Below are 288,358 nucleotides of genomic sequence, written 5' to 3'. Positions count from 1 at the left end.
GGCAGCAAGCTCAGCCCCCATCCCAATTCACACAGGCAACTCATTGAATTGAACAGTAATATGATGGACTCTGGAGCTCCCCAGAAAGCTCCATTGTTGTTAAAATGGTGTCCTCTGTAAATTCGGAATGGCAGACAGTGGAGACAAAAGGCCACTCACCAGGATATTCCAATTAAGAGGACTCTGTTATATTCCTACACAAATTAGGAGCAGAGCCCTGTTTTGACCTGTCTTTTTCTGGTGGGAGTGGCATTGTTATGAGTGGAAAGCACAGAGAAAAATTGCTTGCAAGTTTGGAAAGGTTTTGTCTTAAAGCACTGCTGTCACTAAATAATCATGTATTCATTTGCTGCTCTCCCACCAATAAAAGGCAACTAAATCTACAGTCGCATGGATCAGATTCTAATTCTGCCACATCATCAGGCTAATGGGGAGAAACCAAAGTTTATTGGATTACCTATGGCTGGCTAGACTTCCAGCTAAGAATGATGGAATGCTAAAACAGTAGAACACCTAAGCAGCAAAATATGAGGACAGCATAAAAATATTTTAGAAACTAAATGTGAGTGTGCCCATAACCAGTCCCAAGAATGTAATATGTCGTCTCTACCAGGAGAGAGAAATAAGCAGTTAGGAAAGGAAACCATATTATTACAGTGACAAAGGAGCTGTGTTAGAGTGATTGGCTGCAGACTAAAACTGAAACATCAAAAGGAACCTAAATCATTTATTTTCCCAGAACTGGGAAAGAGCTGTTTCCTTTGAATGAATAATGCATTTACCAAGTGTTTTCCTGTGCACCTAATTAAGATAATATAGAAAAGTATTCAGCATTTTCTCTCTGAAGCCTACACTTTCCAAGGATAACACATGGGCCTCCCATGAGCTATCAGTCTGGATACTTGTGCATTAGTGAAGAAAGCTGATGTTCATAGTCTGCCAATATTCCTGGGTCTCTAAAAATTTACAAATCATTTCCCCCTCACATATGTTCCCACATGACTGGCCTTTATGAGATCTATTATAGTTGGCTATGCCCAAAGAGTTGTTGCTGAGAAGGATCGTTAAATCTTGAACTTGCAGAGACTGGTGAGAGAACACCTCAAACAGAACTCTCTTTAGGGCTTTTGGCTAAGAGTTTGGCTAGTACTGTATGTTGTTAATTTTGATGGTACATTGGTTTATATTACCCAAATGGGGTTATTCAAAGGAAGGCACTTAAATAGCTGAACATCATCTGTCCAATTTGGCTGTCCTTGATGTCTAACTACATACGTCCTTGATGCCTATTTGGTGTGGCTGGATAAAAGTTTGCATCTGCATGATAGAAAATTGTGTGGTTAGGTTAGGTTAGCTATTAGGTTAACTGTGTATCATCCACCAGGTATAACATGTGGGATTCCAAGGCATTTCCAGTGCTGCCCAGTGTACCTAGTACATTCTTATTGCACTGTAACATTTATTGGCCTTTGGAAAAAATGTGGCTGTGATCTGCTATAGCAACACAACCACCTTCAGCAGGCTGCAGCTGGGAAGGGGATAACACTTTTATATCAGATTTGAGAGTTGGGGCTTATAAGGATCAACTAGTACGGCTGAAGGACACTCCTCATGTGATGTTTCACAAGAAGCTATGAAACCATTGGCTTTAACGTATTACAGCACAATGCAAAGAAGGGCAAGGGAAAAACCATCACAATAAAAGTCCATTGTGCAAATCATTTGTCAGTGCTGTTACCATCGCCATACCAATGTTAACCTCATGTCAGCATTGATCAGCTGCATTTATGCCCGTAAGAACAGCATATAAACCATTCATTCTAGGCCCATTTTCAAACTCGGGAGTACCAGTCATGCCAAAGCAATCCAGGCTCTGCATTGATCATGATGGTTTCCTTATAAATCTGAGAAATGATCAGATAACATAGATTCATAGATATTAAGGTCAGAAGGGACCATTATGATCATCTAGTCTGACCTCCTGCACAATGCAGGCCACAGAATCTCACCCACCCACTCCTGCGATAAACCTCTCACCTATGTCTGAGCAACTGAAGTCCTCAAATCGTGGTTTAAAGACTTCAAGGAGAAGAGAATCCTCACAGAGTAAGTTATTACTCTGTAAGTTAAACTACTCACAGAGTAATGAAGTGAGGCCTGCAGAATTTACCCCTCTGGATGAGATTACTTGCCCTTATTATTCTACTACATGGGGAGGAAGAATAGTCAGTCCAGTGGTTAAGGGTACTAAGTGTGGAATAGGAAGATTTAAGTTAAATTCCCAACTCTGCCAGAGACTTGGACAAGTCACTTAGTTTCTTTGTGCCTCAGTTCCCCATTTGTAAACTGAGAAAATAGTACTTCTGTGTTGTGAGGGGTAAATACCATGGCGATTGTGGAGTGATCAGATACTATGGTTAATGGAGGCTATCTAAGTACCTGAAATGGATAGGTGGATCAATATATAAATATATCAAGTGCAAACTGAATATTTGTCACATCCCTATTGCACCGTACACTATCCATCCATTTAATTTGTGCTGCAACCAAGTGCTGCTGGCCCCCCCATTGCAACACAAGAAAAACTAATTTATTTGGCCCAATAGTCCATGTGAGGAGGCCTCTGCATGTGGATCTGTCCCTGCTCATGTAGAAAGAGATCTGCCCTCTCTGCACAGATAACCCATCCAACTGAGAACTGCTGGATTCGGAGGACAGAGCTAAAGGTTGTAGAGGGCAACAGTGCAGGGAATTTATAATCTTTGTGATACCCTCCTCTGCAGAACTCAGAGAATTCCAGGTGAAAGCTCAATTGGAAGGTGAAACAACCAGGAGCTATACTGAATTCTTCTGACTTTCTTCTGTGGCTTCTACTGAGCAGCCCCAGGAGACCCAGGATGGAGGAGGTGCCTGCCATCAGAACAATGGGTATTCCTGCAAGATAGCTCATGCCTCTGTGTAGATGGGGATTGTCCTCTTCCCTGGGTGGGGCCTATAGTTCCTTTAAAATGTGCTCCCAGACCCTTCTACCAGATGTGACATTCCGGAACAGCAACCTTCTCCTCTGGATTTTTAGATGGGGGTTGGGGAAGGGTCACTTGCCCTTATCATTTAGTGGATGTATTGGGCTTACATTGCCACAGAGTGATGAGGCACTACTTGGACCTTAGTACATATGGTATCATCACCAACTTCCTTTTTTCTCTTCCCTAGTGCAGGTAATCAGGGAGGGGTTATAAGAAGGGCTGGTGGAGAGACAGAAAGGGGAGAGTGTCAGGGCTCCCTATTCCTGCTCTGCAGGCTGGAGAATCCCTCGACTAGGGAAGTTGTTTGCTACCCTTTGTTCCCTTGTTCTGATTTGTGATTATAAAGATCCTTTCCTGCTGCAAACACCTTACTGCCTGCTGCTGTGATTTGATTCTGCTCAGTCATCCCACCAGTTTACATAGCTCTTCTGATCAAAGATAAAAGCAAGTCTTGCCAGACTGGAAAGTTATTTGTTGAGTTTTTATTGTGAGGAAAGGCTTAATTCCTTCAGCTATTAGATATCCTCTTGTGCTAAGCTTTATTATTACCCACCTGCAAGGTTCCTGATATTGAATTGTTCTAACAACTGCATGTGTATTACTGAGAATGCCAATAAGAAGAAAATAGAATTTAAACCCCTCTTCCAACACTAGCCAGTGAGCTTCACTCTGGAGAGTTACAGTGCTTGTGACACCAACACCTTGCAGTGCCGTGTCAGAGAGTATGCCTTACTTTCCATATGGCCTTGCTGCTCATTTAATGATCATTGTGTTTAACGTTTACATGCTGAAGACAGTGTTTTGCTGTTAAAGCATTCAAAAGCAAAATGAGAAGATGGTTTGCAGTTGCTTACATTTCGCTCCCTTACAGCTGGTGTGGAGCCAGCCAAAAGTCAAGCCGCTAAAACTGAAGTCTGCACTTTTAACAATGACAAACCCTGGTCGTCAGTGGGCGGGATCGAACTAGGGACCTCTGGAGCTTACTGCATGAGCCTCAACTGCATGAGCTAAAAGCTAGGGGCCTGGTAGCTAACGTTATAGAACATACCCATTTAACTCTCTCTAAGTGGTCTTGGTGCCACTCGATGAGACAGAGCACCGCACCCAGGAGGTGTGTGGGTTACACACACACCGGCTCTTGCAGGTGAGTTCTGTGGACGCCTCCCATGGATCATGCTAATAGGGTCTGTACCTTTTTCAGGTAATCTAGCAAGCAATTCCCAGAAGAGTCCGAAAGTGCTGGGGAAATGAATAGTTCTGCACCAGGAAAGAGCTAAAAGGAGCCTAGAAAAACTGTACAAGTGGAAAACCTGGAATAACAGAGTCCTGTTCCTAATGTATTGATTGTACTCAGGAATGTACTCAGGAATGCCCTGGCTGGGATGATTTAGTTGGGGTTGGTCCTGCTTTGCGCAGGGGATTGAACTAGATGATCTCCTGAGGTCTCTTCCAACCCTGATCTTCTAGGATTCTATGTATTCTTAAGCCCCATATAGAGGCTCAGCTGCTGGTGGAGCAGCCTCACAAAGTTATCTAAATAATACCCATATGTACCATGGAAATGGCCTCCATGTCAGATCTGCATAGTCTAGTGAAGAAGGCCACAAAGGGGTTGGGCGAGGGAAGGGTACAAGTCCATCTTGATGTGGATCCAGTGACCATAGTATGCCACTCAGTTGGTGGGGCGGGGCTTAAGATGCTAGTCTAGCCCAGATGATGAAAAAGCAGTGAGTGGGTGGGTGGGGCTGTGCAGCAGCTATCCCCTGGTCTTGAATGGAGGGTGTGGATTAAAGCTCCATACTTCACCCAGTACTCAGGTTTTAATGAGTGAAGTCACTGACTTAAGTGCTTTGCTGAATTGAAGCTGAATCTTTACAATAGCAAACCCATTCTCAGAAATCAGGATTGGCATGTGAATGATTCATAAACAGAAAGAAAGCACCAAATGCACTGGATAATTTATTTGCCATGAGCAATTCAATGGCAAGAACTAAGGACCCAAATCTACTACCCGTCCTCCTGATGAGCTGCACTTTACTCCATGAGTTTTCCCATAGATCCTCTAAGTAAGTACTTCAGGATTCAGATCACTTGGTACTAATACATTTACCTCTAATTTTGCTAACCACTCCACCAGTTAGAACCCCAGACATCCTTTATCAGTCATGTTGCCTTTTCTAATACTTTATCATTCTGGCAATAAGGTGCTCCAACTTTGTCAGGGTGCTCTGCACAGTCTTTCTAGTCCTGTCTAGCTTGCCATAGCAGTCTGGTATGGTTTTTGGTTGAGTTCTCTTATTTCTACATCCCTGTCTTCTATCTGATATTTTAATCTTTACCAAACCAGGAATTTGTGCGGCCACTACACCCTACAAATTATTTTCCTGGTCTTCGTTTTAGTTATATTTTTTAAGCACCCAAGAAGCCTTTGGAAATGCAGTGCCACAGAAATAAACATTGATTGTTGTTATTATTTTATTATTATTGTGTATAATAATAATTTTGAATGTTATTGTGATCAATGTGTTGCATGTGGTGGCCATTTAGGATATAATCCATTTAATTTAAGATATATAACCTCTCCCTGGCTTCCATTGTTCCAGGTCCCTTTGGACCCAGCCTTTCTCTAGAGGGGAGGAGGTAGGGGACATCAGGACAGAAGACTAGGTCAGATGAAAAAATGAGGGGGAGGGGCAGGGTTATACAGGACCTTGAAGATGAGGACAGGGGGTGACATCCTTGCCCCATTGAACTCAATGGGAGTTTTGCCATTGACCTCAATAGGGCCAGGATTTCACTCAAGAAGTTTAAACTTGATGCAGTGGAGAAGTTGGAGCCAGAGGGGAGATTTAAAGATGGAGTCAGATTGACAGACTAAGATCAAGGACTATGATTTTAGCAGCTGAGTTTTGTAAGGACTCACGGGCATGTTGGGCTGGGGAGGAGGAGTTTATTGCACTCAATGTGTCCTAATAATCATTTTTTATACTAGGCAATGCAGAAGAGGCAAAACTGATTAAAATAACCTTTAGAGTTGCAATATGAGGAAATTCCCCCGTGTATTGGGTTCTGCCTTCCTATTGGTAATAGATTTATGGGAAGAAGGTGGGATTTTATTGTTTGCATCTCAGATTTAATCATGGTGGGGTGAGAGCAAATAAAGCATGTCCCACAAAAAGTTGTGCTAGAAACATTGCCAATGAGAATTCCAGCTACTCTCAGATGTTAGAAAAATAGATATCGCCTTTCATGTTTAAATCACTGGAAGCTGCAGTTTTCGTCTGGATTTCCTCTCAGATCCCTTGGTTTTATTGATAGGCACCCAATGGAAAAATTCTGAGATTACCAAGACTGTGGTCTGGAGCTTTGCTGAAGAGTTTAGCCACAATTCATCCCACTTCTTGGTAACAACAACAGATGTCTGATTCCTGCAATGTGCTTTTATTGTAAGTCATGGCTGCATTTAGCTCTGCCTTATTTGTTCCAGTTGCCATGAGACATTACAACGTGGATGATAAAATAGTTTGCTATTTTTAAAATCTGCAATAAAGATGAGATTCTCCCCCCAAAACCCAAAGTGTTTTAAACAATCTAGGTAAAGTATTGTTCTGGATTACAAAGGTAAGAGCTGATGCTGATGAGGTAGCAAGTCTAATACTTGTCATTTCACTCACAGAACCCCCCTCCTGCCCCCTGGGGCCAGAGTGTTTTATGGTTTGGACCTACTTTATCTATACAGTCACATTAAGGACCCTATGTTAGCTCTGTGTGCTTTGTTAGGAAACTTTAAGATAATGCCTGGTAAGATAGTGTGATCCTAATTATGCCAAATCTTTTAGAGCAAGGCTTCTATACAATCAGGGGTGCGATTGTTTTGGACGGACCTGAATGGCTTATGGCAGTGTCTTTAGAGATCAAGAAGCTGCGTGGCTCTGGCTGAAGGAGAAAGGACCCAAAGGGCTTATTGTATGACAAGAGACTTAACAAAAATGGAGACTACAGAGATGACAGGTACTTATTGTTATTAATTGTAGTGCCCGAGGATCAATCAAGAGCAGAGAGCCATTGTGGTAGGCACTGTACAAACACTGAGTAGCAGACAGCCCCTTCCCCCATGAAGTTATAATCTAAAGACAAGATGGTGTGTGGGGAGGGAAGGGGAACAGCACACAAGCAGCATGAACAGTGCGATGCCTCTGCAACTTTTCCTACCAGCTGGAGTGTCTGCCTGGCTCCTGTTAGTGGTTTTTCCCCAAGACTGCATGGGGGGAGGGGGTGCAGAGGAGAGGCACCACCCTAGGATGGGTTGGTCTACCCAGCACAGTTCTGGGTCAGGGAGAGAGGGAGTCTTGAGGCAGGGGACGGGTGGCCCCAGCTGGGCTCCATCTTAGTGCAGCAATCCCTGCTTTTGCTGTTTCTGCTCTGAGCTGTTTCTTTGGATGCTTGTGCCTCTCTGGGCTGTCTCTCACAGCTAGCAGACTGTAAGATGCTGTGAACCCTGCTGGGAATGGGCCTCAGGGTTTGGATACTTAGATTGTAAGCTCTCTGGGGCAGGAACCATCTCTTTGTTCTCATAGACTTTACAGTCAGAAGGGACCATGGTAATCATCTAGTCTGATCTCCTGCACAATGTAGGCAGGCCACAGAGCCTCACCCACCTATGCCTGAAATAGACCCATAACCTCTGGCTGAGTTACTGAAGTCCTCAAATCATGGTTTAAAGACTTCAAGTTGCAGAGAATCCACCATTTACCCATGCTGCAGAGGAAGCTGAAAACCCCCAGGGTCTCTGCCAATCTGACCCGGGGGAAAATTCCTTCCTGACCCCAAATATGGCCATCAGTTACACCCTGAGCATGGGGGCAAGACCTGCCAGGCAGATAAGTGGGAAAGAATTTGCTGTAGTAACTCAGAGCCCTCCCCATCTAGTGTCCCCTCTCTAGCAGTTGGGGTTGTTTGCTACTAGCAATCACTGAGGGGCCACATGCCATCGTAGGCAGTCCCATCATACCATTCCCTCCATACATTTATCAGGCTCAGTCTTGAAGCTACTTAAGTTTTTTGGCCCCACTGCTCCCTCACTTCTCTATTTCTACAGCACATAGCACAAGGGGGTCTTGGTCTGTGGGTGGAGCTCCTAAGTGCTACCACAATATAAATAATAATGTATGCCAATTACATGCTTAAAAAGATGCACCATAATCCCTGTCACATGGTTGTTAAGGAAACTCAAGAGTACCTGTCACATTCCAGGGTGTAATTTGTACCAGTGAGGGGCTGTGTCACAACTTGCCTTGCAATCTTGGGTGCCTCACAATGCTTTGCTACTGTAGCTTCCAGCCTGGATCGGTCTCAAACAGCTGAACAGCAGGCAGGTCATATCCTAAGTGTCTGTGTATGGCTACAGCCCTGATGGAGCAGCTCTGACCCCAGCAATGCATCAGACACACTCTGGCTTGTACAGCCTTGGTTACTATTTCAGGGTGCTCCAACACACTCCCCATCCTGAATTTTCCCCGAAACATGTGTTCTGCACTTACCAGCCCTTTCCTGGACAGTTCAGATATTAAAAGTCCTTTGCCCCTGTAAAGGGTCAACATGCAAGTTTGCTGCTTTACTTGGAGTTACCCGAACCGTTCAGTTTAAGCATTACACTGGATTAGTTTTTATTTAAAAAATAAAACAAGTTTATTTAACTACAAAGAGAGAGGTTTTAAGTGAGTACAAGTATAAGGTATTAAGGTCAGAAATGGTTACAAGAGAAATAAAAATAAAATGCTTTCTAGTAACTAAACCTAACAAACTAGACTTGGTTCAAGATAAAATCCTTATCACATGTTCCCAGCACCAGGGCTGATCAAATTCTCCAGTCAGAACCGCTCCCAAAGTCTGGTTCCTTTGTCTTCTTAGGGAAAAGAGAGAGAAAGTTAGGGAGAGAAAGAAAGAGAGGACACTGGGGTCTTTTTGCCCCTCAGTTTTATAGTCCAGTCACCCTTTGAAATGCATTTCCCTGCGGGTTACCCCTAAATAAAGTTTCTTCCAGCTGTGAGGATGGAGACATGGAGTCTAGTGGTGAAAGAGATGTCATGTTGTTGTTTGCTAAAATGCAGATTGATCTGTTTCTGCTCCCCTACCTGGCCAAAAAATGGCTGCTTGACTGGTGATTGCCAATCAATTTTGATGACACCTCACTAGATGTGTCACCTTGTCCTTTGTCTTTGAGGAACAAAGTTGTCCCCTCTCCAGACCAGTCTGATAAACACATTTCAGTTTAGGTTCATAACTTTACATATAATGTTGTTACAAACATTTCACTATGATATTATTGACCACCAAGTTATTAGTTTTCAAGTGATACCTCACAGGCTATACCAAGTGATACCTCACAATATATAATTCTGTACATCAAGTGATACTTCACAGTACATAATTCTGTGCAAGGATTATTACAATAGTCTGTAGGTTATGAACACAGGGGTGCATTTAGTCACGGTACCGTAGCCACTGTTAGGTATTATGGGGCTTCCCTGTCCCTGTGGTCCGTTTCAGAATGGCTGCATAGGGAGAAGCAGGTTTTTTGCAGGGGGTGGGGAGATAGTACATCCCTCTGACCCACTCACCCAGGAGAATAGGAATGGGAGGTGAGGGTTCTTTGAGTAGCCTGCTATGGGGAGTGGTCATGTGTCCCCAAGAACTGGGAAAACTTGTTGAGCCAAAAAAAATTTCAGTGAAAAATGCAGATACAGCATGACCAAACCACTGCATGAATTTGTGTCAATTTCACCCAATTGTTTCAGTTGAAAAAAAAAACTGGAAAAAAATTGAGAAAAAAAATCAAAGCATTTTGCTTCAGCTTTTACAAAAAGCTATGTTTTAGTTTTCCAATTCAAAACATCTTTTCATTTAGAAATTTTCTTCATTTAAAAAAAAATTAGAAATATAAAAAACCACTCAAAATTTAAATGAAACACTTAATTTGACCTGAAACTATTTTTTCCCAATTTTTTTTAAAACCTGGGGTTTACGGGGGTCATGGGCCTGTTGAGAGAAGGGAGGTATGCTGTCTATTGGAGGATGTAGTTCTTGGCTGTGTAGGGTGAAAATTGTATTATGACAATGGTAAACAATAATAGAAAGAATCACGTTCTTCTTACACTGAACAAGGAACAGTAGGATAAAGAAAACAGTGTTATCCCTAAAACTAATCTTTTTCTCCTTTCCTTCTTCAATTCAGCACTTAGGCCTTCAACCTTCCCCAGCCTTGCTTCTCACTATGCCTACCTTACTGCTACGGTTTAAAGAGACAGTGCACGTATCCCCACAACTCCCACTCCTTTCCATATCAGCAGTCTTTAACAAGAATTAATATTTAACAATGAGTCATAGATTCAGATGAATCACCAGCTTCACCATTCAACCAGATCTAGTCATCTGGCCTCAGGGAAGGTTTTTGTCCAGTTTATTCCGTTGATTATCAAATCACAGATGTGTAGTTTTCTGATCAATGGTGATGGGAGGCTTCTCAATAAGATTATCGCCCTGAACTAAGGCTGTGGTACAAGTACCATTGCTGCTACAGTTATACAGCAATTCAGCTGGGTTTAGAAGATGCCTCTTGTTTCTTTTGTGCTGAGCACCTAGATCAGCTTCAACCGTAAAGGATCTCTGGGTGCAGTTATGACAAGTGAGACTGGCTGGTGGTGGGCATTATTTTTCCTGATTAAATATATGAGGGACTGGGTCTTGAGGTTTCAGGCTGTATTCAGACAGCATAAAAAAGTCCATCCCTACAACCTTGTAGATTTGGTGTATTTCAACCTTGTATCCTGTAAGCAGGGCTGCTTATGATAAGATGAAGATCTATCTCTGAGGTGGGCAGGGTTGTTCTGATCTTTCAACTGAGCTGGTCTTAGACTTTTCTCTGAGAAGAAAGTGTTTTTCAGCTGTTCACCTGCGTTAATATGGGTTTTTTTTCTGTTGTAGAACTGTTTTAAGAATGTGTTATGCTCTCCCTGCCAGTGCATTTCCTTGTGGCAGCTGGTGGCTGGCAATAGTATGTACAATCTCTGGGATCTAAGAGACACCTTGTCTACGTTTTTACAGCTTATTCTGTAATTGTAAACTTTAATATCTCCAGCAATATCTTTAGCATTCCACTAGTATTGCTGGAGGATGTTAAACAGAAGCTACTAAAGTCAGATATTTTTAAATCAGTTGGTCCAGATAATTGCATCCAAGAGTTTTAAAAGAGCTGACTGAGGAGCTTACTGGACCATTGATGTTGATTTTCAATAAGTCTTGGAGCACTGGGGAAGTTCCAGAAGACTAGAAGAAAGCTAATGTTCTGCCAAATATTTAAAAGGGTAAACTGGATGACCCAGGTAATTATTGGCCTGTCAGCCTGACATCAATGCCTGGCAAGGTAATAAAGCAACTGATATGGCACTCAATTAATAAAGAATTAAAAGGAGGGCAATGTAATTAATGCCAATCAACATGGATTTATGGAAAATAGATCCTGTCAAACTAACTTTATATCTTTTTTTGATGAGATTACAAGTTAAGTTGATTAAGATAATAATGCTGATGTAATATACTAAGACTTCTCTACGGCATTTGACTTGGTATTGCACAACATTTTGATTTAAACACTAGACAGATAAAATTAACATAACCGATATTAAATGGATTAAAAACTGGATAACTGTTAGGTTTTAGAATGTACTTGTAAATCAAGTGCGTGTTTAGAGTGGGGGGTCCCACACAGATTGGTTCTTGGCCCTATGCTATATAACATTTTTATCAATGACCTAGAAGAAAACATAACATCATCACACACAAAGTTTTCAGATGACACATAAATTAGGGAAGTGGTAAATAATAAAGAGGACAGGTCACTGATTTAGAGCAATCTGGATCACTTGATAAACTGGGCACAAGCAAATATGTGCTTTAATCTAGCTAACTGTAAATGTATACATTTAGGAACAAAGAATGTAGGCCATACATACATACAGGTGGGCTTTGTCCTGGGATGCAATGATTCAGAAAAAGATTTGGGGGTTGTGGTGGATAATCAGCTGAAAAATGAGCTCCCCGTGTGATGCTGGGTCCAGAAGAGCTAATGCGATCCTTGAGTATATAAAGAGGGAAATATCAAGTGGGAATAGGGAGGTTATATTACATCTGTATTTGGCTTTGGTGAGACTAATGTTGGAATACTGTGTCCAGTTCTGGTGTCCACAATTCAAGAAGGTTGTTGATAAATTGGAGAGGATTCAGAGAAGAGCTGTGAGAATGATTAATAGTGATACACTCAGAGAGCTCAATATATTTAGCTTAACAAAGAGAAGGTCAAGGGGTCTAAAGTATCTACATGGGGAACAAATATTTAATAATGGGCTCTTCAATCTAGCAGAGAAAGATATAACAATCCAATGGTTGGAAGTTGAAGCAAATAAATTCAGACTGGAAATAAGGCATTGATTTTTAACAGTGAGGGTAATTAACCATTGGAACAATTTACCAAGGGTCTTGGTGAATTTTCCATCACTGACCATTTTTAAATCAAGGTTGAATGTTTTTTCTAAAAGATCTGCTTTAGGAATTATTCTGGAGAAGCTCTCTGGCCTGTGTTATACAGGAGGTTAGACTAGATTATCACAATGATCCCTTCTGGCCTTGGAATCTATGAAACTATAAATTTCCTTTGGAAGATTTCTGGAGTGCTTGTGATATTGAGTGGGAGGGGGAAAAAGAACTCTTTTCTGTCTGGTGTTATAAAATTGTCAGCTTGTTACTTTGAGGGTGAAGCAGAATTCACCAGTATCCATTATCGACTTCTAGTGAAACTAATACGGTTGCACCAAAGGTTATATTACCCATGGGGGTGGGGGAAGGGGAGTTTACATAACTCCATACTGACAGGTTTCAGAGTAGCAGCCGTGTTAATCTGTATCCGCAAAAAGAACAGGAGGACTTGTGGCACCTTAGAGACTAACGCATTTATTAGAGCATAAGCTTTCATGGGCTACAGCCCACTTCATTGGATGCATAGAATGGAACATATAGTAAGAAGATATATATATATATATATATATATATATATATATATATATATATATATATATATATATATATATACACATGCAGAGAAGTTGGAAGTTTCCATACGAACTCCATACTGCTTCACTGAGCTTCTTAAAATCTACACCTCATCTTTCCTGGGTTTTTCCTTGTTACACCTGTCTCATTTCTGCCTGGGGAACTCAGAGCTCCTAAGGATGCATTTTCACAGTGCTTTCTTTTTCTCAATGTGATTCCTTTTCTTCCCTTTCTTGCACCATGCTTCACCTACTTTCTTGCTGGGTGTCTGGCATTGTTAGTGGTTCAGGCAACTGTGCCACTTGGACTGCCTGTTCCAGGATGAGCAAAAATATTAACTATACTGTTTCTGAAATCACAGTGCTTTTTCATACAGTACTAGTATGTCTTCTGCACCTTTTCTGACCCTGGGAAACCTTTGCGTATTACGTTCCTTTTTGGAATGATATGCTCCTCATACGTCATCTTAAAACTGATGTTACAATTATTCTCATCTTTTTCCTCATTGTGGACAAACTATTTCTGAATGTTTTCAGCTTGATTTCCCTTTGCATGGATTAATATTAATACGTGTAGGCTGGCCTGTTCTTCATTGTTTTCTGTATTCAGTTGCTTTGTGTTCTGGAATCTGGTGATGCTCTCCTTGCACCGAGGCCATTTTATGAGCTTGTCAAACTTCAGCGTTGAATTTTGGCATTTTTATTTATGCTGGTACTGGTTGAAAAATCTTGCATGAAGATTGGCTGCCATCTGCCTCACTGTTGTATGCAGTGTAATTGTAGCCGTGTCGATCCCAGGATATTAGGGAGACAAGGTGGGTGAGGTAATATCTCTCTAATCTGCCTCCTTGACCGTTGAGGAAGATGCCCTCATTCATCCATAGTGGTGGCAGCCACGTTGCAGAATAATAATTTTCCTTAATTGTGGAAGCTGAGCACCTTATTGTAGAATCTTTATTCTGCTATTGCAATGCTACCTCTACAAGCAGTGACAATCGTTTTCCAGTAGTCATTTGTGTCAGCATTTGAGGGGATGGCATCAGTAAGCAGCCCCAACATTCTTTCCCAGGCAAAAACTATACGGGAGTTCGCCCTGGTTGCTTCTGATAATTTTAAAGATGGTAAAAAGAAAGGAATGTGTGCTTTGAGTTCCAGAGTGGGCACTGATTTACATGCTTGAAATTATTGGTTTAAACAGGTATTTGACGGATAATATTTGGAAAGGGCATCCCTCTATTCATAGGTGATGGAGCTAGGAGTGCTGGGGGTGCTGCCGCATCCCCTGGCTTGAAGTGGTTTCCATCATATACAGGATTTACAGTTTGGTTCAATGGCTCTCAGCACCCCCACTATACAAATTGTTCCATCACACCTGCACATGTATTTAACCTACTCTCAGTCAATCCTTCCAAAGGAATTGGTGATCAAAACATACTGCAGGTGAGATTGGCTCACATTCTCTCTCGATATAATAAGTTGTCAATTATTTTTTGAGATCCACAATTGAAAAGTTGAGGCGTAGGGGAGGGAGACAGCTCCTAACATAACTGTCTGAATGGGCTGCTTCTGTGAAAGGCATCAGCTGTAAGTTTAGCAATTGTTTACAGATTCTTGGCAGGCATCAGGATACATATCTGCTTGGAGTAAGTGCCTTGCGGGGATGACATATAGTGGGTTCTCTTACTAACTAAAGGGCAGATGGTAACCTCAGCTGCGTGATACATGCCAACACCTATCTCAGAAAGTAAAAAATCTCCTACTCTGTTTCTATGTATTTAGTCTGGATTTGCTTGTGCCAGAGAATGAGTAGCAGACATTTTATATTCTACAAGAAACTGTAAATAATTTTTAGTACTTGTGGCAGGATGGTAGCACTGGAAAATTGACATTTCTGCTAGGCCAAAAAGTACAAAATGGGCAACGGTAGTAAAAGCTTCCTCACACTGCTGCCCCAATCTGCCTCCACCCTGACTTCCTGGGACCCCTCCTCCCCCATAGAAAGGTAGACCAGTCTCTAAATGGATTCAGTACTTGGTTTCTCTGCTGGGGTTTCCAACAAAGGTGTGAATCACTGTCAGCTGTCATAGTGTTTTTTTATGATTTGATCTGTGTGCTAGCAACTAGAATAAGATGAGAAAAATTTGATTCATATAGACCACTGAATAATCCCTGGAGTAATAGACATGCTAGTGTCCAGCCAAAGTGAACTGGCTCAACATGGAGAATGCAGTGATTTTTGGCAAGTAGACATGACTGGAACAGGTATTGTACAGAATTGTAATACACTTAACCCGTCTTGAAATTAAGCTTTCCCCTCTTCATTCTCCAGGAATTTGCAGATATTCTTTATGCTGGATACTTGCCTTTGGTTTTTTGTTTTGATTTTTGTGTCTGAATTGACACTGGCCCTGCCTTTATCCAGAAACTGCTGCTGCTTTTGTTGGTATATGTGGAAAATGTGTCTTTCGTGAACAGGGAGCCCAAGGGATCTACCCGCTACTTAACAGTGTCAATGAAATGCTTAAAAGACGTGTTCCAAAAATGTTACAAAACTGAAATATCTGTTTTCCTTTATTACAAATTGAATTTATGGAAGACGTATACTGGACAATGAGAATAGTATAAATAAACTAATTACAGCCAAAACTCTTTAATGGGGTGGTTATTTTATGATTTTTATAAACAACAACAACAAAACTTTATTAGCTGGAAAAACAAAATGAGAATCGTCTGCAGGCTTCCACAGTAATTCATTTAATTTCCTGTTTTCTGTGTTGTTTGACTTCTGTAGCATGATTATTAAAAGCGGGGGGAGAAACATCAACTGCTTTTCTTTGAAGATGGTACAGGAAACTCAGGAAATGTAAATTTCAAAGATTTACAAGTTTATAGGAGGAATGTATTTTACAAACTCTGTGTACATTCCAAATAATGAACTGACTTTCAGGATGCTGTGGAGACCAGCAGCATCCATCTGTTTTAGAAAAGAAAGCATAATGTTCTTTCCATATGGTAAAGGCCAGAACAAAGGATATGTAATATGGTTGTGTAACAGTGTCAGAAAATAAGCTTCTGCCATCCCTAATATACCAAAAATATAGTATCCCCGTCCCTCACTTTATGCCACTGTAGGTATCAGATCACTGCAGCCTAGTTCTTCCCAGTGATAATACTGCATCCCTTTTAAAAAAAAGTCTGAGGTCTAGAACTATTTCCATTCTTGGAAAAACAAGCTGGCAGGAAGCAGTGGGATCATTCTGTAAAGTATCCAGCCTTGCTCCCTCTAGAATAGGTAAGGAGTTTAACTTGGAACCCTCATCTCTGCTGTCTGTCTGGAGACTCTGTGCCTCCATACTGTTTCTTGGGCCTCAGTGGCTTCTCCCTTGTTAATGTGGCACTGATGTAGTTGCACTACCAAGCCTTCTCCTCTTGATGGCAGCTGCCTCCAGATTCCCCCCAAAGGAAGGGTCAACAGCACAAAGTGACTCTGTATAAATGCCAATACAGATCGATGCTGTGTTTATAAAAGCAGATTCCCCACTAATGTTGGGAAGTGTGGAGTGAGATGATGGCGTACCTAATACACCTGGCATCATACACTCTCCTCTCCCAGTTCTAGTCTTCCTTAACACATACAAATTTCTGACCCTATGGAGGCACTCCACAGAATCCAAAGACATGAGTATGGTGTTATGGAGGTAACACATGATTCTGCTCCTTATGGACAGCAGGCGAGCCACATCCAAAGGTCTCCCTGTGGATGTACCTCCCTGGGGGACTTCTAGATAGGAAATAAGGCACGCTTATGGTACGAATGTCACAGAAATTCCTTAGCTCTGCTGAACAATGTTAAAAATGTGCACCTTATTTGTAGCCTAAATTCGTCTAGCTTCAACTTCCAGCCATTGCATCTTGTCTTGTCATATCTTTGTCTATTAGATTGAAGAGACCACTATGATCAAATTTCTATTTTCCATGTAGGTTCTTATAAACTGTAATCAAGTCACCCATTAACCTTCTTTTTGTTAAGCTAAAGCGATTAAGCTCCTTTAGTCTTTCAATATAAGGCATATTTTCCAATCCTTTAATCATTCTCAGGCCTCGTCTCTGAACCCTCTCCAATTTATCACCGTCCTTCATGAATTGTAGACACCAGACCTGGACACAGTATTCTAATAGTGGTCACAACATTGCCAAATACAGAGGTAATATAACCTCCCTACTTCTACTTGATATTCCCCTCTTTACACACCCAAGGCATTGGTTCTTTTGGCCACAGCATCACTCTGGAAGAACCTGAGGGGGGACCTGATAACAATTATATAATATGTTAAGCGCTGTAATAAGGAGGACAGTGGTCAATTGTTCTCCAGGATCACCGAAGGTAGGACAAGCAGTAATGGGCTTAATCTGCAGCAGGGGAGATTTAGAGTAGATTTTAGGAAAAGCTTTCTACCTATAATCCTAGTTAAGCTCTGGAATAGGCTTCCAAAGGAGGTTGTGAAATCCCTATCACTGGAAGTTTAAAAGACTATGTTAGACAAATTCCTATCAGGGATGGTCTATTAGGCTTATGGTCCTGCCTTGACACAGGAAGCTGGACTAGATAACTTCTTAAGGTCCCTTCCAGCCCTACATTTCTCTGATTCTATGTTCTCTCCAATATGTTCTGGGGACTCAGTGTTTATTAAGTGCTCATCAGCAGTGAACCAAATATCATAGCTGGTTTATTTCTTTCAGAAAGCTGATAGCCCTTTTTGTGTCTCAAATGGTCTGACTAGTATATTGCACACTATCAAAGCTGAAATAACATATTTTGCTTGTTTTTAATCAACAAATGTTGGAGATACTATTCATAATGTATGCAAAATTCTGAAATAATGTTATATTATAGCATTGGGTTTTTAGTAAAAGGGTTAAAACTATGTTGGTATTTATTATAAAACCTGGTTTTCAGAATTTTTTTTATAACCTAGCCATTTTAATTTAGCTTGTGGGAGACGGGATATCAAATTTTGGCAGTAAATTGTCAGCTTTAAAGTTAATTTCTATCTTAAATAATAGCTTATATTGACTAACCAGACATTTACATTATATAGACTTTCAGACCATTTATTTATTTATCTTTTGTAATACAGGCCTCGTTTTTAAAAGTTCTTAGGGGAATGTTTGCAATATATCACACAGGGATTTTACCTTTAAGATTATCAAGGGCTATATAGCTAAATTCTTTACAAGGCTTTGAAAATGCCCTCCTTATTCTTTATTGTGAGCTATTAAAGAAGCAACTAAAGCAGCTGAGAAATTTGACTTTAGAAAGCTTCCCAGCAGGCACTATTCATAACATTTTTATTGTTGTCACTAACAACCTCGGTTATGTAGTGTGATAAAATGGTAACGGTTTGAATGGAAGTACCACAGACTATTCTTAATAGCAAAATCCACAGGTACATTTCCAATGAGATTAAAGGGAACTATTAATTTCTCAGTGGGAAGATGGGAACTGTTCTTAAAGCACTTTTGTGTTTAAATATTGAACCATATACGATACTCTTGTTGCTATTCTCTGTTATTTGTACTGTTGTAGCACCTAAAGGCTGTGCCTGGGGATCAAGACCCCATCTGGGTAGGGCCTGAGAAAAGCAAAGGGTGATATTAAAGACCATATTTGGTTGAGGTTTGTGATTTCTTTGAGTCCATTTGTCTTGTATTTTGTACAGAAATGATGAAATATCTGCTTAAGAGTGTGATATACAAATACCAACATATATAGACATATAGACAAACGGATAAGAAAGGCAAAAAGATGAATTATATAGAAATGTGTCTCCTCCATTCCCAATAGACATACGTTTGATCAGTAGTAACACGGTGTTAAGTGCCCTGGATTTTAAACGATATATCAGGATACAGCTACAGTGTGTTGAGAGATGTGGGTGGAGAATGAGGACAAGCTCGTCTAAAACAAGCAAATGGAACAAATTTCTCAATGAAAACCTCAGATAGCCTGAAGTCTTTGGCAACATTACATGGACAACCTTTGCTGCTTTAGAACAAGTTGTACTTCTACTGTTTTTCCAGGGTATCATATAAACATACACTGAACAGGTTACAAGCAGACAGATTTGCTGAGGCCAATACATAGAAAATCCTGCTCCCCGTACCATTCAGATTCCTGTTAATTGCTATTACTGGAAAAGCCTTCCTCTCCCATACTAGCTAGGTCACGGGAGTGTGGTTAGAGTGAGGTGGGGGAAATTGTAAATGAAATAGAGTGTTCTTTTGAGGGATGGGGTTGCATGTCACCAACTCCAGGAGGGATATGCACTGTCATGTAGGGACTCTGGCTGCCTTCCGATTTTTGGTGGAGAATATACAATGTGCATTAAGGGTATGTCTGCATTGCAATCAGAGTTGTGATTGCAGCACATGTAGACGGAGCCAAGGGACCCTGTCCCACTGAAGTCAGTGGGAATTTTGCCTTTGATGTCAGTGGGTGCTAGATCAGACGCTAACACTGTAAATTCTTGTATGTCCTTCCTAACACACCGCTAGAGCAATGCTGCACTGCATAGTCTTGGTCTCAGTTAGGTGGACAGGGATCTGGGATCAGAGGAGTCAGTAGCTGGGGCAAGGCAAAACAACCAGGTTGGGGACAAGACAGTGACAGGGGATCTAAGGGTATGTCTACACTGGCAGAGTTACCGCCCCGCTCAGAAAGCACTGAAGGGAAACCGCTGTTGTGTGTTCATACCGTCAGCTGCCTGCACAATAGCGTGTTCACACTGGCAGCAGTATTTGGAGCGGTGCACTCTGGGCTGCTTCCCACAGAGCATCTCTTTCTCGTCTGCTGCTGAGAGTTATGGGAAGGTGGAGGGGGTCACGAGGTGTCCTGGGTCTGTCCCAGTGCCCCGTGATGCATTGCTTGGCATCCCAGCAATCCTTATGCTTCTGTCCACATTTGGAGCCATCTTTCAATGGTTTGTGTACTGCATGCTCTGCCTCTTCGGTCTGCAGGAGTGGATCCCGCACTGTTGACCAATACGCTGCTCACTCTGACCAACACATCACGAGTGGCAGTGGAGTTATTCCTTAAACTATAGAGGCAAGAGGAATGTGAAATTGATCTTGCCACTCATACTAGCTACGACACTAGATTGCTTGTGTTATTCATGGAACTGCTGACCACAGCGGAACACCGCTTTTGGGCTCAGAAACAAGCACTGAGCGGTGGGATCACATCGTGATGCACATCTGGGATGATGAGCCATGGCTGCAGCACTTTCAGATGAGGAAAGCCACATTCATGGGCCTGTGTGATGAGCTCGCCCCAGCCCTGTGGCACAAGGACACAAGAATGAGAGCTGTCCGGCCACTGGAGAAGCGCGTGGCGATTGCACTGTGGAAGCTGGCTACTCTAGACTGCTACCGATCGGTCGCTAACGGGTTTGGAGTGGGAAAGTAGATCATTGGACTCGTGTTGACGGAAGTGTGCAGGACCATTAATCGCATCCTACTCCGAAAGATTGTGACTCTGGGCAATGTGCGTGACATTGTGGATGGCTTTGCACAAATGGGCTTTTTTAACTGCAGAGGGGCAATAGATGGCACGCATATTCCAATTCTGGCACCAGACCACCTAGCCACCGAGTTCATTAATCTGAAGGGGTATTTCTCAATGGTTCTCCAAGCACTTTTGGATCACCGTGGGCGTTTCACAGACATTAACGCCAGGTAGTCTGGAAAGTTGCATGATGCACGCATCTTTTGGAACACTGGCCTGTTCAGAAAGCTGCAAGCAGGCACTTTCTTCCTGGATCAGAAGATCACCATAGGGGAAGTTGAAATGCCCACTGTGATCCTGGGAGACCCTGCCTACCCCTTAATGCCGTGGCTTATGAAGCCATACACGGGGCACCTTGACATCAGCAAGGAGCGGTTCAACAACAGGCTGAGCAAGTGCAGAATGACTGTTGAGTGTGCTTTTGGCTGTTTGGCCTGCCAGCGCTGCCTATATGGGAGGCTGGACCTGGCCGATGACAATATTCCTATGCTTATAGCCGCATGCTGTAAGTTCCATAATATTTGTGAAGGGAAGGGTGAAAGCTTCACTCAGGGCCTGGCCTCTGAGGCTCAGCATCTGGAGGCTGAATTTGAACAGCCAGAGACCAGGGCTATTAGAGGGTCCATAAGGATCAGGGATGCCTTGAGGCAGCAGTTGGAAGCTGACAACCACTAATATTTGTTGCTATGCTCGGGAGTGCAATGCTTGTAATGCTAGGAGGTGATTGTGACTGGTGCAGACGATGCAGTATGAAGGTTTAAAAAAATTGCCTGTTGCTTTGCAGGGTTCTGTTTGCTTTCAATTAATGGAATGCAGATTGCTTTCAAACCAAAACAATTCTTTTATTAAAAAACAGCAACCGGAGGAGAGAGACAAACAAAAAAATACCTCAGCACTGAGGGGGATGAGGGAAGGGAGGATCCCGGGAGGAGGTGGGGTCCTAGGACGGTTAAAGATTTATGTATGTCCCGGTATCATATCCAATCTTCTCCTTTGGAGTACAGTGCAGCGGGTACTGTACTTCAGCAGGGCTCAACTATAGAGGGATGGGTGCTGAGTGCAGTGGGTACTGGGAGTGCGCAGGGCTGGACTGGGACGGGGGAGGAGTAGAATGCAGCAGGTACATACTGGAGCCAGAAGGTTGATAAGAGTGTGTTGGTGGTGTCTGGGGGATGCATGGGAAATAGTTTTGTGACAGCGGCTGCAGGGGAGGGCTGGTGCAGAGCTGCTCGGTTTGCAGTGCTAGTAGAGCCTGGAGCATGTCCGCTTGGCGCTCCATAACGTTTAAGAGCTGCTCCATGGCTTCACTCTGGTGCGCCGCGTTCTCCTTTTGGTCCCCCTTCTCGCTGTCCCGTCACTCCTTCAATTCCTGTTTTTCGGTTGCAGAATGCACCATGACGTCACACAGAAAGTCCTCTTTAGTTCTTCATGACCACTTTCTAATTCTGCGCAGCTGTTCAGCCAAAGATAACAAAGAGGGGGGCTGGGGTCCCGAGGTCATACCTGTGAATCTGAAATACAACATTTTACAGAAGCAGTATTGTTTGTAATACAGAGACCACTGATTCAGTGATTCACATACCTGTCACTTACTGGCTGACCCCAGGCAAGCACACATGAGCCACAAGACCCCCAAAATGGTGAGTAACTGCAAGGGCAGGGGAAATCAGTGTTCCAGGACTGTACTGTACACTAGGCACATGGCTCTTGGGGAGAGCCAGCACTGTAGCAGGGCCCTTATAATCATTCCTGTCCCCATATTTTCCACAGGCTGTGTTCATTACGGAAGATATCTCACTGCTGAGGGTGAGCTGAGGATCTACTCCAAGACTGAGGCTTCTGCTCTGGCCCTTATGCGGCTCGCCTGTGTGCAGTAATGGTTCCCCCCATCCCATGACAGCAGAGTGGCAAGGGAAAGTTACTCTTAATGGGGCAAGAAACAAAGCAGCTCTTCCAAAGAACCTGCAGCAGCAGACTGCCCAGTCATGCATCGTGAAATCTGTCCGTAGGTATCATAATTCCTACGGCTGGAGCGCAGTTGGGACTGCACAGCCTCCTCTCCCCAAATGCTGATGAGGTCCAGCAGCTCGGCATTGCTCCAAGCAGGGGATCACCTGGTGCATGGAGCAGGCATGGCCACCTGGAAAGATGTGCTGAGACCACTGCGTGTGTCACTGAGCAAACAGGAAGGGGACTTTCAAAATTCCCAAGGAATTTAAGGGTGGGGCTAACAGTTGGTCACTTGAGGGAGGGGCAGTAGAGTTCAAACCGATGACCAGAGAGGCATTGTGGGACACCTCCCGGAGGCCAATCGCAGCACTGTAATCAACCAGGGTGTCTACACTGGCACTGCAGAGCTGTAGCCGCAGCGCAGAAAACTCTACACCTCTTGTCAGGGTGGGTTTTTTACGGCGCTGCAACCGTGCAGTTTTTGCTCACAAAGTGGCTTGGCAGCGTGTGCCCCTCAGGAGTTACGCTGCAGAAAGCTGCTTTACTGTGCAGAAACTTGCCAGTGTAGACAAGGCCTAAGAATATTCATATTAGCAAAACTAAGGGCTAACTTCTGCACTGACTTAATGAGATGGCACTTAACTCAGTAAGGAATCTGGCCCTGTATGTCGCATTTTTTAACCAGAAAAAATGCTAAGTGGGTATGGACTTAAGGCCCAGGGATCTGGACATGTGTGGGGAAAAACAGTAATAAAAAAAAAAGTTTTTTTACCATGGTAAAAACAACAAAAATCCAAATTTGGACAAATTGTGCCTCCCTCCATTCTCCCCCACGAATACAAATCAGATTTAAAAGCAGACAAATATTTGCCAGTTAGGGGCTGTACAGACACCTGGTGGCTATCAGAGGCCTCCATGTCATTTAATCCACCACACAGCTGGATTAATACTAAGTAAAACACACACATTTCTTCCCTGGCTACTGGTCCATTGAATCAGTGGGGAGTTTGGGAGGGGTGAGGAAGGTTCTCATTAAAATGCCCATCACTTTGTGACCTGGATCTGCCTAACAAAAGGAAAGAGAATTCTGAGCCCCACGTTTTTGCTGGGTGAAATGCCTGGAAGGGTGCACAATCCTGGGCCGAGGCCTTCTACAGCTCTTGCCAGATTTAATGTTAGAAGGTACCTACATTTTAGCAAAGGACTAAGTCAAAAAACTCTGCAGATCCCATTGGCCAGGAACCACAGCCAATGGGAACTGTAGGGGCAGTGCCTGTGGGTAGGGGCAGTGTGCAGGGCCATCTGGCTGTCCCTGATCCAAGGAGCTGGAGGGACAGGCCGGTCACTTTCGGGCGCCGCACAAAGTAAGGATTGCCCAGCCAGAGCTCGCACCCCTCAGCCCCTCCCACATCCCAATCCCCAACCCCAGCCCTGAGCTACCTCCTGCACACAAATTCCCTCCCAGAGCCTGCACCCCCAACCCCCCCACACACCCCAACTCCCTGCCCCAGCCCTGAACCCCCTCCTGCACTCCAAACCCCTTGGCCCCCGCTCTGAGCCCCCCTCCTGCATTGCAAGCCTCTCATCCCCAGCCCCACACCAGAGCCCGCACCCACAGCCGAAGCCCCCCCACCACCACTCTGAACCCTTTGGCCCCAGCCCGGAGCCACCTCCTGCACCCCAAGCCCCTCAGCCCCAAGCCAGACCCCCTCCCAAACCCCTACCCCCTGCTGCAGCCCAGAGCCCACTCCTACACCCTGAACCCCTAATTTCTGGCCCCACCCTGGAACCCACACTCCGCAGCCAGAGACCTCACCCCCTCCCGCACTCCAGCCCCTGTCCCAGCCCGGTGAAAGTGAGTAAGGGTAGGGGAGAGCGAGTGACAAAGGGAGGGTGGTGGAGTGAGTTGGGGTGGGGGCCTCAGAGAAGGGGTGTGGCAGGGGCGTGGTCTCAGGGAAGGTGCAGGGCTGGGCAAGGCACGGGTGTTCGATTTTGTGCGATTAGAAAGCTGGCAACCCTCCCTAAAGGATCTGCTGCTTCAGGGCCCATCTTTTGTGTGGAAGCTCATGCTTTGTCAACAGAGGCTACTCCAGTCTTTAGACTTCACAGAGCAGCTCCATTGCCAATCCCTGGCCTGGGCAAAGAATACTTCCTTATCCTTATCCCAGTGGGGATCCCCAGTACCTAGCTGGGTTATTTAGCCTTGGGGAAAGTTTGTATCTAGCTAGGTGCAGACAGCTACCCCAGTTTGCATTTGTACGTTTGTTCTTAGGTTGTTCCTGTACCTTTGAGTCCAGGAACTACAATTCCCACTGGGGGAGGGGAGTAGAGAGAGGAGAAAGAGAAGGAAAGGAAGAATGTGGTATGAGGTCTATGAAAGAGTGAGGGGAATGAACTTTATCTTTGTTGTTATCAAGATTCCAGAGTTTCTCAAAGGGGTTTGGGTATTTGGAGAGATAAGAGGGTTTAATGCAGAGGCATTTACATAATATAATCTCATGCCAATGTTTTGGTTGCTTTTTCCTGTGTGTTCACTTTTAAACATTTATAAAGACACTGACTTCTACATATTCCAGCCCAAGGCTGTGACACATCATCAGACTGTTTCTGATTAGGAAGAAGAGAGGGGTGTTTTTAATCAGAAAATTCTGACTATCTGTACAAAATGAACCCTGTTCAGAAGGCACTTCTGTTTTTTTTTTTTCCAAGATGCCGGCAGAAGTGCTGTAATGACAGCAGCATTTTGCCCTAGAAATGTTCAGCACCCTAGAACCAGAAGGCTGCTCAGTGGCCAGAACTGCAGGGAAATGTTCTAAGTCAGTGGTTCTCAAAGCCGGTCTGCCGCTTGTTCAGGGAAAGTCCCTGGCGGGCCAGACCGGTTTGTTTACCTGCCACGTTCACAGGTTCGGCTGATCGCGGCTCCCACTGGCCGCGGTTTGTCGCTCCAGGCCAATGGGGGCTGTGGGAAGGGCGGCCAGCACGTCCCTTGGCCCGCGCCACTTCCCGCAACCCCCATTGGCCTGGAGCGGCGAACCGCAGCCAGTGGGAGCCGCGATCAGCCGAACCTGCGGACACGGCAGGTAAACAAACCGGTCCGGCCCGCCAGGGGCTTTCCCTGAACAAGCGGCGGATTGGCTTTGAGAACCACTGTTCTAAGTGACATAACGTGACATCATTCAGTCACATGAAACCAGTTGAGCTATAAATCTGAGCTTCGGCAAGCATGGGAACTATGAGGAATAATCCTTCGTGAAGCATACAAGCCCACTGACTGTATTTTCCACTGAATGCATCCGATGAAGTGAGCTGTAGCTCACGAAAGCTTATGCTCAAATAAATTTGTTAGTCTTTAAGGTGCCACAAGTACTCCTTTTCATTCTCCTTTTAGGCTTTCAATAAAAGGGATCGCTTGAAGAAATTGCACTGTTGAACAGCCAGGCCCCAGGAAGTTCAAAATGCTCACTGTCTGGGGGCCACCTGAGACGCTGACCTTGTAAAGTGACCTACAGAGATTTTCTAATTTCTTTTTTTTAACTGGATTAATGCAGCAGTAGCTGAATCACAGTTGCAATTTAAATAATAGATAGGTCTTACCATAGCGCTGAGAAATCTCTGATTTCCTGTGCATTCCAGTGGGGAGGTAGAATTTCTGTGGCCCCAGCCCTACATCAGATTCTCAAAAGAAACCTAGGATTGAGACTCAGGATAGGGAACAAGAAAGAGGAAAAGTTCTCCCTAACAAGAAAACGTTATAAAGTTCTCTTAAGTGCCCACTTTGTGTTACCAGGAATCATGGAGGAGAGAATGGACTGAGGTAAATTTTGAGGCTCGTGAGAATTTATCCTTGTGCTACATAGGAAATGACCTTTTTCCTCCATTGTGTTTAGAGTAATAGTTATTAGATGTAGAAAGGCAAATTGAGAAGACAATAGATCAGAGGCAAAAGTAAAACCTGCTATTTGTATTTCCTTAGAGGAATACTGTGGAGCTGAATAAAAACATGTAAGAAATTTATTCACTGCCTTCTAGAGCGTTTGCTATGCTAGTTTTGAAATAAGGTATATTAGTTACCATTTCAACTACTGATGGGAGAGGGAGTCTAGCGTGGGGATGAATGGATACTGCTAACTGGAGACTGCATTTGGAGATGGAAACAGCAGCATCTCAGCACATATCAGAAATTATTTCAATTCTATGTATAATAGTGTCCTATATTAACAGATTGGATATTAAAGGGCTGGTCCTGCAGCCTGTACATAGAGCTGGACCCCTGCCAATAGTAAGTCACACTGATTACATGGATATGTTGTGTATATAAAAACTACAGGACTGGACTTGAATTGAGTGGCCAACTAACTGCACTCTTTGATTCAAACTTCACACTTCATAGGAAACAGCAGACTCATTATTATCCCAGAGAAATTGGCTAAGATAGGTATATTTTTAAGTACTGAACCAAGTCCCTTTAAGTAATCCATTAAATAATATTTGAACAACTTTGAACACTTTTCAGATAATGACATTGTAAAAGTCCAAAGCTGCTCCAGTGGAAGGAATTGCAAAGAGGCCTTCCTTTAGAGTGTTGTTTAACTAGTAGAGTAGGGCTACCTGAGGATTTACAGTCAGTTGTCCGCTTGTCTTGTTCTGCTGTCTAGGCCACATACAGGCTTCCTAAGGCTGTGCGACTCCCTTACTTAATAATTCCATATTAGTTCTGTTTGAACTGCTTTTTGTAGACAGCCGTTAGAGTTTCAAACCACTTGTGTTTCAGATAAACTATGAAAAAGTGTATCTGAGATTATAAAGTTCTACTCATGTCAATATCATCATTACTTTGTGTTGTGATCCCCTTAGCTCTGACAAATTAAGCAGGGTGAGGTCAGGAGACTATGTGGATGGGAGGCTGCTAAGAAATACACACATGCTGCAAGCAATGGTGTTGTTGACTGAGTAGGTGGAACTGAGGGGGCTCAGAACAAGCATGACAGCATGGTGCTAGGAGGAGAACATGATGCTGCTGGAGACGCCATCTTTCAAACAAGACATAAAACTCAGGTCCTGAATGCCTGCAGTAATTCTCTCTCTCTAAATATTTATATAGCTGACATCATTGTAGTATTTAAGCATCTATCACTAATGTCTTTTTGTGAGAGAGTTAAGTTTGATTGGATGGCTAGATTCCAACGTAGGTAGTTACAGCCAACCTATTTAAATGCTTCGTGCAGTTTCAATTGGCTGTGGGATTGTTCTTCATTTTCTGTCATAAACTATGTAGATTGTTACTCCGCACTATTGAACAGTTCCTGCATTTCACCCCAATGAGGGATGAAGTGATACTTTGTAGAGTACATTTGACTCCAATGTCCTAAATAAATGAAAGGTATTATCTTTGCTACAGGTAAAGAGGGGGGTGGGAATTGAAATGCTGACCTGATCCATCTTGAAGGGAGCACTCCAATTAAAACAGGTGAAAAGCTAGAAAATGTCTGATTTGTGCTCATTGTCATACACTGGAAAACGTGCTCCTGCTGTAAAGCCATGGCAATACTCATGTTATTGCTACTGATTTCTTTCATTTTTCAAAAATGAAATGAGTTTTCTGATATGTCCTATGCTAACCTGCCAGACAGTCATGATAATCTAGATACCAAAAGATGTGAGATGGCCTTATTTCACTGAAAATAATCTATTCCTGGAACATGTAAATGGCATCAATCTATTGAAGGCTAGTGTTCTCAACCACAGCTACTGTGGTTCTCTGCTTTTCCACTACTCCAATAATTGGCCAAACCACATCCCAGGGACTTAGGTTTCCTGCAAATCCTAAAGAGTTTGGATTCCATCTGAACTCCCTTATTTTCCAAACGCAACTTTTTCCTTCTCCTACATTCCAGCTGTTGGTACTCATTTGCCACCCTCTGGTCAAAACACAGATTGTCTCTTTCCTCCCACTTTTCACAACACTCAATGACATCAGCTTGGCTATGTGTACTTTGTGATCTAGATTCTTGAGACCTGGCATTTCTTGCCTAGTTTATTCTATACCTAAAATAAGTGGTTATGTGGAATAACACACCAGAGGTACATTTCTGAGATGACTTAAAGTAGTTTCAAAATGAGCTGTGCATGTTCTGATAGTGTGTTGCTTTCACTTAGGGCATCTTTAGAAATCCAGGGGGGAGCTTCAGTCCTGTTGTGTATAATTTCAGAATCCAGTGCTGTCATTTAGAAGATAATGCCCATCTTGCTGTATTATCTGTGCACCATATTTCACTGATTTTCACCAAATATTGAAAACTGTGGAAGTATTCACACAAGGCTTTCCTGGCAATTCAGATCTTTGCCTCCTTTGTCCAATTGCTCCTGCACACCCCTGTCTGACGACTGACACTGGGACTGTTTCTTTTGAGGGGTTTTTTAGCCTTGAATTTGAGCAGAGGTTGAATAGGACATTGCTGATGCCAGAAATCTTGCAGGAAAATGAGTGAAGCACATAAACAAAGTGAGACAAATTGCACCATCCCACAGGAATGGTTCATGCCCCACCATGACCCTCTTCAGCCTTCTCCCCACATCACTCCATCTGGGAACAGGGTTTGACACCCCTGTGGAATAGGCTGCAGGCCCTGCCCTCAAACTTGTGGGCATCCAGGAGGGACAGCTGGGAAGAGGCCTTCTTGTGTCTCTACACTGTCTAGCCACTGGTGTTCACACCCGTCTTGCCCCTAGCAATGTGGTTTCCTGCAAGTAGCACTACCCGGGATGGCCCACCTTGCTGCAGCTGCCACCTGGAACTCCCTTCCCACCCTTGTCCCCATAAAGCTCTGCAGAAAAGTTTATCCAGCCTGAGGTTGTAGTATCTTTTCCAGGAACCGCTATGAGAGGTAAAGCCCCGCAGGTCTAGAAGCCAGGCCTACAGAGCAGCCAGGCAGCTGACAGCTCCATGCTGCCACCCAGCAGCAGCTGTAACCAGCTTGTGCTCCATTGCCCATCACCTGCTGTGGCTACAGACCATGGAAAGTCCCATTTCAAGGGTCTGATAGGCAGAAGCCTCATGGCTCCTGATTGGCTCCCCACCATATATAAACCCAATGGACATTCCAGGAAGTGTCTAGGCAACAGGGTGGATCTCCTTTCATTGCCATGATAATTTCTGCTCCTGAACTTCTGGCTTTGACCTCAGCTGTATTTGGTCTTCGCCTCCTGACCTGAAACCTGACTCAGACTCTGATGCTTCGTAGCAACCCTGACCTGGAACCTGACTACAAACTCCGCCCCCGCTCCTTATCTCAGATTTGACCCGGCTCTGAGCCTTGGTCCGGACTGCCCTTGTTAGGATCCTGACAGTAGAAGCAGATTACATGCAGCTCCTGTGGTCCCTTTCACTCAGCAGCCCTCCTGCTCAAACCACCCCCCACTGCAGACCCTGGACTTGGAGAACCTTCAACAGTGTTCAGAGGAGTGAGGGAGATCTGGGCCTGGAGAGAGAGTGGATCTAGGGGAGGACAGTCCTATCCATTATTAGGCTAGCCATTCACTCCATCTCAGAAGGAAAAGGTACGAGAAAGAGTTCTCTGAGCACTGTCTATTCTAGTTCTTCCATTCCTGTTTGGATGGACACTGGAAGTTGTTGAATATGTCTCTGTGGAAAGCTGCCTCTGTCCATGGCTGGAAAGCACACTTGGTGCCATACTTTTAATCACCCCAATCCCCTCTGCACTGTCACAAACGGCTGTGAAATAAGTTAGAGTATGTTGGGGACTGCTATGTAACTTTGCAGACCAGCTGGGGCTGGTACAGCATCTGTGATAAAACACCCTATATGGGAGACTAAAAAGCTTTCAAAGGGCCTGAATGGTCAGTCCAGACACATCTGGATGTTTACCCAAAACTTATGCAAACCCAAACCCTTCTAGGGTTCAATCCCCTTCTTCCTGGCAACTCTCCTGACTGTTCCCCGGCTCTTTTCTCATTCCCTGTCACCCTTCTTCCCCCATGCTTCCAGCTCCTCACAAGTCAATCTCCTTCCCTCAGTGGCAGGCTTTGGCTCCCTATAACAGCCCCTCTGTCCACAGCCGGATTAGGTGGTTATTTTTATGTATGTTAGGCAAGTGCCTTCCCAGCAACAATCCTTGATCATGACTGTCAACCCTCCCAAACAGCATCCTCCTTTCCTGAAAAGTGTGGCTGGATAAAGATGCTGAATCTGCAACTATGGTGGCATTTATGCTGATTCTCATTTGTGTATGAGCATTGCATTTCATCTTCAGCCATCTTCTCAAAGAGCTGCTGTGATGGTCCCATGAACTGAACCCAGAATGTCCCAGTAGCTAGGGTGACCACCTTTTCAAAAGGCAAAAGCGAGACCCCCTGCTCCTCTTTACCCTGAAGCCTCATCCTCTGGCCAGGCCAGAAGTTGGATCCAGGCCATGGTAAAAGGAGCCCGGGCTGCCCAAGGCAGGTGGAGGGTCTGGGATTCCCCACAGCAGCCCAGGCTCCCTGGGTGGCTCTTACCATGACCTGACTCTGGCTTCTGGCCTGGGGATTGCGGGGAGGAGGAACAGGGGTGGGGCCTCATGGCAAAGGGTGTGGGCTAAGGCCCACTTCAGCCTCCCCTACTGGGAAGAGGCTGGCACTGCGCCTCAGCCTCGGGCAGCTGTGGAGTAGCACCGCAGGGAATCCAGGACAAATGCTGACCCGGAGTCATTCAGCCCAGGACTGGGACTTGAACTCTGCATTTCAGGCCTGGCCTGTCCAATTTTCAGAGTGGTCACCCTACCAGTAAAGCATTGATCCCTTCTCTATAGCGCACCAGCAGAAGGGTAAAATTTTTGTCTGTCTTTCTGTCTATCAAGAATGCAGTAATCAGTGCAAATCGAATGCTGGTCTAAAACTGTCATTAGTGAATGAAAGAAGCAGCTTTAAGGAGCCACTTCTGTTTTCTGCTTTAATGTGTTTTGCATGTTTGTTACTGACATGTGTTTTAATGTGTTTTAACTGATTCAAGTTTAAAGATGTTGTAACCATTGAAGAAAACAGAAGTATGATCACCATCGTGGCTTCTGGTTGCATAGATTGCAAAACATTCTATTTTCTCTGGATTCAATTTGTACCCTGGAAAAACACTAGAAACAGATGATTTACTATCTGAATTTTACAAGCAGTTCAAACAGGGATAGGCGCCCTGTGTGCTGCAAATGGTATAGAGGTTAAGCATAATCAACTCCCTCCAGAGTCACTAAGAACTACCCTAATGATGTTAGTGGTGAAGTCAAGGAAGCAGGCTAAGGAAAGATAGTTTTATAAGCACATTTCACTGTTCAACACAGCCCTGCTAAAAAGCTGACTTAGAGAGTCTTACCTCCAGAACACTTTGATCTTTTTTCCAAGGATACTAATCAATATTAGTAACCACTTGAAAACCAGTGGAAGGCTTTTGTTTCAGTTCCGTCTGCAGATGGAAAAGGTCTCTGAGGTAGCTCCTGGACATGACTATATCTATCCTCGAGAAAAATCAGGCAAGTATGCTTGGCGTTCATATATATGTATGTTTTTAACATTAGTCTATTAGCAAACTGGGAGGAATAATGAGCAGAATTTTCTCTGCACTGCAAATATTTTGTGGCACCAGGCAAAGATATCTGTTTCCTCATACAGTATTCTTGCTTGTGAGCGATGTCTTTTTAACACTGATGAGCCCTGCTCTGATTAGGCCTCATGAATCTCAGCTTCCACCTGCTGACCAAGACATTATAGGAATGATATTGTTCACAATTTTAAAGCTTAGGGTTTGCCTTTTAAAGGCAACCTAGGAGCATAATACTGCTCTGACCAGGCCTGCAAAGCAAGCCAATGCCAATATAATTCTTTGCACTATGGTTATATGACTTCTAGGAAAATATGTCATGAGTTCAGATTTTTCCTAGTCCTATCAAAGCTGTACAATGAGAGGTTTCAGAGTAACAGCCGTGTTAGTCTGTATTCGCAAAAAGAAAAGGAGTACTTGTACTTCATGGGAGTGAGCTGTAGCTCACGAAAGCTTATGCTCAAATAAATTGGTTAGTCTCTAAGGTGCCCAAGTACTCCTTTTCTTTGTACAATGAGAGACTTTTCTATATCATTGAAAACACCCCCTCCCATCCATTAAATTAATTATCTCTGCCCAGAATAAGAGACCCCTTGGAACTGATATAATCTTCCTCATGGATGCAATCTCTTTACCATATCTTCCTGTTGATACCTAATGTGTGATGTCCAAAAGTGATTAATGGGAATCTGAGTTGAGACATCTGAAAGGAGTCTGATTTTCAAAAGAGGCCAATCACCTGACTCTTTAAAATCAAGCTACATTAAGGTTTCAAGTTGGGCACCCAAAAATGAAGTAATCAAAAATTACTAGTTACTTTTGAAAATGTAGGTATGGTCCTATTTTTCATTAGCCTATAGGAAAAATACTGTCCAGAATGGAGAGGAAGAGATTTGATGTTAAATGAATGCTGCAAGCTAAGTTCACCAACCTAGAGTTATAAAAGTTAGAGACTTAGAGATGACTTATGGGGCTGGTCTGTGGCCATATCATGTTAAGCCACATATCCTGAATTAAGATCCAGGTTTGTTCAGTACTTGTTTACAGAACCTCTGGACAACATTTAGGTCATACCAGCATTACTGGTGTTAATGATTCAGCACAAAACAGCATTTGTTTGGAATCAATACTGGAGCAATGTAACCGTATGCCGCCAACAGGCGGAGGGATATTGGAGGTTCTGTTTTACATATGAAACATAAAACTAAGGTCTGGTTCAACTGGGGTCACTAGTGGTCACTAATGGTTGCATGACGGTGGGGATTGCCTCACTGTTTCTGAAGGAGGCTAGAAGCAAGGAGGATTTTAGTTCTCTGAGGGCTGAGTTCACCTTTATAACTTAATTGGAGTGGAGATTTTTCTAATTACTTCTCCTGGTGGTATAGCCCATGCTGGCCCATTTCTATTTTTGAGATCTAGTATATTTGCTCATCCTGATTATTTTAGCTGGAGCACTGTTATAATTTGGTATTTTGTTGTACTTAAAGGGGTCTCTCTCATTCCTTAACCTCTCTAAAAGGCCACTGAGAAATTATCACCAGCATGTTAAACACACTCCTCTTCCCCTGCCCCCAATAAAAAAACACTTGCCTAATACTGCTTTCCTCTGGAGAGACAGGGGGAGCAATGGTAGCCATACAAGTTTGAAATGTCAGAATCTGACCAAAGGGTGAAATCCTAGCTCCACTGAAGTCAGTGGGAGTTTTGCCATTGACTTCAATAAAGGCAGAATTTCACCCTAGATTTATAACCTACAAGAAACAGTTAAAAGAACATTAAGCATGGTGTAATTGAGAATCAGTCTCATGGGGTCTGAAGTACAGGTGCAGAATTGGAGTGTAAATGCACTTTGTGCTACCATTGTAAGAGACAGCTGTTTGTTCCATGGAAAAATCGCAATAATGTGAACTTTAAGGCATGTTTTTGTTTGAAGCTTACTGACAATTCTGAAACTAATTATCATGACAATACACCTTCAGAGTTGGAGCTTCCCCAACAACTGCTCTCCTCCCTCCGCCCACATTTTTCAAAATACCTTTCTATAAAGACAGGTTTCAGAGTAGCAGCCGTGTTAGTCTGTATTCGCAAAAAGAAAAGGAGTACTTGTGGCACCTTAGAGACTAACAAAATAAATTTGTTAGTCTCTAAGGTGCCACAAGTACTCCTTTTCTTTTTCTATAAAGACCGAGTCTTGACCTGACTTGCTCGATTCTTCAATAACATGCAGAATTTTAGTGCTTTCCTTTTTCTCTGCTTTGGATAAATAAAGAGTTATACCAGAAACTTGGAAGTGAGAGGGGAAAAAACCATTTATTCCCTGACATTATTGAATCAGTACAGGCACAGCATAAACATAATTAAGAGTTAGTTGAGTTGATTTTTCTTGGAATGACAATTTCACTTTGTTTTTTTGTAAAGCTGTATCATGATTGAAGAGAAGAAATAAATTTTCTTAAAATGATGCCAAACTGTTAGTGACAAAATAATTTTAAAAAGTTAAAAGGAGGCTTAATGACAACACCTTGAGTGGTGATAATCGTAAAGCTGCTGTAGCTAAATCCTTAGATGATTGATTGTTTCAGTGTCTGAATATTCTTTTTGAGGCTGCTCTGGATATTTCTCCCTGTTGTACATTCTGAAACAATATCAAGACATTAATTTAAAATGTGTTCTCTTCTTACTGAAGTATCTACACGGTGGCTCTTTTGAGAGCATAATCCACATTTTACTCTCCTTTTCGTATGACCCGAAGTGCGTTGTTTTTATTAACAAGTATTTTTTCCCATTAGTGGTGAAGTATTTGAGAAAATGAAAATAAAGGTGTTTGAAAAAAACAAATCAAGAGACTCATGGTCTTTTCTCTAAAAGTTGGGTTGGTAGTGTTAGTGTGCTGGCCCTATTCCAATACAATAGTTACATTTGGCATGACTAGATCAGCCCTTCACTTTTAGGTCCTGATTCCAAAAAGCACCACTAGTTAGGGCAACACTTAATTACATGCTTAAGTATTTCCTGATTCCAGGCTGTAACATGGCATGCCCTCACTGACACGGCACCTCCTGCTAGTTACCTCTGGAATTAGCTCATCCCAGCCTCCGAACACCTCCTGCTGGCTGGTGTCTCCCTACTGGTACCTGCTTCCTTTCCTTCTCCACCACTGTAGTTCAGGAACCCTCCTGGCCCACAGTGCCTCTTCTCTTGGGTACTGCCCCATGGCAGTACCCCCACACTCAGGGTCTTCCCCTCCCCAGGGAGCCCCAATCCCCTAAGCCCACTTCACCTCAATGACCCACTGCCAGTCTTTATCTAGCCCCTTCCCTCAGGGACAAACTGCAGTCTGAAGTGGCCACTCTTCTTCGACCAGGGGGTTAGACCTGTGGCCTCTTCTTCCCCTGGCTGCTTCCCCACAGCCCTAGTACCTCCTCTGGCCCCAAAAGCAAGGCCTCTGCCTGGGGGTTTGCCAGGCTGGAGGTTCCCCAGCTCCTCCTGCCCTTCCTCAGCACTACACTGGCCAAAGTACGCTTTTCTTCTTCAGGCAGCCAGGTCCATCTCTCTCCAAAGCTGGAGAGAGACTGACTGCTTTTTGGCCCTGCAGCCCTTTTATGGGGCCCAGCCTGGCCCTGATTGGCTGCCTCCCAGCCTTCTCTGATTAGCTCCCAGCCCTCTCCAAGGGCTGGCTTTTAACCCCTTCTAAACCAGAGCAGGGTGACTGCCCTGCTACACAGGCCATGGTGCGGTACACTATCCTTCTCAGGTCTTGTCTCACTCTTTTGTGGAGTGGAACAATGTGCTGTAAAACAGCTCTTGTGAAGCCCCACACAGGTAACTGCAGTTCTATGGTGGGTAAAGTGCTCCCATTATTATTTGTATTATTGTAGCACCGAGGAGCTCTAGTCATGGACCGGGGCCCCACTGTGCTAGGTGCTGTACAAAAACAGAACAAAAAGATGCTCCCTACCTCAAGGAGTGTACAATTTAAGTATAAGAAAAGCGATAACAGATGGTTACAGACACATGGGAGAGTACAAGTAAACAATGAGACAATATTAGTTTATGTAGATTATACAGAACTTTTGGCCCCAATGAAATAAAAAGCATTGCCTTTGAAAGTCTGCCTCATGCCATGGTGCACATAAGCCTGGCAAGGACAGAATTGAGCCTCTAAAAAAATCTAACCCTGCCCAGGTTTATTTAACCTACAGTTCTTAGTTGTGTTTAGAATTTAACCAGAAGGCACAAATGCTTGCTCCTTGTCTGCGTTTGTGTTAAAAGCAGGTGTTAGCAGGTGTTAAAACACAACTGGAAATTTTAGTATATACAAATCCTTAAAAGGAGGCTATGTTATATGGATAATAAATAGCCTAAATTACAAACTGTAATATCCATTTGATAAATTTAACCTGTAATCACTTTTTTCAAGTTTTCTGTCTACTGCTGTTGTCTGAGCAGTGATTGTTTCATAAGCTATTTTGCTGCTACCTCAGGTGGATATGGTTAAATAGAAGGATTTGTGTGTCTTTAATTTTTCAACAGAAACATTTAAGCTTGAGGTCTACACATTTTCCAAAGAGGGTTGTTTTGGTACCAAAAAAGCAGCACTATATGTTTCAGAAATGGAAAAGCCCCACCCTGCCTTTGTGGTTTGTGGTACAGTTATGGACAGGTACTGTGGACAATACACATCCCTTTATGCACCAGTATCAGTCTGAATTCTTTCCTTTAATTCTCAATAATGATTCTGAAAGGAAAGGTATTAGCTTGACATCACTACAGTCAAAAATTCTTTATCCACTAAACAGCTGCACTGCTGCAGCCGATGCTGTAAGCTTCCTAGCACTATCCTGCTGCTTTGATCAGTCCCCATTTCAGGCATTTCTAGTTGTGGAGTATTTCATACTCCACCATAATTCAGTCCTTAGACTCTCAGTTGTATCACCATATGGTACTTGGGCACCTCAGAAATACCTAAGCAGCTGCCAATAGTGGCTGCACCTGTGCTGTGGACAAATATTCATTAAATCCAGGATTAAACTAAAAGAAAAGGAGGACTTGTGGCACCTTGGAGACTAACAAATTTATTTGAGCATAAGCTTTCGTGAGCTACAGCTCACTACATCGGATGCAAGTGAGCTGTAGCTCACGAAAGCTTATGCTCAAATAAATTTGTTAGTCTCTAAGGTGCCACAAGTCCTCCTTTTCTTTTTGCGAATACAAACTAACACGGCTGCTCCTCTGAAACTAGGATTAAACTAGTGAACTCATTTCACACAAAACTTCACTGGTGTCAGACAGGAACATGTTTCGGCCATTAGTGAACTGGGAAGAGCCTGACTAGGGTGAAAGACTCTATAATCTCTTACCAGCAGGTCAAGCCATTCAGTCTCCTACAAAGCAATTACTTTTAGTTAGCAAAAACACTGACACCAAACTGAATACTTCAGGAAAAGTACATGGAAAAAAGTTAGTTGATTAGAATTCATGCTTTATATATATATAAAGCATGAATATATATCAGCAGTTGTGGTTAGAAGAAATAGGTGGGCAAGTCTTTAAAATGAGTCTGTCTAGATCCATTTTTTCCAGAATGTGTCCATGGTGTATATTCAGTTACTTAAGTTTGTAGAAGTATCTCAGACCAGACCCTGGCGAGTCTGGTGTTTGTGGTAAGCCTAGGAGTGAGGGAGATGTTACTAAAGCTGAAAATACTCCAAAAAATATTATTAAAATGTCAGACAACAGCGCCATGGGACACTATCAGACACAGACTAAAACAGAATGGAAAAAGTGTAATTATCCATAAGAACCACCAGCTAGTTACTTAATAGAAATCACATGGTCTGTAACCTGTGGTTAACATTTTAGCTGCTCCACATACACTTCAGTGAGCATAACCTATTATATTTCATTCACATGCTTTTTGGAAGATGGGTGGTAGGTTTCTGAAAGATAAACATCCAATTTACTGTTTCCCACTCGCAACATATCCTTCCCCCTTTGCCTATGTATTATTTTAATAATGTTTTGACAGAGGATAAGATGCAATGAAATAGTGCATTATGCTGGGCTGTCAAACACCCTTTATGAAGTAGATAAATCAGAGAACGGATGTAATTTTGGCATTTATTTTTCCTTTCGCAAAATGTCATTGCAATATGGAGTTCAGCCACATTTCAAAGTAGTAAGACTTTCCTTTTCTACCAATAGATGATTTCTTACTCAGAAATAATATTTCTAGTAAACAAAGAGCATCTCTAAATTAATGTTCCACTTATGTCATGCTTTTCCAGGTATAAGAAGCCACTAGAACTTCAGGAAATTTGGATGTCAAAACAGGTAAGCTAGAGTGGAAAACAGTTGGTACAGAAACAGGCAAAAAATTTCTACCAATCTATGCTACTAGTGCAAAGGAGGCAGAGAGATCTTACTTCTCTGCCTCAGAAATAGCAGTGTCATGCCCTACAGAGGTTTTCCAGACTGTAAATCACTTCATAAACTCAGTCTGCCTCAACTCAACCTGGGAAACCAGCCCCTCATTTCATGAGATCACGCACCTACATGATGGCTTTATGAGTCACCCAGAACACAAGACCCTGCTTCCAAGAATTTGGCCTGTTTACACAAGAAGCAATCATAGCAGCACTGACAGAAATCAAGGCCATACATGGAACTGACTCCTGACTTTAGTTTAAAAAAACAAACAAAAGAACCCCCCCACACACTTGGGACATCTAATATGAGATTGTAAAACCTCCTTTAAGAAATCTACCGCCCACCCTAAAGCAAAGTACCTTCCAGTACAAAAGAAAGCATCACTCAGTGCTAGACTCCTCACAAACTGCTCCTTAGTTCTCACCTCCCATGGCTAAACAAATTGAGAAGTGAGCAGAGTATCCAACAGCACCTATCACTCACCAATATCCTGGACTCCTCTCAGTCAAGGTTCAAACTAGGGCCTGGTTTAGAGACAGCACTTGTTGCTATGGTGGATGACTGTCTCCTGTAAGTACACAAGGAAAACACATCCATAATCATCTTGCTCAGTCTTTGACATACTATTCAACATCCCTATGAAGCTGTTGGGAGAGACAACACAGGCTGAAGTGCTAGCTGCACATAGAAAACACCCCCCCCTCTACATGTCCTTTATGTAAAACTTAAACAGCACCACCTCACAGCCGTCAGAATCCCTAGGTGAAATCAGCTCTTGGATAAAGAGCAGATAGCTAAAGCTGAATTGGGGGACGACTGAGGTGATGCTGCTGGCAGGAAAATGGAAGACCTTCAAAAAAACTTGCCACCTCTAACATCCCTCACGACCAAGGGACTTTGTCCTCAGACTTAGGCCATATCTACACTACCAATTTGTGTGGACAAAAGTGATGTTGACACCCAAAAGTCAACATGTTAAAAATCGCAATTTCATGTTCACACTTGTTCCCTCTGTTGGCAGATTGCATCCGTAGTGGGGGCACCGTCATCAAATGTGTGAGCAATGCACTGTGGGTACCTAGCCCACAGTCCTTCTGGCACTAGGTGGTGTGGGACGATGGAGCGGATCGCGGCGCATCTTGAGACAGTTCTAAATGCCCTGTGATGAATTGCTTTCTGTCCCAGCACTCCATGGGCATGCATCTTTCTTTCGCGGCATTTTTTCAATGGCCCTTTTTTTGCTGTTCACCCCAACATCTTTGTGAGAAGGGATGGATCCCACACTGCTCTCCTATGTTCTGTCATGAAGACATCGCAGATGGCAGTGCAGTTAATCGTGAAGTTCTTAACTGAAGAAGATTCACAGGCGCCCGACATTCTGCGTGATATGGATAGGAGCAACTTTAGATCACTTTTGGCATTCACAGAGCAGGTGCATAGAGTAGACTGTTGCTTTTGGGCTTGTGAAACAAGCACTGAGTGGTGGGATCATATCATCATGCAGCTTTGCGATGACGAGCAGTGGCTACGGAACTTTTGGATGCAGAAAGCCACCTTCCTGGAATGGAGCTTGCTCCAGACCTGCAGTGCAAGGACACCAGAATGAGAGCTACTCTCTCAGTAGAGAAGTGTGTGGCAATCACTGTGTGGAAAGTGGTGACTACAGACTGCTACCGGTCAGTCACGAATCAGTTTGGAGTGGGGAAGTCAGCCATTGGGGCTGCGTTAATGCAAGTGTGCAGGGCAATAAATGCATCCTGCAATGAAGGACCATGACTCTGAGAAATGTGCGTGAAATAGTGGATGACTTTGCAGAAATGGGTTTCCCTAACTGTGGAGGAGCAATAGCTGGCACACATATTCCAATTTTGGCACCAGACCACCTTGCCATCAGTAGGAAGGGGTACTTCTCCATGGTGTTGCAGGCATTTGTGGATCACCTTGGATGTTTCACTGACATCAATGCAGGGTGGTCTATGAAGGTGCATGATGCACGCATCTTCAGGAACACCAGCCTGTACAGAAAGCTGTAAGCAGGGACTTCCTTTCCTAATGAGAAGATTACAGTGGGGGGTGTTGAAATGCCCATAATGATCCTGGGGGAACCTGTGTACCCCTTACAGCCGTGGCTCATGAAACCTTACGTGGGACACCTGGATAGCAGTAAGGAGCGGTTCAACAACAGGCTCAGTAGGTGCGCTGGCAATGCCTTTGTGGCAGGTTGGACCTCACTGAGGAGAATATTCCTATAGTCATAGCCGCATGCTGTACATTGCATAATCTCTGTGAAGCTAAGGATGAAAGGTTTGCTCAGGGGTGGAGTGCTGAGGCAGACTGCTTGGCCGCTGATTTTGAGCAGCCAGATATCAGGGCTGTCAGAGGAGCCCAGAGGGGAGCTATTCGAATCAGGGAGTCTTTGAGGCAGCACTTTGACAACGACCAGTGACATATAGCGCTGTCTGAGTTGCTTCAATGTTACATGACATGTCGTTTTCCTAGGGGGCAATGGTGACATTTGTGACCTTCTATTCCTGTAATAGAGGTACTAAAATGCTTGTGCAAGTACTTGGAGTGCCTGCACTCTCACCTTCTAGAAAAAAATTAAAGCGGATTTACCAGTTTGCTTTTATTGCACAAGAAACAGCACACACGAACACACAGATGCCTGGTGGGAGAGGCAGACTTTCACAGCTGTGGGCAGGTCCAGCTATCATTGTGAAAGTTGTCCGCGGGGTTGGAGTGAAAGGGAAACCGAGAAGTCCCGGAAGGTGGAAAGGACTGTGCGGGTGCAGTTGGGGGGTGGGGGGGGGCATGGAAAATAATTCTGAATGTGCTGCAGGGGAGGTCAAGCACTGATCTCCGCCTGAAGCATTATTAAGGACTTCGGCATTTGCATTTGCTCCTCCATTACTTTAAGCATCTGCGCAGTAGCATCCTTAACAAACATGTGATTCTCTTTTCTGTCCTGCCATTTGGCTTCCCAGCACTCCTTTCACTCCCTTTTTTTTTGCATTGGAGCACTGCAGGATCTCCCAGAACATGTCTTTTTTGCTGTGTCTTGGGCGCTTTATTATCTGGGGGAGACGCTCGGCCAGGGTACTTGGGGTGTTCCTGAAGGCCACGTCTAGTGAAGCACAGGGGACAATGTACAGAAGCAGAATTGTTAAATTCACACACAGCATTGAAACATTTCTGTTAAATACACCTTTTGCAACATTGCCAGCACTCTCTCGCTGACCCTAGCCAGGCACATGTCTCTGTGAACACTCAAAGCATGGTGAATGTTGGTGGCAGCTTGTGGGAATGGTGGTGGGGGGAGCATCTCTACATGGGGAAAAGAGCACACACTCTTTGCAAGGGTCATGGTGCAGCACTCTAGGGAACAAATTCTAAAATTCTCCCACACTTTTCCACAGGTGGGGGTAATTCTAGCAGACATCTCACTGCTAAGGATAAGCAGAGAAACGAGGGTACATCTACTCCATGTTTGTGGCTTCCGCCCTGCTCCCTATGCTGCTCGCCTATGTGCCGCTTTGGTCCCTGCACAAGTGATTGCCAAACAGCGCAGGAAAGTTTCCTACGATGGGGGAAGGAACAAAGCTGCTCTGCCATGGAACCTTTGGCAGAGGATTACTGAGTACCTCCAGGAAAATTTCCTGGAGATCTCTCTGGAGAATTTCCATGAGATCTTGATATGCATCAACACCCTGTTCCACTGTACTGATTAGCTGCACAGGGAAATGTCCAGCTCCCAGAAACACAGCCAACCTCCCACATTTCTATACCCTGAACCCACCTCCGCACTACAAAAGCCACAGCCACTTATCAGGCGTCTCACCTCCTGCTTCTTGCTCCCCGGAGAGCAACTGCTGAGACTGGCTAGACCCCTCCGGAGTGGAGAACAGTTCGTGGCCGCCTGCCCCACTGGGTGATCCTGCCAGGAGCTGCACACCCTTCTCTAACTCCACCTCTTCATCAATAACTTGGTCCTCTGGATTAGGTACTCCTTCCGCTGCCTCCATTCCCTCTGAAGCATCCATGGGGCTCTTGGGGATGGAGGTGGGGTCATCACAGAGGATAGCATCCAGCTCCTTATAGAACTGGCAGGTCTTAGGTGAAGCACCGGAGTGATGGTTTGCCTCCCTCACCTTATGGTACACCTGCCTCAGGACCTTTATCTTTGCTCTGCACTGCAGCATGTCCCGATCACAGCACTTTTCGCACAAGCCTTGAGAAATGTGCCTGTAGGTATCCCAATTCATATGGCTCAAGAGCAGCTGGGACTGCACAGCCTCCTCTCCCCATATACTGATCAGATCCAAAAGCTCTGCTGTGCTCCAAGCAGGAGAGGATTTACTGTGATAATCCGCCATGGTCACCTGGGAGGATGCAATGAGACCTCTCCACGCTGAGCAAACAGGAGATGGAATTTCAAAAATTCCTGGGGCTTCTAGGGAGGAGGGATGGATGGTTGTTTACCAGCTGCAGGGCAGTGGAGTTCAAACTGCTGACCAGAGTGGTCAGGAGAGGTACAGTAGGACACCTCCTGGAGGCCAGTTAAGACACTGAAATGAAGTGTGGTGTCTACACTTGCATGTTGTCAATGAAAATATGAGGAAAAAGACTTAAATCTCTCATGAGGGTGGATGTATTTTGTCGCTAAAACCAGGCATTTTCCCATGACAAAAGTTGCCTCGCAGTGTGTAAGCAGTCACTGTTTGGGTTGATAAATGGCAGTTTTGGCAACAAAACATGGTAGTGTAGACAAGGCCTTAAATAAATCCACAATCTTTTGGATCTTCAGTGCTGTCTGATTCCCAAATAGCCATGACAGCAGAACCCCCCTCCCCCGCTGCATTCAACACCTCCCCAGTTACTGGAACTCATATCTAGGGAGTAGCTGCACACCTTTGTAAAATCTGCATCTGGTACAATATGCAACATCCTACCTATTAAACAACACATGATTTTTGTGAGCATACCATCCTGGCGCTCACTGGCTCCCCACTCAATACAGAGTCCAATTCAAGGTCTCAGTCTTGTCTCTACAACACCAGCTATGTTCTGCTAGAATAACGAAACTGTAGACAAAATAGGGGAAAGTCTCATAAGACTAACACTATACTCTCCAACCATCCCCCCGTCAAGCCTGGACCCTAACACTGGAACTCACACGTAAAAGCATTTATAATGATTCGCCTGGCCTCACCTCACCATATTCAGAATTAAATGCAAACTGTAATGAGAGAAGCCAAGGTGAAGAGAGAAGTTCCTCTCATATGCACCCCAATCTGATTAAAGAATTGAGGAAGGTGTTTATTTAAATATTTTTGTTTATTCTCTATGGACACTACCACATGAAAACTAGACAGCTTCTTGTTAGCATCCCAGTCTTGCATGCCATAGCTCTCCAACTCAAATTATTTATAAGCTAGGAGTGAACAAGAGCCTTGCTGTAATGGAAAGAAAGAGATTTACTCAAGATAAAAGAAGGGGGGAAAGGACGAGAGAGAGAGAAGCCAAACACCTTTATTCAGAAATAACCATCCAAACAAGAGATGTTTCAGAGTAGGAAAACGCCAAGGAAACACAAACATCATATTACAAAAAGTAGAGAACAGTTAACTGGTAGGGTCACTATAAACTGACATTGTCTATTGGGAAGGGAGGAATATTTACAGCCTAGGTAAGAAAATTTTTCTATTCTTTAAGTAGAAAATGTCAGTCCCTAACTTAATTGCATCTACATAGTAATTCCACAACAGTAACCTGCCAAGCAACTAAGTCAGCTGATAAATGATTGTTCAAACAAGTGAGTAGTAATCATAAATGGCCGGTTTGCTTGTTTAACAAAAAGAATGAGGAAAAGCAACGCAGGAGGGTGTAAGATAAAGCTGGACCACCACCACCTTTATTTTAGATTTGCTCTGGGTAAGTCACAACTTTGCTGTGGATCAAGTCTCCCTCGTTTATAAAAATGGGGATAACATTTACACATTGGGCTCAGGGGGGTTGTAATGATCCGACAATGTTTGCCGTGCACTGGAAATGTCAAGCATTAAATGTTACAGTGGAAAGTCTGGCAGCAAAAATACCTGCAAACTACCTCACCACCCATGTCAAAATAATTTGACCACTTTAAACTGAATATAGAATGCTTAAAAGGAAGGCTGTTTCTACTTAAATTTCAAGTATCAGGGGGTAGTCGTGTTAGTCTGTATCCACAAAAACAATAAGGAGTCGGGTGGCACCTTAAAGACTAACAGATTTATTTAAGCATAAGCTTTTGTGGGTAAAAACATCTGAAGAAATGAGGTTTTTACCCACGAAAGCTTATGCTCAAATAAATCTGTTAGTCTTTAAGGTGACACCGGACTCCTTGTTGTTTCTACTTAAATGAACATTCTTGACACACAAGGCAGTTGATTTCTCTACCCTCTCATTCAATGTTGGCTTAATTATGAGAAAAGGAATATTTATGTATACAGACAGTGGTGTAAAAGCACCCACAGCCACATACATAACTTCAACATTATAAAACACTGATTATATTCGATGGTTAGGATTTAAACCAACAGGGTAGCAGTGATTGAATATGCAAAAGAATAAATGGTGCCACAGGGAAATCTTTTACCAAAGTTGTTTATTGGAAGATGTGTTTATAAAGGCAATGGAGTGCAAGATTCTTCGGTAAACTCTTTTTGGTTAGTTTTTAAATGACACCTAACAGTAACGATAGACAGTTCGCTCTTAAAATGGTGACAATTGCAGAATGTCCAAACACACATGAATGACATCTGTGCTTAACCTTAAATACTCTTTATAAAACTGGATACAATTCTTGTGCCCACACAGTCCTGATAGAGTACATTATTACATAAGAAGGAGAGGAAAATAAGTACAAGCCTAAGGCCGTCAGTTCTTTACATGGATTTTTCATTGTCAAGTGAGAAAATGTGATTGAGCAATTTAAGTTTTTTAGCGCTTGTTGCAATTAGGCTCAGCCTAAGTGTCTAGGCCTAAACCTGCTCTGCATCAATTCCAGCTTTTATGATCAAGGGTTCAATATTGCAGCATGCTCAGCACTTCTGTGAGACAGGTCAGTGAGTGCTGAGAGATCCAGCACCTCACAGGAGTTGCTTAGCACCTTGCAGGATTGTAATCTAGGGCCCCAATTCAGCAAAGCACTTAGCCACAGGCTTACCTTTTAAGTACATGCTTAAGTGCTTTGATAAACTGGGGTCTACTCAGTACATTCTAAATCTAACAGGTCATTAAGTAATATGGCGTAGACAAGGCCAGTGTGTTTTAACAGCTCTTTCAATAGCTTAGATCAGTAAAGATTATTTGATCTATAGCAACAAGGTTTTAAATATATAACAGAAAAAAATCTATTGATATTATGTATGAGAAATACACCATAAATGGTTCCCACTGGAATGCCAAAAATAATAGTAATGTTGAGTAAGAGAGGTACATACTTTGAGAGTCTGAAAAACTATTTTAACCAGAAATCATAATGGTAGCGGTTTTCTTAATACAATTCTAAGCCATTTTGGCATATGTGCTGTAACTTTATAAAAATGCAATTTATAAGAACATACTATATTCCACTAAGATTTGCAGCAAAAATAAATAAAGACCATTTTAAAAGTTAGCCTTTGAAGCCTTAAATAGGTACATTTACAGCAGCTCATTCTTTATACTTCTCATCCTATTTCTTTAGGGTATTACAGATGTCCCCGCAACTAGAACAGAGAAAGTTACAGAAAAGTTTGCTTTATTTTTATTTTTAAAAAGGACCTATACATACTTCACAGGCCCACTCATTTTCATTCTCAGACAGCGCCTGGGGCAATCACTGAATGACACAATGGATTAATCAAACTCTGCCCACCACCTAAGTGTAGCACACACGTAATCTGATGTCTGTCTTCATACCAGAGGTAAAGATTTCCACATAAAGTTTTTACATTTGAGTTACATTGCTTAAATATTGGTCTGCACAAAAAATTTAACAACGATTGGCCACTGACTGGAATGAGTAGTCACTAAATAAAAACCCTTAATATTAATATTAACTAATTGGTAAATTAAGACTAAATGGGGCTTGATTCCAGTCTGACCAAAGGGACAACAACAACAACAAACAGTACTCAGATTTAATCAGATTGGAGGAGTCTTGATCATATATATATATATTTAATATAAAAAAACTAAATTATTCAAAAGCTTATTTAAATGTAAACAAATGTAATATACAAATCCACCTATTGTGATCTCTTTTATTCTACCAACTGCAAACTAAGCTTCCCTTTCATTACTCTGCAGCAGTGTCTCTTAGATCATATGCAAATGCTTCCATAGGAAACTTTGCCTCTAACACAAACTTTTAGTTCTGGATAAGTGCTTCAAAAACCCCTTTAATCTCAAAGAAAGAGTTCAACTAGTTTACAAAATACGGTTTTAAAGGGCAAACATACATATTCACAAAACAGACTTACTAAGTTATACTTTTCTTCACAATTACATGTTTGTTAGATTATGAAAGAACTTTGGAGAAATTATGCAACATGATCTCATTCTAAATCCTGTCAAGATGCAGACAGTAAAAATTTTCAAAACATTTGACAACCCTAGGGATGTACATGAAAGTTATTTTATTCAATTATTGTGTGTGGTTTCAGTATGTCTCAAATTGCTAAAACATTCTAGAAGTAGCATGTAACAAAGTTTATTTCCACGTGTCCACTGGAGACACATTTTATTATAAATAACAAGATATGTTAAAGTTAAGATTACATTCTTTGCTGATAAAGTAAAGTACAGTATTTACACAATCCACAGTCTTGTCTGTATAAATAGTTTATCTACATATACTGAACGTTGGAAAAGTTGAGAGAAAAAAATGTCAAGAGACTTCTTAGTTTGACTTGTCAAATAAAGTTAGTAGTAATCTTGCACATATACTCGTCTGCATCATCGCTCTCTAAGATGAAATCTTGAATTAACACTTGACAAAAAGCAGCTCCCATTTTGGCTGAGCATCTTTAGTAATCTGATGATATCATTAATAAAGCATCTGTCAACATACCAAAATTTCAGAATTATTTAGATTTCTAGAACTGACAGTGCTGCTAAGAGGAAACATAATTACATGTGCATCTCCTTTAACAATTCAATGAAGATTTTGCAATGCGACACTCTCAAGGACTTGATGATCAAGGAATAAGATTAGATGGCTTTTGTTTTAGTTTTTGGGTGAATGATAGTGCTTATAAAAGTGAGACACTGATGACTGGTTAGAGACTGGCCAGCAGTATAAAGTAGAAAGGCCTGTGCAAGCCTCTTCTCACAACCCTAACCAATGCACTTCAGTCCAGACCAGCTAGTCTGGTCTTTTGCCTTTGTTGAACCAACACTGGCAATCTTTCTATATTATAGTTTGTGCTATGATTTTGTAGCATGGCTATCCAGCAGGCTGATGAAACTTATTTGACTAAGGCCAGATCTCAATAAAGGTTCAGAAGTGATGTTTAGTACATTTGGTCACTGTGCCTCCTAACAGTGCAATGTGACTTTTAAAAAATACATACTCTTAAAATATAATATATACACAATACATTATTTGTGAAAGCACATTAACAAATGGCCAGCATCCCTCATTGCTATTCAGTTCTTGTCTGCCATCAAAGATAATCTTTCATTGCTTTCCCATTTTAGAACTGAATTTGGTAGTCTGCTAAAATCTAGAAAAATGCAAGAAGTGGTGATTAAGTAGCTACACTAGTGTATAGCAACCTGATCAAGCTATAACATGGTTACAGTAAAACCAAAAATCTTAAAAGTAAAATGAAATCTTAGTCAACAAATGTGCTAGCCTAAAAGGCAGAAATCTCCAGAAGTTAAGGCAATTTCATACAGTACATTGTTTAAGGATTCACTCTATCCTCAACTTAGTGTTAGTTCACTAGACTATAAATTTTCCTATAGGAACAGACAGCATGGGATGTTTTATACCATATTAGGTGATTCATCCCCTTGTCAGACCACATTTATGTAAAGAATTACTGTGAAGTTCAGATTACTTGAAGGCAAACACATTCATGGCAACACAGGCTGTCAGGGCGACAAGCGATTCAATGAACTGCTTTCATCTCCTGTTGCAGTAAGTTTGAGTGTTGTCAGCTTCCGAGGGGGATGTTGAGGACTCTTACGAAGGTTATCGTCCATCTGCAGGAAACAAAATGGAAGCTGAATTTGGTGTACAGAAGAACACAGACGCATGCCAAGAGCCTGCATACTCTGCATGGTTCCAGTCATGAATGTTTGTGTGAGTGGTCTCACCCTGCTATTTCTGCTCTCAGCCCTGGTCATAAAGGATGCTTTGGTTCCTCTCTCATCCCTAAACTCCTGCTTGTGCTTAGATGGCTATTTATACCATGGCACATAAGAAGTGGGACAGTTATGTGGGCTCTTCCTTGAATCATCTAACTGAGAGCATTGAAGAACTGCTGTGGCTCACCTTCTCCAAGGAAGCCTAAGTATCAGTTTTATGACAGCCAAATTCTGTTGGATCAAAAGTCATAAAGCTGCCAAACTCAACTGGCGCATTAATCTGCTCAGCACCTGAAGCAGCATTCAGCACCTTTGAGAAGTGTAGCCTTTAATTTCAGAAGTGCTGCAGAGGAGTAGGGGAATTTCATTTTATAATGATTTATAAAATATATTGCTAAAAGAGCATGATAAGATCTTTTCAAAGACATGTTAAAAGCAATTTCTGAATAAAAGGATTTTAACTTCCCAGAAGAAATAAATGGAATTTTAAACACTCCACATAGAACAGTGCATAAAGTTCAGCAAATATGCTACAATTGCTACCTAATGCAGGAAACCCTCCATATTATTCATGAACAAACCATTTTATACATTGACATTTTTCTCTGAATGTTATTTTTAGTCACATCTGGGTGGCATCTTTTAGTGAATTAATATGCTTAGTGTCCTCAAATATTGTCCCCAGTAATTTAGTGCTTATGAAAGGTTCTGACAGACGGCCATGGAAACAAGCGCCCTTTACCAAGTACAGGACAGACCAGAGAACTTCTGACTGACCCATTAACTAAAAAAAAACAAACAAAAAACAAAAAACCCAACAAGCATTAGAAGGAACAAACGTAGAATTAAAAATACAGAGTGAGTAGGGCAAAGAAGGAATGTTCCTAGACAGGGGATGACAAGTAGTTACATAGAAGACTCTTTGGTCTTCAAACCAGTCTTCGAACCGAAAGGAAAGGGCTTAAATGGATGTCCAGAGCAAGTTCCACATCTTAGGGGACACCATGAAAAAACTTTGTCAGTTGCCGATTTAAGTGGTGAGAACAGAAACCATAACAAAAGGGGTAGTGTCAGACTGCAGCAGATCTGATGATGTGGACATCTCTAGATTGCTAAGACAATTCACACAAGGCCCTGAACAGTTACATGGGAAGGACTTTTGGTCTCTAATTCCAACGGATTATCTGAACTGCAGGCCTAAGAGTGAAAAACTGCCTCTCTCATTACCAATTCCTTATTTAGGGAGAAGTCTGGATTATTCATAGGGACATGGTTAACCAAATTCTGCTAGTTACCAGCATTTATTCAAAAGAAAATTGCTGACATAAGCCTTTGGAAGAGGACAAGATTTGAGGCAGGGATTGTGTATTTTACATGTGTGTACAGTGACTAGCACAATGGGGCCTTGATCCAGGAATGTGGCTTGCAGGTGCTACTGCAACACAAATAATACATACTCCTATTAATATGTTGTGTTATCCTTCAACATTTGAGCACACTGTATTTCCTTTGTCAACAATACTGCTTTGAAAACAATGAAACAGTTACCTCAGGAAGCAGAAGAATTTGTTACTGGTTTATTTTGAATTATGACATTATGTTCATGTTTTTTATGTAAATTAACTCCTTAGCAAAGAAACAAGGAAAGAAAAACTTTGCATTGTAAAGTTACAATGATTATTTAGGGCAAGTTTACACTACAAAATTAAGTCAACCTAATTTACATCGACACACAGCCACCACAGTAATAGAATTGGTTTTACACATCCACACTACGTTCCTTGTGTCAGCGGTGTGCATCCTCACTTGGAGCACTTACACTACTTTAACTGTGAGTGTGGGAAATTGTGGGACAGCTGCTGAAAGGCAGCAACAGTCGATATATGCAATGCAGTGTCTGCACTGACACTGTGTTGACCTAACTACATCGATTTAAGCGCTACACCTGTCGCAGAGGTGGAGTTCGTAAGTCGGGGTAGTGGGTGAGTTACATCGGTGGGAGCTACGTTTTAGTATAGATGCTTACAGAGTTAGCGCAACATAAGCTACCTTACATTGACATAACTCTGTAGCGTAGACCAGGCCCCAATATGCAAGAATAGCTGGGAACAACAATGAAGTCACAAGAACTAATGGAAAATAAAGACTGAAGAAAAATAACCTTTTCAATCAAGTTGGATTCCTTATTTACAAGCTGTGTGAGTTTCTGTAGATTTGCATCTACGGTATCCTGTCCAGACGGAGAGACGCCTAAAGCATCAAAGCAGAAAGATGAAGATGGAAAGAAATTTAGAAGAGCTTCACAAGTCTCTTGCAAAGCTTTTTTGGACAGAAAGATCATGCAGTTTTTCACCCCTATAAACAGGTCCACTGTTCCCTCCAAGCTGTGCACACGCACACAGGTCCTAAATCCCACGCACATGTGTGCACAAAAAATGAAACACTACATCGGAGCCAGTCCGAAATATCATTTACAGGTGACTTTTGACATTGTTTGCCCGCCATCTATCAACACAGCCAGATTCTACTAGCTGGCAAGGGGAGGAAAGGGAAAGGAGGTTAAATTTCCTTTTTCTAAGTATTTAAAAATGACATTTATAAAATAACATGGTGTAAAACTATTATCATCATCACAAACTGCAAATTAAAACTTTTAAACGTATAACATTTTACTCGCTTGGGCGCATTTGCCTCATAGTGCACAAATCTGAACTCTGCTTCAAAAATTTGCACAGAAGAAATTTTTTGTGCACACAGCCTGTCAAAAATTAGAGGGAACATTGAACAGGTCTTTAATAAAGAAACACTTTGTATTGCAGACAATGTTGTAGCTTTTTGTTTCCAAACTGAAATCCTGAACCCGAACTTCTGTGTAGATATAGGTACATCCTGCTAATCTTGACATGCTTTAAAGGGAAGAATTAAGTGGTTCTCAACCCTTTAAAAACCATGCCCTCATGTTACAACAACAAAAGAAAGTTTCAGGATCCATTCTCCCCCCAACTCAAAAAAATTGTGATTCTTCTCCCCACTCCATCTAGCCATAAAGAAGACAGAAGGGCCACTTGCACAGAGGTTTGACAGCAAAGTTAAAGCCATAAGCAAAATCTGCAATAATCAAATACTTAGGGCTTGTCTTCACTACCATGCTAAATCGGCACTGCTGCATCGCATGTCTGGTGAAGATTCATTATGTCAACAGGAGAGCACTGTCCCATCAACGTATTTACTCAACTCAACAAGAGGAGGAAGCTATGCCGGTAAGAGAGCATCTCCCGCCAACATAGTGCGTTGTAAACACCGCTTAAGTCGATGTACGTTACGTCACTCAGGGGAGCAGTTTTTTCACACTCCTGAGTGACGTAATTTACATCAACTTAAGCAGTAGTATAGACCACTGGTTCTCAATCATGGGTACGGGGACTCCTGGGGGACCAAGAGCAGGTTTCAGGGGGGGCACCTAGCAGGGCCAGTATTAGACTCGCTGGGGCCCAGGGTAGAAAGCTGAAGCCCCACTGCAGGGGGCTGAAGCCCAGGGCCCTGAATCCCACCAGCCAGGGCTTAAGCCGAAGCTTGAGCAATGTACCTTTGGTGGAGCTCCTGTGGTGTGGGGCCCCAGGCAATTGCCCTGGTTGCTACCCCTAATGCTGGCCCTGGCTTTTATATGCAGAAAACCAGTTATCGCGGCACAGGTGGGCCATGGAGTTTTTATAGCATGTTGGGGGAGGGAAAGAGGGGAGGAAGGGCTCAGAAAGAAAAAGGTTGAGAACCACTGGTGTAGACAAGCCCTTAGCCTTCAAAATGCAATGGTAATCTTAACTTGTCCAAAGTGATTAAGAAGTTATGCACTCACCTCTTCTCCTTTCCCCATTCCACAGCCATTTGATTTTGGCAAGTCATTAGATATTTTATGTAGGATTTCTAGACTGACTAGACAGGTTTATTCTTGTGCAACTGACATTAGTAACCCTTTATCTACTGTAATGCAAGAGTACCTGTTTCCTTCCCAGATATATTCCATGCCTTCTATCCCTTCCCTCGGCCTTCCAAAGAAAGGGAAACCTCTCCCACAACACACACACACACAAGCTATCAGCGGGCAAATCAGAAGAGTTAATATCAGTCTGGCTTTTTGAGTTTTTGTCAGTACTGTGCTTATATCTACATCTTAACATGAAATGCTGGTGCACTGATGCCTCAGGTTGTGTCATCTGCGGGACTGAACCTGGGATCTCTGGATCTAAAAGTATGAAACTTTACTGCTTGAGTTAAAGGACCAGATCCATTGGCTGGGAAGCAGTAGCAAACTCAAACCTCTTACATGATCTAGTCACTAGAGGAGGAATAAAGACCCACACTACAGGTCTCGGTGTGGCTTACACTGGTAGGTTGTTTTCTAGAAAAGGAACAGAAATCTGACTGTGAAGGGACAGATTCTAAATACAGGAGGAAAAATTGGTAAATAAGGACCAAGTGCTGTCATACTTTATTGAGCAAAACCTCCCTGATTTCAGTGGGAGACCTGCGCAATTTAAGGACCACTAAATTTAGCCATATAGACTTAAGTTATCCTCTTAACCCAAAAGGAGATGTCTGTTTAGGCTGAGGGAACAAAGATGAAGAGGAACAATCAAGTTTCTCAGTTTCATATATCAGAAAAACAAATGTAGATTTGTTCCCATTTCCAAATAATATACGATAAGGGGCAGGAGAAGCTACTTTAAAATGTTAAACAAGTGCTGTTGTCACTCCACTGTTCAAGCATTACTTTATCCTACTATACAACTTGAGAACTGATCATGACTTAATTTCTTCTCCACACCCGCAACATGAAAAGCCATAGGCCAAAGTTGTAGCTTTGTAACTGACTAATATAGTTTCAATTTGGCATCCAATGGAAAGAGGCATCCTTCTTTTGAATATAGTATCCATGTTAAAGAAGAAAAACAAACATGGCTTACCTGTAACATTAAGTCTAAAGTAGCCACTCAGGATGTCATCACAGAAGCGACACAGGTTGGAAAGCTGTTTCAAGTGCTCTTGTAATTGGACTCTAGGGAAGTGCACTTTATAAAGAGGTGCAATAAAACCAAATACAAAGGCATCTAAGGTTGTAGGCCTATCGAGAATAAAAAAAAACAGACAAAACATTAACAGTGCAGTACTCCATAAACCACTTTCTGAGCACACACCAAAAAAAATGCAAAGCACAATTTAACCAATTATTCTGGGACTCCATCACACCATCAGCTGAGTGGACTTCTACTGACTTTAGAGCTTCTGAATTTGAGAGGGCCTTACAAGCTCAAGCAGCATAATTTCAGAATTAAAATTCAGCCCTGCTTCCATATATGGTAGGCGTTCAAGTCACATTACAAACCATTTCTTGCACCACCTCCGGAACAGTCTAGTCTCCTGTGCAGAAACCAAGTAAACAAACTTTAGGCAGGGAAACAGAATCTGCTCACAGGCCACAAAGCACTAGTACATCCAGCACTACAGCCCGTAACTAGAAATAGGCAGCAGTTGACCAAGTGTGGGGGGATCACTGCATTGATTTAGATAACCAACACACCTCTGCCCTTCCATTTTCATGCTTCCAAATCCCCCAGAACCACTTTGGAGAGAGCTGCTGAGCTCGCACACATGGGATATCCACCTGCACAGTAGACCTCCTGTGGGTCTACTGTATTTAGGGCCTTCCACACTTGGGGATTGAGGCAGCATGATGTGGCCAAAATTGGGAGTTTGCTACACTTAAAGTGGATGGGCCTGGTTTTAATTATTTTGTTCAAGCAGTGGCCATCACCAGCAAAAGACATATAAATAAGTGGAGAAAGCACTGAAGGTTTTAGTGAAAAATTATAATCTTTGGTTCACCAAGACCCCTGTCTGAACAGACTGACACTAAAGTACTATGTTGTTTATAACATATACATTTCTCTTCAGATCTTACCTCCAAAGATAAATGTTAAACCTGAATCTATTTTGGAGCAGCATGAGACATTCTTGCAATTAATCAATAATGTTAGAGCATGCACTATGTGAGATGACTATCAATCATAAAAAGGTTTACACTCACATATTTCCAAAGAAAAACTGAGATGTTCCCAATCTGTTTGATAGAAGATTTAGGCACTCCTTGGCATCTCTGTATATCTAACAAGAGAAAAATTGACCTAAGAGCAATAAAAAGTGGGAAGACTAGTATGCAGAACAGCATTTATCGTTACACAACATAAGTCTCCATTTCAGCTCTTCCCCTTGTCAGTACCAATTTGTGACCTAAGTTACTCATAAAGCAAAGCATACCTGTGCTTCTACTTCACTCAAACTGTATAGTGGAGGCTCTCCCCTCATCAGCAGGATCCTGTTAAGTGCTTCCCTGGACATCTTCCCAGGTAGATATAAACTCAATGGAAATGGAATCCTTGAAGCAAACCACGGCTTTGTCACAGTACAGTAATTTTCAGCCTCGACCCAGAATGTGTGCAGCTGTATCAACACAGTGAAGAACATGAACAAGAGTTAATAGGAATTCTAATGAAAACATTATGCTTCTCTTTATAAAGACTGTGTAAGGTTCTCTGTTACACAAATAATAGGAATTATAGTATTAAAAAAAGCAAGCAGGCGCCTTACTAAATTATATTCCCACACACAAGGCATTAAGATACAGTTTAAGGCTGTAACTATGCTCCTATTAAATTAAGACATTAGGACATTGTAGATAATGCACAACATTCAAAGCAAAGATTCTAAATAAATCGACGACTGATCCTATAGATCATTCACTCATCTTATGGTGCAGTGTCAATGTCATAGGAAAAGTTTATATCACTATCACACACTATATCCTTCAATATTTAACATTCATAAACGATTTGGAAAAAGAGGTAAACAGTGAGGTAGCAAAATTTGCAGATGATACAAAACTACTCAAGATAGTTAAGTCCCAGACAGACTGTGAAGAGCTACAAGGGGAATCTCACAAAACCAGGTAACTGGGCAACAAAATGACAGATGAAATTTAATGTTGAGAAATGCAAAGTAAGGCTCATTGGAAAACATAATCCTAACTATACACATATAATAATGGGGTCTAAATTAGCTGTTATCACTCAAGAAAGATCTTGGAGTCATTGTGGACAGTTCTCTGAAATCATCCACTCAATGTGCAGCAGCAGTCAAAAAAGCGAACAGAATGTTGGGAATCATCAAGAAAAGGATAGATAATAAGACCGAAAATATCGTATTGCCTCTATATAAATCCATGGTACGCCCACACCTTGAATACTGCATGCAGATGTGGTCGCCCCATCTCAAAGAAGATATACACCTACAACCTGATATAACGCGATCCGATATAACACGAATTCGGATATAACACGGTAAAGCATTTCCCCTCCTCCCCAATCCCTCCCAGGCTTGCGCAAGCCTAGGAGGGAGGGGGAAGAAGCAGAGTGGCAGCAGCACGCTCAGGGGAGGAGGCTGAGGCGGAGCTGGGGTGGGGGTGGGGGGCAGGGAACTGCGGGGAACTGCAATTTTTCTCCGTGGGTGCTCCAGTCCCGGAGTTGGCGCCTATGGTGGCAGTGTGTCTGGCTCTGACATGCTGCTCAGAGCGGCGTGTTAAGAGGGCCGTGCCGGGGCCAGGGGGTTGGATAAGAGGTAGAGGGGATGGGTTTGAGACAGTTACAGAACTAAGTGGGATGAAGGAGATATTGGTGTTTATTGCTCTCAGGAAGTAGATGAAGGTGAAGAGGCTAGGTTAGAATCAGCACCAGTATGTGAAATTTGGTAGACCTGTAGCATGGTAGGTAATGGTTTCCAGTATAAACTGGAGCCAAAGTCATACAACTCCAATATAGAGGTAATGCAAGCAGCTACAGAGTTCTACATCTTTACTGTAATTCACAGTATGTTGGTGTGGGCTTGTGGCCTATGTTAGATGTGATCGAGGTATGGAGGCTACTGGTGGACTGTTAGAACATGGATATGAATAGAGTCAGGGTAAAGGTTGTTAGAGAACCTTAACTTTGAATGTGTAGGCTTTTACATTTTTAAACAAGTACAAGACTCATGTTTAAATACAACTGATATAGTTCAGGCTCTAAATGGGCATCTTAAAGTAGTTTTCATCTGAGAATTTCCCTAGATGTCTTTAGAGGGAAAAGAAAAATCTATATCGCATGAAAGCTTGCTAAGGATAGTTATTTTGCTTTCTGATACAAAGATATTTTATGACAATACTAGATGTAATGTACAGGGAACACAGGTTATTTAATAGAACATATGACAAAACAGTCTTTAAATCAAATCTCAAGAGGCACATGTGTAAGTTCTCTTAAACTTGGGCAGTTCAACTGAGGGCATTTACAGACTCTGTCAGGACATCTTCATACCAGCATACCTTGAGAAGTTCCAAAAATCCATTAAAAAGAACTCCACAGTTATGCCCCTGACATTATCAAAAATGATCAGGCATGTCAGATCTCATTCAGGAGTACTAAATAAAACACATCTGAAATTTCTATTTGACACATTGGGGAACCACGCACACCAGTAAGGGGTTCTGTCACTGCCTGCCCTGGTTCATGTCTTCAAGAGCAATGAACCAGAGGGGAACGGTCTGGTACTTAAGAACTTAGAGAGAACGGATTTAGGACACTCAGGACTGGAAGGGCCACTGGTGTCACCTCCAGTGAATAACTAGGCTGGCAGAAGCCAGGGTGAGACCTTGTGCTTATGGGCAGGCTATTGGTGTCAGCGATCTGAGACATAGCAGCACAGCATTAAGGAACCCCACGGTTACAGGATAGATAGTGACAGAACCCCTTACTGGTCTGGGTGATCCCCCAAATGTCACATTACTATGCATTGGTTGCATTCAAAACGTTGCATTTAGAAAGAAAATAAAGGAAAAATAGGTATAGCTCATTTTAAAAAGAGTATCTCAGAGATACCTTGCCCCCCAGATTTTTGGAAGCAGACAGAAGTACTGTCAAAATTGGGCTTAAAAAAAGGAAGCAAGTTGCAGCCACAGCTGTGGTGTGATGGCTGCGTCTACACAATCAACACCAATGACCATCTCCCATAAGAATCCATTTGGAGCAATGCATGCTGCCTAACACCTTCACAGATACAAATATTTACGAATAACGTATAGCCTGCTCCATTCAGTGTCTGAAAGCGTTCATCACCCTCTCTCTGAAAACCAAGTTCCTTTGAAATGTCTCACACTGGGCAATATTTAATTATTGATCACATTTTATCTTGACCATCATTCTATGTTTGTAGATGCTTACCACAGCAGGAAGCAGTTTTTCTTCAAGTAGTGCAATGTAGGCCAGTGTGTCAGCTCCTTGTTTTGCAGATAGTTCATAATCAGCATTGTATTTCTGTCAAGTTAAAAAACACACATGCAATACACACACACAGTGTCACATGAAAATTCTCACACAGAAAAGAAGTCCCACAACTGGTGGCTTCTGTAGAGCTAAACAGTTATTAAGCAGGTCAAGTAACCAAAATAATTTTAAGTCCTGCAATCTAAGAATGGAAAATGTATACCTACTGAAATTTTCTTCCTTTAATCATCCATACCCTCTGTGCTAAACCTCTCCATGCCCAACCTCTCTACTGCTCCCAGTATCCTCAGCCTCCACTGGAGAGGAAGGCCCAGAAAAACAGCCTGCCTTTAACTGCTTTCCAAGCAGCAGCAGAGTGAAACAGATGCAAAAAGTATTACTCAGGTCCCAATACTGTACTGAACTCCTCCGGTAGATAGCTCTCTCAGTTTTCTGTAAAGCCTCATGCACATATGGAGATGTATAGAGAGTAAACCAAAACACTCTTTTATTTGTTATTTTTCAAAGTTATCCTTTTAGAAATGTAAACACTGTCTGAGTCCTGAAGGTACCTTAGATCAAATTCTAGATTCAATTACACCAGCATAAATTTGAGTAATTCTACTGAAGTCAACAAATCAAATCCATTTAAGTTAGCTGAGATCAGAATCTGACCCTTGGTGTTTAGCCTTGTAGTTCACTGCCCAAGGAAAGAAAAGAGAAGTGGATATGTGTATAGACTATTCTGTACCATTCCTGGTTTCTAGAGCAGAAGTGAGAAACTTCTCAAAGAATGAGAAGATAGATACACACAAATTTATGCAGGTACATATTTGTTCCTTTTAAAAGATGACCTGCAACAGATTTTTTTTAAAATGGGTCTTGTGCCCACTTTTTCAGTCTTTACACTGTGTAAAGAAGATTTGGACGTTTGTTTTGTCAAAAAGAGACAAGTGTAGATATACTGGGAGTGTTAATGGTTTTCTTCCCAGTTTTGTGGAAGACCTCTGGGATATCTCAGAGGATGCATATTGTTAGTTCTCACACCTTGATTGGAAAGAGAGAAGTATTGAATCTCTAACCGATGTCTTTTCTCCAAGAGGTTCCTTAGTCACTGATGTTTAAAATTCTTGGGTTAAATATGTGTTAAACAGTGTGATTAAAAATCCTTTCCCAGCTCCAATTCTCAGTTTTCACTCTCTTAATTCTTCTGATGTCATAATATCACTAACTTTCCAGTCATCAGAGACTCTTCCAGGCTAGACAGGAACTGAATTTCTGATGTAAAAACAAAGCAGGGGGAAAAAAAAGAGACAATACCATTTTAGGCCCTCTTCCTACATTATAAAGATGGAAAAACTGTACAAACCAACTCCCACCCTTTGCAGATTACTTAACATTCTAGATGTTGCTCATCAAGAGTAAAACTGTACATTGCCAAAATGTGCATCACGAAAAACGATTCCAGATTTTCTTTGTTTTGCTATCCAAAAAATCCCCACAGCAGATTAAAAATAATAGAGGTTTTAAAGTAAAATAAACATTTCTGTTAGAGTAATCCAGTTATGTAAAAAACATGACATAAAAATGTGATCTATAAAAACCAGCAACATTAGAGAAAGATTAGCTATTTGAACACTTCATACACAACTCAGGCTGGGTCAACCTGCTCGATGAAGCTTTTGTTGTTTGTTTTATATTTAAACCTTAGAAGGGTTAAAGTTAGTCCTGCTTAAACAGCTAACCATGGTCCACACTCTGCCACCCTTACTCATACTTGAGAGACAATTACTTATGAGTAGTCACAATGAAGTGATCTAGTGCTACTCTACACAAGTAAGAGTAGCAGAATCGGGCTTCATGTTATTAGAAACCATCTGTATGGATATTTACAGATAAATATTGTGACACAGGCAGAAATGTTTCATGACAGAGAAAAAAACAAGTTGCAAATTAAATTAAACTGAACTAAACCCAACATTTCTCTTTAGCAAATTAGAGACCTACCTGTTTTCTTAGGAAGTTTAGTATTTTTGCTGGCTGAGTAATAACTGTGTCTTCTGATATCAACACTGGCACATCTCCTAAGAAGTGAAAATTATACTGTCAACAGAATTTACATGGGACACTTTTAATTGAATTTGAAATGGGCCCTAATCCTACAAACACTGATACAAGTGCTTAGCTTTACACAACAAAGAACTTCATTACGGTCGTGCATGTGTTTCCAGAATCAGGGCCATAGTTAGCATGAAAAAGAATCCAAACAAAGACAGGGCCACATCACAGTCAGACTGAAGTCAATAGGATACGCTGGGCACTTTTGAAAAGCAGGCTACTTTTTAGGTACCTAACTGTAGCTACCTATTTGAAAATTTCAGCCAGTAAACCTACAACTTGTACACACAACTAGTCCGTTAGGCCATTCTCCCATCTTTCTCCCCCATTTGTTTTAAACCCCAGTTATGTCTTGCCTTAAACTAGAGCCACAATCTGATCTGAGCAGGCAGATCCCTGCACCCTTATGGAACCTCATTGACTTCAATGGGACTCCTCACAATGGTGTGAGGGTCAACCTGAACACACCAGATTGCAGGATTGGGGTTTAAGATTGTAAACTCTTTGGGACAGCCTACAGCAGTGGTCCCCAAACTGTGGGGTGTGCCCCCCGTGGGGGGGGTGCGGAGAAACATTCCAGGGGGCATGGTAAGGCCCAGGCCAGCCCCTTTGGGAGGGCAGGGAGGAAGAGCCACCCAGCCCTGTTCTGCCCTCAGCTCTGTTCTGGCTCCGGACCCAGACCTGCCCCCAGCAAAGGCCTCAACTCCCAGCTGTTGCTCTGCTCTCGGCCCTGGACACAGCCCCAGCCAGGTGGGGAGGGAGCGCCACCCAGTTCCACTCCGGCTCTGCCCCCAGCTGAGGCCCCAGCTTTGGCTTCTGGCCACGACTGTGGCCTGGCCACGGCCCCACTCCCAGCCACGGCTCTGCTTCCGGCTGCAGCTCTGCTGCCAGCCGCAGTTACGCTCCTGACCATGGCCCCAGCCGCAGCTCCAGCCCCGGCTCCCAGCGGGATGCACACAGATTACATTTATAGGAAAGGGGGGGCATGACCTTAAGATATTTGGGGACCACTGGCCCACAGAGTCTATCTTATATTATATTTGTACAGTACCTACCACAATGGGACTAGATTTGGTTGGGTCTTTAGCTGCTACCATAATACAAGTAAATAAGACTGTATTATTGAACCAGAGTTTTGGAGAATTAGTTGAATTTAAAATGCTCTTTCCTTATATTTAACTTGTTAAAAAATACAGAATTTATGAGCATATATGTTAAATTAGATCCTGATGTAATTCATAGAAATCAAAGAGATATACCAGGGATGAATTTTGCCCTACAAGTCATAAGGGGCGAAGTTCTATGTGGATATAAGTGATACACAAGCTAATCATATGACAGGTAGCAGTGGCAAATTAGTTTAACTTGCACTGATTTGGTTTCCAGAGCCTGTGCAAAAAGAGTGTGATTTACATACCAATGATGAAGGAAATAAACTAGCAGGAGAGTCCAAAATAAAGGCCTCCCTAGCATATTATCTTAAACCCACCTCTTAGTTGTATTTCCTCATACACCATCCTTTTGATTCACCTTTGTGTAAATTCATCATGGTTTTGCACATTCAGATTGGTGCAAATTATACTTCTTGACGTTTACACTCATCTTCTAACCAAGTTACACCTAATTTAAAGGAACACTGGTAACTTGATAATCTAATTTCCATTTGAAAGTTCTGTGGCTACTATTTTTACAAATTACCTCTAGCTATACTGTGCTGAAAAATTAGAAAATTTTAACTTTTTTCTGATACAATTTGTTTACTGTGTGTGTTTGACAAAACTATAGGTATAGTCAGTTTCAGTGTTTTGTTGATTGTCAGTTGTATCAAATTTACATAGTGATCCAGGACATACTATTTATACCCTCTGGATAGCACTTTACTGTCATACAATTTTCAGGCTTGATATTGTAAACACATTTTCATGCATGCTTAATTTCATTAATGTGAGTAGTCCCACTGACGTCAAATAGATTACTCACATGTGTAAAAGTTTGGCATGTACATACAATTATTTGCAAACTCAGGCGTTCATTTGTAAAATGGCTAGTGTGTATAGGAAAAAAAATTACAAAAGCAAGTACCTTTTGGAGCTCTCCATGAGTTATCAATAGCATTCACTTTCACTGGCGCACCAGAAAAACTGGCATAAGCCTGCAATAAACATTGCATTAAAAATTCTAGTCAGCATTTAAAAAAAAAAAGTGATCTTTTTAAGAATTGATATCACTAGAGCACTTCTGGGTAGCCATGTTGTTAATGGTTCACGATCTCACTTTCTTTATGCACATTCAGTGTATTTTTTAACAAATAGATGACTAACATTATTAATCTTTTTGTGCTAAGAGTTAGAATTTCTTGCTGTAACTTGTACTTATATTAACTGCAAAAGGGTTGGTTTAGGCAGTTTCAGGCAGTGGTGGTCAGCTAGAATAATTTTTAAATGTCAGAACGTTTCTAGGAAACTAGGAGTTAAGAATAATGTCCTGACATCAGTGCCATACTGCAAACACATAGGTATCCAAATTAACTCTATGTTGTAGAAAGACTTTGGAATTATGTGACCAAGCATTACTATGGGCTCTAGAGACTAAACGGGAAAAGACATGGCAGCAATTCCCTACCTCCTGACCACGCCAGCTCCCCTGTGCAGGCTCAATGACTTCAGGGCAGCTCTGCAAGGGTGTAAAAGTCCACCAAAGCAGATCGGCTATCAGGATTAGTATTTTAGGTTGTAAACTCCTCAGGCCGTCATTTAGGTTTAAAGAAATAGTTTTCCCTACTGAGCAATCACCGAGACACAGACGTGAACAATAATGTTGCTACACTTCAATTAATGGGCTTTTTGCTCGTCTCTGCCTATAGTACCTGCCAGGGAAGCTGTAGCATCGCTTTCCTGTAGCCCAAACAGAGTCCCAGGCGAGGTATAAATAACGCGCCATTCCGCATCAGGGAACCGGCAGGCGGCATGAGCCGTAACAAAGGTCCGAACACAGGCCCGTGGTGGAAGGGAACCGCTTCCCGGAGTTATTTCAACGGCCACAGCCCGGGGATCGGATTTCCCGCAGCGCGGCGCCCCGCAGCTCCCATCAGCGGCCGAGGGGCTCTAGCCGGGGGCCGCGCCGCCACGGGAGCTGGGGCCGTTTGCCATCGCCCCAGGCAGACCGGCAGCCGGCTCCGCAGAAACTGAGACGAGAACTAGGACTCCGCGCCCGGCAGCAGCTGCAGCGGCGCCGCCCCGCAGAGCCAGCCTCCCGACCGACCGACCGACCGCCCCCCAGCGCGGCGCCAGCCGGGGCCATCCCGGTCCGCGAGCCGATCGGGCGCGAGCTACTTCCCCGCCCCACCTCCCGCGAGCTGATTGGGTCGCCCCCCGCCGGCCGTTACCATGACAATCAAGGACTCCCTGTGCACGGACGGCAGCCCCCAGTCTCCTCCCCAGCAGCTCAGCTCCATGGGAGACGCCATCTTGCCGCGGCCCCTTTGCCCCGGAAGCGATTGCTTCCGCCTCGGGCCTTCCGGCGGGTGCTCCGTCCCGCGAGACGCGTGTGGCTTGGGCACTGGTGGGCCTCGTGCTGCTGGCTCCCGGCGGGCGGGGTTCGGCGCTAGCGCGTGTCGCGGAATTCTGGGCGGCCGGAGCCCGCCCCCAGCGGCCCGGCACCCTCCCAGCTCAGCCTACGCGCAGCCGCCCGCCCCGGAGCTGCGGCGCCCCCACCACGGGGAGGGAACAAGGCGAGCCCCCCTCTCCACCGCATAGACCTGGCTGCTGGGGCGGCCCGCTGCATGAGCCCGCAGCTCCGCAGACGGGGGTGGTGCCGTAGGTCGCCAGTGGGGTGGCGCCTTTAATTTCCCCCTCTCCCCTTCATGCCCAGTCTAGTTGAGTGCCCTCGCCACTGAGCCTCACTGTCAGCCCTCGGCAGCTAACATAGGGTCTGTCTGCACAGCCGGGGGTTAGTGGGAGTGGAGTCAGCTGGCTGGTCTGCGTTAGCTAGGCCTGAGCACCTGCTCCGCATTTTAACCCTACAGAAGGCTTCCTGGTTGTAAAGAGGAACAGGAATACAGTGGCTTGGGTGACTGCATTGAAACACTGTTGGATAGAGCTTTTCCACCGTGCTGCAGATGGAGCTAACATCTTGATGAAGGCAAGCAGGCATAAGCAGTGATCAGTTACAAGTGAAAAGCAAATCGGGATGCACTTATATTCTTTAAAGTCAGAAGGGACCATCATGATTATCCGTCTGACCTCCTGCATACACCAACTCCAGAAATAGCCCCTTAACCTATGGCTAGGTTACTGAAATCCTCAAATCATGGTTTAAAGACTTCAAGTTATAGAGAATTTACCATTTACATTTGTTTAAACCTGCAAGTGATCCATGGCCTGTGCTGCAGAGGAAGGTGAAAAGCCCCCAGGTCTCTGCCATATTTGGGGTCAGGAAGGAATTTTCCCCTTGGTCAGAATGGCAATCAGTTAGACCCTGACCATGTGACTCACTGCAGTCACCTCCAAGTGCGCAGTCTACAGCTTCTCTGTTACGCTGGCTATACGTAAACTTTTTGTTATCTTTTCTTATACCTATGTAGGGCCCTACCAAATTCACGGTCATGAAAAACGTGTCACGGACTGTGAAATCTGGTCTTTTGTGTGCTTTTACCTTATACTGTACAGATTTCACAGGGGACACCAGTGTTTTTCAAATTGGTGGTTCTGACCCAAAAGGGAGTTGCCAAGGGGTTGCAATGTCATTTTAGGGGAGATGTGGTATAGCCAATCTTACTTCTGCGCTGCCTTCAGAGCTGGGTGGCTGGAGAGCGGTGGCTGATGACTGAGGGCCCAGCTCTGCAGGCAGCAGCACAGAAGTAAAGGTGGCGATACCATACCATTCCATCCTTACTGCTACGCTACTGCTGGTGGCAGCTCTGCGTACAGAGCTGGGCTCCCAGCCGGCAGCCACCGCTTTCCATGGCGTTCTTATGGCTGTGGGGTTACTTTAACTTCTGTTTTCCCCACAAACTTGAATACTCTGCAATTTCTTCACAACAATAAACATTACTCTGTTAAAATGTTAAATCACGGTAGGCTTCTGTCAAGTCTAAATCTGCCTTTGCTCCCAACAAACACTAACCACAAGAAAAAGTGCCCTGTATATTTATATAAGCAGAAATAATGTAGATTATTACATTACTCCTTTCTGACATTTTGTTTTAATTATGTCTATTCACAGAGAAGGAAAAACATGGTTTCCTATTTTAAAAAAGTGACTTTGAACAAATAAGTGTTTAATGTATCACAGTAGTTAAGAAAAAATGTTAAAAATAATTCCTTGGTGAGATGCACAAATATTTGCTCGCTGTACTGTATCTTGTTTTCTGTTAAATAATGTTACACACATGTCTATCTCACCCAGTATGTTGTGCTTTACTATTAATATGAAAGAGGAACTCAAGAGTTAATTCAAGTTCATAAGTCATGATAGTAACCGTAAGAAATCCCTGCACATTTTTCTGAGATACTGGAGCACATTAGATATGGGCCTGATTTAAAAACAATTTAGGACTCTGTCCTTCCATCAGAACTATGGTAGACAGAGTATATCTCATCTTTCCATGGAAATGAAATGGGAGAATACTTATCTCATTTAAGTTGTTATATGCCACATAAATATGTTTCTGTTTGGACTATAAGACCAAAATTATATATTAGCTAGCAAAGTACAGTTGCCAAAGCTAGTCATATACAATAAGTGTAAAATGACATTCCAGAGGTGAGTACTTGTTTATTTATGTTTAAAAAATATGCTGTGCAGCTTTTTGGGAGTAATATTTTGTCAAATTTAAATAACTAGTAGCTGAAAGCCCCTCACAGGGATAATTAATAAAGCTGTGTGTCAGAAATTCAAAACTGGCTGAGAACTTAAAGATTGGATGGTAATAGACCACAAATCCTGGTCACGATTGAACCTGGTGATAATCTGTGGCTATGGTTTTATAGTAAGTGTGAGAGTGGGCAAATGTGTGGGTTGTGTTAGGATAGCTGTGTTGATTTATGTGTGGGTTGCAGTGTGCTGGGAGAGTTGTGTGAATTTGTGTGGGTGGCAAATGAGGATGTGTGTGTTTGGGGTTATTGTGTGGGTGGTTTCGAAGAACTGTGGCAGTTGGGCCAAGTAATCCACCATCTGTGCAGTCTCCCAAACACAGTAATGAAATTGTTATATGCAGATTAGCTATAGAGCAGGGGTTCCCAAACTTGGTTTGCGGCTTGTTCAGGGTAAACCCCTGGCAGGCCACAAGACACTTTGTTTTCCTGAGCAGGTACGGCTGCACGCAGCTCCTAGTGGCTGCGGTTTGCCCCTCCCTTGATGCAGCCGGGGCAATAACAGCTCAGAGGACTCTGAGGAGGAAGTTCTCCATAGAATATCAAGATAGCTGGAGACAAGGGAAGCAGAGAGAAAGCAGCCTTCAGCGCCGATTGAGACTGAATTCCAGGAGGGGAGAAACCTTCTCATGGTGGTAATCAGCTGTGGGCCTAGCTCGTCACATTCTACAAAGCCTTGGCATGAGATCAAGCTGTATACTCCAGAGCAGGCAAAGGCAGTGGGAAAAGCCCTTGGTTCCTTAAATCAAGAGACAGCCCTAGGCTGGCTGGCCAAGGTAAATGCTCTCCCTGGACTTGGCAAAGAGGATGATGCTGTGTTGGTGTAGGAGTGTATGCTAGGAGAAGATTTCAGTACCCTCCCCATCCATCTACAGGTGGGGGACACAGAGAACACTCTACAGCTGTTTGAATGTGTGCTGAAATTCTACTTTCCCCACCAAAATCTAATAGGAAGGTACTACTGTGAATGGCAACAGGTTCATGAATGACCTGAAAAGTACTTAAGCAGGAAGAAGCTATTGTATTTCTGACTGGTGCTCTTTCATGCGACACTCCAGAGTTTCAGGAAGCAGTCTTGTGAGGGTTAGCTCCCACCCTGAAAGTTACTTTAGGATCACTGAACCATCAGACCATCTCACTGAGGGAACTGGAGGACAGGTTATGAGAGGCCTATGAAATCCAGAGAGAAGCCTTCCCTATACCTGGATCCAGGAGGAAGGTAGCAGTGACCACAGACAGAGTAGCAAAGAAAAGGAGTTTCCCAAAGGTCACAGAGGGAATTCCAGCTGTCAGCAAGGGGAAAAAAAGGTCTGCAGCATAGCATCATGGTAAAAATAGTTACCAGAACAGCTCTCACAATGAGGAGCAGAGGGCATTCAGAAATGCCTTATGGAAGAAGCTGCTTAAATTTGACACTAATGAAGCCATAAATGGATTACCAGCAGAGAAGCTGCTACAACGGCTCACGAGGTACGAGAAACAGGAAGCAGTCTCCAGCAAGCATCAAGAAGGAAACACTCCTAATCTGATGTGATGGGGCCAAACTCCCCCTCATTCCCCAGTAACGGCACCTAACACACAACAAATGGGGAAGACCAACCACATCAGTCACGATGGAGGGAGCATTTGGGAAACTTGGTCATCAGATGCTGATAGATACCTGTGCTACAGTTTCAATCCTATGCACAGATGCTGAACCTAAAGTGAAAAGGCGCCCCATCAAAGACATAAAGGTCCTAGTAGGCTTTAATGGAAGGGAAGGTATGGTTTTCTTCACAAAGCCAATCAGATGTGTCATCCATTATTGCTACCAAAGCTGTCTTTGGAATTCAAGCCTTAGGTGGCCAAGGTATCTTTGGCATGGACTTACTATCGCAGTTGAATCTGGTAGTGGATCTTCTTAATCAAAGGTTGATCCAGAATGTGGAAAATGGACAGCATGTGGTAATTCCAGCATCCCACCATGTGGTAGCTGTGAAGGCACCTGAAGATCTAGTGATGCCTGATTGGAAAGCAGAAGTGGCTATAGTTGCACAAAGACACTTGGAGGTGTTTGCTAAAAAAAACCTCCAGTGTGGAAAGATAACAGCCGAGGTAGTGGTTGACGAGCCAGATCCCAAACCATAAAGTCAGTACCACTATCCTGCTGCTGCAGAAGATGGCATCAAGAACATTGAAGCACTAGTAGAGCAAGGAGTGCTCATAGAGACTGAAAGCTTTTGCAGCTCTCCAATGTGTTCTGTCATAAAGGTGGATAAGAAGACGTGGCAATTAACGATAGATTACGTTGAGCTCAATAGAGTGACCCCATGCCTAGCCCCAGTGGTTGCAAAATTTAATGAAATAATGGCAACCATTGCATCAGGAGCGAGATGGTTCTCCATACTGGATCTCTGAAACGCCTTTTCTTCAATTCCACTTCACCAATCAGCTTCGTATAAGTTCGCCTTCATGTATAAGGACTGCCGGTACACCTTCAGCCGCGTCCCACAGGGATTCCACAATGCTCCCTTGATTTGCCACTGATTTGTCTCAAGAATGTGGAATTCCATGGCAGAAAGAGACAATATCTTGAGCTATGTGGATGACATCTTAGTAGCTACTGCCACACAAGAGAGGAGAACCTCGAAATCCTGGATGCTGTCCTAAATAAAATAAAGAATACCAGATTCATCATTAACCCAGCCAAGGCTCAGCTAGTGCTCTCAGAGGTCACCTACCTAGGAATGAGTCTGGGAAAGGAACAAACCCTCACTAGAGCACCTGCACTGGCATACCCGAAGCCCAACGAGCCATCCCAACTTCCGTTGGGAACAGCAGACCAAGACATCAGTGCAGTCCTCCTCCAGGACCAGAGCAATGGACTCAAGCCCATTGCTTATGGATCAAAAGTCCTGAGTGAAGTGGAGCGGCAATACAATACCTGTGAAAAAGTAGTACTGGCTCTAGTATGGTCCCTGCGTCACTGGGAATATTTAATTGGCACGTCCCCAGTGATCCTCAAAACCACTCATGCTCACCTCAACTATGTTCTATCCGGTCAATTAATGAGGGTCGAATGTCAAGTCCCAGACTTGCTGGATGGATGCTTAGCCTCATGAACAAAACTGTTGACATGCAGAAAACATCTCAGTTAGCTGTTCTACCTTATGCCCTCCTCAAAGAAGGCCAAGAGCATGAATGTCCACTGCCTCCTAACGAGTGGAACAGACTAAGTCACCCTTCCAAGTGGAAAACAATTATCAAAGAGTGAAGGACCAGAATTTAAAGATCTGGGTGGTGGATGGTTGTTGTTTCCACAGGGATGGAAAACCCTATGCAGGCTATGCAGCATTATGGGTAGAGTCTCGAAAGACCCTGCAAGGAACAGTGAGGCCAAACTCAGCCCGGGACGCAGAAATAGTGGCGGGGCTAGTAGTGCTACGTGAGGAAGATCCAGAAGACACATGGATATGTTTCGATTCTGATTGGATCATATGGGCATTAAGTGAGTGGATGCCAGTAGGGGTTCAGCGAGGAATGAGGTCAGCTGATGGAGGACAGATTGCACACTCGAAGTATTTGCTGCACCATGCGTGGAAGTTAGCATCCAGAAGATCAGGTAACACTTACCTTTGCAAGGTGAAGGCTCACCGTCAGGACCACGCAGAGATCTCTATGTTGAGCAACAAAGTCGACCAATTGACAAAAGAAAGCCACCTTATTGGGAGAGGAATATTTCTGGACCCATTCTGATGAGGGGGTGCTAACAGTACAATCGCAAGAGGTGGAATTAACAGGGCAACTGGATGTGAAGGAACTGCAGAATAAAGATAAGGCGATCCAAGACGTGCTAAAAAAGGAGGAACATCGCAATTATCATATTTTTTTAAAATAAACACTAACTCATAACGGCCTTAAGAAAAGATGCGAAAGATGCGTCACCAGTTCTGGTTATGCCCACCTATCCTCACAGAGAGATGATTAGTCTGGCCCATAACCAGGGGCAGTTCTGTGTGGCGAAGACTGTAGGCCTTATAACCTCTGTAGCATGGTGGCCAGACATTATCAAAGATGTGACCAAATACATTCAAAACTGTCTGGCCTGTGCCAAAAGCAACTCGAACAGAAAAGTCATCAAAGGGCCTATGTTGCACCAAGGCATTGGGGGACCATGGTCCTGCCTACAAATTGATGATACAGGTTCCTTACCATGCACAGGATGTGGTCACAAATATTGTTTAGTAGTCATGGATTCATTCATGAAGTGGGTGGAGGCATACTCCACTCGTGACTCTACAGCCATAACAATGGCAAAGGTGTTAATGGAACAAACATTCACCAGGTTTGGGCTGCCAGAAATCATAGACTATAACCAGAGACCCCACTTCATAGGAAAGCTCATGAATACCATGTGCCAACCCCTTGGAATTTGCCAAAAGCTTCATATTGCAGGGCAACCTCAGAGCTATGGGCTTGTTGAGCAGATAAACAGGACCATTAAGGCAGTGCTGAGGAAGATCATCAGTGGTCAGGGCAAAAACTGGGACCAGAAGCTCCCGTTGGTCTTAATGGCAATGAGATTAATTGTGTCCTCTCACGGGTTCACCCCACATGAGGTGCTGATGGAACGCCTAATACGAACACCTGAGCACTGGTGGCTGGGAGGTTTCCCCCTCAGATGACCACCAGCCATGGCTAGTAGTGGACAGAATCATGAAAAAGTCTTAAATGACATCAGCTCAATTCAACATCAAGTAGCCTTCCAGCTGAAAGCCAACATAAAAATAATGGATAAGAGACTAGGGAATTGCCTCAACCCCCTTGAATGGGAAATTGGGGACAAAGTTATGTATAAGTTATTTTCTGACCAAGGGCATACCCTAAGTCCAAGGTGGCTGGGACCAGTGGTTATCACAAACAAAGGCAGCCCCACCGTCTATGAGGTTGAGCTGAAGGGGAAGAAAGGTAAAAAACTGAAGTGGTTCCACTCCACTCAGCTTAAGAAGTGGAAGGGGACTGAGTCATACATGTAAAACCAAAAGTATAATTGACATTCTGTTTGGTTATGCTGTTGGGGTCAAGATTCTTCAGTCGCCTCTTATGGTTTATAAGATGTGTAAATATGTATTGTATGCTGTCTGTGGACTAAGGGGAACATTATTTTTGCAGTGTGGAGCCTATAAAGGGTATTAAGAAAACTGAGCAGATTGGTAAAACATTACCAAAAGTTTGGGGAGCGTATCATGGCCCAGCATTAACAGATGATGTTGGCCATATTATGGTATTTGCGTATAAGAGTGGGGCCAATTGTTTCCTCTGTTGGAAAGAGGAGAGAGGTCTAATATGGCCTTTCTCCCCCATGATAGTGCTCAAACAGCATTATCAAGCAAGGATTCGGAATCCCTGAATAGGGTTGTTACATTTAGTAAAAGTTGTGGGGTGGGGAAAGATCCAAGACAAACACATAATAAATTGCTTCGGTGGACTTGTGACAAGAAGTCTGTTAAGCTGTGCTTGCCTGACCTCTAATTTGACACCTTGAGTTAGAGAAGGGATAATGCAGGTGAAAGTGTTTATGAACGCTCAGTTCTATGTACCCTATTTTAAAGTAAGACTGCATACCCCTTCAGAAGCATACCTTGTACATTTGAATTGTAGTAGCAGACCTGAGCACTACTGCAATACTTCTAATGGTGTAAATCATTTTTGTTCATTGTATAAGCAAACATTATTTGTAGCTAGTTGTTACGGAAGCATAAATATTTCCATCTTTATAAATAATTCAGGGGTATGGTATTTGGCAGGGGTGTTTGGAGTCAAATAACACATCTGCCGGGGATAGACCAGGAATGGAGTCTTAGAACTTTTAGTAAGTAATCTAGCTAGGTATGTGTTAGATTATGATTTCTTTAAATGGCTGAGAAAAGAATTGTGCTGAATAGAATAACTATTTCTGTCTGTGTATCTTTTTTGTAACTTAAAGTTTTGCCTAGAGGGGTTCTCTATGTTTTTGAATCTAATTACCCTGTAAGATATCTACCATCCTGATTTTACAGGGGGGATTTCTTTATTTCTATTTACTTCTATTTTTATTAAAAGTCTTCTTGTAAGAAAACTGAATGCTTTTTCATTGTTCTCAGATCCAAGGGTTTGGGTCTGTTTCTTTTTGCGAATACAGACTAACACGGCTGTTACTCTGAAACATGGAAGTGATTGTAATTCCCAAATCAGATACTAGTCACATCAGCCCCGTGTTAGTAAAGCAAGATCTGAGATGGTTGCTGATTACTAACCCTAGATATGCTCTAAAGAAAGTAACTATGGATATGCAACTATTGGTAGAAAATGTATAGCCTTAAATGTGCACCTTTCACAAAATCATCAGTGATGGGATGTATGGGTTAACAATACTGCGCCCAGGTATTCTGAGATAAAAAGAGATCTAACCGCGAAAGTATTAGGTGTTGTAGGAGCTAGCCCGGGAGTGGTAAACTCCTTAAAGGCTAATAGCCTAGCTCATCCTTAAATCAACCCTGATAACATCATTAAACAAAATCAGTGACCTGAACTATGACATCGTCACCACCATCTCCGCAAGATATAATGCCCAAAAACAAAATCAGGAAAAGGTAATAGGTGCCATAGGTATCTACAATATAATACATTGTGGGCACTTACCTGCGTCCAAGTGCAAGCATGGCTACAGAATGTGGTCAGTTGGAATTCTTAGCATAGGATTTCAAGGCATCATCCCAATGGAAATAAAGAATTTAATGTTAAGGGATGTAACACCCTTTGAAAAGGAACACCACACTTGGTATAAGCTGTTGATTTCAGCTTTGACCCAAATTTAAAGAGTCACTGCCCATATATTAACCATCAATAACGTGAGCACAAATTGGGTGTATCCCCTCATCCCACTTGGAATCATCATTAATCAGACAATCATGATTCCTGTAGACATCCCAAAATAGGTACTTAAAGATGAGGAAAAATACCAATGTGTTGATTTAAGTGTTTGTGTCTGGGAACCAAATAATGGCTATCTTTGTACCACAAATGTGTATGAAGGACCACACATTTCTTTAAGCCCAGACCAGGGAAGGTGTCACTATGACCCGCAATCACATATGAGCAATCAATCTGAGCTAGTAGTGATAAACAGCAACTGTATTTGCATCAGGAATAAATGTAAAAAGTTTATTGTAAATTTCTTCTAGGAAATTGTCAATGATCCTCATGTAAATTTATGTATTTATTTTGTACTTATTCAGGGATGTGATGTAACCTTTATTTCAGATAAGATGAATGTGCAAAATATCCATTGTCTTAATTTGTATCAGCATGTGAACCCTGTTAATCTAGGGATTAACATCGATGTGTTAAAACAATTGGTACAGTATCCGGTCCTAGAAAATCATATTAAAGATCTAGTGGAGCACAGTAAAAGCATAATGCTGGCCATGCATCATTCCACCGATCAAATCAAGAAGATTCTTAAAAGGTGCTGAAAAATTTCAAGTTTGCCCGTTGGTGGGAAAGTCTATTTGTCATTCCCACTAAATTTGCAGAAGCCTGGCACATCCTTGTCCATCCCTTTATCATTATTTTAATCTTGCAAGTTGTTACTATTATTTTAATTGTGGCAACTATTGGATGGGTCAAAGTTAAGGTAAAAAGGGTCATGAATACGTCCATGTACTCCGGCAAACCTGAAGTTTAAGCAGTGTAGATGATAACAAATATAGCTAAAGCTATAAAATCACCAAGGAGGGGATATGTAAACCTGTACCTGTGCTCTTACCACCTGATTCCCTAGCTAGACTCGTCTGACCACCCTCTCTATAGGCAGGTCAGTGCTGCATTGCTCACGCTCGCTAGTTATTCCACCTAAAGAGTTAAGTTAGTGTACGCATTGCTCCATGCATGACAGTGAGTCAAGAACTGACCTGAAGAGAGAAGATCACAGTTTACCTGTGTGAAGATCCCCGTATGTTCCTGAGTCCTGTATTCTTCAGTGTCCAGCGTTCCAGTCTGTCGTCTCCATTGGTGTCTGTGCATCCTTCCTACCTACAGTATATGGTGATGTGTTAACCCTTACATTATTGCTGTTGTACCCATTGTGTGTAAAGGGTTCTTGGGTTCAGGGCTTTAAGCCCACAGTTGTGTTAACATCCGAGTTGTTTATATCTGGTTATTCTTTAGTTGTGGTTCTTGTTTAATAAATCGTGTCTCCTTTGCACCTAGCCCTACTAACTAAAACCCCAAAGATAGAGATAGGGGAAAAGGTGCAACGTGAATCTTCTTAATTAACCTATTCCTAGGTTAACAAGAGGAGGAGAGCAAGCAGGGAACCACACTCAGTGTGAGTGAGAGGGAAGAAAAAGGAAAGAGTGATGGGGAGGTTGCATTGTATTTTGTCTGTGTGGAAAGGGAGAGCTGCCAAAAGAGTTAAACTCAGAATGCCTTGCAGAAGTGAAATGTGAATTATCTGGCCATTGTGCCTGGTCCTAGTCTTAAAAGAGGCATAAAAAAGGCAGCAGCTGGAGGGAATTCACAGCACAGAACGAGAGAAATGTGAGTGTGGCATTATAGTTAAAATCAAATACAATGACCTAGCTTTGTGAGGTGACTGTGTTGATAGTTGTAAACTGCATGTATCAACAGTCACAAAGAGCTATCACAGAGATTATTTCTCGTAAGGGTTATTCATTTCTTAGGAGTAGAGGGCATCTTCTAGTGAAATTACTACTTTAAACAAGGAATATTAAACCTTCTGAAGTGTTTGTAGCCCTTATAAGAAATTTTGGGACATGACTCAGCAATATGTATGTAAACTTCCCAAAGAGTCAGCTTAGTTTGGATAAATAAATAAAAAAATAGGAACAATCTGGTCAAAAATTTCCCAACATAAGTTTTCCCATCTCAAAATGCTGATTCCACAGAATTGAAATGTCCAATGGGAATGTACTGATTTAGTCAAACTCTTCAACAAAAAATTCTCTAAAAGCTTCATGTCACTCAGGTTGAGCCACTTCATTTTGAGTTTGTCATCTTGACTACTCTGCATCATTTTATATAATAAAAAATCAAAAATAAAGTGCATTTTGATAGATTCGATATTTCCAAAACAATTTTTTGAGGGGAGGGAAATTTTCATTTCACAGGAAATTTTAACTTTTCTTTCCATCTAGACAAAAAGGAAATTTTGAAATGTTGGACTTTCCCATGGAATGGATATTGTGAGTTTTGAACGACACTAAACAGGAACTGGCCATCCACTGAAAACATAAAGTGATCATATTAAACCAATATTGGTCAAGTTATACTGATACTGATAACCCCTTCACTATAATGTTTTGTTGTGGACCTGTAAAGGCATTGAATGGGCTAGCAGCACACTTCAGCATTCCTGGAACCATTCATTGGTACTCTATTATTACAATTGTTATTTTAAGTATGCAAGTAAAATATTCTCATCTTTCAACATGGAGAGGCAAAATATCACATTATTCTCACACGAAAAGAAAACTCCATTGAAATAACAATCTATTAACATCCCCAGTTCATAAAGAAATATAAAAATAAGGAAATAAGAGCAAAACCCTATTCTCAGACCTCAACAGGTCTGCAGGACGTTAATGGGCATTCTATAAATGAAGTGAGAGCAGAATGTCACAGTTGAAATCTACCATACAGATCTGAGAGCAGAATTTTTGCCCCAAATTATCAGGAGTATAGGTAAATCAAAGGAAATCATTGTCCCTGTATATGTTTCAGAGCACTATATGATCAGCCACATTAATTCGAAGTAAAATTATGCACAATTCCACACTAAGGGCCAAATTATGTTTCTCCTGAACAGACGCGCTAGAGGGGGGGAAGGGTTCAAGGAATCTTTCCTTCCTAATCTACCCATCCAGGGACTAGCTATAATCTACTTCCTTGTTTGTCTGTCTAGGCACTTATATGACTCCCATCCCCATAGTCTTCCTGTGTTGGAGTGTGCAAGGATAGGTGGCCATTGCTGCCTGCAAGTTCAGTGGCCTAAAGGAGACTGTTTCTTTGTGGAGGGAGGGTGCATCTGTGGCTCTTCTCTGGGTGCAGGCTAAACTGGCTGTATTGGAGGGATACATCTGTTAAACAGGTGTAGAAGGATCAGCCCTTTCTACACTGCCCCAGGGCCAAATTCATCCCTGTGCTACTGCAGAGTCCAGTGCAGGGATCAAGAGGAGGCAGCTTGCACCCTCCCTCACCAATCCAGGGGCTATCCGGGATCTTTCTCCACTAGGATGCTTGCCTGAAACTCCTGTTAGTGTTAATGAAAGCTACGCATGCAAAATGGGAAGGATTATATGTCATTTTGAAAAGTTTAGGGCTTGAGCCTGCATTTCTGTACGGGAAAAACTCTTTGAAGTCCATCTGAATGTCGCCTGTGTACACGTTGAAGGGTTAGGTCTGTATTATCAAAATAAAAGTAAAAGGCTGTGATTTAGAGCTGTGTTTCATTCCTGTGTCTTAGTTTGGCAAGTATTCTAAGTTTTTAAAATAGTGACCCAAGCACCCTTTCATGAAAACCAGTGAATCTTTCGTCACATGTTAAGAACAAATTATGAAAGTTGAATTAATCGATTGGGCTTTCCCCCCCATTACTTGGAATTTGAACAAGACACTACCTTTTTTTTGCTTAAAAAAAGGAAAACCTGCAGTGTTGACAATTTCTCTAAATTCTGTATGCTTAGTATTCTGTTGATTTACATAAATTAGGAAAGAAAAATATTTTAACAGTTGAGTTGAGCTTCACTCACAGACCCTATATTAAGGATTGCAGTCTCATGTGCCTTTAAGAAATTTCTTTATAATCATGTTATTAAATGTATGAACGTTTTTTGATAATATAGTGCTTAGTAATTTTTCATGATTCCTGTTCAAAATTTTAAGCTCCACTCAGCTAACCTGGAGTTGAAATTTCAGAGAATATACAACAGTAAAAATGTAATAGTTACTATCATAGTAGTTTTGTTATCCGAAGAGACAGTTAAAAGGTCAAATACTCACATCCAGACAGCAAATAAACATAGTACTTTGTGAAAATCCTTTTAAAGAAGGTTGTGCATAGGTATAAAATCCTGTTCAGTCTGTAACATATAACAGTAATAAAACTGAACATAGAAATGAAAGCCTGGAAAACTGCAAGGACCTTTTATGTGCACTGGCTAAGTACATGTAAACATGGATTTTGACTTCTGTTTTTATAGAAGTTGTGAACTTGCTCTGTTCTCTGACATTTTATTAGGTAGCACAGCATATTTGTTAGAACCAAATTCTGCTCTCTGATATGCACATGCAACTCCTAGTGCACACATGTGGGAACAGAATTTGGCCCTTAGAGAGCAAATACTGTGAAATTCATGGCACTGGAGCAGAAATCTTTCTAGCATTAAATCCACTGCTGTCAGTGCACACCATCAAGAATCACCTCTGTGACCTAATTAGAACTTGAGCTGGTCAGAGAGAAAAACAAAATTGTAAATGCTGTAGACAAAAAAGGGAAGTCTCATGAAAATGTTCCCTATATTTTGACAAACTCTAATGAATACATTGCTTAATGGAGCTAAACAACAACTATAGCAAATATTTGAGTCTGTTAACTTAGATTAGTGATGGCAAACCTTAACATTGTCCTTTTTTTCTCTGTAGTGTCTACGGTAGTTACTTGATGCTTTAATACATAGCTGTCAGATTCCTTGCTTTGGTGGTTTTGTCTCAGGCACTTAAATTTATATTTTCAAAGAATAGGGTCTGGGGGTGAAGGAATTCTCCTCCCCCAACCCTACTGAGTGTAGAGCAGCAGCTGGACTGCTTCACGTCTCTAATTCTAGCCTCTGCAGCACCTGCACTCCATAGGTAATGGTGGTGGGGCTTCCACTTGCTAAGCAGTGGGTGCTCCAGTCCCACCCCAGATGGCTTGCAGTGTTCAGGCACACAGTGATACCCCCCAGCCGCATGGTTCTAATCTCTGCACTGCCCATTAACTGTGCACTCCATGCACGACTGCCATTGCACACTAGTCAATACCCCTTTGCTCACTAATACAAGTCCCTTCCTTCTTGTGCTCCTCCTTCCTGCTGATATTCAAACAAACAATGATCCACATTCTGCCTGGGGTAGAGGGTAACAACACTGACTTGAATCCCCAATGGTGTTGCCTGTGTTGTCCCCTCTGATCCCCAGACTTCTCCCCCCTGCTCCCTAACCCAACAGAAGGCAGTGGCACCTCTAGGCTATGTGCTACTGGCAAGGAACATGAGAGGAGCCAGGCAGCTGTTTTCCATGGCATACTCCCTTGGGAATCCCATTTGATTTCAAGCACAAAAGTGCCCGGAGATTACTTATGAGACAACCCTACCTGAATGGGAATTCTGCATGGCCATCCGTGAGAGAGGTTGCAAGAGAGCCCGGCTCCAAAAGGAACTGGGTGTTTTACATTAGAAATTTATGGCCTGGCCTGGCCTGGCCTGGCTGGAAGACGCTGTGGTGACTGGAGAATTACTGAAATAGTGACACCACAAGAGCCTAAGAGACTGACAATTAATTGAAAGAGAGGGGTTTTAGTTGGTTTATTTGTGTTTTCCTTAGCATTTATTCAACTTCTCTGATCTATAATCATATTGAATAAAAGGAAGTCTTTGTGAGAGACCTCACCACCTCTATGTAGGCTTTAGAGCTCACATTAAACATGCTCCGGGCTTTCCCAATGGTCCCTAGTCTTCTAAGCAAAGCCATGGAAGACCAGGCTTGACAATTCCTAATTTTTCTTATTAGGACCACTCGAGGAACAAAATTCACTCCACTTTCTAACCAGAATTAATTAAATCGGTGCAACTCCTTTTTGTGAACACTTTGGAACCAGTTTAAGAGAGAGGCTAAACTAAACAGATACCAACCACTCAGACATTCTGAAATCAGCCTACACAATTTCCATCAGCCATTTCCTATTTAGTTAAATCAGTACAATTTCTGGGTGTAGACCAGCCTTCAGGTAAAAAACAAGCAGCAAAGAAATCTTTAAAGGGCATGCTTTATGTGTGCCAGTAAATGGTGCTCTGTGCACAATTTAAAAAAAAAAAATCTTTTGCAGGTCACCTTTAGGGATGTATTTAATTTCTGTTGATTTTCATAATTTATCTAAGGGCCACACTGGTTAATGCTTTCATTTGGATCTGTTGGGTGCAGGTTTACTGGAACAGCTACTAATATAAGTGAATAGTAGTTCAATTAATTTTCCATATGAGTCCCACTTTTGATACACGTGTATTTTGGGTGTAAAATGGAGTTACGTCGTTGGAAGACATCCCTGGATTTCCAAGGCAAGCGCCCATGACGGTGGGTAATTGTATCAGGAGCGGGTTGCTCTGTTTCAGTCTTTGCTAGTGTACAGATTCTAATTTCTTATTTTAAATGAGAACAACCAAAGTTGTGGCCTCTCTTTTTCGAAATACAAGAGAGTAGGGAAAGTGAACCTCCCCCCAAACTCCTTTCCCCCTTTAGTGCTGGGGAGAGCCCCTACTCCCTGAGCCGATCTCCCTGCGCCTGCCTCTGTGTTTCTCGGGGCAACTCTTTGTGTCTGTCTGCCTCTAAGGCGGCTTGTCCCGCACAAGCCAGCGGCTTCACCCCCTGCCTCTCGCCCTCCTCCTTCCTCTGCCTGGTCTAGGGGAAAGCACCCTGCGGCCAATGGACTGGCAGCCTCCCGAAGTTCCGCCCTCCTTCCCCGCACGGGGAGCAGGTCCCCGGGTTAAACAGCCCCTGTCTGGGCTGCCGAGCTTGAGTGAGCGATTGTCCCTGCAGAGCCTCGGAGCAAGAGCCGCCAGCCCCGAGCCGCGCTCCATGCCCCTCTCTGCATAGGGGACAGCTCCCCGCATCCTTCTCCTCTTCCCCCAAGGCGCGGCAGGAGCCGAGAAGCGGCGCTGAGCCGGGGAAGGGGTCTGGGCTACTCTCTCCCACCACTGCACTGACCATGATGAGCAAGCGGCAAGTCACCGTCCTGCTCTTGCAAGTTCTCCTGCAGTTTAGCCCGGGCTCTGGCGCCCAGCCTGCCCCGCAAGGTAAGGGGCAGCTACCCTTCGGCCGCCGGACGCGCGAAGGGGCTGGGATAGGAATAGGTGGGGCACTTTCCCAGCTGACTCGCCAGTGGTCGCTGAGTATTTATTCTGCTGAGGTGCATTGTCATGCTAGACAGCAGGTGTCTTGACTGGAAACATACGGCAGTGATAGAAACCGAGGATCCCCCCTCGCAAAGATGGCTAGATTGAATGCAAATAAATCTCCTTGAGGTCATTATTTAACCCGTGAAAGGGGCACAGCAGAACAATGTTTCATTCAGAGACATTGGAATTAAAGCGGATTAACTGACTAGGGAAGCACCAGGGTCTCAAACTTTTAAACACTTTCCTTTTTCCAGAGTATGATTGCCACTCATTTCTCCACTGTCAATGCAGCTTTCATTCTGGTGCATCCCCACTGGAGGACTGGGCGAGCTTGGCACACAGATCCAGGAATGTGGATGCTCTCACACCTGGAAGTTCTTGTTGTTCCTAACCTGCATTATGATGCAATCTCATCAGTAGGTGCTCTTTTCTTGGGCCCAGAAGTGGTACTTCATTGTCTTCAGCTGCTCTGTGAACACCACCAACAGCCTTGAACTGTTTTTCACTATGTTCCTTAGCAAACTATCCTTGAAGAAATCCTCATGTCTCCTGTTGTTGCAGTACTTCCTGCGAGTCTGCAAATACGGGAGAAACATGTGTCCTGTATTTGCAGCATTCATGAGAACAGTGCAGAGCTTTGTGGGCTCCATGCTTCTGTCAGAGATGGCAGATACTTTGCTGGTCTACTGCCTTGGACAGGAGCCCTTTTTTTGCTGGTCTCCTCCCTGATACCCTCAATAGCTTCCCTCATTGCCTTCATTCTCCCAAGCTCCTTTCTCCGCTAAGAACTTCACAACCTCTCTTCTAGAAATCGCAGATGCACAATTAGTCTTAACATTTTTGTGCTGGCCTCCAAAACAATATTTTGTCACTCTCTTCAAATGTAATTGATCCCCCTCCAATGTTATCACGCTGCACTGTACAGGTCCATCCTAAGGAATTTGGAAAGAGTTGGTAAGATGATTCTTGGGATATGCTGCAAACTTAACTGACTCATTTAAAAAAAGAATGAAAGAACAAAAGAGTGTAGGTGTTTGTGGGCATACTGGCTGCATGAATGAGATCTGCTGCGTGTTCCTTTCAGTTCTAGCAATTTGCTCATGTAAGTTTGTTTTCAAGTCTGCCGTTCCAAGGAAACGGGCTAGAAGATTACTTTTCTTAAAATGAAAGTGTGATTCTCTTTTACATTTCTTTTTGTTCCTTCCAACCAGATCATGGCCTTGCTGGGGCCCCAAAGCTGGCTTTGTCCAGAGAACACTGCTGTAGGACATACCTGTAGGAGGGTAGACGCTTGTCCTAGCTAATAACTGTTGCTAGCAAATGAGTGCCTCACACCAGGGATGGATTTGATCACAGTGATACATCTGCATTGAAGTCAATGGATGTTCATCTTAATTCATCCCAGATACTTGGATTTGGTGCCTATTTCTAAAAGAATCCCATTGGTGCTAAGAAGTTGTGCTTTATTAGAACCCAAACAATTCAAATATATCTTTTAAACATAAAAATGCTTATTAAAGGGCATTTAGCCTGAGTAAAGACTTCAGGAGCAGGCCTGAAGTGATCAAACATGTACAGAATCTCTAAATACTTCATAAATATCCTAATGTAATATATTAATTTATCAGCATTTAAGTCAGATTTAGTTTTAAATGTCTGAATAAATTCAAGCTTAATTAATCTCATAAGAAATTAGCAAATATAAAATATGTTCTTAACACAAAGCTATTTACTAATATATGCCCTTTTCAATAACTGGTTTAGCATTTAACACGCCTAGAAGATTTCTATTTTATGCCAATGTTATAACTTAGAAGATTTAGCTGCATATTTTGGGTGGTTATTACCTGCACGGGTTTGCTGTATGAAGTAGTGAGTTGTCCTTCTGTCTTTGATTGGGGCTATGAGGCTGCTTTCTATGGGCCAAATGTGAAGAGGTGTCAATCCCTCCTCCACCATATCACTGATCTCAGTAGAAGTGAGGGCTCAATCCTTCTTGGTTGCCCTGTGTATATAATGAAATTGTTTATGGATATAAATTAAATGCTGTCGATGGTATTTGGCTAGGTGGCTCTCAGACATTCATTTCTCTGGTATTCAACAATAAATCTTGGGTACATTTAGGTCCTGGTCCTTCTTTTGTAGTGTACCACAACACCTAGTAAAATCAGTGGGAGACTGAGGTGCATAAGAATCAGGCCATTAAATTGTAGAATATTGGTGCAACTTTCAATTGGTTTATAAGAAATTAAGGCCGCCTATAAGGGGAGAACCTCCTTCTTTCCTCATTCTGTGGGGGAATTCCCTTTGCATCCAAATGCAATGGGGAGCGATTCTGCCCTCTAACCCAGCTGGTATCCTGAGACTTGCATAGAATTTGGGAGCATAGAACTTGGGAGCACCATGGAATCCCAGTGCCTCCTTACAGCTGAGGTGTTTTCATGTGATCCTGGAGGAAGCTGTGTTCCCATGTGGTCCCTTCTGTTGGCTGCCCTGGAGACAACTGCTGCCCCGGGTGTAGGGAAAAGTGCATTCAGTGGAATGGGTCAAATTCATTATACAGAGCGGTCACTTTGAAAAAATATTGTGAACTGAGTCAAAATTGTTGTAGCTGAGGGACAGAGTTATAGGAGATGAGGCCAGGCAGAGCAGGCCTACCTGACCCTGACCATTTCAGCCCAAACTATATATTATAACCTTGGGAAACTGAGGCAGAGCATACCACAGAGCTGCTGTTACCTTTTTTTCTGTGTACCCCATCTTCCACCACCATTGAGTTCCACCAGTTTTTGTCTTCATGTTAGTGAGGGTGGGGTAATATAGCCCAAACATGATAAAGCTATTAAAAGGGCATACCATATGTACAGCATTGTGACTAAATAAACAGAATTACCACAAGTTTACTCAAGTGGTTCCTTTGTAATTAGTTCTTATAGGAAGGAGATAGGAAATATGCAATTTTAATAATATTTGGTTTATATCTGAGATGTGCAAGATTTCTAGTAGCATTGTTGATTTGGTTTGGAGGCATTTAATTAACTTTTTCCTTCCCATCTCTATTTATTACTCAAAAAGCAGTAATAATTAACCAGCATAGTGAAAGAACACTATTTCATCAACAGAAAAGTGTGCCTTTGTTCCAATTCTGTCCTAGAAAAATGTATTCAAAGATTTGGAAATATTGAGAAAAGCACGATTTGATATATGGGTTAAAAAGGAAAAAGTGAGAGAGATTCTATGCTTCTAACTATGTCAGACTATCAGAAAAAGGTCTATATGCATTCTTTAAAAGTTAAAGAGAATTCAAGTAGATTTCATTATGTCACTCCTTTTAGTTTCTTAATCTATACCTTCAGATGTGCCTTGATTTGGTATACTATGAAGAGAATGTGGGTCTTATTTACATAAAATGTCTTTTAGCTTTCTGGAAAGTCAGCAAAGAAAGCAGTCATTTATATCATATTAGATATCTGCCTATGTAGACTATATTAACTGAAACCAAAATATTTGTACCATACAGTACAGTGCACTGAAAATCTTTTACATGCATATTTTGACTTTAGATCTTGGACTTGATTGAAGCATGAATGACAGTGTCTGAATTTATAAAAACAACAGTGGGTTAAGAGATTTCTATTAAAAAGATGAATTTTAGAAACCTGCATTAAAAGATTTTAATAATTTGAATTGAAAAATAGAGTAAAGGATGCTAGTATTTGAGCAGTAATAAACAATGCTTGCTAACAATTGATGCTAAACAAAATAAGTGACAACAAAGGCTATAAAAAGTCTGATGTCGTGAGTGAAAGATTGCTTCATATATTCTAGCTGCCGTTCAGAGAGAATTTGGATTAATTGCTAAAATATCCCCATGACAACAAAGAATAGTTTCTATCCCCCAAAGAGAAGTCATTGTGGGATATTAGATGAAGTTCTCCTGGGTCATTATTGTACTATAATTTGATATGCAGTTTACCTACCAACGTCCCAAATCATTTTATTTTACAGTTTTTGATCTTCTTTCATCTCCCAGCCAGAGGCTGGTAAACTTTCTACAACAAGTGCTTGCTGATCCTACATTGAATGAAGTATATGTGCTCTCAACATTCAAATTGCAGACAAAGAGTACAGCCACCGTATTTGGCTTGTATTCTTCAGATGACAACAGCAAGTATTTTGAATTTACAGTGGTGGGGCGATTGAATAAAGGTAAGTCATTTGACTCCAACCCCCTTATTTTATGGATCTACAATTATTGACATGTCTGCAGTGGTCTTTACAAACAATGTTATTTGCAGCTACTCTTTTGTTGTTTATTTCACTCCTCATCACCTGCTCATTCTACTGCTCAGGAAGATATAAAATGTTAGCAACATTCTCACCTCCCCTTTTATGCTTCCGTGCACAGCACTGATACTACCCTGATGCCGACTAGGCGCAGCATGCTGAGAAAATCAGCTGGGGTCTCTACTTTCTACCAGCCAGCTTGCTACACGCAAGTGCTGCATGGCTCCTAAAGAAACATGTAAAATTATTTTTCTTTCTTTTTCCCCTGGGACAATAACTGCTTCTTATTACTAGGGAATGTGACAGACGCACGCACATGCTGCCTCATGCATATGAAAGAAGGGTACTTGTGCTGTGGACCTGAAGTTTAGATTTGACTGTGCAAGACAAACATTCCTAGCACTTATAGAATCTTTCAGGCGATGGAGAATGTTTGTTCTCCGTTTATTGGAATCAGTTAATTAAGAGGCACCGTCCAGACTTGAGCAAAGTTAAAATTTCTCAACAAATATATTTCTAAGCTAGATGTAGGAAAATTCTCCCACTCACTTAAAAAAAACAACTTATTTTTTAATTAGAAAATACAGAGGTGCATACAGAGAAAACCCTTAAAACCAAAGGTCTGGTCCTGTAGCTCCAGAAAACTGCTCCTGAAGTCAATGAGTAAGAACTGCACAATCAGGCACAGTGTATATACACACACGCACGCACGTGCACACACACATACTTTTTGTTGAAAAAAATAAGTCACACTTCTGTCTAATTTGCAAGAACTTTTGCATGCCTTCAGATCTTTCTTGGTATGAATTATGAAACAGACTTTTTGAGCTTTATAGACAATGTTTAAATTGTTCCCTGGCGGTTCTTAATATGTTTCTATTGCACACAGGGAACACAAAGAGTGAGTTACCTTCTCGTCTTTACAGATGATCCCTCTGTGTCAGGATTGAGGGATATTGATGGGCAGTGTGGAGAAGCTTGCACTGTCACTACTCATTTCCTTTTGGACTCTTGAATACGTAGAGAACTTCAGTCTACAAGGCTGCCACTCTAGCACCATTATATGATACATTCAGATTTAAGATTAGTTAAAGAGACAGAGCTTCCTCAGTAGGGCTTTCCATTGAGATCTATTCCCCTCATTATTTTTGTGTGGTTTGCCTACGATATGCACATGTATAATTAGTTAACATTTATCAAATGCTTTGAAAATATCCACTGTGCAGTACAATAGGTGTGGACAGTAGGTTAGAATGCTCATTGGAGTGGGGCTTTTCACTACAGCTCATCTTAGTTAGATGATTGCATGGAATCTGGGGATGATTTGGCATCCTTTTGAGTGTAAATATAGTATTATTTCAAGACTTTTTTGTTATGCACATTGTGGGCCCAGATGGCAAATGGACACCTAAACAAGATGAAGTGAGCTGTAGCTCACGAAACCTTATGCTCAAATAAATTTGTTAGTCTCTTAGGTGCCACAAGTACTCCTTTTCTTTTTGCGTATACAGACTAACATGGCTGCTACTCTTAAACAAGATGTGAAATCTAAACATTTGTACTTCAGAATATAGGGGCATAATATTTCCACTGATGCACCAAGTGTTGATCTAAACAACCTGAAGCAGGAGTTAGTTATGTGTGACTATGCGCTGTTTGAAAACTGGGGTCCAGATGTTTTGCACACATTCTGGTTTTGTTTTTGTGGATTCTACCGTAAATACATTAATGCCCATGTGAGGGTTTACAGCAGAATAATTGGACATGGCTTCCCCGCAACCTGGATTTGCTAAGTCTACACTAAAGTCTTATTTATACCAGAAATGTGCACTGGTTTAACTAATTCAATCTAGTTAAACTGCTGTAGACTTCTAATGTCATTGTACAGTAACTGGTTTAAATCTTGCTTCTATCAAATTACTGTAAGTCAGTCTTACTGATGCAAGATATTTTGATAGAAGCAAGAGGTGAACCATTTTAAGTGTATCTACGTTAGGGGTTTGCACCTATTTAAGTAGGTCGATTTTTTTTTTAGTTTAATCTAATTAAACTGGTGCATTTTTCATAGACAAAAGCTAAAATAGTCCTACAGACTTCTCATGCTCACTGTCTAATAAGGGCACTTGGAGAAAAACTGTTCTCACATAATAGAATTACCTCTTTTACAGCAATGTTTCTTTTAAAATCTAAATAAATACAACTGATATAGCTTAACAGCTCTGTGAGCCACAATCTATTACTATGCTGCATCTGTAGTTTCACTGAAAATGCTCTAAGCTCAAACCATTTTATTGGCTTTCAGGGGCCAGAATGACAGTGAATATGTTTTTTAGACAATGCAAGTAACTGAACTCTTCACTAGCTGCAGGTTGGCTGTGTGAAGTGTTCTGGCGGTGGGAGGGTACTTGCAGGATCACAGGTGGTTTAAGTGTAACTGGGACTGTGGTCCATCAAAAATTTGCCCTCATCTTCTTCAACAGACTGTTCCAGCCCCCTCGACAGACCTTTGGCTTTGGCCCAATAACGAGTCCTTGGATCTTCCTCTCAAGCCAGACAGTTCAGCTGTCCTAAAGCTATCCTGGCAGGTGGCCAGCAATCAGTTGTGTGCTCCACCACTGTCCTCTGGTTTCTCACTCTGACTGACTCACTGCTGTGTTCGGTCATTCTGACTGCAGGGCCCAGTTCCAAGGATCCTGCTTTAATATACCCCCATGCACGTAGAAGTCACATAAGTAAATGCCTGCAACATAGAGTTGGCAAGTGAAACTCAGCGTTTGCCAGCAAGCAGACTCGCTTTTTGTCAAGTTACTGATGACCCCATGTAATTCTAAGGAAATCTCATGTCTGGTTGTTTTTGTACCTAAACAATGGTTAAAATAATTGAGTCATTGATTCTAACTGCTGAGATTTCCAGAAAGGATATATAAACTAAAGATAGAAGGGGCCACACTTTGGTATAAATCAGAAGTGACTTAATCAGATTCATTGGAATTACTGTGGATTTATACTGGTAAAACAGAGCAAAAGGTGGTTTTTTATATTAAAGAAATTACCAAAAGAAATTATATCAATGCATCAATGTAGTGTCCAAAGAAAATTCTGACGAAGTTCAGAACACATAGGAAGCACAGAGTCATTAATAGTATAAAAAGAATAGTGGAAATCCCAAACCTTAGAATAAATCACAACTAGAGGGGTCATCGTAACTGCCTACAAGTATCCAAAGAGTTTAAACACCAGTCTCCTGTTTCTTCAATTCTAGAGGGTTGTAACCATAAATATATCATACATAATATGTACCAAGTAGCTTTACATTCAGGGAGCATTTTTGTAGTTTTCCCTGCACCCTACCTACAGACCTTCTGCCTCTCACACACAGACTCATTGGGTAACTTATAGATTTCTCATTCCCAAGAGCAGTAAAATGTGGAGTCTGGACACTAGCTAGGAAGGATGTTCCAGCAGCTTTTACCCCATTAAAAAGGAGCTGCAATTAAAAAAAAAAAATCCTCCAAACACTTTTATAAGATTCCAAAAGAGGAAGGAAGTACATTGTTTATATATGTATTTAGCCTTGATTTTAAACAAAATTTGAGACAGTTACCATCCCCTTGAGATGCCGAGGAGTCCAAGTTTGCAGGTATCTGGATTTCTTAGCAAGAGCGAGTGATACCACAAAAAAAGGGCCAGATTCCAAAAACGTTACTTAAGCTAAGGCAATGGGATCTTGGAAAGTAACTGTATGAGCTGTAGATGTGTTCTCCCTGCTGCTATTATGGATCTCCACATATGCTTAGCTAGGTTGCCCCCCATAAGAGATTGTGGACAGAGGAAGGTTTCGCAGGTAACCATGGGGATAAGTGCTGAGTGGCATCGAGGAGGTGTTTCATTCTCGCTTGCAGATTCAGTTTCCTTAGGGGATATATTTTTCTTTTCCAACTTTACTCATTTTTTAAATTTTTTTTCAATATAGTAATTTAGTTAATAACAAGAGTGTCTTTGTGTGAAGTGCAGTCTATCCTGGGGGCCAGGTGAATTCATCAGGTAAGCCAGGTGCTTGACAACTCTTCATCAGGAAGCATTAAAAGAAGAGAGATTTTAGTACTCTGTTTGGGTTCTCTTCTGTGTTACTTTTTGTATTCATTTTCTGTTCATCATGGTGAAAGACAGATCAAGAAATAGAATCAAGTAAAAATTAGCAGTGTATTTGACTACACAAGTGTTAGCATCTTTTGCAAAGATGTTATTACTGAAACTTACACTCTATCTATGCATTTCTGCTCCAGAATAACTTTTAGGATGTCGACTAGAATTCTGCCATACTATTAATTGCAGATTGCCAGTTAAATGCTGTACCACTGTTAATGTGTATTTTATTAGATTATGCCCTCTTATGATGCCATCTGCTCCATCATTTGAGTCATTTAAAATGAGCCTGAACAAAGCACTGGAGAATGATCTGTAGGCAACAATACTGTACCTATGAGTTTTCTTCCATCTGCACTTCCTGCAATTCTATGTCAAATTTATTGTCCCTGCTTATATTTGCATATGGGATACATTTGTCAAAACTGAAATGATTAACTGAACCAGAGCAGTGAGAAGTATCCACAGTGACCTTCCAGTCGCCAGCCACTGAGATTATCAGGACACGCCTCACGTTTTGTGTTACCATCCTATAGTCATGTTGTGTATTTTCTACTAGTCATCCTGCGTTACGTGAAGAATGATGGGAAGTTAAACTCTGTGATGTTCAGCAACACCCAGCTGGCTGATGGGAAGCGCCATACAGTCCTTTTGAGGCTGAGTGGTCTGCAGCGGGGATCCATCACAGCGGAGTTATATCTGGACTGCGTGCAGGTGGATGCCATTCAAGGTCTACCTAAAGCTTTTTCAGGTCTATACCACAGCTCAGAGTCTGTGGAAATTCGCACCCTAGCTAAAAAGGCACAGGTAAGTATGAAAACTTAAGGGCAGGTGGGGCAATTAGAAAGAGGGTGCATTGGCAGTGAGAAGGTTTTCCAGTAATCTGTAAAATGAATGGAAAATAGGGTGGCTTCTCTAGATACAGAGTGAAATCCAGGCTGCACTGAAGTCAATGAGAATTTTGCCATTGATTGCAAAGGGAATGGGATTTCCCCAGTTTACAATCTAATATAATCAAGATGTTTTAGTCTAGGTATTACTTGAAGGTCAGATTATTTGTAAATTGTCACCTACAGCAAAAATGAAAGCTCTAAGTAGCTTCCTACAGATTTTTAGGTAGGAACAATACATAGACTGCATGTATGCTCAATGTGCATGCGTACAAGAAATATGCAGTTTGACTCTTCCATCTCTAATGACTGTGATTCAGAAATGGAAGGAATAGGAGGAAACTACACTGGCAATGATCTGGAGTCAAAATCCCAGCTATGTGATTATAACCTTGCTATCCACTTCTGCCTGGGCTATTCCAAGCAGGGGGGCTGACATTTTTTGCTGTGATTTCCATATCAACAGTCCTAGGAAAGCAGTATCTTTCAGGAACACAGCACAAACATCTTCCATCATTGCAACTAGTTGTATGCAAAAAATTCTTAACAAAATGGAAAGCTAGTCAAAAACTGAGTGTTTGCTCCTCATTTTATTACAAACTTGAAAAGGAGCCCATTTCTATGACACAAAATGGTAAGGTACCCATATATTTTTTTGGAGTGAACATGATTTTGTTTTCAAGCAAAAAATGTCTTTGCACTGAAATCACAGAATTTTTTGGTATTGTTGTTATAGCAATATCTATTGCTGAAATTCGTTGAATGAAATCATGTGATTCAAAATGGCAAAAAACCAAACCTGTGTGAAAATCTGCGAAACCAAAATGTGGGGTTTTGCCCAGCTCATTGCAATGTATTCTGTCAAAAGGACTTTATGGAATGGCCAAAGTAGTGAGGAGGTACAGTAGCGTGGCCATTAAGCCCCGCCCATCCAACATGGGTTTAGAGCTATGCATACATCAGTTAAAAAGCTTGCCCCATTTCAAGATTGCATGCTTGTTTCTTTGTTGTGCTGGAGATGGATGCTGTGAATTTCTCTGATTGCTCCAGGACACTTTGGATGAGCTGAAGCTGGTAGTGAAAGGCTCACTTTCCCAAGTAGCAAGTCTGCAAGATTGCTTCCTTCAGCAGATTGAGCCTGCTGCTCAGAACACAGGTAAATAAGTTACAATACCCTGCCTCCATAAGTTATCCTGAGGAACCAATTACGGTGTATTTTATAAACCTGAAGAAACCATTCAAATTAATGAGGGCAACCAGATAGAATCATGGCCATGATGACATCATGTACATTTTTTTTTAAATGTCACAGGATGGAGGGGAACACAGTCACAGATGCATGTAACAAAGCAACAAGTCACTGACAGTTTTGGGAGAGTCAGTGGTGCTGGGAAAGGGCTTTTCTTGTTTGAAGGGGTACAAGCCAATCCAACTGCTCTTTAGCTCAGGCTCTCACCCAGCTGGTGAGATAGTTCTGCTTAAAGCAGAGGCTCTAATTGTTTTGGATTTTGAAACAGATTTATTTTTACATGTAACGTGGTTCCTGGTTATTGAGTTGTCATGGGTAGGGAGAAGCAAAATGGGTAAGGGCTGCTGTGATTGCTCTCCTAGACAGTAAGAGGGGAAGGAGTAGACAGGGCAGAGCAAAGTGGTTTAGTGACAAACTGACTGTTTTCATAGTGTCTGGGGGTAGGGAGGAGAAGAACAGGTTAATGTTGTGCATACAAGATGTCAACATTACATAAGACACTGAAGCCAATAGGGCCAGTTTAAGACTAAAAATATCCTTGTAAATGAAAATACAGGATCTGTGACAAACCCTCTTTCCCCTGCCACCTCCTGGCAAAACCACAGCCTTAATCATTTTAATGAGGATTGATTTAATATAGTTGTGAGACAGGGTACATCATTTTTACACAAGAGTACCCTGTCTGGAAAACAAGAATTCTGTTTCACTAAAGTTTTCAAGGTTTAAAAAGTTGTTTTTGTCCTGCAGTGGAACTAAGGTGACCACACAGCAAGTGTAAAAAATTGGGATGGAGGTGTGGGGGTAATAGGCACCTATATAAGACAAAGCCCCAAATAGTGGGACTGTCCTTATAAAATTGGGATATCTGGTCACCCTAAGTACACCAGAGAGAGACCCTTGAATAGCTTAGAGCCTGGTGGTTGGGGCATTGCCCTCAGATGTCCTGCTCCAAAGCAGAGACTTGAATCTGGATCGCCCACACCCTAGGTGAGTGCCTAACCATCAAGCTGTTGGCTATTCTGGGATGGAAGTGCTCTCATTTTGACCAGAAATTCCATCATGGACCTGAGAACCTTCCTGATGAAAATTTCATCAAAATTGAAACTTTTAGAGGAAAGGTATCTGTTTCCACAAATCAGCATTTTCTGATGGAGGGACAAAAAAATTCATTGAAAAATTCCTGACCAGCTATTTGTATGTGTGTTAGAGCTTCATAATGATTAAGTAAAAGTCAGGGACTGGTTGTGGACAATGAACAAAAATTCATGGAAGCCCACAACCAGTACCTAACTTTTACTAAAAATACGAAGGGGGTGGGAAGGGATGACTAACAGTGGGAGCGCTGCCGGAGGGGGACCATGAGGGCTGCTGGTCCACTGGCCCCAGGGTCTAGCTGCCTGCGGCTGCTCTGGCAGCCCTGGGGCCAACCACGGCAGCTGCTCCAGCCATGCTGCTGCTCTTGCGGCAGGGGCTGACCCAAACCGCCCCTCCACTCCTGCTGCTTCAGCCCTGGGGATGCTGCTCCGGCAGCCCTGGGTACTGGCTGCTAACCACTGCTCAAGCATCCCTGGGCCTAATCGCTGCTCTGGCCCTGCCACTGCAGAAGTCATGGAGGTCCCCAAAAGTCATGGAATCCATGACTTCCATGACAGAATTGTACCCTTAATAATGATGACTGGAGACGCTTTGCTTTTAGCTTCAGATGTCCCCTGTTGCAGGTCTCCATTTCCATGATACTTTATATTTTTGTTTAGATGTACAAGTCTTGAGAGGTTTAGTACTAAAGGTTCCTTCTTCTTTCCCCTAAATTGGCATGCACTTACAGATACATCAGGAAATTAATTCAGCACTGTCACTTGTAAAGACACAAAACTCAGTGAGCAAGATTTCCAAACTGAGGCCTTGCATTATTCCCTTTTGGAAATATTTCTATAATTTTTGTTCACTAATTAATAACTTAAGGGTGAAACCCTTTCCTATTTGGTAGTTAGATGTGGCCTTTTATGAGACCTGGATGAGCATTTTGTGCTGGCCTCCAATTTCAATCACCTACTCACTTTCAAATGGAATTCATATAATATTAAATGCAAAAAACCTATGTTAATATAATATCTTCATAATTAAAATCATGAAAAGAAGAGATGCAAATGTTCCAACAGCAATATTAACTCAGCTGGATTGCACATCCTGTATGTTTCACTGTGTATCTTTTACAACAATAATGTATCAAGTGAATGCACTACATTTAGCCAGAATAAACAGGAATGGAAATGCTTAGCCATCCATGGGTATAGGATCCATGTATTTTAGGAGAGGCTCATTTAAGTTGAGCTGTACATGGGAGTGGTGGAGAGTCTGGGAGATAAAGAACTGTCAGTCGTCTTGATAGCCTGCCCTAGGACTCCTTACTCAGATGCCAGCAGCATCCCTTTGAGACCCTCCTTAGCTGGCCAGGAGACTTGAGCAATGCTGATGTGAGATGGGAATATAGTGATCCTGGGTAGGGGCTGGATGTGTAAGTTTTGGGCCCTGTCATTGTGGACAGAAATATAAAGCAAAACGTAGATTTTTACAGTAGACAAAACCAGGGTGAGGCATTTAACAACAACCTGGCTGGTTTAGTTTGCTTTAGGGTTTTTGGCTGACACAGAACTGGGCTAGTAGATCCATGTAGTTTCATACCTATTGGCCACACCTGGCATGCCCCAGCTCCCTCCTGGAACAAGCTGCCATGGGACACTGCTTGTGCCATGTGCTTGCTGAACAACCGTGTTAACAGCTTCTCTGAAGCTTGGTTTTTGCAGTGGAGCTTTGATAATTCTCCTATGTTTAGGACCTACTACAACTGCAGAATGGGGGCAGGATTTGGCTTTAAATGTAGAAGAAAAAATGTTACAGGAAGCATTTTTGGTGCATGCAAATTTAGATATCTGGGCATTTCAAAACCATCCTGTACAATTCACAGCACTAAAAGCCATTAGTCCACCTTTAAACCTAAAGGTTTAAAAGTCTACAAAAATTAAGTGTTCACACCTGATCTGTTTTTGATTTAGAGGCTGGCAACAAAGCAGCCTCTGAAACCATAAGAATTTTACATTTTTTGCAGATCTCAATCAATAATGGCTAAACCAATTCTTTGTAAAGAAAAGTTACTACATCTGGCCTGACAGCTTGCAAGCCAAGTTCCACACTTAAGTATTTTTGAAATGGCCAAGATATTAAGTCTCCCAAAAAAATAAAAGTTGGGACTGAACTGATGTAGCAGTTCCAGGTTACCTCAGCGTCTTTTATTATTTTGATGAGAAAAATCTGAAATGAAGAAAAGCCAGTATCTTTCAAATTGGTCAAGTCCCCTGAGCATGCCGGATCAGACCAGAAATGCTTTGAAGTACAAAACAATTTAGTAAACATTAATAAGACCAATTTCCATATAAGCATTCAATACTGCAGCAAATAAAGTATATGTAAACTCACATATAGCAACTATATATTTAACAATTTCAAAATACTCTACCTGCTTAGAATGCAAAAATATCAATACATATCTTGTGAATTTTGCAGATATCTAGATTTAAATTAACAAAGGAGTAAATTAATTAGCGCTTGATTGAATAACCTTGTGTGAGAGTTATATACAGACACACAGTGAGATGGGTCAGAAAGCCCTAATTTGGAGATACTAAGTGTTTCACCTCTCATCAGTTCAAATCCAGGCCAGATGGGTAGTGACTAGTTGTTGATACTATTTGATGGCTTTAGGGTGCCCTGAAGTTAAAGTAACCATGTGTCTTGGTTTTGCCATAAGAGGCCTGGCTTTTCATATGATATCCTGGCGTCCCCCAAACTTATTTCTGGACACCTGAAATGTCTTCAATTTTAATTTAGACTATCAAAATTTATATATATAATATATAATAATAACAAAATATATATTCAAGATGTACTGCTCTACTGAGCAGAATTTGATCTATGTCTACCAGGAACAAACAGTCCCAGGGAACTAGCTTTCAGTGTGATGAACAGTGTGCAGAGTGGAAAGAAAAGTCAAATGAATGTAGATACTGTCAAATCTGTTCTTTGACTCACAGTGAATGTTATTGACATGTCCAGTGCATTATGATAAACTCATTCAGAACATTCAGTAAAGGGAAAAAGTCCTCCACTCTGAGACGTATGCACATGCTGCTGCTAAGTCAGAAATGGGCAGTAGTGGTATCAGCACACATTTCTTTTGCATGGCTATTTTTTGACCCTAAAAACCACCACCACAGAAGTGTCTCCTTTTTATTTTGAAAATATGGTCACCTTGCCTGAGATTAGTCATCTCAGCCTGGTTCCTAGTGGAGCCAGCAACACAGCTAGTTCTAACTGGTGTACTTGTTGACAGTATCAGCAAAGAGTCCAGACATTGAATGGGCCTGGAGCTATAACTGTCCTCTAACTCTTGAAGATGGTTCTCCCACCATGTTGCACCAATGTGGAGAAGTTTGCATTTCCTCTGCCTTTGCTGTCCCTGTTGTGTGGCTAAAAAGGAGTTCAATCTTCAGTGCTTTGAATCCAGTATTTCTGAAGAATATTGAGTTCACACAGATGCTTTCCTAAAAATTAAAGCTATTGCATTTCCATTGTGTTCCCTCCCTACTGATGCTAAGATATTATGAGTTATCTGCTCTAGCTCATCCTCTAAGATGGTTTCAGTTCAGACTTCAGTGCTGATCTTGGCAAATGAACAAAAAGCTACTAACGTTGTGCATGACTTCTCATTTTTGTTGTCCCTACAGATGATTTTAATAGGCAATTCATGGGTCACATGATGCAAATGAACCAAATACTAGGAGATGTGAAAGACCTTCTCAGACAGCAGGTACTGTATGAGGCTTTCAGCACGAATACCTCAAATCCAGATTAGAGCACGGCTTCGTGCAGCTTTAGGGCAGAATTTACCTAAGTGTGATGCTCCTGTACAAAGCTTTCTGTCTGCGCAGTGGGAATGAAATGACCCTGTAGGGGACCTACACATTCGGGCATGTTGTGGAGGGGCCACTAGAGGTGGGGCAGGAGATGGCCCACTTATATAGCTCCATTCACCAGAAACCCCTCCATTCAGAGTGCAGAAGAGCTGTAGCTACTATTCTAGCCCATTGGCTAGCTAGATAAAGGTAGTCTTGCACATGAAAAGGAAACTAATTGCACTATTTGCCTCACTGGTGTGAAGTCGCTAGTGTTTTACTGATTTGCTAAATATCTTTTACTAACTATGGGCCTGATTCTGCAAACACTTTCTACTGCACTTAGGCCCCAGTTCAGCAAAGCATTTAGGCATATGCTTAAGTCTACCTCTATTCAGCAAAGTGCTCAAGCACATGCTGAACTGTAGGCACATGCTTAAGTCCCATTTAAGTCAATGGGATCTAAACACATGCCTAAAGTTAAGCACCTACTAAGTGCTTTGCTGAATAGGGATGGACTAAATTGTGGCCATAAATCTTACCACCATGAGTAGCCCTATGGAAGTCAATGTACAATCTGTGTAGAGTAGTTCTCTACAGAAGATGATAGGACTACTCATGCTAAGTAGCACCATGCTTGGGAGTAAGCATTTGCAAAATCAGACCCTGTCATTATAAGGTACTTTGTGAATGTTTAGTGATTTTATTAACGTCTAGACAAGATATAATGCTGCTATGGGCAGCCAGGCACAAGTTAGTCACCCAACTAATACATATTTTCTGTACCCTAAAGATCAAGGAAACAACTTTTTTGAGAAATACTATAGCAGAATGCCAGGCATGTGGTAAGTATTCCTGTATTTTCTATAAAATTAAGAGAGGACCACATAAGATTTGCAATTGTTTTAAAACAATCCTCATTGGATTGCCACGATTTGATTTATAGGAAGTATTGAAAAACAAGCCTATTCTTCTGGGCTCTAGGCATCTTTGACTTAAGTTAAAAATAGATTCCTATTGGGGTAAAGCCTAAAGCTTCCGCTCCCCCCAAAACCAGAAAATAACCAGTCAAAACCAAGCAATACTCTACCTCATCCAAAACAAGCAGCCCTCATCATGCCCCTACCCCAGGAGCTTAGCCTTTTAGCATGCCAGGAAGGTACTTGCATTCAGACTATTTCAGACCAAGAGTCAATTCAGTTCTAGTGGAGAGCCCATCAAAGATTATCCTGATAGCAGTTCCCTCTCTTTTCAAGTGATGGTGTTCCAGCACCTTTGGTGACCACTGTTCTAACGGTATTTCGTGCGGGGAGAGATGGAGGGAATCCCCAGTAGGAAGGTCAAAACTTACTATGTATGTAGTATTATTGTAGCTGTGTTGGCCCCAGGATATTAGAGAGACAAAGTAGGTGAGGTAAAGATATTACCTCACCCACCTTATCTTTCTAAAACCTACTATGTGCACCTCAGCACCTCAGATTCTACCTGCGTGCAGATCGTGGACCACCGGTGCCACATGGTCCCTGGGAGATACACTGCTTAATATGAAAAAAGAAAAGGAGGACTTGTGGCACCTTAGAGACTAACCAATTTATTTGAGCATAAGCTTTCGTGAGCTACAGCTCACTTCATCGGATGCATACTGTGGAAAGTTTAGAAGATCTTATTATATACACACAAAGCATGAAAAAATACCTCCTCCCACCCCACTCTCCTGCTGGTAATAGCTTATCTAAAGTGACCACTCTCCTTACAATGTGAACTCTGAAAACTCTGAAAACTGCTTAATATGCATGTTGTTAAGAACCTTAGTAGAATAGATGAACAAACAAACAGCCACTTTCGGCGCCAGCTCGCATTGCCAGGCTGATTTAGGGAATCTATACGAACCTTGCATTGAAGTAGTCTAATCCTGAGGTGACACAGGTATACGTACAGTAGCAAGGTCTGTATTCAAAATAAATGGGCAATCTCCTGGCCAAACAGAGAGAATTATAAAAGCCTTTCTGAAGAATCCTGGGAATTCTAGCTGGGAATAGCTAGAATTCATAGCTGGGAATCCAACAGTTCCCCTAAATGCCAACTCTTTTACCAGCAGAGGACACCCCCCCTTATTCAGAGGAGTAGGAATAATTGTTGCCAGATCTTCCAGTAGCTTCTTCCACACTATCAGCCCCCCACTGAATCTCACCTTGATTAAGCTTCAGCTAGCTTAGTTTTCAAACATGTGAGACACAGACTAGAGCCACAGGAAGTTTCTTTAAAACCTGCACTGTGTTAATCAGCTGAAGGGATAAATTATATGCATTGGTACCATTCTGGCACCTGTCTCGTTCTCCCAGATTTGTCCTTTCCCACTCTGGTCAGTCTCTCAGTACATGAAACAATGTTCTGGATACTCTGTCACATATTCAATATGCTGCCACTTGCTGCCTCCTCCCTCCCCTTTTTTCACTCCTCGTAAATTCTCCTCTCTCTGAGGTGAAATAATAGCTCTGTTTTTTACACTGAGGGCAGCATTGCTGATTTAGCCAGAGTAATAGCTCACCTTGTCTTTCCAATAGTACCATCAACCTATAATCCCTCTGGGACCTGTTCCCCATTTGTCCTTGTTAGGTCACTCTAAGCTGCACTTATTGCTTTGCTCTGGCCAACATCAGAAGTTATAAATTTATAAATCTGCTCTGGGACTAACTCAGCAGAAAGACATTCATATCCCTGTGACATATACAACATAGCCTTAACCTCCACTATTCTGCAGGTTCTTGATCAGTTCCCAAACAAAAGTCTCCTCAATCACAGTCCAAGAAGTTGCTACTTCCGCAGACCAGCCAACGTAAAGGATATTTATGATGCAGAAACACAATCCCACTGCTGAGCAGTGGATTAAGTATCTCCTAGAACACTTGCCAATTGAAATGCATGATGGATATTTCCTTGAATCACTAAAACTGCTGTTCTTTCTACTCAAAGGTTTGGGAGCTACAAACTTTCCAACTCTGCCCACACTGCCCCCTAAACCCAAATGCGAAGCCAACTCCTGTTCCAGGGGGGTCAGGTGCACAGAGACAGCAGATGGATTTCAGTGTGGGCCCTGTCCCGAAGGGTTCACAGGAAATGGAGTTACATGCTCAGATATTGATGAGGTAAAATATTGACTTGTAAAAAGAAAAAAATCCCAACTCATTTCTCACATAAAGGGCTGCTGACTCTTGCTTTCTGCACCATTCACTAACTGGCTGCACCCTGAATATTAATAAATCCTGGGCCAAGTTCTCCACTCCATTACACCAGAGGTATGTTGCCATGACTCCATTGTTGTCAGTGAAGTTACATGGGTGAAAATTTGGAGTTATACTGTGGTGACTCAAGACTACTGTATTTATTTTTCAAGTATCTGCAGTATGTATTTTCATTTTACTCCTCTCTGAATGTTACATTGAAAGGGCAGAGCTATTGACACAGTTATTGGGATTCCACAAAAAGATTAAATTTCATCAGTTATGGGGCAGAACTGCAGAAGCACTTCCTGTCGATGTGGATTTTATTTCTCTGAATTTCAGTGCTCATAAAAAGTTTCAGTTTAACAGCCTTGAAGACTGAAGTCAGTTTATTCACAAAATTGGCCAGATTTTCAATTCAGCTGTAAAGGTCAATTGCAAAGGAATAAACATTGGGATGGTGCCCTTTCTTGCTTCTTTATGATGTATAAAGAAAACCTAAAAGGATTATTTTTATATTTTTGTGGGAGGGAGAGTGGTTCTACATTAGAAAGTCAGGTTTTGTTCACCATTGAAGACTTGAGAATTAACAGATTAATGACATCTGAAAAACCAAGGAAATGAAACCTGATTAATCGAAAGAGGAAGTAAGAATTATTCAGAAGTGTTTTAAAAAAAAAAAAAAAAAAAACCCCACCATCCACCACCCACACTTCCTTGGTCCTAATTTTCCACTTCTTTATACTGATTGCTGTTGGGAAAAAATATGGTGTAATGGAGCGGAGAATCAGGTTCTTTGTATTTTGGTTGGCTGCAGCACTTACTTAACTCAGAACAGTTTGGTGGGAGGGGAGCTTCCTTTGTTAAAAATTCAGCACTCCCACTCCCTTTCAACTGAGGGCTGAAAAAGCTCCCAACCCACATTTTCAAAAAGCCACTCAATAAAAAAAGCACTCAATATTCCTGATATTTTGAAGGGGGAAATAAAATTGTACACCTTCTTTGTACATCATAAAGAAGCATAAAAAAAGGCACAAACATTTACTTTTCAGGCAATATTTAACAGGCTTCTGTTTTTATACCTGCAGATTTATGTCTGCAGTTATTTGCAGACTGTCTAGTCACTTAGAGGGTATTTCTACACTGCATTGTAAACCCTCTGTGGGACCCAGGCTTGTGGACTCGGTGTTTCCAAGACCACACTTGAGCATCCACACTGCATGGTAAACCTGGGCTTACAAATGCTGGGCCTGGGTTTCACAGCTATTCCTAATGCATCTATACTGCACTACACAGAGCTACTGACTCAAATCTGTAGTCTGAGCTGCGTCCACACTGCAAAACAGCGGTGTTTGGACCCGAGTCACAGTAGGACTCGGGCTCCCACCCACCCCACTAGCAGTGTCCAAGGACCTGGGTTCTGAGTATTTGCTGACCAAGTCAGACTGGTTTGTGTGCAGACAGAATGGGGCTTGGTCTGCAGTGTAGACATACCCATGGGGAGCTGCAACTGTGATTCCCAGCACAGGTGGATGGACTCTGCGAGCTCTGCTTAAGCTAGCACGCTAAAAATAACAGTGTGGCTGTTGGGCACTGGTGATTGCTTGGGCTAGCTGCCTGAGCCCCCTGTTGAGTGGGCTTGGACTTGGGAGGCTAGCCTGAGCCGCCCCCCCGTGCAGTAATGCTCATGTTGCTATTTTTAGTGCGAGGCTGTCTGTCTACCTGCACTGGGAATCTCCCCACCCAACTGCAGCGTAGACATAGGCTTAAGTGTTTAATCTGCAGGTGTACATCATAGCGTCTAAGCACCTCCCAAGTAATTAAAAATAGAAATAACAATCTCTCTTTCTTCCTCCACAGCCAGCAGGAGAAATAGCTTGAGTATTTGATAGTTGTTTTGATTGCTGGTTGATGTTGTGTGTGCAAGTCAGAGAGAGAAGGTGCATGAGTCTATTTGTGTCCATTTATTAAAAGAATCTTATAGAGGGAAAACTAAGTTGAAGAAATTGAATGTATGTTCCAGTTACCTCATTTGTGGGTAGAGTCAGGTGCTTAAACATCACATGAATTGTGCCTACTGTTATGTCAAGCACAAAAATGGAGGTCTGGGTTTGTAAATCTGGTCCAATAGGCATAGCACAAACAGCTTCCTCACACTTGCTACTCTGACTCAGTCCACACCTGGATGGACCTTGTCCTTACCTATGGTAGGTGTGCAAGGGAACTTCAGTCTCCAGATCCTTCCCTGCCCTGGTGATTTTAAGCAAAAATCCTGTTACTACCAGTGGAGCAGCTCTACCAATTGTGGGAGGACTAATCCAGACTGGTCGCTAGTGTGTTCAACACGAGTGGTTCAGGCTTGCTTTGAACATGGTCAGATCACACAGTGTTAAAAACATAGGCACTAGTGCCCCACCATGGTGGAGCTGAGTTAGTGTCAGAAACAGTGGTGAAATTTTTGCCAAAAAGATATAGAACAGACACACGCCATGCCCATTCAGACCTTCACCTTTATGCTGATAGGGCCAATAAATTGCCAATCAATGTGGGACTTTTTCTTTACAAGAGCACGTCTGTTAAAAACTGGAATAATGCCTACAACTCATCTCACATAGGCCATCAAATGATAACTTTTGTTGGGCTAAATTAGGGTGGCCACCTTTTCAAAATGCAAAAATGGGACAAATACAGGAGCCCCACCCCCTGCTCCTCCTCTTCCCCAAGGCCCCGCCCTCTGGTCAGGCCGGAAGCTGGAACCAGGCATTGGTAAGAACCGCCCAGGAAGCCCAAGCTACTGTGGGGAGCCCTGGACCCTCTACTTCAGCAGTCCCCAAACTTTTCACGGTTGTGCTCCCCCCATCCCTGTCTGCACCAACCCCGCCAGAGCCGGAGCTGGAAGCAGGGCTACTGCTGGGGGTGGGGCCAGAGCAGAGCTGGGGGCCAACCGGGGCTGGGTGGTGATCACTTCCTGCACCCCATGGGGCTGGCCTGGGCCCTGCCACCCCCAGCCCCCAAACATTCCTCCTCGCACCCCACAGTTTGGGAACCGCTGCTCTACCAGCCCTGGGTGGGGGGCTGTGGTGCCCAAGAGCAGCCCTTGGCCCATGTCCCCACCCCCTCAGGGCACACCACCCTGGGTAGGTGAAGGATCTGGGACTCTGGGGTTCCCCACAGCAGCCCGGGCTCCCTGGGCAGCTCTTACTACTGCTTGGCTCTGGCTTCTGGCCTGACTAGCGGGTGGGGCCTCAGTATAAGAGAAGGTTCAGGGGATGGGACCACAGAGGGGGCAGGACTAAGCCGCCCCACTGGGAAGAATCTGGCACTGCCCTTGAGTAGGCGCAGAGTGGTGCTGCAGGGAATCCAGGACAAATGCTGTTCCAGACTCATTCAGCCTGGTCCTGGGACTTGAAATGTACATTTTGGGACTGTCCCACCCAGTTAGGGATGGGTTGTCACACTAGGCTAAATGTGGGGTGCATTTGAACCAGTGGAATGCTCTCTATGGCCTTACCCACACCCAAACTGTCTAGTTGTCCAGGAAGGACACTTTACAGAGGGAGACACAATGATACGTTAACTGCTTCTGCATATCATGAAACCAGGGCATTTAAATAGGAGTTTTGTATTCAATAACTGTTAAAAAGGAATCTAGAATTCCAACTGGGAGCCATTCTCATCCCTGTCTGAGCCTTGAGACTGTTAGGCCTCTCTAGTAAGGCCTCTCTAGTAAGGCCTCTCTAGTAAGGCCAGGAGGAAGCGTTGCTGATTTGTTTGGGGATGTACCGCACAACCTTAAAATATTGTCTTAATATGTATTTTGAACTGCATGTCTCTTCTATAAATAATGACATTGTTTGAGCTCCCTCTACTGGCTAAAAAGAAATCTACTTTTACAAATCCGGAGCTACATTGGACCTAATGAGCAAGATGTCTGTCTTACATTTAAATTCACATTGCAGATTATGCTTTTATAAAATCTTTTATTCTATTAGGCTCCAAAGCATGATTTATTTCTCCCAATTTTGTGTTTAGTAGTCTGTTACAATATATATATATATAATGTTTATATGTTGATTACTTCTTAACCTACCTTCAGTGAACATGGAGAACAATTGATTGCCATCCTCATTATAACAGCCCTTAACATATTTGAAGACTGTCCCTTTGAGTCTTCTTTTTTCAAGACTAAACATGCCTAGTTTCTTTAACCTTTCCTCATAACTCAGTTTTCTAACCTTTTATCATTTTCATTGTTCTCCTCTGGTCTCTCTCCAGTTTGTCCACATCTTTTCTAAAGTGTGGTGCCTATCTAGAGAGTTGAAAAATGAACATATTCAGGATTTGTCTGCCAATTAACAAATGGTGTTAGTATTTGACATATACTGGACAGGGGCAGGACTGCAACAGGGCATCTGACATTTTAATTAATTCATTTTCAGGTTACGTTTTCCCCCCTGTATTATATCAAATACAAACAACAGCAAAATGCTGCTATTTATATGTGCATTGAATACAGGTGGACAGTCATTCCCCAGTGATCTAATGACTGCTGCTATTACAGGGCTTTCTATTTCGGTCATGTCCATTCAAGTGGTACTTGGTCAGACTTCAGCAGGAGTTGAACCCATACAACTGAGGGGAGAGTTGAGCTCATGGTTTGAGACTTCTAGGACAACTATACAATTCAATATTATTTAAGTACCGCTTTAAAAGGCCATGTTTTGGAATCTGAGATCAACAGAATGTTATCGACTCACTGATGCAGGTTCAATGATTCATTTGTGTCTTTTTAGTGCCGCTATAGCCCGTGCTTCCCTGGGGTGCGCTGTGTGAACATTGTTCCAGGCTTCAGATGTGAGGCTTGCCCCCCAGGATACACAGGACAGACAGTTCAGGGGGTGGGGATCAATACTGCCAAGAACAATAAGCAGGTGAGTGGCAGCCAGACACACCGCCATCTCCGGTGTGAGAGGCTGGTTTGATATCACTTCTGCTTTCCAAATACAGTTTAAAACAAAACTATTAAACATTCTAATTATTTTTCATTCAATAAAATTACACGTGTTTTGGGCAGCCCAGCAGAGTGTAGCGTTATTGAATAGATGGCTACATCATTTTGTCCCTGACTTTAACAGCCATAACAACAGGTTAATGTGGGGTGAAGGAGAGACAGGAGAAAGCCTTACCTAATGGGAAACATCCTGTAGGATTTGATAGAAAATGCCAAATTTTCTGTAGGTCCATATGATATCTTGTAAAAGAGATTTATTTTCCTTCTGTAGATTTCTATAGGATGGTTCATAAAACTTACAGTAAAGTTGGCATCTTTCGTACAACTCTATAGACCAGATTCTGAGCTGAGTCCTGAGTGTTACTATAGTGGCAGCTATACCACACATGGGCTCCCCTAGGTTCGGAGAGACTTCAGTTGGCCAGATCTGCCAGGTTCATAGCTGCTTCGCATTCCTATACGAATACAGCCCTATAGGTTTTAGTGTAATTTCTATAGAACCCTACTGGTTAAGACCCCGTTAAATTCTATAAGAGTTTCTCAGAAGTATCACAAACAGACTAAAAAAGCAACAGAGCATATAGGTGAGAAAATTTAGTAATTGATTCTTCCACATTGTACATAGTAATATGTTATGTTGATGTTACACTCATCAATGTATAGGAAATTTAACAGGGCATTAGTTTAGGACAGACTCTATGGCAGGAGTTCTCAAACTTCATTGCACCACGACCCCTTCTGACAACAAAAATTACTACACGACCCCAGGAGGGGGACCGAAGCCTGAGCCCCTTTCCCCACCCCCTCCGAGTCCCACTGCCCTGGAGGGGGGGGGCAAAGCCAAAGTCTGAGCCCACCACCTGGGTGGGGGGCCAAAGCCGAAGCCCAAGGGCTTCAGCCCTGGGCAGGGGACCTGTAACTTAAGCCCTGAAGCCCTCAGTTTTGGCTTTGGTCCTGGGCCCCGGCGAGTCTAAGCCAGTCCTGGCAACCCCATTAAAATGGGGTCGTGACCCACTTTGGGGACCCTCCCAACCCAGTTTGAGAACCGCTGCTCTATGCTGTTATAGGTGGCCATTTTGTTTGCAGTTGTTAAGAGACAGTCTGCTTTTCCATCACAGATAAAACACAAAATAAGTAATTTTAAAAGAAAAAGTTAATGCCACTCTATTTATAGGGCCAAATTAGATTTCCTCTGAGGCTGAGTTATGCTATAAAAAAAAAAAAAAAAAAAAAAAAAAAAGGAAGAAATGCGCTACCTCAGAAGCAATGCCAAAAGTCATTATGCAGATACAAGGTCCATTAACTGGGAAGAAGTTCTTTGTAATTAAACTGGCTCTAAAAATATTGGCTGTATTAAACCAAACAAAAATTGATTTAGCATCACAACACTTCTGTGTGGTAGGGAAGTACCACTACCCCTACCTTACAGACTGGGAACGGTGGCACAGAGAGGCCATGTCACTTGTTCGCAGTCACAAAGTCTGTAGTGGAGCAGGAATGTGAACCAGGTCTCCTGGGTCACAGGCCGGCATCCTAACCTTTGGACCCCCCTTCCTCCATTACTGATTTAGATTGAATGCCATATTGAACACGCTTGTTTATGTTTCTAAAGCCTTTGAAGGTGGTCAGTGGGTGATTTCCCTTCACACTTGGATCTAAGGTTCACTAGCTTTTAATTATAAACTCCTTATTTTGTTGTGCTAGGTCTGCTTGGATATTGATGAATGTAATAATGGCCAAAATGGAGGGTGCATTCCAAATTCCCACTGCATAAACACCATGGTAAGTACCCTTTCATTTACTGTTTTCAAAACTGATCATTTACATCAGGCTGTGATTTGGATCTGTGGTTCTGGCTTGAGATAACCTCTGTATTATATCTTTTGACTATCTAAACAAAAAGAATCCCATCTCCTCCCTAAAAGTTAAAACAACCAGTTTTTAATGAACAATTAGCATGGCTTCATGACAGGTTTCAGAGTTGCAGCCGTGTTACTCTGTATCCGCAAAAAGAAAAGGAGGACTTGTGGCACCATAGAGACAAACAAATTTATTTGAGCATAAGCTTTCGTGAGCTACAGCTCATCCTCTCCTCTTTACCCAGCAATGACAGCAGTCTTCCCTTCATCCCCTGCAGTTGCAGGGAGTTCTGGCAATTGTGCAAGTATTTGCGGTGGGGCATCATCTGAAAATATACATCTTCACTCCCCACTGGGTGTAGCTGCAACAAGACTGGAAGCCAGCAATTCCTCCTGGTACCCTGTAGATAGGGGCAGCCTCTCCATTTCTCTCTCTCTCTCAATCATCATAGTATATAGGGGAAGTCAGGGCAGAAGAGGAATGATACAGCTACCAAACAGTATAGGTGTTAAATGTAGCTGCTATATTACAGAAGAGTGAGCAGAGTGGAAGTAAAAGTGGAATGAGAGGAGTGAAAGGAGGAGAAAAGGCGTGGAAGCTCCTTTTAATACATTTTGGGCCTTTCACACCCCTTTAGCCTACTGCTAAATGCTGTTTCACTATGAGATGGTCTGCTGTGTATAGCTAAGTAAACTCACACAAAAAGAATAAGAGAACCCCCACATTTAAATATTTAAGTTTATTGAGTGCTTCTGGTGATATCAAACTGCAAGCTCTGGGTGAGGTACTTTTACATAAATTAAGTATTGTGTTACTAAACCCCTTCCTCTGCTGAATATCTTTCTCTTTTTTTAACATCTACAGCATTTCTATCTGATGCATCTTCTGTCCTGTTACTAGACCAGGCATCTTTAGAGATCTTCAGCCCTTTTTCATGCAGTCTTTAGGGAAACAAGTGGGCCTCTGGGTAAGCCAGTTCTTGAAAAGCTCATCAGTGGAACAGACTGACTGTCTGCCCTGCCTCCATTAAGTATCATCTGGGTCAAGAAATGCTGTTTTAAAGGTTGTTTAACTCAGGGGTGCCCAACCTATGGCCTGCAGGCCATACACGGGCCACCAGAGCATTTCATAAGACCCGTGGCCTACTTCAAACACAATACGCTAAAGGCTGATTCATTAGTGTTTTGCCATCATGTTGACATCATTTTAGTTTACACAAATGTGTAAACAGACAATGCTATACCTAGAAACAACCTATCTAAATAGATATGAAACAAACTGAACTTAAAATATAAATCAGTACAGGTGACTTTAAATTTTATTAAAATATGTAGAATCTGTTTGGCCCACACAAGGTTGTGCTTAGGTTTATGTGGCACCACTGGATTCGGAGCCATGATACAGCTAAGAATACATTGTGCAAATCCAAAGTAACTAGCGGATTTCAGGAGTTGTGAGCATGGGTGAACTGAACCCATCAATTTTATTTAAATAAAGGGGGGAAAGAATTGCACAAAGCACTGGATTTCGTACAGTCCTAACCACATGCAGATCTCAGCTAGCTGCCAATTTTCTAAACTATCACTCATGAATTATTTGATTTATACAATTCTCCATCTATCTCCACGTTCAAACTGTGTGGCTTACTGCCATGAAATCAGATGGCACAGATGAAAATCCTAAACAAATCCAGACAAAACCATGTCCTTCCTGGTACAGACAAAATACTACATATGTGGGTTATGAGTATGCTTTTCCAATCCACCTGGACTAGGTCAACTCTAACAGGTCACCCATGAGGCTTTGCTGCTTAAGAGGTAGGAAGTCATCCGAAACTCCTGATAAAACAAAGACTCACTATTTACACATAGAGCTGCATGTCTAGTTATGTCAATATATATTTGTTCCCTTTCTTTGTCTTTGAAAATGTTGAAAGTTATTATTGATTATGGTGGGGTTTTAACTGATGTTCTTGTTGTTGTTTTTTCACCGGACAGTAAAAGATTAAAAATAATTAAGCATGGGGAATAGAGAGCTCAAGACCAAATGAAGTGCCTGTGTGGGCTTATTACAGCCCATTAGTAAACCTGTCCACATCACAATACCCACCATCAGTAGCAAAGGCACTAACTGCAACATCCTTGCTTGGAATCTCTGGGCTTGTTTACCTAAGAAAGTCACACTGATGTAGTTTCAGTGTTATTTTAAGCTGATTTAGTTAAGCCAATACAAAAGGCTGCATGGACACTTATGTCAGTTTAAACAAGGTTTATTTTGATCTAATTTATGTCAAATCCTAGACATTGTCAACAGACAGAAGTTGTACCAGTTTAGCTTAAGTCAGTTTTTAAACTGATTTAAGCAAAACCAGAGCAAACTTTTGGTGGACACATTTATTTCAGCTTAAGAGCAGCTGGTTTCAATTTAGCTTAAACTTGTTCCCAATTAAGTGAAGCTAAACCAAAACAAGGCTGATTTATACCAAAATAAGAGTCCACACATGCTTTTCACCTGTTAAATTGATTTGTAATCTGTGCATAGACAAGGGCTCAGCAAAGAATGAACAGGCATGGAGACTGTAATATCCTTTCCCACCTTGAAGTTGGCTCATCCTGAGTGTGGGCTGCTGCTGGTACTCTACCTGTTCTCTGGATAAATAGGGGACTTTGGTCCCACCACAGCTGCCAGTCTCACATGTTTGGTAGCACTAAGTGCACGTGAAAAAATGTCTATTCACAAAGGAGCTAGCAAGACGCCTCAGCGAACATGAAACTTAGCCTGCACATCATAAGCAAACAGTGTGAGGCAAATCACAGACACACTGTTTCGGGAAGAGGATTGCTTAATTTTAATGCAAAACAGTGAAACTCATGCAAATGATTGATGGTCTTTACAGGGTTCTTACCACTGTGGCCCATGCAAACCCGGTTATACTGGAGACCAGGTCAAAGGATGCAAGGCTAAGAGCAGCTGCAGAAATCGAGCCTTGAACCCATGCAGTGTCCATGCACAGTGTACTGAAGAGAGGCAAGGAGAGATTTCATGTACTGTAAGTTGATGATAGGATATATTTTAGGCTGCTCCAGAAAAACTAGAAAAAACAGTCCTACTGAGGCAATGAGCAGGATGTTTTAGGGCCTGTGTACACTTTGATCAGTAAAAAAGTGTGTTTGTAACCAGAGTATTACCATTTGACCCAGTTACAAAACAGTCCAGTTGTGTCCAGATAGCAGACTCTCTCCCCTCCCCCCAGTACATCTACGTGGTAGCCAAATCTGGGTGGCTACATTTACTATGCTGCCTAGCAGCATTTGTAGGATTGTGTTCTGGAAAGTCTGCCTCTGCTATCTGAGCTGCTATCCTGTATGATCTCAGCAGAAAAGTATGCCAAACATCAACACGCACAGAGCAAGCATCAGCATCACATGGATCTCTGGCCATGTTCTGCTGTCCAGTGAGTTGTGAGGAAGGTTATCTGGTATATAAGTGTGGTTATGGGCTCCTGTCTACATAATGAGATAAGAGTATTCTGACCAGATTACCTGAAGAGTGAGCATGTCAGATTAGATCTCTGGCGAGGGTGACACATAGCTGGTTGCTGTAGTTATTAGTCATGCAACGTGTGGGCACAAACTGTGCCACTAAAGGGGTACAAACTCAATCAGAAGTTTTTGTGTAGCTGGAACCTTAAATACAATAGGCCTAATAGCGTAACCTTTGTACAGGCAGAATTTCAAGTGAAGTGCATTTCTTTTGCCACAAGGAAGACTAATATCAAGGCATTCATACACCAGGAACAGCAGTTCCCCCACTGTGTCTAAAAGAATGAAAACATCACAACCAATGCCTACTGCATTAAATAAAGATCTGTATTGCTCTTCTCTATGGTATATTTAAGAGATTATGAGGGGTTTTTTTCTGCTGTTGTAATGAAAGGGTTGGACAGATCTATTTACTTAGGAGTATTTCTATTTTTGTATGCAAGCATCAGATACGGAAGGAGTCATTTAAATTTGACATTGGTTAAAGTAATCTGAGATGCCAAAAGACTATTCCTTGTTATGTTGACGGTTTTCATTCTAAACCTATTTGTCTTTGTTTAAAGAGATGCAGTAGAACGAATCAGGTGTGTGGAGATTCACTGCAGCAGAGCTCAATTCCATGCCTTTAAAGATGTCAGCTCTATGGGCAGGGTCTCTAGAATACTGTAATATTTCAGAGTCCCTTTCTGTAGCAAGGGTTTATAAATTCTGTCTATAGAGATCACTAATCTGCTTCGGCCAACCAATGGGATACAGCACCTTTCACTTCTTTCTGTGAAAAAACCTGCTGGTTTTAGTCTAATTCTCTATGGATATGTTTCAATACCCCCAAAACACCATGACAGCTAGTATTTATCAGGCTTGCTAGATGGCATTCTCAGTAGAGAGGCCAAGGACACAGTACATATATAGACTTTACTGCCCTTTCTACCCTGGGAGGTAGCAACTCTAAACCAAGATTGAAATGCATTGGTGGGACAGCATGAGGAAGCTATCCCTGCTAGAGTGTGACCAGAAGTGCTCCCTCACCCAACCTCAGTCTTTGCAACTCATCCAACTCATCACCCTGGAAGCAAGGGACTGATCCTGCATATGAATACCACATATGCTCTACAATTTTCTTCTGAGGTCTGAAGCTAAATCAGACATTTTTCCTTCTGCTATCCCCTCCCTCTCTGGCCCTCTAGGTGCATCTCAGTTTTAAGTATATTTATTTCAAAGAAAAAACTGGGATACTTCAAATGTCTGTAACAGAGAGATTTCTAGATATTGGTGCTGAGGACAGTCAGGAGAGGTCTGAAGTCCACTGGCAGTTTTACCCAGACATTTGGGTGTGCAGTTTCAGCAGTTACATCCACAAATTAGGTATTTTTGAGAACTGATAGCAATTTAGATACTTAAACGTTCGTATGCAGAAATGCCCAATTTGCTCATGCAAATAATTGTGTGTAAAATATTCCAGAGAGATTTCAGACTTCTCTTTCTGAAAGTCTGGCCCTCAGAATATATGTTACATACTTTGGCTCTTTTTCCAGTGGGTTTGCATTTTGTTGTCTTTCAGAGAGACTATTGACCTCTGCTTCACCTCGGATCACTAATGCCTACCTTTTCAAAAGCAACCACTAATTCTGGATGATCACCTTGAGACACTGAGGATCTGAGCATCCACTGGAGTCATTTGGAGTTGTGGGTACTCAGCACCTCTGAAAATCAGGCCCTACGTGTCTGACGCTGGCAATCCAAAATTAGCAGATACATTTTAAGTTTGGAGCTAAATCTCAATGCCTACCTTAACAGATAGCGATGTGTGCTTGAATATATCATTATACATGTTAGTGCCTTCTGCACAGCATATTGATCCTTTCTGAAACTGACCTAGGGTCACATCTTGAGCATTGCTGTACATGTTTGCAAAGTGGAATCTTCAGTCTTTCTGTGGTTCTATACTAGTGTTTTCATTTGTAGTGTGGCATTGGTTGGGCTGGTGATGGTTATATCTGTGGAAAGGACATAGATATTGATGGCTATCCTGATGAAAAACTCTCATGCTCTGCTGATAGCTGCAGAAAGGTAGGAGGCTTTTTCTTTTTAATCACCCAGGGGAGTGATAGTATGGGGGCATGAAGAGGCAGTGAGGGAAACACTACGAAGTATAAACACTTTTGCAAGTTCTTTTATGCTTATTTTGTTTAAAATACATTTCATTAAGAAACTTTTCAGGTTAATAGTAAAGAAAGTCAGTCAGCCCCCAGGAGAGAGATTTCAAGTAATGTTGTGGAATGCTGGTCATATTTCTTGGGTTTATTTTTTGCGTAGGACAACTGCAGATTTGTTCCAAACTCAGGACAAGAAGATGCAGATGGTGATGGACTCGGAGATGCCTGTGATGAGGATGCAGATGGAGATGGAATTCCTAATGAACAGGTACTGTACACAGACATAGAACATGGTTCAGGTTTGGAATCCCAGGCCAATAGGCTGGAATGAAGTTGGTGCAAGGTGGGACGATTCTAAACGTAATACAGTACCATTTTCCTAGGCATGTCCCACTGCCCTCACTACATTTAGCCACCCGTACTCACCAGCACCTTCTCTAATGCACTCATTTCTATTTATACAATGCTTACATCAAAGACCTAAAAAATCACACTGTGACAAACAACCTTAACTCCAACCTACCAATAAGAACATAAGAATGGCCCTACTGGGTCAGACCAAAGGTCCATCTAGCCCAGCATCCTGTCTTCTGACAGTGGCCAGTGCCAGGTGCTCCAGAGGGAATGAACAGAACAGGTAATCATCAAGTGATCCATCCCCTGTCGCTCATTCCCAGCTTCTGGCAAACAGAGGCTAGGGACGTCATTCCTGCCCATCCTGGCTAATAGCCATTGATGGATTTATCCTCCATTAATTTATCTAGTTCTTTTTTGAACCCACTTTTGGTCTTTGCCTTCACAACATCTTCCGGCAAGGAGTTCCACAGGTTGATGGTGCAGTGTATGAAGAAATACTTCCTTTTATTTGTTTTAAACCTTCATCTGGTGACCCCTAGTTCTTGTGTTATGAGAAGTAGTAAACAACACTTCCTTATCTACTTTCTCTACATCAGTCATGATTTTATAGACCTCAATCAGATCTCCCCTTCGCCATCTGTTTTCCAAGCTGAAAAGCCCCAGTTTTATTAATCTCTCCTCATACGGAAGCTGTTCCATACCCCTAATCATTTTTGTTGTCCTTTTCTGAAACTTTTCCAATTCCAATATCTCTTTTATGAGATGGGGCGACCACATCTGCACATAGTATTCAAGATGTGGGTGTACCATGAATTTATATAGAGGCAACATGATATTTTCTGTCCTATCATCTATCCCTTTCTTAATTATTCCCAGCATTCTGTTCACTTTTTTGACTGCCGCTGCATATTGAGTGGATGTTTTCAGAGAACTATCCACAATGACTCCAAGATCTCATTCTTGAGTGGTAGCAGCTAATTTAGACCCCATCATTTTATATATATAGTTGGGATTATGCTTTCCAATGTGCATTAGTTTGCATTTATCAACATTAAATTTCATCTGCCATTTTGTTGCCCAGTCACCCAGTTTTGAGAAATCCTTTTGTAGCTCTTCGCAGTCTGCCTGGGTCATAACTATCTTTAGTAATTTTGTATCATCTGCAGATTTTGCCACCACACCACCCTTTTTCCAGATCATTTATTAATATGTTGAATAGGATTAGTCCCAGAACAGACCCCTGGGGGACCCCACTATTTACCTCTCTCCATTCTGAAAACTGATCATTTATACCTACCCTTTGTTTCCTATCTTTTAACTAGTTACCAATCCATGAGAGCACCACCCCTCTTATCCCAGGGCACCTTACTTTGCAAATTACTTTGGAATTAGAGGAGTTCCTCAGATCTGTCACCTAAAAAGAATGGCTTAGGTTTGGGAATCTCCCTTACATCCTCGGCTGTGAAGACCGATGCAAAGAATTCATTTAGTTTCTCCACAATGGCCTTATCGTCCTTGAGTGCTCCTTTAGCATCTCCATCGTCCAGTGGCCACCCTGGTTGTTTAGCAGGCTTCCTGCTTCTGATGTACTTAAAAAAAATTTGCTATTACTTTTTGAGTCTTTGGCTAGCTGTTCTTCAAATTCTTTTTTGGCCTTCCTAATTGTATTTTTACACTTCATTTGTGAGTGTTTATGCTCCTTTCTATTTTCCTCACTAGGATTTAACTTCCACTTTTTAAAGGATGCCTTTTTGCCGCTCACTGGTTCTTTTACTTTGTTGTTTAGCCACGGTGGCTCTTTTTTGATTCTCTTACTATGTTTTTTAATTTGGGGTATACATTTAAGTTGAGCCTCTATTATGGTGTCTTTAAAAAGTTTCCATGCAGCTTGCAGATATTTCACTTTTGGCACTGTACCCTTTAATTTCTGTTTAACTAACCTTCTCATTTTTGTGATGCTACATTACTTGTAATTTAGTAATTATTTAATGACAAATTTTCCTTGAAAAAAATACTGTGTGACCATGTAATTAAATATCTTCCATTGTTGTTTGCAGTATTGGTATAGCAGTGGTAGTTCCCAGAATGTTAGAGAGACAAGGTGGGTGAGGTAATATCTTTTACTGGACAACTTCAATTGGTGAGAGAGACAAGCTTTCAAACTTTCACAGAGCTCTTCTTCAGGTCTAGGAAAGGTACTAAGAGTGTCACAGCTAAATACAAGATCAGGCCAACCGACAGCTCTCTGACACCACGTACTATAGAGAAATCAAAGAAGACCCCACACCACAATTTACCCAGGAACTTAAGGATATAATCAAATCCTTCCCCAAACAACTCCAAGAGAAACTCTACAAACCCACCCCCATGAACCCACCCCCGTGACCTTTTACATGGTTCCCAAGATACACAAAGGAACCTGCACAACACTTTCAAAAGATGAGCCTGGGAGCTTCAATTCATAAAAACTTTGCTTGACACTAAAAATCATGGTCTTAATAAAGACATTGGATTTATGGCTTATTACAACAACCTGCAATCCACTAGTCCCACTTTTTGTGCTATGACTGTGCCTTAGAATATGTGTTAACTACTTATGCTAAACAATCTGCTCTATCTTGTTCTTAGCTGTGGCACTGAGTATCTTTCCCAGACCTGAAGAAGAGCTCTGTGTAGCTTGAAAACTTGTCTCTCTCACCAACAGAAGTTGGTCCAATAAAAAGAGATTAACTCACCTACCGTGTCTCAGCAGTGAAATAGTTAAAGGTGAAAATTTCAGTGTCAACATTATGTTTCAGACATAACAGTTCCATTATCATGAAATGGGCAGGTCTCACCTCCCAGAACTATTGTTACAGGCTGTCCACATTTTGAGGAGGACAACTCTGCATTTATTTACCTGTTCATTTTTTCAAGGGTTTCTTGAACAACCATGAGAGTTAGGCACTCTTGTTTTTATTTAAATTGAAGTTTAGATTCTGTAGCATCCATCCAATAGCAGTGTCACAGAGTACACCATTCACCGTTTGTCTGGTGCCTCCTCCTAGCTGCGCTGGGGATTAGCTCACAAGGTTGACACCCCTTCCCATGGTTGTATACTGTCACTCCGTCTTTCTCTCTGGTCTGCAGCCCCAATCTTGATTCAGGAACCGCAGTATCCTCTTCATGAGTCAGCCCTCTGTCCAAGTCACTCAGCATTCTCCCCTTCAGGGTATAGGGCTTCAAAGTCTCTGTCACTCCCAGTGACCCCGACACTCTTTCAGTTCACTGCCCCACCAGTGCCACTTCCCCCGTGGCAGGTAGGGAACCCAGGCCTGCCCTCTACTCCGGGTTCCAATCCAGGGACCCACAACCCAGCAGTTCTGGGCTTTCCTCTCCCAGCACAGACTGCTCCTTCCCTGGACTTATAGATTCATAGATATTTAGGTCAGAAGGGACCATTATGATCATCTAGTCTGACCTCCTGCACAATGCAGGCCACAGAATTTCACCTACCACTCCTGCGAAAAACCTCTCACCTATGTCTGAGCTATTGAAGTCCTCAAATCGTGGTTTAAAGACTTCAAGGAGCAGAGAATCCTCCAGCAAGTGACCTGTGCCCCATGCTACAGAGGAAGACGAAAAACCTCCAGGGCCTCTTCCAATCTGCCCTGGAGGAAAATTCCTTCCCGACCCCAAATATTGCGATCAGCTAAACCCTGAGCATATGGGCAAGATTCACCAGCCAGATACTACAGAAAATTCTTTCCTGGGTAACTCAGATCCCACCCCATCTAATATTCCATCAAAGGCCATTGGGCCTATTTACCATGAATATTTAATTACCAAAACCATGTTATCCCATCATACCATCTCCTTCATAAACTTATTGAGTTTAATCTTAAAGCCAGATAGATCTTTTGCCCCCACTGCTTCCCTTGGAAGGCTATTCCAAAACTTCACTCCTCTGACGGTTAGAAACCTTCATCTAATTTCAAGTCTAAACTTCCTGGTGGCCAGTTTATATCCATTTGTTCTTGTGTTCACATTGTTGTACCAATAAAATAAAAACCAGCAGGATCTTATTAAAGGGAAAAAGGCAAAATACCACATTTATTGTGAATACAGAAAGAATCATAGTAAGCAGTTAGTTATAGCTATAACATTCCATTCAATCTCATATTTATTCTCACATTCATTCATACAAACACACACACACACACACACACAGGTTCTGCAAGGTTGTTATCATAGTTACCAGCCTTAGAGTTGCTCATGCCAAGTCACTGGCCAGGTGGCCTGGACATGAGGAGGGAGCAGGGCCTTGTCAGATGCTCATCTGATGCTCCTGGAAGTTGGTTTGCAGAATCAGACCCCAAAGTTCTCACTTTTTAGAGTCTATTTTTATAGGAATTTCTTCCTATGCCAGTCTATGGGAATTGCTTCATCATGCTGTTGCTGAATCAATCAGCAGATAGCACATTCCTGACGGCTCCAAGATGTTATCTTGTTCTTTGGTTCTCCCATTCTTGAGGCTGTTGGGTGGATTCCAGTCTGCCCTCCGGGTGGGGTCCTCTGGTTATTTCCACTTGACGCCTTCTTCAGCCGATGGACACTGGATTCTTAGGCTGGCACCTCCCTGATCATTCAGTTATTATCCACACCAAGCATCCATCCACATACATCCTCTATCTCTATTTTAATCACAATTTTTAATACAACAAAAGGGCGGGGAGTCTCTGGGTGCTGTTTCTGTTGTTAGAGTATTGCTTTGAGTCTCTCTCTCTGTGAATTGCTTTGAGAACAGACTCTGTCTTAGAATGTACTAACACAATTAGCAGCTTGCAAGTTTCACACATAGAGGGAGAGAAACAGTACCAAAAACCAAGAGACCTCTTAATTAGTAATACCCTGGAATTTAAACTCTGGGGAATCAAACTCATTTGTGATTTTAATACAGAACTTCTTTAATATGATCCAACATAATCCCCTTTTTGACACTAAGATTTATAATCGTCAGTGTCACTTTCTATGTAGCCTATTCAAGAGAAAGTACTGTGAGGCAATTTGAGTTTGTGATTCCAATTCATGCCACATACATGATCCTAGTGATGTATCTTTACTACAAGGTTCTGGGGCAACAGGCAAGGTGAGGCACACGCACTTTTGAGGAGTCCATTCGGTACAACCTCTAGTGTCCAATAGCTTCCCTCCCTCCCCAGCCCACTGGCTCAAGGTCCAGGGTAGCCAAAAGGATCCCATGTGTAATATGGGGAGTGGGTTAACCTTCAATACCTTTGCCTCCAGGGACTGTTGGTGTGCAATTTTGACAACAATTTCTCCCATTAACAAGTCTGGTTTACAATACTGGAAACATATTGCATCCATTCATATTGATAAGTGTCAAACAATGATCTCTTTCTTTTTTAACAAATGCATCAAACCCTTAATATTTCCCAGTATGACCCAGAACATTTTGTGTTCCAAAGTAGCTAGTGCAAGTATCTGCATTTCAGTGCATCCCATAGCTATGGCTGTGTAGTTTCCTATTTCTAATATTTTTTTTTCTTATGGATAAGCCATGTGGTAGTATTAAGCCATTACTAAAGATTCCATCGGCCTTTTAGGTTACCCAGACCAATTTGGACCAAGTCTACATTGGCATGTACTTGTTTTTGTATCAGGCTGTCCTGTAGCTGGGACAGAAAGCTTAATTTATTTTTAAGTTCCTGCAGGTCTTCAGTATTTTCTTTTTAAACACACAACAGTGCTAGCAACAACACAAAACACAAGACAAAACATAGAACACAGAACACAATTTCTATTGTGACAGTAGATTCATGGTATTGGGTTGCTTTTCAGCTGGCAGCTTTTCCTGATTTTCTGAAAGACAAAAAGAACATGTTTCTACCCCTTTTGGGGTGGCAGATTATTGCTTAAAATATTTCTTTTACAAATACCCTTGCTGATTGCAGGCAAAACAGAGAAATTGCCCCCATATTTTCCTGTTTTTGTTCTATAGGCAGGCCAGGTTTCAAAGGCTTTTATCTTTTAAGGGTTATGGGGAAATTATCCCACTGTTTAGTCATTAAATCCCTGAGTTTTCCTTCTTATACAGCAGACCAAGTTTATAATGTTTTTCCTGCTGTGTTAAGCTTTAAGTTTTATTTACAGGTAATAACTGAGAAGCATCATTACCACACGACCTTAAAGGATTTTTCCAAAAATCATACACACTATACGTTGTTACAGGGATACTTATTATCATTAAATTTATTAAAATTATCTTGTTATCCCATGCCTTTTATTTAGATAATTTGTTTGCTGACCAGGTATGTCCTTTATCTGCAGCTCCTTTGTGCTGCTAGTTCTTTCCTTCCTTTATCATTTAGGTAATTTGCATTTTCACAGAAACTTCCTGCTTTTGGATTTAAAGCCATCAGCAGCTCAGAGACTCTGTCTTAGGGACACAATCAACTTTCACCAGAGTTTTGATTACTTTTAACTTCTGCTTCCAAAACACACAGCAATCTGAAAAAGAAAACCCAACCTATTGTGGCTCCCTTTGGAGCCCTAATAGCATTTTAATTAAGTAGCATGGTATGTTTGCATTTCTTTTGACCCTTCTACAATATACCCTGCACATGTTATGGGGCAAATGCACATTTCTTCCATAGTTTAACTTCTATAACATTATCCAGATCCATTTTTACATAAGGTGTCACTATTTCTTTTTTTTGCTTACAGAGTTTTCATGTACCTTTATCAAAGTGACAGTCTGATTACTCAGAGCCATTTTAAGACTCAGTGTTTCTAACATTGCTTCTTTTTGTTTTGTGCACCTCACCCCTGCTGTTGCTTCAGAGAGGCACTGTCTTTTTTTAATTTTTTTTTTTACTACAACTCTCATCTGCTATTTTGTTACAAAAACAAACAAACAAAAAACAAACAAAAAGAATCCAAAATTTTTTTTTTTATATTCTCCTGATTTTGACTGCCCTGCTGCAGCCACAACTTAAAAACATTTTAAATTTTGTAAAGCATTGAGTTACCTTTTAAGGGTTAAATGCCAAATCCCAAAGCCAAACAACACTAATTACCTGTGTCTAGCAAAAAGGTCTGTCAGTTTTGCAACTTTGAATTAAAGAGTCAAATAGATTTTTAGTGGCATTATTTAAAACAAAAACAAAACTAACTGGTCCTTAGAACTTTACATATTTACACACACACAGACAGATACATACACATTTTCTTTTCCTTAACATCCCTTCCACACTGCTCTGTTTTTTACATCTTACATTCCCTTTATACATTTGAGGCAGTTAAGTTCCAATAGAACCCTCTTATGTTCTTTTAGCAAATTTGACTAAATTGTCCAGTCAAATGATTTTAATCAGATAGTTTATTTTTGCCTGGCTAATTTACAGACATTCCTTTGGAAAAGGGCCCATTTTTCTTTCAGAATGGCTGCAAAGAAACCAAGAATGCTCTAACACTTTTCCTTTTTAACATTTTTGGGTTAAAAGTTGTTTGGGTGAAATACAAAGTTTAACTGCTTAATTCCCTCCAGCCTCTGCAGAGTTAACTTTTTTTTTTTTTTACTCTCTTTTCTCTTTGTAATTATGCCTGGGGGTGCCGTACATAGGACCTTCTCCCCCTTTACCTGCCTCCCTCCAGCCTCTGCAGAGTTAACTTTTTCACTCTTTTTGTATTCCTGGAGTGCCTCTTTCACTATTTTCAGCTGGCTTTGGATATTTGTAGCCAGCACCTTCCAATTGTCTGCTCCCTTTTCCATTTGTGCCTTTTCCTCTTTACATGAAGACAAGCGGAGGGAAGAATCCTTACATGCCTCCCACAACAACCAAACTGCTGCTGCATCTCTTTTGGCAGCATTAGAAGGTTTGTATATGAGGATATACTGAGCCAGTCTATCCTCTAGGTCCGAAATAGTGCAGACATCAGCTAGGGCTTGTTTAGTCCAAGGACTGTGCCCAAATTTTTTTTTGAAGGATTTGTTTAAAAGGTGTAATTTCTTTAACAAAAGGTGAGGTTGGAGTTCCTTCTGACTCCATTCCTCCCTCTAGTACTGGCTTACCCTGTTTTCTTTTAAACATCTTAACATGGATATTTCAATCTCTTTGTCACTGCTGGTATTACTTAGCAAGTGACACAGCCTAGATTCTGAAATCATAGCTTAATCTATGTGTTTTTCCCCTGCTACCTTCCCGGAGGCCAGCAGGTCCCCTGCTACCTTCCCAGAGGCCAGCAGGTCCAGTTAACCTATTTCTCCCTGCTACCTTCTCGGAGGCCAGCAGGTCCGGTTAACCTGTTCTTCCCTGCTACCTTCTCGGAGGCCAGCAGGTCCCCTGCTACCTTCCCAGAGGCCAGCAGGTCTAGTTTAATCTGTTTTCCCTGCTACCTTCTCGGAGGCCAGCAGGTCCCCTGCTACCTTCTCAGAGGCCAGCAGGTCTGGTTTAATCTGTTTTTCCTGCTACCTTCTCGGAGGCCAGCAGGTCCCCTGCTACCTTCTCGGAGGCCAGCAGGTCTGGTTTAATCTGTTTTTCCTGCTACCTTCTCGGAGGCCAGCAGGTCCCCTGCTACCTTCTCAGAGGCCAGCAGGTCTGGTTTAATCTGTTTTTCCTGCTACCTTCTCGGAGGCCAGCAGGTCTGGTTTAATCTGTTTTTCCTGCTACCTTCTCGGAGGCCAGCAGGTCCCCTGCTACCTTCTCGGAGGCCAGCAGGTCTGGTTAACCTAATAGAAATGCCTAGCTCACTAGAGCTGGCGGTGTGCACACCAATATTTACAATAACTGAGGTTTTTTACCAATATTCCCCCTTTCGCAATTCTCCACCAAAATGTTGTACCAATAAAATAAAAACCAGCAGGATCTTATTAAAGGGAAAAAGGCAAAATACCACATTTATTGTGAATACAGAAAGAATCATAGTAAGCAGTTAGTTATAGCTATAACATTCCATTCAATCTCATATTTATTCTCACATTCATTCATACAAACACACACACACACACACACACACACACAGGTTCTGCAAGGTTGTTATCATAGTTACCAGCCTTAGAGTTACTCATGCCAAGTCACTGGCCAGGTGGCCTGGACATGAGGAGGGAGCAGGGCCTTGTCAGATGCTCATCTGATGCTCCTGGAAGTTGGTTTGCAGAATCAGACCCCAAAGTTCTCACTTTTTAGAGTCTATTTTTATAGGAATTTCTTCCTATGCCAGTCTATGGGAATTGCTTCATCATGCTGTTGCTGAATCAATCAGCAGATAGCACATTCCTGACGGCTCCAAGATGTTATCTTGTTCTTTGGTTCTCCCATTCTTGAGGCTGTTGGGTGGATTCCAGTCTGCCCTCCGGGTGGGGTCCTCTGGTTATTTCCACTTGACGCCTTCTTCAGCCGATGGACACTGGATTCTTAGGCTGGCACCTCCCTGATCATTCAGTTATTATCCACACCAAGCATCCATCCACATACATCCTCTATCTCTATTTTAATCACAATTGTTAATACAACAAAAGGGCGGGGAGTCTCTGGGTGCTGTTTCTGTTGTTACAGAGTATTGCTTTGAGTCTCTCTCTCTGTGAATTGCTTTGAGAACAGACTCTGTCTTAGAATGTACTAACACAATTAGCAGCTTGCAAGTTTCACACATAGAGGGAGAGAAACAGTACCAAAAACCAAGAGACCTCTTAATTAGTAATACCCTGGAATTTAAACTCTGAGGAATCAAACTCATTTGTGATTTTAATACAGAACTTCTTTAATATGATCCAACAACATTGGTACTGAGCTTAAATAATTTCTCTCCCACTCCGGTATTTATCCCTCTGATATATTTATAGAGAGCAATCATATTTCCCCTCGGCCTTCTTTTGGTTAGGCTAAACAAGTCAAGCTCCTTGAGTCTCCTTTCATAAGACAAGTTTTCCATTCCTTGGATCATCCTAGTAGTCCTTCTCTGTACCTGTTCCAGTTTGAATTCATCCTTCTTAAACATGGGAGACCAGAACTGCACACTGTATTCCAGGTGAGGTCTCACCAGTGCCTTGTATAACGGTACTAAAACCTCCTTATCCCCACTGGAAGTACCTCTCCTGATGCATCCCAAGACCGCATTAGCTTTTTTCACGGTCATATCACATTGGCGGCTCATAGTCATCCTATGACTCCTTCCTACGACTCCTGGTTTCGCTCCTTGCTCTGGGTGTACCAGCCTCAAGCCCTCCTCCCAGGGAGTGACTGCCCTTTACCAGCTAGGGTTGCCAACTTTCTAATCGTACAAAACCAAACACCCTAGCTCTACCCCTTCCCTGCCCCAGCCCCGCCCCCTGCTCACTATATCCCCCCTCCCTCGGTGGCTCGCTCTCCCCCACCCTCACTCACTTTCACTGGGCTGGAGCAGGGGGTTGGGGTGCGGAAGAGGATGAGGGTTCTACGTGGGGGTGCAGGCTCTGGGGTGGGGCCAGAAATGAGGGGTTCAGGGTGCAGGAGGGGGCCTCAGGCAGTGTCAGAGAGTTTGGGTGCAGGAGGGGGTGAGGGGCTTGGGGTGCAGGAGGGGGCTCCAGGTTGGGCGGGTGGGGGCAAGGGATTCAGAGTGTGGGAGAGGGCTGTGGGTTGAGGCAGGGGATTGGGATGCAGGAGGGAGTACGTGGGCTGGGCTGGGGGTGCGGGCTCTGGGGTGGGGCCAGGGATGAGGGGTTTGGGGTGCAGGAGGGGGCTCCAGGTTAGGAAGGGCTCAGGGCTGGAGCAGGTGATCGGGGTTGGAGCACAGGCTTAACTCGAGAGGCTCCCGGCCAAGGGCACAGCAGGGCTAAGGCAGGCTCCCTGCCTGTGCTGGCACCATACTGCACCCTGGAAGCAGCCAGCAGGTCCGGCTCCTAGGCAGCGGGGCCAGGAGGCTCTGTGAGCTGCTCTCACCCACAGGCACCACCCCCTCCAGCTCCCATTGGTCTCTGTTCCCAGCCAATGGGAGTGTGGAGGCGGAGCTTGGGGCGGGGACAGCATGCGGAGTTCCGTGGCCACCCTGCTGAGGAGCTGGACCTGCCGGCCCCTTCCGGGGCCCAGTGTGGTGCCAGGACAGATAGGGACTAGCCTGCCTTAGCCGGGCAGCACCGCCAACGTGACTTTTATTGGCCTGGTTGGCAGTGCTGACCAGAGCCACCAGGGTCCCTTTTTGACCAGGCATTCCAGTTGAAAATCGGACGCCTGGCAACCCTATTGCCAGCAGCAGTCCCTGTTCGGTGCCAGCTTCCTGGCTTTATAGGCCCTGCCTGTTATTGCACAGCTGAACCCGCTTGCAATCAACTCCCTGCTCCCTAGCTCTTCCTCCAGGTGCAGTCTGTGGAGTTAGTAGGCCTGCCTGGCCAACTTAACCCCTTCTAGTCCTGTGTGGGGTTGACACCCTGTCACAGGTAGATATATTAACAGTGTTAATTCAATTAAAAATTAACAATGAATTTAAAAAGTAGCCCATGTCTCAGATTTTGTTACAGCAAAACAATTTTCAAATCTCAAAAACACCCAGGAGCCTATTTGCTAGAGGGAGAGGCAATAAAGTTAGTCTCATCCCCAGAAAAAGAACTTAGAAGCCCATTTAAAAATTATTATAACTCAAATAATGAATAGTTTGGCGTGAGAATTCAGTCTGTACTCAGGGCCTGGTCCAAAGCCGACAGCAGTTAACGGGAGCCTTTCCAATGATTTCAAAGGGCTTTGAAGCAGGCCAGGTCCTCAAAGAGTAAGTGCTGTCAGTTTGGGATGATTCACTGTGTTATTGGTGCATAACAAAAAATGTAATTCCTGCTTTAAATGCAAATCCTAATGCAGTTCTAACTGTGGAATTGCTTTGGCGCCTTCACAGTATTGAACCTGCATTAACAATAAGACACAGCTGATACTGTAAACTAACGTAGGGCCCTATTGTCCTGTCCATCTCTGGGTGGAGAGAGGATGAGAACCCAGGTGTTCAAGAGGAATGCGCAGAAGAGGGAAGTGCTGCTTCCTTGTTACTGTCCCCCCCAGCCCCTCCCCACGGGCCTTGCAGAATTAATACCAAAGTAGAAAACATGTTAAATCTGGAATTCAGGCTTTTTTGGGTGAAAAGGTCAAATTGCCAAGCAGAGTCTTGGTTTGAGGATATACCAGTAGGGGGAGCCGGCTTTTTTCCTAATGCAGTGGTTTTCAACCTTTTTTCATTTGTGGACTCCTAAAAGATTTCAAATGAAGGTGCGGACTCCTCTGGAAATCTTAGACACAGGCTGCAGACCCCCACGGGTCCATGGACCACAGGTTGAAAGCCACTGTCCTAATGGATTGAAGCAGTGTGCATCCTGAAATGCAGACCCTGAAATAAAACACATTAAATAAGAGAACCAGCATATTAAGGCAGACCTTTTAAATGGACCCATGTGAAATGAGAACCAAAAGTCACTGTTATAAACAAACCCTTTTGCACATTGGACAGTAGTACCTCTCATCCACACACACTGTATATAAAAGCTGGAAGTTGGTATAGGACCAGTGAAATCTGGTCCTGATTTATAGACCACATAGAATGCCAAGCTATTTACAATAATATATTTGCATCTGCAAAAGAGTTTACAGTGTATAAATGAGAGTTAGGATTATTTGACTCAAGTAAGAATTTAACAGAAAGGAATTTGTGTTTTTCTCCCTGTTAGGATAACTGTGTATTGGTGCCGAACATTAAGCAGAGGAACAGTGATCAAGATATCTTTGGAGATGCTTGTGACAACTGTCGCACAGTCTTGAATAATGACCAGAGGGACACAGATGGTGACGGGAAAGGAGACGCCTGTGATGATGACATGGATGGAGATGGTTGATCAATCTGCACTTAACATAATTCTTTAAAATCACCCAGCATGTGCTGTGTGTTACGGCACGGCTACACTAGAGAGTTTACAGCTGCACCACTGTAAACTCTCTAATGTAGCCGCGCTAAGCCGACAGGGCCTCTGCTTAACTACTCCAGCCCCCACAAGCGGCAGTAGCCCTCCCGCCGACATAGTGCTGTCCAGTGCTTATGTCAGTGTACTTGTCTCTCAGTGGATGGTTTATTCACATCCCTGAATGACATACATTAGTATCGTGTATGTCCTGTAGTGTCGACATTGCCTAACAGAAGATGTTTGGAACCAGCTTTTAGGCATCTCTAAGGCCGAATACTTTAGTTCTAGTTTCCAACAGTGATGGGGTAACCCAGAGATACTGTGTAAAACCCAGCAATTTTGACTGTTTCCCTCCTGGCAATTGGCATGGCTGTAGTAGAGGACACGAAACATGTTGCAAGAACAGTTCTGACTAACCTGTAAGACTGCAAAGTGTGATAACTATGAATCCCAACAGCAGCAGCAACTCAGACTAAAATGCAGAAAATTTAGGGACAGCGTCACTTGGTCAAACACATCTTCTCATGTGAGATTTTGTCAGAGATCACATCTCTGAACGCAACTCCTAGTTGCAGCCATTTTTTTTTATTTTGTGTAAATATTGATTATTTTTTTTGCTCCACCCCAAGCCCTGGGCAATGTGCAACAGTTAAATTCCACAATAATTCATACAACAATTAAAAGGCTGTTGAACATTTTAATGGACTATCAATATTAACAGCAAAAAAAAAAAAAAAAAAACCAAAAAAACCCCCCCAAACCTCTTCACAATAATCCACAGGACCAACCACATCCTAGCACATCTGACTGCCTCCTGCCTGAATGCCCAAGAGATCCCGGTCATGCAACATTTTATTCTCATTGCTGCGTGGGGCTTGGATAAAAATCAAGTGCCCTTAAATGTAATATAATAAATGAAATGTCACATGATATAAACTGTATGGTATGGGGACAGAATGCATTATGGGGACAGAATGCAGTGAGGTGTGCAGGAAAATGGAATGCAAGGCAAGGTCATTAGTGAGATGCTCCTAACCTTTATTAAATGAGATGTGCACAGAAACAGATTTGCTGTTAATGTTTATGATGTAATCATTCACTGTGCCCTAAGTGAACTGCTGCAGACATTGGTGATGGCTGAACAGTAATGCTGTATTCTGTGAAAATACATAAACGGGTGCATTTGGAAAATACACACATTTGGAAACCGAGGGATTAATTTTGACTAATATTGATGATTTTTCCAGGTATTAAGAATCTTTTGGACAATTGTCAGAGGGTTCCCAATCGGGACCAAAAGGACGGGGATAACGACGGTGTTGGTGACGCTTGTGACAGCTGCCCCACTATCAGCAACCCCAACCAGGTTAGTGAGGGGAAGAAAAATCTGTAGGATAGCACAAGCCTCAGCCACCAAGTTAGTGAAAAAGTGACGGTGAGCACCAAATAACTGTAGAAGGAGACAGTTGGAGCTACAAGAGATCAGCTGCTTCCATTTTGTTAAAGGATATGTAGAAAAAACTTGTGAAACTTTGAAAGCTTGAGTTTGGAAAAGGAGACTGGAAATAGGAACAGATAGGTGCTTTTTCCACAGTCTGCATGTCTCATTGTGCACCTTCTCTGATCAATTTGCCGCAACATCTCCCATCTGTGGTGGGCGAAACAAGTCAATACAAGCCTATACAAGTCAATGGGAAGACTCCAGTGGGAGTACAGATTCGTTACATGTATTCTTTCTTTCATTAGGGCCAAATGTTGATTTTCTTATTCAGACAAAAACCTCTATCACCACAGACTTAGAGTCTGTTTACTCAATGAGTAGATTTGCTACAGTTTTCTCTTCAGTTGTGTAACACCGTAGGCTTATTTTTAAGGTACAGAAGAGGGAAACCTCTTCTGGAAAACGAGGGTTGACTCATTTTCAGTATCTCAGGCAACTTTCTTTTTTTTTTTTTAATTCCTTCAGCTAGAACCCCAGAATCTAGTCCCGCCCAATTTAATACTACTTTGTTTTTCTGCCCTTGTTAAATAAGTTTTCTTCTTTCGATCACCCACCAGAAGATCTATTTTATAAAAAGAACTGATCCTGCCAATATAGTACTGTCATTTTAATATTCTCTCAGCAGTTAACACTACAATTTCCTCTGTTTCTGTTTCCAGTCAGATATTGACAATGACCTGATTGGAGATTCTTGTGACACCAACCAAGACAGGTACAGTACCCCCATCTAATATCAACAAGAGAACAATACTGGATCAAATTTAGCCCTGGCATAAGCTAGTCTAATTCCACCCACTTCAGTAGAGATGCACCCACACTCCCATCAGGAGTTCAGCCCTAGGTTATTTTCAGTATTTCCTGCCCAGTAAGAACATACTTTATTTTCATTACATAAAATTCTCTTCTGAAATAACTATCATTCAAAGCCATGGTCATCAATTACTGTTGCTATAACAGTAGGTAAACCATCCCCCCTTCCACTTTCTCCCATGCACATATGTACATTTCATCAGTTCAGGTCCAAAAAGGGTATAGAAAACAGGTACATGACATGATTCAAAGCTGATTCTGTAGAAAGAAAACTGGCAAGCTCCACACAGAATTTATATTATCAAATCAACACAAATCAAAACCACCCAAACAATTTTAGGGGGAGGTGTTTTCCCCACTAACACACAAGACTTCACTATAACATAAAGTTTCATTGTAAAAGGCAAGGACCTACCTGAAAAAAATGTCCCTTTCACTTTAGTATAGGAGTAGTGGTAAAGTCTCTCTTCATCCCTTGCAGATACTAGGCGGGGCAGGGGCAGGGGCAGCTGAGGATGTGCTGGGGAATCCATGAAATGCCATTTCTTTTCTCCCAAAGGCAGTGACTGTCACAAGACCAGCTGCATTCGCTTTCACTCTATGATGAGAGCAACGCCAGCAAAACTAGGTTTAGGGCATTATATTTTACTCCTCTTTCCACAAGGAAAAGGCAACTACTACTTGCCCCTGCTCAAAGCAGAGGAAAGGGGAAGTGATTAAATCCCTTAGGAATGCACCATTTCCCACGCATGGGAAGGTGATAATTGCTGCATTCCAAGGTGATTAGCACAATGGAAACCACTGAGGCCTGGTCGGCAGTAAGGATTTCCTGAAACTACCCTACCATCGTTTATCCTCATGTATGGGGATTAGCTTTAACATGGAGTGAAGCTTCACTGCAAAGAGAGTGAGGCCTTGTCTTCACTGCTAAAAAAGTGTGTTTTCTGTCTTGGGGTAGCTGTCCCACGAGCTATCCTGGGGTAAAAACACAGTGGAGACAAGGCACTGTAGTTTTTCTGTGAGGTAACTGCAGGTTATAGCTACTCTACAGCCATTACAGTGGCACAGCTACAGTGCTCCAGATGTCCAGGTGGAGCACCGTAACATAAACGCTTCCCACATCCACCGAAGGGGCTTTTCTGTCAGTGCAGTTAATCCACCTCTCTGAGAGGCAGTAACTAGGTCAAGGGAAGAATTCTTCCGTTGACCTAGCCGCATCTACACCAGGGGTTAGATTGCGTTAACTACAGCACCATGGGCAGTTGTGAACTGGTCGATGGAGGAGGCTAGCCCCCGCTCCCTCCCTTCTGCCCCCCCGGGCCACCAGCCGACAGCTCCTGGCTGCCCAAGCGCCCCCAGCCCCGGAGCACCAGGCAGCCACACCCCCAGAGTACCAGGCTGGCGGGTGGCACAGTTCTAGTGCCCCAAGCACCAGGTGGGCAGCGCAGCAGGGCCCTGGCCCCAGCGCCAGCTGCCCAGAGTCCCAGAGACAGTCCCTCAGCCCCAACCAGCCTGGGCCACAGAAGAGCAGGACCTGCTGGATGGGGCCTGGGGGCGGAACATGGACGGGGCCACACCAGGCTTTTTTGGGGAGGCTCAGCCATACACAGCACTCAGGGCATGAAATTTTTCACAGCCCTGAGTAATGTAGCTAGGAAAAGTGTAGACCAGGCCTAAGTGACAGCACTGTATCCCCAACTGGGCTTGACCTTACCTAGTTTACCTTGAGGTAAATCTAAAGTGCCTTATCGCCACTGTGGTTTTGCCTCAGGGTACCTCACACACGTTTGTTACCCAGAGGAAAAACTCGCCTTTTTTAGCAGCGAAGACAAGTCATGACTGTCCGTTGATAAACGTTGCAGCTAATCCTGACTCTCACTGCACTTCACTGTGGCTCTGGCTACTCTAGGCAAAAAGGTATTGGGGGGAAAAAAAATTGCTGGAATGCCTTGAGTTTGCAACACCCTCTACCCCTACACAACAGCAGCCCTAGGTGCTTCACCAGCATGGGTTATACAAATTGGTTGCAGTACCTGAGGTAAGGTCTTCAGAAGGAGTCTGACTGAGCCATTGTAGCTTATGGTGATTTCACTACACCACAGTCAGGAAGCCACAAATAGGTTTGGAAGATTTTTATTGGTAAAGGTTGGTAAATGTTGATTTCACCGAACACACACAATCCCTGAACAAAATATTTCCATCGATAACAATAGCAATTTACAGATATGGAAAGTCAGATAAATGCTGCTTGAGAAGTTTAGTAGATTCCCGCCTTCATGTTGTAATATGGGCATTAACTGAGCTGGAGCTGGTACCATTTAGATATGGCTGGAGGGCAGTTCCTCTGCTTCCCCTTCCCACCCTCCCCCAAACCCCGTGATTTACCATGTGTTAATTTTAAGAAGAGGGAGCCTCTGAGGCAAGGACACTGCCAGGGTCAGGTGTAGGGGGATCTCTGCTCTGCCTGGAGAATGCAGCCTCCTCCCCATAATTTGGCAAAACAGCGAACATTTAAATTGATTAAAAATTAGAAAAGGCTTAAAAATAAACATTGATTAAAAAAAAAAATCAAATCCTGCCAAACCTAACTACTAGTGATGCAGCTGTATCAGTTTAGCTAGGCCTCAATGCAGGGCTGCTGCTGTATGGACATTTCCCAAAACACCTGTCAGTGCTGAGTACCATGGACTAGGCCCATCAGGAACCCCCGGTCACAAAATGTTTGTACCTCAAAATATTTGTCAAAAAGCAGTGTTGCTAAACCATGGCAAGGAGAAGCCAGGCACGTAACCACTTCCTGTACTCCGTGTCCTCACATTCAAAAACTGAAGCTTCACTATAACCAGATTAACTATGAGCAATTTTCACGGTCCCAGATATCTCATTTCACGGTCCTTGTGAGAGTTTTCCTTTCATTACATGTGCTGGCATCAGGATCCATCCGATGGCATCAACTATACTTTGTATTTCATGATTGATTAGCTGTTGTGCTCTAGTCTGGGGAGAAGAGCTGATTCTTTGTGTGTGTGTTTTGTGTGGTTTGTTGTTTTGTTTGAATTCATAGTGACGGAGATGGACACCAGGACAGCACAGACAACTGTCCCACAGTCATTAACAGCTCCCAGCTGGACACTGATAAGGATGGGCTGGGTGACGAGTGTGACGATGATGATGATAATGATGGGATTCCAGACCTCATGCCCCCGGGTCCTGATAACTGCAGACTGGTTCCCAACCCAGGACAGGAAGATGACAACAGTAAGTCTGTTCTACCCACCTATGCAGTTAGTGAACATGCAGTACACTTACTGTAAGGCAGCATGTTCTCACCAAGGGGAACCAAGTTCACATAAGCCCCTGTTGTCCAAAGTCTAAAGGTAGATTTTTCTTTTGTACAGGAGGGAGCCCTGTTATGTACAAGTCAGGACTGACACATATTACGAGTAGCAGCAACCAATGGCTCTGTCCCATACTCTGGGCCACATTCTGTGCTGCATCTCTCAAGCAGGCGCAGCTGGGGTGGGGAGAAGCTTTAAGCCATCTTTGGGCCTCCCAGATTTTAGGCTACTCTGCGGGCTGGGCAGCCCAGGGATCACTCTGACTTACAGAAGCCTTCCTTGGCTGCCTGTAAGCTGCTGCTGTCACACCTTTGACATCCCCCTTCTTCTCCAGCATGCCCCTACCTTTGAGGAATTCCCTCCAGGGGCACTCAATGCCCTTCATGCTGCTGGAATGGCATAGAGGTACTAGCAGAGGCTAGAATTTGGCCCTTGGCTCTCACTTTCATGAACAATTTAAATTCACCAAATTTATTCAGATGTGAAAGACAGACTCACATTAGGATCCCTGTGACTCAGCACAAAACTGTAAAATCATCTGTCTGTCTCTGTTTTTCTTAAACCAACTAACTTGTAAAATATCCCTGGAAGATTTTTCAGTTTTCACCATAACAATGATACAAAACAATCTTAAAAACAAGCCAATACTGTAAAATCTCTCTACTTCACATTAGTGATTGAGGGTACTCCTTGCACCTTACTGAATCTTGCAAACAAGCAAATGACTAAATGGTTTACAAAGCAAGGAGAATGCATCATGGAATATACTTTATTCGTTAATTTGGATATTTGTATTTTTATACTTAACTAGAAAATATACCTATACAAGAATTTCTAAAAACAATGGTGTCTTGGTCATTTGAGAACTTAGTGTGGAACTGTGCTGTCAAATCTTTGCTTACAAGTGGCAAAAGACAGTCATTTTGTGTCTCATTATGTGGTATTAATTTTAGTCCAACAAAAGTGCTATACACTTGTATTCTGAATTTTGCTTGATCTGTTAGCCATGTCAGATCTGAGTACAGCGAATGGTGCGTTTGTTAAACCTTAAAAAAACACCTATTGCACCTGTCAAATTTGCTGTAAGTTTCAAGCACTTTCTGTAGGTTCCTTTGCCGCCATAAATTTTAAGGTGAGAAGGGACTCTTAGATCAATAACTTGTGTATGGCTAAAGTATATCTTCCAGAAAGGCAACCAGTCTTGATTTTAAGACATCAAGAGATGGAGAATCAACTACTTCCTTTGGTAGTTTGTTCCAATGGTTAAGACTAAGGTGGTTGTAGATAATTCCCCTTTTGTTTCATTGATGCATTCAGGTGATGGAGTTGGTGATATATGTGAATCGGATTTTGACCAGGACACAGTAATTGATCGAATTGATATTTGCCCTGAGAATGCTGAGATCACCCTCACAGATTTCAGGGCTTATCAAACTGTGGTCCTGGATCCCGAAGGTGATGCTCAGATTGATCCTAACTGGATGGTTCTGAACCAGGTAAAAATACATTCAACACCTTTTAGCTGTCAGAAACAAATAATTACAAAACAAAATAAAAAAAAAACAAAAACAACCCAACCTGTGCTGAGCTTATCAGAATCTGTCATTTCTTTGCTAAAGCATTACAATCAACTGATGCTTGCTAAAAGCCAAAAGGAAAGGATATTTTTGAAAAAGTGTGCAACTAAGTTTGAAGTTACACACAACACTTGGGCTAAAATAATTACAAACACAGAAAGCTTATTCCGGGAGAACTTCACTGCTGCACAGAGGGCCAGCATGAGGCCGATGTAGAGCTGTGGAACATCTCATTGTAGCAGTTGCAGTATCACCCTATTGTTTATTACGCCTCAATAACATAATTAAATTTCCCCTCTCAGGGTATGGAGATTGTACAGACCATGAACAGTGATCCTGGCCTCGCAGTTGGTATGGAGACCATTTTTGTACTCATGTTTTGCAATAGAAAAGCTTTTGGCATGTGGTCAAGTTTTCTGCCAATGATTGGTCTTCACACAGTGTCTATCCATTGCTCCTAGGCTACACAGCTTTCAATGGGGTTGACTTTGAAGGCACCTTTCATGTGAACACGGTGACGGATGATGACTATGCTGGCTTTATTTTTGGTTACCAAGACAGTTCCAGTTTTTATGTGGTAATGTGGAAGCAGACAGAACAGACTTACTGGCAAGCAACTCCATTCAGAGCTGTTGCAGAGCCTGGCATTCAGCTTAAGGTACTGGGCTAAGTAACATCATCAAATTTGGTGGCTCAGTGTTCTCTGTGCAACGGCTATCCAAGCATACAAGGAGTTGGCCATATAATGCCTATGCTATTCTCCCACCATTGCTGGGGACCACCAGCTCTTTCCTAAAGGAAAGGTTAATTTAATATCAGAGTGGTACCTTGCATATGTGCATCACTCTAATAACTTCCAGAGTAGCAGACATGTTAGTCTGTATTGGCAAAAAGAAAAGGAGGACTTGTGGCACCTTAAAGACTAACAAATTTATTTGAGCATAAGCTTTCGTGAGCTACAGCTCACTTCATCGGATGGATCTGATGAAGTGAGCTATAGCTCACGAAAGCTTATGCTCAAATAAATGTGTTAGTCTCTAAGATGCTACGAGTACTCTAATAAGCGTATGGAAATGCAGAGGATAATTTGAATCTACCAAAATGTGTGTGCCAATCAATGCTCATTAAAAATTTATGAGGCAGTTTTCATCGGTTGCCCTAGAGTTGAAATGGGCCCTTTTAATTAGAATAAATACATAAAATCAAACCTGGACACAGATCTCATTCAATTCACTGGTGATGGCCTAAAGGGACCATTTTAAAGAGGCTGTGTGTTTGTCTAAAGCAGAACTTCCCCAAATGTGGTCCATGGCACACTGACTAGTTGCCCATTGAGACCTTCTGGCACATGCTGCTGGCTCCTCCTTGTTCCTAGCTGCTTAATGAAAAGACAGCAAATATTAAATACTTTAATTTCTCCTTGTAAGCAGTGTCTACAATTGGCACAGGGATGTCATGAGCTCATGGATGGGAGGGGAGGTGTGCAGAAGGCAAGTCTTCTAGTAAGATGTGATCCACACTATGAAAAGTGAGAGCTCCTGGTCTAATGCTTAAAGGGAAAATTTTCTTTGTTCACTTTCTAAACAATGCCATATTTGTCTAGGCTGTTAAATCCAAGACTGGCCCTGGCGAACACCTCAGGAATTCACTCTGGCATACTGGGGACACTAATGACCAAGTCAGACTGCTTTGGAAAGACCCCAGAAATGTAGGTTGGAAAGATAAAGTCTCTTATCGATGGTTCTTGCAGCACAGACCCCAGGTTGGATACATCAGGTAGGGACTGGCTTGTTTAAACCTTTGTAGAGCTAAAGAGCAGTTATTATATTTTTTATATTTGTGAAATTCTAGTTAGGGTGGGGTGTTTTTGTTTTTTAGAAAAACCAAACCCCATATAATTACAAGTATTGTCAAATGTCTCTGGGCTTTGTAGCTGCTAAAGACAGACATTGCTATTGTGCCTGGTTTTGCTTTAAAAGTTTTTGAAAATACCAGTGACACCACTTCTAGAAACACATTCAAGTCTTAACATTTCACAGTTATTTGACTTCTGTATAAATATTCCTTAATGTTTATCCCGTGGAATATGTACATATAAACTGTGATAATTTATCCACAACACCCTGTGTAACAAGTAACAGAACTAATCAACCAAAGCTGGCCCCACAGAAAGCGTAAAGATGTAAAACAGAACAGTATCAGTAATTAGCACAGCATGATTATATATGTATACATATATACACACACACACACACGCTATAAGCAGTGTTCGTGTAGCTGTGTTGGTCCCAGGACATTAGAGAGACAAGATGGGTTAGGTAATATCTTTTATTTGACCAACTTCTGCTGCTGAGAGAGACAAGCTTTCAAGCTTACATACAGAACTCTTCTTCAACTAACCTTGTCTATATGAGATATGACCTCAATATGTTCTCTGAGTGTATGTTAGCATAGAAGTTCTTCTTGTCCCTATGATGTTTACAAATTGCCAGGGGCAAGACAAGTAGTCGTGATGGTGGAATTCACACTCTTTGAACAAAGTCTGGAAGTAGTGAGGCCATTACTGCAGTCACCTTTTTAAATATTAAAAGGCAAAAGAGATGTTGAGCCAGTTCTAAGACTATGATTCAGTCAGCGAGAAGCCTTTACAAATTGCTCTTGATTTTTAATCTGTTTTTCAATAGATCGGGATTTACAGATGTAATATGAGCAATGTTGGCTTTGGCTGACATCCATGGAGAGGTGTAGGTCTCCTAAAGAAACAGGGCATTCTATTTTGTTAATATCTAAGAAGGGCAAAAAGACAAAAATGAGAAAGCATTTTAACAAGAAATCATCATTCAGGATCAGGGGTTTGATCTTGGAACATTCAAGTCAATAGAAGTAGGATCTAAAAGTATTATATGAAAAAAAAAACCCAAGTGCACACGGCCCTGCTCCTTGGCCCCATCAGACCAATTGCATATTTGCGCTGTTTTTCAAGTAAGCTGAATAGGGCAAAGGATTTAATAAACTTCAAGATTCATCACAGTTTTTGCAGCTCCCTGCCTTTCAGAGCATGCTGAGTATACAGCCACGCACTCTCTTTTTAGTAACTCCAGTTAAAAATCCTCAGACACCAAAGGAGCGGATAAAGCGAGTCTTATTTAATCCTTCGAGAACAAGGGCCTTCAGAACCAAAAGTGAAAGTCTGAGCCAACGCTTGGACCATAACTCACTACCGTATGTTTTGACTAAGTATAGCAGCCCTGTGGACTATGTAGCATCGCGCATTTCTCGGAGACTTCAGCAAGGCCTAGGAATAGGCACAAAAGCCAAAATAGCCCAGGAGAATTGATAAACTAAAATTCACCAGCTGTGCTATTTTTGAAAACACCCAAATAAACAAAAATCAAGGATGGTAAATCATTCCTTTTTATAATGGTTTTATAACAAGGAAACTCTTGGGGAAGGTATCTGTATTTCCATATGTGTTTGTACAGCTCTTAGCACCATGGAGCCCTGATCCTGATTGGGTCCCAGTGGGCACCACCATCATTTCAATAATAAATACTGATATTTACAGGTAAGTACACAGCTGAACGTTTGGTGCAGCTGGTATGGAGCTAGCATAGCCAACTGACTCCCCCAGTGTGGGGAGCATGCTGGGATGAGAGTGGGCATGTAGGGTTGCCAACTTTCTAATTGCACAAAACCGAACACCTTACCCTGCTGTGGTCAGAACGTACAATGATCCCCAGTGATCCCCAGCTAGCGCAAGGCCTCCTACGGGGCTGTTAGAAGCTAGCCTAATTTGGAGCAACTCTGCCCCTTCTCTTCCCCACGGGCACAGCCCTATCACAGCTGAGAGTTATAACTCTGGTTTCTCTTCAAGTTGATGGTGGTATGGTCCTGAGACCAGTCTAAGGAGCTTGTCACAAGGTAGAAGAAAGATAGATATTAAAAACACTTTTGCAAAGCAACAGTGGCTATCTGAGCGCTGACAGGGGTTGCATTTGTTTTATTCTGAAGGGCAAGATTTTATGAAGGTTCTCAACTGGTGGCAGATTCTGGAGTAACTGTGGACACTACCATGCGTGGAGGAAGACTTGGTGTTTTCTGCTTCTCTCAGGAAAACATTATTTGGTCCAACCTGAAATATCGCTGCAATGGTAACATTTCTCTTAGAGCGACTCAGCTCATGATTATCAAATGACTTACTGTATTAGAGAAGTAGTTTGGGCTCTTTTTAAAAAAAACAAACAAAAAACCAAACAACTTGCAGCCTTCCTTTTCACCAGCAAATGAATCTGTGAAACATTGTGCCTGACACCGGCCTTAGTATGGATCGCGTCTTGCCAGAGGTAGAATAAGCAGCTCAGCTGCTCTGTTGCTCCTGATCTGCAATATACATGTAATCTGCCAGCATAGTCCTGCCCTTATATGGAGCATGCTAACGACACCAAGTAGGTGCAATTAGAAATGTTACTAAAAGACCAAATGACCACCACCTCAGAGCTAACCATACAGCAAATGAGGCGCTGTCCTCGGTCAATTAAATATTATGTCCCCCAGTACACATTGCATTCACTCATACATCCATTGTATGGGATGTTAGCCAACCCACACTCCAGCCAAACTGCTGCTGCTCAAATCAGTTAGTGGAAGGCAGTTTCTTGTACCGGTCTTTACAGTTATAGCTATGAGCTTCCTCCGCATGATGCCTGGCACCACAGCTGAGAAGGAACGCTCATCTGCAGACAGAATTTAGACATTTTACACCTCTTCAGTTTTGGCCAGGGCTCCTTCTAGCTGAACTCAGATCTCCAACGTAGTAAGTTGGCATGAAAATCTCTGAATTAATTTTAAAACAGTAACACAATACATCATAAAACTTGGGCACACTTTACAAAAAACACAATCCTGGGCTGCATCCCCCCAACCTCGCCTAAACCACCACGCTGCCCTGGTGCTCCCATGTACTTTGTGCACACAGCTGTACTTCCCCGTTAGATAATGAGTACACCCTTTCCTTATTGCATGAAATTCTTCTGGAGGAATTGTTCACATGAGGCTATTTCTGTCATATCAACTCATCAGTGGAACACAATCACTTCTCTCAGAGTAACAGCCGTGTTAGTCTGTATTCACAAAAAGAAAAGGAGTACTTGTGGCACCTTAGAGACTAACCAATTTATCTGAGCATAAGCTTTCGTGAGCTACAGCTCACTTCAGCGGATGCATCCGATGAAGTGAGCTGTAGCTCACGAAAGCTTATGCTCAGATAAATTGGTTAGTCTCCAAGGTGCCACAAGTACTCCTTTTCTTTTTGCGAATCACTTCTCTCTTCTCAGACTCAATCTCGGCCTGACCAAACAGTCCCCTGGTATAGTCCCCCCCATGTACTGAAGAAAAGCCAGTCAGTATTTGCTCACTGCAATACTGGCTGACTGAGCTAGTAACTTACATTTTGTGGAATTAAACATTTAAATCCAAGTCTCCAGCCCAGAACTAGTGCCAAGGTGAAATGTTGCATGTTTAATGAGAGTTGCCAGCTTAGAATAGGTGAAGCAGGGCTCTCAGAGCTGCTGGCCTTTCTGCAACTGCTCTGCCTCTAGTTTCAATGACATCACCAGCAGGAGAGTGAATTTGTGTGTGTGTGTGGGGGGGGGGGGGGGTGGAGGGTGAGAAAACCTGGATTTGTGCTGGAAATGGCCCAACCTGATGATCACTTTAGATAAGCTATTACCAGCAGGACAGTGGGTTGGGAGGAGGTATTGTTTCATATTCTCTGTGTATATATAAAGTCTGCTGCAGTTTCCACGGTATGCATCTGATGAAGTGAGCTGTAGCTCACGAAAGCTCATGCTCAAATAAATTGGTTAGTCTCTAAGGTGCCACAAGTACTCCTTTTCTTTTTGCAAATACAGACTAACACGGCTGTTACCCTGAAACCTATCAGAAATGTTGTGATTCAAGCGAAAGACCCAGGATGGCAAGTGTAATTGGCCCCTTCATGAAGTGAGAGTTGTTAAGATTAGAAGTGTGATTTTTCCCAGAAAGCATTCTCCCCCCACCCCCCAGCTTTAGCACTTTTAGAAAAATGGTTCAAAACCGACTGGCTCTGCTTGGCAACAGGCCTGCTTCCCAAGCTACATCACTGACTCTTCCATAGCAAAAGCACTATCTCCACATATTCAGCAGGACTTTCCCTTATGGAAATAGCAGCATTGCCAACTCTCACAATTGTAACACTCTTCTCACAATACTTTCTTCACGCCCCAGTTGCTGGAATCAAATGATCTCAGCTTTCATTTAAAAATTAAAAAATGAAAGAGTTTCGGTCTAGCCCTCACAGTTTCAGATCAAAACTTGAATCCGTTGTCCAAGTAAATCCTAAACACTTAAAAAAATACAGATGGCAAATCAAAAGCCCGCCTTCCCCCCAATTCTTAAGCCAAATTTGTGGTTGACTCATGATTTTTGAAGGCTTAGGTCAAGGCATGGGTCTGAAGCCCCGTACAGCCGAGTACCTCTGGCTGCTCGTTCAGCTATGTGCCTCGGAGGCTTTTGCACCAGCTCCCAGGAGCTTCAAGTGAGAAGCCAGGGGATTTGGCACAAGGGTTTAAGGGGACACTGTTCACTTGAAAACGAGTCAATTTCCAACCAAACGAACTACAGTGATTTTGGCACCATTGACGTGCCAGGTTTTAAAGATTTTATATTGTTTTAATGGGTCCTGTGCCTGTAGCCGTGTGAAAAGCCCACCCAAACAGGGGACGCTGGCTGGCTGCAGGAAGCCGTGCAGCTGAACCGGCGAAGTTCTGACAAAGGCACAGAGTAAACAAAAACAAAGAAATTGTTGCCTTCTTGTCTTTTCCTGTTCAGTCATTCAGGTGCAGTTTGTAATAGGACATTTTCAGACAAATGTGATTTAGAAATTGACACTGTCAACTTCAAGGACTTTTAACCCACTCCCTCCCTCGCTCTCAGTGGCCACAGACTGATAAATCTGGCATGGTATTTAAAACCAGGAGAGAGACATATTCTTCATGACTTGGGGCAAACAGTAGAAAAAAAAACTGCTCGTGAATGTTCAGCTGACTTGGAGAGAGTGTATTTTGGTTCCACTCCATTGCCACAACCAGCTCATTTGGCTGCTCAGCCTTTATTAGCCCACAAATACCTTCAGCTTGAATCATCACAGGCAGGAAATTGGGAGTTGCTTGTTCAGTTATAAAATTCGCTATTTTCCCTGCTGTGGTTTGTTACACAACCAATCACTCTTGTGCATTCCACACAGTGCAAAGGGATAATGTGCCCAATTCTTGAATGGTCTGCAGCTCAAAAGTTATTCATAGAAATGATTCAGCATATTAAAAATTCAGCTCGGGACTTCCACATTCTGCTGAGAGGCAATTCGGATTAGAAAAAGCAGCATTATTTAGCCAATAAGTTATTCGTTCCCAGTTATCCACACTGCTCTAGTTCTAAACACTCATCAGCTACCCAGGAACAAGACTAACCTTTGCTTATTTTCTTGTTTTCAGACACCATCCCTGAGGACTTTCAGGAATTTCAAGCTCAGCAGCTTGGAGGTGGAGATATTTAACACAGAAAGCAAACTGATGTTGCTATTTCAAACAGTAAAGCAATACTTTAAATCCTTATATGATTTTTTGAGGGGGGGGGGCAAGAGTGCACACTGCAGCTTGTTGTGGTTGATATAACTGTCAGACTTCGTGTAAATATGAAAATAAAAAGATGATTAAAATAGACAGGGGCGTCACTGTCTTTTTAAATTAAACTCCATGAGGCAGCAGGCCAAGCAATTTTCAAACGCTTGGCTATGAACTGGGACGCCTACTTCATGTGCGCGCTCACATAAAACAAAGGATGCAACCAGCATGAAATGATCAGTGGTTCTCAGAGTTGTAGAAGTCCAAGTTTGACACAAACTCTTAGGTCATCTAGTCTATGTTCCTGTCACAGCAGGTTTGTTCTCCATGGGTAGCTCTTCTCACGCTCTTTTCCAGTCTAGTTTTTAGTGTCTTTAGTGAGCAAGGAAAGGGTCCCATCCTTTCCCCTGGACTATTCCAGACCACTCCCTAATGGGCTAGTCTGAGAATTGTTTCTGATTTAGTCTAACTTTTCCTTCTAATTTCATCCATGAAAATCCAGCTGTCTACTCACAGAAATGTCTGAAACTAATTCTGCTAACAATGGGGCATGGCCTAAGGCTCTAGCTCTTCAGTTCTCCAAAATTCCTGGCAAGCAGTGTTAATCACATATCTTCTTACTTGCATGCTCCATCTGCGGAAGTCATTTGTGTAGTTAAACATTCAGTGCTTGTCTGTGTCTGTTCAGAGTACAAATCAGCACGTAGAATAGTCTGTTCTTAAAAGGAGCTGCACTGGCCTATTTGAGTGTCACTTTGGAAAATCTTCAAAACAGCATTAAGAGAGGTTTCAGAGTAGCAGCCATGTTAGTCTGTATCCGCAAAAAGAACAGGGGTACTTGTGGCACCTTAGAGACTAACAAATTTATTTGAGCATAAGCTTTCATGGGCTACAGCCCACTTCATCGGATGCATAGAATGGAACATATAGTAAGAAGCTATTTATACATACAGAGAACATGAAACAACGGGTGTTACCATACACACTATAATGAGAGCGATCAGGTAAGGTGAGCTATTACCAGCAGGAGAGAAAACAAACTTTTTGTAGTGATAATCAAGATGGGCCATTTCCAGCAGTTGAAAAGAACGTGTGAGGAACAGTAGCGGGGAAGAATAAACATGGGGAAATAGTTTTACTTTGTGTAATGACACATCCACTCCCAGTCTTTATTCAAGCCTAATTTTAATGGTGTCCAGTTTGCAAATTAATTCCAATTCAGCAGTCTCTCGCTGGAGTCTGTTTTTGAAGTTTTTTTGTTGAAGAATTGGGACTTTTAGGTCTGTAATTGAGTGACCAGAGAGATTGAAATGTTCTCCAACTGGTTTTTGAATGTTATAATTTTTGATGTCTGATTTGTGTCCATTTATTCTTTTACGTAGAGACTGTCCGGTCTGGCCAATGTACATGGCAGAGGGGCATTGCTGGCACATGATGGCATATATCACATTGGTAAATGTGTAGGTGATATGTCTATTCAGGGGACACCATCATAGGGCCTAATCACATCAGCCACACTATCATGTGGGTTCCTAATGAGAGCGATTACAGCTATTGGGGAGATTAGTCATCTTAAGGAACATAGATGGAGGGAGGGGGCAGAGAGTATGGAGTTTTCAGGAGTCCCATCATGTTCCCCAAAGGTTAGAAAATGCCTCTTTCCCTCATCTCCCAGCAGCCTGGCAGAAAATCTTGGAATATGGCTGGTCCCTAAGGTATTAGACACCTTAGGCCAAATGAGGACTGGTTGTGCTTAAACATCAGCACAATGGCTTGTGGGGGGAAGATAGGGTACCACAAGCCATAAAGGATATGAACATCAAAACGTATTAAAACAAAAGGAGATTGAAGTGATTGGAACAACTGCAGAATAAGTTCTCTTTTTAGTGCTGCTGGTGAGGCGTTCGCACAGTGCAGGTGTATTTTGGGTTCTTGCTGTTCATGTTTTGCAAGTTCTTGCTGAACATGTTTATGCAGAGAGTCCATGCAGCTTCCATGCCAGTAGATCTATTATCGACATGGTCTTTGCATAGAGGCAACTGCAAGAAAAGTGTCAAGAACAAGGAAAAACCTTTCTGTGTGGCCTTCATAGATCTTACAACAGCTTTTGACCTGGGCAGAAGAAAGGTCTTTTTCACTTGCTAGAAAGAATTGGCTCCCCACCCCACCCCAATCCTCACTGTGATTCAATCCTTCTATGATGGCATGAAGGCTACAGTACAGTATGATGGGGATTAATCTAATCCACAGGGGTGTCGAACAGGGATTCTTCGGTCTTTTCTTCTCTGCCTCTTTGGCATGCTTCTCATCTAGCCCCAAGGTCATACATCTTCATCCAAGAGCAAATGGAAAACTCTTCAGCATTGCACACTTTAGAGCAAAAGGCAAAGTCAGTCACCAACATCACAGGGCTCATCACAGACAATGAAGAGGAGCTTCAACAACTTTTCAGTAGTGTTGTGACAACTTGTTATGAATCTGGACTAATCGTCTAAAGACAATGTTTATGGCACAAGACATGTTTGCTGCACCAGAGATATCAATAGCTGAAACCATGCTAGAAGTTGTGCACAAAGGTTCTGCGATCTAGGATCAACCGTATTAGTAATCTCGAGATAAGTTATCAAAGTTAATTCTCACATCAGAAAATCAGCTACCACATTCGGTCAATTGACCGAGCACATGTCGAATCACAGGAAACTAACATTGAACATCAGGATACAGGTCTACCAGCCATGCGCTGCTGTACGGTGGGGAGACCTGGCCCACTTGCAGCAGGCATGGAGGAAAGCTAAACACCTTCCACTCATTGGGGGAAGAAAAAAAAAAAAAAGTGACACCTGAGAAAGCAAAATTGCCAAGTCTAATCACTACATGCAAACACAGATGTTGCCCTTAGCTTGGTCATCTGCACTGGATGGACTATGGACGCATTTCAAAGGATCTCCTATGAGGAGAACTTGCGATGCCAAAGCTACTGGGCCAACCAAAGCTCAGGTTCAAGGACGTTTGCAAGAAGGATTTGAAAACTTTCAACATCAACCCCACAAGTGGGGAGATGCAGCTAGCATGCGGGAGTCCTGCGCTATGCCAGGGAGCCAGAGGCTGAAAAGACATGGCTGCGAGAGGAAAGCACAGCAAGACTTAAGCACTAGTAGTGCACCAGCTTCATCCTCTGGTGGTGCACTGTATGCCTGCACTATTTGTGACAAGGACTGCCACTCGAGAACTGAACTGTTAAGCCACTCGCGATACTGCCACAGGACACGCAGTAAGTGAGCTGCTTTGGCGCTTACATCATCATCTTTTGAGATTTGCCACCAGGTCAAATTTATCTGGATTGGTGTCAGAGTTACACCAAGGAAAATTTGTCCCCTCATAGCCTAAAAGTTAGCACACCAATAGCGTTTTCCTCAATCTCCTAGCCCCATTCTGTACAATACCTAGTTTCTATTCTTCAAGTCCGTACAGACACACTTCCTGAATGAATTCACCGACCTATGCAGATGGTGACTTTTACTCCCCTTGAGAGAAATCTGAGGATTCAAATCCACGGCCATGTAACTATCCAGACTTGCATACACAGCCATGGAGAAGCTGCCATCAATGGGGTGGAATGTGGCAGGAGTTCTGCATCAGCAGCAGTGCTCAACAGTTTTCACAGAGGATGTGAGGAGCAAAGTCTACAGCTGGAGCTACCAGGGGGATATATTATGGATGCGGATTGCTGGGATTTGGTTGCTGATTTGGTCACTAACACACCAACTTAGAAACTTGCATCACCCTGTCTGCATTTTGCCAGCATTACCCAACACTCATTTGGGGAAGAAAAATGAGAGGGGAACTTTCTGACTCCACCCTTGCAGGCTTGAGAAGGGATACAGAGCATGGGGCCGATATGAAGTTGGGCAAGCATGGCAGGACAAACGAAGCAGCAGAATTAATTTTCCCCACTTTCATTCTTCCAACCTTTGCATCAAAGTGGAAATGCTGAAACCTTCTTTCAGTTTTAAAAAGGACAAAGGATGGTTCTGTGGATAAAACTCAGAATGAGTCAGGAGATCTGAGCTGTATTCCTGTACTATGGCTTTGGCAAGTTAAAATCCAAGTTACAGTTCCACAGCTGTAAAATGGGCCTAGTCATTTTTCTCCCATAGGTGTTGTGAGGGTAAATTCTACTTGAATGAAAGTACCCCCTGAAAAGCACTTTGCATTCTCCAATGGCCACCAAGTGATTACCCCTGGATCAAAGATCTCATGGTCAGTGCCACAATTTGTTAACTCTTTCATTAACATGACAAATGGTAAAATACCACTGTAAATAGATGTCAGAAGCTTCAGTTCCTCACAGACCTTCAAGGAAGATTAAGTACAAATCATCAAACCCAAGCAGCCAGGATTTCCCTTTAATAGGAATATGCAGAATTCTGGAAATAGGAGTTGTAAATTCAGAGGTAAGGCTGCACTGAGATTTTGCAGTGAAGAATTGGAATCCCTGTTTTACACTTAAAGGATTGAGTTTAGTCTCCATATTTGGCACAATCTCTCTTTACACGAGAGCTGAAATTTGCATCTCTTTAGGATTATATTTACTAACTTTTGCAGAGGAAACAGTACTATACTCCTTGTGGAAGTTTGGCCCTTCTTTCCTAACATTTCTGTAAATTCCTCCAGCTAAGCCACCAAAGTCCCAAAAATGCCAAACTTTTTCACACATCTCAAACATAGCAGGCTACTTGGTTTTATATTTAAGTTTAAAATGTCAACAGGTAGTTATAACTGTTGAGTTTCAAAGCATTGCCAACTCACGATTTTATCAAGTCTCATGACAGTTTGCTTTTCTTTAAGCTCCAGGGGTCAAGAGATTCCATAAGAATCTAAGCTTTCATTTAGAGAAGGTAAGTTTCTAGCCCTCATAGAAATGTAGGGCAGGAAGGGACCTTGAGAGGTTATCTAGCAGCCACCCCCCACCATGCTCAGGCAGGACCCAGTATACCAAGACCATCCCTGACAGGTGTTTAAACTGTTCTAAAAGACTATCAATGACAGGGATTCTACTGCCTCCTTTGGAAACCTACTTCACGGCTTAACTACCCTTACAGTTAGAAAGTTTCTCCTGGTACCTAACCTAAATCTCCCTTGCTGCAGATTAAGCCCAGTGTTTCTTGTCCTACCTTCAGGGCACATACAGAACAACTGATCACCGCTTTCTTTGCTACAGACCTAACGTATGAGAAAACTGCTATCAGGTCCCTCCTCAATCTTTACTAAAGACTGAGCATGCTCAGATACTTTTAACCTTTCCTCAGAGATCAGCTTTCCTAAACCTTTTTTCATTTTTGTTGCTCTCCTATGGACAAAGTGTGGCACCTAGAATTAGACACAGTACTCTAGCTGAGGCCTCACCAGTGCCAAGTAAAGCGTGACAACTACCTCCTGTGTCTTACAGATGACACTCTTGTGAGAACACCCCAGCATATTTGACTCCTTTGCAACTGTGTCACCTTGTTGACTCAAATACAATTTGTGACCCACTATAGCCCCCATAAATGCCATAACTCATCGTTGTAGAGACAAACTTTGAACATGTGATTGGAGTACACCCTGACGGCTAAGAAACAAGGCAAAGATGACCTGCAGAATGTTGGGGTTTTTTTTAAAACAACCGTCTTGATTTAAGCCAATCATGATTTTGAGGTCTGACTCAAGGTTTTTGAATACTTGGGGCTGCCATTAGTACTTTCACCAGCTACTTTGTTACATCAGCTAGATCTGTTTGCAACAACATTTTGTCAAAAAGCTTTGGTTAAAAGTTTCTTTTTAGCGGTGCTCAACTGGGCCCCCACTGGTTTGCCAAGGCAGGGCTCCTCTCCTCTCTACTTGTCCACTCAACATTGAATAGGATTTGAAAAGATTGAGGCTCTCTCTCTCATGGATGCTGTTCAGTCATGGTATTAACTACGGTGCAGACATCTGTCACAAAAATTTGACTGTGTACAAAGTGTTTATTTTTCAGATTTTCCCCAAGAGTAAAATAGCTGAAAATTGAAGACATCTCTCACAACTGATACCACATGTTATTCGGTTTGAAAATGGGAAGTAAGGAAGAACTCTTGGTTACACAAATTCAGGGAAAATTTGAAATAGACTGCTTAGGAAAATTCCATCCAGCGCAGGGTCTTGTTTGTCTCTTGCAAAATGGAGAAGGGGGCAGGGAGTGGTTATAGCTAGAAGTGTGGGTCCCACCACTGACCAGTAGTTAAGGGTACTAATAACCACCTCTCCACTGTTACAGTTCCATAGTTTCCCAGATGATTGCCATGTTTGCATGGACATGCAAAGCCAAAATTAACATTTTTCTTAATGAATACTTATTGAAAGCTGCTTCAGACACTTTGTAGAGCAGCTGTTAGCGTAGTACAGCTCCATGGGAATGGTAACATTTAATCAGCACATTCATGCCAAGGGGGAGTGTTATCTTTCCTGGCACTCAGAGGCAAAAATTTCCACTGCAGCAGCAGTATAGCCAGAAAGGAGCTCATTACAAAGCACCCCAGCATGCAGTCTGGCACTTCTTTTCCAAGCTCACCACAGACACTGAGGCCTGGTCTACACTACAGGGTTAGGTGGACATAAGCTGCCTTGTGTCGACCTAGCTGTGGAAGCGTCTTCACTTAAATTTGGCTCCAGTTGACCTAATCGCCTCTCTGTGCCGATTTAGTAACACCACCTCCCTGATCGGCAGAGAGTCACAGTCAATGTAACTAGGTGGAGACAGGGTCAGTGTAGACACGTGTTGCTTATGTCAACTGTTACTGGCCTCCAGGAGCCATCCCACAGTGCCAATACAATTGACACACGCGCTCCTGGTGAGAGCACACACTGCTGACACAAGGAGCCAAGTGTGCGCGCACACAATTAATTTAACAACTGCGGTGGCTGTATGCCACTGCAAGTTAGGTCAACATAATTTTGTAGTGTAGACAGAGCAGGGGGTGAGGAAGGGGTCCATAATTTAGCCCCCAGGGCTGTCTTCAGTAAAATGCGGGTTAGTGTCTTTGCGCTTAGCTTGGGAAAGAAGTTGCGCCAGGCTGCAAGCTGGGGTGCTGTGCAATACATTTCTTGGGGACTACACTGCTGCAACAGCAAAATTCTGCCTTTGATGGCCTGGAAAAACAACATTCCTCCTTGGTATAAATATTCTAGAGGTTAAATATTACCATTCCCCTTGATTTGCACTGCAAGAACAGCTTCAGTACAAGAGCCAGTAGCTCTATTAGGTCTTTCAGTTTTAAAGGACGAAGGATGGTTCTGTGGATAAAACTCAGAATAAGTTGATTAGCCCCATTTTACAGATAGGAAACAAGACCAGGAGATTAAGTGACTTCAACAAGGCCTCAGAAGGAGCATCAGAGTCCAAGTGAGAAGATCTGAGTGGGATCTCACAACAGCCCTGTCACCACCAGGGCGGACCCGGCAGCATTGCCCCTACAAAATATTTAGGGGCCTGCCATAGAATTGAAGGAGCTGTGGCCATCGGCTTCATGGGACCAGAAGGCCAACTGTAGGAAAAACTAGTGTGACAAACTGAACATTATAGGGAGTTCTATTTTTAAAGCTCTCACTGCAATGAAGGAGGCTAGAAATGTTCAGTCAGAAAAAGGAGTAAGCTGGGCTACACCTGGAAATCTACAGGCTCCCATTCAAGCACATTCAAGAGAGCTGTGCTGCTACAGCCTTGAGACCCTGGAGACTGATGGCTACTCTATTCCTATGCTTGAGGCATTCACCCTCTTTGTGCTCACCACCCAGGCTGGAGGCAGGCAGGCCCTGCGGTGTAAGTTAGCCTAGTGCTCTGCCTTATTCTCTGCTTCCCATGGATCCCTCTGGTTCCTGGAGAGCAGAGAATATCAATAGCGCCGTGCACTCCCGTGGGGTTCCTGGCATAGGAGGCAGATCAGGGATTGGGATTGGAAGTGGAGTTGGGCTGGTGCGGGGCCTTCACCACAGCTCTCTGCTAGCCAGAAAGGTTCCTCTGCACAGAGGCCATTTTCAGAAATGATCTATGCCAGGGCAGGATCAGGCCCTAGATCTCCAAATCAAAACTCTTCCCTTACTACAGGTCCTGGTACAGGCCTGTTCTTTTCACATTCTCCTTTGGGAAGCACTCACCTGCTCAGCTTGTCCCATCACTGACTCACAGGATCTATTCAAACATGAAAAATGTTCTGCCAAGTAGCCAGGCAGAGGAGTGGGTGGATAATATTGGCCAGAAAAGGCAGTCAGAACACCACGCTGCAAAAAGAGAAGAAATCAAAATGCAGGTATCTTAGAATATCGACAGTTTGTAGCTGTAGCAGTTTAAAAGCAGCACAACTCTCTAGTGCCAACATCCCACAGTAGGGGGTGCTACTGTTTTAACTACGTTTGTTGCTATATAGTCAGTGGTACAAAAACTGTGCAGACCAGAAAATGTTAATAGTGAGCAGCATGGTTTCTGTTCAGTTTTAGAGGTAGCCTTTAGACCTAGGAATATGGCAGTCTGGATAGAACAGTGAAGTAGAACTCTCGGTTTTCTAGGTTCAGTTTTATCTGATTGTTGTGCAATCTTGGGTTAAGTGAATCACTCTGCTTCGACCTACCCATCTTTAAAATGATTATATCAGCACCTACTTGGCAGGAAAATATAAGCTAAAAACACTGTCAAAAGAAGGGAATTGTAATTGCAATCTCTTCGTCAGTCATTTGACCAGATTCCACTGACAGATCTGTCACGACTATTCATATTCTGGTGGAGCATGAGTGAATGTCACATGTCCAACAGATAAACAGACCAGCTCATACAACTGGCAATAGATATGAAGTCCATACATTACTGCAGGACAGACTTCAGAAATTCTCAGACAAATTCCCAAACACAGAAAAACATTTAATAAAAATGAAATTTTCCCTCAACCAGTTATGCCCTAAAGATGTATCTGCCAAAGAACTAAATAAATTTAATACAAACTTTATTAAATTACACAGTTAGATTTCTAAAACTTTGTACATGTAAAACAATTCATTGTAATTTCAAACAGGCAGAACTTCATTGGTCTATTAAACATTAAAACTATAACAGCTTACACTATCCATATATAAAAGAAATGTTTCTTGAAAACCCATTAACATGCTTTAAAAAGACAAAACTGTTTATAGTTGATTTTGCAATTAAGAAATTAAGTTCTGAAATCCTTAACAGCTCTCAAACTTCAAAAACAGTCAAAGTTGCTACAGATCATAACATTCACAAACAGTTAAATAAGCTTAAACTAGCAAACATCCATGTTATTGGAATAAAATTTTTTAAAAAAGTACACCAAGAGATAAAAAAGCTTATTTGAAATTTTTTTTTAAATTAAAAAGAACTTTAAAAAAAAGACTCACATTTAAAAAAAAACATTTTAAAATGTTAAGTTTTGGATATTTTGCATCCCCCATTTTTGGAAAGGACATGGAAAATTAAACTTCAATTTGTGGTAAATAAAGCAGTACAATGGACCTTATTTCTTGTCAATAATTTTCTGGATTTTTATATTCTAAATTTTGGTACTAGGCTCAAGCTGAAAGTATCTCTAACAAATTAATTCTCTTTACATCAGGCTCACAAATACCGCCCAATAACATCTAAACATCTGGATATATTTCAGTAGGAGAAAAATAAAAAGTTAAGGTATGAGTAACGTTACATGATTTCCTTATGGTTTTCCAAAATGTGTCTACGCTTCGGATTGAGAATTCTTTGGCAAACATACAACTACAGTACTGCACCCCCCAGCTTTGATTTATCAGAACCTCAAAATGCTGAAAAGACTTCAAGACTGACAATAGCAGTTAAGAGATTTGTGCAAATGGCTTCTGATCTACAGTAGTCAGAGCAGGAAAAACTGACTTATTTCCCCAAGTCATGTGTTTGAAATACACAATTTCAAACTATATGATTTATAAAACATTGACAGATGTGGAACAGCTTTAAGTCACATTAAAAACCATAACTATTAGTGAGGTTAGTGGGTTTAAGGTCTACTTCAAAAGCTAGAAAGCCTCCTCCCATGTTAGAGATTGAATCATCATGACAGGCCTCACTAATCCAAGCCAACTGACATATCTGTGACATATCTGTGATATAGATATCCCTCATTTCTGGCATTTCCCTTTCAGATGTGGGAAGTACAATAATACATGTTAACAGGGGATTGGAGGGTTGGGAGTCAAATATAAAAATGTCAAGGCCTTTAAAATGTATGGTCCCTGTGATTCCCTTTTATAGAGGCAAGTAAAGCACCAGTGTAGACAATGTTTACACAATCCTTTAAAAACCAGAATATTAAGAGAATAAAATTCCACTGCATTCATGATGCATTTTCCTCCTTCAGGAGGTTCCGGAGTGGAAGGGCTAGATTCTGCTTTACAGAGATCGGAAAAATATAATTTTAGCATGGAGGCAAAAAGTAGGTGGGTCTGCTGTTTTGAATACTGGAACTGATCCCCATTTCCCTTTCAAGTCCCAAAGAGAAAAGATCACCAGGTACAAATTACGAAACTCTGCTGTTTACTATCACTGAAAACATTTCCCAATTTTAGCAACTAGGAGTAGGAATCTGGCCAGTTTTCAGTTGCTTATATTTCCTTAAGATACCAAGGAGAGAGAAGGCTAACAAAACAAGGACCTACAAATGGAGGAAGACACAAATATTTCTGGAGACCAAAATTAAGACTAAAGTGAGGACATTGTAAGTACTATCAAGCCTCAGTTGCAGATAAGTTTTCTAGTTTACCACATGAAAGATGCATATGAGGGTGCCCAATAACATTTTACAATCCTGTTTTGGAGAAAAACCGAATAGCTTAGAGTGTTAGAAATAATTAGGAAAGTCAGTGGATTGTTTTGTTACTGATCTGATTAAAGCTTCCAGGTCAGTTTTTGAAACGTGCTGATAGACCTGGTGTACTAGCCAAGTTACAAGCAGGGTAATTACATTCCGATTGCCTACATTCTCCTGATGCATTGATTGGAAATAAAGGACTGCCAGAGACTAAACTTTTGCATGATGGTGCTAATGCTTTCCTGATCGGAGCGATCCATCACAGTTTCAGGGTTAAATGCTCTTCCCCACCCCCAGTCTTCCTCAAGGGCACCAGCTTAAAGTTTCAGACTTCCAGCTGTCACCTTCCCTGGACAACAGTGTCTCTTTCCATCCAGACTGGGAGGTTAGGTTTGCAGTTCTTCCCTCTGCATTTCAGTGGGATTTCCCCAGCAGGTCTGGCCAGTTAACCTTTCTACAAGGGGTAGAACAGTGTGCACCAGTTACCAACCATCCTTCACAAAGCAAAGCACATTTATTCTTAGGGTAAAAGCATTACAGAGAAAACATACAAAAAATAAACACTCCTATACACATGCTAAAAATTTTTTCCAGAGGTCACCAGTAGTCTTATGGGGGTCCTATTAAGCCAAGATTTCTCCAATCTTTCTGCAAGGGTTGGGCCATCTTTGGATAGAAGGTCCTGTTTGCTGGATCAGAAAGGCCCTGTATCAATTTAAACTCAAGACTTTTTATGCCAAAAGCCCTGTGCCTGTTGGTTTCCAGGAACCCAGTTTGAACCAGTGCATGCAAATATCCCCAAAGGTTGGTACCTCTCTGGAGGTGTTTGCAACTAGAGTGATTCATCTTAATCACTCTCTACTGTTTTAGTTCCCTGATGGGTATACATGAAAATCCAGACTACCACAGTAAAGCTTTAACAAAATTAAATGGGTAAGTAATTGACTTAATATTTTTAAAAAGCCAATCCAAATTTCAATTGAAATTATTGAAGTCTGAAGTGATTTAAAGAGTTCAAAGCTTAGCATATAAAATGTTGTGATCCTTTCAAATGTAAGCACAATTTACATTTACATGTCCCAGCATCTGCCTGCTCATGGAGCCTGAATACTTTGAGGAACTATCACACTGTGGGAAAATGGAGCACAGACAAGTCCATTTGCCTTTCACTTGGTCCTTATAAGTGTTTTTGGCCTTGTTTGCTAATCCAGCTATTTTGGTTAGGAGGCTTGCTCTCTCCAAAGTCTCCTTGACTTCTAATTGGAGTGAATTTGGGTTCTCACAATTGCTTTCATGGTCATTGCTGACACAAATAAAGGAATGGGAGTTTGCTCCAGGCTCAAGCACAAGTGCAGCAGGAAAGAAGAAAAAATTATTCAGAACCAATGTAGTTTCTGAAGTAGAGGAAAACCTCAACAAAACACAAACTTACTGCAAAGCAAAACCATGTTTCCTCCAATACAAGGGACCGTCTTGAAATAAAACTTGAGCAAGCATTTTAATTTAAATACAAATTAAACTGGAATGGACTTCTGGAAGGAGGAACAAAGGAAGAATGGGTTTAGCCTATTAACAGTAATAGGCTTCCCATTCTCAGAGGTGGAACAGCTCTTTGTGAAAGTGGGTAGCTTTCAAGATTCTTGCAAATTTTAAAAGGCAGACTAACACAACCCATTTAAACCTCAGTTCCACAATAAGTCAAAAGAACAAAGATATATACAAGGCACATGGCAGGGCAAAAGAGAGTACTGGGTGTCTACCAGTAGGTGCGGCTATCTAGCTTACACAATAAATGCATGGGGAGATAAAGTTCTCCTCTTACTTATTTAGCTACTGTCCTAATACATGACTCATGACAAGCATTTTATAGAACACTGAAGCATTAGACACTAAGAGCTTCTCATTCCATCCTCTAAAAAGTCTTTCCATAGCATCTCCTATTCCTGATTACTACAGAGCAGTAGCTTGCATCAGAGTCCTACCACAGAATTTTGTCAAGTATAGATTCAAAAAAACAGGAGTCTTTCATATGCACAGTAAGTATTAGCACATCTTAAGGTCGGAGGTGGTGTATGAGGCAGCACCATTGAATCATAGGCTCAGTTCAGTTCTTCCAGTTTGAGTCTCAACTGAATTATTATTTATGGCAGAGATATGTCTAATAGGCACTTTTAAAAATGCATGTTCACCTGAGCAGATAATGATCAATGAGCTGGATATCCTGAATTGTGACAGACCCTAACACGTGACTTTAGGAATCACACAAATAGCTGTCAACAGGAAGTTCACAGTAGAATTTTTTAAAAACTACACTAAGCCCCCTAATATTCCCCTGGCCTGCAGGAGGGAATACATTGATTGAGGAAACTCCATGGGCCTACACTCAAGGAGACCCAAGGTGATGTCATCTTCTCCAGACAGGGGAAACAGGCACACCTTTCCATCTGCACAGATGTCCGGTGATCCAAATGGATCTTGGACATCTGTATAAAGGAACAGCCCCTGCAAGTTACTCTCTGGGCGTTCTCCTTCTGGTAGCATGGCTCACACAACGTTAGTTTGGAGTGGGATAATGCAGTGTAGAGTCATCCTCCACTGCTCCCTTTGCATCCTACCCAAATTCTGCAAACCCTATGCACATGTACTTTGTGAGACGGGCCTGTGTGGTGGACTCAGGGATGCAAGTTCAGGAGGAGAAAGAATGACTGTTGCCTCTTCTTTCCTTATGCGGCCATCATTTCCTCTGTGCAAAATAGCTATTGCCCTGCATAAACTGAACTACAATGAGTATGCAGTATATACACATAAGGATTTTTTTTTTGTATACAGATATTGCCTATAGTCTCGCTATTAGTGGATGCCTTGGCCAATACACATTTTAAAAGATACCTGAAGGAGTTAAGCCATAATATAGTCACAAAAACATTAATATTTTAATACACTTGTTTTTCATACCATGGATGTATATGACACCTCAATACTACACTTACAGATATTTGAACATTAGGGAATTTCATTCAGATTTTCTGGACTGTACCTTGATTGCAGTTCAGAGTCCTAAAACCAAATCAAAACAGTTTGAAAAACCTATAATTATACAAATCAGAAGAAAATTTGGAATTTCAGTTTATCAGCTCTCGACTGGCTAAACACTAGCGATAATTTCTTCTCGTTTGAAAAAATAATTCTTTTTTTTTTTTTTTTTAATAATTACAGTGTATCTGAATGTTCTATACAATTTGCCCAAAGTTGCAGCTTTTCCTGTTCTTCTCACTGTAAACATTACAATTTGGGCAAGATGACCCCTAGTTGTTATCTCATGGTCCTTACTCTCTTGCTTTATTTCAGATTTCAATGGGACTCTAAACAGGTGCGCGGTCTCCGTGCAGGATCAGAGCCTTCAAAATGGAAGCATAATCAATCAAAACCCAGAAAACTATTTATTCACCTTTGTAACATAACAAAACTTATTTAAACTGAAGTGGTGTTGGGGTGTGGGTGAGAGAAAATGGGGAAAGATTCACGGCCATACCAAAGAAACCCACACATCAGTTTTCAGCATGGAGGGGATTCTGATGGATATCTAAGCCCCTGGGAACAGTGGGGTTAGTAGCATAAGTTTATAGGACTTCACGAACTCTGCAGAGTTTACTTGAGGGAGGAGGATGTGCAGGGTTTGGGAGTAATTCAACCCTTACAGAGCCATATCAGATCAACTCAGACCCCAGAATGAGACAGTCACTTCCTGCCCTTCTGGTTCCAAGGAGAAAGCCCAGAAATCTTTAACCTGAGAGGTCTTTAGGAGCGCTCATTCCCTTCCCCCAGTAGCAATGGGGAAAGGTTTATTTCTGCTCTTTATTTCAATGATCGTTCTTAGCATTAAGCAAACGGTTTTTCTGAGTTGTTAAAATGCAATACTGGAAGCTAGCACTGGATGGTATGTTTTGTTTTTGTAAGGGTTGTTTAGGGAAAAGACCTGGGAGAAAAGGAAAGTCAAACAATAAGCTGACGAAAGAGGGTACCTATACCTTGGCTATAAAAAACTGCATCTAACTCCTGCTAAAGCCAGGAACCAGAATTCTCCATCTTACCCCTCAGTGTATGCCAGTGATATGCATGTTAGAAGTACTAGAGATAGCATTAACCGAACAAATCTATCATAGTAAGTGCCAAGTAATATGGCAGCAATAGAACTCCCATAATTATGGCAAAACAGACAATCAAGGCATGATAATGTGTTCATAGACCATCTATTTACATCAGAATCATGTGGGTTTTTTCCTTTTAACACACTAAACTACAAGTATTCGATTCCTAAAGAAAGGGTCCAAGTTTAAAAAAAAATAAATAAAAAAAGATGAACAGAAGAACGGCTATACTGGGTCAGACCAAAGATCCATGTGGCCCAGTATCATGTCTTCCAGCAGTGGCCAGTGCCAGGTGTTTCAGAGAGAATGACCAGACAGGTAATCATCAAGTGATCCATCCCCTCTCACCCATTCCCAGCTTCTGGCCAGCACAGAAGTAAAGCTCACTAACTTTTTGTAGTTCCACGGACAGCACAGTCATATCACAGTGGATAGTTTTCTTTCTATTTTAATTTGACAAACTGGTATGAATAGGTTAGTTTCAAAACTATTGGAATTCAGAAGGATTCATATTAGTTTTCTTTTTATTTACCTACTGAATAACTGATATAAAGAGTAGTTCTAACCAGGAAAAAAAACTAACTAATAACGGCAATGAAGGGTCCATGTTTATTGGCTCAGTAATCTCCTGACCACATTTATTCCATTCATATTTAAAAAATCGTTTAACTTGCTGGGAAGATTCTCCACATGGAATTTAACTGGCCAAACTGTTAATGATGTGTCACTAGAATAGAATTTTGCTCACACTCTCATAGCACTGCTGTGCCATTATAGGGAGCTGAAGTAAAGAAGTAGAAAAATATTTTTCCCAAAAAAGTGCACAACTCTAAATACCCAAGACGCAGACATATTGAGTAAGGTGATGCCATTTTACATAGTTCCTTTCCTGGCCATAACCCAACGTTAAAGTATTAGGAAATTAGTAGTGAAAATTTGAGGTTAAAGTCTGAGGGAAACCTCTAAATGTGGGTAAATATTTAGACAAAAATAATGCTCAGCACTCTCATTTTTAAGGTTAAAGATGTTGAGCAATGTTTCCCTATATTTTCTTAGAATCTCCTTTGATTGTGTGGCACACATTGTGATTTTCCTTTAATAAAGAATGTACCATGCATAATATCCCTGTACAGACTGGGCAGTTTGCACTCAGTTACTGCTTGCAAAACAAATCCCTCAGAATTCCATTACGATAGTTTATGCTACACATGCAGCATTCACATTTCGCTGATAATTGGGTCTGTTTTGAATTATACTACAATTTAGCATCTGTAGAAATCTGAAGATAAAAAAGACAAAAACAGCATTTCCTTTAACAATATTTAGTATCTCTGAATATTTCAGATATATGTCTCCTAGCGCTCCATATGATCAATTGTACTTAAAAGGTGCCTTTCAGTTTACATAATAAATATTTCTATTGCCATTGGTATGTTTCTCTATCATGCCATATTTGTAATAACTTAATATATATACATATTGAGTAATTTAATATATTTAGAAACCTTTGAGCAGATACATTGCCCAACTCCCACCCCAGTCAAACATTTACTCGTTTTCTACTACTGAAGTAGTACTTTAGGTGCATTTGTGGAGAAAGTTATCTGGAGACAGGCATCAAGACTTGTGTGAAGTATAAAAGGATAGTTTGAATTTGAATCACCACCGCTGTAAATGGCATCAGTAATGAAAAGTATAAAAACAAATACATTTCCTTTTGTTACAAGGTATCTGACATTCCACAGGAGGGAAAGATACACTTTGCACTAGGTTTGGCTTTGCTCTTCTTGCCAATAAAGTCAGATGGTCAGTTATTCTACAACAGTTTTATTTATTCCAGTTTATGTACCATCACCCATATTTTCCCCACCCTTCTGCATCAGTGTTGCAACACTGTCTTTCAGTAGATTTGTTCCTTGGAGTTACATTTTTGTTCAGACAGTTAAAAAACATGGTTAAAAAAGAGGAAGTCTTCAGATCTATGTTTCATCTGACAAGAGGTAACTAACCAGCATGTTAAGACACCTGATTGATAGACTTATTTCTCCAGCACAAAGTGACTGAAGTATTTGTAACGATCGCGCTTGTGAAGTCTCACACTGAGAATTGTCGGGTTGGACAGCAGAGAGGTGCTATGAGAGTCCATAGGTAGAGTAGGACACACACCCAACATGACGCCATCTTAATCCAGAAGATGGACCAGGTTCCACTGAAGAATTTTTCAATCTCAGCACTTTCATAACTGTTAAAGAGATGAAGGGAAAAGGTGACAAGAAATGCAGTAAGCGGTTACACTCACCGTTCCTATTTTAGATTTGTTTCCCTCTGCTCATTTTGAGAAAGTTACTGACCGCCAGCAACCTAATTTTGAACCTGGGAGCAGGTGAACAGCTCTTTGAACAGCTCTGTTCAGGTAACAGCCAGGACAGACTGCTTATTCTCTCCCTCTCTCAACCAGGAGGCAAGATGTAACCGCTCCAGTTTTGGGTATTTCAACTGTACTCCTACATTGAGAGCCGTCCAGTAACATTACATGAATGTTAAGATTTTTCCATGAAGTTTACTTACTGGAACCAGTGAGTTACTGTCATCATCACGTAGAGAGAAGCCAAGAAGAAAACGAAGTGGAAGTAGGCATAGCTGTATACTGTGCCTCTCTTTTCATCATATATTACAGTCTGACCGCCCCTTTCTTCAACATGCTCTTCGGTGTCAGCTGTATGAAACAGGGAACAAGAAGTTGTTTCACACAAGAATGGAAACAGTGGTAGAGTTCACATCCTATAGATTTAATTAAAATGAACAATTTTAGGCCCAGTTCAGTTCAATATCCTTATCCAGCAGAAAACTTAAGCATACTCTTGACTTCAGGCACATGCTTAAGTTGCATTGAAGTGAATGGAATTTAAGCACATGTTTAAGTATTGTCATGAATTCAGGCGTTTTAACTTGATCACAGGATCCTGAGCTTCCTCACTTTGTACTAGGTCTCAGTCCATGGAGTACTCCCTTGCTGATACCAAAGTGAGAGTCCCAACACCACTGGGTCTTCTGACAGAGGGGGCAACAATTGGTACTCCATTTGTTGTTGTTCCTACACCCAGGCAGAGAGCAAAGGCTCAATATAGGAGAAGAGCACAGAATTCGGAGCACACAAATCTGGCAGCGACAGCAGGACACCCCCTTTTGAAAGTATGTTAAGAGCAGCTACTCCCCTTTCACACCTTTTTTTTTATTTCATATAATGCAAGAGGAGAGATTTCCATTCCATCCTTGTGTGGTTAAAGTATTTAAATTTTTTTAAATGACAAAATTGTATAGATTTTAAAATAAATATTTAAAGCTAAAGCATTCCAGAGTGGTCTTAGTTTTTGAATAATTTTTTCCAATGCATTTCATGCTGCTGAAGAAGTTTCAATTTCCACAGAATTTAGGACACACGCACCTCTGTATATACTGGGCCTGGCCTTAGTTATACTCTTGTGGTTTGGGCTAAAAGGAACAAGCAATGCTAAGCAAAATGTATAAGGAATGCATAGTTACCATCTCCATCTGGTGCACAGCAAAAGCAGCAACGAGCTACCTACAAGGCAGACATAAAGTTAACAAAGAGGTTTCATGCAACAAAAGAGAAACAGATCAGCAGATTAAGTCAGCCTGTTGTGCCTAAATTACAAATACTAATTTATAAAAACATTGCTTTGTATATTTGCAACAGACAACACAACTAAAGCCTCAATCAGGAACAGACAAGCAATTTACAGCAATAGACCTTTTGGAAGTTAGGCAGCTACTCTATCTTGGTGTTAATTAACCATTTATGGAGAATTATACTGCATGTATCTATTTTACATAATCTAAGACCAATATTCAAATGACAAGAGGGTAGTGTAGCTACAGTGGAGTAATGCTGCAAAATGGCTGTGTACAGTAGTTCCTTTCAGACCAAAGTCACGGGTGTTTTTAAAAGTAACATTTCTTTATAGAAATGAGAATGTAAGGAATATTAGAGATTCTGACTACATTCAGCAAGACTGATTATACAAATATAAGCCTCAAACTTAAATAGACATTTGCAAGGTTGGAGCCAGCAGTAGTAAACTGAAAGTTACTTTATCTTCATACCATTTTATGTAAGCAAGGGGTTTTTGTTTTGTTTTTTTGGTGGACAAGTCTCATTTCTCAGTCTAGAAGCTAGTACTTCTCTGGTGGCACAATGACACTCCTGAAATGCATTTGGGTACTGCCGCATGTTTTCCTATTTCCACTGCCTGTTAATATAGAACATTGCACTTTGATTGTGTGTTTTCCCAGTATTTCTCTTCTTGTGCACAATTCCACAAAATACGTATTTACTCTGCATTTTCTATATTGCATCTCCAACACCTGTTGTTCTCGGATATGTTTCGGTTTCATTTTGGGGGAGGTGGTGTTCGGTTTTGGAGTCTAATAAAGTATACATACCAAGAAATTATGTTGTACTTTAAGATTTGTGATCTTTATACTTCAGTTTAATAGATAAGGATTTTCACACTCGCTTTGTATGATTAAATACTCTCTGGATGCAAAAGATGATAAAAAGACTAGCAAAGTTCCTGCTTAAGAGATTGGCTGAGTTTAATGAAACAGGAGAATAAATGCTCCTCCTATAGTTTGGTTTAACAGGGTTCTTTACTTTTTTAAGTTAAATTTGGACAAGAACTATTGCCTTTCGCTTGCATTATTATTTGGCTATATCAAGATCCTGAAGTTAATGCCAGGCTCCTCCAAAGAAAGTGTTTTTTCTTTGGATACATGTGTCAGAAATTCAGGCCTTGCACATTAAGTGATGTAATTAGTACTGTTGGCATGCATACAAATAGGCATTCAGAGCAATTAATTATCTCTAGTTTAGGTACAGAAAGACTTTCTGTATAAATAGATGCAGCTGCAGAATTATGTTTACATTTCTTGTCAAAAGACAAAGGCCCTTTACCTCACGGAAGACAATCAGAATGGAATTAATTAGCCATTGCCCATCATTGCTTTATATTCACATGCAACAGTCCCCATATAACTCTCTAAAACCAAGGGCTTGTCTGCACTTACATTTTATAGCGCTGTAACTTGCTGGCTCAGGGGTGTGAAATATCACCCCCGAGCGCAGCAAGTCTGAGCGCTTTAAAGCACAAGTGTAGACAGGCTCCCAGCGCTCGGAGCTAATCCCCTCGTGGAGGTGGATTACCAGGAGTGCTGGGAGAACTCCCCCCCAGCGCTCACGCGTGACCACACTCGCACTTCAAAGCACTGCTGCGGGAGTGCTCCCATGACAGCGCTTTGAAGTTTCCAGTGTAGCCATGCTCCCAATGATTTAGAAATAACTCTACTGTTGAGTGCTCAGTTCAACCTTCTCAGACAAATGGACCAGGGTTACCAGGCTAAGACTGGCTGTGCCAGCCAGTGCCTTTCGCTTCCCATTCAGCAAATTTGCATTCTAACATACAATAAAGCTTGAACTGCTTCAACTCTCACGCTAGCAAGACAAGACTAGGGTCTGAAGCAACCCAAGTGCTATTGTGGGTCAAAGTATGCACAACTGATTGGTAAGGAGGCAAAAAATGTGCATTGGGATCCAGTACAGAGGGTCATCATTAAGGTTGTGTGTCTATGTGCCTTGAGTACCAGGCACACATGATTGAAGTACAGTGATTTTGCAAAATGGAGTGCTAATAATATCTATTTACTATTCAGGCATAAGCAATAGTTACTATTTTTCAAAGATTTATGTGAGTACTACCTGCATGTATGTTATATACTCACAGTTAATTACTGTAGTATTTTTATATACTTATCTTTGCAACCAAGAAAGGCTAGAAACACCACTTTTTAAAGATGACAGTATGAAAGCTTAGATTCTGTAGAAAGTTTCATGACACCCAGAAAGAAGCTTTTACAATACATAGGATTGGTTCTAAGTCTTGATATACAAAAAAAGCTAAATTTGAAGTATGTAGCTTGACCCACTTAGACAGCAGAGCGCACAAATTCTGAGTGAACATATTGGAAAAGCTGATTTTTTTTAATGCTCAGAGTTAAGTGGGTTGAATTATTTTGCTCAAGATTTCCCACAGAATTCACCTTTGGGGTAAGAGCAAACACGGATATTTCTACCTCAGATGGAAGCTATACAGCAACTAAAACGAGGGGACTAGAACGGAAGTGGGAATTCAGTCTTCCATACTGGGAGCTGACAACATCTGCTAGACATTTGTGAAGCGAACAAATGTACGTATGCAATAGAATGGCTTATTTTTTACCACATATAGCATGACAATGGGGGAAGAGAAACAAAACAAAGTGTGTTAGTGGTTTTGGGTGGGAAGAGATTAAGAAACCCTGATGTGGAGAACTAATACTTTTGATCACGTTTTACTGCTTTTGAATTTTCTCAACTGCCCTGTTCTGCAACTAAAATATAATGATCTCATCTTTGCCTATATTCCTAATAAATATTTCTTTTCTGCCTCTAACTGAGAGGAAGTGAGCTTCTGGAGAACAGTTACACCCCGGTTTAATGCAAACTCTGTCATCACAGGAAGTCTGCCGAATGCTAGAGAAAAAAAAAAAACTGCAAGGACAGTGGCATACTATTTGGGACACATTAGGCAAGTCCTCTGAGGGACCAGCAGGAGCTGTGAGGAGCCAGCCCAGGCAGTAAAGACTCAGGAAATTCCACCTTTCCTGACAGGAAGAACATGTGGCATGTGAATAGGCTTTTTACGTAGCTATCTGTAATAGAGTGGCTTGTCCCTGAAGGCCTGGAGCCAGCCAACCCTAGTTATTCAGAAGGCACACCTGAGTAGGGGTCAGCTGATTACCTTATTAAAAAGCAGCAGGAAGCGGGGAGGGGAGGGCTGGGAGGGAGAGGATGGGAGGGGAATGACGATGTGCTCAGGGAGAAGACACCAGCATGAAGCCGGAGGGAGAGACGTCAGCAAAGGCCTGCCAAGGCAGGGAATGGCAGCTGGGAGTGAGCAGGCTCCAACAGAGAACCCTAAATTATTAAGAAGGGACTAGGCTCCAGGTAGGGAATTTGGTATGAATAGGTTAGTTTCAAATCTATTGGAATTCAGAAGGATTTATCTTAGTTTTCTTTTTATTTACCTACTGAATAACTGATAGAATTTAAAGAGTAGCTGTAACCAGGAAAAAAAAAACTAATAATGGCAATGAGGGGTCCCAGGAAGACTGGGAGCACAGACTTGATGGGGATTTGAGAACTTTGGGGCTGGATTTATTACAACAATACAATCATTCCCAAAACAAAGAAGGGCATCGCTGAACTACAGAAGTGTTGCATGGAGTTCTTCAGGGGGCCTGAAGAGGGGAAACAGAAGCAGAGTCCTGCAGAGCCACTTGTGGCCACAAGGGGTTGCTCAAGAGGCAGCTAACCCTTTTATACCATCCTCATAAGTTCTGGTTGAAAATTCTAAATGAACAATACATACAATCAGAAGACAGACAGCTTGAAAGTGAGCCCCGAGATGGTATTGTGGGTAGAAGCAGTTTGTTACAGTTCAGGGGAATAGTTAACTCACTTCAGTTTCAGGTGTTGCATATATTCCTCTCAGTGCTTCAGAGCTTGCACGAGTTGTTGAGGTCAAACTAGGATCAAAGAGAAGACAGCACCATAACATGCAGCGTAAGTATGTTTCCTGTGATGCTGAGAAATCTCATGGGGAACGTCTACACCGGCAGAAGGAACGAGCCTCCCAGCCCAAGCAGTGTGCCAGCAATGGCACTGTGGATGCTGTGGCTCGAGCTGCAGCTCGTGCTCTCAAGCCCCTGGGCCTGAGCTTGGGTGACTAGGTCAAATGCCCACCAGAGCCACCACCACACTGCTGAGTTTAGCGTGTGCCAAGTCAAATGAACCGAGCACGAGCCTGTGTAACCCCAGGCTGGGAGTCTCGCTCTCAGCTGCAGTGTAGACATACCCTAAGGATCCAGTCCCTCAACAACTGAAGTGATAACACAGGATGTAAAGTCAAGTGCTAAGTCTGTGAAAGGTTTGTTCTGTGCAAGTAGAAATCTACAGGACAGATCACCACCAGACTCATTCCGTAATCATGAACTTAAAAATAAACTAGACAACTTCTATTAATGTCAATGCACCACCCAGCAATCAACTTAAAAGCTAAACACACACAAATTTGCATTTCAGAACAGGTTCTCCCTGCTATGCATGACGGGTGTTTCGCCTTTCCCAGACTAGTTTTACAGCAATTACTTTGACCAATCCTGTAAACAAAGACCACAGTCACAGCCTTGCAGATGAGACAAACTCATAATATTTATGAGCTATTTGCTAGGAAGACTGTTTATACCATTATTATTCCATTTCCTGTAAATTGTTGGGGGAATCCTTCCCAGTTTCCACCCAACTTCTCTCTGAAACCAGCTCTTATTTTGAGAGAGGAAGGATGGCTATGTTACACAAACTCTCCATGACCCACACTGAAATGTTAACACAAAAACATACTATACCCCTTGTTTCCTTCCTACCATTTAGAGTATAGGTTCTCATACTGAGGAGGAGTTTCTCATTTAGTTCTGAACATGGTGGTATTTGTGGTTCTGCTCTTCCTGAGAGAATGCTCCATAGCCTAGTTTCAACTCCTCTAAAAAGTCTGTCTTCCACACTGACAAATCTTTCCCTATGGATTGAAAGATTCATTGTTCCAGTGGAAAGTAGACGTAACTGGTCATTGCAATAAATCAAACCTGGATCATGAATACATGGATTCATGGCAAGATCCTTGTCTGATAGGAGTTACCAGAATAGTGAGGTTTCTCTGGATGGGAGGACTTGTTGCACCACCTCTTCTAAGACAGCCAAATTCTTGGATGATGGAGATTTTGAACTGGACTCTTATTCAGTGCGGAGCCAATGCAAAGATCAGTGCATTGCAGTTACAGTGACATGGCAACTTGTGTTGTGAAGCAATTGGGAGTTTTTTCCTGGTACATTCCTAAATAGGAGTTGCAATAGTATAACTCAGACACCATAAATGCAGAGACCTACTATGCCCAGATTCAGGTCTGACAGGAAATACCAAGGTAGGCTGGTTTCTCCAGATATTAGGACTGCCCCACCTTGTTCAAATGCAGTCTCAATGCCACCCCCAAAGAGGTGCTTTTAGAGCAGGATAAGAATCTGACACACCTCCCTCTACACACAGATTAAAAGGTTTTGTAAAGGATTTCTGATTTTTAATATGATGTGCATTTCATATAATTTTTTTTAATGGGCATGTTATTGCTGTACCAGAGCAGCTGTTTACTTGTATTTACTTTCCACATCAACATATTTCTTCAGCTGAGCTAAATTTTAAGAATAAATCATAAAGCTATTAGAATTTCTTTAAAAAGACTGCTGGTAAAAGTTCTCTCTAAACAAAGTGTCTTTCACTACATTACTAACACCACCCTTTCTATTACTGAACATCAATATTAAAAAACTAAAATAAAGAAATCTAAATTACAGTTGAACCTCAGAGTTACGAACCAACCAGTCAACCCCAGACCTCATTTGGAACTAGAAGTACACAAACTAGCAGCAGAGATAAAAAAAAGAGCAAATACAGTACAGTACTGTGTTAAATGTAAACGACTTAAAAAAAGAAAAAGGGAAAGCAGCATTTTTCTTCCGCATAATAAACTTTCAAAGCTGTATTAAGTCAATGTTCAGTTCATTTTTGAAAAAAAAAAACAAAAAAACACTAACGTTTTGTTCAGAGTTACAAGCAACCTCCATTCCCAGGGTGCTTGTAACTCTACTGTACTTTTCACTGTTTGCTTTTTTTGCATTTCTCTCATGGACAACCAAATAGACTAATCGGTTTCAGGAGGGCTTCTAGTCAATTTCACATTCAGAATCTCAGACACTAGTAGTGCTTGATCACATACATATGAAAGACATAACTCAATTAATTATGCACATTGCATTTAGGAAGTTTATTAGACTGAGGTCCTTTACATGGGTGGCGATGGATGGAGAGCCACACTACCCAGCAGTTTGCCACACAGTTAAAAACCACAAACTATGTCCAAATTACTATCAGAAAAGCCACTACTTGGCAGTACTTTCTGTAGAATTTAAGACTGTGAAAAAGTGATGTTTCTGGTCTTGATGATTAAGAAAGTTTTCAAATGTGAACAAAGGCAGTGTTGTCTTTCCGCAGTCAGACCCATTAAACCAGCTATGTCTGCAGACTCAGGAAGGCAATGCTTCACTGGTTCATGTTTGGAATTTCTTCCACCAGTAGATGTGGATCCTTTTCATAAAATGCTAAATCATCATTAGGTTTCAGGGTTGCCTATTTCATCACTGATCATTTTAGAGAAGAAACATCCAGCCACTCCGGGACTGTGGGAAAGTATGATCAGATTAATTTCCCTCCTTTCGTGTAATTCTACCTCTAGCAATTGCTTTGCATTTGCATTGCACACATTATAAAATCTTAATCTGTTTGATCCCCACATTTAATGTACCAGTAAGGTAACTTAAAAAAACAAAACCAAAGACTTACCAAGAATATAAAATGCAACAAAACAGAAGAGTAGTGCCCAATCCAGTAACCAGGTTCTCATCTCTGGGCAAACCCTGGCTAAAATCAGGTACGCAGATTGTAATGTTCTTATGGTTCTCATCTAGGACTTAAAACACAAAACAAAACAAACGTAATTAATAAGTTCATTTGACTTCAGATTAAAGAAAAAAATGTGTTTCCTGAAACGTCAAGAACAATCTTTTTTAGAAAGATTATCTAGGCTGGGAGGCTGAAATTAGACTTGCCAGATGTGTTGTTTCTTGAAGGGCAGAACTACAATAAACTTCAGCACTTTGCTGGCTCACCGGGACAGAGTGGAGAAATGTCAGGCCATGGGGTAGTTCTTAAAATCCCAGCTTCTCTGCTGGGCTTTTCACCAACACTTCACCTCCCCACTCTTTTGGAGGGCCAACTGACAGCTGAAGAAGTTTAAAATTATACATACATTATAAATGTGTTACTGTTTGTAAAGCTGGGGTTACATTATCCTGTATAAAGAAAAGGAGGACTTGTGGCACCTTAGAGACTAACCAATTTATTTGAGCATGAGCTTTCGTGAGCTACAGCTCACGAAAGCTCATGCTCAAATAAATTGGTTAGTCTCTAAGGTGCCACAAGTCCTCCTTTTCTTTTTGCGAATACAGACTAACACGGCTGTTCCTCTGAAACCTGTCATTATCCTGTATGTCTGTTTAAGACAGGGGTGTTTTAAGGGCAGCCCAACTGCCAAATATAGGCTCAATGAGGTCTAAAATATGGCCTGTGGCAACTCCACTCCTTAAATGATGCAGTGAGGACAAAGAACTACACTGGTTATGGGCATATTTTATTTTAAAATGTATGCAGGTTAGCTGCTGCCTTCAGGTTCCTGGCAAACTGCCAGCTAGTCCTTGGTGTCAAAGAGAATGTGCTGGCTGCTGCTTTCCACAGCTCCCATTGGCCAGGAACAGAGAACTGCAGCCACTGGGAGCTGCGGGGGATGGTGCCTCCGGACGGTCAACGTCAGCATGATGTCTCACGGCCTGCAATCAGATTACCCTGATGGGCTGCAGGTTGCCTACTACTGGGTTAGAGGAAAGGCTTTAGTGCAATTCATCTGAATCACAGAAATCTATTTTGGAGCTTGGAAAATGGCTCTCTGTTCACTAGATTCATCAGTCTGGATGGATTCCAAAAAGGAATTCCTTGAGAGAAAAATGGAGACAAACCAAATTTTAAAAGAGCCCAATGTTAGAAAAACTATAGCAAGGTTTTTTGGCATCTGGAGATGCTCTGTAAATGTGAGGCACAATGTGTTTGAATTAGCACGTGAAGAAGTACAAGGACACCCATATCTGGTTAGGATCAATCTTAAGTTTTTATACTCCGTGAACAGCAACTGTAGTACTACTCAAATGCCCTTGAAGCAAAAGATTTGAGAGTAATTTTTCAAATGAAAGGGAAAATGGGGTCAAAAACTAGGTAATTTGTTCCAAAGTTCCATGCTCCCAATTAACAAATCTAGCACATCAATTATAGGTAGGACCCTACCAAATTCACGGCCATGAAAAGAACTTCACAGACTGGTTTCAGAGTGACAGCCGTTTTAGTCTGTATTCGTAAAAAGAAAAGGAGGACTTGTGGCACCTTAGAGACTAACCAATTTATTTGAGCATAAGCGTTCGTGAGCTACAGCTCACTTCATCGGATGCGTACTGTGGAAGTGTAGAAGATCTTTTTATATACGCACAAAGCATGAAAAAATACCTCCTCCCATCCCACTCTCCTGTTGGTAATAGCTTATCTAAAGTGATCACTCTCCTTACAATGTGTATGATAATCAAGTTGGGCCACTTCCAGCACAAACCCTTACTTCTGTGATGCCTTCAGAGCGGCGGCTGGCTCTGAAGGCAGAATCCTGCCAGCTGCAGTGCAGAAGTAAGGGTGGCTATACCATACCATACCATCCCATCTTACTTTTGGGATGCTGCTGCTCAGCTCTGAAGGAGCAGTACTGCAACCCCCCCCCATCTCCCACAACTCCTTTTTGGGACAGGACCCCTACAATTAAAACACTGAAATTTCAGATTTAAATAGCTGAAATCATGTAATTTACCTTTTTTAAAATCCTATGACCGCAAAATTGATCAAAATGGACCATAAATTTGGTAGGGTCCTAATTATAGGAGGTCTTATTGTAATGGCAACTAAAATAGCAACGGGAGGAGGAGGGGGTGGAAATCTACTGGATAGAAGTGAAAAAAGGGCAGACAAAAGTGTCCAATCTGAAACAAAAGAAGGCTATACATCTTTCTGGTTGTTATTGCATGCATTGGCCTACATCCTATACCAGTCTCTTCTGCCAAAGCTAGCATCTTGCATTGAACTCATGACCATGCAGGATTTGTTTGGCATGATAATCTAAAGGCCTAATCACATTCACTTTTGATGCAGCAGGTCTTAAAGGACCTTAATAAAGCTCAAGATAACTTACTAGTTTCTGGTGGTTTGCTTGACAGAGATGAGAAGGTGAGATACATGACATAGCAGCTGATAACTCCTGACTGCAACAAACCAGAGTGTGGCTGGCCTTTAGAGAAAAAAAGGTAAGATACTGAAGCATTTTTATGGGCTTTAACAACAGAAATTCAAATGGTCAAAGTATCTTCCACATGGGAAATATTATTTAATCCTTTGCCTATGCACTTTAGAAAGTTTCCAGACAGACTAGGTAGGTATTTCCTCTGAAGGATACAAGAAAACATCCCTTTCTCCACTGGCTGCTCCAGGGAGGTTAAGATCCCCAAACCAATAAGAAATAAACACTGTTTTGGCCAACCATACCAAGCTCAAAAACAATATTCACACCTGGTGTAAGTTACTGGCAGACTTAACAATAGCTATAATTGCTTATCATTTAACTTTGAAATTACTTGAAGCACTGATGTATCTCCAGTCCCAATGCATGAAAGATGCCACAAAAAACAAAATTTTTGTTGAAACACGAAGTGTGATGTGAAAAAGAACAAAAATTAGAATGGTTGTGAATTGTTCCAGCCCTAGTCTCAAAAAACAGATAGATGGTAACTGTACGATGGTGAGAAATGAGCATGAAATCAGAGCTGAATGGGTTTGAATGCTATTCTCTTAACAATGCTATTACAGCAAAGGTAGCGTAAGTGGCTCCATACCAAGCAATGTCTATGCATGTGAAACCTCTGCTATGTGTCCACCCGATCAGGGAATTGTATCAAAGATCCTGGCATGCTTGTCATAGAAATCACAGAAATGTGGGACTCAAAGTGACCTCGATAGGTCATCTAGCCCAGTCCCCCACACTGAGGCAGGACTAAGTATTATCTAGACCATCCTGACAGGTGTTGGTCAAACTTGCTCTTAAAAACCTCCAATGATGGATATTCCACGACCTCCCTAGGTAATCTGTTCTATTGCTTAACTACCCTGACAGTTAGCAAGTTTTTCCTGGTGTCCAACCTAAACCGTCCTTGCTGCAATTTAAGCCCCTTCTTTTCCTGTTTTCGGTGGATAAGGAGAACAATTTATAAAAAGGAGACTGATAACAAACTTCTACAGCTTGAAGTTTTAGGTCCCCCTACCCCTCAGTCTTCTCTTCTCCAGACTAAACAAACCCAACTATTTTTAAGCTTCCCTCTTATGTCATGTTTTCTAGACCTTTAATCATGTTTGTTGCTCTCCTCTGGACTTTTGCCAATTTGTCCACATCTTTTCCAAAGTGTAGTGCTCAGTACTCTATGTGAGGCCTTATCAGTGCTGAGTAGAACGGAAGAATTACTTCTCGTGTTTTGCTTACAATACTCCTGCTAAAGAATGATACTCGCTTTTTTTGCAACACTATTACATTGTTGACTCATATTTAGCTTGTGACCCCCAGATCCTTCTCTGAAGTACTCTTTTCTAGGCAGGAAGGAATAATCATGAAGGGACTACGTACAGTACTTTGCATTTGTCCTTACTGAATTTCATCCTATTTATTTCAGGCCATTTCTACAGTTTGTCAAGATCATTTTGATTTCTAATCCTGTCCTCCTAAGCACTTGCAAACTGTCTCACCTTGGTATCATCTGCAAACCTTTACAAGTGTACTCTTTAGCCCATTATCCAAATCATGTATGAAGATATTGTCTAGAACTGGACCCAGATCCCGGCAGGACCTACTCAATATGCCCTTCCAGCTTGATTGTGAACCACTGATATCTACTCTCTGAGTACGTTTTTCCAACAAGTTGCATACTCACCTTATAGTACGTTCATCTAGCCTATATTTCCCTAGTTTATGAGGAGATCATGTGAGGCAGTATCAAAAGCCTTACTAAAGTCAAGATACATCACATCTACTGCTTCCCCTCTATGGACAAGGCTTGTTACTCTATCAAAGAAGGACATTGGGATGGTTTGACATAATTTGTTCTTGACAAATCCATGTTTACCGTTACTTATCACCTTATTATTTTCTAGGTGCTTACAAATTGATTATCTGTTCCATTATTTTTCTGCCTGGCCTATAATACAGTGGGTTGTCCTTATTCCCCTTTTTATAGATCAGTACTATATTTGCCCTTTTCCAGTCCTCTGGGGTCTCTCACTTCCACCATGAGTTTTCAAACACAAATCGCTAATGGCTCAGATCTTTTCAGCCAGCCCTTAAGTATTCGAGGACGTATTTTATCCGGCCCTGCTGAATTGAAGATATTTAACTTGCCTTTAAGTAATTCTTAACTTGTTCTTTTCCTATTTTAGCCTCAGATCCTACCCCATTTACACTGATGTTCACTATGTTGTCTAACGTAGGTTAGTCATTTGATCACCATTTTGGTGAAAAACGGAAACAAAAAAGGCATTGCCACTGCTGCATTTTCTGTTATTGTCTTTCCTGCCTTGTTGAATGATGGGCATATCCTGTCTTTGGTCTTCCTCTTGCTTCTCATGTATTTGTAAAATGTTGTCTTGTTACCATTTATGTCCCAAGCTAGTTTAAGCTTTTTTTGGCCGTGGCTTTTCTAAACTTGTGTTGTTTTTTTTATATTCATCCTTTGTAATTTGACTTACTTTTTGTATGATTCTCTCTGATTTTCAGGATATTGAAGATCTCCTGGTCAAGCCAGGGTGGTCTCTTACATCCTTCCTAACTTTTTTATGCGTTGCGGTACTTCGCTCTTGTGCCCTTAATAGCTCTTTAGAAAACAGTCATCTCTTCTGACCTCTTGTTTCCCAGGCGATCTTACCTACCAATTCTGAGTTTACTACAGTTTGCCTTCTTGAAATCTATTGTCTTTATTCTTCTGTTTTCCTTCCTACCATTCCTTCCAATCATGAACTCTATCATTTCATGATCATTTTCACCCAAGCTGCCATCCACTTTCAAATTTTCAGCTACTTCCTCCCTGTATGTCAGAATCAAATCTAGAATAGCCTCTCCCCTAATCCCTTTCTCCACCTTCTCTAATAAGGCGTCTTCAATGTATTCCAGTAATTTGTTGGATAATCTGTGCCCTGTGGTAATATTTTCCCAACAGATGCCAGGGTAGTTGAAGGCCCCCGTCACCACCAAGTTTTGTGTTTTGAATGATTGTCAGTTGTTTTTAAAAAAAAAAAAAGCCTAATCCACTTATTCCTCCTGGTTAGGTGGTGATCTGTAGTAGACCCCTACCATCACATCACCCTTGTTTTGTACCCCTTTTATCCTTACCCTTATGCTGTCATGCTTAGTGACACGGGTCAGAGAGGCGATGGTATGGATTTTATGGAGACAGAGTGACATAAAAGCTAACTCAAAACACAGAGAGAGAGAGAGAGAGAGACAGAGACAGACACATGCGAGAAAGGTATACACACACTGCGTCAGTACCCGATGACATCAGCCTTGCTAAGTCTGATAACCAGAAGTAGGCTCCAGAGAACTCTCAAGGTGACCCATCTCCAACAAAACAAACAACAGACAAAAATTTGATAAGCACACTTACGACTTTGGACACAGGGTGAGATAGCTACCAATGAAATAAGAATGCACAGGCCACCATTTACACCAAGCAGGATCTTGTTGTATGTGCAGCCCTCGGCGCGCGTGTAAAAGACAGCCATCAAAATCAGGGCTCCCACAGCAACGGAGTACAGGACAAGAGTGCCCAGAGCTAGTAAGCCATACCACAGTTTATTATGCGTTGTGCCCGCAGTCCTGTTTGTAAGGAAGAAAATATATTAGCTATAGAAAAAATATGGAACATATACTCCTTATCGAGATAGCTTATATGACCATTAGAGCTGCACAAAAGTCAGCATTTTGCTCTCTATAGTACATACATTGTTTCAGCAGTATAGGCTGTGACTTCTGGGTATTTTACAAATATAGTTGCCTTGCTAGATTCATTTGCTATCACCAGGATCTATAAAACATTCCATAATGCTAGTGTTGATCATATATCAAGACTTTACACTGATGTTTTAATGCCTGGCTATTTCCATAAATATAGCCTGCAAGATTCTGAAGATTTGGAACAGCTTAGACTGAGCCATCTGCAAATCTTTGACACTGTTGTAATCGTAGCTCCTAGCTAACGTAGGGGATTCCTTGACTGGAGCCAAGGACGACCCTTCCAGGTCCCAGCTCATTAGTGAAGTTCTTCCATTACATAAGCCCTGGAAAACCACGGTTAAATACACCGCAGCTATTCTTATCCTCCTACCACTACAACAGTTTTGTCCATTCAACCATTCTCCCGTCTTTTGGCTCTCTGTATCCTACAAGTTTTACTGAGTCCTGAATTCCCTACCCCCCACTCCCACCCACCCCTGCAGAACTGATCTTGGGGGAACAAAGTATCAGACGGCATCATCCAGTACAATCAAGTTGTCTGTACTAACAGGGCAGAAATGATTTGCAAAATGGTTTACAAAAATCTGTTAACTCAGATGGTGCCTTTGAGTTACATGCCACTGCTGGAAGTCTCCTTTCAGGTCACACTGACAGCACTGGGTTTCTTCTACAGTTAATTATTGGCAGCAGTGGTTGTGCTGTGACAAGAGAACACATTTTATCTTATCCTCAGGAAAACAGTTATCAGGGGAGAAAAGGGAGAGAGCAGAGGGTTTTAAACCTTTTCTACAAGCTAATGGGATAACTGTGAAAACAAAAGAACAGAGAAAGACAGCGGAATGGATGGGCAGGGAATAGCTAAAGGGAGGGGATTGTGTGTTTGTGTAGGATTTAAGAATTCTAAAATATTAATGGGGCAGGGAAGGAAGGTTCCAAAGCTACACAAATGGGAAATCAAGCCTATACAAAAGAGGCTGGGCAAGGGGATTGATCAAGGAAAGTTGTAGAGTTGGGTGGAAACAAGTGGCTCACCTCTTATTTAAAAACTGGGCTGAGGTGTGTCTATAAGCTTGCATGAAAACAAAACAGGATCCACCAGTTTACATCACTGCTTGAGTGCTGTGGCTATGCTGTATGGATCCACTCTATTTTATCAAAAATGGATTATACTGATACAGAAGTGAAGAGGCTTAAATGATGGGGTCCTTGAAGCACTATTACTATTTATTGGAAACAGAACTATTTCAGTCAAATACAAAGCAACAAGAGGTCAATAATAAGAGGGAGAGAAATGGCATCCAAAATGGGGAAAAAGGAGAGTGAGTAAAGAGTAGAAAAAGACTTAGAAGGTTGGGGAGTACTGTATCCTCTTTAAGTAAAGTTGCCTTCCATCATAAAATAGTGTCCGTGGTATTTTTAAATACTGTGGTTAATTTTCTGTTAATAAAAACATGCATTTAAAGAAGGATTGCAATACAATACATTATACAACCAACTGCTTGCCAGACACATACCAGTTTTTATTCCATTTGTGTGCAAACTCCACAAGCAGGATAAGCTGAATAAGTATAAAAAGGAATCCTCCCGCTGCACCTACATAGCGCCAGGCTGCAAGGGGAAAAAAGATCAATTTCCAATTATGTTGAATTTGAGAGCTTAGATAAACGGAGCTTTGTGGTATCAGGGCAAAAGTCTACGCAGTGAAACCATTATACAGCTCATCAAGACACATCTCAATTAACCTTGACTAGAGACCTTCCTGAAAATGGCAGAGGTCACCTGAAAGACCAGTGCAACTTTGCATCCATCCCAGCTGACTGATAGACATGATTCAGTTTATGGCACTCCACACATTCTAGAATATCCACTACAAGTTCATTAACCTGAAGAATTTTTGTGGAGAAGGTTACTGTATATGAAGAGAAGCTACTGAAATCTTGCTACATGGTGCAGAAAAGCGGTGGCATCAGTTTACAGATCTCCTAAAACCTAAAATTGTTGAGGAACCTGAGGCTGAAAATGACTATCACTAGATTCAAAATTACACAGATGTAAAAATAAGGGGGAAAACTTATTCATTCATATTTGTAGGAATAAAAAAAAAGTGTTCTGAGACACCCCCACAGCTACCACAATCCTCCGCATTCACCTATGACTGGTTTAAATCAAGACTGGATGCGAACACGTACATGATAAAATAGCCTTTGGGTCCCCGCAGAAGCCACATGGGAGTAATTCTGCGTCACTTCCTTTCCAGAGTGGTCAATCTGCATCCTGACCAGATACCTGATTTTTGTGAAAAACTAAAGGCTCTGAAGCAGCAGTTTTCAAACTGCGGGTCACCACTGGGTCATGGAACGAAAGGCACGGGGTGGTGGCGGCTCTGGTCGGAACTGCCGACCCGGCTGTTACAAGTCCCGTTGACGGTGTTGCCCAGCTAAGGCAGGCTAGTCCCTACCTGTTCGAGCACTGCGCTGGGCCCCAGAAGTGGTCAGAAGCAGGTCCGCCTCCTATGCGGGGGGGGGGGGGCGCCCACAGGGCTCCATGCGCTGCCCTCACCCCAAACACTTGGGGATGCCCGTGGACGAGAGCCATGCGGAGGCACATGCATGCCTCCGCCTGGGAGCCAGACCTGCTGCTGGCTGCTTCTGGGGCACAGCACGGTCTGCAGTGCCAGGACAGGCAGGAAGCCTGCCTTAGCACCCCTGTTGCACCACTGACCGGGAGCCACCCAAGGTAAGCCTGCGCCCCAATCCCCAACCCCCTGCCCCAGCCCTGAGCCCCCGCGAAACCCAGAGCCCCCTCCTGCACCCCAAACCCCCCAGCCCCACCCCAGGGCCTGCACCCCCAGAGCCCTGACCCCATCCCACACCCCAACCCCCTGCCCCAGCCCAGAGCCCCCTCCCATACCCCAAACCCCTCATCCCCAACTCCGTTGGATCACGGACATCTATTTTCAACTGGGTCACCAGAAAAAAAAAGTTTGAAAACCACTGCTCTAAAGGAAGTGTGTGCAGCTATTTATCTAAAGGCTCATTTGGAGTCATTGTATGTCTTATAATTTGGAAATGCATCTAGTAATACAGGTGTATAATGGGGTCTTTTCTCACTCAACATTTGACCCTTAGGCTATAACTATAGACAGTCAGCTATCCGCACTAACAATTCATAGCTGGGGAATGTGCTAATGAACTTTAACTGTGACCTGAGTAGTATTTTGCCAAGAAAACTTACCTTGATTAATAAGAGCTGAACAATATTGGTGTTAGTTTACATTGCTCTTGGCAGAGTTATATACATTTGTTGTACTGCAGCATTATGGTTTGTGTTAAATGATAGACTGAAAGTACTCAAGTGTTTGTCAGTTTTGATAAGCTATTGTATTAGTTTAATGAGCATGAAGTTCTTTTGTAAAAATGTCAGCAAAGTGGAGTACAAAACTGAAGGTGTGAATGGGCTGTGTGTATGTGAGGGGGAGGGGAGAAGTCTAGTAGGCTCCTCACCCCTACTCAGTAACTAGGTACCTAGATTTCTAGTAGGCTCCTCACCCCTACTCAGTAACCTAGGTACCTAAGAACCATACCTATCACAGAAGGTTACATTGCAGTTTAGCTAGTAATAGGGCTGTGCAAACCATGCAGTTGCACATGATGCCTCCCCAGCCAAACTAATGGGGCAGGGAGCAGTGGTAATACATATATATTTTATTTAAATAGAAAAAGGGGAAGAGCTACAGAAACCTTCTGGGAGGTGGAGTATGCAGCAGATGCCTCCTGTTTGGAGAAGGGATTGAAGGAACTTCCAAACACCCTTCCCTAAGACATTGACACAAAAGAGACCAGCACATACTTCTTGATTTTTTCTGTGCAAAACAGACTGGGGGAGAAGAAGTGTTTCCTGTCTAGAATCATCAAAAGATTGTTGTTCATGTCCTGACTCAAGAGCTACTTTTTCTCCACTTACACACGTTCATGTTACTCCAGAGAATCAGTACAGTGGAAAGGGTCACTGCGGCGCACCTGGATCACGAATGCCTCCAAATAGTAATATTCTAGAATTCCATCACTTTCTAACACAGTGGGTGTTTAAAGATTAAAGAACAAGGAATACGTAACTAACTTCAGCCTCATGAAACTGGGGTGGGCACCAGACTCACCAGGAGCTGTTCCTGGTGGTGCTAGTGGGCAGGGCTGGGAGCAGTACTGCCATGCCAGGGGAACTGCCTGGGCTGGGCGCTGGCTCCTGCGAGCAGCAGCCCGACATACTGCTGCTTTTCCCACTGTGGTTCATGGTAGAGCCCTGCAGCTCTGTGGATATCTGCTTTATACACGTGGATATCCATATCCGCGGATATGAATTTTGTATCTGTGCGGGGCTATATTTAGGAGCACAAATCCCACTGAATTTCAGTGGGACTTTTGCTCCTAACTCCCTAAAGTAATTTTTTAAAATCTCCCCCCAAAGCTGACATTTACATATGGTTGAGAAAACATTCTCAAACCACTCTCAGAGTTAGTGACAGTAACTGCTACCAATTTATATTCCCAATTAACAAAAACGGTTTCAGACACTACTATGGAAACAGGATCCACAATAAATAAATTGGCAATACAACATCTCAGCAAGAAATCTAATTTTCTACTACTAGACGTAATTTGTTTAGTTTCTGCACAGCTTACAAGATCCTGTCTCATTACAGTCAGTCACTGCTAGTTTTCAAGAGAGAGGATTCCAGTGTGCTTTATGTTTTGTGTTACTTGGCTTACGGTACCACCTTATGAACAGAACAAGCTCTCTCTGTTGCAAATAATGGTATTCAGCTGACTGCGACACAGCTAATTATACAGACAAGGTGGGTGATGTAATACCTTCTATTGGACCAACTTCTGTTAACAGATAATTATTTGCTCACCCACTTCGCCTCTAATAGCCTGGGACCAACACAGCTATAACACCAAAGCATAAAGCTAATTATATCAGCCAGAAAAAAACCCAACACATTTTTGCATATTCCTAAGTGTCTATATTTTTCAGCACTCGTTATGACTATCTGTAAATCCAAAAGCTTGTAAGGCAGCACAAGTTTGTTATTTTGTTCACACACGTACCCTGCGCATGTGTATATAACATGTTAAAAATATTCTTAACTGTTTATACAAAACTAAGAAAGAAGTGAAACAACTACGGCAACCCCATTCATTCACTCAAGGGAATACGGGTTTCAGAGTGGTAGCCGTGTTCGTCTGTATCAGCAAAAAGAACGAGGAAAACTTGTGGCACCTTAGAGGCTAACAAATTTATTTGGGCATAAGCTTTCGGGAGATAACCGATCTGTCTCTACTGTTAAGGTTATAGGCACTCATACAAGCAAAATGGAAAGGGTATATGCATACAGAAAGATAAAATTGTACCATTAAGGAAGGTGTCTTGATCTGGAATGAAAAAAGCTCCTGAGCACATGGCTGCCAAAACTAGAAGCTTAATGAACCAGAACCTGGAAGACAAAACCGAAGTGGAATATTATTTATAAAAGAAATTAAAAGTCTTCGACAGGAGTTCTGTCTGTTTCATAGGACAGCTGTGCCTTAAGTAGTGGTTACTGCTCTCTGGTACAAAGGAATCACTACCGGTCTGAATACAACTTAGAATTCACTTCTACACACTTATGTACATATGTCAAACAAACCATCAAAATTAACTCAGTGCTTTTGATAACACTATACATAATCAAAAAGAAATGCAGTATGGAAATCTAGCACTACATAGGGAATGTGATTTATTGCTTGATTTTAGAAGAGGGCAAAATAAGCGAACAAGCTAAAACTTACCCATTGTGAATATATGCTCGGCAGCTTTTGCTGTTGTTAATTTTGATGGTAAGTAAGAAGAAGATAAAGAAGAAAGACGCCATTCCAAAAGAGACCCTATAAACCGCAGAGTATCCCACTAGCTTCTCACACGTCTCACCTGCTTGAATACCTTTGCAGATGCGCTCATAAAAAGGAATCTGAAACACACACACAGTGAGAAAATTAAACAGGATTTACCGTAATTAAGCAGATTGCACTCATATAGTTTACATGTGTACAGCTGACTTAAAAATAGCTAATTGGATGTATTTCACACTTACAAGTTATGTTTCAGTGACTCTGAACCATCAGTCTGGACTGAGGGGTAAACTGCACACAACAGGTGAGGTGGTACATAGATTATAAAGGATTGGAAGTCTGGAGCCACAATTGACAGCTACTAACTCCTGTCAAATGCCTCAGTACAGGGTGAAGGGGAACAATCCCCTACTCCTCACCATTTTTAAAGGAAGATTGGCATCATACCTCTTCTTTAAAAATAAATTGCCAGAAAGGTAGGAAAATTCCATCCCTTTCCCCACTTGTTAAATATTTGCCTTTTAGGCCTTGCCCTAACTTTGTGTGGTTGTTTGTTCCCTCTCATATTCTGGCCTCAGAGGCTCACCACACTAACGTGGAAATGAATACTCCCGAAATGTCTCCTGAAAAGCAGGTTTCTGTGACTTTTATCCATTTATGTGCTCTGTCTCTGTATGCAGACTAGACCTCGCCCCCTCACCCCATAGCTAGAGCAGATCCCCAAAAGAAGGATTTATAATGGGTGAAACACCATTAGTTTAGAGGAAACTAAAGTCTCTCTGTATCCTCAGAGCCACCAACCTAAACCAATGAGACTTGTAAAGCAATACACCATCAGATGAGAGTGGGGATCATTAGTTCACTTTTCTTACATGAACAGAGGCTGACACACACAGTGTTTTGCCCTAGCAAATGTTCTCTTCAAAGATTTAGAGGAACAAGACAGAAAAAATAAATTCAGCAGCTGCTCAGCCTCAGATGATTTCAAGAAAGAGAATGAGTCTGGGAAGCATACCGGGGTTGTAGATAATACCCTACATAAAGAAACAGCGCAGCTCCAAGAAAGGAAGAATGCTGGTCTCTGCTTGTCCCAGACGACAACTCGAAAAGCAAAATGGAAAGGGTCAGAGAGCAAATGGACAGAAGACTGGATGATTAGATTCAAGCCATATTGTAACTCTTGAAAGATTTTCACCTCCAAATACTTTCAGAACATGGCTAGTATGCCAAGCAAGACATGATTACTTGAGCAAGCAGAACACTAGTAAACAAAAATGGATGACAGGAGCGTACAAGTGAGGGGTTGGTGTACTTGCTTTCTTTGGAGAGTCACACCTGTAATCCTCTACTACCAGCAACAGTCAATCCACATACCAGATCAACCAAAAATGTCCACAGCCTGAAAGGTTTTTTTAAAACAGCTCTGCAACAGGAGGTTAATGTATCATATGACTATGGCAATGCAGAATTGAGGACAATAAGGAGTTTTTGAGGTGTATTAGGAACAAAAACCATCTTAACAGTACTGGTCCATTACTAGACAGATATTGTAGAATCTTCAACAGTAGTACAGAAAAGGCACAAGTGTTCAATAAATATTTCTGTTCTGTATTTGGGAAAACCAGAGTAATATAATCATATCATATGATGAAATATTTTCCATTCCAACTCAAGAGGATGTTAAAGAGCAGCTACTAAAATCAGACATTTTAAAAATCAGCAAGTCCAGATAATTTGCATCTGAGAGTTTTTAAAGAGCTGGCTAAGTAGCTCCTTGGAAAATTAATGTTCATTTTCAATAAGTCTTGGAACACTGGGGAAGTTACAGAGGACTGGAAGAAAGCTACATTTGTGTGAATATTTCAAAAGGGTAAATGTGATGACCTGGATAACTACAGGCCAGTTAGCTGGACAGGGCAGGGCAAAGCATGGCAGGTTGGGGCCTGGTCACTTGCTGCTGCTGCCAGTGCCAGGCCCCCTGTTAGCCTCCCAGGCCATGGGGCCCGGGGCAGTTGCCCTGGTCTGTCCTATGGCCAGGACGGCTTATATTTTCAGAGCCCGAACATTTGTGGAGCCGGGCCCACATTCCTGAATATTGGTGGAGCATGGGCACCACAGGCCTGTATAACTCGCTGCCTAGGTCTTCAAGTCCTTAGACTTATCTCAGACACAATGCCCACAGAACAGTACCAGCTAGACGGGTGGTAAACTGAGATATCTGCTTATTGTACCATAACTTGATTGATTTTACTGTCACTATGTCCTCCCTCTACCCCCAATGGCATCTGTTGAGTCTTTTCACAACCTAGCTTGAAGCTCACTGGGGCAGGGATAGTTTTTACTGCGAGCTTGTACAGTGCCCAGAACAATGGAGCACCGATTAGTGTCCACACATGTTACCCTGATACAAACTCTAATAAAATAGGCAATGCTGAGATTTGTTTTCCTAGACAGAATGCAAAGTAGTGAGAGTTCCCCAACGTGCATGGGGTAGACAAACATTCTTATTAAAATGAAACTTTTAAAACTATATTTTTTTCCAAACACACCAGATAGTGCAAAAAACTTATGTTTGCGAAACTAAACTCTCATTTGTAGCTGTCCCCTCCCAAGACAAGCGTCTTAGGTATCATTGAGTTAACAGATATGCTGCTAAGGCAAATGATATAGAACCGTTTCAGACTTAGTGAATTTACAGCAAATGTAGAAGCCAGATTGGCACAACATTCAAATGGCATCATCAAATCAATAAAATTTCAAAAGGCGAGTTAGAAAGGGTAATATTCACTCCACATGAAAGAGGATGTTCACAATATTAACAGGAGTATTTGATCTCTAAATTGATAGAGCAGGCACAAAGTCATGTATCAGATATACAGATGAAGAAAACACTGGGACTAGGTTTTAAAATTCATGAGCTCTCTATTTTTACAGATGGTCAGACTATACAAATATTGGAGAACTATAGTTTGCTTATGGCCTGGTTTCCGAGGTTGCTGAGCACTCAGAAATCCCATTGAAACCACCTCTAAATATCAGTCCATAATTAATGTCTCAGTTTCCCAATCTGGATAGAGAATTTGAAGGTGCACCCTGCTAAGGCTGGGCTTAATTAACTGTTGAAGCTTTTGAACTTTAAACATCCCAGAACATGCTTTATTACTAATTTAGAGAACAGATAAAGAAAGCCTAGTTTCATACACTTCATTTTTCATTCAAAACAATCAAATACTCTTAATTTAAAAGAGCAATTATCTTTCCGGTTCACACTAACTCCTCTTCTTTGTGCCATTTCTTCCCACCACTGAGCCTTCAAGGCAAAAGAACAGGCAGAGAAATTGGCATTACTGAAAATCATATTGTTGAGGGCTGCTTAGGAGACCCTGAAATAGTTTACTGTTTTGATTAGAATATTTGTTTTGTTGGAGACACAAATTGTATTAAAACCTTACTAATAAAAGAAATGGATTTTATGAATTTTTGGCATAAACATGTAAATTGTCTTCAAAAAATTCAATTTCTTGGATTATATTCAACTTCTCTCCATTCAAGCTTCCCACAAATGAAAATCTAGTTCCTGTCAAGCAATCAAGATGGTACATGAACTCTGGCAAACTAAAGTGTTTTTAAAAAGCCAGAGGTCAAGGAAAAACAATATGCCTGTATTAGTCAGCCATACAGACTACAGGCAAGCAGAACAGAATCAATCTAGTAATTTAAATAGCTGATTAAACTGGGAAGCAACTTTAACCATGTGTTCCACGGCACACTTTCTTTGAGAAGAGTGCAGTGAAACAGCCAACGCAACGCTGGCTGAAGACCTCTTCTGAACTTTTAAGACCACCTTACTCAAACAGAAAGGCAGGCTTGATGCTTATTCCCTGGAGAAACTAACTAGGTTCCAGTCTTATGTTACTGAATTATTGAAAATTCAATCCACTCCCTGTTTAAGTAGCAGAATCAGATTTTTGTTCTGTAACAGAAACAAAGTTTAGATCTCATGCATTAGTATGTTGTGCTGTCAGGAGCTATGGCAATTTGGGGAATCTATGTACACCTTACAAATTCTAGTTGATTTTAAGAACTTGCTGTATCATTGAATGCCACGTCTATACTACAGGAACTATAGCAGCAAAGCTACCGTGCTGTAGCTATGCCAGCATAACCCAACAATGTAGACACAACCCCCAGCGACAGAAGGGTTTTGTCACTGTAGGAATACCACTTCCTTCAGCAACGTTAGCTAGGTTGATGGAAGATTTGTCTGTCGACCTAGCTATATCTACACTTGGGCTTAGGTCAACATAGCTACATCACTCAGGAGTGTGGATTTTTCACACCTGAGTGACATAGCTATGTTGGCATAAATTTTACAACAGGTCTCAGCGTATGTGGAATTCACCTTGTGCTGTCAGAGCTGAGTCAGGTGTCTCCCAGTCCAGGGACAATGGAAGGTCGCTAAATGGCTCCCATTCAAACTGGAACACCTTGGGACAACGGGGTGGAGAAAACCAATTCTCTTAGTTTCAGCAAATTTCTCTGCAAGGGTCGGGGGATGAAGGAGTGGAATTCCCCCAGAAGCTGAACAAAGATTTGGTGTTCGCTCTGGATCTTAAAGAAACAGAGCCTGAGACACTCAGAGGAAGAACTCTCAGGAGGAACACAGGCACAGGCTCTTGGAGGGAGAGATGTCTTTGAAAGCAACCCGCCCAAGTTAAAGGAAGCTGGCTGGAGAAAAAAAGAGCGGATCCAGGGATGCCAAGGGTCGGCCGTCCTTAAGAGTGAGAGTTACAGCACAAAGAGTGAGATTCAAGGTGGTGTGTTAGGTCATTGCTTAAGACAGGGACTCTCATCATTGCTCCTTGGCAACAGACATCCAATAGTCCAGGTTTTTAATCCAGCACTTAATAGTTGGTTTTAAAATGTACACTGCTTAACATTGCATATGAAACACTTACATATCCTAATTCACACTAAAGTCTAGGGCACATGAGAATTCCACTGGTTTGCACTGCATATAGATTTTAATAAAAACAATTATTTGCTGGTTGGCACGAGAACCTGGATGGTTGGAGATCCCTGAGGGCCAGAGATGTTAAACCCTGGTTTAGGCACACAGTCAGTGGACAGAACAAGAGAAATATTGAAAAATTTTTGTTTTTATATAAAAACAAAAATGAAAACTTATCAATGCAACAATATGTTTATTTTGCATATCACCTTGTTAGAGTGATCATTTGAAAAACATTTACTATACAAACCTAATCATATTTGTACTATAGTCAGTCATATTACATATACAGCAAACTAAAATAATCAGATTCCAAAATTAAAATAAAATAACCAAATACATTCATTTAATGTAAAATATTTTAAATAAAGTAATTAAATTGAATTTAGTTATTTTGAAGCTAACAAACCATAAAGGATTCAGATTCCACATTTCTTTTAATATCTAAATTTAGTTTTATGTTTATTTGTGTGCTTTTTTAATATTGCCATGTGGCCCCTTTTGCTGTTTTTATAACTTCTTTTGGTGGCTCAAACTTGAAACATGGCTCCGGATTTACCAGCCCCACTTGGATAAGAGGACTGTGCCCTGTCTAGTATGAATGGTGTCTTATTTTTTTTGAAGAAAGACTGAATACACTCTTCTCCTGTATTTGAGTGGGGAGAAATTAAGACAAGCCTGGCAACCTTGGTTAATGGGAACTTTAGAAGACCACACTGAAAAAAAAGTAGTCTTGCCTGTTACCAGGACAACGAATTTGTCTTGTGTGGTTTAAATTTTGAACTGTATTTTGCAGACCCTGCAAACTTTCGACGAAGTCCTGCCCTTTTGGCTCAGGGGACTTCCCAGCCCTTCTTGGGCCTGGACAAGGAGGAAGGGAAAATATCCTACCCAGCTTCTCTCTCCTTGGCACAGGAGGCCCACAACAACTCTTGTTGGTAACTCTGCTTGTTACCTCTGGCCAACCGGGGTTTCAGACAGGCTTACCTGCAGCTGGCCCCTTTTCACCTTACTCCCTTTTTTCTCCCTGGCCTGGAACAGCTCAGCTGGCAGCAACCTTCCAACGGCTGGTATGTGACTCTGTTCGGAGCAAAGAGGCAGCATATGGACAGCCCTCTTTCCCAGAGCTGGTTCTGGTTGCATGGGAGAGGGAATCTTGCCCCACCCTCTCTACAAGATCCCAGGTCTTTAGAAGATTGGAAGCAGAGGTTTTCTCCAAATACAGATTATTCCCAGTGACTGCCTCCTTTATCTGCCTTTGTCTACATTGAAACCTCCCAAAAATCTTAAAAGGCCATGCCACATGACCAAGGGTGGGCACAACTACCTTAAGTGGCCAAACCACACCACCACAAGAACTTTTGCAAAGTTTGTGTATGTTCTGTGCCTCAGCTATCACGTGTCCCTGAAGTAGTAAACTGTAAACCAGAGTACCCTCAAGACTGTTGCTCTGGAAAAGGGAACCAGCACTAGTTATGGTGCCCAGGCAGACAGGCTGCCAGATCTCCGCTCTCAGAAAGAGGTAGTAGACTGAAGAGCTGCACCCCAAGAGTGTGCGCCCAGGAATGCAAAGTCAGAGGCAGTGCTAGGCCTTGGCTCTGACCCAGGAAGCTTAAAAGCACACAGGCCCAGCATATAGGCCCAAAAAGCAGCCTGCAGAGTGTCCAGAGGGCAGCTTGACCAGGGCTGTGACAGAACCTTAATTATAAGAACTATTTTAGACCATAGTTGCCCGTATACTTCTGAAGCTTTAAAGAGCTGAACAACGTCTGGGTAGCATCCAATGAGTAGTGACCACAGGAACATGATGATTCAAACACTTGAACAAGGAACACTTCTTATGAAAGGAGTGCGCATGTGAGCACCCCTTCACAAGAGTTAAAGAACATAAAACCATGTTCCAATCACAACCAGCCCCCTCTGCTTTTTAGGGTATGTCTACATTGGCAAGTTTCTGTGCCACAAGTTATACCACTTATTAAAACGCTGGAATTAAACCGCTGCTGCATGTCCACACTGTGCTCGTGATGCTGGGGCACATCCACATTAGCAGCTCTTGCAATGGCAAAGACAGCAGTGCACTATGGTAGCTATCCCACTGTGCAACTGGCCGCAGTGTGCTTTGGGAAGGGTTTACAATGCCTCATGGGGCAGGCACAGAGTCACATGATGCAGGTTTCCCAATCCCATTGTTCCAGGGGCTTCCTACTACTTTTTCCAGCTGCTTTTCAACTGAAGTGGTGGGGGAGAAGAGTGTGTGACAGGGAGTGTGCGTGTGTATCGAGGGTGGGAGAGAGACAGTGTGTTTTGGGGACAGGGAGTGTGTCAGCATGCTGTCTTTTTTGTAAGTTCATACTGTGGCAGGAAGTAACCAGTCCTGAGGCAGGGAGAGGGAGAAATCCTGACATCAGCCCCCGCCTCCATCCCTGGGCGCTCTGCACAGCAATCTCTCTCTCCCCCAACACCTCTATGTTCAACAGCAGGAGCATTCCACATTAATGGTTTGCTTTGTGTCCCGGAGCAGATCAGCACAGCACACAATGACTGTCAAAAACGGTGCTTTGAAAGGGGAGGGGCGCATGTCTCCAGGGCAGCCCAGTTCAAAACAATGAGCAGAGCAGTCATTTGAGGCATTATGGGACAGTTTCAAAGGCCAATTACAGTACAGAAAGCAATCAAGTGTCTACACTGGCAAAAGAGCGCTTGAACCTCTGCGCAAATAGCCTTACGACTCTTGTCCAGGTGGGTTTTTTTTGCAGGGCTGCTACTGAGGAATTTCTGCGCACAAAGTGGCTTGGTAGTGTGTACACATCTGCAGTTTGAGCAGAAAAAGCTGCTTTACTGTGCAGAAACTTGCCAGTGTAGACAAACCCTAAAACACAAAACTTCAAGGATTATTCTTCCCTTTTGAATTTTCTCTGCTGCTAAACCCACTACCGCACTTTGATGCAACTTTAAACAGTACCCACAAGAGGCTCATAATAGGAATGTTTAAGGGACTAGAGAAAGTTTCTCCTCAAAGACTGGAATCCGTTCTGTTTGCTCTTACAATATTCATTTTTGTTTTCACACTCTAACAAACAGCAAAGACCACAGTGAGGAAATCATGGTGAGACTCCTCCCACCCTTGAGAACAGAATGTCCACCAATTGTTAGCTGGCTTTAAGATCGGTCTGCTGTTCTATCATATCCCACAAGTGATCCAAATGAAGCCTGTATAGCGTTTACTGAAATAGTTTCCACATAACTAAACAGGAAGAAGGCCGCTCGTCATTAGATCTTTGTTCCCTTATGAAACCCAACTGGAAACACAGACAGCTGGAGGGCAGAGAGAGGCATTAGCAGAACACAACTCCCATTTTTTTAAGGGGGAAGGGAGGGAAATGACTGGAACTCTGCTTCAAGAATGACTCATTGTAAGGATGTACCAAGAGAAATATTTGGTGAAGGGCTATACCCTTCCAGTTCTGCCATCTATACATGAGGGTACATTAAAAGAGCCCCATCATTCCCTTTAGAAATAATATACCAAAAAACCCTGTTACTTACGTGCTCTTTCATTTCAGTAGCTACTGTTCTTGACATCATGATACAGCAGATGAGCGTTACCAGTATGAAGTAAAGTGCATACATGAAGCGGGTGCTCGTAGATTGCTTTATCTTGGGGCAGCATTTGCAGCACAGGGAGCAAGCAGCAGTACCACAGCAACAGGCCAACTAGAAAGGCAGAAACAGACAATGTTATTCATTCCGGCAGCATCACCTCATTTTAACTGACTAATTTTGCTAGGGCTGCTGATAGACTTCCTAAACACTCCAGAAATAGACAGTAACCGGAGGGGGATGTATTATCCTAGGTGCGATGGCCTGCTTGATTGCCAGTGAAGGGTAAAACCAAGATGAGCTCTAATAATTCCACAATGGAGAGTAGGAACAAAATGTACTTCTGACATCCTAAAAAAATGTTTTCTGCATTCTTAGGCAGCTCCTGGTACTGGCTGCATCCTCCCACTTGATCCAGCAGTACAAATTCACTCCAGTGACAATGCTCTACCTCCCAAAACACACACACACTCCCCCCACTGATAGAGGAAATAAGTCAAAGGACCTGCACTAAACGGGAATCAACTCTATGGCAACTGTAACAAAAACAAAGACAAGATGGTTTAATTTGTGATCTGAACTGGAGATTAATTTTATCTCACAAAGACTGTGTATAACTGTACTGATTGACTCCAATTTCTCATTCAGTGTTTAAATCCTTTTATCAAAGGCATACTGCACTCTTCATTGACGTTAACTTGTTAAAGTTGCTCTCTCTTTATTCAGACCTCTTATTTGAGTACTTTCCTTTTTGCTATAAAAATATTCAGAAAGTTTTATAATGGTAAAGACTGAGTGAATTAGGGAAGTTTTGACCAGCAGGCAATCATTCATTCTCTGTGCTCAAAGCAAAACTAAAGCGAATGTTAAAAAAGTATGTAGTACACAGGTTAAGAAAAGAGTGTCTGTACATCTCGATATAGTGCTTAGAATCTAAGCCTTAGATTATCCACAAATACAAAGTTAAGTCATAAGATTGTGCAAAATATTATATATATATATATATTATATTTTGCACAATATATTTTATATATATAAAATCAGCAACAACCCAAATTTAGGTGAACAACATTATGGCTACAAAAGGAAGCACTCAAATCATCAAATGCCAAAGTTAAAGTTGTTCAGACAGACATAGCCATGCCTCATTGTGTGTATGCATTTTAACAGTTTAAAGAATCACATACTACTTTTCTCTTAAAAAAAAAAAAAAGAAGAAGAAGAAGGAGTACTTGTGGCAATGAATACTTATAACACACTATTCATATAGATTATAATTACAGATTACATACTGGGTACCGGAAACTATTTTTCATTCCTTCTGAGGGTACAGTTGGCTATGTTCAGAAGAATATTTGGACACCCATCATATTCAGGGGATGTCATGTAATACATTCTAAACAACAATGGGAATTATAAAAAGCTGGTTAAGTTAAACAGCCGCAGGTCAGAGTTTGACACTGATTAGGATTGTCTGTATTCCAGAAGGACCCACAGTTTGCAAGGTGCTATCCACATATACAATAAAATCAGTCCCTGCCCCAGGAGAAAAAGATGCTGACACCAATATGTTCACCACAGAAGTTTCACAGATTTGTATCTTGGAAGCCAGATTTCAAGTTCAGCACTAATTTGAACTCCAACAAAGAATTAAAATTTTAACAAATGATCAACGCAATCTAAATTATGTACTCACTATCATGATATCAAGTATGTTCCATTCACCTCACTTCCTGGTTTCTATTACTATAAGGCAGGGGTTCTCAAACTGTGGGTCGGGACACCATTTTAATGGGGTCGCCAGGGCTGGTGTTAGACTTGCTGGGGTCTAGGGCTGAAGCCAAAGCCCCACTGCTCGGGGTCAAAGCCAAAGCTGAAGCCCGAGCCCCGCCACTTGTGGCCGAAGCCCAAGGGCTCCAGCCCTGGGCAAAAGGTGCTCAGGTTACAGGCCCCGGGTGCCTGGGGCTGATGCCCTCGGGCATTGGCCCCCACCCACCCAGGATAGTGGGGCTCAAGCTTTGGCTGTGTCTCCGCCCTGTCTGGGGTGGCAGGGCTTGGGTGGGCTCGGGCTTCAGTCCCTCTCGTGGGGTCATGTAATAATTTGTTATCAGAAACGAGTCACTGTGCAATGAAGTTTGAGAACTGCAGCTATAGGGTCAAAAAATTCTCCACAGGACCTATTGCCTACTGTGGGGTAGCAGTGGATTCCATTAACATAGTAAAAAGACAAGAGACGAGAAGACGTGGGGAGAAACAAAACGTTTCATGACCTTTTACACTAGTTAACTGCTTTAATTATAAAGCAATCACTAAAAATATAGTTACGGTTCAATTTATAAAGCAAGCAGGAATTTTAGTTTACTCATTATGGATTAATATTTTTCAGCAGAGTTCTAGTTTCCATGAGTGAGGCATTAGGCTAGAGTACATACATACATTCATACTGACACACTAATAAATCTTATGTCTGTACTCTATCTTCGGTTGGAATACCACAGAAAAGTCTGACAGCGATTACAAGTATTACACAAAAAACAAGGCCTTGGCTTTCTACAAATATTTATAACCATACCTCCATCTTTCAGACCATTATGTTGAGCAGTCAGGGCTTTAGTTAATACAGATGAAATCTGACAAAACATTAGAAGGAATCAGCACCCACTTTGCTCAGTGTATGTCCCAAGAGCTCACAAGGGGAACAGTTCTCACCAAAGAGGAACTCAAGTATTTTTGAAAATAGAAAAAAGAAAAGGAGTACTTGTGGCACCTTAGAGACTAACAAATGTATTTGAGAATGCATCCGATGAAGTGAGCTGTAGCTCAAGAAAGCTTATGCTCAAATAAATTTGCTAATCTAAGGTGCCACAAGTACTCCTTTTCTTTTTACGAATACAGACTAACAGCTGCTACTCTGAAACCTGAAAATAGAAAGTTCAGTAAGATTGGCATTTTAATCCTTCTGCTGATGGCAGTTAGTTTGCTGGAGACACACATTTGTGACAGCAGTAAAGAAACCTTATGGGAACTTTTCTACACTATTAAAAAATATATAGAGAAAAATGATTAGCTAATTGATCTAACTACCATTTTTTCCTTGCATGGACACAGTGCAATACTAGTTACCTCCACTGAGCATGATGGGGCATACCCTGGACTCCAAACTCAGTCAAGGTAAATAGCATCACACTGCAAGACAATGATGGTTAGATCAAGGTTCGTTAACACACCCCATCTTAACCTTGACCCATTTTTCTAGTATATGCAAACCCAGTATAACTTTGTGAACTCCCACCCTACTTCAACATCAGAAAGAGATACACTACTTGATTTAAACAGGTTAATGGAACAGCATGAAAACCATGTTAGGCCCCAAACCAGTAACGACTGACACACATGCTGAACTTTATGACAGTGAGTACCCTAATGAAATCAGTGGAACTACTCATGATAGTAAAAGTTAAGCGTGTGTGTAAGTATTTGCAGGACTGGAGCCATACAGCGGGCTCCTTCTCCCTGCTGTTTTCACAGGACCTCTCAATTTAGCAATATGTCTTTTAGTGGAAAGAGTGTCTCAGAAATGCCACAAAATATTCCATTTAACCATTATGAGAAATGCATCTGAGCAGGTGGTGAGCTTCAAGATTGCTGTGCAAAATAGTTAGTTTCTTTATGATACCTTCCTGCGCCGCTTCCCGCAGGCCCCAATGGCCTGGAGTGGCGAACTGCAGTAGGTGGGAGCTGTGATCGGCTGAACCTGCAGATGCTGCAGGTAAACAAACTGGCCCGGCCCGCCAGGGCTTTCCCTGGCGGGCCGCGGGCCAAAGGTTGCCGCTCCCTGGTCTACATGCTGATTTAACTGCACAGTTAGTTGTAACAGCTGCTTTAGTCTTGAGTAAATATACAGTACTGTACCCTTCTCCACGAATAGGTTCTCTTTAAAAGGAATTTTTTGCATTGAGTTCACCATGCCTTTAAAAAAAATTTTAAAAGCTAGTGTTAAAGCTTTCATACAAACTGACAAAAGCTAGGAAACCAAAAGTGCAGAGTAAAAGTTAACCCTTTCTCAACTTACGCTATTTATTTTCAGGTGTACTATAAGTAACAGCCCAAATCAGTGAAAGGCTTCTAATTTAGATTATTGTCAATATAGCTGGTCAAAAAGCATTTAGCAAAAAAATGCAAAGTTTATTTCCATTTTGCAGGGCTCAAAATGGTCCCCATTTTTAAATTTTTGCTATTTTCCCTCCATATTTTTTGTTTAGCATAAACAGTTTTCCTACTGAAATCAGTATTTTCATAAATGAAAAAATTTCAATAATGATTTCAAAAAAGAATTTTTTTTTGGGGGGGGGGGGGGGGGAATCTATAAAATTTTAACAGTAAATAATGTTCCGGAAAACTGTGATATTGTCAAACATTTTCACAAAATTTTTTGGTTTTATGAAAAAACATTCGTGCTGAAACAAAAATGCAATGTGAAAAATTTTGACTGACTACTTATAAGGTTTTAGATTTATCTTGCTGCCAACACTTCACATATTTAAACATTATTTGTGCATGTGGAAGGTCTAATTTCTGAAAGCTTCAATTACTGACAACACTGATGTCACATCATAAAGTTAGTTGTCATACCAGACTATTGGTTCTAGATGGCGCTCTTCAAAATAATGTATTTAGATCAAGTTTTTCAAAACAAAGTGGTGCTGTAAGCAATGTAATCCCTAACAATCTTTGATTCTTTTTCCAATGCATTCTTACACTTCAGTTTAACAACCTTCAGAATCTACCTACACAGTAAAAACCTTTAGTTCTGTTGGAACAATAAAATGGCAGGGTACATCAATATGCTTGTGATTCAGTAGTTTTATTTTAAACAAAGGATGCCTAAATGCAACGAAGTGTGCAAGTTTCTGCTAAAACCCTTCTATACGCAAGGATTCCTTTTCAAGTAAAACTAGTTTTAATCTCAGCATCAAAACTGATTGACTGTGTTGCCTTGGGCAAATCATAAATATCATACTTTCGAAAATGTGTACGACGTGATGGTCCTAAATGCTACGGCTAAAAGAAGTGTAACTTAAGGACCACATTTCTGAGAGTCTTTGTCTAAATCCTCATAGCTGTTTCCCCATCTAGAAAATGAGGACAATATTTATCTACCGTCCCAGGGTGTTGAAAAGTAGGAGTTAACATTTGTACAGTGTTCTGATGGTATTACTACTTAAGAAACCATTAGCATGTCAAAATGTGTTAAATTCTTGTGGTGCATGAGCCAAATGAAAATGCCATTAATTCTTCAGATATAAAATTAACCTGGAAATAATTTAAGAGAGTGTGGTGGTCTTCAAATGGTTAATTACCATGTTAACCGCCTGTTTCAAAGGAGTTCTGAAATTTATAAAAGATTTGCTACCCCTATAGTATCTCAACCAGTAAATCACAATACTTTCCCTATGCTAACACATCTTGCAGTAGTGACCCAGCACATCTCCTCCCTCCTGATGGGAGAGTCTCTTCATTACTGAGACTCACCTAAGCCAGTACAAGTAAGGTTTGCACCTGCTTCCATTCCCATCAAAGGGTTTCCTTGCCTTTTAATTGTACTAGCCCTGTTCTTATGCAATACTTATTCTGAAACTGAGACAGAGTGGCTGTTCCAAAATTGGAATGTCATTAAGTAGCCACTTCAGAACAGGGTTGGGGAAGAAGTGTAAACAGATTAAACAATAAAGCAGTCTAAACTGCAAGACTAGAGAGCTATAGGAATGAAGAAGAAGATCTTCTGATTAGCCACATATTTCTAGAAAAAGGATAATTTTGACATCTTTGTATTAAAGGGAAACCACTAATTTAAAAATATAAATATTGATTTTTTTAACCTATTATTGTTGCAAGTAGCTCTAAAGTCATGATAATTGAAAGACTGAAGAAACTGGTTCTCTCTCTCTTGTTTGTTTATTCTGTGTATTTAACAGCACTATCTACTCCTGTGATAGATATTGTAATTAGGCTGTGATTTAGTCATGGAAGTCACGGAATTCGTGACTTCAGCCAGCACCAGCTGGGAGCTGCAGAGTATCCCCAGAGCTCCCAGCCGCCAGCGGAGAGGTGCCCTAGAGCTCCCAGCCTGCCCGCAGCTGCCCAGGCTCCCCATTTAGTCATGGACATCTTTAGTAAAAGTCCAGGACAGGTCATGGGCTTCTGTTAATTTTTCATTATTGCCCGTGACCTGTTCATGACTTTTACTAAAAACATCTGTGACAAAATCTTAGCCTTAATTATAATCCCACACAATATCTTTGGGAACAGTATTATGTTAAGTTTCTGTAGCACTGTGGGTCAGGGATTGTATGCAATTCCAGATGGCAGGGATCTCTCAGCTCCTCCAAGAGCTAAAGAACAGCAGGGGTGATTAAACTAAAGTTATTCACCTTTAACACTTCCAGAGAGGTACTACCCCCTGCAGAGGCTTGCCTACACTGGTTCAAATTGGGCTGTCCAGAGACCCAAAGAAAAGGCTTTGGGCATAGAAAGTCTGAGTTTAAATGGACACTGGCTTTCTTTCTGATCCAGTAAGCAGACAGGATCTTCTGTCCAAGGGGGACCCAACCCTTGGCGAAAGAGTTGAAAAGACTAGGTCTACTCGGGCCCCATAAGACTGATGGTTGACTCCTGGTAAGCTTTTAGCACATGAATAAGAATGTTTATTGTTTTTTATATGTTTTCACCTTAAGAATATACATCGTTGCTCAGAAGGGGCTGTGTGGTAACACGTAACTGTTGGCAATAGGGTCTGTCATAAATATAAAGGAAAGGGTAACCACTTTTCTGTATACAGTGCTGTAAAATCCCTCCTGGCCAGAGACAACATCCTGTTACCTAAAAAGAAAAGGAGTACTTGTGGCACCTTAGAGACTAACCAATTTATTTGAGCATGAGCTTTCGTGAGCTACAGCTCACTTCATCGGATGCATACCGTGGAAACTGCAGCAGACTTTATATATACACAGAGAATATGTGTATATATAAAGCTGTAGCTCACGAAAGCTCATGCTCAAATAAATTGGTTAGTCTCTAAGGTGCCACAAGTACTCCTTTTCTTTTTGCGAATACAGACTAACACGGCTGTTACTCTGAATCCTGTTACCTATAAAGGGTTAAACTCAGCTAACCTGGCTGGCACCTGACCCAAAGGGCCAATAAGAGGACAAAATACTTTCAAATCTTGGGCGGGGAGGGGGTTTGTTTGTGCTCTTTGTTTACGGGGTTGTTCTCTCTTGGGACTGAGAGAGGCCAGAGAGAAATCCATCTTCTCCAACCCATCCTAATGCAAGTCTCCAATATTGCAACCAGTATAGGTAAGCCAAGCAAGGCGGATTAGTTTCTCTTTTGTTTTATGTGAATTTTCCCTGTGTTAAGAGGGAGGTTTATTCCCGTTTTCTGTAACTTTAAGGTTTTGCCCAGAGGAGGATCGTCTGTGTTTTGAATCTGAATACCCCGTAAAGTATTTTCCATCCTGATTTTACATAGATGATTTTTACCTCTCTTTTTTTTAATAAAATCCTTCTTTTAAGAACCTGACTGATTTTTCCATTGTTCCAAGATCCAGGGGTTTGGGTCTTTGATGATTTTGTAACCAATTGGTTAGGATATTGGTCTCAAGCCTTCCCAGGAAAGGGGGTGTGTAGGTCTTGGGGGGATAATTTGCGGGGAGATATCTCCAAGTGGTCTCTTTCCCTGTTCTTTGTTTAAAATGCTTGGTGGTTGCAGCATACGGTTCAAGGACAAGGCAAAGTTGTATCTTGGGGAAGTTTTTAACCTAAGCTGGTAAGAATAAGCTTAGAAGGTCTTTCATGCGGGTCCCCACAGCTGTACCCTAGAGTTCAGAGTGGGGAAGGAACCCTGACAGGGTCAGAGCCCTAAGAGAGACAGTGAAGAGCAGGCACCGGCCTTCAGGCAGACTGGCTTGCTAGGGATATTGCAGTGTAAGGCAGGAAGCTCTGCAGCCTTAAAAACCTCTGGTCAGAAGGGAGTGGGATAAAGGTCCCTGCCCACAGATATTTGGAAACCTGACTGGGCACTCCTGGAGTAGACTATAAATGCTGGAGGGGTAGGGGTAGAGATAGAGGTGCAGTTACCCTGAACCTGTGACAACTAGATTTTGCCATTTGCCACATATAAACTAGTTTAATCTCTTACTAACGATCCATACAATAACAAGGGAGGGAGAAAAGGACTGGAAAGCCACAAAAATCTGCCAGGTGGAGGAGGGGAGGTAAGCAGTAATGCAGGTGAAACTAATTTTCACTCCTTTTTAAAACTAACTAATTCAGGCTGGCAGTCTCTCCAAGTGCAATACGGCTGCAGAACCAGCATTTCTTATATGGAGACGCTCTCCAGAGGACAAGATCTCTTGAATTTTGTAGTAGTAGGGTTGCCAGCTCTGAAATGCAGAAAAACCAGCCACTGACCAACTCCCCAGGTCCCCACCAGCCTGACCCTCCTCTTCCCCTCCCATGCAGGCTGTAGCGCAGGTGGGCACTTGGGGGTGGTTCATGGCCTCTTTGCCTGTTACATTCCCATGAACTTCTACACTCACCCCCCTCCCAGAAGCTTCAGCCCTTGAGTAAGTCCCCATTACCATGCCATCCCAGGAGCCCATGCATTGTCCACCATGGTCTCCACCACCTTCTCTCCCCCTGCTGGTGAGCCTCAAGTCCCTCACGCACTAAGAGTACCTGCCATGGGTTTGGCAGGTTGAGGGCCTGGCTTACAGAGTGGCATCTGGCTGCTGTGCCAGCCACGGTCCACTTCAAGCCATGTGACTTGTGCGCACTGGAAATTGTATGCTGCATGGCCGCCGTCAAGTGTGCATGCTGCAGTTTACAGAAGTAACACTGGTGCCATGACCAAAAAAAAAAAAAAAGGCAAAATTTCCACCGGCAACAGGCAAGGCACTGCAAAAACTGGCCAGGTAGCAACCCTATGTAGTAAAAAGAGTTGCCAACATTAAAGGGCAAATTTGGGGAGGATCTTGTAAGACAACACAGGCAGCACAAGAATCCTGCCTGAGCTGCAAGGTTCTCCCCTCCAGCAGTAGAGGCCACTCTACCACTTATTCAGCAAACAACCATAGCAGCTGTCTGCATTATCACAGGGCACCCCAGTGGGCTCCAACAGGCCAGAGTTCTGGAGCAGACTCAGCATAACCCCTTTTCTGAGGTTGGACTAATTCCCTCTGCCACCACAATGCCAAAAGGAGGAGTCAATGGAGAAGGGCCCAGGGGAAACCCCCGCAAGCTGGAGCCTGCCAGACAACTGGGGCTGGAGGAAGTGGAGGGCTGCAGGAGCTTGCTGGTTGAGTTGGGAAGCCAGACAGTGGGGAGACAGGAAAGCCAAAAGCTGTGGGGAGAAGAGGGGAGAGACTTGGAGCCCAGAAGAGCCAGAGCCTGCATTTTTGTGCACACATTTTGTACGTATCGAAGGTTGATTTTTCAATCTTTAACTGTCATCCACACACTGCAGGTAGGGAGGGGGGAAACTGAAAAGCCAGAAGACAATCCAAAAGCAAGATATACTGATTTTTAAAAAAAACAGCACAAAAAACTTGATTATGAGATTGATTCATTTTACTCTCAGAACTGAATATAGTATAAATCTGATATAGTATACCATACTCAGGCAGTACTGGGTATAGCATAAATCTGATATGCCATTAAGGACAGATCTTATTGCATTTTATCACAAGATACTATTGCTAAATACAGAGTGGTACTGATTGAGGAAGCAGCTTACATAATTTGACAGATAGACCTGTAAAGTTGGCTCACATAATTTTAAATATCAATAATTACATAAAAAGAAAAAAAGGAGTACTTGTGGCACCTTAGAGACTAACAAATTTATTTGAGCATAAGCTTTCGTGAGCTACACCTCACTTTATCAGATGCATTCAGTGGAAAATACAGTGGGGAGATTTATATACCTAGAGAACATGAAACAATGGGTGTTACCATACACGCTGTAACCAGAGTGATCACTTAAAGGTAAGCTATTACCAGCAGGAGAGGAAAAAAACCTTTTGTAGTGATAATCAAGGTGGGCCATTTCCAGCAGTTGACAAGAACATCTGAGGAACAGTGGGGGGGATAAACATGGGGAAATTACTTTGTGTAATGACCCATCCACTCCCAGTCTCTATTCAAGCCGAAGTTAGTTGTATCCAGTTTGCAAATTAATTCCAATTCAGCAGTCTCTCGTTGGAGTCTGTTTCTGAAGTTTTTTTGTTGAAGTATTGCCACTTTTAGGTCTGTAATCGAGTGACCAGAGAGATTGATCACACCACACCCAGACCACACCACACGATCCATTGTCTACAGAGAAGCTCTACGATACAGCTGCATTTGCTCCAACCCCTCAGACAGAGACAAACACCTACAAGATCTCTATCAAGCATTCTTACAACTACAATACCCACCTGCTGAAGTGAAAAAACAGATTGACAGAACCAGAAGAGTACCCAGAAGTCACCTACTACAGGACAGGCCCAACAAAGAAAATAACAGAACGCTAATAGCCATCACCTTCAGCCCCCAACTAAAACCTCTCCAACGCATCATCAAGGAACTACAACCTATCCTGAAGGACGACCCATCACTCTCACAGATCTTGGGAGACAGGCCAGTCCTTGCCTACAGACAGCCCCCCAACCTGAAGCAAATACTCACTAGCAACCACACAACAGAACCACTAACCCAGGAACCTATCCTTGCAACAAAGCCCGTTGCCAACTGTGTCCACATATCTATTAACGGGACACCATCATAGGGCCTAATCACATCAGCCACACTATCAGAGGCTCGTTCACCTGCACATCCATCAATGTAATATATGCTATCATGTGCCAGCAATGCCCTTCTGCCATGTACATTGGTCAAACTGGACAGTCTCTACATAAAAGAATAAATGGACACAAATCAGATGTCAAGAATTATAACATTCAAAAACCAGTTGGGGAACACTTCAATCTCTCTGGTCACTCGATTACAGACCTAAAAGTCACAATACTTCCAAAACAAAACAAAACAAAAAAAAAACCCCCACAACTTCAAAAACAGACTCCAACGAGAGACTGCTGAATTGGAATTAATTTGCAAACTGGATACAATTAACTTAGGCTTGAATGAAGACTGGGAGTGGATAGGTCATTACACAAAGTAAAACTATTTCCCCATGTTTATCCCCCCCTCCTTCCACTCCCCACTGTTCCTCAGACATTCTTGTCAACTGCTAGAAATGGCCCACCTTGATTAACACTACAAAAAGGTCCCCCTCCCCCAGCTCTCCTGCTGGTAATAGCTCACCTTAAGTGATCACTCTGGTTACAGTGTGTATGGTAACACCCATTGTTTCATGTTCTCTATGTATATAAATCTCCCCACTGTATTTTGCATCCGATGCAAAATTGAATGCATCCGATGAAGTGAGCTGTAGCTCACGAAAGCTTATGCTCAAATAAATTTGTTAGTCTAAGGTGCCACAAGTCCTCCTTTTCTTTTTGCGAATACAGACTAACACGGCTGCTACTCTGAAACCAATAATTACATAGGATCCAAATGGAAATTTTTGACAAGACATTGTATTACATTCTCACGAACTACCTAATCACGACATAATGTTTTTAGATTACAATATTTCATATTTAATTTGCATTTAACAAACATATCAATTTTAAATCAAGATTTTCCACAAACAGCTGCTTTTCTTAAACATGAGCTCAACTTTACTCTCATGAGACAAACTACAGAAGAAAAGCCAAATGTAAAATCCTGTTTCCTGTAAATTTAAACAGATGTTTTATATAATCAAAAGCAACCCTCTATTGTGGAGGTCTTGTATAGACTATATCCTCCATTACATTCCAGGGGTGAGGAAGGGGGAAATCTAAAAAGAACTAACAAATCTAAAAAACTAAAAGGAGACTTGACCCAAAAGTAAATAAATCAGACTTAATTCCTGTTATAAATGCATTACAAGAATGAGGGTTCCAATGTGTTCATTTTAAACAAGTTTGGAAATTTCCTGTTTTGAATCAGTTGTAGAGATAGTTTACAAAATACAGAAGTATTTTCAAAGCGGGATTCCAGTATCTGCTTGGCAAGGATATACGTCATGCAACGTAGTTAATTAATACTAGATGTCTTATTGTTACTAGTTTTGAGTCAGAGTTAGAAATACTGTAGCATGGCTGTTAAAAGTTCGGCAGTGTGCCATTGTAATGGCTAACAGGATTTTTGTTCTGAGAAATCAGAACACAGTTATTTAGATAGGCATCACCAAGTGGATGTTTGGCATGGCTTGGCCTTGAAACAAAGTAACATTAATTCATATACTGTCCTAGGAGAATTTGTTCCCCATTCTTAAGGCCAACAAGTTATACAATAAAACTAACTACTTTGAAATTAAACCCAGTAATGTTTCCCATGACTAGCACAAAATTGATATCTGTGGTTCATATCAAAAAGGAATATGTCTCTCTAGCGCAAGAGCGTGGGTGTCGATATTCAAACAGAAATATAGAAAAGCAAACAGAAAACCAAGAAAAACAAGAAGCACTTTTGCCTCTCACATCTACCTAACGGAGAGGTACTGTTAGTATATCGGCTTGTTTGTCAGCCTGAGATACAATTTTGGGTGTGACTTTTTGATATGCTTATATTGTATACTAATGTGTAAACGAAGGACAGAGACACTGTCTTTTGCTTCTGCCTGACCAGATAGGTTTGATACCATAATGGGAAGAGATAAGGGATAGAACTAAAGTGTTACAGCGTATGGTGGGAGCGTAATATAAAAGCATACGCGGAAAGGCTGCCTGGCTCCTCTCTCAAGCCAAGGTCAAGCAACCAGTTAGGAGGGGCAAGGAGGTTTGAGGGGGCCTAAGACACCCTAAAAGCCAAAGAAAGGCCTGGCCTTGGCCAGAACACCACCTCATTCCTTACCCCTCCCATGGGATACAAAAGAGGTGGTATGAAGACCACCCTGACTCACAACCCTCCAAAACGAAACTTGACCATAAGTTGTAAGGGGTGAGACTAGGCGCATGCACTGCAGGTATATTTGGGCCTGCTAAGGAGGTGGGAATGGGGAACGGGGACAAGGCAAAGCTCTGCAGCATCAGAGCTGGGAAGAGGGATACAGGGTAAATGCTTTGCGGCATCAGAGCTGGGAACAGAACACTAGGAAACAGACTCTGCCGGCATGTGGAGCTATGGATATGCTTGCTTTCAACTAACCCAATAAACATTGCATTGCCTGCACTTTGGAGGTCTTCTGCTTTCTGTCTGTGTGACAAGAACCAGGGGAGGGGGTGAAGGGAAAGCCCTCTAACATGCCTTCAGCCCGAGTTCTTTATGCAGACATGCTTTCACCATGCTGAAGGCAGAGTTAGCTTATACATTTGGGAATAAAAAGGAAATTACAGTCAATAATAAAGGATAAAAAATAATAGATAAAATAGTGCCAATAGCGGAAGAGTAGCTGACTGATGAATGTAACTTACTGCTTCGGCACAAATTGGTGGAAGGAGAGAAGGTCTTGCCTCTCCTTGATGATTGATATAGTACATGCAGCAGGTCACGTAGTCTATCATGATCTTGACGGATGTACCCTTGATTAATGGAAAGAACTGGATACAGGCTTTCCTGACCGTTCTCAGTTCAAGGAGGCTGATGTGCAGAAGAGACTCCTGAAGCATCCATTTGCCCTGAAAGGCGTGTCCCTCAGGCACACTCCCCCACCCCAAGATGGATGTAACCGATGTTACGGTAATAGTGGGAGGAGGTTGAGTGAAAGGAACTTCTATACAGACCTTGAATGGGTCCTTTTGCCAATTGAGTGAGCTCAATACTTGGCGAAGGACAGATATTAGCTTGCCTAGGCTGTGCCTTTTTGGAATATAGAATGTTCTGAACCATCCTAAAAAGTAGTGAAGGTGTAACCTGATGCATTGTGTCACACAGGTGCAGGCTGCCATAGGACCCAGCAATTGGAAACCATATTTTGCCAACATCTGGGGGCTTATCAGTATTGTTAAAGTCATACACCGTTCCACGGGAAGGTAAGCTCTGGCTGTTAAGGCATTCAGAGAAGCCCCTTTGAAGTTTATTTGTTCTAGTGAGGTCAAAATGGACTTCTTGATGTTGAGTTGAAATCCTAGCCTACAGGACAGGGACAGTCATCTTTACTGCAGAGAAAACTTGGTTGTACAACCAGCCCTTCCAATTGTCAAGGTTAGGAAAGATGATTATTCCCAGTCAACATAGGTGAGTATCTACCACCACCATGACCTTTGAGAATACCCTTGGGGGCAAAGGAAACCACTCAATATTGGATGGGATCCTGACTGTAAAATGGAGAAATCTCTTGTGAGAGGGATGAAGGGCAACATGAAAATATACAACCTGAAAGTCAAGAGCTACGAACCAATCTTTGAAATCTAATGACGGAATTATAAATGCGAGAGTCACCATCCTGAATTTCTATGATTTCACAAAGGCATTTAAGAGCCTGCCCTCGAATATCAGTCTCTATCCCCTATCCCCATTCATTTTTGGAACCAGAAAGTAGTTAGAAGAGAAACCCTTCCACCTGTGCTGGATTGGAACTAGTTCTATGGATCTTACACATAGGACAGAGATAACTTCCTGTCTCTGTAATGGTTCACAAGATGGGCCCCAGAAAAGGGTCGGGAAGGGGAGTGGAATCAGGAGGAAGGAGAGTGGTAAAATGGGTGGAGCAACCCAATATTATATCCTTGAAACCCCAATTTGTCAGAAGTAATCTGTTCCTAGACAGGTCAAAAATGGAAAATCCAATTGCCAAAAGATGGCAGATGGGTAGGATGGTGCAGCTGCAGATTCTCAAAGCGAGGATGTTCCTCGCCCTTGGCAGACCATCAGAATTAGCTGAGTATGACAGTTGGGCAAAGGTAACAGTAGTGGTAGGAAGAAGAAAAGGAGTACTTGTGGCACCTTAGAGACTAACAAATGTATTTGAGCATAAGCTTTCATAAGCTACAGCTCTCTTTTTGATACGTTGGTCTCTTTCTAGTTGACTCTATGGATCTATGATAGTTAGAAATTGGACCAGACAGAGATCCGAGTGTGGCCCTTGAGTCTTTTAAGGTATATACGGATTTGTCTGTGGACTCTGAAAAAAGTTGGAGTCCATCAAAGGGGAGGCCTCCCACAGTATTTTGGGCCTCCCTAGGAAAACCAGACAGCTGCAGGTAAGACACTTGATGCATGACAACAGCAGTGGAGATGGATAAAGCTGCAGCACTGGTTGCCTCTAGGGAGGCTTGCTATGTTATCCTCACTAAGAGCTGACCTTCACCCATAATGGCTCTGAACTGTTTTTAGTGTTCCTCAGGGAGACAAGTGTTTAATTTACTATAATTGGTGTCATATTTTGCCATCAGAGCTTGGTAACTTGTGATCCTGAATTACAGGATTGCAGAAGAGTAGCTCTTGCGACAGAATATAGTAAGTCGTTTTTGGTCTTTACCATAAGGCACAGACTTTGTATGATGCTGTCTGGCATGTTCATTGACTACATCCATAACTAAAGAATTTGTTGGTGGGTGGGAGAAGAAGAACTCAGAATGTGTGTCTGCACATTTATATATAGGCGATGCCATGGCAGGGGTGTGCCAGTTTAATGTTAACAGGTTTTTAAAGAGTCTAACTGACAGGTGATGCAATTCATGCAGCGAATTAGACCTCTTACATTCAACAAAGTTTATGTTGTGACTCTTGGACCTTTTCTAAAGAAATTTGGAGCAAATCAGCAATGTTTCATCAGCATGTGAAACGGTTTAAAAACATCAGCCAAAGAAGATAGTAGAGGCATTATCTGGCAATATGTGTAGGGATATTTTGCTCCTCAAAAGTTTCTTCCTGAGGCTAAGGCTGCTGAGGAGGAAGAGAGGGAATAGGAAAATGTCTTTGTCTATGCTCCCCATGGGAGTAGCTAGGAGCTCTTGAAAACAGCTAGCAACAAAGAGTCCATGTTCCAAATATGGCCACTGATGTGGACCATAAGGTAGAGGAGGGGGCATTCAGGATTGATCATACCAATGAGGAGGGCCCCGAAAGTTATTTCTCCCAAGCCACGTCCCTCTCAGGGTAGGTGACCAAGGAGATGTCCTCACCATGATAAGATGGGAGATCCTTGAATAGAGATGCGGGAATCCCAGGAATCATCTTGAACATAGTCCAACAGCGTGGCAGACAATGAAGGTAAAGTAGTTGTCTACCCTATGCAGCAGTTAACGGAAAGGTAAGAGGCAACAGGGAAAGAGATGGTCTCAGCAATCCAGTAGATCTTGGTACTCACAAGCACTTTGTATCCATTAGCAATGGAAACTCTGCTTCTTCAGAAACAAAAAGATCCCTGGAGTATCTTAATTTTTGTGGTACTGAATGTATCTGAGCCAAAGTCGACTGAGGCTCCATAAGAGTCGGGGTCAGTACCAATATTGTTGATTGTTTCACCGGTTTCTGTAAGTGTAAGGGCACTTATTCCTTCAGAGGCACGTGTCTAACAGTCAATGTCAGTACCTGAGATGTTGACAGCTTCTGGCACACTGATATACCAGACTGGGATACCAGTTTGGATACTGAGGTGGATGTTACTAGCCTCCAGGCATCAGAATGCTTGGGGTCTGCAAAGGGTACCAGTTTCCAAGAAGCAGAGTTCTTGGATCCATCAGTACCAAGGACATCTTCAGTATTGAAACATGCTTGGTACAGCGGCTCTTAGAGGAACTCAAAGTCTTTGACAAGTTCCTGGTAGCAGGACCACTTGGAGCCTCAAAGGTACCTATTCTGGGAACTGAGGGCTCCTGGGGTGACCAAGATTTCGTCAAAGAAGGCTCTCTGGTGGGAGACTCAGAACTTCTCTTCCTTGGAGCCTTGTCAGTACTTTCACCCTTATCTCACAAAGATCTCAGTGACTGGGATACAAAGGTCAACGGGGCAGTAAATGCAGCATATGGCTGATCTTCTGAGCCGGGTCTGAAGCTGGTCTGAGGGCTTGCTCCATCATGTGGAGCCAAAATTTAATTTCTCTGTTCTTTCTGGAACTGCTCTTAAAAGAAGTACAGATCTTACCCTTGGATGGTATTTGGATGTCCCCTAAACAGAGGCACCAAGAATGACCATCGCTAACCAAGATGGTCTAACAGCAGGAAAGGCAGCGCATGAAGCTTGGCATAACCCAGCATAACAAGCAAAGAAAAAAAGGCAGGTGAAAGGTGTTGGGTTTGACAGAAAAACAATGGTAAAAAAGGGGGTCTATCCAACCAACTAAAACTACACTAAGCGACAGTAAAAGGCAAGCTTCAGGAAAAACTGGAAGCAGGCATGCTAAAGGCACTATCCCAGGCTGTCTGGTGGTTGTGAAGGAACTGAGGACAGTTCACTCACACATCTCTATATATCCTCAGTACAGGCAGAGCCCTACTACTGAAAATCTCTGATCAAAGTGGAGCACTCATAAGGACACTACTTGAAGAACTGTTTTCCCTAGAAATCAGCCATTACCAATTGGGAGATGACCCCAAAACACTCCAAGCAAACAGTCTCACCTTGTGTTCTTCAGTGTGGAACACTGTTTTCTATGCTCAAGCCACACACACATTAATATTCAACACAATCAGTCCTGTAGGATCATCACAAGAACTTTGAAACTGACTCCCACACTGTCAGTATGCTGCCTCATGGGGATTGCATCACCATCAGCAAGGAAGGATGCATGCCAAAGAAAGGAGACAAAAACAACTGAATACTCTGAGACACCCACTGCATGGACACTTCCACCACCTGAGAGATGGAAGTCCAGAAAGAGCTTTGCCTCTGAAAATTTCTTACCCCAAAATACCATTATGGAAAGCTGAAGAGTAACAAAATGGAAAAAATGCTGATGATTGTCAAGAACCTGGCTCCTTCAGAACTCCTCCACTCAGGCACTGACCTTAAACAAAAACATTCGTAAACTCTAAATCGATTAAGAGCATGGGGGGCAAAAACTGGAGATATGACCAAGTGGAAGTTGAAGAATGTCTAGGCTTTCCACATTCACATTCGGGGCCAAACACTGCCTGATGCAATGCCCTCTGTCAACATCTTGCACTTTGAGGAACTATTTGAGAAAAGTGATAACACCAGGTCTTGGTTGCAGTTTTGGAGCAATAAGCTATGATGCTGGTGGTCAGTAAAAAGAGAGGTTCTTTCTAATCCAAATTTTCTGCTGGTTTTACAGACAGTTAAACAACTTCAGAGAGCCAGTAAGGAAGCAGGCTTTTTTTAAAATATACATGTATATATAGAGCCCTACCAAATTCATCGTCCATTTTGGTCAATTTCAGCCATAGGATTTTAAAAATTGTAAATTTCATTATTTCAGCTATTTAAATCTGAAATTTCACAATGTTGTAATTGTAGAGGTCCTGACCCAAAAAGGAGTTGTGTGTGTGTGGAGGGGGATGGGTCGCAAAGTTATTGTAGGAGGGGTTGCAGTACTGCGTCTTCAGAGCTGGGCAGCAGCAATGCAGAAATAAGGACGGTATGGTATGATATAGCCACCCTTACTTCTGCACTGCTGCTGGCGTGGCGCTGTCTACAGAGCTGGGTGCCCGGCCACTAGCCGCCGTTCTCCAGCCACCCAGCTCTGAAGGCAGTGCAGAAGTAAGGGTGGCAATACTGGAAACCCCTAAAATAACCTTGTGATCCCCCCTGCAACTCCCTTTTGGGTCAGGGCCCCCAATTTGCAAAACACTGGTCTCCCCCATGAAATCAGTACAGTATAGGATAAAAGCACACAAAAGACCAGATTTCACAGTGGGAGACCAGATTTCACAGTCCGTGATGTATTTTTCATGGCCATTAATTTGGTAGGGCCCTACTAATAGGATAATTTCTCTCCATTCAAAGAAGTTACAATTAGCAACATGGAAACAGTATTTAAGTTACCATCCTAGCCTAGTAAATCTAACCATGCTACCACTAGCAATATCAATAGTGGCTTTAAGAAGACTGACATTTAGTCTTTAGAGCCAGTCAGGAATGGCTTTAGAGCCATACACATCTTACACTATTGGTTACTATCCCACCATTAGAGCTGTAAGGATGGACATGCTAGTGCAGACAAGATGCCAGCAGGCACCAGTTTTAGCCACCATATAGGGTAGCCCTACTCTGAGCATGGTGAGCTGACAGCTGATAGAACGCTGTGAGCTGGTCTCTGTGGCACCCCCCACCACTCCCACTGCTGTAAAGACAGTCCTCCAGGCTCACCAGCCTGGTGTACTTAAACTATCTCCACACTTTGAAACAAAGATTTTAAGATCTGTAAACTTTTGCAGTATGAAGACAAGATATGTATTAAAAAGCATCAGTGAGAACGGCAGCTTGGGGAAATCCAGTTCAGTCACCACCTTTATCCCTCTACACCCCTACAGGGATCCACAGCAGTTATAATAGTTGCAAACTGGAATCCGCTCACAGTCACTACACTACTGCATCAGTTTTTGTTTTTAAGACTATGGAGAGCTGACTGGAGTCCTTGTAAGCACCAAAATAGGAGACTTTGCATGCTCTACAAAATGAGAGACGCTACACTGTTTTAAATCTTGATCCTATTATGGTTCCCCATCCCCAGGGGCGAGAGACTCACTGCAGGTATGTAATAAGAGTGCCTTGAGAAGACAGGAACTGTAAGGGAAAGGTGAAAAATACAAGGGACTAAGGAGTTCCTCAATGCAATAACTTTCTTGCCAATCAGTATTTAAGGGACATAAACATGGCTGGCCTAAAAAATGTCTTACCTTAAATACTGTCCCATAATGAAAGTTTACTTTCAGGATTCTAGGAGCATCTCTCAGCCCTTCCCAACAAATCCATTGTGTTCTCATAAGACACACACTTCGCTTGTTGGACCTTGTGCACATTACACATTTTTGCACAGGTATAGCTACACTGGTACAAAATCCCAGAGTAAATGCAATGAACCAGTGTGACTTACTTCAGTTTCCAACTCGATAAAGTCACAACTGGTGCAACCCCAACTTTACACTGGTCAATCCATAACATAGACAACCCTTTGACCCATAACAAACAAAATGAGGGGGACAAACCACTGCATGCTTGTTTATTTTTAGAATGCAGCATAGATTCTAGTTTTAAAAGGCCAATTTACACCATTTATTCCTATCTCCCTATCAGTGCAGTATGTGTTATTTTACACTCACTACTCAGTCTACTTTTAAGTGTGCCAAGTGATGCTGCTTCTGCTACTTCCCTTGGGAGATTACTCCACAGGCTATAGATCTGCCAGGAATCTTTTCCTGATGTTCAGTCCAAGTTTTCCATTTCTGAATTTACATACCATTACTCCTAGCTATAGCTTCTTGTATTTAAGTTCTAAGCCATAACATTCCATCAATATAAATGTTTTGCATTCACAGATAGAGAAGGTGATGCTATTATCTTTGATAGAAATGATACTGGAAGGCAGAATGCAATTACACAGCTGCAGTTTAGTCAGGGACACCAGCCATCTGCACCCATGGAAAAAAAGGCAATTTTTAATTATTAAAAATCCTGAGTATGGTGACAGTTTTACACAGTACTCTATAAACATACATCCGTACACATTTTACAACTATGCTAATAAGGAGTTTTAACATTGAACAAGATAGGACAAGTTTGACGAGCTAGAAGAAATTTCAGAGAACAAATGCTGAGGATGTTTTTTGATAGCTAACAAGTCATAAATGCAAGATTTTCCAACTGCACTAAAAGGAGTGAAGAAATCCAATTTAAAAATCTTCTCGAGTTAAAGGCAAAAGCAACCATGACTGTACTATGTTTTGTATATTATTTTCTAAAAGGTCAAAAAGGTACTGAAAGTATTTTAAAAATTATTTAACACACCACAAGACATCTCCCTTGAGAATCAGTTTGCCTCTTCATCTTTTATAGAAAGTAGCTTGAACACCAGAACCATAGCACTGCTCAGACTGAAAGCGTTGAATGCATTTCCTCAAGGGTGACCGTAAATTTTACTTTTTGTGGGGATTTCTCTTTGTGTCTCCAGTGTGGAGGAAAATTTTCCACAGATATCTCATTTCATTCTCTAAATGCAGAACTGACTGGGTGTAGGGGGGGGGCAGAGTTTTGAAACTCCCACCTAATGGCATAAAAGCCACAACGAAAAACTTAAGGGGCTGTCCGTTCACATGCCCATATTACACATATATTAGTATTTTGGCTTTTTAACCACTGTTTTAAAATATGGGGTTTCTTAGCAAGCCAGATTAACACCATCAGACAGCGTATTTGTAATTCAAGCATAGTAAGTGATCAGACAAAGGTGCATTCTACAGCAAATATAGCAAGACACCAGCTGTAGCACCCCCCACCAGATCTCTCTGAACTGTTACCTTGCCCTGGGGTGCTGCAGCAAGCTGGCTTCCCCCAAAGCCCCAGGCTGCCCATGCAGAAAAGCGCCAGTCTCAGCACTCAGTCTGGGTTTAGAGAGCAGCAAATGCTTTCCAGTCTGGGTTTCAGAAACAGCTCATTTAATCTCATTCCACTGAACTGACTGCCCAATACTCAGCAAATAGGAGCAAGTGGCTATTTAATTGCAGGTTCCTCTATGACCTCTTAAAGGAGAGCCCATGCTCTCCCTACTTGAGCATCTGCTGATTGCTGGTGCCCCGCTTAGAGACACAAGGCTGGTCAGGTAGTATTTTGCATTGGACCAACTTCTGTTGTCATTTGAACAAAGTCACCCCCATCCACAAACAACTTCACTGACTTCTTATTTATTTCAGCCAGCTAAAACTACTCTCCTTGTTTTCAAAACCCTCTGTGGATTTGACCTGAGCTTTGTTTTCACTGCTAAAAAAGGTGTGGTTTTACCACTGGTTAATTAGTGCTCATTTAGTTAGCTACTGTGCTGTAAAATCCTAGTGGAGACAAGGCACCACACCTAGAGCATAGTGCTGACTTTGCAGTAAAAAACACAGGTGCCATTGGGCAGGTCTACACTTTAAAAGGTGCAGCTGCGCCACTATAGTGCTTCATTACGTCCATACCTATGTCCCCTCGAGTAACCATAGCACTGTCTACACAGGGGGCTAGGTCAGTATAAATACATCTCTCAGGGCTGGGGATTTTTCCCATCTTCTGGGCTATGAAGACATAGCCTAGCTGGCCAACTTCACTTACTTTGGGCCATATTCTGGTTTCAGTCACGGTGACCTAACTGTAGAACTCCTCCCCCTAAAACTAGGAATTACTCCTGATTTACACCTGTGTAACAGATCAGAATCCAGCCCAGGCGTACCTCTCCCCTCTTGCTTGGTCATTTAGGCACCAGGGTGCTGCAGCCCTATCAGAGTTGAGGTGCAAGCGTCACAAGGGTGTGTGCATGCTAGGGACACTTGAACCAGTGTAACAACATCAACACAGGTTTCAGAGGAGCAGCCGTGTTAGTCTGTATTCGCAAAAAGAAAAGGAGGACTAGTGGCCCCTTAGAGACTAACCAATTTATCTGAGCATGAGCTTTCGGGAGCTACAGCTCACTTCATCGGAGGTGGGCCCCCGGGGCCTTAAGCAATAGCTTAGTTTGCTTATGCCTAGCCCCGGTTCTGCCCCCGCCCTGCAAGCTCAGGTCAGCCCCGCTTCCCTGCGAGTCGCCAGCCCGGCGGGGCCGCCCCTGCTGCCCTGCGAGCCGCCAGCCCGGCGGGGCCGCCCCTGCTGCCCTAGGAGCTGGGGGCGCGGTTCGTCCGAAACCAGGCGGAACTCAGGGCCGATTCCCTCGGAGCGCGGGGTCACCGGGGAGCGGGGCCGACAACCAGCGAGCGCTGCCCGCCGGACCCAGGCAGCCCCCAGGGGGCAGCGAGCCACGCGGACCCGCCCAGGCACCCCGGGGAGCGGACTCGCCCCTGCCGGCGCTCACCTGGCCCGCGCAGCACGGCGCGGACATCCCCGCTCCCGGCGGCGGGGCTCGGCTCTCGGCAGCGTCCGCAGCCAGCGAGCAGGGGGCGCCGCCTCACCCGGCTCCGGCGAGGCTCAGCGGCAGCCGCCCCATGCGGAAGCGGCCAGCCCGGGAGACAGCCCTAGGTGCCCCCGCGGCTTGGCTCGGCGGGCAGGACACAAGCGCCCAGCTCGCTCCAGGCAGCCGGACAGGACTTGACTTTAGCCCAGCCCAGCCCAGCCCCTCCTGCAGAGCTTCCGCTGTCGTCAGGTTGGCGGCGCGGCACGGCCCTCATTGGCTTTCCGCCGCAGGGAGCGTCTCCAGCAGTTGACAAGAACTTGGGGGGGGGGAATAAACAAGGGGAAAGAGTCAAATTGTCAACTGCTGGAAATGGCCCACCTTGATTATCACTACAAAAGGTGCCCCCCCCGCCCCCCTGCTGGCAATTGCTCACCTTTCCTGATCACTCTGGTTACAGCGTGCGTGGTAACACCCATTGTTTCATGTTCTCTGTGTATATAAATCTCCCCACTGTATTTTCCAGGCATGCATCTGATGACGTGAGCTGTAGCACGAAAAGCTCATGCTCAAATAAATTGGTTAGTCTCTAAGGTGCCACAAGTCCTCCTGTTCTTTTTGCAGATACAGGCTGCTACTCTGAAACCCAAGAGTCCAGTGGCTCAGAGGAGAATGAGTGTGTGGCTAAAACAAACGATCAGGGTTCAAAATAGCCGATTCTAGTCCCTGGTCTTGGTGGGCTGCGCCTAGGCTGTGGGGGGTTATGCCAGCAGAGCTACGGCGCTGTACCTATACCGCTATTGTCAGTCTACACCGGCACCGCTTTAACGTGCCTTGTGTGGTCGCAGAGCAGCAACCACCTCCAGGAGGGGAGCAGCACCCAGCGGTGGTGCACTGTCTACACTGAGGCTTTACAGCACTGAAATTTGCTGCGCTCAGCGGGGTGTTCTTTCACACCCCTGAGCCAGAAAGCTGCAGTGCTGTAAATTGCCAGTGTAGACAAGCTGTCATGTAGATCTTAGTGCGTCCCTGGGCGCCAAACCAGCAGACCATGGTTCTTTGCACTTTTATGATAATAAAACACAGAGCTGTAACTAGGCATTTTAGCACCCAGCGAGAGCAAGCATCTTTGTACCCCCTAACATTTTTTGGGGTCATTTTTCCACCCAGAAGTGTTCTGTGGCTCCCCAGATGTTTTGGTTGCACCCCCCCACACACCCCAAATCAGACAGGCTGGGTGGTCTGCTAAGGTGAGTCGGGGTGGAGGTGGTGCTCCTCCACTCCCCAGCACCACCACACCGGACTGGCCCTAGCAAGCAGGTCTTTATGTTGCCTCCGTTTTGGCCCCATTTTCCCACCTCTGTGGCTTTGCGCCATGGGTAGATGCCCCTCTCAGGCTATGGCCCTGATAAAACTGCTACCTATATGATGTTAAATACACACACATACTCAGTCACCCTTCATCCCTCCTGCCCCATGAAAGTATATTTATTTCTGGTAATAACATTACAGGCCATTTAAGGGAAGGAATTTGTACAGTATGTTCCTACATTGCGGTGTTTTTAGAGTCAATAATCTTGGGTGTGAGTTTGTAAAACTCCAAATGAGACACAGACCTGCAAAACACATGGCCACTGGGAGGGATTTTTCTCCACAACAAATCTTCCCTAAAAGTCAACTCAGCTGTTTCACCCTCTTGCAAATAAAAGAAATAAATCCTTATTTCTTTCCATTGCCTTCCAGGATGCTTTATTTCAACATCTTCTATACCACAGTGTAAACAGGAGCCTTGGCTGATGAGCAATTAAGAACCACCACGTTATTGTGTTTTTAACATTAGCTAGTTAGTTATTTGATGCTTTTTTATGGTGCATATCCCTATAGGATCTGAGGCTTCAAAAACATCAACTAATTTATCCTCACAACTCTTCTGTGAGGCAGATGTTCGATTAAAGTAATAATATGTGTATGTTATGGGAAAATGTGAGAAAGAAAAGCCTAGAACAGACCCTGGATTGGCCTGACCATTAGAAGGAAATAGGCCTCTCAGCCTGCTGAGTCTGTGCTAATTGAGATATGCCTGTCAGTTTATAAGGTCTGTGTTAATTGTAGAAACACATCCCGAAACAAAAAGTCTGTTCTAAAGTGATAAGATTACCATCAAGGGCAGCTGGTGTTACAACTGTTTTCCTAAACTCAGGAATAAGATCTGTTAACCCCCATACTTGCATTTTTATCTTGTTTGTTTTCTTTTTATGTAACAAGTGGTATGAATAGGTTTATTGGAGTCTGTCATGCCCCAGTGATTTTAGAATGGTTATGTTAAAGAATGAATAGGTAATAAAATGTAGATGTGATAGAAAAAATGTTAAGTGAAATAGAGCGATTGCGATTGTATGTTTGTAAAGTTGAAGCACCAGCCTTAGAATCATAATAAACGACACCACATCTGGAGGAAGAAAAACAGCTACCCTCCGACAGGACCATTTGGCCGAAGAATGCACTGGGAGAGATAACCCGATAACCCTGAATCCATCCCAACTGCCCCAAGGACAGGGAGAACGGAGGCAACAAGATAACAACAAACCGTCATTGCTGTGCCATCTGCGTGATTGATTGTCACTTCAAACGTGAGAACACCATGACGAGGCAAACCCCATAGACTTGGATAAGGATGGATCCCTATAAAGACAGACCCTAAAGACTGAGGACTTTGGGTCTGTTTGTGCAACCAACTTCCAGGAGCATCGGATGCGCATCTGACAAAGCCCGGCTCCATCCTCGTGTCCAGGCCACCTGGCTAGTGACTTGTCATGAGCAACTCCTAGGCTGGTAATTATGATAACAACCTTGCAGAACTTGTGTGTGTGTGAATGAGTGTGTGAGTTAATGGAATGTTATAGCTATAACTGGTTTCAGAGTAGCAGCCATGTTAGTATATATTCGCAAAAAGAAAAGGAGTACTTGTGGCACCTTAGAGACTAACCAATTTATTTGAGCATAAGCTTTCGTGAGCTACAGCTCGCTTCGTCGGATGCATACTGTGGAATACTTTCCACAGCATGCATCCGATGAAGTGAGCTGTAGCTCACGAAAGCTCATGCTCAAATAAATTGGTTAGTCTCTAAAGTGCCACAAGTACTCCTTTTGTTATAGCTATAACTGATTGCTTACTCTGATTCTTTCTGTATTCACAATAAACGTGGTGTATTGCCTTATCCCTGGAATAAGATCCTGCTGGTTTTCATTTTCTAAGTATAACACAGAGGAGTATTATTATCCCTATTTTTACATATGGGGAAATGGAGGTACAGAGCTACTGAAGAGTATGACTCAGCCCCACTCAGGGGAACATGCTTGTGGACTTCCTAGATTGCTCTTACTAGGGTAACCAGCAGCTACATGCCTGATACTCCGGAAGGTGAGGAAAAAGCAGGATGTTGGCTCTGTCCCCAGCGCCCAAGGCTCCAGCTCCAGAAAAGGATAGAGGTGGCAGATTACTTCAGCCCAAGAGCAAGGAAGGAATTATGTCTCCTAAAACAAATTATTTCCCTCCTGGAGCGGCACATCTATACCCTATCCCTTACATAGGGCTGTGCCTAAAGGCACAATCTAGCCTGAAGCGACATGTCCAAGATCATACTCAAAATCTGTGTCAGGACTCAGAATAGAATCATATCTTCTGAGTGCCAGTCCAGTGTCTGAACCTTAAAACCATCATTCCTAGCAGCTGCTTATGGGTAATGATTATTCCTCAACAAAATCCATAGACTTCAGTGCACTTGTCTTGCACACTAAACACAGTAGAGTTACACAGTGGGCCTAGATCTTGATCTCACTTAAACTAGTGCATATAAGTAGTGGATCCATTCAAATCACTGGAATTATAATACTGGGATCAGATTAGTGTGAGCTCAGAACCATGTAACAGAGACTGTAATTGAAGTTAGGCCAATAAAAGTTATTACCTCACTCACCTTATCTCTGGTTCACTAATAAGCATTTTAAAAATTCCTTATTTTTACTATTTAGACTACAGTGGATTCAATGTGAAAAGTTTGTAAACATAATTTTTAAAAAGGCCATGCATCTGCATGATCTCTTCTTGAAAGTCTACAAATATAAATTTACATTGTGATAAACTGACCTCTACTGGACAAAATCTGAACAGCTCAGCTGTGTCCCATAGGTGTTATATTGCTCACAGCTAAAGGAAAAGAACCTTTTTAAGCTCAAATGATGGAAGTCTTTGCTTCTAGAACAGCAGGCTCTGAGCTCTAGCCCTATTGTTGCTGTTAAGTTTTCGGTGGCCAATGTATGTAGCAAACTGAGATCTGAAGTAGTGGTGGCAGTCATGGATTTCTCACATTCCTATAAACAAAAGGCATGTGAAGCATTGTTTTTCTTGCTATTGCAAACAAAGAAGATGAAGCATAAGATAAATGTAGATGATCTTGCAGTAGTGTGACAACTTTTTGAGAAGATGGCTGAATTTAATATACCATGCACGGCACTTTTTATAGACTTCTGTCAGGCCTTTGATTCAGCGCATTGAGCAAATGTGTGGGATCCAATGAGGCAACTTGGCATGCATGGAAAGATACTGTCATTGACAGAAGAGTTCTGTAATGGAACAGGAAGCAGTGTTCCAAGTCAATGGCAGATACAAGGCATGGCTTCCTTTTTCCCCAGGAGTCCAGCAAGCTTGTGTGCACCCACCATCATTGTTCAGTATCAGCATTGATTAGTTGATGGATAAGTTTGGAGACAACTGTCAGTGGTACTGAGCTGAACGCCATTCTGCTTTGCACCTTGAATATGCTGATGACATTGTCTTGTTGGCTCAGCCTGGTGAATCTCTGCAGCTGATGGCTGATGTGGTCAGACAAGAAGCAGTACACAATGGTCTGCTTATTAATCCAGAGAAAACTAAGTGTCTGGTCATTACCACCAAGCAGCCTTGAGCTCCAGATTAAAATCAGCACAGTATTAACCTGTCTGGATGGGACATGGAGCCGGTAGCAACTGTCAAATACTTGGGCAGCATCATCATAGACAGCAGTAGGTGGTGCTCAAAAGATATGGCCCCTTGTATAGCCAGGGGCAACTCTAGTGCAGATTCTGCCTAGGGTGTCCGGGGAGGCCAGGCCAAACCTGAGTGGTGCTGCAACCCCATCTGCCAGGTTGCAATTCCACTCACTCAAATTTGGTTGGGCTGCCATTCCATTATAGACTCATAGACTTTAAGATCAGAAGGGACCATCATGATCATCTAGTCTGACCTCCTATGCATTGCAGGCCACAGAACCTCACCCACCTACTTTTGTAATAGACCCCTAACCTCTGGCTGAGTTACTGAAGTCCACAAATCATAAAGACTTCAAGTTACAGAGAATTCACCATTGACACTAGTTTAAACCTGCAAGTGACCCATGCCCTGTGCTGCAGAGGAAGGTGAAAAACTCCCAAGTCTCTGACCCAGGGTAAAATTCCTTCCTCACCCCAAATTTGGTGATCAGTTAGACCCTGAACATGTGGGCAAGACCCACCAGGCAGACACCTGGGAAAGAATTTGCTGTAGTAACTCAGAACCCTCCCAATGTAGAGTCCCATCTCTGGCTTTTGGAGATTTTTGCTATAGGCAGCTGCCAATGGTCCACGCGCCATCGTAGGCAGTCCCATCAAAACATCCCATCCATAAACTTATGAAGTGCAGTCTTGAAGCCAGTTAGGTTTTTTGCCTCCACTGCTCCCTTTGGAAGGTTGTTCCAGAACTTCACTCCTCTGATGGTTAGAAGCCTTCATCTAATTTTGAGCCTAAACTTGTTGATGGCCACTTTACAGCCATTTGTTCTTGTGTCCATATTGGTATTTAACTTAAATAACTCCTTTTCCACCCTGGTATTTATCCCTCTCATTTATAGAGAGCAGTCATCTCTCTCCTCAGCCTTCTTTTGGTTAAGCTAAACAAGCCAAGCTCTTTCAGTCTCCTCTCATAAGGTAGGTTTCACAGTAGCAGCCGTGTTAGTCTGTATTCGCAAAAAGAAAAGGAGTACTTGTGGCACCTTAGAGAATAACCAATTTATCTGAGCATAAGCTTTCGTGAGCTACAGCTCACTTCATCAGATGCATAAAGTGGAAAGTACAGTGAGGAGATTTTATACATACACACAGACCATGAAAAAATATACATTGTAAGGAGAGTGATCACTTAAGATGAGCTATTACCAGCAGGAGAGTGGGATGGGGGGAGAGAAAACCTTTTGAAGTGATAATCAAGGTGGGCCATTTCCAGCACATTTCCAGGAGTTAACAAGAACGTCTGAGGAACAGTGGAGGTGGGGGTGGGGGGAGGAATAAACAAGGGGAAATAGTTTCACTTATGTAACCCTTCTGCCCGTCAGAGTTGGCAGCAACAAGGGCCGGGTTCAATATCTAGGGGATCCATTCCGATAACACAATGCAAACCGGCTCAAGCCCCCACCCAGTGACCTGGGACAAATATATACCACCCCTGCTGGGCGTCTCCAAGAGGCGATACTTCCCCTCTTGCAAGCACATAGTCTGAGTGTAGCAAAAAGCCTTTTAATAACAGAGAGAAACAATGTGGCATTATGTTGGGGAAACACCACCAACAGGATTCATAACACAACCCATGAGCAAAAAAACCCACCCCAAGCAAATTGGGGCATGCCCCTTTCCCTTTGGTTCTTGAGTCCGGCAACCCCAAATCACCCAAAGTCCCAAAAGTCCAATGACCCAAAAGTTTCTGTCCCTGGTCAGGGCAGCCCCAGCGTTCGAAAGTTTATCTGTGGAGCTTTACCTCCCAACCTGGGTGGAGATGGGACGGGGGTAAGAGGCACCTTACATGATCTGAAGCTGACCGCCCCACAGCTCCATAGGCCTTCACTCCGCTCCGCTCCACCAGCCACCCCACGAACTCCTTCGCTCAGCTCCGCTCCGCAGCCCACAAGCAGCTCCCGCCGTCCCACGAACTGCGCCACCAGCCGGTCCACAAACTGCTCCGCGTCCCACCAGCAGCTCCCGCCGTCCTACGAACTGCTCCACCAGCCTGTCCACCAGGCACTCCAGCCATCCCGCAAACTGCTCCACAATATATCTTCAGGCTCCCCCACTACTTAACACAACGCTCAGTGATTTCAGCTCTTAGTCAGTTCAGCTCTTTGGTGAATTCAGCTTGTAGTAGGGGAGCCTCAGTGCTGGTGCACTATTAGCCCAAAGTGAGCTCAGCAGCCTGTAACTAGACTCCTAATGGAATCAAAATTAGCTCTGATATTCCACAGTGGAGAGAGGAGGAAGGGCAATTAGCATGTAAGGCCCTCACCAAGGGGCCCATGCCACCAAGCATTAATACTTGTCCCCAGCCTCTCTCTCAATTCACAGAGTTTTGGAACCCATGACCATTGCCTAGCGAGTGCCACTTAGTTGATGGTGACTTATCATAACAAAAGGCCTAGCACAGTTCCAAGCACAGTTCCCATAGTCAGGGTAATAACAATTTATTCTTCCTGCCCCAATAACAGTGACACTGGGGATCCCACAGCAGCCAAAGTGACCATTTGGGCAGCTATGGCCTCGTTCTAGGCGGGGTGGGTGTGCCTATGCAAATGAGATCAGCCCCTGAAGTTCTTTTCCACAACTTGCCACACCTCACCACCAGATGTCAGGGTGGAGCTCGTCCTGACACTGCTTACACTTAGTATAATGACTCAACCGCTCCCAGTCTCTATTCAAGCCTAAGTTAATTGTATCCAATTTGCAAATTAATTCCAATTCAACAGTCTCTCCTTGGAGTCTGTTTTCAAAGTTTTTTTGTTGAAGGATAGTTACTTTGAGATCAGAAATCGAATGTCCAGAGAGGTTGAAGTGTTCTCCAACTGATTTATGAATGTTATAATTCTTGACATCTGATTTGTGTCCATTTATTCTTTTACGTAGAGACTGTCCAGTTTGACCAATGTACATGGCAGAGGGGCATTGCTGGCACATGATGGCATATATTACATTGGTAGATGTGCAGGTGAACGAGCCTCTGATAGTGTGGCTGATGTGATTAGGCCCTATGATGGTGTCCCCTGAATAGATATGTGGACACAGTTGGCAACAGGCTTTGTTGCAAGGATAGGTTCCTGGGTTAGTGGTTCTGCGTGTGGTGTGTGGCTGCTGGTGAGTATTTGCTTCAGGTTGGGGGGCTGTCTGTAGGCAAGGACTGGCCTGTCTCCCAAGATTTGTGAGAGTGATGGGTCGTCCTTCAGGATAGGTTGTAGATCCTTGATAGTGTGTTGGAGAGGTTTTAGTTGGGGGCTGAAGGTGACGGCTAGTGGCGTTCTGTTATTTTCTTTGTTGGGCCTGTCCTGTAGTAGGTGACTTCTGGGTACTCTTCTGGCTCTGTCAATCTGTTTCTTCACTTCAGCAGGTGGGTATTGTAGTTGTAAGAATGCTTGATAGAGATCTTGTAGGTGTTTGTCTCTGTCTGAGGGGTTGGAGCAAATGCAGTTGTATCGTAGAGCTTGGCTGTAGACAATGGATCGTGTGGTGTGGTCTGGGTGAAAGCTGGAGGCATGTAGGTAGGAATAGCGGTCAGTAGGTTTTCGGTATAGGGTGGTGTTTATGTGACCATCGTTTATTAGCACTGTAGTGTCCAGGAAGTGGATCTCTTGTGTGGACTGGTCCAGGCTGAGGTTGATGGTGGGATGGAAATTGTTGAAATCCAGGTGGAATTACTCAAGGGCTTCTTTTCCATGGGTCCAGATGATGAAGATGTCATCAATATAGCGCAAGTAGAGTATGGGCATTAGGGGATGAGAGCTGAGGAAGCGTTGTTCTAAGTGAGCCATAAAAATGTTGGCATACTGTGGGGCCATGCGGGTACCCATAGAAGAGCCGCTGATTTGAAGGTATACATTGTCCCCAAATGTGAAGTAGGTAGGTTTTCTATTCATCAGATCATCTTAGTAGTCCTTCTCTGCCCCTGTTCCAGTTTGAATTCATCTTTCTTAAACATGGGAGACCAGAATTGCACACAGTATTCCAGATGAGGTCTCACCAGTGCCTTGTATGTTACTAACTCTTCCCTGTCTCTACTGGAAATACCTCGCCTAATTCATCCTAGGACTGCATTAGCTTTTTTCACAGTCGCATCACATTGGCAGCTCATAGTCATCCTGTAATCAATGAATACAGCCAGGTCTTTCTCTTCCTTTGATGCTTCCAGCTGATAAGTCCTCATCTTACAGCAAAAATTCTTGTCGTTAGTCCCTATATACACCTATATGACCTTGCACTTTGCGTTATTAAATTTCATCCCATTTCTATTATTCCAGTTTACAAGGTCATCCAGATCTTCTTGTATGATATTCTGGTCCTCCTCAGTATTGGCAATACCTCCCAGCTTTGTGTAATCTGCAAAATTTATTAGCACTCACTCACTTTTTGTCAAGTTCAGTAATAGGAATGTTAAATAAGATTGGTCCTAAAACCAATCCCTAAGGAACTCCACTAGTAATCTCCCTCCAGCCTGACAATTCACCTTTCAGTATGACCCGTTGTGGTCTCCCCCTTAACCAGTTCCTTATTCACCTTTCAATTCTCATATTAATCCCCATCTTCTCCAATTTAACTAATAATTTCCCATGTGGAACTGTATCAAATGCCTTACTGAAATCCAGGTAGATTAGATTTACTGCATTTCCTTTGTCTAAAAAAGATCAGTTATCTTCTCAAACAAGGCAGTCAGGTTGGTCTGGCATGATCTACCTTTTGTAAAATCATGTATTTTATCCCAATTACCATTCACCTCTATGGCCCTAACTACTTTCTCTTTCAAATTTTGTTCCAAGATCTTGCATATAATTGAGGCCAAACTAACAGGGCTGTAGTTTCCTGGATCACTTTTTTTTCCCTTATAGGAACTATATTAGCAATTCTCCAGTCACAGAATTGAATTTATAAATCCTTGCTATTATGACAAAGGGAGGCCAGGCCAAACCTGAGTGACTGGCACTGTGACCTGGAACCTGGTTCCTTGACTTCTACATAACCACCTAACCATGAGAACGCTCACCACACCCCGCCCAGACAGTCCAATATCTCCCGTTGCCCCACTTGAAAACCTCTGTTCTAGGAACGGGGCAACCTACTGAAGTTTTGCTGAGGGCAGCATATTCTCTTGAGCAATCTCTGCGTATAGGAGCAGCTGCTGCCATGTTTCAGCCCCTCAGCAGCCTCTGAGGAGCCATTGTGGCATCAAGCTTGCTACGAAGCTGCAGATCTGTAGAACCAGTTATACCGACTTTATTGTATATTGGTGAAACATGGGCACCGAAGAAGACTGGAGAATATCGGATTTAAGTTTTTTGTTCTTGTTATCTTCTTCAGCTGTTGCATATCAAGTGATAGGACAAGATCAGCAATAAAGATATTCAAAGCCGAACCCTGCAACCACCTCCACCAGCATTGGTTCAGTTTTGGTGGCTTTTCTGACACGGGACATATTATTAGACTGGAACACCAATTCATTCTAAGCATGTGTAGCAAGGAATGCTGCTATATGGCTGGTGATCACATGGGCACCAAACGCTTTAGTAGTGCAATAACATTGCCAGTGATGGACATAAACTGAATATCCAGCATAAGGGCCTAGCCAGAGATTAATCCAAGTGATGTTTAATCTGCAAGGAGGCCCTGTCCCTGTGGGATTTGCCATGATGATGGTGACAGTAGCATGACAACAAAGGCAAGGAAATTTTAACTTAGCTCCCCAGCTGGTGTAAATTGTCATTGCTCCATTGAAGTCAATTTGCATTAGCTGAGGATCTGCCACCCAATGTCTGCTTCCTTGCTTTTGTAGATTTATGCCAGAATCCTAAATTGAAATGTCTTTGCTTTGATATGTGACCAAAACCTATTACAGCACACAGAGTCACAGGCTCTGTGCAAACACCAATTAATAATAATAATCCCTTGGAAAGCCTGGTAAAGTGGTGTACATTGTGGGAATATGGCCCATAGCCTTTACTAAATACTAGATGTAAGCTTCTAGGAAACCTACCAAATCCTGCGATCATCCCTACACTGCCAAGCACACAATATTCTGGAGGGGTTTGAAAACATCTCCTAACTACATCATAGGGATCAGACACATTATAGTGGAAAGGGTTGTCTAATACAAACATTTGCAAAATGACACTTTTCTGAAAGTAAAATATTTACATCAATGCAGAGACTTCCCTTTGAGGTCTGAAAATTTACATATAAAATATTCTGTTACCTGTTACCAAATACTTTGCAACTTCTGCTTTTGCAACTGTAGTTTGTGTTTTCCCGTCCATTGTAAAGTAAGGGTCTTTGAATGCACTCCTTGGAATGGAACTCAGAGAGGATAATTGGTTGAGGCACTCTTCTGGGTAAAAATCAATCTAGAAGAGTTAATCACACACAATCTTAGCCAAAAGCATTTAGTGGACAAAACTCTTTCCTGTAAGTTGTCTATGCAAACAAAAATATTAACTTGGCATTGTGCTCACAGAAGATGCAATATGATGTAGCAGTCCTAGGTGCAATACAAGTTGGTGGTCTAATGTCAACTATGAAGTCCAAATGGACTGAAATGGTGCAGTTTTAATTAAAAAATGTATCTAGACTTGCATTCTATTTTGTGCTTTTCTTAAATATATTCATTATTTATTTATAGACATTTCTAAGGCACTTACCTTTAGGCCAGATGAGTGCTCCTCTCCCAACACTTCTGTCAGACGGATATCATCATCATCATCTCCATTTGACCCAAAGAGAAACAAAGTATTAGTCACCTTGTCCATTGCTGTACAAATAGTCCGGGGCAGAAATGGGAAGCATATAAGATCAGCTTATTTCCTGCGATGCTTGTGCCTTAGCCACAAAGCCACCCTTCAAAAAAGCCAACGCAGTTTCACAGTTAAACATTGGTGTGGTGGTTGATCCCCCTGCTGTTGCCCAGGCTGGCTTCCCTCAGGTCGTTTCATTCTCCCACTACTCACCCTGTCCTCAGGCAGCTTCCTGACAGCACTTTTCTGGAAGGGTAATTGCAGGCCCTTTATTCAATTGTTACCTCTGTTCCTGATTCACTCAGGGCTTGTCTTCACTACTACAAATGGCACTTTTTCTTTTTTAACCTCAGTCTACTAACCGGCATGAGCTATCCCAAGGTCAAAACACAGTGAAGACAAAGCACATTAGTTTTGCCATGAGGTAAACTTGCCAAAGGTCAGTCAGTGGACAGGCATGGGGCTGTGTAACGCGGGCTTTAGCCCATTTGCTTGCAGAGAGAACCTTGAAAGTGTAAGCAGATTGGTACAGTTGAAAGGCACAAGCAACTGGGCTCCATTTCTGCAGCAGGAGGTGAGGAGTGGGGAAAGAACCTGACAAACTCTCCTCACCCCACACAGTGCATTGTATTTCACCAGCATCTGGAGTCCCCAGCTGAGCCAGTGGTGTAGTGATTAAAAAAAGAAATGAGCAAACTAATAAACTCATATTCCCCTAATTTACCCTCCTGAGCTGAGCCCCACTGTTCAAACACATAGTAAGGGGCAGTCCCTGCCCAGAAAGCAACACCGAGAACATCTGGGAGGGAGAGCAGAGGCACAGAGACTTGCCCAGGGTCCTAGTAGATCAGTGGCAGAACCCAAGTCTCTGGAGTCCCAGGCCCCACCCACTGGAGCCCGCTGCCTCTCTCAGAAACTGAGCAGTTCACATTTGGGGTGTAGCCCAAAGAATCAGTTCACTCCCCGCCCCCAGAATTCTCAGCCCAGGTCAGTGCATAGTGATGTGGGGGTAGCGAGCAACCATGAGTTATTTCTGGGGGTGGAACAAGAATTGTTTCATAAGTATGTGCAAAAGTGTGAGCACTAGCTCTGGAATCAAAAATGTAAATAAATTAGTTTTGTATGTTGGTCCTCCAATCCCTTCCCACAAGGCCGCTGGGCACCCATTCCTGTGCACTGTCTTGCTATCTACCTATGCTCTGACCCCTGACTGGAAGTGGCCTACCTTCATATTCCCTCTGCTCAGCATCCTCAGGCCCACAATGATTGCCTGCTTGCAAGCAGTTTCACTGATCTCAGGTGTTTGGTACAAAAGACCAATGCCCAGTGTAAGCCTCTGTCCCAGCATGCAGCCACCTGGCTGAAAGATCCTTCTTTCCCTCCACAGCATCACTGAAATAACCGGGGGTGGGGGGCAGTTCCCCCATAATTTTAGCTGCTGCTTCTGTTGTGGGTGGATGAAGCACCATTATGTTTGTCCTGCCACCTCTTCCCCCAATTCTCCCTTCCCACACTTGCTACCACACTGCTTCCCATGTCAGACAACTGCAGAACCTCCCCCTGAAAACTGGCGGCTGACAAGGGTTGAATGCAGTAGCATTTTTTGCAAAAGAAAAACACTTGCACAAAAGTAAATAGCTTTTTGGCTGTAGCTTGGACAAATGTAACTTACTCACAGACTAAGGCCAGAAGGGACCATCACAATCATCTAGTCTGACTTCCCACATATCACAGGTCACAGAACCTCCCCCCACCACACACACAAACACACACACACTCCTGTAGTTAGGGTGACCAGATAGCTAGTGTGAAGAATCAGGATAGGGGGTGGGGGGTAATAGGAGCCTATATAAGAAGAAGCCCCAAATATCGGGACTGTTCCAATAAAATCGGGCCATCTAGTCACCCTAACTGTAGTAGGCCCATAATCTCTGGATGAGTGAGACCCTCAAATCTTGATTTAAAGATTTCAGGTTTGTAGTAACTCACAGCCCTCCCCATCTAGTGTCCCATTACCCATTGTTGGATATATTTACTAATAGCAGTCGCAGATCGATTACATGCCATTGTAGGCAATCTCAACCTACCATCCCCACTATAAATGTATCAATCTCATTCTTGAAACAGTTTAGGTTTTTTGCCCCCACTACTCCCCTGGGAAGGCTGTTCTAGAACTTCACTCCTCTGATGGTTAGAAACCTTTGTCTAATTTCAAGCCTAAACTTATTGATGGCCAGTTTACTTGCTGTTAAACAATACTCTAAGGCAGAAAAACACCCCTGCATGTTAATGCACCTGCCCACTAATGCAGAAGCCACTTTATTGCTGATAGAAAAGGAGTACTTGTGGCACTTTAGAAACTAACCAATTTATCTGAGCATAAGCTTTCGTGAGCTACAGCTCACTTCCTCGGATGCATACTGTGGAAAGTGTAGAAGATCTTTTTATACACACAAAGCATGAAAAAATACCTCCCCCCACCCCACTCTCCTGCTGGTAATAGCTTATCTAAAGTGATCACTCTCCTTACAATGTGTATGATAATCAAGTTGGGCCATTTCCAGCACAAAACCAGGGTTTAACAAGAATGCCTGGGGGGAGGGGGGGTAAGAAAAAACAAGGGGAAATAGGTTACCTTGCATAATGACTTAGCCACTCCCAGTCTCTATTCAAGCTTAAGTTAATTGTATCAAATTTGCAAATGAATTCCAATTCAGCAGTCTCTTGCTGGAGTCTGGATTTGAAGTTTTTTTGTTGTAATATTGCAACTTTCATGTCTGTAATCACATGACCAGAGAGATTGAAGTGTTCTCCGACTGGTTTATGAATGTTATAATTCTTGACATCTGATTTGTGTCCATTTATTCTTTTACGTAGAGACTGTCCAGTTTGACCAATGTACATGGCAGAGAGGCATGGCTGATCTGATTTTAGCCCATTCTTGGTGAGTAGTAAAATAGAATTGTTTCGCTCAGTATTTTTACCATCTCTGGGCATATCTACACTACAGACTTAAGTCAACCTATGTCAGGTCGACCTAATTACTGCAGGTTTCAAAGTAGCAGCTGTGTTAGACTGAATTTGCAAAAAGAAAAAGGAGTACTTGTAGCATCTTAGAGACTAACAAATTTATTTGAGCATAAGCTTTTGTGAGCTACAGCTCACTTCATTGGATGCATTCAGTGGAAAATACAGTGGGGAGATTTATATACATAGAGAACATGGAATAATGGGTGTTACCATACACACTGTAACCAGAGTGATCACTTAAGGTAAGCTATTACCAGTAAGAGAGCCGGGGGGAGAGGGGGGAACCTTTTGTAGTGATAATCAAGGTGGGCCATTTCCAGCAGTTGACCCATCCACTCCCAGTCTCTATTCAAGCCTAAGTTAATTGTATCCAATTTGCAAATTAATTCCAATTCAGCAGTCTCTCGTTGGAGTCTGTTTTTGAAGTTTTTTTGTTGAAGTATTGCCACTTTTAGGTCTGTATATAAATCTCCCCACTGTATTTTCCACTGAATGCATCCGATGAAGTGAGCTGTAGCTCACAAAAGCTTATGCTCAAATAAATTTGTTAGTCTCTAAGGTGCCACAAGTCCTCCTTTTCTAATTACTGCCATAGCTGATGTCCACACTACCCTCCTTCTGTCGTTGGTGCATGTCCTCACTAGGAGCACTTCCACCGACTCAAGAGGGGCAGCATTGGGGGCTGAGAGCCAGGTCTTACAGCTGCACACAGCTCCCCACCGGGAGCCCAGTTGCCCTCTGGGCTCTCGGCTTCCCACTCCCAGCCAGGAGCCGGAGAGGAAGCCACCTGGGCTTTTTACTTCCCCACCACGAGCGGGGTGCAGCTGCCTTGGCTTCTCAGCTCCCTGAATGGGGAGCCAGGGGCAGCCTGGCTCTAGCTTTCTTGTCAATTTCCTGCCAGGCTTTCTTGTCATTTTCAGGGCTCCAGCTTGGAGCCCTGAAAGTTACAAGACAACCAAAAACCAATGTAAGTAATGCAGTGTCTACACAGACACTGTGTCATCCTAACTACACTGACATAAGCCCTATGCCTCTCGTGGAGGTGGAATTATTATGCTGGTATAGAAGGGCTCTTAACAAGACTGTAGTGTAGACACTGACATAATTAGGTCAACTTAAGCTGCTTTATGTTGACCTAACTCTGTAGTATAGACCAGGCCTCCAAGATTCATTAGTAAGGCAAACCTCCCTCTCCTGCTGCTGTAACTTGCAATCTCTGTTCGGTCACTTACCGGGTCATCTATCACAAGACATAGAAAGATTTCTTTTGTGTAGATGGCGAGCTTTCTCCCTGAGGCCTGGAATAACTGGACCTTCTTCCTTTGTGAAGGAGCATGACATCTTGTAGGGTTGCAGCAGAATGAAAAGGATTTAACATAATCACTCTTGTGCTATTATGTCTCCCAGGACCTGGACCTCCACCAGCCCCATACCCAGTCCTCCTCCAAAAAGAAATTTGGGGGAGAGTTGGAAAGTAAAATTAACTCACCATTTATTTTTGTGGGAAAACTTTTCTACTAAGCTTCACAACAGACAGATGCTGGCCTAGAGAATCAGGAAGAGAATCTCAACTTTTATCTCAAAATAATGCTACTTTTTACTGGCACGTGTGTACACGGAGTATGAAAATACAAGGATTCAAGAGCACTCGCAAAGTTCCCCCCCACCCCTTTATGTCAGGACCATGTTTGACAGTATCAGACTCATCAAGGGAGGGGAGGGCTCCTAGGAGACCACTGTCAGTGAAGAGTTTCACATTTTGGGGCCAAGTGATGGATGAGCCAGGGTGAGTTGATCGTGGAGGTGCATGAAGAGTGCTACAGGTAATTGGAAAGCATGAGGAGCAGAAGGAGAAATGAAGGAAGGAGGACAAGGAATTGGAGGAGAAGCGAGGATGAGGAGAAGCTGCTGGCAGAGTATCTCCACCACAACTGTGAGATGAGGGAGCAAGACATGGCCTTTCAGAGGGACATGTCTGAGAGACTCGGGCTCATGAGCCCTGGATATAAATCCACAGGGCTGATGAGCATCCTCGCCTCAACATTATCATATCTCACAACCTGTGGACAACAATGCCTGGGGGAGCCAATAAATGAGCCATGGAGCTTCTCACCATGGGCAGTATCTGCTCCAATACAGGGAAAAAAGAACAGATACAGATGCAGTGTCCTTATCTGTGACAAAGTTGTATGTGATGTTTGCACACCTTTTGCTAATGTGAGCACAGCTGGTCTGTCCACATTTTTAGCACCAATCAATTTCGATACAGGTAAAGAGAAAGGAACATTTATTTCTTTAATGCGTGCATAAACACTACATTTGATTTCAAGGCAACAGCTCCAAATGTGCCATAAACTCCATAAATCAGATCCTGTGTGCTCCCCACACAGCTCAAGAATGCAAACACACAAGGCATCCTTTACGGCCTTTGCATAACAGACTAACTGGTGCATTTGGTGGTTGTCTATAAGCAGATCCCAAAATATCATTGCTGGCAACCCAATCCTCCCCAAAGCATTCCCCTTTATCCTCATATATAATGTGAAGCACACAACATGCCCTAATCACCATTATGGAGTTAAAGATGTTACAGTCCAAAAGAGTCCATGAGCTGTGCCATCTTGCCTGGAGTTGGCCAAAGACACATGCCACCACCATGTTAGACCGCTGTAACACTCTGCCATCATGCACCCTGCCAGTGCATTCAATGTACGAGTCTATGAGTATGCCAAGATGACCTGCGAGGGCCTGCATAATGATGATGAGTAATAGCCTTTCTTACCATTCACTTGTTTGAAAAGGGGCATGGGATGGGGATATATGTCCCATCACTTGCACCTGCACAGCTCGGGAAGCCCGAACATTCAAACCTCCATAATTGCAGGGATATTTCCAATTCTGGCAATCCCGGAGCACAGCACCATTGATTGCCTTGGCAAACCTCCATGAGCATTGCCCAGTGGTAGATTTCCCAATGCCAAATGGATTGCCAACAGATCTGAAGCAATCTGGAGCTGCCAGTTTCCACAGGGCAAATGCAACATGCTTCTGGACCATTATTTGCTCTTTCATCTGGATGCTCTGCCTCTCGAATGCCTGGGCGAGCGCCTCACACAGCTCCATTAATGTGTTTTTCCTCATGTGCTCCCATCAAGGTGAGCTTGTGGTCCTGGTCCAGAAGTAGCAGTCTGCGCAAGGGTTATCTGATATTAAAACAGCATCAGCTCAGTTGACGTTCCATGTCCACATCACCCTGTTCAGCTGTTGCTGGGCTTCTAAGTGCAAGCTGCTGCTGCCTTCAACTTCTCTGGCCCAAACGCAGCCTCTGAAACCCTTGTCAACATCTCCTGGTAGCCGCTTCTGCAGAGGCATAAAAAAAAGTACTGCCTCCAAAACGAGCAGTGGCTACCAGTCTCAGTATTAGGGAGAGGAGGATCAATAGTTTTTGGTAAGTCACCACCACGCCAACTGGGTTACTGCCAGGAGATGAATTTCCCAGGACCATTTCCTCCCACAATCCCCAGGGTAAACAGACCAGTTGCCCCACACCAACCTGCAAACGCAAGCACAGAGCGATACAGTGAGTTGCGGTGCTATCAATCGTGGGCATATGCACCCAGATGGCTCTGTTGCTTGTCACGGACACATACGGTACCAGTGCAGGTGAAGGGGCATGACAGCAGTGTGCTAATATTGACATGTTTGCGAAGGCCACTGGATGCTGACTATCCTGCAATGGCTTCCTGCAGTGTTATAAGTTTGTCTTTCTCCTCTGCCCTGCATCAGGGTTTAGGCTCTGGCTCTGCTTCTTTTTATATGCATATAAACACATTTTATAAATCAAATCGAAATCTGAAGTCTGACCTAGCCCAATGCCCAGCCAAGGCGTGATATCTTTGTTCTTTAGTCAATACACGCTACACAATGTATTTCTTTCTGTTCTACACCACAGAGTTTACTCTAGGAGCATGCAGAACTTCTGAGGACTGGGTCATATTGCTTCAGGTCAGCTTTTTGTTTCTTTCCCTATGTTAATACTTACAAAATACTGACGTGCATTTAGGCTTTCTTTCCCACTTCCACCAACTATATTTAGGCTTGGGAGGATTAGATTTTTATCAGGAAATGTTGGCAAGCATCAATTTAACCACCCACTAAAAAAACCTGATGAAAAAATATTTCCATAAATAATAATAAAAAATTACATATAGGCAAAGTAAGAAAAATGCTTCTTGAGAACTTATAAGAGTTTGATTTAAGGATATTTGTATATTTTGACATGTGATGTTGGCAATTTATATTTTAAGTTATAAAATTATAGAATTTGCACTTTTTGAATCTCAATATCTCCTGTCATTAAATAATTACTATCTGACACTGTCCCACACACATAATTTCCTGCAAAATTTTGAATTCCTGTGGAAATTTAAATGGATAAAAATAGGGGGAAAATGCTTTAAAATAAATATCTATATTATCTGTCAAAATTATAAAAAGAAATCAAATTTTGCCAAGCCTAACGATATTTCTGCAGTGGGTGGCATGTAGGCGATTTGCATAACGTCTCAAAGCGTTGATTGCTTTTCACACCCTTCGGAAGAAAATACTGCACGCTTCGTGAAAAGAAAGGCACCCTTTAAACAATCCAAATAAAGAAAATAATAGTTAACACATACATTGAGGTCAGAGAGGGCCAGAGCTCATGCTACTCACATAAGTAGCAATCACGTGAGGCTGAACTCAACTTCTTGTGTGAGGAAGGATTGATCCTCTGAGCAAGTTTTGCAATATCAAGCCAGTGTGGGTAATACCTGAGTCAACACATTAAAGACCAAAGAGGAAAAGGTACCCAGATAACTGGTCTTCGGGCATAGCCAGGGAGTCATTCAGCAGCAAGCTAAGGGGTAGCTGAAAGCATTTTGAACTCAGGTGAACTTTTCAGAAAGCTTGCCTGACTGCCTGATGGCAGTGCCTGCCTGGAGCAAGGAAGAGACATCATTGATTCATAGATTCATAGATATTAAGGTCAGAAGGGACCATTATGATAATCTAGTCTGACCTCCTGCACAATGCAGGCCACAGAATCTCACCCACTCACTCCTGCGATAAACCTCTCACCTATGTCTGAGCTATTGAAGTCCTCAAATCATGGTTTAAAGACTTCAAGGTAGATAGATGTTTTTATACAGTCTCTAGTGGTGGTTTCTAAGACCTGGTTTCCACAGTTTTTGTACCAATTCATTTTGGTTGGGGGTGCAATTACACTAGTCAGTTTTCAGGAGCAATCTATACTAATCTGAGGCTTTACACTGTTACAACTGAGTCAGATAAGGGGTTGTACCAATGTAACTATTTCAGGATAAAAAACACACCCCTAACCTAAGTAGTTAAATTAACACAAAAACTGTGCAGGGACCACCCCAAAAGTTACAACGGATTGTCTAACACACTTACACTGCATGTCAGTCAGTCCTTCGCAGCTATTATCCTTCATGAGGGGTCAAAATGGAAGGTCACAAGGCTACTTGCTTTTGCATGTTATGCATCATATTAGTTCCTCTTTTAAAAATAAGCTAACTTTTGTTAAGTTAGCGAGGGAGCAGGGACAAGTCAGCGCTGGTGAGTCAACGCTGTTTCATTCCGCATGAAACTCTCAAAAGTTCTCTCATCCAGGGCTTCTCTTGTTTAAGTTCAGTTTGTTCTCTCAGCTGTTTCTTCTCCCCTTTCCCAGTTCAGCTGTGGTTTTCCCTCCCCTGCTGCAGAGATTGCTAGGATCCATGGGATGGGGAAGCCATGGTTCTTTCCCATTCTGCACTCCCCCAGGCCCTTCCCTCCTGAGGAGACAATTGCGAGAAAACTCAGCGATGTTGTTTGCCCTGTGCCCACCTCCCATGGGAGAAGAGGATCTAACTTAGCTGATTGTATTTTATGTTCAGCTTTTATAAGAGATTGACCCTGCCTCACTCACACTTCCTAAACTCCCAGTAGAATCAATTTAGAATCATGTTCTCTGTTGCGGTCCAAATACAAGACAGAACAAGGCTTTAAGCAAGCAAGCAGGCTGTCTGCCGACGGGCTGGTCTGCCTGTCAGCTTTCCACCCTCTCTTTTATTTCTCTCCCTCCTCCTGCGCATTACATACTCCAACAGATAAAAGGAATACACTGGCTTTGTTTAATATTCTTATTTACCAATATCTATCTACCGCATTCCTTGCTCTCGGGCCTTGAGCCCAGTCCTGGGAGGCTTACCACGGTTCATGTCATCTGGGCGAGTTTCCAAGGTTCATGCCCTTGAGAGGAACCGTGTATGCACTGCTCCTACACAACACTCCGGGTGTGCCCTGAATGTTGCCAAGTGCATGAACCCTGCATGAATCCTACCGTTCTCAATGTTTTATGATATAATGATGTCTCAATAACCAGGGGAGGGTTTGGACAAACTGACTACCACGCTATCTGGAGTGGCTCATGAGCGAGTATACCAACCTCAGGGCAGACTGTTAAGAACCAGGGCACAAACCCCCAACTGGTTGGTTAGTGAAATCTAAGTACAGAATTCACTAACCAAGTCACAAGTATAAACTCCTCAGGCATTATAGAGCCTTGCCATGGAGTCTCAGACAGTCCCCTTGGGCATAGCTGTCTATCTTGTCACCCAGCCATGCCCGATTCTGTGATAGAGGGTCACTGTACACCAAAGATCACTAAATATTGAGGACCAGTTACTTACCCCAGGTCACCTTAGATCTCACACCAAAGATAACACCAGTAGCCAATTCTATAACCACGGCCGGCTCTGGGTTTTTTGCTGCCCCAAGCTCCGAGAGCGCAACTGGGCAAGCAATTAAAAAAAAAAGAAGAAGGATGGCTGGAATACCGCTCCTGGAATTGTGCCGCCCCGAGCACGTGCTTGCTTTGCTGGTGCCTAGAGCTGGTCCTGCCAGTAACAAACTAACTAAAAGTTTATTAACTAGGAAAAAGAAATTAGAGTTATTTACAAGATTAAAACAGATAAACATACACACAAACGAGTTGCAGTCTTAGGTTTCAGATGGTGATAGAGCTGTTGAAATATGCCAGCTCCGTATGTCCATTAGGGCTAACCCAGGTTCGTCCTGGGGATCTCTTGCTTATGTTAGGTTTCAGAGTAACAGCCGTGTTAGTCTGTATTCGCAAAAAGAAAAGGAGTACTTGTGGCACCTTAGAGACTAACCAATTTATTTGAGCATAAGCTTTCGTGAGCTACAGCTCACCCTTCATCGGATGCGTACTGTGGAAAGTGTAGAAGATCTTTTCATATACACACAAAGCATGAAAAAATACCTCCTCCCACCCCACTCTCCTGCTGGTAATAGCTTATCTAAAGTGATCACTCTCCTTACAATGTGTATGATAATCAAGGTGGGCCATTTCCAGCACAAATCCAGGGTTTAACAAGAATGTCTGGGGGTGAGGGGGGACCCTGGATTTGTGCTGGAAAATGGCCCACCTTGATTATCATACACATTGTAAGAAGAAGTATGCATCCGATGAAGTGAGCTGTAGCTCACGAAAGCTTATGCTCAAATAAATTGGTTAGTCTCTAAGGTGCCACAAGTCCTCCTTTTCTTTTTGCTAATACAAACTAACACGGCTGTTACTCTGAAACCTGTCATTGTAAGGAGAGTGGTCACTTTAGATAAGCTATTACCAGTAGGAGAGTGGGTTTGTGTGTGTGGGGGAGGGGGGTGAGAAAACCTGGATTTGTGCTGGAAATGGCCCAACTTGATTATCATACACATTGTAAGGCGAGTGACCACTTTAGATAAGCTATTACCAGCAGGAGAGTGGGGTGGGAGGAGGTATTTTTTCATGCTTTGTGTGTATATAAAAAGATCTTCTCCACTTTCCACAGTATGCATCCGATGAAGTGAGCTGTAGCTCACGAAAGCTTATGCTCAAATAAATTGGTTAGTCTCTAAGGTGCCACAAGTACTCCTTTTCTTTTTGCTTATGTTAGGAATTTGTGCCCATTAGAGTTCAGACAACATAAAGAGACCCCAATTCCTTCTGGTCAGGGATTTTTTTTATCACCACCACCCTAGCGTCCAAGCTGATGGGACATGGGGTTCTGCATGTAACCTCATCATGGGTGGGTGAGGGGAGCAACTGACAAAGTCTTCGATTTACAATGGCCCATTTGGATTCAACAGTCCTTCCTGCTAGGCAGGAGATAACACTTTCTGTAGGAATCCAGCATTTTGCATTAAGTGAAGGGTTGGGTCCCCCACCTTGGTGAGTTAGAGTTTCAGAATAAACATTTTACAGTTATAGAGCAAACATGTAAGCACTACCTTATAGCATGGGACACTGATATTATAAGTAGGATTAATAGATGCAGCATTCTACAAGCATTCCATAAAGTCTAAACCCTAAATTCTTATAACACTAATATCTGTTTTAAATCTAGTAACACACAGGTAAGACACACTGGAGTCCAGCTATTCTTTGGTCAGTGTTCACTGAGGCACAGGCCTTGGCATGAGCTGGCACCTGGTCTGCCAGTGTAACACTGACCAGAGAAGAAAATGAAATCTGCAGAAGCAGAGAGGAAACATCTACAGTTTTGATATTTGTCAGAGAGGAATAGAAAGGGAAATTTCTTCTAGTGTAGTTCATATTTTGAAGAAATTAAAAAAAAACAGATTACACTGCTTCTGCAGGTTAGCCATTTTCATCTCATTAACTCACTTTTATGGTGTACTTTACAGTTTACGTGCTCATTAAATTCAATATTAAAGGGTTGGAAATAGTTTTTAAAATAACTATATATTTTACTTGAGTAATGACCTGACACCAGTCAAATTATGTGTGTGTATATGTGTGTGGGGGGTGTTAATCCAATAACTCATGCCCAAATTGGACCCCTCTGTCACAGCCTGTTATTTAACTGCCTTGACTGTTGCGAGAACGGCAGGTTTCCTCTGGAAGAGACATTCCAGTGATGGGGAACATCAGGGTATACAAGGCTATGAAAAACATGGTCAAACACTCTCGCTGAATGTGTCTAATGTGGGGGTTTTATCTGTGCAAGAACTGCAAGACAATGGTGGTCTTACACATAGGTGGTCACCAGAGGCAGCCAGTGGAGCCCCTTCCGCCATGCCCCTCACCCCAGCAGCCAGAGCCCCAAGCCCCGCTTTCCCCTCCTGCAGCCAGAGCCGCGAGACTGCCTGCCTATCCCACGGCCGGAGCCCCGACCCCCTCCACCTGCCCGGAGGTGCCCAGCCCAGCCGTGCCAGGTCAGCCGTCCCCAGGGGAAAAGCATCTCTTCCCGAAGAGTCTTTTGATATGCCCCAGTCAGATTCCAGGGCGGCTTAGGAGACATTATGTGATATTCAGCTTCCCAGGCTCATCAGTAATCTCCTTGGAGTCCAGGCAGATTACTAATGAACCCGGGAAGTTTAATAGCACATACTGCCTCCTCAGCTGCCCCAGAACCTGCATGGGACACAATAAAGCAAAAACTTCCCCTGCCAAACCCTGCAACCGGGCATCTGGTGGAACCTCCCCTGGGGGTCACATAGGACTTGTCTACTCTAGAGACAGTTGGTGTAACCAACTGGATATGCATCAGCATGTGGTGACTCAGGGAATTTCCCTGGGAATGGTGGACTACGTCTCCCACAAACCTCTGAGGCTATTGGCGGATTCCAGAAGGCCTCTAGAAATCTAAAAGCCACTGGTTCAAGGAGTCATACCAGGAATGGTGGCAGAGTAATAGCCTGGTTCAGCACAGCCATGGTCACGGGACAAAAATATTAACTCCACCAGTGCATTTTGAGCAGGCCCTGCTTTGTTGGTAGTTACATAGCAGGTTGGTGCTGTCCTAAAGATTCGGCTCTCTAGTGGAGTCCTATAGCTGGGGCCTGGCTCATTCAGAGGACAATCAAACCGTCAGCTCCTATGCCACTCCAGTACTCACCAACAACACAAACAGTTTCAGGCTGTTCTCTTATCCAGGGCTTGTCAAGTTCTGTTTGTTCTCATCGGATTCAGGCCTACCTGTTAAAATCATGAGTCAGGCTCCAGGAATTATGAGATTTAAAAAGAAGGTTGGGTTCTTTTTTATTTGCCTTCTGGGTTTTAAGCCTTTAGGAGTCACATTTTCAAACTTTTATCTGCAACCAGGGATGGGGGTTGGTAGTAGCATTGCCAAGGCCTTTCTAATTGCATAAAACCAAACACCATGGCCCCACCCCGAGGCCCCATCCCTTCTCCAAGGCCCTGCATGCACTCATTCCACACACCCCCTTGCTTTCCCCTACCCTCACTCTCTTTCACTGGGCTGGAGCAGGGGGTTGGGGTGCAGAAGGCGGTGAGAGCTCTGGCTGGTGGTGTGGGCTCCGGGGAGGGGCCAGAAATGAGGGGCTCAGGGTGTAGGAGGGGGCTCTGGGATGGGGCAGGGGGTTGGGGGGCGGGAGGGGGTGAGGGCTCCATCTGTGGGTGTGGACTCTGGGGTGGGGCCAGGATGAGGAATTTTGGGGTGCAGGAATCATAGATCATAGAATCACAGAATATCAGGGTTGGAAAGGACCTCAGGAGGTCATCTAGTCCGACCCCCTGCTAAATCATCCCAGCCAGGGCTTTGTCAAGCCTGACCTTAAAATCCTCTAAGGAAGAAGATTCCACCACCTCCCTAGGTAACCCATTCCAGTGCTTCACTACCCTCCTAGTGAAAAAGATTTTCCTAATATGCAACCTAAACCTCCCCACTGCAACTTGAGATCATTGCTCCTTGTTCTGTCATCTGCCACCACTGAGAATGGTCTAGATCCATCCTCTTTGGAACCCCCCTTTGGGTAGTTGAAAGCAGCTATCAAACCCCTCTCATTCTTCTCCTCTGCAGACTAAATAATCCCAGTTCCCTCAGCGTCTCCTCATAAATCATGTGCTCTAGCCCCCTAATAATTTTTGTTGCTCTCTGCTGTACTTCCTCCAATTTTTCCACATCTGTCCTGTAGTGAGGGGCTGCAAACTGGACACAGTACTCCAGATGTGGCCTCACCAGTGCTGAATAGAGGGGAGTGATCACGTCCTTTGATCTGCTGGCAATGCTCCTACTTATACAGCCCAAAATGCCAACCCCCTCCATTTTTGGCAACAGGAGGGGGTTCCAGGCTCGAGCTGAGGGGTTCAGAGTGCGGGAGCAGGCTTAGGGCTGGGGCAGGGGTGTAGGCTCCAGCTGGGGGTGTGGGCTTTGGGGTGGGGCTGGAGATGAGGGGTTTGGGGTGCAGGAGGGGGCTCAAGGCTGGGTCAGGTGGTTGGGGCATGGGAGGGGGTGCAGGCTCTGGGAAGGAGTTTGGGTGTGGGAGGGGGCTCAGGGCTCGTGTTGGGATACGGGCTCCAGGAGGGGGTTGGGGTGCAGGTGGGGATTCGGGGTGCAGGCTCCCACCAGGCAGCACTTACCTCAGGCAGCTCCCGATCCATGGTGCAGAGGGGCTAAGGCAGGCTCCCTGCCTGCCCTGGCTCTGCACAGCTCCTGGAAGCAGCCAGCATGTCTGGCTCCTAGACGCAGGGGCAGCCAGACAGCTGTGTGCGGTGTGTGCTGCCAGCTGCCCGCACCCACAGGTGCTGCCGATGCGGCTTTCATTGGCCGTGATTCCCAGCCAATGGGAGCTGTGGAGCCGGCGGTCAGGGTGGAGGCAATGTGCGGATCTTCCCTAATTGCCCCTGCACTAGGGCAGGGTTTCTCAAACTTCATTGCACTGCGATCCCCTTCTGACAACAAAAATTACTACATGACCCCCAGCAAGAGGGACCAAAGCCTGAGTCCCACTGCTCCATGCAGCAGGATCAAAGCCAAAGCCTGAGCCTCGCCACCCGGGAGGGGTGGGGGCAAAGCCAAAGCTTGAGGGCTTCAGCCCAGGGCGGAGGAGTTGTAGCCTGAGCCCCACTGTCCAGGGCTGAAGCCAAAGCCTGACCCCTGCCACCCAAGCATGAAGCCCTTGGGCTTTGGCTTCAGCCCTGTGTGGCGGGGCTCAGACTTTGGCTTCAGCCCTGGGCCCCAGCAAGACTAACACCAGCCCTGGTGACCCATTAAAATGGGGTTGTGTCCCACTTTGGGGTTCCGATCCACAGTTTCAGAACCGCTGGCCTAGGGGCTGCAGGGACATGCGGGCTGCTTCTGGGAGCCGCGCGGAGCCAGGGCAGGCAGAGAACCTGCCTTAGCCCTGCTGCACCACCAACTGGACTTTTAACAGCCTGGTCAGCAGAGCTGACTGGCACCACCAGGGTCCCTTTTCGACCGGCATTCCGGTTGAAAACCAGATACCTGGCAACCCTACTTAGTAGGATTGGGGACTTTTCATTTAAACAAAAATGAAAGCTGACATTCTCACCAAATAGCCTTCACAGATTCTTGAATGTATTTATCACCTTCTAGCCTGTCTGAATGGTGGAGCAGCTATCACAGACCAGAGAGCAAATGAACAGATGAAGTAGGCATCCCAAGGAAAACAAGGGCTCTCCTGAGCAATGGCCGACAGTGATTATTGTACGTGATCTGCTCATATTGACTAACAGAAACTGCTGCACAACCAGAGTGGGCTGTTATTGACTCTGCCTGTTGCTGGTTTACACTGGATCTTTACCAGCCAGGAAAAGCAGAAATGTTACGTTTGAAAAATAAAAGCTTAGCACATGAAGAATTGAGTGCATTCACTGCATGCATGTCTGGGGTCCCTTTTTGGCCTAATCTATCTTAGGGTATGTCTTCACTACCTGCTGGATTGGCGGGCAGCGATCAATCCAGCGGGGATTGATTTATCGCGTCCTGTACTCCAGCGCTGCGAGAGGCACAGGCAGAGTCGACGGGGGAGCAGCAGCAGTCAACTCACCACGGTGAAGACACCACAGCAAGTCGATGTAAGTACGTCGACTTCAGCTACATTATTCACGTAGCTGAAGTTGAGTAACTTAGATCGACCCCGCCCCTCCAGTGTAGACCAGGGCTTAGTAAAGATCAAATCTGTTATGAGGAGGGTTACAAGATAGTGTTAATGCTGATCTCCCATCTAAAGTAGGGCTCATTTTAAGTATCCTCACACTTACTTGTCAACTGTCTAAATGGGCCATCTTGATTATCACTACAAAAGTTTTTTTTCCTCCTACTGATAATAGCTCATCTTAATTAATTAGCCTCTTACTCCACCATATATATATATATATATAAATATCTTCTTAGTATATGCTCCATTCTATGCATCCGATGAAGTGAGCTGTAGCTCACAAAAGCTTATGCTCTAACAAATTTGTTAGTCTCTAAGGTGCCACAAGTCCTTCTTTTCTTTTTGTAGAACATTCAGGTGGTTTAGGAAGATTTACTATAATCCAAACTGGTAACGCTGTAGTCCGACTCTTTTAAAACGCTGTAGTCCAACTCTTTTCAGACTATGGAACAAGTGGAGGAGAGTAGGCAAAAATATGAGGAGAGGCTGAGGGAGCTGGGATTGTTTAGCCTGCAGACGAGAAGAATGAGGGGGGATTTGATAGCTGCTTTCAACTACCTGGAAGGGGGTTCCAAAGAGGATGGCTCTAGACTGTTCTCAATGGTAGCAGATGACAGAACGAGGAGTAATGGTCTCAAGTTGCAGTGGGGGAGGTTTAGATTGGATATTAGGAAAAACTTTTTCACTAAGGGTATGTCTACACTACGAAATTAGGTCGAATTTATAGAAGTCGGTTTTTTTGAAATCGGTTTTATATATTCGAGTGTGTGTGTCCCCACAGAAAATGCTCTAAGTGCATTAAGTGCATTAACTCGGCGGAGCGCTTCCACAGTACCGAGGCAAGCGTTGACTTCCGGAGCGTTGCACTGTGGGTAGCTATCCCACAGTTCCCGCAGTCTCCGCTGCCCATTGGAATTCTGGGTTGATATCCCAATGCCTGATGGGGCTAAAACATTGTCGCGGGTGGTTCTGGGTACATATTGTCAGGACCCCGTTCCCACCCTCCCTCCCCCCGTGAAAGCAAGGGCAGACAATCATTTCGCGCCTTTTTTGTCTGCTGCCAGCCAAAGATGTAAAGGATAGATGGAGTGGGTCAGAACAAGAAATAGACCAGATTTGTTTTGTACTCATTTTCCTCCTCCCCTGTCTAGATCACACTGCAGTCAGTCACAGAGAAGGCGCAGCGAGGTTAATCTAGCCATGTATCAATCAGAGGCCAGGCTAACCTCCTTGTTCCAATAACAACGATAACTTTGGTGCACCATTTCTTATTGGAACCCTCCGTGCAGTCCTGCCTGAAATACTCCTTGATGTACAGGCACACCCTTTGTTGATTTTAGCTCCCTGAAGCCAACCCTGTAAGCCGTGTCGTCAGTCGCCCCTCCCTCCGTCAGAGCAACAGCAGACAATCGTTCCGCGCCTTTTTTCTGTGCGGACGCCATACCAAGGCAAGCATGGAGGCCGCTGAGCTCATTTTGGCAATTAGGAGCACATCAACCACCACACGCATTATCCAGCAGTATATGCAGCACCAGAACATGGCAACGCGATACCGGGCGAGGAGGCGACGTCAGCGCGGTCCCGTGAGTGATCAGGACATGGACACAGATTTCTCTGAAAGCATGGGCCCTGCCAATGCATGCATCATGGTGCTAATGGGGCAGGTTCATGCTGTGGAACGCCGATTCTGGGCTCGGGAAACAAGCACAGACTGGTGGGACCGCATAGTGTTGCAGGTCTGGGACGATTCCCAGTGGCTGCGAAACTTTCGCATGCGTAAGGGCACTTTCATGGAACTTTGTGACTTGCTTTCCCCTGCCCTGAAGCGCATGAATACCAGGATGAGAGCAGCCCTCACAGTTGAGAAGCGAGTGGCGATAGCCCTGTGGAAGCTTGCAACGCCAGACAGCTACCGGTCAGTTGGGAATCAATTTGGAGTGGGCAAATCTACTGTGGGGGCTGCTGTGATGCAAGTAGCTCACGCAATCAAAGATCTGCTGATATCAAGGGTAGTGACCCTGGGAAATGTGCAGGTCATAGTGGATGGCTTTGCTGCAATGGGATTCCCTAACTGTGGTGGGGCTATAGACGGAACCCATATCCCTATCTTGGCACCAGAGCACCAAGCCGCCGAGTACATAAACCCCAAGGGGTACTTTTCGATAGTGCTGCAAGCTCTGGTGGATCACAAGGGACGTTTCACCAACATCAACGTGGGATGGCCGGGAAAGGTGCATGACGCTCGCATCTTCAGGAACTCTGGTCTGTTTCAAAAGCTGCAGGAAGGGACTTTCTTCCCAGACCAGAAAATAACTGTTGGGGATGTTGAAATGCCTATATGTATCCTTGGGGACCCAGCCTACCCCTTAATGCCATGGCTCATGAAGCCGTACACAGGCAGCCTGGACAGTGGTCAGGAGCTGTTCAACTACAGGCTGAGCAAGTGCAGAATGGTGGTAGAATGTGCATTTGGACGTTTAAAGGCGCGCTGGCGCAGTTTACTGACTCGCTTAGACCTCAGCGAAACCAATATTCCCACTGTTATTACTGCTTGCTGTGTGCTCCACAATATCTGTGAGAGTAAGGGGGAGACGTTTATGGCGGGGTGGGAGGTTGAGGCAAATCGCCTAGCTGCTGGTTACACGCAGCCCGACACCAGGGCGTTTAGAAGAGCACAGGAGGGCGCGGTACGCATCAGAGAAGATTTGAAAACCAGTTTCATGACTGGCCAGGCTACAGTGTGAAAGTTCTGTTTGTTTCTCCTTGATGAAACCCCCCGCCCCTTGGTTCACTCTACTTCCCTGTAAGCTAACCACCCTCCCCTCCTCCCTTCGATCACCGCTTGCAGAGGCAATAAAGTCATTGCTGCTTCACAGTCATGCATTCGTTATTCATTCATCACACAAATAGGGAGATGACTACCAAGGTATCCCAGGAGGGGTGGTGGAGGAGGGAAGGAAAATGCCACACAGCACTTTAAGCACAGCACTTCAAAAGTTTCCAACTTTAAAATTTATTGAATGACAGCCTTCTTTTTTTTGGGCAATCCTCTGTTGTGGAGTGGCTGGTTGGCCGGAGGCCCCCCCACCGCGTTCTTGGGCGTCTGGGTGTGGAGGCTATGGAACTTGGGGAGGAGGGCGGTTGGTTACAAAGGGGCAGCAGTGGCAGTCTGTGCTCCAGCTGCCTTTGCTGCAGCTCAACCATACACTGGAGCATTCTGGTTTGGTCCTGCAGCAGCCTCAGCATTGAATCCTGCCTCCTCTCATCATGCTGCCGCCACATTTGAGCTTCAGCCCTGTCTTCAGCCCGCCACTTACTCTCTTCAGCCCGCCACTTACTCTCTTCAGCCCGCCACCTCTCCTCCCGGTCATTTTGTGCTTTCCTGCACTCTGACATTATTTGCCTCCACGCATTCGTCTGTGCTCTGTCAGTGTGGGAGGACAGCATGAGCTCGGAGAACATTTCATCGCGAGTGCGTTTTTTTTTCTTTCTAAGCTTCACTAGCCTCTGGGAAGGAGAAGATCCTGTGATCATTGAAACACATGCAGCTGGTGGAGAGAAAAAAAGGGACAGCGGTATTTAAAAAGACACATTTTATAAAACAGTCGCTACACTCTTTCAGGGTAAACCTTGCTGTTAACATTACATACATAGCACATGTGCTTTCGTTACAAGGTCGCATTTTGCCTCCTCCCACCGCGTGACTACCCCCTCAACCTTCCCCCCTCCCTGTGGCTAACAGCGGGGAACATTTCTGTTCAGCCACAGGCAAACAGCCCAGCAGGAATGGGCTATACTGAGTGTCCCTGAAGAAAAGCACCCTATTTCAACCAGGTGACCATGAATTATATCTCACTCTCCTGAGGATAACACAGAGAGAGAAAGAACGGATTTTGGTTGAATGCCAGCAAACATACACTGCAATGCTTTGTTCTACAGTGATTCCCGAGTATGTGTTACTGGCCTGGAGTGATAAAGTGTCCTACCATGAAGGACGAAATAAGGCTGCCCTCCCCAGAAACCTTTTGCAAAGGCTTTAGGACTACATCTAGGAGAACCGCAAATGCCAGGGCAAAGTAATCCTTTCACATGCTTGCTTTTAAACCATGTATAGCATTTTAAAAGGTACACTCACCAGAGGTCCCTTCTCCGCCTGCTGGGTCCAGGAGGCAGCCTTGGGTGGGTTCGGGGGGTACTGGCTCCAGGTCTAGGGTGAGAAACAGTTCCTGGCTGTCGGGAAAACCGGTTTCTCCGCTTGCTTGCTGTGAGCTATCTACAACCTCCTCCTCATCATCATCTTCTTCGTCCCCAAAACCTGCTTCCGTATTGCCTCCATCTCCATTGAAGGAGTCAAACAACACGGCTGGGGTAGTGGTGGCTGAACCCCCTAAAATGGCATGCAGCTCATCATAGAAGCGGCATGTTTGGGGCTCTGACCCAGAGCGGCTGTTCGCCTCTCTGGTTTTCTGGTAGGCTTGCCTCAGCTCCTTCAGTTTCACGCGGCACTGCTTCGGGTCCCTGTTATGGCCTCTGTCCTTCATGCCCTGGGAGATTTTGACAAAGGTTTTGGCATTTCGAAAACTGGAACGGAGTTCTGATAGCATGGATTCCTCTCCCCAAACAGCGATCAGATCCCGTACCTCCCGTTCAGTCCATGCTGGAGCTCTTTTGCGATTCTGGGACTCCATCATGGTCACCTGTGCTGATGAGCTTTGCATGGTCACCTGCAGCTTGCCACGCTGGCCAAACAGGAAATGAGATTCAAAAGTTCGCGGTTCTTTTCCTGTCTACCTGGCCAGTGCATCTGAGTTGAGAGTGCTGTCCAGAGCGGTCAGAATGGAGCACTCTGGGATAGCTCCCGGAGGCCAATACCATCGAATTGTGTCCACAGTACCCCAAATTCGAGCTGGGAACGTCGATTTAAGCGCTAATCCACTTGTCAGGGGTGGAGTAAGGAAATCGATTTTAAGAGCCCTTTAAGTCGAAATAAAGGGCTTCACTGTGTGGACGGGTGCAGGTTTAAATCGATTTAACGTTGCTAAATTCGACCTAAAGTCCTAGTGTAGACCAGGGCCAAGAGGGTGGTGAAACACTGGAATGCGTTACCTAGGGAGGTGGTAGAATCTCCTTCCTTAGAGGTTTTTAAAGTCAGGCTTGACAAAGCCCTGGCTGGGATGATTTAACTGGGAATTGGTCCTGCTTCGAGCAGGGGGTTGGACTAGATGACCTTCTGGCATCCCTTCCAACCCTGATATTCTATGATTCTATGATTCTATGATATTAACCAGAGAGTGTCCATCTAGCAGGGTGCCAGAAATGATCCAGAGTGGTTAGTGAGCAATGAAAGTTGCAGCTCTCCACACCAGCAAAGTGCCTTCCTACCCAGCAGAGACTGACTCACTTTTGAGACAAGACCGATGGCATTTCTGCCATCACACACCGCCTTAGTGCCTTTGTTTTTCTGCTAACGAGGAGATGATTTAATTCCCAGGAGTTCTACTGCGGGAGGCAGTGAATCAGGGAACTCCCCTGGTTGCCCAGTGCAGTGCCTGCTGCCCTTACAGACTTGGAGTAAATCCATCATTTTAACTCCAAAGCTAGCTCTTCAGACCATTCCTTGTTCCTTTTTATCAAAGTCATTCAGGAAGAACAAGCTAGTTCAGTCAGGAGGAGAATACCATGGGAATTAAATACAAAGGTGAAGCAAGAGGATTCAAAGAAATCACATTAATCACTTTGCTCCTTTGTGACCAAAAGGTATGTGGGTGTGGTGTTTTTGTTCTTGGGTTTTTCCATTTCATTCTCTCCAGGGGAAACCTGCAATTGACTGGGAGAGAAAAGGCTTATTACACAAGGGATAATACTACAGTACAATGCATGTAAACTACTCAAATTCAAGTACAGATAAGAGTCAATTATCTCAGGACTGGAGCCATTAAGTTTGCAAAGAAAGGGGTGTTGGCCTCCCAGCAGGGAGGAGAAATTTCTTTCAAATGCAATTTATTACACAAGATGCACAAAACAAAGGAGAAAGAAAAGGAGTACTAGTGGCACCTTAGACTAAAGACTAGAGACTAGAGACTAACCAATTTATTTGAGCATAAGCTTTCGTGAGCTACAGCTCACTTCATCGGATGCATGCAGTGGAAAATACAGTGGGGAGATTTACTACTCTGAAAACAAAGGAACAAATCCATTCTGCTAACCTCATGTTGGATCTCACATAACCCCTTCTACATGATAATTGTTGTCCACCAAAATCTTGGTTTATGACAAGTTCTTTCTCTGCAGAGCCCCACTACAATTAATGAGGAATAAAACTCACAAAATAACCCGGTCATAGATTCTAAGGCCAGGAAGTACCACTGTGATCACCTAGTCTGACCCCTTGTATGGCACAGGCCATAGAACTTCCCCAAAATAATTCCTAGAGCAGATCTGACATCTGGCATTTTTATATGTTTTAGATGAACAGCCACATTTGATGATCCCTTAAGCTACAGCCCCTCAAGGGCATGGCTATTCTCTTCACAATATAAAAAAAAAAGAACAGGAGTACTTGTGGCACCTTAGAGACTAACCAATTTATTTGTGCATAAGCTTTCGTGAGCTACAGCTCAAAAGGCAGTAGTTGGGAACACTGGGGCATGGCCACTAGGTAACTCGAGGGGATGGAAGACCACGAGTGTCGATGAAGCCCCCTCGCACTAGGCCCCGGTGTCCTTGCCCCCCCCCTCCTGCCTGGAGGCACTCGCAGCAGCTCTGCATGCTAGGCCCAAGTGTCCTTGGCCCCCCCGCCTGGAGGCACACACAGCAGTTATGCTGAGAATCTGCAACAGTATGTTTCAGAGTCAGACTGCCTGAAACTAAGCAAGGCCAAACAGGGGAGATATGGAAGAACAATGCTGAATAAAGCAGCTTTATGTATAGTTTAACAAATGATACAGAGAATCAGGGAACTAGCTGGGAACTGGATTGGCTGGCTATATGGATACTTGGAGCAGCTTGCTATTGGATAAGTATGCTGGGGAAAAGGATGTATAAAAGCCTGTGTAACTTCCTGCTCTGTTGTACAGGATTTGAGATTCAAATCTCCCTGTACCTTTTTGAAGCTTCAAATAAACTTTTCTGCTTCTCCACCCCGTTGTGATTATTGGGTGCAGCACACCGGGTAACGAACCAACTCAAGCTGTTGTTCAGCCTCTCGGCACTGGGTGCCGGCAACACAGTCATGAGTCAGACACTCAATAACTCCCAAAATCATGAGATTTTCCTCCCAAGATTCAGTTGTGCTTTTTGGTCTGTCTTTTTATTTAACTTTCTCTGCCCTCCCCCAATGCATAGGTGAGAGACAATGTGGGAGCTGCAACTATCCTCAAACTCATCTCCTAGGGGGGTTACCAGTCTTCCATTAGATAAGGACAACTTTGAATCCCTGCTGAGATGGGCAACAGTTGAAGTAGTGAGCTACAAGTGAAAAGGCTTAGTGGGTCATTAGCAGCAATGAGCACCATTCCCACATAGTGCTAAACTTACACTGAGAATGAGGCTTGCTTTCTAGAAAGGTAAATTTATTAACTCACTTTTTGACCTTTAGGAATTTATGCCAGCAGATCTTCTACTCTCTGGACAGGTTTCAGAGTAACAGCCGTGTTAGTCTGTATTCGCAAAAAGAAAAGGAGTACTTGTGGCACCTTAGAGACTAACCAATTTATTTGAGCTCAAATAAATTGGTTAGTCTCTAAGGTGCCACAAGTACTCCTTTTCTTTATGGTAATTATTGTTTTCCTTAAAGCCCCAGTTCCTGGAGTCAAGTGGATAGGTGATTTCAGCCTTCATGCTTAAAGAAAGTTTCTAGCCCTTGTGGCTGTGGAGAAAGCTTCAAAATGTGACCCCAGTGAACCCTAAAGGCTCAAAAGCAGAAAGCAAATACAAAGAACCCCAATTCTATTATTCACAAAAAGCAAAGGAGGACTTGTGGCACCTGAGAGACTCACAAATTTATTTGCGCATAAGCTGTAGCTCATGAAAGCTTATGCTCAGATAAATGTGTTAGGCTCTCAGGTGCCACAAGTCCTCCTTTGCTTTTTGCGGATACAGACTACCACGGCTGCTCCTCTGACACCTGTTATCGTTACACACTCTCTTCAAAGCCTATCTCATGATTTTTGAACAGTTGGGATTGGCAAGACTAATTCTTGCACCCCATATGAATCAGAAGCAGGGTGTGAACCAATAGCACAGAAACTTCCACACTAGATACTGGAGTAACTGTTAGTGGGAAAAGCATATTATGTGGACAAGGCCACACAGGGAAACACCACACGTCAGTGGGTTAGACAAGTACCTGTGGGAGAGCAGTAGAACGCTAGGCTTTAGGAGTCTGGTTTTCCTGCCTCCATGGGTAGATTGTAATCTAGTGGCCATAGATAGCACCACCAAAGGTAACTCCTTTTCCCTGCCCATGTGTTTGAGTTATCTGAGATCAGAACCTGAGACCTGTGGCTGGAAAAGTGAAAGTCCCTCCCCTTTAGCTAAAATTGCAACACTCTAAGCACAGAAGTGGTAGCACTCAGACTGCTATATATGGTTGAGGTGCTAGAGGGTGACAGTCACACTGTGTTAGCATAGGTTACAGAAGCACATTATTCAAAATATTCCTTCTGAAAGACACTGGCAGAGTAGATAAGACTTGGTTCTGCTATGTTAATTATTTTGGTTCTGTTTGAAGTGACCTTGTGCAGGCTCTGTTATCTTCTCTGTGAACATGGTGAATAATAATTGCTTTCAAGGTCTGAAACTTTACCTTATTAGAAGGGTTTTAAAGGGAGCAGGAATATTATCAGGAGGAGGAGTGGTGGCCAAAACTCATGATCTCTAGGTTTGCAGTCCTGAGCACTTTCCACTGGCTACCTTACATGTGCATGGGAGCTCAGGTTTCTCCACACCCCCATTCCAATATCACATGCATGGTGCAGCTTTTCCTGAGACACTCCACGGGCACGGGCCAAGGCACATTATTTGCATGAGTTATAAACACTGCCTCATTTCAGTGTTTTACCTCAGCAATGGAACACCTTTCGATGGCAAGAAGGATCAAAGGTAAATAAGAAAGAGGGTAAATACAAGCGCTCGTGTCTTTTGCAGAATATCTGTTGAGGCTGTTCTTCATAATTTCACACCAGTTTTTATTAGGCAATATAGTTTAATCATGGACTTTGTTCAGTCACAAAAAGAAACGGAGACAAGTCACATGATACTAGTCTCCAAAATTGACGGTCTGAAAAGGCATGGCAGTGTAGCAACTACACACACAGATATTCAAACTTTGGCACCTAAAAAGTGTCCTGATTTGCAGAGCTGCTCCTATTTGCTGAATGTTATGGGATCTACAGAGTTACTCAACTTAAAAAAATATCACGCTCTGTGTGGTGAGAAGTACAGAAAGGAAGAAAAGAGAGTAACTATGTTAATTATGATAATTTGATATCTAGCACTACAATAGGGAAATCAGCTTATTTATCAGTTATTTACTGAGCAGTGCAAGAGTTTCTGGAAGGAAGTTAGTTTGTATTGCAGTAGGGGTTTGAAGAGTCATGCTCTCATTCATTCCAGCCTCCATTTCAATTACCTTATTTTGAAACACTATTTTATTGCCAGGTTATGCATTTAACCCTTACCTCTACAGCTTTGTCTTCCCATTTCCATCAAGCTGGCCCTTTGAGGGATCTCATTCCCTATCCCACAAGCTGACCCTGCCAGGGGTGAGGGCAAACTTCCACAGTGGGAATTGACCTTCCTTCAGAAGTTCTGATGAGCATATACTCCAGGGACTCCTTCACAATGTGAGAGATCAGTCTGCTTCTCTGGAGTCCTCAACAGGATCACTGGTGGTACTGCTAGGATGGGTTCCTCCCAGGGTGCCACCTGGAACTGGGGTACCTCTGAGCCCTCTGACCCACCAGCATAGGCTCCCTCTCACACTGTGCTGCTGTGACAAGTTGCAAAAGCCCTCCAAGCTTGCACTTTCACAATCACACAGGCAGGGATACATCCAGCTTCCCAGCTTAGGACCCCAGAGCAACTCATATACTGGCCAGCATTTGCCCTGGTCAAATCTGGCCAGTATATGGGTTTAACACCTGGTCTGCCTCTCCCACAATGTGAAGAAGACCATGCACACTTGTGGTAACCAAGCTGAGATTTTCCCTATACACTTCAGTTAAATGCACACCGATTTCGATTAAAATATAAAATAAGTTCATTAACTACAAAAGGATAGATTTTAAGTGATTATAAGTGATAGCAAACAGATCGAAGTAGATTACCTAGTAAATAAACAAAACCGCAAACTGAGTTTAACACACTAGATAGGTAGGATATGAATTAGCCAATTCTCACCCTGAGTGATAAACAGGCTGGCAGATTCTTAAGGCACCAGCTGCCTTGGCTTTTCAGCTTTTCAGTTTTCCAGGTTTTCATACACACGCTAGCAATCCCTTAGCCTGGGACCATCACTTCCCACAGTTCAGTCCTACTTCCTTCGGTGATTCCAGGTGTGTTGTAGGGAGAGTGAAGTACCATTATGAAGTCATTGTCCCCCTTTAATATCTTTTTCTCACTTGCTGGAAAGCTCTTTTGCTGTGAAGCTGGGTCAAACAGTTCCCATTGTGTAGTGCTAGCTCTGAGAGGTTGCTATTGTACACAGTTCCTGGGGTAATCCTTGTGCTTGCGTGCATTTCCTCAATCAGCCATTAGCATTGTTTGGTTTTTTTACTGTCATACCTGAAAGGCTGTTTGTGGGCGTTTTCAACCTCACAAGGTACATAGCCAAACTTCGTAACTTCACATATGATGATAGCACATACAATCCAATGAGATATTGTCTAGCAGATCAAGACTTTTAGAATGATACCTCATAAAGCATACTTTGTGCAAAACATATCCTAATTATATGACCGTGATTAATATTGGGGTGCCAGGGTGTCACAACTGCATTCTGAACCACTTAAGCCAGCAGCTGGTATTTGGGTCCTTGCTTAGTTCAGCAGAGTCAAGGATGTTCCAGCATGAATAGGACATTCAGATATTCAGTTGGCCAAATATTTGCTTTAATTCACATGCAGATATTTAGCAGATTACTCCTAAGAGAATTCTGCACCAAAAAAATAAAAATTATGCACACAATATTTTAAAATGCTGCACAATTCTGCAAATTTTATGTGTCAATAAATAAATGTGGCTCTAGTATAGCAGTGGGGAGCACAGGCCACTGACTGCATTGAGGTGGGAGATCACCCTGAAGCCCCCACCTGCCCCGGATCAGGGACTCAGCAGTGACCCTGACATAATGCAAGGGCTGGGCCTGCCCCAGAAACACCCTAGGGCCCTGCCTCTCTGTGCTATGCGCACCAGATGTGAGCAGCCTCAGCCCAGCAGGATCCCACTGTGGAGGGGCTTAGTGTAGGGGGATCCAGGTGTGGTGTGAGAGGTTTCTGTGTGGGGCAATCTGGGTGTGGGCAGCTCTGTGGGAGATCTGGATGCACAGGGGCTCATTGGGGGTTCCAGGTACAAAAGGGACCCTACAGGGGATCCAGGTGAAGCTGGTTGGCGTTCTGCAGGGGGCTCTGGGTGTGGGAAGATGGGGCTCAGGAGGGGAACCCAGGGGCCTCAATTAGGGGTCTAAGTGCCAGGGGAGTAGGGCTTGATGGGGTGGATGTCCAGGTGCAGCTGGTTGGGGATCAGTCTGAGTATGGGGGGCTGGGGGGAGTCCAGTTCTAGGGCTTGTTAGGGTGAGGGTTTGATGGGATGGCTTAATGGGGGAGCCTCAGCTGCTGCCGAGGGGACGCTGCATGCTAGGATCCTGCTTCCCCCTGTGATTCCCCTATCCCATTTTCTTCTCCATCCATTCCCCTTCCCCTGCCTTATTCCACCCCCTTCCTTCCCCACTGCCTCTTCCCCCACCCAGCACCTGAACCCCCGCTCTTAACCCAGCCCCACCCTGGGCAGTCTCTGTTGGACAGAAAATAGGAAGGCTCCCAGCACACAGAAGGAGTGAATGACTGGCACTAAGACCCAGGAGGCAGAGGCAGCCTCCTTCAGCTGGGCAGCTCTATGCTTGCAGAAATGAAGGGGGCAGTGACATGTAACCCTGTGGGCCCCTCATGCCTTGCCTCTGTTTGGGGGCAATCCCCCCCAAAACTGCAACCATGGCTGTTCCTCCCCCACCCCCCTGCATGGCTTCCCTTTGCTTCTCTCCCATTTTCTGCAGGAAAGCACAGGAATTGGGGCGGGGGGGGGTGTGTGTGATGGAAGAGGGGGAACATTTTCTGCAGGCTCGCAGAATCCCCCCAGGAGTAGCAGGTGTAGCTATTCAACACCCAGGCTCTCTCTCTCTACCTTGTCTACTGCTCAAAAGCAGCCTCCCTTTTCAGAAATCTTCACACCATCTACAAGGCCCAGCCCACAGCTGTTAACTCTTTCTTCTCCCCGCCCCCCCGCCAAAACAGGGCAGGGACTCATTCTTACCCTATCCTTCTCACCATGAAGGACTGGGTTGCTCAAGGGCTTTGTCCACACTAGGAAAAAAAACTTTTAAAATGAAAGCAAATGAGTTTTAAAATCGTACAGAAGAGGGTGCAGCTGGTTGGGTGAAACCCAGCAGGGAACCTAGTATGCACCTGGACCAGCTCCAATGTTAAAATTACAAAAGGCCCCATCAGCACTAGGGTTAAACATGGCAGCCAACATACCTTCTACCCTATACATAGATATACCCAAAGGAGGAAGAGAAATGATGGAGATCCTATTCCACTGACCTACAAATTAGGGGAACCCTCCCATGGGGGCACAGCAACTAGGCCCGACCTTGAGAAGGTGAAGATTCCTGCCAGAAGCAGGCATCCCCTACCCCAGCTGATCAGTAGTGAGGATAGAAGAGTCCTCCAAGTGCCTTTACCTCATGAATCCCACTCCTCTGGCTTATACACATCACAGATTCCTTCTAGTAGGCAGTTGCCCTTCTTGCCAAGCTTCCGAGGGAAAGAAAAGTTCTCTGCTCCCCCAAAGAAATCTGGAGAAGATGCTGTATATTCCAGCATTATAATTCTCTTACTGCTACATGCAACATGACTCAGACTCACCGGTGCTCATGTGAAACCTCAGTGTGCTTTAGTGAAGTAAGGTTGTTACCTACATTATGTAACTAAAAAAACACAACTGACAGGGCCCCATTTAATCAATCTTTTCCTCAAACAATACAAGTGTCAAGAGGCATTACTTATTTCATCAGAGAATGTTTCCTCTTAGTAAATTGACTTCTGGGCAATGTCTTCTGGCTCTTGTGCACCTGCAGCAATTCCTCCTGGTCATGCAGTGCAAAATAATCTGGACGTGGTTTGTATAACACTTGGGCTACAGTAACTTCTGAACAGAATTTGTCAAACCAAATGTTATTAAATATGAATTTCTATCTACATATGGAGTCCATTAAGTCTTAGAGGAGATCTAAAGCTAATTTTAAATGACTAGTGGTCAGTACACAGTAATATAGGAAACAATGATATTTTCCCCCCTAGTGTTTTCTTGGGATGACTGAATACTGTACTCCGTTACATAACCATTGTATTGTCCAAATATGAGTCATAAGCATCATATGGAGGTCTGCCACATTACTCTTCAGACATCCCTCCATTCCTTTTTAAATGTACTGCAGCTCTGTAGGCTGCAAGGCCTTCTTGTTTCATCTCCTTAGTATTAGAATATCTCCATATTCTAGTCCAAATATTTGTATTTCTTTTTTCCAGTAAGTTGGTTCTTTTGGAGGATCAAAGTGAGGAGTACTTCTTTGTAGTTTGCAACTCGGCATGGATAGCCCTTGAAGACTTTTCATCTACATGTCTGCTACGAGAACATGCGCTCACCCATTTGTTATTGCATTGGCAGATTTAACTGGAACAAAGTTAAAACTGTGGCATCCCCTTATGTCTAGTATGGATGGCTGGAGAAAAGAACAAACTGTATATGGGCTAACAAACATTCATCTGAACACAGGCTCCTCACCTGGGCCTCTCTCCTAGAGTAGGGTTTGCACCAGCATAGCACTTCATTCAGCAAAGCCTGCATCTCAAGTTAGAGTCTAAGGGCATGGCTGCACTTGCAGATGTAGAGCGCTGGGAGTTAAACCAGCCCTTGGAGAGCACAGTAGGGAAAGTGCCGCAGTGCATCCACACTGGCAGATTCAAATGCACTGGCGTGGCCACATTAGCCGCTCTTGCAATGGCCACAGAGAGCAGTGCATTGTGGTAGCTATCCCAGGATGCAAGTGGCTGTAACATGCTTTTCAAAGGGGGAGGCGGGGGGTGTAGTGTGACAGGGAGTGTGTTGTGTATATGTGGGAGGACAGAGTGGGTTTTTTTTGGGGGGGGGGGAGCATGTCAGCATACGGTCTTATAAGTTCAGACAGCAGCAGACCTCCCCTCCCCCTGCCTCTCAAGCAGCATTCCACAGTAATGGTTGCTTTGTCCCAGAGCAGATAAGCATGCTGGCTGTCAGAAATGGAGCTTTGAAAGGACATATCCGCATTCCTGCAGCCAATTCCAAACAATGACAAGAGTGGCCATTTGACTTAAGGGGATTATGGGGGCCGATCACAGCGCAGTAATGCAACACCTCGTTCACACTGACGCTGGGGCGTTTCAGCTGAGACGCACCAAGTGTTATGCTTCTGGTGGAGGTGGATTACCAGGAGCGCTCCAGCTGCAGAGTCCAGGCGCTCTATGTGCCAGTGTGGACAGGTCGTGAGTTGGGGCACCCAGGGCTGCTTTAATGCGCTTTAACTTGCAAGTGTATCCAAGCCCGATGGTGATAAAGGAGACTTCCCATACTTACTACAAAAGCACATTTCAAAGTAATTACACAGAAAACCAGTTCAAAGAATCTTGCTCTTTTTAAAAAATATATTTATTCAAAGAGGAATAGGTTTAATGAAACACCCCACATGGTTTCAGCACTGAAATATTAAGTTTCACATTTTACACATGTAAATATATTACAAATTCAGTTTTCATCCAAGTTCAGGTAATGTTGCAGCATTTTCCCATTGTCTTGGTCTTTCAGGCCATTTAATCATCGTCATACACGGTAATCAAAAAATCAATTTTTTTGGTAATCCTGAAAAATGGTAAATTAATTTTGTAGTGTAAGTAACTGAATTTGTATCAATACTGATAAATGAGGTAAAGGTCCCAATCCCCAACTCAAGGTGTTACTAGTTATGTAGGGTATGTCTGAACAGCAAAAGCTGTGAACAGGCTAGCTTATCACAGCTAGCTTGAATCCAGCTCGCACAGGTAACACTAGACAGCACAGGCATCAGTAGGGACTCATGAGCTGCGTATGTACCCAGCCTCTGCACTCAGTTCTTGAGCCCACACGGATGCCTGCACTGCTCCCTAGGCTAGCTTGGATAAACATCCACAGCTTTGGCTTGTAGCTATATCCTAACTACTCTTTAGGCCCTGTCTAGTCTTGGAGCAGGCTCATATAAGGGCAGCTATAACCGTGCATGAAAAAAGTTGTCCAGAACGTTTCTCATATGTTTACATGAGACATGCAATATAAAATTAAGCTATATTTATAGAAAGGCGTTTTGTACTCCTAAAACGTTTCCAAGCTATCTTTGTGCAAGGCTGTGTGACATGAAACATTTTAGACACCACATGTTTTTCCTTCCATTTGACATAAGAAGCTACAGGTTTAAAATAGAATTAAGCTTAGCGGAAAAAAAAAGCTGCAGGTGTCAATGGGTTGGGTGGTGGTACTGTAATGAAGATAGTAAGTTTTTCCAGTTTCACAGTAACTGCAACATGTTGGCACAGTGGAGGAAATGAAGACGCTTTCAGTGTCTGCTTAGCGGTTTTACTAGACTTATTTTAGGCTTTGCCCCAGAGACTGGCAGGATAGCAGCACTACTCCATTCCTCTTTCCTGAGGTCCACCTACACTACCAATGTGACCTACTGAAACATGACTGTCTCCTACCATCCTATAAATAAGCTCAGGCTTTTTGTTTAAAAATGGGTTGGTCCCATCCACACTACAAGTCACTGACAACCACGCTCACCAACTTATTTAATGCCAAACTGCACAAGGAGTTTTAGACAAACATTTTCTCTACCACTGTTCTGAAGAATTTACAATCATTAGTTGTATCTGTAGTGTAGAATAGGCCAAGTTATTAGACTGCTTTCCTACCCTTTGTTAAAAGTCAGAGAAAAGCCATAGAAGGACTTAGATCTTGCCTACACTATCACTTAGGGTATGTCTACACTGTAGTAAAAACCCCGGGCTGGCCTATTCAGCTGACTAAGGCTTGTGGGACTAAGGGTGCAGGGCTCTAAAATTGCAGTATAGATCTTATCTTCCCCTAAGCAGGGCAAACAATGGGAATGTGCTTAAATCTACCATATCCAAAACTTCAGAGGTCTGATTCAAAATGACTAAAAGGTGCACAATTTAAGAAAAATACAGAGAGAGTTTGGAGACACAGGAACAAGGTCCACAGATTCTCAGCCAGGAGGGGGGAAAAAAAAGGAAGTGGTAGAGGCCATATCATCCTTTATGGTCTTGATTCAAAACATCTGGTACTATAAGGCTTTGTTTGTGCAGCTCCAGAGGGCACTGCTGTCCAAAAGGTTCTCAAAGCTCAGGATCTCTGAGCAGGTACATTCTACATATGAAAACATGTAGAGACCAGTAGTCGGATGAAGTCTGGCTATAAAATTAAGAATGTGCAGACCAGAGAAGTAAACATTTAATGTACACCAGTCCTAAAATGCTCAGAATTTCCAATGAATTCAATCAAATGTCTCAATTAAAATTTAAGTAATGCCGTTTACATAAGGATCTAAGAGAACTTCTCAGTCAGGTAATAGTCATAGGATAAGATGTATTAAATACTGTAGTATAGTTTTGGATATTGACAGAACTTGATACAGAAATTTTTCTACACCTTAGAATCTACATGGAATACAAGATTTCTTTTAACAATGTACACCTCTTGTAAAAAGAATACTACAAGTCACCAAGGGGCTTAGGTTGGTGTTTTGGGCTCAGATTTGGCCCATTTAGAGAGCAATATTTCATTTGATAAGATGGAGGACTATATATAGGCCACATTTCCTTAAACATTGGGACAGTATCATATATACTTATCATGCATCTTCAGTTTAAAATTAAAAATATAAAAATGCAAAGATTTAGAAGAAAAATTACCTTGATCTATTCCTTCTGTTCTCTTCCTTTTTAAATTTAAAAGTGAATTTTGTTGTTCCTTTAAGGCTTCTGCAGGACAGTTTGGTCTTGGCAATTGAATTCCTGGTGTTGGTCCTGGTCGATTACTAAAATACTTCTGTTTCAATGCCTTAAAGATAAAAAGGGGAGAAAGCTGGTCAAGTTAATAGTGTGCACAAAATTGATTTGAAGCTATATTCTTTCCTTTTCTTAATCTCCTTGCTTATAACTTAAGACATTTCTGGGGGTTCTAAGACTGAAGACTCAAGAGTAGCTACAAAATCCAAGATTTCAGATTCTCTTAGCAACTTCCATACAGTTTGTTCAATTTACCAGTTGAAATAATTTATCTATCATCTGTATTACAGTAGGTGCCTAGACTCCCCAACCAAGATCCTGGCCCCATTGTGGCAGATGCTGTACATGTACACTAAGACTGTTCCAGCTCTGAAGAGCTTACAATCTGAATAGACAAGATAGAAAAGGAAAGGGGCACAGAGATTGACTTTTCCAAGATCACCAGTGACACCTCTGGCAGAGCCAGGAATTGAAGCCAGATTTCTGGAACACCATCCTTATGTTGATTTACAAAGTAAATTGGGTTCTGTTCTACTCTTCCCTAATCGCTCTGGGTTCTGCAATGCCAATAGGAAAAGCTTGTTACTGAGTACACAGAGGAACTGAACACACAGGAAGCAGATATGTAAAATTGACACATTTTATGGAAGTTAAATTCTACCCTCCTCACCCTTCTACTTTAAAGCAGATTTCAATTCCACAGCTTCTATAAACCACAGTTCAGAAGGAGAAGAAGGAAATGAATAAAAATACTCATTCACATATTAACAATAGCAGAAAATATGTCAAACAACTAAGAACTGTACAATCTGGGGGAAAAAACAAAAAACTGACAACCCAGAGGGTTACTTTTAAGAGCATGGTTATCCATCCACTCTTTCCTAAAGAGGGATCAAGCGCACAATTGACCAATCACCTTCCAGAGGTAGACAAACACAGAGATGGGATGAATTTATGAACCCATATCACCTACCCAGAATGAAAATTTCCAGATGAGAATGAGAAAATTTCTCACTCTCATTTCAGGGGATGGATCCATAAATTCAGCAGTGGTGGGATTTCTGTAGCAGTAGTCCTGCCCTCATTATCAACTGTTGGCTGGGCTAAGGGTAGGCTATAGCACGCAGAACTCCTGTCGAAATCTGGATTTCATCTGATCGAAGTCTACCAATCTTCTAGAATTTAGTAAACATATGCAGGGAACCATCAGCCAATGAGGCTGCATTATCTTATTGGCTTTAATCTTGAATGGAGGAGTTTACCTCTTAGTTTTAAAATCTTCCCCCATTCGCTTCAAAATATATATATTTTGTGGTAGAGGAACTCAAAGCTTTCTGTCGCCTAAACTTGTATGAGAACGAACAAAGCGTATGTTTTACTAAGAGACTGTTCTCTAAATATAGATGCTGATCCTGCCATGTATCTCAACATGCATCATGAGTAAAATCTTCTGTGTTACTGTATACCAAGAATTGGCTGAAAACTCTGGACTTGAGTAGGATTGAGAACACATCACTGGAATTTACTAGTTTGTGGGTAGGGGGTTGTGTTCATTTATTTTTAAAGTGACCTCTCAATAATCAGGCTGCCAGCTTCAGAGATGCTGTGATGTGATGGAGCAGAGGTTCCTATGATAGTAGATCCTGGGTGCATTGTAATGTTGATGGAGGGGTCTCAAACATCTCCATGATGTATGAAAACCAGGGAAGTTCAGGCCAGTGGGGTGCAATCAGAATTTCAGCTGGTTGTCTGTTAGATGGTGCATGTTATGGGAAAAAAATGGAATGCACATAGCAGAGCTGTTGGCCATACCTGGGAGAAGTCATTGATTCCCCTGGCTTGACGATCTCACTTCCTGACATAGGAGTTGTTTTTGGCATTGGAACTGGATGTCTAGGAGCTTCCATGTTAGTTTTCCAAAGGTCTGGGCTATGGGGTTGAACACCTCTGGTGGAGACACAATTAAGACACAATTTCCCCTGCTCCGAGCTTTTGCAGCTGAGCCAATCACTGGCATTCAGCTGCCCTTTGATATGCGGCTCAAAGTGACAAAATGTTTCTCTCAGTCCATCCAAAGAAAGATGTGGCTTCTGCTTTTAGCAGGCTCAACCAGGTGCCCCATCTGTTTACATATGCTATGGCAGTCATGCCGACTATGAATACAAGTATGTGTCTTGAGTTTAAGGTGGGGGGGAATGCCTGAAGGGCTAGGTGAATCACCTGCAATTCCAAAACTGTTTATGGTGTAGTGAGATTCTGTCAGTGACCCTGACTTTGTACCATGTGTGGAGATGCGTCAGCTCCATACCCTTCCGAGCTGGCATCCATCATTATGGAGTCTCTGTGGTTCTGCCAAGCAGACACAGTCTGTGAATCTTATTGTAACTGCCATCCGAGGGACCTTTTAATGTGGAGAGAAGTCTTATAGTGAGAGTTGAAATTCTGAATGTGAGCAGGAAAGCAGAGTAGGCAGTACTGCAAGCACCAGAAATGAAGTTTTGCCCATAACAGTAGGTATAGGCATGAAATGAACGTGCCTAGAAGATCTTCATACAGTAGTGTTGACTGTGAAGGATTTTGTATGTTTTCTCCAGAATCTGTACTTGCCCGTTTTTGGGGAGGAATGTCCTGTGAGGTGTGGTGTTCAGCCAAACTCCCAGGTGTTCCATTGTCTGGGTAGGGTCAAGCTAGCTTTTCTCCATATGCATTATAAATCCATGTTTCTGCCCCGTTCATTTGGGTGTACTTAAGAGCCTCCTTCTTCTGGAAGTCTCTCATCAGAATGCCATTGAGAAAAAGATACAGATACTGTTCAGAGATGCCCCTAGTATCTGTGACTACCCTGGGGGCAGTGGCAGTGCCAAAAATGGGCTTTATACTGCATGTACAGAGTGCTGTATGCAAACCTCAAGTACCGTCTGTGTAATGATGGAAACGTGAAGATATGCTTCCGTGAGGTCAAAAAAAAGATTAGGAAATCCCTGTTGTGGTAGCTACCATGACAGACAGGAGCAGTGTCCATTTTGAACTTGTGGAAGTGGATCAGCTTATTGAGTCTTTAAATCCAGGACAGCCCTGTCCTCCATGATTGCCTCACAACCAGGAACAGTATGGACTATAAGCCCCGATACTGATCCTGGTCTCGGACAGGCTCATTCACCCTGATATGGAGAAGATTGTCGATTTGCCTGAGCATAGCCTTCCTCTGGGATGGGCTGGGCAGCTAGGGGAGGAGAGGGGTCTTTTAGAATTCTGTAGCACCATATTTGGAAATGGTGTGTGTCAATCATTTGTCCATGGTGGTGGCAGCAAACCAGGTGGGAACCAAAAAACCCCACCAAAACCCCCGAAACAACCAAGCTCCCACTCCCCCCTGCGGAATATTGGAGGGAGGTAGTCACTGATTGCTCTTAGAGACATTCACAGAGAATGAGTCACCTCTGCATTTAATAGGCCTGGTATTCTCCCATCTATTCTTAAAGAATCTGTCATCTGTCCTACCATTATCTATATGAAGCTCCATAACCCCAAAAGGGATGCCTAAAATGGTTTAAAATTTGTACTGAGCGTTATCATTAACAAAGGTTTTTTGGTTTTGTCCTGTGCTTTAGATCTACCTTTTTATATTGCCCCACCCCCAAACATAGGTTTCTGGTAGCAAAAACCTGTCTTGAGGAAATATCCACCTTCCACACCCAGTCAGTCATAGAAGCCTTCTTGCCACTATGCTAGAGTCCTCTATCTGCTGGATGACCTGAAAGCATCATCAAGGGAGGTGTCAAAGTAGAGCAGATGTAAGGGAAATTCTCTAAGGATGATCCCAACTCCTTGGCCCTTTTCCCCTTTTTTGGAATGTCAGAGAGCATGAACTCAGAATATAAAAAACCAAAGCTTATGCTTTGGCAAAAAAAATACCCCAAAAAACCACACCCAAAAAACCTGACCATTATCAACCCTATTCTATGGGTTGCTGAGAATTCTTCATAGTCTCTGCAGAGAGCTCATTCCACCCTTCTGTCAGTGAACACTTTTGGGGGGGTGGGGGGGGACTTTTAAGTCAGATGCTGTCTTCACTAGAACTAATGTTATATATGCCATCATGTGCCAGCAATGCCCCTCTGCCATGTACATTGGCCAAACCAGACAGTCCCTATGTAAAAGAATAAATGGACACAAATCGGACATCAGGAATGGTAACATACAAAAGCCAGTGGGAGAACACTTCAATCTTCCTGGACATTCTATAACAGATTTAAAGGTAGCTATACTTGAACAAAAAAACTTCAGAAACAGACTTCAAAGAAAAAACAGCAGAACTAAAATTCATTTGCAAATTTAACACCATTAATTTGGGCTTGAATATGGACTGGGAGTGGCTGGCTCATTACAAAAGCAGCTTTGCCTCTCCTAGAATTGACACCTCCTCATCTATTATTGGGAGTAGACTACATCCACCCTGATCAAATTGGCCCTGTCAACACTGGTTCTCCACTTGAAGGGAAGGGAGTTACCTCACATGTGTCGTCATATAATACCTGAACCTGTCATTTTCACTCCATGCATCTGAAGTGGTGTTTTACCCACGTACGCTTATACCCAAATAAATCTGCTAGTCTTTAAGGTGCCACCAGACTCCTTGTTGTTTTTGTGGATACAAACTAACACAGCTACCCCCTGATACTTGTCTTTACTAGGTTTACCATCCCATCTTAAACAGGGTGGCCAGGGAGGGATTGCAAAGATCAGTTTTAGAGCCCATTGGAAAATATTTTCAGCAACTCCATACACGAAAAGAGTAGATTGGCTCAGGAAAAAAAGCAGCTAGGGGAAAAAAAAAGGAGGAAAAGAAAAAAATTCATCAGGTTTTGGACAGCCTACAAAGGCCCTTACTCCTAGCATGCTGCGTCTTTGGAGGCAGAGAAAATTCTGGAGGGGCTTTTTACATTTCAAGGCCAGAAAGGACCATTGTGATCTAGTCTGGCCTCCTGTACAGCCCAGGCCATAGAACTTGCCCAAAATAATTCCTAGAGCAGGTCTTTTAGAAAAGCATCCAATCTTGATTTAATAATTGTCAGTAATGGACAATCCACCAAAACCCTTGGTAAACTGTTGAGTTCCAATGGTTAATTACTCTGTTAAAAATTTCCAGTCTGAAATTGTCTAGCTTCAACTTCCACCCATTGGATGGTGTTATACTTTCTCTTCTAGACTGAAGAGCTCATTATTAAATATTTCTTCCCCGTATAGCTACTTATAGCTAATCAAGTCACCTCTTAATCTTCTCTTTGAGAAGATAAATAGATTGAGCTCTGTCATAAACAGGAAAGGGTAACCACCTTTCTACATACAGTGCTATCAAATCCCTCCTGGCCAGAGGCAAAGTCCTTTTACCTGTAAAGGGTTAAGAAGCTAAGATAATCTCGCTGGCACCTGACCAAAATGACCAATGAGGAGACAAGATACTTTCAAAGCTGGAGGCGGGGGAAACAAAGGGTCTGTCTGTGTGTGAGATGCTTTTGCCAGGAACAGAAAAGGAACGGAGTCTTAGAACTTAGTAAGTAATCTAGCTAGATATGGGTTAGATTTTGGTTTTGTTTAAATGGCTGGTAAATAAGTTGTGCTGAATGGGATGTAGATTCCTGTTTGTGTGTCTTTTTGTAACTTAAGGTTTTGCCTCGAAGGAATCTCTAGGTTTTGAACCTAATTACCCTGTAAAGTATTCACCATCCTGATTACAGAGGTGATTCTTTTCACTTTTTCTTTAATTAAAATTCTTCTTTTAAGAACCCGATTGCTTTTTCGTTGTTCTTAAGATCCAAGGGTTTGGGTCTGTGTTCACCTATGCAAATTGATGAGGATTTTTATCAAGCCTTCCCCAGGAAAGGGGGTGTAGGGGTTGGGGGGGAAGACGTCTCCAAGTGGGCTCTTTCCTGTTCTTTGTTTAGCACACTTGGTGGTGGCAGCATAAGGTCCAAGGACAAAAAGGTAGAAGTTTGTACCTTGGGGAAGTTTTAACCTAAGCTGGTAAGAATAAGCTTAGGGGGTCTTTCATGCAGGTCCCCACATCTGTACCCTAGAGTTCAGAGTGGGGAAGGAACCTTGACAAGCGCCTTGAGTCTATCACTATAAAGCAGTGGTTCTCAACCAGGGGTCCAAAGCCCACAGGGGAGCCGCAAGCAGGTTTCAGGGGGCCACCAAGCAGGACGAGCATTAGACTCACTGGGGCCCAGGACAGAAAGCCGAAGCCCTGCTGCATGGGGTTGAAGCCCAGGCTCTGAGCCCTGCCACTTGAAGCTGAAGCTGAAGCCTGAGCAATGTAGCTTTGTGGGGGCTCCTGTGGCATGAGGTCCCAAGCAATTGCCCTGTTGCTACCCCTTAACACTAGCCCTGGATTTTATATGCAGAAAACCCATTATTGTGACACAAGTGGGCTTCAGAAAGAAAAAGGTTGAGAACTTCTGCTATAAAGCATGTTCTCTAATCTTGTCTCTAAACCCTCTCCAATTCATCAACATCCTTTCTCAAATTGTGGGCACCATAACTGTACACAGTATTCCAGCAGAGGTCACACCAGTGCCAAATACAGCAGTAAAATAACCTCTCTACTTCTATGCCTCATTCCTCTGTTTATGTATCCCCCCAGGATCACATTAGCTCTTTTGGCCACGGTGTCACACTGGGAGCTTATAGTCATCTGTTTATCCACCAAAAGCCTCCAAATCTTTGAGTCACTACTTCCCAGTGAGAGCAGTTACCTGGAGAGTCAGCCCAGCCAATCAAAACATCTGACTGCCTCCTATAGCATGGAGGCTAAAGGACTCATCAGTACTGAATATATGGATCCATCCCCCCACAAAGTGACAAAGAAAAGTTGTCACAGACTTTCAGCAACAGATTTGAGATGCAAAAAGAAAAGGAGGACTTGTGGCACCTTAGAGACTAACACATTTAATGGAGCATAAGCTTTCGTGAGCTACAGCTCACTTCATTGGATGCTCACGAAAGCTTATGCTCCATTAAATGTGTTAGTCTCTAAGGTGCCACAAGTCCTCCTTTTCTTTTTGCGAATACAGACTAACACGGCTGCTACTCTGAAACCTGAGATTTGAGATGAAAATTCTGGGATAAGGCTCCCACTGTAAAAACCAAGGAGGGTCAAGAGTTGCAACAGAAACTGAGAAAAATGGAATATTAATATGAATTTATGATTTAAACATTTATAAAATAAGGGATGGAAGGTCCTATATGAAGACATGTAAAGCTCAAAGTTCACCAGGTAGCTGAACAGTGTACTGATACCACAGACTATCAAGCAGACCCATACGGAATCACTGTTTCCTTGTGCTCCCTCATTTGTCTGTATCTATTGTCTTGTCTTATACTTAGACTGCGCATTTGGGGAAGGAGCCATCTTTATGTTCTTCGTACAGTGCCCACAATAGGATCCTGCCCCATGACTAGGGCTCCTAGGAGCTATGGTAGTGGTAATGAAAATAGTGTTGCAAAGTTAGGATGTAATTAAAGTGTCAAAAAAGCCTATGAGCCCCAAATCTTTCATCCTCATAACTTCAACCTAGATCTGTAGGGTAAGATTTTCAAAGACAAGTGGCAGACAGACATTAACTTCGAACTGCCATTTATACCTTTGAAAGTCTCCATAGCATGAGAAGGTTTTATAGTAATTATATGATCAGAGCAAGATGGGGTTCTCATCCATGGCAGGGGCTCCTATGTACTATAATACAAATAAGTAAGAGGACATTTTATCTCAAACCTAAACTATCACTCCTCACATCCAAGAGATATTTAACTGATGTTAACAAGAGATGTTAGAATGTACACCATCTATAACATACAATAAAAACAGTCTACCATACCTGTGTAGCTGTGACCCTAGTACAAGGATTAAATATGAATAGACCTTGGAGAAGATCTAGCAAGTCATCACCAGCTGCACTGAAGATATGTTGAAGTGGCATTCCAGGGAAACTTTTAAATGTTACATAATCTGGAAGACTTGACATGCCCTATGAAAACAAAATGGGAATTAAATTTTAAAACAACAAATAAAGAAAAGCTTATACCCCCAACTGAAGGAACTGCCACAGTGCAGCTTATAGATCAGAAGTAATAGTCAACTTTTAAAGCATACTATCAATCTGAAATTGAGTCAGTTTAATAAAAAGTATTACATTAGTTTCAGGTAACAAACTTATCAATGTTGTGGTTTTACAATCATACTCCCCTTTCTAAAGGATTTTTCCTATTATGCAGTGTAAAGAGCTCCACAAAGCGGGAAAGTTAATGACTATAGAAGGGAAACAACAAAAATGATTATTCCCTAAGAGGATCAAATGCACTAACAAAATTGAAAAAAATTTCCTCTCTAGTCTCTCATTATTGTAATCTTAGGAGTGATTTGCAGTAACACACACAAGATTTTCAGACAAAAGCAATTTAAGTTGGCCTCTCTAACATGGAAGTCATTTGCATCAACAACATGGGAGACTATGTTCCGCATAAGTAATACTCTGCAACTGCTTCTGGAGTGGGAAACTGAATAATTTTGAAAAAAGAATTGAGCCAAACAGATTAACACCTGTTCAAGTTGCAATAATGCATATCTTACTGTTGTTTTCATCCAGTTTGCAAGTCACCTCTCTTCTTCCCCCAATATCATACAAAGTTACATTGATAAATTTAATAGCCAAATGATACTAAATATTTCTAGCAACATCATTTATACTGCAGTAAGTTTTAACCAAGCACACCACAGCATGTTAAAGTGGCAGTAAACATGATGAATGAATGAATTACATCTCTCTTGTATAGTTTACAGAAGTGAGGGAATGAAGGTTCTTAATTTTGAAGATTTGTGAATTAATTTCAGAATATATCCTCTCTTTTGGCCAAGTATCCTACCAACAAGGGTTTCTTCAAGGATAAAATTTTCATTAAGCACCAAGAACATGATAAAATATTGCAAGAATCTTTAAACACTTCCTTTTGAATTATGGTATGACAGCATATAACTGTTTTGAATCAAAATGCATTTGCAAATGCCTACAAACTACCTGACTACATCAAACAAGATTAAATGAAAAAGCATTAAATTATCACTCTTCCATGTGTCCCATGGCTATCATCATATGATGAAAGTATCATGAGAAGTTCTAGTTTCACTCTTAAATTGCCACATGCTATTATATTAGCAGGTGTCTAATCCAAATAGCAATTTGGAAACCCCAACTAACTGTCCTCTGCACTTTGTTTTGTAAATTCCGCTAACAATCTTTTTAAAGGTTTCAGAGTAACAGCCGTGTTAGTCTGTATTCGCAAAAAGAAAAGGAGTACTTGTGGCACCTTAGAGACTAACCAATTTATTTGAGCATGAGCTTTCGTGAGCTACAGCTCACTTCATCGGATGCATGCCGTGGAAACTGCAGCAGACTTTATATATACACACAGAGAATATGAAAAAATACCTCCTCCCACCCCACTGTCCAGCTGGTAATAGCTTATCTAAAGTGATCATCAGGTGGGCCATTTCCAGCACAAATCCAGGTTTTCTCACCCTCCACCCCCCCCCCACAAATTCACTCTCCTGCTGGTGATAGCCCATCCAAAGTGACAACTCTTTACACAATGTGCATGATAATAAAGTTGGGCCATTTATTATTTATTTTATTTATAGGCCTATTTCCTCTTGTTTTTTCCTACCCCCCCGATGTTCTGGTTTAACTTGGATTTAAACTTGGAGAGTGGTCAGTTTGGATGAGCTATTACCAGCAGGAGAGTGAGTTTGTGTGTGTATGGGGGTGGGGGGGATGTGAGAGAACCTGGATTTGTGCTGGAAATGGCCCACCTTAATTATGCACATTGTAGGGAGAATGGTCACTTTGGATGAGCTATTACCAGCAGGATAGTGAGTTTGTGTGTGTGGTTTTTGGGAGGGGGTTGAGGGGGTGAGAGAACCTGGATTTGTGCAGGAAATGGCCCAACTTTATTATCATGCACATTGTGTAAAGAGTTGTCACTTTGGATGGGCTATCACCAGCAGGAGAGTGAATTTGTGTGGGGGGGTGGAGGGTGAGAAAACCTGGATTTGTGCTGGAAATGGCCCACCTGATGATCACTTTAGATAAGCTATTACCAGCTGGACAGTGGGGTGGGAGGAGGTATTTTTTCATATTCTCTGTGTATACATAAAGTCTGCTGCAGTTTCCACGGCATGCATCCGATGAAGTGAGCTGTAGCTCACGAAAGCTCATGCTCAAATAAATTGGTTAATCTTTTTAAAGTAATTACCAAATATTTTGGTACATCTTTAAATGTAATTCAAGCAGTTGACAGTAATATAAAAAGAGAATGCTGAGATAGGTTTGTTAACTAAAGGACTTACAGGCCACTGGTCTTCTGTTGGAGTCCCCAGCGTTTCAAATATTTTTGTCAGCTGATCAAGATCAGAGTCTCCTGGCAAAAAAGGAACCTGTAAGAAGGCAAATGCAACAGCCATTTTAATTTAAAGGTTTAAATCAACTTCTGAACTTGGACTCCCAGGGAACAACTTTGATTTTTCCCTTTGTGAAAGTATTCTACTGTTACAGTAACATAGCTTTGGATACTAACTGACTGTAGACGGGCACTGATGGAATGCTTGGGGCTTCACCATAATGTCAAAATAGGTTTCAAATGTCGTTTACATTTATGCATGACATCATTAACCTCATCACTAGATTTTCTATTATGAAGCTAAACAACCATTACGTAAGTGAGATTGTACAAAGGTATGCCTCTTTTTAACCTACTAAAGATTTAAACATACCATGTTAAGCAACCTAAATCTGTATAGGTGCATGTTTTAATTTTTTCCTCAGTCACTTTGTGATCTTTCCAATGCCCACAACTAGGGAAGAAAGAGGAAGACTGATATTGGAGACTATCTAGGTTTCGTATTCAGAATTTCCAAATGAATCTTGTGATGACAATACTAGGAATTAAATGATCTCCACTCAAGCAAAACTAACGGGGTACTGATTCACTGGGTTAGAAATTGCCTAACCAGTGTTTGTCAAGTTTAAACTACGTTGGAAGCAGAGGAGGAAATTGTGTATTGTAAGTACATGGCAGACTGAATTAGGCCAAAGGCAGAAGATAGAGTTCTGCGACAGAAGTTGAAGAATAAGGTGACTATTAATATTATCTAATTCTTCACGCTTAACACATTAATAGATGACAGTGAGGGTAACTGAAATCAAAACGGAAAAGTCAGTGTACTAAGATATTCATTAAAAAAATCAAGGCAAAGAGACACCCAATGTTTTTGTGACATTTAGTTTATATTTTCCTCTCAGTGTTTTCTGTTTAAGAGACATTTTGGATAAAAGTTCTTAAAATTGTCTAAAACTAGACAAAGTAACAGCAAGTATGCTGTAGTGCAGTATCCTACATTGCAGGATTGGATTAGATGGTCCAATAGGACACTACCCTTTCCATCAACATCATTTCTCTCAAGCTTATCCTACTTTAAAGAGAGTTTAGCTTTTTGAACAAAAGAGGAAAGAAGTTTATTCTCCTCCTCCACCTTTTTTCCTAAGGAACTGTATTGTAAGGGGCACACTTAAATGAGTTAGTCACTAGCAAAAAAAAAAAAAAAAAGCAAAGCGCAAGGAAGAGCTATGATCCATGCACAAAATCTGAGAACCACCACATTTAAAGTTAGATGTTGACATTAAACTTTGTTCTGCCGATCCATGGGTAGTAGGGGAAGGACAACACATGGAAAGTTAGTACATACTTTTAACATTCCTAGACTTTGAACTTCAGTGCATATGGATTGAGAGTCACTAGTGATATACAAGCAATGCATGACTTTGCTAATAAAAGTGATTGAGATGAGATATCAGATTTCTGATCATGATTAATTAAAATAGATAGTATGGGGTTATAAATGTCAAAGGTTAAAATACTAAAGTAGTACATAAGAACCTATGTACAAGAGCTACATTATATTATAGATTAACAGAAATATTTGTGTTTGAGGCTTACCCTAAGAAGCAGTTCTGCTAAGATACAGCCAACAGCCCACATATCTACACCTACACCATACATTCTAGCACCAAACAGTAGCTCAGGTGCTCGATACCACCTGAAAAGCAAGCAGGAACACTTTCAAGCAAGGATAATTTGTATAATACAGTAATGCAAATAAATAAAGTATTTAACTGAGCAGAAGTGTTAGAGAATGTTTATTGCTCACTCCCTAGATATTTATCATCAATTTAATTCCTGAAAAGATCTACATCTTGGAGAGACCTTTTTTCCCTTTAAGGATGTGGTTCAACATCCCAAAGCTGTACACACCTCCCCAAAATGAAGTGAAATTGCAGTTCATATTTGCACTTAGCAAACAATTGGAGTGCAAACTCAAAAGACAGAGGATAACTGGCAGTCTGAATAAACGAAAAAACGATCAAGGTTATTTGTCAGGAAACAAAACAAGTAGGCATCAAAATTCCTGCCAATATCCAGACCTCAAAAGTGACAGAGACAGCCACTGATAATCTAAGTGCTGAGATTCTTGTGTAGAATGAATCCTGGCAGTTAATAGTAACGCAAAGTAGCTAGTATCCCTGCCTAAAACAATTCAGTTTACCTGACACATGAGGATAACATCTTAATTAGATTCCGCTTGCAGTGATGAATACACTAGTATTCAACAACAACTTCGTAGATGGCATAATAGCCAACATTTGGAACCATTATCTCATTTCTTCCATTAATCAAACATCTATAACAAATCTAGCTTCCATTTCTTCCATTAGAAAAAGACATTTAAAATAAATCCCAACTATTCATATTAGTGTAGACAAACGAAAAAAATATTCTGGCAGTTCAGTTGTGCCTTGCACCCCCACTCTGTTTTTAGACGTGTATATTAAATATTTAAAAAACCAACAGATCCATCTGTTGTCAATTAAGACCATTTAGTTACCTTAAGAGGCACATGAGTGAGTGGTTAGGAATACTACATTTAGGGCAAATAGTCTGATTAATATATAAAAAATAAAGAGCATAAGCCTCATTGTTTCAGAAGTTAACTACAACCAGACTTAAAGACTAGTGTACATATTCCTTGTGTTTCTGAAGAAAAGACTACACTAGAGTTACAGAAGATCTTGTATAGGCGTGTATTCCATAATAGTTTTTACACAGACAGTGGGTGAGGTAATATTTTTTTATTGGACCAAACTCTCCTGGAAAGACAAGCTTTCAAGCTTACACATGTGACCTGAAGAAGAGCTCAGTGTAAGCTCAAAATCTTGTCTCTCTCATCAAGAGAATTTGGTCCAATAAAAGATATTACTTCACCCACCTTGTCTCTCTAATATCCTGGGACCAACACAGATACAAAAATCCTTTTTACTGGCAGTTCTCAAAAGCAATTAGATAACCTTGCAAAGCACTGAGGTCAGCTTTTATAGCAGTTATTCAGGTTCCCATTGCCACATTCTTATAAAGTTAGCTCTTGGGCTTGTGCACAGAACTGATTTTACAAGATACCCATCTATCCAACAGCCAAGCAGAGTGCTTTATTTCTTACCTTGTTACTACCTGGTGTGTATAGACTCTATTTGGGCTTCCAAAAGATTTTGCCAAGCCAAAGTCAGCCAATTTTAGAACCCCATTTTCATCTAGTAACAAATTGTTTGGTTTGAGATCCTGTCAAGAAAGGGACAAAGACAATAAAATTTACTGTATCAATAAAAGCATGACTAATAAGGAGCTCCCCGGCACTCTTTTATTAAAGTTATTCTAAGAGACAAGCTTCTATCTTTATAGAAAGCCCCTTTTGCAAAAATAAACTTTGCATTACATCTATGAGTGTCTTTGGCTGTAGTGCTTCTGCTACTTGAGCTGCAGATTTTCCAAACACCTTTAAAAAGCTGATTTAAGTGTGGCCATATCTTTGCTGCCAAAGAGCAGCAGTTTAGTTTTGTGGCATTACACTGACAGTTACCACAAAAGTTTTAGAGATGCATTTGCTCCCTGAAGTGCAGTACACTAGTTTTATTAGAATTGATTTTTAAAATATATTAACTAGGAATTTAGCAGCCTTCTACTACACACTTGAAACCAGCCTTTTTTAAACTCCATTCAGTCATTTATTTCATCACAATAAGTTGGTACTTTCCAGTTCAGAACAGCCAAGATAAGAGTTGCAATCAAAAGATTTAAAGTACCATTATACAGTACTCTACTGCAATTTTGAAATGGAAGACTTTCATAAGTAAATAGGAATACTTTCCTAACTGTACAGTGGATTGTTATTGTAGGGTTTCTCAGCTATTGGGCTGCAGGCATTGGAATTGTGTCTCCATAATAAAAAACACTAAAGTTTTTCTTCTCCCCTCAGCGCCCGCCCATGCCCCCCGCCCTTTTATAAAACTATGCTACATGGACTTTACAGAGAGAGAGATTACTTTTGGATCAACTAAGCTCTACCAAAAAGTGTCACCATTTTGTTACAGGGTGTAAAGTTTCCTTTAGCAACTCTTTTACTGAAAGGGACTTTGTTCCTTTTAAAATATTCTTACTTACCCTGTGTAGAATCCAGTGCTGATGTAAATATTCCAGTCCTTGAAGTGTCATCAGCATATATGCTTTGATGTGAGATTGTGTCAGCACAAGACTACTATCCTTTATTATAACCTGGGAAAAAGCACGTTATGAAACTCTCTACCAAAAATCTAACTATGTTTAATTATATTACAATTCTTTTTGCTTAATGTTACTATTTTCCTTTAAGCAAAGTTGAATGTTACATGGTGCAATTGCTAATAAGACTCTATGCCACTGAGTTATGTAAAAAGTAGTTGAAATTCTTAAGTTTCTCTAGAAAAAGTTATAGCTAACTACACTGGAGAATGGAAATTGAAATGGAGACCATAGCTATTCCGGATACCATATTTGTGTTAAGTTTATATTGACTCCATGTTTTCTCTACCCGCATGACCACATAAGCTTGATCTGAAATCTCAACTTCTTCCAGCTAGTTATTTCAAGAGCTAAAGTGCCTCTCTTAAGCAAAAGGAATATGCTTAACTCTACCACCTCAACAAAATATACCGCATATGCTATTGCGGTAAGTCCCTCACATAAATCCTCATTTATACTTGTGTGTGCTCTGCCTGAACTATTTTACCTTCCTTCAATATAGCTCCAGGACTCTAGCCTTGGCAGAGTACAAGAGCTCTCTGCACATACATGTAGGTATGACCTATTGACTACCATTTTAACAAATCCACTTGTTTCAGAATCCAAGTAAAAATGGCCTCCACTTTTTTGTATAGCTTTCATGAACTTGCTCCATCCTATTTTTTAAAACATTCTCTCTGCCTCTACACACTGCTCCCTCCACTTGTTTTCTACGAATAATGCTTTGCACTCCTACAGTAGCTTCCATTTCCCAACATGCTTAAAAATTCAAGTTGAAATTTGTAAAATATCTAAAATAGTTCTTAGACTGCACTAAGTTTTCTATATGAAAACTTGGTAAATGAAATTTAATGAGGATAAATGTGAAGTAATGCACATTGGAAAAAAATAACCCCAACTACACAATATGATGGGGGCTAATTTAGCTACAACTAACCAGGAGACAGATCTTAGTCATCATGGATAGTTCTCTGAAGACATCCACGCAGTGTGCAGCAGCAGTCAAAAAAGCAAACGGGATGTTAGGAATCATTAAAAAAGGGATAGAGAATAAGATGGAGGATATCTTATTGCCCTTATATAAATCCATGGTACACCCACATCTTGAACACTGCATACAGATGTGGTCCCCTCATCTCAAAAAAGATATACCGGCATTAGAAAAGGTTCAGAAAAGGGCAACTAAAATGATTAGGGGTTTGGAATGGGTCCCATATGAGGAGAGATTAAAGAGGATAGGACTTTTCATCTTGGAAAATAGGAGATTAGGGGGGATATGATTGAGGTCTATAAAATCATGAGTGGTGTGGAGAAAGTGAATAAGGAAAAAAGTTATTTACTTGTTCCAATAATATAAGAACTAGGGGCCACCAAATGAAATTAACGGGCAGCAGGTTTAATACGAATAAAAGGAAGTTCTTCTTCACTCAGCGCACAATCAACCTGTGGATCTCCTTGCCTGAGGAGGTTGTGAAGGCTAGGACTATAACAGGGTTTAAAAGAGAACTGGATAAAGTCATGGAGGTTAAGTCCATTAATAGCTATTAGCCAGGATGGGTAAGGAATGGTGTCCCTAGCCTCTGTTCATCAGAGGGTGGAGATGGATGGCAGGAGAGAGATCACTTGATCATTACCTGTTAGGTTCACTCCCTCTGGGGCATCTGGCATTGGCCACTGTCGGTAGACAGGATACTGGGCTGGATGAACCTTTGGTCTGACCCAGTATGGCCATTCTTATGTTCTTATATGTCGTACAGTGCTAATCACTACAGATCCTGATCCCAGCTGGGTCTTCTGGATGTTACCAAAATACAAATGAATGCTTTGTTTTCCCTTGTCCTAGTTTGTCACTAGACAAATAGATTTAACTTTACTTATCTATAAAATTCAAAACTAAGTAAACATATTAGGAAAATACATAGATCAAAACTAATAGTTGATATTTTACAAGTCTCAGCTTGATTTCCTATGAGTATTTGGAGCACAACATCATCAAGGAAAAGGTAAACATTGCTATTAGCAAAAAACTCATTTTGTTTAGTAATATATTAACTTTGTTTTGATCTTGTATTCCTCTAGTTGAAGCAGATCTTCCTTTATGACAGGCATTACAGATATTAGTGAAACAGACAACTAGTCTTTTAATGTTTGTATATGCTCTTCTTGCTGCTCACTGCATTATATATAACATATTACTGCCATTAAATTAAGCTCTTTTCCCTATAAAGCATGGACAGTCACTGCACATGCACAACCATCATTGACTTAACATGCACTCTTGCCTACTACAGTATTTATTTTGATGCATTCTTCAAAACATGTGATATCAAATCCCCTGAGAAGATTTACTCATGTAGACTCCAATAGGGATCAAGCATCAGCAAAACAGAAAACTATCCATGGATAATATATGATCTATATTTCTTGGAATGCACCCAATTCACAGGTTAACAGAACAGATTCAAACAGGATTGCATGCCTATTACTACTAATTACAAAATTCAGTAACTGATTGTACATTGTCTAGCACAACGAGGTCCTGGTCTATGACTGGGGTCTCAAAACGTTAATACTACACAAATATGAGATTAATAAACTATTTCTTGACAAAAGCCTACTGACAGTCTAGAGCAGTATTAAAAAGTAAAGCATTGCATCCTAATTAAGAATGCATGAATGTTAATATACTATAAAACAGGATTTTAAAAAGATATGACCTGAACTGACAAAGTTGTATTTGTCTAATTCATGTTACAGATTCTGATGTCTTACAAATACAAATCACTAATCTTTCTTGATATAAGTATTTTCAGAATGCATTTACTTGGAGATACTATCTGCATATCAATATGAAAAAGGAATACATTATCATGGTTTCCAGTATTTCAATGGTTTTGTACACAATATTGAAAATTAAAACATTCCAAGTATTGAATCAAAAGAAGGCAACAGCTAAAGCAGTCTTACCTCTAGATCTGTTTCCATAAAATCAAAGACCAGACTAATATTGGATTTGTGTCCAAATGCATCAAGAAGCTGGAAAACCAAAATACACCACAAAATGAAAAATATATTTGACTGCAGAGTACTTTTAATATTTTAATGCTGTGACACTTCAGTATGTGTTGTGAGGGTTTTCAGGATGGGGGAGCAGGGTTGCACATACAGGGAAGAGAACATGCTGTAGCGATTAGAGGGCAGTATGGGGAAATCTGACATTCAGGCTCTCTCTTTCTTGCTATGTGTCCACAAGAAAATTACAAACGCTGTCTTAGTTTCCCCATCTGTAAAGTAGAAATGACCAATCCAACCCACTTCACAAGGAAATTAAGGGGCTTAAATTTGTCTTTGTAAAAAACAGATCCTGAATGGAAGGTGTACTAGTTGTACAGAATTAAAATTTATTAAAGATGTTAAAAAAATATATATAATACACAGGTTAAGAAAAGAGTGTTTGAATGTCTGGGTATAGTGCTAGGATTATCCACAAATGTAAAGTTTGTTTAAAAAGTGATAGGCTACATATAGTACATAATCAGCAAAACCCCAAATTTAGGTGAATAAATTTAACAATACAGGTTCAATGTTAGCATCCAAGTATTTGGGTACATCACTCACGAAAAGCTGTACAGAGAGTTGGTTGTGGAAAGTAAGATATATCAATGAATTACTACATTTTACCAAGAATATTTTAACAACAGAGTTAGACATTCCTATAAAATAGGATTACCTTCACAGCCTGAACTACAGTGGGAGTTATATCAAAAATTAACAGAGCAGACAAGAGCATGATGGAGTCTCTTCCTTGTTCTTGCTCTTTCAAAAATGCTTTACTTATTCTTGAGTGTAGAGGGGAGGCATAAGGGGAGGGTCACATGCCTCCTTCCCCCCCCTCCCCATTTGCTGCTTGGCTTGTACTGAGCATGCCCCCCTCTGCCCCCGCCCCCCACTATTATCAGCCACCCGTGGTCCCTGCTTGCATGGATTCAGTTTTGTATGGTTTTGGCAAACTGTTCTTGGCCATAATTCAGCATTTAGGACTTCAGTTCATAAGTGGACAATTAAGAACGTCTAAGTTTGCAAGTTATCTGTCAAAGACTCAAACAGTTTTGCCCATCCTAGTAAAGATGCTGAAATGAGTTAGAGAACATACAAGCTAAAGCCTTTTTTAAATGTTTGCAGTCAAGTTAACTGCTTTTTAATTCATGTGTTTCAGCACCTCCTGGTTTCAGCTACAAGTATGGAAACGCTGTAACAATGGGCTTGAGATCCAGCAAGAACAGTACACTTCCATGGAAAATATTTAAATAAAGCACCTGAACTTTTGTACGTCTATCTGAACCAACCGTTTAGAGAATCACCCATCACTAGTACTTACCTTTACAAACATTTATCTGAAGCTGAAAGTCAAAAAACTAAAAAAATGCATGCTCTGAACTACAAGTATTACTGCTGCCCACTGGATTTTAAATAGCATCAGTGAAACTGAACAGACTTTGTCAGTTTCACCAGGCTGTTGCTTAGGAAAGTGGAGTAGCAACAGAGGCAAGACAACATGCAAAAAGTCAGGGAAATGCCACACTGCATTGATTCACAATCAATTTTATTTTTAAATTTGAATTTTTCAGGATTTGCAACTCTACCCCCACCTAAACAGCAAAAGTTTCCAACTAACCCTTAGCAAAAATGCATGTGGATTTTGAGACCTGCCTTTTTATTAAAGTTAATATTTTATTGGTTAACATGGTTTGCCAACTTGCAAGATGACCAGTATAAGAATTAAGATAAAGATCTCCATGATCACAGCAGTAAGTCTTTGTGGATATACTGTTTTATATCTACAGCATTCAGGGACTGACATACTGCAGATGCCACAAGTAGTACTCATTTTATACTTACACCAATGATATTTGGATGGCTTAGCTCCTGTAACAATTTTATCTCCCTCAGGGCTGTTCTGTTGATTCCTACGTTGAAAGAAATATCACATCAAAGGCAGGAGCAGCAAATAAAAACTTCAATTTAGCTACCAATAAGAATTTCTAATTCAGTTTCTTTTAAATGTTGGTCATTTATGATTGTTTGAGAAATTATGATCTAGACTACAGAACAAGAAAAAAAATGCATTAAGTTTGTAGAATTGCAACTAAGTACATCACTGTAATTCAAAGTTGGGTATGCATCATTGTCATAGCAGACAACAGTAAATACTTCACATCTACAAGTAGGTGGAAATTCTCACACCTTAGGATGTGATTGTTTCTATAGCAGTGTATGCCCCCTTTTGGCAAAATAGAGAAGTTTTGGCATAGACCTAGAAGAGTATACCAAATCTTGACCTATCAAACAATTTTAAGGCTTTTTAAAAAATGGTTACTTACCCAGCAGTAACTGTGGTAGAACCACAGTGGGATCATGTGCATCATCCATGAGAGAGAAGATTCTTTTGAATAGCAATGTCCATCATGGCAGCATATGCACTCTGTGCCTCATGTAACCTGTCCGATCCACACCGATAAGATATCAAAGAACCAGAGAGTTATTGTAGTGTATGTAATCATTCTTCCTTCAAGTACATGTTAGTGTCGATCCCACTGTATGTGACAGTCAAGTAGTATCCTCTTCAGGATGGTGGGAATAAGTTGCAGCTATATCAGTAAAACAGGGATTGAAATACTGCTCTCCCAAGCTTGGCAGCTGACCTGGTAGCTAAGTCCAAGACAGCGTTTGACAAATGTTAGTGGGTTACTCCACATTAGAAGTCTAAGGCAGCAGTATTGGAACATTCCTAAAGCAAGTGGAGGATATTGCTTGTGTTCTGGTGGAGCAAGTCATGATGTTTGATGAGAGAGATACACCAGCCAGCAAGTAACACAGCAAGATATATTGTGTTATCCATTTCAATATTCTTTGCGAAGAGACAGGTTGACCTTTAAAGTGCCCACCTATGGCTAGAAAGATGAAGTGCATGGTTTGGTGCTGTCAATATAATGAAGCCAAGTCATGGACATGCACACACTCCCAGTGCTGAGTGTGGCTTTGAAAAAAAACAAAGGAAGTCTGATTGACTGGCTTCGATAAAATTCTGAGACACTCTTAGGAATCAACTTCGAGTGAAGCTGCAACATCACTTTGTGCTTATGTAATGTGGTATGGGGAGGTTTGGACATAAGTGACTGAAGCTTACTCAATCTCCTGACTGAGGCAATAGTCACTAGGAAGACCATCTTCAGAGGTAGGTGGTGTAAGCTGCATTCTGTGAGAGGTTGGAACAAGGTCTCCATGAGACTCAGACAGACTAAACTGAGGTCTCAGGCAGGATTCTGTTCTCTCAACAGTGGGTAAGTGTGCAACAACCCTTTGAAAAATTTAGATATTGCGGGGTGAGAAAAGGCCAGCACCACTGAATAGGTGGATGTACGGTGGACCCCAAGAAATTAACAAAAGGCCAGCCTATTTTAAATGCAACAAGTCAGAGAATGTTCAGTACTGAGGCCTGGACCAATGCTCACATTGAGAAGCTCTTCCAATTAGATGAATATATTGTGGTAGATGTTTTCCTGGTATGTATCAGGATTTCCTGGACCCGTAGGAAGCATTCTATATCTGTGGTACTTAGTTAGCCAATAGCCATAGAACAGATGCAGGGGCTTCAGGTCTGGATGGAGTATCTTGTCATGGTCTTGTAAGAGGAGGTCTAGGCAGTCTGGGAGCTGGATCAGAGGCAGGATGGACATTTGTAGCAGCCAAGACTGCCTCGGTCAGCAGGGAGCTATGAGAATAATCGTGGCTTTGTCCCTTTTGATTTTGGAAGTCATCCTGAGGGTCAGGGGAATTGGTGGAAAGGCAAAAGATAGGCCTTGGGACCACTGCAGAAAGAAGGCACCTGCTAGCAACCCCAATCTCATGCCCACTCTGGACAAAAGTTCTAGCACGTGGCACGGTGGTAATTGTCTGCCTGCTTCGGAAGTCTGCCAGGTTGATGCCGACACCTGGGAGATGGAGACATTGACGTTCTCCAGTATTGGTGGCACCATGTCCAGAGCTTGATGGCTTCCAGGCAGAGACGAAATGAGCATCTCTCTCTTCCTTTGTTTATGTAGCATATTGCAGAGCTGTCGTCCTACAAGATATCCACTGTGGGATTACAGGCTAACCTGATGGCTTGATGTGGAACCCCATGTCTTCGGAGGACAAAAATCTCTTGAATTTGTAGATTGTTCAGGTGGGCTTCCCAACCAGTACTTGATGGTACCACTCCATGAATGTTCCTGGGTTCCTTCCACCAATTCAGTTCTGCAACAGGAGGTGGCACCACAACCTTCTGATCATCTGGTGTGGGAGGACAGGCCCCAGTAAGACCAATATGGCCAAGATGGAACACTACATGGGTACCAGCTGTGTTCGCTGACCCAGTGTCACTCCCACGCCATTTGGCACAGCACTCGGTGCTCTGAATGAGGGCTTCCTTGTGCCCTCTTTAGGATCATTCTCCATTGGCAGGGGCAAAGGATCTCTGCTCAATGCTGACAAGAATATACAGGCAATGGCAAGGTGTGTATATCCCCTTCAAAGGGGGCTGGCAAGGCACCGGTCCTAGTCCAGTCCACCTCTTCAGTACTAGGAAGATTTGCGGACGATATATGGGTGCATCTACAGAAAGCATTAGGTCCTTGCTCAGCCCCATCACAAGTAACAGTAGTTATATCAATAAAACAAAAACCAGCAGGATCCTATTAAAGGGGAAAAGGCAAAATGCCACATTTATTGTGAATACAGAAAGAGTCATAGTAAGCAGTTAGTTATAGCTATAACATTCCATTCAATTTCATATTTATTCACACATTCATTCATACATACACACACACACGGGTTCTGAAGGTTATCATCATAGTTACCAGCCTTAGAGTTGCTCATGCCAAGCCACTGGCCAGGTGGCCTGGACATGAGGAGGGAGCAGGGCCTTGTCAGATGCTCATCTGATGCTCCTGGAAGTTGGTTTGCAGAATCAGACCCCAAAGTTCTCACTTTCTAAAGTTTGTTTTTATAGGAATTGCTTCATCATGCTGTTGCTAAATCAATCAGCAGATGGCACATTTCTGATGGCTCCGTGCTGCCAGATGTTATCTTGTTCTTTGGTTCTCCCATTCTTGAGGCTGTTGGGTGGATTCCAGTCTGCGCTCTGGGGGTCCTCTGGTTATTTCCACTTGACGCCTTCTTCAGCCGATGGACACTGGATTCTTAGGCTGGCACCTCTTTGATCATTCAGTTATTATCCACACCAAGCATCCATCCACATACATCCTCTGTCTCTATTTTAATCACAATTGTTAACAAAGTGAGATGAATAAAACAAAAGGGCGGGGAGTCTCTGGGTGCTGTTTCTGTTGTTACAGAGTATTGCTTTGAGTCTCTCTGTGTGAGTAGTAGTTGTTACAAAGAATTGCTTTGAGAACACTCTGTCTTAGAAGGTACTAACAGAATTAGCAGCTTGCAAGTTTCACACAGAGGGAGAGAAACAGTACCAAAAGCCAAGAGACCTTTTAATTAGTAATACCCTAGAATTTAAACTATGGGGAATCAAACTCATTTGTGATTTTAATACAGAAACTTCTTTAATATGATCCAACATAAAAACGGGATCAGTGTCAGGTCTCTTGCTCTGCCCAGCTGCTTAGGGACTGTGTTCTTGGAGGACTGACGTTCCATGTGCTCTAACTGGGACCTCTCTTTGGTCTCAGGGCTATGCTTATGCTCAGTACAACTATGCAAGTTGGAATCCCGTTTATGAGCAGGCATAGGCGTTATTGTATTGTCTGAGGCGTCAAGGTAACTGCACAAGAACCAAAGTCACTGGTGCCAGCATTGTAAGTGCTGAGGTCTCCTGCACTGGGGACTTCAATGTTAAGGTGGTCAGATCATCAGTACTAACACTGCTCTTTTTGCGTTCTTTCCACCCCCGACCATAAAATGTGAGTAGTGCTCAATGGAGTGCTGGCGAATGTTGCTTTATCTAGCCCCACTCTGGCTGTAACCATCATCTCTTGGTCTGAAGTAACCAGCGTGGACTGCTCAGGGAGATGCAGCTTGAGCCAAGTGCCCCTGCACTGGATCATGGCACAGAAAGACTTGCACACAGAGCACCTGCCTGGGATGTGGCTCTCCCTTAGACAGAAGGGGCATCATCTGTGCCTGTCGCAGGCTGCCAGAGCTGAAATCCTAAGGTTTTGGATCCATCATGAAAGTGTAACTGGCACAAAGTACCTCACCCCAGAGAAAAGTGGGGTCAGTTGATTTCATCTCTCTTTTTGGGAACATCATTTGCATGAAAGTGTGAAGATAAATTTCTTCCCCAAAACAGTTTAAAAAACCTGTTTAGGGTCTCTGAAGAGAATAGTGGGTTGGACACACTGAGTTCCATCTTGCTGCCACATACAATCAGAGTGATCTTAGGGAGGGTTGTGCCTGCCCTACTTTTTATGCGCTTGCATGAGAGCACAAGGAGGCATAGTGTGCATGACAAGCCCTGCTAGACACCACTATTCAAAAAAATCTGATCTTGCATGCATGAGGCACGTATGCACCTACAATGAGATCCACACGGACACATACTTGAAGCCTAATTCTTCCTACAATCATCTTCTTTCTGCTAACTGGGATTAAGATACATGAATGATACTAAACCAGGAGATACCAGTGTGAAAAGAAATACAAAAGGACTAGCTTCTTACCAATCTAGTGTGCCATGCACATCAACAGCACTATGAAAAAACAGAAATGTGGGCAGGAAATCAAACGAGAAAGAAGTTAAAGGCACAGTAAACTCAATGTTGTAAACTAATTTATCTATGTGACTAGCCAAAGGTTATTAAAAACTGAAAAGTTTTAAAATTCAATATATTTGCCACTATTTATATTTCATTTACATCTACTTCTCATCTTAGATAATGGAAATCAATTGTTTTGACACTAGGATTTTATATCATGTTCAACACTGCAAAGTATAAAGGAGTTTTATATTTGTTTCTCTTTCCATCCCCCAGTATGTGTTGGGGTATGGTTTTTGTGGAAAAGCTACATCAAAGAAGTAGGAATAATTCAGTCAATATAGCTATCAACTTTTCCAGCTAGGACAGATGACATAACTAATTCACTGCTCTACAGCAACAGTAGGAAGTTCACAGTAACACACTAAAGGCAAAAAGACAAAACATGATATGGTGTATAAGTATTTTAAGTACTTACCATCTTTAGCTTCTGATCTATGTCCAAGTTTAATCTAAAGAAACAGTAAGTGCTGTATTATCTGTAATTAGAATCACAGTCCTCAACACCTGAAGACCTCAATAAGTTTCTCAAAGATAAAGTGAGTTTTAGTGTTAACAAAAGATCTTAAATAGCTAAGTAGTTTATTTTTAAAAGTGAATTTGCAGCTTTGGCATTTACAAAAGGAACAGGTGTTTAGGTTTCCCAAAGCCAAACATAATGCAATCTTACCAAAGAGTTTTGTAACTGGAACCCCAGTCTGGGCCTGCAAAGCCATATTACACCAGTAATGGGCTTCTCCCAAGAAAGTGAATCATTCGAAGTACGAATTTTATTAAGACTGGCATCCACATGGTTGTTGCAAGCCACCTCAAATTTACAGGCTATTCTGATTTTACCAGATTTATCCCATGCCAAACATTTTTCGGTCCTGAAGTTATTTTTTAACCCACAAAACCTTGCGTGATCTTACAGCAATTCTTCAGTGCAAACAAGTTTGTTCTCGATGGCAATTTTAAACAGCAACAGCCTTATGGGAGCAGTAGTAGTATAATATGAATACTTAATCTGACTGCATTATTGAAATGGCTCAACTTGGCTTATCAGGCAAAGCTGAGGGATACTTGCTTCTTCGTTATGGTAATTCCATCCTAGTAAGAGTCCCTCAAAGCATATCTAAAACATTTATATTCAATATTACAATTTATTGTAACCTCATCAGGTTGTGTTGTTTCAAATCAGAAAAGAGCAATCACACTAAACATTTTACTCCAAAGGCTAAATTACAGAAATGACAGTCAAAAGCAAGATTTCCCCAGCACCAATAGCCAGACCATCTAAAAAGGTTTATCTGAGGGGGACAAACATTAGACAGTCATCTTTTGAAGAGGATACTCAAGTCTGTGGAAGACCCAAAGTTTAACATTATGTTTGGAATTACTTTAAAAAAATAAAACCCAAACATGCAATAAAAAACTAACAGCCCTCCAAAATATTGTCTGCAATATTTAAAATTCCAGCTTCTGAGCTGGGAGACCAATCACAAACCTAGAAATGTAATGGTGTTGAAGCCACCATTTTACATTATGAAAGAACATTTGAGGTGGCTGATTCAGACTGGTCAACCAATTGGCCAACCAACACACTGTTGGTGCCATAGGAATAAATAATCACAGCTTCTCTTTAAATGGATAAAGCTCTTGAAACTGTTCAACAGCAACTAGATACCTGATTGCGGAGTACGTACATAACAGCACACAAAACACTCACCTTTTTAATAGCAACAATTTGATTGGTGTTCTTATCCCTTGCTTTATAAACAGTGGCAAACTAAGACAAGAAAAAACAGTAGTCCTTGTTTACAATAATATTAACCATATAACAGGTAAGGAATAATTTAGTGTTCTTAAGAGACAAAGAAATTGCCATATTCGATCAAACCTAAAGTCCAGTACCCCATCTTCAGCAGTGGCCAACATAAAAAACCCTACCCCTCGTGACTGTGCTCTAACTGCTATTAGAGATTGGCTTAAGCACAGAAGCATGAAGTTTTATGAAGACTCTTTAGCAGTAGCTATAACAATTGTGCACATTCTTATCTAATTCAGGGGTGTCCAACATATGGCTAGCAGGTCAGATCTAGCCTTTATGATGTGTTTGTGTGATCCAAACAACACTCATATTGTGCAGAAACAAAGCTTTCACACTTAAAAACTTTCTACCTCTCATAGGGAGCAAAGAAAGCCTTCCAAACATGACCATAACCAGTATTGTGGTCTCTGCCTGAGTTTGCAGACAGCCCAAAACAGTAACTGAGAAAGATGAACTCCCCCTCTCTCTCCCTCACCATTGGTGTGTCAACTCTAAATACCAGTGAGACTTCAGCGTCAACATTAACTATTTCACCACTGATCACTTTAGCAGCTAGAATGGGAAAGGGAGTGGGAGTGAAGACTGGCCCAAAGGCAGACGAGAGAAAAGAAGCAGAGGAAGGGGGATGGAGAAGAAAAAAATACAGGGCAGGAATAGCAGCCTCCTACAGGGAGCAGATCCTCATGGAGTGATAATGAATGTGTCAATTAAGGCACTGAATAAATAGTAAATGTTTAGTTACTACGTAAAGGCTGTGATTCCCCCAATGACCACCTGAGTGAATTCCACAGTTACCACTATTGGCAAAATAAGAGGTTATATCAGCTTCTTTTTTACATGAGTTGTGGTCTTTGACTACTAGCTAGATGCTTTCAAGCGTCTTGGTTAGGCAATATTTGATGAGCCCTTTGCTAGTTTTACCTAGAGAGGTGTCTTGTGTGGAGATTTCTTGCTAGTTCTAATCCAAGCAGAAGACTGAAGTTTTCTGAGAAATAACAAAGGGGAATACATTATTCTAGGTGAGAGCAAACCACTGATTAATACAGAAAATATTACAATGGCATTTTATAACTTTCCATCTCATTCCTTATGCATCCTAATATTGTTTAGGTTTTTGGCCACCAGTGCACACTGAGTAGATATGTTCACTGTTCTGCTCTCAGTGATGTCCCATTCCCCCCCCAGAGTTCTGGATCCAGTTCAAGGTGCTGATCCTTATCTCTAGAGTGCTCTGCGAGTTAAACCTTTTCCATCTCAAAACTACCTTGCCTTCAGTTACCACCACCTAGGGCATAGTGCTAATAGTCTCTCATGTGAAGCTTGAAGGTTTGGGGGGAAAAGGATATTTTGGGTGGAGGGCCTTCAGCTCTAGAAAATCCAATGAGTTATCAAAATAGATCTTGCCATACTTGGGGCAAACATGGCATAGCTCTTTCCTCTGCAGAAGCCTTTCTCCCAGTAATGGAGTAAAAGCAGGAACCAGCGTTCTGGCAGATACCAGCTACAATAAATGGAGAGACTGGAATTGCCCACCCACAGACAGAAGCCTATATGACTCTCCATTGTGTGTGTTGTATAAAGATACCACGGATATCAGTGGATCGACTCAAGGTTCTGTTTAATAGATTTGTTAGCGATCTGAACCAAAAAAAAAAAAAAAAAAAAGAGTAAAGTGACAAGGTTTATGAACATGACCAGCTTATTTAGGTTAATCAAGACTAGAGAAGACTTGGGCTCTAATAAACCTAATTAACTGACCTAACAAAGTTAGGTGAATAGGTATCATAAGGATGAATGGAATTCACTGCTGAGGAAAGTAAGGCTAGTCACATTGGAAGGAGTAACTATGCATTCACAAAGCTGAGTTCTAAATTAATTGTAACTGCTCAAGAAAAGCCACAGGTGTCAGCCAGATCAATGCACAGAAGTGGTCAAAAAACAAAATGGTAGGGTCTTAAAGTATGGGATAGAATATCCTGAAAATATTTTTAATATAATATTATACAAGCCAACAGAACGCCTTTACTTGGAACACTGGTTCTGTTCAGGTCACTCGATATTAAGAGATCTATGAGAAAGGGTTCAGAAATTGGCAATGAAAGCGATTAGATTCATGGAGAGACTCCCACTTAACAGACTGAAAAAAAAGGGAGAGAAGACCAATAAGAGCAGATATGATGGAGGTTTAACAAAAGACTGGAGGAGAGAGAGAACGGAAGTCGGGGCTCCAATATGTGCTCATGATATAAAAAGGGGACATTCAATATAACTGAGACAACATATTTAAATCCGTTTTAAAAAGGGTTCTTTTTATCCGTGTGTAATTAATATGTAGAACTCGCTGTCACAAGAGATCTCAGGCCAAAATTAACAGGATTTAAAATAGAATTAATATATTTACATGGATAATGGAAACATCAAAAGATATTTATCCTGATATAAAAGGGATAAGAACTCTCAAAGTTCAGTGCAAAAGCCAACTACATAATGAAAGACAGAAGCTTCCCCTATGGGCTGGTTATTCTGTATTTGTCCTTTACAGCAGTGCTTCTCAAGCTATCTGATGTGGGGACCGGCCATTTTTTTCCCCCTAATGTGTGCGCAGACCAGCAGCCGATGGCTTGCGGACCGGCACCGGGTCCACGGACCACCACTTTGAGTAGCACTGCTTTACAGAGTTTCTTGTACCTTCCTTTGAAGCACCTGGTATTGGCCTCTGCCAGACTAGATACTAGATTAAATGGACAAGGTATGCTTATATTCCTAGATGAATGTACCAGAAATCAGAAAAAAGCCTCCAGACCAGAGGAAAAGGATAAAACTCTCAAGTATGATACTCATACCCTGTCCCAAACTACCCAAAAGAGATGCCTCCCCATCCTTATGGCACAAACACTGAACCCATATTCCAATTACAAACAGAAGTGATGATAGCCCCTAATTGTGACTTTACTGGCATGACAAGTGTTGCCAAGGAATGAGAAAAACATCCCTCAGGTATCTCTCATATGATCCATCTAGGATAGGATTACACACTGTGGGGGATCTAACCCCCTGTGTCTATTTGCCATTACTGCCCCTTCCTGATCTTGTGGCAGGTACACAGTGCAAGGCCATCTCTTATCAGCATCCTTCTCAATTCCATTGCTAACCAGAGTACAGACCTTAAAGGGCCACCATCCTCACTCTGCACAGCACTCCTCTATTGCATAGGCTAGCCCAGGGCTCCACCCCTCCACCACAGCATAAATTGAAGATGCAATAGATACCAGTTTCTTGTGGCAAAACTGGTAAGAATTTAAACCAAACCAACATAACCAAAGTCCACTCACCCAAAATAGAACACTTCCTAGACCTATAAAGAAAGAGTCCATGAATATAATCAGACCAACTCTCTTCAATCCATACATCAATGACCTATCAACTCTAGTGGAACAATTCCCAAATTCAGAACTCCCAGTAATGGACTCATAAGATGACTGCTGGGAACCTAGTTCTACTGTCATCTACTCAAGATGATTTGCAAAGAATCTTACTCCTTCTTAGAAACCTACTATAATACAGGTCAACCTTGACAGGGCAGGGAAAGAATCCATTTTTTAAAAGAAAAGTCCGTAAACAGCCAGAACAGTGGACATTTTTCTCTGAGAGACTTGATGACTGAACAGACAAAATTATAGATACCTAAACCTTATAATAAATACATCAAAGTTTCAGATGGGCTATCAGAATTAAAGAAATAACCTTCCAGACTTCCACTGTGATAGAAACACTTAACCCCACTCTCCCCTCCCCCCCAATAAAATAACCGCTAAAAACTATTCAACAACACAATCCAACCCATTCTACGTATGGGAGTGAAATTGTGGGGCCCAACTTAACAAATGACATTAACTGGGATAAGCCCCACAACAGAAACCCTACATCTGCAGTTCTGCAAACATACTCCATGTGCACAGGAAAAGAGCAGAACAGGGATGCTTTCCTCTTATTAATAAATATACAGAAAATATTCAAATTCTAATGCCACCACAACCAAAGCAGCAAATACTACCTCTACCTCAACACACTAAAAGAGCTAAATCTAAATGAAAGCACAATTTACTGCTATATATCATCATTTCTTAAGCTCAACGCAAATGTATAAATAATATGTAGCAGGGGGCCTTATGCCACTCGCCTTGTTACTCCCAGGATATGAGAGAGACCCCACGGGCCGGGCCGGGCCGGGCGCCTCCGCCCCCAGCCGAGACCCCACGGGCCGGGCGCCTCCGCCCCCAGCCGAGACCCCACGGGCCGGGCGCCTCCGCCCCCAGCCGAGACCCCACGGGCCGGGCGCCTCCGCCCCCAGCCGAGACCCCACGGGCCGGGCGCCTCCGCCCCCAGCCGAGACCCCACGGGCCGGGCGCCTCCGCCCCCAGCCGAGACCCCACGGGCCGGGCGCCTCCGCCCCCAGCCGAGACCCCACGGGCCGGGCGCCTCCGCCCCCAGCCGAGACCCCACGGGCCGGGCGCCTCCGCCCCCAGCCGAGACCCCACGGGCCGGGCGCCTCCGCCCCCAGCCGAGACCCCACGGGCCGGGCGCCTCCGCCCCCAGCCGAGACCCCACGGGCCGGGCGCCTCCGCCCCCAGCCGAGACCCCACGGGCCGGGCCGGGCCGGGCCGGGCGCCTCCGCCCCCAGCCGAGACCCCACGGGCCGGGCCGGGCCGGGCCGGGCGCCTCCGCCCCCAGCCGAGACCCCACGGGCCGGGCCGGGCCGGGCCGGGCGCCTCCGCCCCCAGCCGAGACCCCACGGGCCGGGCCGGGCCGGGCCGGGCGCCTCCGCCCCCAGCCGAGACCCCACGGGCCGGGCCGGGCCGGGCCGGGCGCCTCCGCCCCCAGCCGAGACCCCACGGGCCGGGCCGGGCCGGGCCGGGCGCCTCCGCCCCCAGCCGAGACCCCACGGGCCGGGCCGGGCCGGGCCGGGCGCCTCCGCCCCCAGCCGAGACCCCACGGGCCGGGCCGGGCCGGGCCGGGCGCCTCCGCCCCCAGCCGAGACCCCACGGGCCGGGCCGGGCCGGGCCGGGCGCCTCCGCCCCCAGCCGAGACCCCACGGGCCGGGCCGGGCCGGGCCGGGCGCCTCCGCCCCCAGCCGAGACCCCACGGGCCGGGCCGGGCCGGGCCGGGCGCCTCCGCCCCCAGCCGAGACCCCACGGGCCGGGCCGGGCCGGGCCGGGCGCCTCCGCCCCCAGCCGAGACCCCACGGGCCGGGCCGGGCCGGGCCGGGCGCCTCCGCCCCCAGCCGAGACCCCACGGGCCGGGCCGGGCCGGGCCGGGCCGGGCGCCTCCGCCCCCAGCCGAGACCCCACGGGCCGGGCCGGGCCGGGCCGGGCCGGGCCGGGCGCCTCCGCCCCCAGCCGAGACCCCACGGGCCGGGCCGGGCCGGGCCGGGCCGGGCCGGGCGCCTCCGCCCCCAGCCGAGACCCCACGGGCCGGGCCGGGCCGGGCGCCTCCGCCCCCAGCCGAGACCCCACGGGCCGGGCCGGGCCGGGCGCCTCCGCCCCCAGCCGAGACCCCACGGGCCGGGCCGGGCCGGGCGCCTCCGCCCCCAGCCGAGACCCCACGGGCCGGGCCGGGCCGGGCGCCTCCGCCCCCAGCCGAGACCCCACGGGCCGGGCCGGGCCGGGCGCCTCCGCCCCCAGCCGAGACCCCACGGGCCGGGCCGGGCCGGGCGCCTCCGCCCCCAGCCGAGACCCCACGGGCCGGGCCGGGCCGGGCCGGGCGCCTCCGCCCCCAGCCGAGACCCCACGGGCCGGGCCGGGCCGGGCCGGGCCGGGCGCCTCCGCCCCCAGCCGAGACCCCACGGGCCGGGCCGGGCCGGGCCGGGCCGGGCGCCTCCGCCCCCAGCCGAGACCCCACGGGCCGGGCCGGGCCGGGCCGGGCCGGGCGCCTCCGCCCCCAGCCGAGACCCCACGGGCCGGGCCGGGCCGGGCCGGGCCGGGCCGGGCGCCTCCGCCCCCAGCCGAGACCCCACGGGCCGGGCCGGGCCGGGCGCCTCCGCCCCCAGCCGAGACCCCACGGGCCGGGCCGGGCCGGGCGCCTCCGCCCCCAGCCGAGACCCCACGGGCCGGGCCGGGCCGGGCGCCTCCGCCCCCAGCCGAGACCCCACGGGCCGGGCCGGGCCGGGCGCCTCCGCCCCCAGCCGAGACCCCACGGGCCGGGCCGGGCCGGGCGCCTCCGCCCCCAGCCGAGACCCCACGGGCCGGGCCGGGCCGGGCGCCTCCGCCCCCAGCCGAGACCCCACGGGCCGGGCCGGGCCGGGCGCCTCCGCCCCCAGCCGAGACCCCACGGGCCGGGCCGGGCCGGGCCGGGCGCCTCCGCCCCCAGCCGAGACCCCACGGGCCGGGCCGGGCCGGGCCGGGCGCCTCCGCCCCCAGCCGAGACCCCACGGGCCGGGCCGGGCCGGGCCGGGCGCCTCCGCCCCCAGCCGAGACCCCACGGGCCGGGCCGGGCCGGGCCGGGCGCCTCCGCCCCCAGCCGAGACCCCACGGGCCGGGCCGGGCCGGGCCGGGCCGGGCGCCTCCGCCCCCAGCCGAGACCCCACGGGCCGGGCCGGGCGCCTCCGCCCCCAGCCGAGACCCCACGGGCCGGGCGCCTCCGCCCCCAGCCGAGACCCCACGGGCCGGGCGCCTCCGCCCCCAGCCGAGACCCCACGGGCCGGGCCGGGCCGGGCGCCTCCGCCCCGACTCACAGCGCAGACCTCACCTGCCCCTCGCCCAGGAAGTCGAGCTTCTCGTAGCGCTTAGCTCGGGCCCGCGCATCCATCACCGGCCGGGCCAGGGGGATTTAAAACCGTCACTACCTGAGACGCCCGCTGCTTCCGGCCCTGCACACGGAACCCGGCCCCTTCCCCGAGCTCCCTGCGCATGCGCTTTACCAGGGGCTGCGGCGTCCTGCGCACGACGCCAGCGTCCCGCTCTAGCAACAGTCACTAAGCGACGCACGCTCATCGCCCCTGCCGAGTCTGCCCCGTCAGGCGCCTGCCGCGGGAGGCGCCGCGTGGAGCCCGGCTCAGGGTTCCTAGGGCGGAGCTGGGGCTGCTGCAGGGGAGCGCAGCATCTCGCTGCGCAGGGCGGGGTGCGGAGGCTGCGGGCACCACGCTACCGCCCCTAGAGCCGAGCCGGGGAGGTTGCCTGAAGCCCCAGCCGGGCAGGCTAGGCCGGATACAGTCCGACCACACCAGGCAGGTAGCAAGGGGCTGGGCCCATTCCCCTGCGTGAGAGGCACTGGCAGGGCCACCAAACTTTGGGAAGATGGGAGCTC

The 288,358-nt window shown here is 43.1% G+C and overlaps 4 protein-coding genes and 1 long non-coding RNA gene across 14 annotated transcripts; 2 read left to right on the top strand and 3 right to left on the bottom strand.

Moving 5' to 3' along the window:
* Nucleotides 1–45,015: 45,015 nt before the first annotated feature.
* On the bottom strand, nt 45,016–63,995 carry MTX3 (metaxin 3). Of its 3 annotated transcripts, none has more exons than XM_073344129.1 (9): nt 63,847–63,995; nt 62,544–62,613; nt 60,351–60,427; nt 58,302–58,394; nt 55,309–55,491; nt 55,079–55,155; nt 53,958–54,115; nt 51,158–51,246; nt 45,016–48,891 (listed from the first exon to the last, which is right to left on the bottom strand). In XM_073344129.1, exons 1-9 carry the CDS (start codon nt 63,925–63,927, stop codon nt 48,781–48,783), a joined length of 939 nt encoding a protein of 312 aa, XP_073200230.1. In that variant the 5' UTR covers nt 63,928–63,995; the 3' UTR covers nt 45,016–48,780. The 3 variants fall into 3 exon arrangements, with proteins under 3 accessions (XP_073200230.1, XP_073200229.1, XP_073200231.1); XM_073344128.1 differs by lacking the exon at nt 63,847–63,995 and adding an exon at nt 63,328–63,707; XM_073344130.1 differs by lacking the exons at nt 51,158–51,246; nt 63,847–63,995 and adding an exon at nt 63,328–63,708 and having other exon boundaries at nt 48,799–48,891.
* Nucleotides 63,996–80,333: 16,338 nt separating this feature from the next.
* On the top strand, nt 80,334–140,043 carry THBS4 (thrombospondin 4). Its single transcript, XM_073344118.1, has 22 exons — nt 80,334–80,421; nt 84,532–84,732; nt 89,516–89,763; nt 90,897–91,002; nt 95,877–95,959; nt 96,838–96,889; nt 99,018–99,190; nt 104,059–104,196; nt 105,981–106,058; nt 109,033–109,185; nt 111,644–111,748; nt 111,995–112,102; nt 124,874–125,033; nt 126,352–126,470; nt 127,265–127,317; nt 130,480–130,673; nt 132,071–132,249; nt 132,633–132,681; nt 132,792–132,988; nt 133,934–134,106; nt 136,342–136,481; nt 139,860–140,043. The coding sequence occupies exons 1-22, from the start codon at nt 80,334–80,336 to the stop codon at nt 139,919–139,921; spliced, it is 2,859 nt and encodes a 952-aa protein (XP_073200219.1). The 3' UTR covers nt 139,922–140,043.
* Nucleotides 127,885–209,977, bottom strand: SERINC5 (serine incorporator 5). Of its 8 annotated transcripts, none has more exons than XM_073344122.1 (14): nt 209,924–209,977; nt 186,370–186,537; nt 177,750–177,928; nt 177,333–177,415; nt 173,436–173,529; nt 171,572–171,783; nt 168,064–168,159; nt 165,570–165,696; nt 162,579–162,645; nt 158,545–158,584; nt 157,570–157,717; nt 157,168–157,243; nt 148,161–148,283; nt 127,885–128,013 (listed from the first exon to the last, which is right to left on the bottom strand). In XM_073344122.1, the coding sequence occupies exons 2-14, from the start codon at nt 186,451–186,453 to the stop codon at nt 127,900–127,902; spliced, it is 1,443 nt and encodes a 480-aa protein (XP_073200223.1). In that variant the 5' UTR covers nt 186,454–186,537; nt 209,924–209,977; the 3' UTR covers nt 127,885–127,899. The 8 variants fall into 8 exon arrangements, with proteins under 8 accessions (XP_073200223.1, XP_073200220.1, XP_073200221.1 ...); XM_073344119.1 differs by lacking the exon at nt 209,924–209,977 and adding an exon at nt 209,452–209,725; XM_073344120.1 differs by lacking the exons at nt 127,885–128,013; nt 209,924–209,977 and adding exons at nt 133,535–133,705; nt 209,452–209,725.
* A 2,231-nt stretch (nt 209,978–212,208) lies between these two features.
* LOC140911324 (uncharacterized) lies at nt 212,209–226,169 on the top strand. Its single transcript, XR_012158904.1, has 3 exons — nt 212,209–212,319; nt 224,190–224,256; nt 225,750–226,169. It is a non-coding gene; the product is annotated as an uncharacterized lncRNA (long non-coding RNA).
* A 26,106-nt stretch (nt 226,170–252,275) lies between these two features.
* CDK7 (cyclin dependent kinase 7) lies at nt 252,276–287,963 on the bottom strand. The gene is given in 13 exon segments (XM_073344115.1): nt 252,276–252,503; nt 254,606–254,753; nt 262,579–262,728; nt 265,104–265,190; nt 266,750–266,849; nt 268,305–268,423; nt 269,303–269,413; nt 272,387–272,455; nt 274,319–274,386; nt 279,665–279,698; nt 280,955–281,014; nt 287,801–287,867; nt 287,869–287,963. Coding segments are annotated over 13 exon segments (1,134 nt in total). The 3' UTR covers nt 252,276–252,477.
* Between the last annotated feature and the right edge of the window lie 395 nt (nt 287,964–288,358).

This window comes from Lepidochelys kempii, chromosome 5 (assembly GCF_965140265.1).
Source record: "Lepidochelys kempii isolate rLepKem1 chromosome 5, rLepKem1.hap2, whole genome shotgun sequence".
Classification (NCBI taxonomy): Eukaryota; Metazoa; Chordata; order Testudines; family Cheloniidae; genus Lepidochelys; species Lepidochelys kempii.
The sequence above is the reverse complement of the archived record's forward strand: the minus strand, read 5'-3'. Positions and strand labels throughout refer to the sequence as shown.

What these genes read in the sequence shown, in the direction of transcription:
- MTX3 (XM_073344128.1), bottom strand. Translation starts at nt 63,429, where the DNA reads ATGCCGCCTGCCGGTTCCCTGATGCGGAATGGCGCGTTATTTATACCT. An exon ending in CTCATGGAGAGCTCCAAAAG is followed by an intron (nt 60,428 to 62,543) that starts GTACTTGCTTTT and finishes TTCACTTCTTAG; the next exon opens with GAGATGTGCCAGTGTTGATA. An exon ending in TAAACTTCCTAAGAAAACAG is followed by an intron (nt 58,395 to 60,350) that starts GTAGGTCTCTAA and finishes TTAACTTGACAG; the next exon opens with AAATACAATGCTGATTATGA.
- THBS4 (XM_073344118.1), top strand. Translation starts at nt 80,334, where the DNA reads ATGATGAGCAAGCGGCAAGTCACCGTCCTGCTCTTGCAAGTTCTCCTG. An exon ending in CTGCCAAGAACAATAAGCAG is followed by an intron (nt 104,197 to 105,980) that starts GTGAGTGGCAGC and finishes TTGTTGTGCTAG; the next exon opens with GTCTGCTTGGATATTGATGA. An exon ending in TGTGACACCAACCAAGACAG is followed by an intron (nt 127,318 to 130,479) that starts GTACAGTACCCC and finishes TTGAATTCATAG; the next exon opens with TGACGGAGATGGACACCAGG.
- SERINC5 (XM_073344119.1), bottom strand. Translation starts at nt 209,478, where the DNA reads ATGTCCGCGCCGTGCTGCGCGGGCCAG. An exon ending in CGAGCATATATTCACAATGG is followed by an intron (nt 177,416 to 177,749) that starts GTAAGTTTTAGC and finishes TTTGTCTTCCAG; the next exon opens with GTTCTGGTTCATTAAGCTTC. An exon ending in ACAGTAACTCACTGGTTCCA is followed by an intron (nt 157,244 to 157,569) that starts GTAAGTAAACTT and finishes TCTCTTTAACAG; the next exon opens with TTATGAAAGTGCTGAGATTG.